The sequence below is a fragment of the Saccopteryx leptura genome, chromosome 3, assembly GCF_036850995.1.
Source record: "Saccopteryx leptura isolate mSacLep1 chromosome 3, mSacLep1_pri_phased_curated, whole genome shotgun sequence".
Classification (NCBI taxonomy): domain Eukaryota; kingdom Metazoa; phylum Chordata; class Mammalia; order Chiroptera; family Emballonuridae; genus Saccopteryx; species Saccopteryx leptura.
Genome location: NC_089505.1, coordinates 165,605,199 through 165,874,611, shown reverse-complemented (window position 1 = coordinate 165,874,611; position 269,413 = coordinate 165,605,199). Strand labels below are relative to the sequence as shown.

General features: G+C 43.2%; 2 protein-coding genes and 1 pseudogene across 4 annotated transcripts; 1 reads left to right on the top strand and 2 right to left on the bottom strand.

Annotated features, from left to right (window-relative positions):
- Positions 1-10,875: 10,875 nt before the first annotated feature.
- Positions 10,876-31,422, bottom strand: GCLM (glutamate-cysteine ligase modifier subunit). Its single transcript, XM_066376746.1, has 7 exons — positions 30,899-31,422; positions 26,091-26,156; positions 23,549-23,633; positions 20,413-20,472; positions 19,251-19,453; positions 17,994-18,108; positions 10,876-13,176 (listed from the first exon to the last, which is right to left on the bottom strand). Exons 1-7 carry the CDS (start codon positions 31,022-31,024, stop codon positions 13,007-13,009), a joined length of 825 nt encoding a protein of 274 aa, XP_066232843.1. The 5' UTR covers positions 31,025-31,422; the 3' UTR covers positions 10,876-13,006.
- Positions 31,423-87,108: 55,686 nt separating this feature from the next.
- On the bottom strand, positions 87,109-234,530 carry ABCA4 (ATP binding cassette subfamily A member 4). Of its 3 annotated transcripts, none has more exons than XM_066376742.1 (50): positions 234,369-234,530; positions 223,377-223,470; positions 221,768-221,909; positions 219,059-219,198; positions 213,669-213,796; positions 205,914-206,111; positions 181,699-181,788; positions 179,176-179,416; positions 178,004-178,143; positions 177,248-177,364; positions 176,407-176,601; positions 158,389-158,594; positions 157,233-157,409; positions 155,081-155,303; positions 151,401-151,622; positions 149,034-149,238; positions 144,655-144,720; positions 142,282-142,371; positions 140,408-140,582; positions 138,072-138,203; positions 135,307-135,446; positions 134,771-134,908; positions 133,661-133,854; positions 132,035-132,119; positions 129,322-129,527; positions 128,917-128,965; positions 125,017-125,279; positions 124,249-124,373; positions 123,680-123,778; positions 122,179-122,365; positions 117,824-117,918; positions 116,350-116,382; positions 113,575-113,680; positions 113,374-113,448; positions 112,544-112,713; positions 110,098-110,275; positions 107,824-107,939; positions 106,685-106,832; positions 103,420-103,543; positions 102,906-103,035; positions 101,753-101,873; positions 101,247-101,309; positions 100,258-100,364; positions 97,985-98,126; positions 94,895-95,029; positions 94,030-94,133; positions 93,855-93,947; positions 91,514-91,763; positions 89,188-89,274; positions 87,109-87,515 (listed from the first exon to the last, which is right to left on the bottom strand). In XM_066376742.1, the coding sequence occupies exons 1-50, from the start codon at positions 234,432-234,434 to the stop codon at positions 87,510-87,512; spliced, it is 6,816 nt and encodes a 2,271-aa protein (XP_066232839.1). In that variant the 5' UTR covers positions 234,435-234,530; the 3' UTR covers positions 87,109-87,509. The 3 variants fall into 3 exon arrangements, with proteins under 3 accessions (XP_066232839.1, XP_066232840.1, XP_066232841.1); XM_066376743.1 differs by lacking the exon at positions 234,369-234,530 and adding an exon at positions 226,930-226,950; XM_066376744.1 differs by lacking the exon at positions 205,914-206,111.
- Positions 169,981-170,762, top strand: LOC136397728 (small ribosomal subunit protein eS1-like; annotated as a pseudogene).
- Positions 234,531-269,413: the final 34,883 nt, after the last annotated feature.

Here is a 269,413-nt window from a genome sequence, read left to right as displayed (position 1 = left end):
TTCTAAATTTTAATGTAGCCAGGGGTGTGGCCGAAGGAGACGTTTGCATTACTTATACTTAAAAAAATCATTATTCTGTATTTGTGAAGTTAAGAATAAATAAAATAAAATTTAAATTTAACGACTTAGTTGGGGTAAAGATATTTATGTTAAATATCCCAGGAACTTGGAGGCTAGTTAGGAAGGTATATAATATAATCCAAAGGCTTGGTGGTGACTAGGGGCTGGGAATAAGCCGAAAAAGATAAATGTTAAAACAAACTAGCCTGATCTGTGGTGGCACAGTGGATAAAGCGTCGACCTGGAAATGCTGAGGTCGGGGGATCGAAACCCTGGGCTTGCCTGGTCAAGGCACATATGGGAGTTGATGCTTCCAGCTCCTCCCCCACTTCTCTCTCTCTGTCTCCTCTCTCTCTCTGTCTCTCCCTCTCCTCTCTAAAATGAATAAATAAAAAAGTTTAAAAAAAAAAAACAAAGGAAAGTGATAGAAAGAATTTTTGCAACGAAAGGAAGAGAATGAAGGAAGGGTGGAGAGCTAGAATGTTTGAGGGGAATGAAAGGGATTGAAGAAGTAAATGTATTGCTGGTGGGGAGAAAGGATGAGTGCCTCACTAAATATATTCTTTTCTACTTCTTTATAATAGAAAATTTTTTTCCCCTCTTAATTCACAGATTTTTCAGTGGGCACACTGCTGCTCAGCTAAATAGTTCCTTTCATTGTTTCCCTTGCAGCCAGATGAGGCTAAATTTTGGGCAATTACATATAAATTGAGTGTTGTGTAGGTCTTAGGGACATTTTAAAAGAGAGGAGGTCTTCCCTGCCTTAACTTCATTTTACTCCCTTGAAGGTTGTGCTCTCTAGTTTTCAAGCAGCAAGTCTGTGCCAAGAGAATGAGGGCCACACTTCAGGGTTGGGCAGAGGAGTGAGAAAGAAAACATAGGTCCCAGACAACCGGTGGAGCCGCTGTTATCTGTCTGAGACAGCCCATTTCTAGACGGGTGTTTGAGAGAAACACCCGTCTTTCCTACTGTTATTTGGGGATTTTCTGTTATTTGCAGTCAAGCCTAATCTCAATTGAAGAATAGAATTTAAAAAATAGAGATGGAGGGTGTGGCCACAGAAGAATGCTCCTTCCTTTGAAGCAGCAGGGAGAGCTGATATTTGAAGCAGAGAGGAGAATGTGAATGCAGGGAAATTAAAGTGGAGAGAAGAAAAGAGGAGGAGATTTTGGACAGATAACCCTAATTTTCTCTGTAAGTAGATTCATCGACTCAGATGAATGGGAAAAGTTTAGATTAGTTCTTGTGGGGAATTTGGTGAGGAGCACAGAGAAGGAATTTTGGTAGAACCAAGCAGCAGTGAGACTAGATAAGAGGAAGTACAGAAGAGAAAACAGGCTGGATTGAAGAGAAGGCAGAAGGGTATAGAGGAAGGAAAGCAAACTGAGTAGATGTCAAAGCAGCAGAGGATAACAGCATCAACCACAGCAACAGCATTGAGTACTTACTATATTCTGGGTATTAAGTATTTTACATGTGTGAACTCATTTAATCTCTACAAAAACTTTAACATGAGCAAAAGCATGAAAATAGATGAAGATCACAGGAGTGGGTATAGAAAATTGGGAGAATATATAAAAATTTGTAATATTCACTTGTAAGCACGGTCCCTTAAATAAAACAATTTCCCTCCATTCCTAAATGTTACAATCTAAAAGGGCCAAGAAACAAATACCAAAATTAAAATGTCAGTACATATTCATAGTCTAAGAAGACTGAGCTAGTCTAAACTGCAAAGCGTTTTTGTTTTTGTTTTATGTGGACTTACCAGTTCTGCCCTGTTTCCCTACTTCTACCTTCTCTACCTACCGTTATTACTCAAAGTGGATTTGGGGCAAATACTGTATTCTCATGTTTAGGTAAGTACAATATAAAAATACAGTAGTTATTACCAGACCCAAAGAGAAACCTCTGCCTTGATAGTCTAGATTTTACTAATTAAACCTTCAAACTGAAGGATTGAATCTCTGAAATTTTAGGCATTAATCAAAAGATGAGTGTTTTAGTGCATGAGTCTTCTAATAATTGATACTATTCATGGTCATTCTGCGTTATTCCATATAAAAGATTACTTTAAAATTCAGTTTGATCTGTAAGAAGTTCCCCAATAATCTCATCTCCTGGTTTCAAACCCTTGAGTGTGGGGTTGGCCTGGTGAAATAAAAAATAACAAAAGTGATAGACGTCACTTTAAGAGTAGGTTACCTGGCCCTGGCCAGTTGGCTCAGCGGTAGAGCGTCAGCCTGGCGTGCTGGGGACCCAGGTTCGATTCCTGGCCAGGGCACATAGGAGAGGCGCCCATTTGCTTCTCCACCCCCCCCTCCTTCCTCTCTGTCTCTCTCTTCCCCTCCTGCAGCCAGGGCTCCATTGGAGCGAGGATGGCCCGGGCGCTGGGGATGGCTCCTTGGCCTCTGCCCCAGGCGCTGGAGTGGCTCTGGTCTCGGCAGAGCGACACCCTGGAGGGGCAGAGCGTTGCCCCTGGTGGGCGTGCCAGGTGGATCCCGGTCGGGCGCATGCGGGAGTCTGTCTGACTGTCTCTCCCTGTTTCCAGCTTCAGAAAAAAAATAAATAAATAAAAATAAAAATAAGAGTAGGTTACCTGATATAAGCACAGAAGCACAGCCTCTGGGAGGCTGTGGTCTCCAACTCCCAGCAGGGCCTGCGGTGCTCAGTGCTCGCTCAGCCTGCAGGTCAACTGTTGTAAGTACCAAGAAGCTGAAAATTGATGTTGATGTTCTGGGAGGAAAGGTCAGGCTTTCCTGTCGGGCTTTCCTGTCCCATCCCTCCTTTAGGGAGGGGAGGGTGAAGAATGTAGAAGTTTCTGGCTTGCAAGAACAATAAGTCATTCAGTTTTAAATCTAAAATAAAGGTTAACCGGGAAACTTCTTCTATTTTAACAGGAGGCAGAATTTATATACCACCTTGCGTTGATTGTAGTTCCTCCCCCTCCCTGGAATCTTGAGGGTAAAATACCTCTAGGCTAGTGAGGGAAGATGAACCCTGAAAGATTTGTAAACATCTTTGATTGTGTTACCTTGAAAGTCTTAAATGTTTCTGTGTATCCCCTAAACAAATGTTGCCAGCCTATATCATGATGTCATGCTCTCCCCCGCCCGTGTGTGATCAAGGGTAGGTATATAAGCGAACCCTGAACTATTTTGGGTCTGCACAATTTTGGCTTCCAGATGCCCTGTGTCAGCCATATGCGCCAGCATATTAATAAATCTTCTCCTCTAATAAAACTTTTTCAAAATTCATCTGGACTGGATGTCTCTATGTGAACTTGATGAAATGAGGTACAGTGCCTTTCAGAATCTGGGGTGCGGTACTTTATAACACAACCACTTCCGCCTTACACGACTGCGGTGCCCTGCAACACCTACCACTTAAGGACAACCTACTGGCTGACCTGCCCACGAAACCTTCCGTAGCTTAAGAACGCTCAACCTGGGTGGCAACTCTTAGGCCACAGGGTGTGTACCTGGTTCGCAGGCCTGGCCAAGCTCGAGCTGCTCTACCTGGATCACAGCAGCATTGCCTTCATGGAGGGGGCCTTCCAGAACCTGTTGGACCCCTTCGCTCTGCACCTCACTGTGCTCCCCTGAGCCGTCCCGCAGCCTGGCTTCTTGCTGAGCTGCCTCTTTCTCTTCTGCAACTCATGGCGCTGCGACTGCAGCCTGGGCGCAACGCCGATGTGCCATGTGCCTCCCTGGGCTCCGTGGTTGGCCTGGACATCAGCCAGGTGGCCACTGGGCGCTGCTCTAATGGTCTCCATGTGGATGGACCCTGAGGAGCTGAACCTTACAGCGTCCAGCGCAGGCCTCTCCCCAGAGCCAGCAGCCTCCTCTCCAAGCTGCTGGCCCCGAGGACCCCAGTAGAGAGGGGCGGCGGGATGCCGCGGGGCCAGTCAATGCCTAGCTGTCTGCCAGCCTTCCAAGCTCAGGTGGGGCGGGAGGCTCGGGCCACAACACTGTTTCTCCTTGGCTCTTGTCTCCTGCTCAGTGTGACCCAGCACATGGCGTTTGTCCTGCAGAGGATGTACCTGGCACACTGGGGTGGCCCAGACTGCCTTGGCCAGCTGGGAAATTTTTAGTTAATTGGACTTGAAGGTGTTTGTGGTCGGAGGAGAGGGGAACAGGATGAGAGCAGGTGGTGAAAATTCCAGGGGAAGGTGGAGGGAACAGTTTGCCTCCATTTCATTTATTCCAGGTATTCCCAGAATGACCTCAGGTGTCAAGACACTTAAGGGCAGGGTAGGGAAAAAAAGAGGTGGGGAAGAGTCTGTAGCCAAATAAATGTGTCAAATCTTAACATTAAATAAAATTAATAGGTTTTTCTTCTGTAGGACTTTTTAGCCTTTCATATGCAAACATGCATGGTGAATCTCCAGGGAGGCCACAAAATCTTTGCTTAGTGTTTTGTTGAAAGTGTTCAGAGGACACAGAAATGCTGTTAGCAGGACAGGGAGTCTACAGCTTGGATGATTCTATTAGCTGTGGAAATTATTATGGGCTACACACTCTGGGGCTAATGGCCAAGAGGAAAGAAGCAGCCAATAGCTGGAAGGGGGGCTGAAATATTTCCCACGGAGGGAGTTAGCCAACTGTAAATTCCCAGGTCTGAGCATCAGAGCAAAGGCCGTATGTCTGCTAAATCTTTGCTCAAGCTGTTCTCCATACAGGGGTAGAGATGACTGCATTTGTCAACACTTTGGAAATCCCTAATTTTAATGTCCTGAGTCCCTCCCTCTGTGTTTGAAGAGGTAGGTTTTTCAAAGCCCACAAAAATTCAAGCTGCACTGAGCTATCAGTTCTTCATGGTGACAGTACTTCTTTTGTGTCTCTAGGTAATATTAAATATTAGAAATGTTGCATAAGCACTAGCCAGGGTAGGCATGTTCAAATAGGTTGTGACCATCAACTCAATTTAATGGGCTATAGCTGGCATTTTAAAAAAACAAGATAGAACACAAAAGTCTCAGCATCACATGTATCTGATATGAGTATAGTTTTGTGAAACTTTTATTAATCTGTATGCATTTTTTCAGATGTGTCTAGATTGCTTCATACAACCTGTATTTTACTGTGGATTTTTTTTTTTTTACAGAGACATAGAGAGAGAGAGAGAGAGAGAGAGAGAGAAAGGGACAGATAGGGACAGATAGACAGGAAGGGAGAGAGATGAGAAGCATCAGTCATCAGTTTTTTCATTGCGACACCTTAGTTCAGGGGTCCCCAAATTTTTTACACAGATTAGTTCACTGTTCCTCCGACTGTTGGAGGGCGGGACTATAAAAAAAACTGAACAAATCCCTATGCACACTGCACATATTTGTTTGTTTGTTTTTCTACACATTGCACATATTTTAAAGTAAAAAAACAAATCGGGAACAAACACAATATTTAAAATAAAGAACAAGTAAATTTAAATCAACAAACTAACCAGTATTTCAATGGGAACTATGGGCCTACTTTTGGCTAATGAGATGGTCAATGTCCGGTTCCATATTTGTCACTGCTAGCCATAACAAGTGATATGACGCGCTTCTGGAGCCATGACAACTGCGTCCCACGTCACCGGAAGTAGTACTGTACGTGAGTGACGCCGCCGCCACATACAGTGCTCCTCTCACTGACCACCAATGAAAGAGGTGCCCCTTCTGGAAATGGGGGGGGGCAGTGTGGGGGGGTGGCCAGATAAATGGCCTCGCGGGCCGTAGTTTGGGGACCCTGCCTTAGTTTTTCATTGATTGCTTTCTCATATATGCCTTGACTGTGGGGCTGCAGCAGACCGAGTAATACCTTGCTCAAGCCAGTGACCTTGGGTCCAAGCTGGTGAGCTTTTGCTCAAACCGGATGAGCCCGTGCTCAAGCTGGTGACCTCAGGGTCTCGAACCTGGGTCCTCGGCATCCCAGTCTGACACTCTATCCACTACGCCACCGCCTGGTCAGGCTTACTGTGGGTTTATTAAAAAGGTTTGAAAGTCACTAAAAAAAATTAGGTTACAAAAAAGGCTTCTATCCTGCACTCCCTCACTTGTTCATTCCGTGGGAAGCTAGCCATAGGTTAAGAGCTGCCCTATGGAGAGGGACATGCAGTAACCAAGTGAAGGAGGCCTGTGGCCTATACCTATTGAACAACTGAGTCCAGCCAACAACCAGATGAGAAAGCTTAGAAGCAGAACCACATCAAACAACCATACAGGTGAGACTAATCTCATAATCTTGCAACAGTTTGACACCTGAGGTACACAAACAGGAAAGATTAAGTCACTATTGAATAATTTTGTCCTAAAATTTCAAGTAAAATTAATAATACAATACATACTCTTTCATGTCTAGCTTCTTCCACTCAGCATGTTTCTTACATTCATCTATGTTGCTGTATAAACCAGGGGTCCCCAAACTACGGCCCACAGGCCACATGCGGCTCCCTGAGGCCATTTATCCGGCCCCCGCCGCACTTCCGGAAGGGGCACCTCTTTCATTGGTGGTCAGTGAGAGGAGCATAGTTCCCATTGAAATACTAGTCAGTTTGTTGATTTAAATTTACTTGTTCTTTATTTTAAATGTTATATTTGTTCCCGTTTTGTTTTTTTTACTTTAAAATAAGGTATGTGCAGTGTGCATAGGGATTTGTTCAGTTTTTTTTGTTTTTTTGTTTGTTTTTTGTATTTTTCTGAAGCTGGAAACGGGGAGAGACAGACTCCCGCATGCGCCCGACCGGGATCCACCCGGCACGCCCACCAGGGGCGATGCTCTGCCCCTCCGGGGCATCGCTCTGCCGTGACCAGAGCCACTCTAGGGCCTGGGGCAGAGGCCAAGAAGCCATCCCCAGTGCCCGGGCCATCTTTGCTCCAATGGAGCCTTGGCTGCGGGAGGGGAAGAGAGAGACAGAGAGGAAGGAGGGGGGGTGGGGGTGGAGAAGCAAATGGGTGCTTCTCCTGTGTGCTCTGGCCGGGAATCGAACCCGGGTCCCCCCGCACGCCAGGCCGACGCTCTACCGCTGAGCCAACCGGCAAGGGCCCATAGTTTTCTTTATAGTCCGGCCCTCCAATGGTCTGAGGGACAGTGAACTGGCCCTGTGTAAAAAGTTTGGGGACCCCTGGTATAAACCATACTGCATTCTTTTTAGTTGATGAATAGTATTCCATTGTATGATTATAATACAACTCATTTATCCACTCAACTGTTGATAGTGTTTGGGTTGTTTCTAGTTTTCAGCGATTAGGAGTAAAGTTTTATAAACATTCACATATGTTCTTTTGGGACACAGGCTTTTTATTTCTTGAGTGAATATCTAGGAGTAGAAGTGCTGGTCATATGGTAAGTGCACATTTAATTTTGTAAGAAAATTAAAGTTATTTATTTATTTATTTGTATTTTTCTGAAGCTGGAAATGGGGAGGCAGTCAGACAGACTCCCGCATGCGCCCGACCGGGATCCACCCAGCATGCCCACCAGGGGGCAATGCTCTGCCCATCTGGGGTGTTGCTCTGTTGCAACCAGAGCCATTCTAGCGCCTGAGGCAGAGGCCACAGAGCCATCCTCAGCGCCTGGGCCAACTTTGCTCCAATGGAGCCTTGGCTGCAGGAGGGGAAGAGAGAGACAGAGGAAGGAGAGGGGGTGGAGAAGCAGATGGGCACTTCCCCTGTGTGCCCTGGCCGGGAATCGAACCCGGGATTCCTGCACGCCAGTCTGACGCTCTACCACTGAGCCAACCGGCCAGGGCAAGAAATTTAAAGTTATTTTATTTTATTTTTTTAAAGTTATTTTTCATAATGATCATATTCCCACCAGCAGTATTAGAGCTCTGCCTGATCCACATCCTCACCAATATTTGGTGTTTTCAGTCTTCTAATTTAGCTATTTTAGTGGTATTTTATTGTAGTTTTAAAGAGCATTTCCCCGATGACTAAGATGTTTAGCATCTTTTAATGTTCTTATTGGCTGATCATCTTTGGAGAAAAATCTGTTCTAACCTTTTGCTATTTTTTTATTGGGCTGTCTAATTACTAAGTTATAAGATACTTTTTACATTCTGTATACAAGATTATCAGATATATATGATTTGTAAATATTTTCTCCCATTCTGTGGGCAGTCTTTTCACTTTCCTGCTTTGAAGTGCAATTAAAATTTTTTTTATTATGTCCAATTTATTTTCCATCAGAAATATATATTGGGCCTGACCAGTTAGTGGCACAGTGGATACAGCATCAGACTGGGACACGGAGGACCCAGGTTTGAAACCCTGAGGTCACCAGCTTGAGAGTGGAGTCGCCGGCTTGAGCATGAGATCATAGATGACCCCGTGGTCGCTGAATTGAACCCAAAGGTCACTGGCTTGAAGCCCAAGGCCACTGGCTTAAGCCCAAGGTTGCTGGCTTGAGCAAGGGGTCACTTGCTCTGCTATAACCCCCCCCCTCCCCCCCGTCAAGGCACGTATGTGAAAGCAATCAATGAATGACTAAGGTGCTGCAATAAAGAATTGATGCTTCTCATCTCTCTCCCTTCCTATATGTCTGTCCCTATGTGTCCCTCTGACCATCTCTATCAAAAAAAATAAAAAGAAATACATATTGGAAATACTTCCCCCAATTGATGGTTTGCATTTTTATTTTATTACAGTGTCTCTTGAAGAACAGAAAATTTAAGTTTTGATTAGTTATCAATGTTTTCTTTGATGATTGTTTTTTGTTATCAAAAAACTTTGCCACCAGTTTTAATTATCCTGCTTTGTTCTAATTCCATATACATCAAAATAAATTAAAATTTTCAATTAAAAGTAAAAAACAGAAAAAGACATTTCTAGGGAAGGAAATCCAGATTTTCATTAGCAAAAGTATATCTACTGTAAGTCAGTAGACTATTATCTTCAAGTTACTGAGGGAAAGTATTTGGAAACTTAGAATTATAAAGTGTCCAATGATAATTTAAGATGGAGAATAAAATAAAGACATTTTCAGACAAACAGGACCTAAATGTTTACTGCCCAAAGACCTTCAGCAATTCCTAAGGACATACTTAAGCAAGAAAAAAAGTGAATATTAATGAAGCAGGATGCATGAATCAACAGTGAGCAAAGAAATAGGGAAAGGAACTGAGTCAAAATAAGTAATGTGTATAGTAAAACATGAACCTTCTTAAAATAACAGACCAACACACAAAAATCTTCTATGACATTTTACATATTTATTCATTGCTGAGGGATACATATTAAGGTTTTGTTTGATTTTTCCAGTAGTGAAACTACATAAACCTATATCCTGATATATTAAGAGATTTGGGCAAGTTTTGGTCTCTTTCATAAACCATGACTTTCCCAACGGTACCTACTCTGCTCTCAACAGAAGTCATTCCTTTCTATCTGGTAACACAAGTTCTTAAGGAAAATGTTTTCACTGAATTTCTAAAGTTTACATAATTTGTTGTCATTCAATAAAAGCATATTTACAAAGGATGCAAAAACATTGCAGGGTAGAATGCCCACCCACGATCTTTCTGTGATCTTACTCTAAGGCTAATTTCTTCAGAGGAGTCTTCTAAAAATAGTACTTCCAAGCTCCACTTTCTTTTACATACCCCTAATTCCTTTCCACCACAGTTATTAACAGATGCAGCTATTTATTGCTCTGGTGCATGAACAGATCTCTCTTCCCCCAAATATGCTACATGCTCCTTGAAGATAGGGGTTATTTTTTCATTTGTGTCTAACTGCCAATACCTTGCACAGTGTCTGTTAATAGTAGGCATCTACTATATCTGTTGAATGAGTGCATAAATAGCTTTATGGCTTGGATATTTAATAATTATTCCTAATTTATTTTCAAATTTTACTCAGTTTGAATTCAAATAATTCAAAATCAATATAATGTTTTGGGATGCTTCCAACTGTTGGAACAACTCAAAAATATACTCACACTTTAATTAAATTTATAATATAAATGAAATAAAAAACTATTATAAAAATTAATAATATTTTGCCTGTATTTTATAGTACACCACTACAGACACATAACAGTAGAATTATCTGGTAGGGAAAAGTTATGTTACCTATTTTCAAAAATAAAACTGATATATCCCATTACCAACATTATGGGAAATGACATATACAAGTTCTGGTACATTAGGAAGTTAACTTTATAGGTTTGGAATCCTAAGTTGGTATATTTAAGTTCCGAAGTTGGTATATTTAAGTATAAAAACACAAATAGTTTAAATTCTCACTAAAACAACTTCAAATTTTTCTAACTGTACAATTGGCAGAAAGATGAACTATTAGCTAATATATCATAAATATATCAGTTGCTTTCATTCCCAAATACTGAAAATGCTAGGTGGAGTATTAAATGAGCCTTAGACTTTTATCACTGAAAATCAAGATTCTATTTCAATTATTATTTGGTCTTGGTTGGGAAAAATCTGAACCATTCATTCAAAATAGAATTATCTTAGCTGCCTTATCTTTTTTGAGAATGAAAAAATTACTAGCTATTATTTGTGATTCAAATTCTAGCACGGGAGATCCCTAAATAAATACCAGCGTACTGGCGTGAGTGGTCTTCAGAATTTATATCATGTGAATGTATTTTATTAGACAGCTTGGTCCTTCTGGTGACTAGTTTCTTAAATGAGAATTCAAGATAGGTTTATCACAGAACAAACTCCAAGTTACAGTACATTATGTTAAAGTAAGGCTCCAGTGTATTTTGGAAGTATAATATAAGCTACAGGGTTTTTTTTTTTCATGTTTACTAAAAAAACCAAAACAAAACAAAACAACAAAAACCCAAACCATTGTATAAATTCTTTCTACCTTGGTCTACTGGATACACATCTCCCCAGAAAACATATCTGTTATAGAAAACTATTGATAACTTAGTTTTCAGCTTTAAGCAATTATTTGGTAATATCACTGTTATTTTTTTTATGGCTTTTTAAACATCAAGTTTTTAATATTTGAAAAGTATTCACTACTTTCTGATAGTTCTCACACACACACAAAAAGGTGTGAACATCAGCTTGGAAAATTATAAAGTCTTAAAAAATCATTTAAAAAAAGCTACTCAATAACAGAAACTAAAGGTACAGAAGTGAAACAAATAAAAAACTCATTTAAAAATTCCATACATGATCCCTTCACAAAATGAATCTATAATCTTCTTTGTCAGGAGTGGGGAGAAAAGAACACAAAAAAAGAGGTTTTTAAAGTATGAGTACATTAGCAACATAAGTTTTTTTCCCTTTTTCAAAGTAACCCTTCAAATGATCCAATTTTTTTAAGTCCAGGGTTTCAAAAAAAACCAATAAGTATGATACTAAAATTCCCTCTTACAATATCTTGACAAAGTCACTGTAAATAGGCGTAAATTAAAATGAGCGTTTGTTTAATGACTTATGTTATATGAAAAATGTACATTTCCAAATAAAAAAACTATATACATTTAATAATATTACATGAAATTAACATAAAGGCTATATAAGGCTTTAGGAAGCTCCAAGTCTAAACAAGTTTTAGCAGGTAAATCAGCTGATTTAACATTATAATTCTAATGATCAAATTATCCAACCACTGAACCACAAAACCTTATTTATGGACAGGAAAAGAGCCTAGTGAATTTACTTTGAATATGGAACCACAGTTCTGTTCCCTAAGTTGAAAAAATTGGGTGAATTAATTTTATATATTAGTTTATATATATAGATATGCATATAATTTAGTTTATAAACCATATATTAAAATACATGGTTTAAAAGTATTGATTGAAATACAAGAAATTTTTAAAGAACTTTTCAAATTTATAGAATTAAAGAGACCTAAAGTATATATCAAAGGTCACGGATTATTTATTTGCTATTTTCTGGTTCTTAAACTAATGAGGAATTATACCAAAGAATCTATAATCTCTTCTAGCTCTAAAGTTTTGATCATATTGTTTTGCTTTTAAATAATTAAGACCATATCTCACACAAAATTGTCTAAATAGACAATACTGGCCCTAAATTAAAGACTTTTTTCACCCCTCTCCTGGCTTTTAGTCCCTCGCAGTGATTAGTGAGGAACAAATATCACATATTTAACAACTGATTCTTAACCCCTGTGCCCTTCCTCTCTCCGGAGCCCACAGGCCCAGCATATGGTAAGTGTTCAATACTTAATTGATAGTGTTGAATGACTAGCAAAACAGTAAGGATGAATCAAGAATTAAAAGGAATCTGAAGATGACAATAGTTGCTTTTATAAGACCCCCAAACAATAATTTTGAAGTCTGTAGTCTCCCTTTTAGATTTACTTTGGTTCATTTTTGTATATAATAGCAAGAGAAAATATAGCACAAGAATTCAAGGTTAAATCACTATAGGTAAACTACAAGCAAGGTTATTACATTATTAAGTCAACTTAAATAAAAAAAATTTTGTTTTATCCATGTATTGAAGAAATGAATTTTATTTACACTATTAGTAGATCCCAGCTACTCCAGTTACTGAGATATAATCATCTTATCAACAAGAGGAAAAATATCTTCCAATATTTCAATGTAACCAAATTGCTTAGTTATACTATAGAATAAGAAGCAATTAATGAATTTTTTGGAAATAAAAAATATGTATATACATTACCCTGATGCCTAGACCAAAATATATCTAACAACAAATTTTCTTGATTTCTATTAGTCATAAAAATAAAGGAAAAATATACTGCAAATATTTTCTTTGTAGGTAATTTCAATTAGAAAATAACAGTTTAATGAAAACAATATAGAGGTTCATGTGAGTGAACTGATAGGAAGCAAGAGAAGTAGTCAAAACTTGACAGATAATATGTCAAATATAACCCGAGAATATCTGCCTCAATGACACCATGGTAATTAGATTTTTACATATCTCCATTTTACCTTATATTCAAGGAAAATGCAAGTCAGTAGGTTATGATCCTAAGTCATAGTTATGAACCCCTTCTTTTAGCTTGTAAGATGTAGCCTTTTGATTTGATAATTCCTCTACTTTTAACAATGACTGAATATCGCAGCAGCCACAGTGGCACCCACTCGTGTGCTTGAATCCCAGGGATGCTCTCCTGAAGAGCTTCTTGGAAACTTGCTTCAGAAAGAAGTTCTTAGAACAAACAATAAAAACCCAGAGTTAAATTTGAAAACAAAAGTACCTTGCTATGTAGGTAAGCACTTAAATATAATGAAAGAAACACCTCAAAACTGAATAGAAAATATGTCTAGCCTTAATGTATGCTCTGAAACTGAACCAGTATGTCCAAAAGACCCAGGCAGCTCTTCAGAAGTATCTACACCTGCAGCTGACTGGCCTACTCATAACTTTTAGTGAATGGGGCCTAGATAATTGTATTTTTTGAAGATCTCTATGTGATTCTCAGGTACTGCTAGGGAAAATACATGAAAATAGAAAGAAGAAAAAAAAGTTACCCATGATCCTATCAACCGGAGATGGCCCATTCTTTTGCCATATATTTTTTCCAACTTTTTTTCTATATCTACCTACCTACCTACCTACCTATCTATCCATCTCAATATCCTAAAATCTAGAAATCATACTCTAGTTACAGCCTAATGTACTCATTTTTTCCCATGTAATGAAATACTCCATGAAAGCATTTTTAATAATTTTCCCAATATTACATTATATAGATATCGTAATATACATTTCTTTATTGTTGGCCAAAAATTTAGTTGTTTTCCTAACATTTAGCTAATACAAACAATGCTATAATGCATTCCTGGCCATGGAATGAGAAGTTCAAAGTACATTTTGAAGACTAGATACAGAACATATTGCCAATTGCTTTCTAGAAAGGGCCCCCTCTACACTTTCCCAGGAGCTAATAATGTTCCGAGTGCCAGTCTTACTACACTCCCAGGAGGACCAGCATTTAAAGAATATTTGCCAACAATTATCTTTTCATTTGCACCTCTTTGATGAAATCATTATCTTGTGATTCCACATTCTTGTCCAAGCTCTCTACTAATGCTCTGATGTATCAGTCCCCTGCTCACTGCCTCTTCTCCAGCTATCCTAAACTCAGACACAGTCACATCTTCGGGGCTTTGCAGCAGCTGCTCCCTCTTCCTCAATGCTCTTTTTCCAGATACCCACATGGCTCTCTCCCTTTCTGCAGGTCTCTGGTGAACATCACCTTAGGTGGGAGGCCTCCGTGACCATCATCCCATATGAAACAACAATCCCTAACCTTAGCCAACTTTTCTTCACAGCACATACCACCACTGATCACATTTAACATTCATATTAGTCTCTCCTCCCATTAGAAAGTAAATTTCACGAGGGCTGGAATTTGTTTGACGTGGTCCTATATCTCTAGTACTTTAGAAACAATGCCTGGCACATAGTAGGTGTCTGCTGAATAAACCAATCAGTATGGAAAGATTCCACTGGGGTCAGAACCAACCACACAGATATTAAGTGACCATCTAGACAGTATGATTTGGGACCTGTTTGCCCCAAATGAACTGCTGTGATATTTGAATAGAATCAATAGTAAACTCTCACTAAATATTACCTATGATCATCTGCAGGCACTTTTCTGAGTACTTTACATCTGTTGACTCATTGAATCCACATGTTAACCTATGAGATAGGTAATATTATTCCCCTTTACAGGGGGACGCCAAGGCAGACTGGTTAGATAACTTGCCAAGATCACAGAGCTAGTAAATGATATTTTTTCATAAATAGAATGCAAATGTCTCTTTGGAAAAGTAACATTAACACAGGTTTGTTTAATAAGAGGGTCTTGAGGGAAGAAGGCATATTTCAGATTAGATTTAATGGGAGTGGGGGAATTGGTGAAGCAAATAAAAAGGGGAAAGATCCTACTTCACAATTACATCCTGACTGTAGTTAAACTGCTAGCACAGCTTCTAGGACAAAGGGTAATGGAAAATAATACTTCCTGAGAAATAGAGTAGTTTAGAACAGAGGTAGGCTTTTAGAGGACTTATAAACAAAATTCTATTTTAGATGTCAAGCAGAGTTAAATGTTGTACAACGTGATTACTTAAAAACCAAAACAAAAACATCGACATCGTGGACAACAAAGGGGCACTGTAATGAATCCAACCAAAAGTAACCTAACTGGGTGCGCTGATCACAAATTCCTAAGTGGGTAGGTCATGATGGATAGTCATGTCCCAGGCATACAACTTCTTTAGTAAAAGCTTTATCTTTGCCTAAAGCAAGCCTTGTCCATTGTATTTGTTCATCTACATTACACATCTTTGAAATGCCTTTTTCAGATCCTTGGAAGCCTAACCCCCTTAAGAGAGCACATATTCTTGTCAACCATTATAATCTAATCCCCACCTTCCTGTACTCTTTCTTATGTTCCCTCCTTAATTCCAACTGTGTAAGAGAAGTTGCAAAACTGCTGTTTCCTGGGGCACTTGAGATCTTGCTTCATGGCACTGTCATCCATTTGACTCAAACATAAAAATTCTCTACAGGTTTGGACGTTTCTCACGTCAACAACACAAAATCAAAGAACTATGCTCTTCATTAACTTTTATACATACTTTTGATTCAGCTATGTTAACGCCTTAGAATCAGCCAACATAACAAATATTTTAAGAGAGTTGCTTCATTTATAGATCGAAGTGTATAAAGATTCATTAATAGCATATGCAGAATCAGCCTATGAATTCCAATAAAAGGATTCAGAATTCAATTTAAAAAAGACATCCAAGTGTCAAATTACATCAGTACAACAAAAAACATACAAAAAAGGATTAAATTTCTCTTCTCATATACATATGCACTATATTTTGCCTAACAACGATGTTTGGCAAATGTGATGTGATGTAAATTTCTCTTCACATAATCCATATGCCAACATTGAGATAACATAAAAATACAATACCAGACACCTTAGTCTTCTCCTATTTCCTTTCCTATGAGAAAAAGGACAGAGTTTCTTTTAAGTGGAGCTAGGCTGGGGGGTACAGGCTTGTCCATCAGTTGCTGGTAACAACTGCTATTGGTAATAACTCTACTGTTGGAAGAGCCCCTAACCCAAAGTAAACAGGTAAGTAATATTACCAACATATGGAAAGTTAAACTTTATTTATTTATTTATTTATTTATTTATTTATTTTGTATTTTTGTATTTTTCTGAAGCTGGAAACAGGGAGAGACAGTCAGACAGACTCCCGCATGCGCCCGGGATCCACCCGGCACGCCCACCAGGGGCGAAGCTCTGCCCACCAGGGGGCGATGCTCTGCCCCTCCCGGGTGTCGCTCTGCCGAGACCAGAGCCACTCTAGCGCCTGGGGCAGAGGCCACAGAGCCATCCCCAGCGCCCGGGCCATCTTTGCTCCAATGGAGCCTCCGCTGCGGGAGGGGAAGAGAGAGACAGAGAGGAAGGAGGGGGGGGTTGGAGAAGCAAATGGGCGCTTCTCCTATGTGCCCTGGCCGGGAATCAAACCCGGGTCCCCCGCACGCCAGGCCGACGCTCTACCGCTGAGCCAACCGGCCAGGGCTGGAAAGTTCAACTTTAAATGGTTTATATTACAGAATGAATCAGCAATAGCAATTCTTTGTTAGATTTCCACTACAATTACTTTAAAAAAAATCTATACACTATGTTGTAGTATCTTTCTTTTAAAAACACTACCTCTTCAAGTGTTCAAAAAAATTTTTGTCAAAAATATTGGAGTGACATTGGTTAATAAAATAATATAGGTTTCAGGTGTACAATTCTATAATACATCATCCGTACATTGTATTGTGTATTCTGATTTGAAATCAGAGATATATTGCTTAGTGGGAAAAGACTCCAAATTCAGCCAAGACCCAGGTCCAAGTTCAGCCTGTCCTATGCCAACTGAGTGACCTTGGCTAGTTTCTTAAACTCCTAGGCTCTATTTTCTCATCAATAAAATGCCTAGTTTCAGTTGTTACAAATATTACAGTTAATCTCTCTGAGGCACTTAGCATGATGCCTGGCATCTGAAAAACAAAACTATTAAAATTCCTCCTCCTCTTCTTACAAAACAGTGAAAAATGAGAATGGGGCAGATGGTTAACATAAATAGCATATAGTCTTAAGAGTTTATCCATAAGTATCCTAAAAATAAACAGAATCAAACCACTAATAAATGCCATCTTTTTAAACAGAGAAATAAAAGTTGAATGTTTTTTCTCCAATAATCATCTGTAAAATATAATTTCCTCCAATACTGAGATTTAAAACTTTCCTAACATATTTCTCACTTCAAACTACCCAAAAATACTGTCATAGAGCCTGTATATTTACATATTTACTAAGTAAAATGTTCCTCTTCTCCCTACAAAACAGTGAAAAAATGAGAATGGAACAGAATAATAAACAGTATAAAGTATAAAACATTCTTTTTCCAGCTTTCCTATTCTTCTGTAAAAGTTAAAATTCTATGGAAGGCAGACAAGCCATTCTCATTAATCAAATGTTTCTTATTAGCACAAACATGTATGTCTTGACAGTAATGATTAATAAAATACTTACTCAATTATTGGTCCTAAAATGGTTAAGTTTAAATTAAATTTTATCTGCCTCTTTTTCCAAATTTTTATCCTCTTTTAAGTGGCTCTTTGGTGTACTAGACAAGATTATATATGATACTATGCAGCATATCTTAGATATTTTTTGTGTAGCTTAATATTTATAAACTTCAACAGGCCTATGTTCAGGAAATGATCCCTCACTTTTTCCCCACTGGTACAAAGACAAAACTGGAGCTCTCTGAAACTAAAATAAAGGCATATATGTTCTGAACTAATCATTAAGAATAGTATTGGGTAACAGTATTGCACATTTATCACTATACACTATTAGAAATTCACTTTTAACAAGTAGCTTCTTATAAGATAAAAGCTGATGATCAAATTCTGTAAATGAAAATCTGTCTTACCTTTTGGATCATTATGAGTCAATAGCTGTATGTCAAACTGTTTAGCAAATGCAGTCAAATCGGGTGGCATCACACAGCAGGAGGCAAGATTAACTTGGTTACTATTTGGCTTTACCTAGAAGTGAAACAATAATCATGTGATCTCCACTAAATTAAGTACTACTAAAAGTAGATAGTGATACAAGGATTCAATTTTAGAAAATATAAAATATCACATTCTATAGCACTTACATGAATATATTTATTAATGTATGCTTTTCTAACTCATGTTAGCAGTATCACAGAAAGGAAAAACAGCTCTAGGAGGGGGAAAGCCCATATAGTACTACACTATATACGTAGTACTACTCCTGCTAGAACCTGCAATCTAATGCATCTGCCTCAGAAAAAACTCAATTCTAAGTGTGATGGTTCGACTACAAAGGGAATATGTCTTAAAGGTAGAGGATCAAATACAAATAATAAGTACATTTAACCTAAAGTATAAAATATGGTTATTAACCAGACATATTTTGAAAAAGAGAAGAATTTGATAATTTCTAATAGCTCTTCTGTTTAATTTATAGGTACATTTTGGATGTTAGCCACATTCCAGCTACCACCAAGTCAATGGCTGAAGGGACAACATTTTCTGTAGGGTCCTCCTGTCCATAAGACAATGAAAGCCCTGAAAGGGACAAGGCTGGGAACGAAGTACAGGAGAAAAGAGAGATACAGAGAGTAAAGGTAAAATACCAGTAAACAACTTCCCTAATCATCTGTATGTTACTAGGCCAGATAGCGGAAGGGATTAATTTATGATGCCCACTCCATTATCAAGGTGTATGAAATAAGTCTTATATATCTTTAAATAAGTCAGCAAAATATTTGTTATATATGATATTGCCTTACTTAGGAAATTAGAACCATGGAAATAATACCTAAAGAAAAATGTAATACATTGCAAAGTAAAAAAATGTAAAAATTGCATAAGTAAAACTGAAGGAAACAGATTTAATTCATTCGGCTGTGAATGCCTCAATACCTATTTTCTAGTGTTTTTGTCACTCATTTTAAGTGAGGTTAATATTTAGTTCAATTAGACATATATTTGAGAAAAAAAATCCAGTGCTGTATATAAGCTTGCCTCGAAACTTCCACATTTGGAATAGTCTCCCCACAGGGAGTGTCTACTACGTGCACAACACTCCAAAGTATACAGCAAAGACTGGAAACAACATGCCCCTCCAGGGTGCTCAAGGCCTAGCTGTCCATTACCTGGGCCCACTGATAGAGCTGTTCCAACTGTGTTTTGTCTAGATCAGAGGTGCCTATAGCAACAATCTTTTTACTCTGAACTAAGTTTTCTAATTCCTCCCAGTACGGCTGCAAATGCTCCAAGGAAAGATTAACTCCATCTTCAATAGGAGGTGAAGCAATGATCACAGAATCCAGCTGTGCAACTCCAAGGACTGAACAGGCTGATGTGAAGGCAAACACAAAGAGGGCACATGTTTGTTATATAATAAAAACAAGTATTTCTAATGCCCTTCAAGCATCCCACCAAATTCTGTCCCTGTATTCACTAGTGTTCTATATAACATATTATTATACTCAGTTTCATTATTTATCTGTTACTTAGAATATTTACATCTTTTAAAATAGTGTAAGTGTTCATTCATCTACTTGACCTGTGTGACCTGCTTCTTCTTGGGAAGCCACAGCTACTTTAGGCTCCTCTTTTTGGGGGAACAGGCTTCCTTGTTTCTTAGGTCCCATGATTTTTTGGTGGCTTCCTTATCTTCATAACATTTTCTTCTCTAGTTCTACTAGTATTTCATCTAGATGATCACAAGAATTCTGACCTAATATTCTTGCAATTTATAGTTACAGCAAAAAAGAAAAACTTGAGACTATGAAAAACTGAATTTATGGTCTTAATCTATATTAATAGACGTAAATAATTTCTTAGTTTCTATGAAAATAATTCAAGTTTACTTTTAATGATTATTATTTACTCCACATATATTAAAGAGCTAATTATTTAAGTATTCAACATATGCAAATACTGGAAGAATTTTTTAAAAGAAAAAAAATAACTGAATAACTATAATAATACCACAGTAACCTAAACCGAGTACTGAAAATAGATAAAAAATCATTTGCTTGTTTGTTGTTGTGGTTGGTTTGGTATTTTATTTATAATATTAAAAGGGCTAAGAATATGATTAAGAAGAATTTCTACCTCCAAACAGTTAACATTTAACTGTTACATCTTTTACATTCCTCTTACATATCAAAATACGACCCTATATAAACTAGTATGATTCTGTAGAAGCCTTAAGAAATTGGGCTAGAGTATTAAAGGTAAAAATTTTTACATGGACCTGAACATAAGATATACACCACAATAAAGATAAAAAGTTAATACTTTCCTTACCCATGTCAACTGCATTTCTAGTTGATGATGAAGAATCTGAGCCTACAATGAACAGTTTTGCTGGGTAACAAAGAAAACAAAACCGATGACTACATTTGGTAACATCCTACTATATAGTATTAACACTGCTAACAATACTAAGTTCACAGATAATACTAAATGAATTACTTTTATCTTTCCTAGTCATGTAATTTTATAGTTTTCATTTTAAAACATAGAGTATATCTCCATTGTAATTTTTAAATTGTATCCTAGTTGCGAACAAATGTCTGTTTGTCAAAACAAAAAAGCAAATATTAATTAACCATTTGTTAAAAGGCAGGTCAGATAAACTTATTCCTCAAAATGTACATTTTATGAATTAAACATTAATGGATCATATCATTTACTTTCTCCAATAAATGAAAATCTCTATGTAGACTAAATTAAAATTGCTTATGATGAGAAGAAAACTGAAAAAGAAAACAGAAAAACTCATAATCCCACCTTCCTAATACAATTATTTTAAAAAATTTTAGACATTACCTTAACCAGTTCTTGACCATATGAAGCAGGGTATAACATTGTTTCTACTATTTAGCTTATCTTTATGTAATATTTTTTTATATCTCTATGCAGTATTTAGTTATCTTTTTTTTTTATCATACTAGTAATATATTCTCTAGAAATGAGGAAAACCTATAAATGAGTAGAAAGACCAAAAAAAAAATAATCACCAAGTCTTATCACCAAAAACAATTACTGTTTAGACTTTTCTGTACTCTGTACTTTTAATGAATAACTGTATATACTCATTTAAAATTTTTTATATTTTATTGAATTTATTGAGGTGAAACTGGTTAATTATATGTTTCAAGTGTACAGTTCTATAACACATTATCTGTATATTGTATTGTGTGTTCACCACTCCAAGTCTAGTCTTATTCCATCTCCATTTATCTGCACACCTTCTTCTACCCATACTCATTTTTTAAAGATTGACCATTATTCTGTAATTTTGATAGGGTATAAATGATTTCTTGCTTTTTGAACGTTTAGGTTAGATCTAGGTTTTTGTTATCACACATAATGCTAACATAAACATCTTAATAACTTTTTGTTCAACATTATGTTAAAGCTTTTCCTAAGGACAAATTATCACTAATGAGATTCTGAGTCAAAGATCTTTTTTTGTGAGTATTGTTCTATTTTATTTACCTCCTAAATTTTATCAGACCACTACAAGAGTTGTTCTCTTAACAATATAGAATGTTATTAAAAATATGTGTGCATGTATGTGTATGTGTGTATATATATGTATGTATATATATGTATGTATATGCTAATTTAATAGGGACTATATATATATACCGACCCAGGACTACATTAATTGGCATTTCTTTTTTCATCTTCAAACAGGAAAGTTGAATAGTTTTCTAAATTGAAAAGATTATGGCTTTTGCTTGATTTCAACTCAACTTTACATGTCTATATTTACTTTATGTTCAAAAACCTAAAGTTATGCAAATAGAGAAATGAAGTAGTAGGAGAGCATTGAGAGAGGAAATCTGAAAAGGGAATGGAGAGAAAACAGGCTAATGAAATACACTATATTAAAGTACCTGGCCTTCAACATATACAACAAATTCTCCTTATATATTTATTTCTCCTTTCCTTTCTACTGCTAGATGATCTTGCTAAAACATTGCTTTCCTCACATTACTTCTCTATTTAAAAGCCAGCACAGTTCCTCTACCAGGTAAGTCGCTCTTCACCACTTTGGTTCAACCTTAGCTCCCATAATTGTATTCTATGAAAACCCTCCCCACCACAATCCCTCTGGCCATAAATTTGTGCCATTTGATACGCCCTCCTCTCGCTGAAAGTAGAGGCATTTTTAGGTAAGTAGAGAGAAATGCTCTTCATATGGGGAGAATTTTGATAGTTATCAAGCCTGTCAGGAACTGAGGACAACTTGTAAGAGCTCCAACATGAATCGAAACCATGATAAACTGCAGTTGACCACAGAGAAGATATTGCTTTTACTTCATTTTTAACACAATAGAAAGAAATGGGCTTTGGAGTCAGGCATACCTGAGTGAATTCCTGGTTTAAGCACTTACTGGCTGTATGACAACTTTGAAGCTATTTAATGTCACCTGTGCAATGGGAATAGACCTACCTTGTAGAATTATTTGAGAATTATAATGTAATAAAAAGTGCCAACTATAGTGCCTGATACAAAGTAAGATTCAACAAATAGTAGTTATTATTAGAGACAAAAGACGATGAAGCCCTGTCTCAGCTTACACGTCCATTCACCCCCCAATAATAAAATAACCCAATCACAAATGGTAATCAATAATAGCTACCTAGCATTTGACTTTGTACTAAGCACTGTATGTGCTTCTTTTGTAATTTCCTCTAACTTACAAATAAGCCTGTGAAACAGCTGTACCCCATTTTATAGTTGAAGAAACTGAGACTCAACAGCGATTAAATAACTTGTTAGCCCAAGATTATACCAGTCAGTAATCTGTACACCCAGGAATTTCAATCTTGTCAGATTCAAGCTTTTAATCACTGTGCTATGCTGACTATAAGCTGAGGGCAAGAACAGTCACCTTTTCATTTTTTCTTTCCTTGAGCTTAGTATAGTCTCTGGAAAGGAGTCACTTGATACATTTGTTGAATGAGTATAATATGTATTTCATTTCTCTTCATACAACTTGTTGCCTAGACTTCTTTCTATACTCCCCGGCCACCTCAGCCATTGTATGGTAGTGTCATGCCAGGAAGAGAGGGTTATGCCTATTCTGGGTAGACAATGTTCTGAAGACTTCCCGTTATTCTTTCTATTTCCTCCACATTAATCTTCCCACTGCCCTGAAGTCCAAAATATAAATTAATAAAAATGACTTTGAAGAACAGCAAGGTAAAGTTCTATTGTGACTCCACTAAAGTAGTCAACACGAACCTCCAATAACTCCCTCTAAGAGTTGACATTAAATTATGTTAAAAGAATCTTTATATGCCCTACACACAGTGACTGAGTCATTCATGACCAGAAGCAAAGAAAGGCTTATTCCCATGACTGACAAAACCTCACCATCATTTCTATTATATAACGCTATGAATTGGAAAGGCTCAACTTTACCAGAAACTTTCATTTCTTCTCTTTCATCAGGATTTATCTTTTCTACTGCATGAGATACAGTACATTCCAAGACATCCGGAAACTCCTATAATAAACACATGATGTTTACAATAAATATAAAATATTTCTCTTTAGCTATTTAATTTCTACTGCCTTTTGGAAGCAAGGAACCTAAAATATAACAGGGTTCTTTACCTGAGGTCTGAACGGGCTTCATGAGGTTTGTAAAGCCCTAAAATACAGGTCAAACACTTTATGTGCATATGTCCATTTTCTGGGAAAAGGTGTCTCATTTTGATCAAGTATTCAAAGGGATGTATATTAAAAAAACAAAAAACCAATAAGTGGAGGAGGGGCAGAAGGCCTGTAAGTTGTTAGAACCACTAGTGCAGGAGATAATTTTATTTTATTTTATTTTTTTTAATGTTTTATTTATTGATTTTTTAGAGAGAGAGGAGTGAGAGAGAGAGACAGAGAGAGAGAGAGAGAAGGGTGAGGAGCAAGAAGCATCAACTCCCATATGTGCCTTGACCAGGTAAGCCCAAGGTTTCGAATCGGCGACCTCAGTGTTCCAGGTCGACGCTTTATCGCAGTGTGCCACCACAGGTCAGGCAGGAGATAATTTTACTTAGAAAAAAAACCAATGAAAAATAATATTACTCATTCTGATAATGGCACATTAAAAACTTCCTACATTAATCACAAACATATTAAACCAAAACATTTTTTCTGAGTGCAATAAAAAAAGTAAAGGGGCCCTGGCTGGTTCGCTCAGTGGATAGCACATTGGCCCAGTATGCGAACATCCTGGGTATGATCCCCAGTCAGGGCACGTAAGAGAAGTGACCATCTGCTTCTCTACCCCTCCCCCTCTCCCCCTCCTCTCTCTCTCTCTTCCTCTCCCACAGCCAGTGGCTCAGGTGGTCCGAGGGTGGGCCTCAGGAACTGAGGATAGCTCGGATGATTCAAGCATCAGACCCAGATGGGGTTGCTGGGTAGATCCCAGTCAGGGTGCATGCAGAAGTTTGTCTTATTATCTCCCCTCCTCTCACTTAAAAATAAATAAATTAATTAATTTAAAAAATTTAGGATGCCCTGGCTGGTTGGCTCAGCAGTAGATCATCGGCCCGCCGTGTGGAAGTCCCCGGTTCAAGTCCCGGTCAGGGCGCACAAGAGAAGCACCCATCTGCTTCTCCATCCTTTCCCCTTCTCCTTTCTCTCTGTCTCTCTCGTCCCCTCCTGTAGCCAGGGCTCTATTGGAGCGAAGTTGGCCCCAGTGCTGAGGATGGCTCATGGCCTCTACTTCAGGTGCTAGAATGGCTCCAGCCGCAACGCCCCAGATGGGCAGAGCATCGACCCCTGGTGGGCATGCTGGGTGGATCCCAGTTGGGCTCATGTGGGAGTCTGTCTGACTGCCTCCTGCTTCTAACTTCAGAAAAATACAAAAAAAAAAAAAAAAAAAAAAAAGGAAAAAAAGTAAATGCATAATGAATCATTTGTGTGGAAAATTATAAAATGTTAGCACATATAAATCAGAAACATATTAATTCACACTTACAAGATTAAAACAAAGTAAACAGTAAGGTCTTTCTCACAGTTCTGGAGCATACTATAGGCCTGGTGCATGTTGACTAGTCATGCATGTACAGAGTAAGCGGTCACTTCAGAGAAACAAATTGATAGTAAACATTAATCAGTGTATGTATAGCAGTATGTCTTGCAGTATGCTCAGGGAAAGAAGTATGTCCAGCACACAACTTCTTCCATTTTTTTCAAGGTAGTCTACGTAATTTTTTGTATACCTTTGGCTGAGTTGGATCCCTAAGAGTGTTTACAGACAGAGGTTCCATATGTTAACATTTGTAATAATAGTTATATACTGACATTTAATGAAACACAGTTGCTCAGTTTCAGCAGAAACTGACACTTTAAAAATGATTTCTAGTGACAACATTATTGGGGTGATATTCTACTAAAGCAATATATCAACCCAAACTGTTTAATAACAGTAATTCCTTTATCAGGCTAAATATAAACTGGAAGATACATTGTGAGGAAATTCTGGTGGGAACTAAGCAGACAATCCTAGTATCTTATCTAATAGAAGAGTTGACTACACAGAATAGATGGTCTGTTTTATGCTTAAGCCTACTGAGTCACACTGCTATGTCAGCATATCAGCCATAAGTGCTAACTGCCCATTTGACTTCCCTATCAAAAATGAGGAAATTCATTTCCTGCTTACTTCACTTCCCTTTTGGATTACATGATATCTTTAAAAAAATTTTTTTTAGTCTATATATCATTTATTTTTGCTCTGATCTTTCTTCTTTATTTTTATTTATTTATTTATTCATTTTAGAGAAGAGAGACAGAGAGAGAAGGGGGGGAGGAGCAGGAAGCATCAACCCATATGTGCCTTGACCAGGCAAGCCTAGCGTTTTGAACCTGCGACCTCAGCGTTCCAGGTTGACGCTTGACCCACTGTGCCACCACTGGTCAGTCATGGATTACATGGTATCTTGATCCACATTTTACTCACCCTAACCAAATCAGGGCTGATTTGGGAACTCCACTCATTCAAGGTCTTTTGGATACAATCTCGAAGCTGCAAAAGGAATGCATTTTGAAACTGTTAATCAAATTCTATACACTTTTCTGTACTTCCAGAATAAGAATGTATTAGTTTGGTAAGTAGGGAAAAGTTGTCCATAAGAAATACCAAACAAACTAAAACTTCAGTTCTATAAGATTTTTTTCTTCAACAAAGAAAACTTAATATCGATTTTTATCCTACTCTTAATTCTCAAATGTTGATGACTTAAAGCAGTAATCTAATTATTTTACAGTGTTTTTGTACTAATAAAAATTTAGGCAAATTTTGAGACATAAAAACAGCCATAAAGAAACAAAAAACCTGGCTCAGTAGCTCAGTCAGTTAGAACGTGGTCCTAACATGGCAATGTTGTGGGTTTGATCCCCAGACAGGATACATACAAGAAAGAATCAACCAATGAAAACAAATCAATGTTTCTCTCTCTCTCTCTCCCCCATTCTAAAAATTAATAAATATAAATTTTTAAAAAGAGGAAACAAAAAAATTAAAAAATAAAGTTTATAAAGGAGAAACATGGGTTTCAAGTCCAGGCAGCCTGACTAGAATTAATATTAACTGCTGCATTATATTCCTCAAAGGCAAACAAATGATTCTCTAAGTGGCCACAAAAAACTCCTATATCAGATTCATCATAATTTTTTAAATTAAAATTTCAAATTCCTGAGCTCCATAACAGATTTGCTTAATCACTCTATAAGGGAACTTTTATTTAACAAACATCCCAAGCAATCAATATGTACTCTAAAGTCTGAGAACCACCATAGTCATATCTTACATAAGTCAACATGCATGTCAGTCCATATGCCATTTCCTAACACTTAGGTATACCTCCAACCTGTCTTCAATGTTTTCTCATATAAACTAATAAAATTTTTACACTAACATTATAGTATGTTATAAACTCATTCAAGTGTTTATGTTATTTTTTATCTTATGAGTATATTTCAAACTTACTTTAGATCAGCGGTTCTCAACCTGTGGGTCGCGACCCCAGCGGGGTCGCCCAAAGCCATTGGAAAATACACAATGCATATCAGGTATTTACATTCCGAATCATAACTGTAGCAAAATTACAGTTATAAAGTAGCCACCAAAATTATTTTTTGGTTTGGGGTCACCACAACATGAGGAACTGTATTGTGGGGTCACGGCATTAGAAAGGTTGAGAACCACTGCTTTAGATAGTGGGTCAAAGGTAGACATACATGTGCATAGTGAGGACCTACATACATATAACAAAAATTTACAGAACAATATTTATGTTCACTACATGCCAGGCGCACTCTGATGGTCTGGTAATAAGAAAAAAATATGCTGCTCCATAAATCACTAAATTGATTTATGACTACTAATGGGCAACATTAGCAGTTTAAAATCACTGCCTTATAAATATCCAAGGGCACCATGCTTTGCATTCTGTGGAAAATCAACAAAAATATAAATGAGTAACTAGAAGCAAGTTTCTGAATTGCAAAAGCACTTTCCTAATAGCAATAAGAAAGACTAAACTTCTGAACTCTCTGATCTACGACTGCTTATGATAAAAACTGCTATAAACACTTTATTGATTATATCTTAGTACATATAATTACAAGGGACAATTAGTTTATCAATTGAAGAGTTCAGAGTCACCTATGTTAAGATTTACAACCCACAATAATATAATAACCCACATGAATTCAATTTATAAGGTTTATATCTTTATAGAAAGTATATTTATGATCAAATTTAAGTCAGATAAAAATTAGTGGAAAATAATTCCACACAATATTACAAGTCAATAGTCTTTTAAAAATTAGTAAAAGCTGAGGCAGCAAGATGGACTGAAAGTTAACAATTCTATTACAAGTGCTTTGGCTCAAATCATGGGAAAATTTGAGGAAATTTTCCTTTGGGAGGATGGTTCATTTGCATACTTAAGGCTTTCCTGTTGAATTACAATTCAGGAAGATAAATATATTTTCTGAGAATTCAGCCTCTTCTTGAAACCATTTCTTTAATTAATCTTAAATTCTGAAAAATGTCAGGATAAATCACGGAATAGTTCAATGTCACAATATAGGAGAAATTCATTGACTATATCAAACCTAGGGATTTTTAATCTTTTACCTGTTATCTGTACTGATTGAACATTAACCTTGTACTTTTTTGTTCTTTGCTTTCTTCATTCTTCACACACACACACACACTTATCACTGAAGATAAGTATCACCATAATGTAGTACATCATTAAGCCCAGGGTTGTATAAGAGTTTTAAAAATAGCATATGATTTAACTGGTCAACTACCCTTACAACAAAGAACTGTGCAAAACAATCTTATAATGGCCCATTTAAAAAACAAGATCTGATTTCATAAAATTCCAGTGTAACAAAACATCTGGACAGAGATCACAGAATAAAAACAAAAAAGCATATATTAAAACTAGAAGAGAACTTTTAGAAAATATAATTAAACTCTCAATGTTCAAATTTTCTCAATGAGTGATTTATTGTTTCCTTATTCAATGAGGTTAAACTGTCTCAAGTAGCACATCCCTATTTGAAACCCCGATTATTAGTTTTCTTACATGCAAACAAAACATGAATATTTTTCCTTCAATATGCTGCTATATCTCGTGTTCATCTAATATTTGCTAGTTTCTTTAGTTTTTTTCCCTCTTGTACTGCAACCAAAACAAAACATTCAAACCAGAATTAGTCTTTTGAACAATATTTTTAAACACTGTAGGGTGTGACTCATAACTTCTCTAAAATAATCAAGTTTTTAAAAATTAAAATGAAATGAAAAATATCAGAACATACAATATATAAGAGTTAATCTTTTCATGAAACTATATACATAAATATGTATATTTATACTGTATTGCAAGATAAATGAATTTCTTAGTTTTCAGTAAAAACTTTGAAAGCCACTACTCTAGAGTGTGTTGTAGTGAGGTAAGTGAAAATTTAGCTCAGTATTACCCAATATACATGCAAAAACAGTGTACTAAACCAGTAGCACTAGAGGAAATTAAAAGTCTAGAACTAAACATAGAAATATTTATCTTTGAAAGAAATAGTCAAAGTGGGATGGTTTGAACAGAACAAGTTGTATAAACTGAGCTGGGACCTACCTGGACAGAAAATAAGGAAAAGGATTCTGATTCCTAGTAAAGTTACAACCAAGAGTTCTCATCTCCCGATGGGCACCGACCCCCAGCAACAGACCTATGCACAGGTCCAGCACATATTCAGAGCAATGCCATTTGCTGCTGTGTGGTATGTCACCAACACCTTATACAAAGCAGCAGAAACTGCTGTGGGAAGACAGCTGATAACATATTATGACATACTTTAGGAGATTTATTTTTCCTTTTAATCAGCACTGGTTTTTTCTGTATGGTGTCAGATGGATACTAGACTTATCTGGTTGATCACTTTGTAAGTCACAAAAATGTTTCATCAGGATGTTGTACACCTGAAACTAATATAATATTGTATGTCAACTGTAATTGAAAAATAAAAAATTCTTTTAAAAATATTTATCTTTCTGATTGAACCAGAAAATAAGGGAGATAATATGCCTGTATGGTGTTTTCACAAATATTTTAATCCTCACAACGACTTGCCTAAAATGTTATTATCCAATTTTAGTCTTTTTTTTTTTTTACAGAGACAGAGAGAGAGTCAGAGAGAGGGATAGGACAGGGGCGGACAGACAGGAATGGAGAGATGAGAAGCATCGATCATTAGTTTTTCGTTGTGCATTGCGACACCTTAGTTGTTCATTGATTGCTTTCTCATATGTGCCTTGACCGTGGGCCTTCAGCAGATGAAGTAATCCCTTGCTCGAGCCAGAGACCTTGGGTCCAAGCTGGTCAGCTTTTGCTCAAACCAGATGAGCCCGCGCTCAAGCTAGAGACTTTGGGGTCTCGAACTCGAGTCCTCTGCATCCCAGTCCGACACTCTATCCATTGCGCCACCGCCTGGTCAGGCTTATTATCCAATTTTAAAGCCACATTGTCAGACAGTAACTTCCCCAAAGTCACAGAGCTCCTAAATTAAACGTTTATTTATTGTTATTTTTTAATACTAAATTGTTCCACACCACCAATATGCCTCCACAATTCATTGTGCAGTCAATGACTGCTCTCTCAGGAATGACCAGCTATGTAACAAGTGTATGATTCCAGATTAATTTCTGCCGCTTCAAGCCAGTGATTAATCTTTAGGCAAATAAACTAGGATTAATCTTCGGCAAGAAAAAATACATACTGTTTCAAAGCCGAGTTTGAGTGTTTAGTCATTTGCCTCACAGCAAAAGAGAAACTATGTGTGGTCAACATCCTAAAAACTAAGTGGACTACATCTTAACTCCAAAACTGAATCTCTAAACTATTTTTCACCTGGACAAGTGCGAGGAAGGAAGGGAACGGGGCCGAGCGAAGCACTGGCCTTCTCTGAGCCCCTAGCCCGGGAGAGGGATCCGACACGGTTGCGAGTTCGGAGATCAGCATAAGCATGAATGGAGGCGTCACTCAGGGGGAAGCTGCACCTGCCGAGCTTAAGACCCTGGGCCCCAACAGCAGCTTTGGGCGCGCAGACGCGCGGCAGCGGCCCCAGCCTCCGCCCGCCGGTCGAGCCCAGGTGAGCGCCCAGCCCGCCCACCGGCCCTCGCCCGTCCGAGCCGCCGAGCCGCGGCCAGGCCCCGGAACCCCGCGTCTCCGCAGCAAGCTCGCCCGCCCTCACCTCCTCGCTGTGCGTGGACGGGCACTTCTTACGCAGGCGGCCCCAGTTCAGCAGGTTCCCTGTCTGCAGGTGCAGGGTGCGGGCCCGCGCCAGGAGCGCCCGGGCCGCGCGGCTCTCGGTGCCCATGGCAGCGGACGGACGGGGCCGGGCGGCGACGGCGCCGCAGGCGGGGAAGAAGGTCGCTCCGCAGACACAGTGCCCGAGTCCGAAAGGCCGGCGCGAGGCTGCCCGCCCCGCGCGGCGGGACCTCGGCCTGCGCTCCGGCCCGAGAGAGATCGGGCGGCGACGGCGGTGCGGTGGCCCGGGAAGGACGCGCCGGTGGCTGCGGGTCCTGCTTCTGCGGCCGCCGCTGCAGAGTTGATTCCCAATTGACCGAGCCGTTTCCTGTAAGACAATGACTAAGCAGAAATCGCGGCGTGAAAGTGCTTCGTAACCGTTACCCGTCCCGTGGCGAAGCTTGACGGGGCGGGGCGGGGCGACGAGTGAGCTGCGGGGTCGCCAGTCCGCTGGGGAACTGGCCTTCGGCCTGCGGCGGGAGTGGCGCCGGGAGGCGGGCAGCGCGCGAGTCGCGCGGGGCGGGTAGGGGAGGGGCGGGACCGGCGCTCGGCAGGGCTCCCCCTGTCGGTCAGAGGACCGCGCGCCGCAAGCGCCACCTCCACCTAGTGCCTCCAGCTGCACTGGAGGTCTCGCCTCCCAACCAATGAGCGGTCACGCTGGTGATCTCCTTGCAACCCTCTAAAAAACAGCAGCGGCTATCTTGAGCTTTGAAATACCTGTTGGTTGTAGTTCTCAAAAACAAAGGTCAATCAAGCGCCCTTATCCCCCTGCTTTGCTCCCATCTTAATTCATTTTCTTTCTCAAGGACTTTCCCCCAAACTGCTCATTTTTCATGTTCATTAAGGTCTGTTGACTTAAAGCGATTTGTTGGGCGGTGTGTGAAGTCAAAGAATAAGACTCTTGAGAAGCTTAAACTGTAGTTCCAGAGACAAGGCCTACGCATATCATGTGAAACAGTAATAATACAAGGCAGTTTCCAGATGAGTTCAGATTAAAGAGAACAGTTAAAAAACCGGTGAGAACCTGACCAGGTGGTGGCGCAGTGGATAGAGTGTCCGACTGGGATGCGGAGGGCCTAGGTTCGAGACCCCGAGGTTGCCAGCTTGAGCACGGGCTCATCTGGTTTGGCAAAGCTCACCAGCTTGGACCCAAGCTCGCTGGTTCGAGCAAGGGGTTGCCCCGTCTGCTGTACCCCACTGTCAAGGCACATGAGAAAGCAATCAATGAACAACTAAGGTGTCGCAATGCACAACAAAAAACTAATGATTGGTGCTTCTCACCTCTCCGTTCCTGTCTGTCCCTGCCTATCCCTCTCTGTCTCTGAAAAAAAAAGAAAAAGAAAAAAACCGGTGAGACCAGGGAAGATTTTCATCTATTCCTATTAAATTTCACATATGGTAGACTTAGTATGCACCTCACACTGAACATTTATTGAGCTTTCTTCAAGAAACTTTTACTTTCATTGATAATAATCAGATATATTAAAAGGCAAACTGCTATTATTGACCCGTGGTGGTGTAGTGGGTAGAGTGCCCACCGGGAGGTTGAGGTCCTATTGGAAACCCCCAGGCCCCAGGCTTGAGCTAGGCTTGCCAGCTTAAGTATGGCGTGCTGGCTTGAGCACAGAATTATTGCCATGATCCTAAGGTCGCTAGCTTGAAGCCCGAGGGTCACTGGTTTGAGCCCAAGGTTGCTGGCTTGAGCAAGCGGTCACTGGCTCTGTTTGAGCTCATCACCAAGACACGTAAGAGAAGAAATCAATGAACAACAAAGGGAAGCAACTAAGAGTTAATGCTCCTCATCTCTCCTTCCTCTCTCTCTCTCTCTCTCTCTCTCTCTTTCTCTCTCTCTCTCTCTCTCACACACACACACACAAGTCAATAAGTAAAAGAGAGAGAAAGAAAGAGAGAGAGAGAGAGAAATAAAAGAAAAGATGAATTCCAGTTGGTAAGAATTATGGGTTGGTGGAAAAGAAGCTCTTTCTTCTAGTTGGAGGTTAGAAATTGAGCCTGATCTTGATATTTGTTGTCTGACTGAAGGTGAATAATAGTTCACTGAGGCTCTGGCCGGTGCAACCCCAAGTGGATCCCAGTTGGGGCACATGCAGGAGTCTATCTCCCCTTCTCTCACTTTAAAAAAAAGAATTCATTGTGAAGGGTAATTCTAGAAGCAGGAATAAAAACGAGCTATTTTAATTAATGTGAACATTTTATTCTTTTGCTGAATTTGCTTTGGCATCATTCTTGACTGTGTATAGTCTCTAATACCATGCAAATAATTCTTTTTTTTTTTTTTTTTTTTTTTTTTTTACACACACACACAGAGAGTCAGAGATAGGGACAGACAGACAGGAACAGAGAGAGATGAGAAGCATCAATTATTAGTTTTTTGTTGTGACATCTTACTTGTTCATTGATTGCTTTCTCGTATGTGCCTTGACCAGGGGGCTACAGCAGACCAAGTAACCCCTTGCTCGAGCCAGCGACCTTGGGTCCAAGCTTGTGAGCCTTGCTCAAACCAGATGAGCCTGCGCTCAAGCTGGCGACCTCGGAGATCTTGAACCTGGGTCCTCTGCATCCCAGTCCGATGCTCTATCCACTGCGCCACGGCCTGGTCAGGCTCCATGCAAATAATTCTTGATTAAGGCTTAGAGGTTACACCTCCTAAAACTGTGAGACCAGCCACCTTGCTGGGAATTTATAGCATATTAGTCACTGACGTAAACCAGTATAGCTTGCAAACCTGACTTTAGAGGGCTATTTTAACTTAGGTCACTTAGTCTCTCTGTGTTTTACTTTCTCCAACCTGGCAGATGATAGTTTAAACCATATGATATTGCTGATAACTGATCATTTTTAAATTTTTATTTATTTATTTGAGAGAGAGAAACAACCATTTATTGTTTCACTTATTTATGCATTGATTGGTTGATTCTTGTTATGTACCCTGACCTAGGATTGAACCCCCAACCGTGACATATCAGGATGAGGCTCTGAGCTACCCGGCCAGGGCTGACCATTTTTGATGTACAGAAATGGCTAGTTCCCATGGTTTCAGCTACTATAGTATCTACCACTTTAGGTAGATGTGAAGAATTCATGAGAGGACTTACGAAAAGACCTTACTTAGTACAGCACTTGGCTCATAGTAGTCAGTGAGAGCTCCTATTACTAATGTCTCTGCTCTTTCTTCATACAGCCCAGTTTTCACAACATTGGTAAATTCATGACATGAATTCACAGCCGTGTTGTGCTATGTGAAAAATAATTTAATCCACAAAAATTTCAAAATTTGTTAAAAATTTCACTATTAATAAGTGTTGGGGTCCCAATAAAAACCTAGATTATTCATCTTCAAACTCCTTACTCTTTCATACTACAACTTACTCTATGACACAAAAAATGTATTTGTTGTGGTAATTTTAATTCTTGAATGTGTGTGTGCGTGATTTGTATGCTTTTTATGCCTGTACAGCTTTATTTTACTATATATTATATTTAATGATACCCTCGCCCTGGTACCATAGTTTTGGGAGAGGGAAACTTAATCTTCTAAATTTATTTGGTGACAAAAACAGGGAATGCAAAATCAAAAGAACTTTATTATATATAGTTATTTTGAGTGAGTCATTTTTCTCCTGTCTATGGAAGAAAAGTAATATTGATGGCATTTCTATCATTGGGAATAGTGTAAATTTTGGTTTTCAATGATTTAACATTCTACTGTAAATGTTTATAAATACAGAGTCACTAACATCAGCTGTTCATCTTTTCATTCTCCTTGACCTTTCCAGGATCTGATACTACTGTCCATGCTCCCCTTTAAAAACCATTCTTCTCACTTGGCTTGTAAGACACTACGCCAGTTTTCTAAAAATAATTGTTCACAGAACACTTAAAAAATTATAATGTTGGAAGACCAACAGGGACTAATGAGCTGTAAGTGTTTATATTAAAGCAGGTAGCAAAAAGGTCTCATAGATTGTCTGATTGTTTCAGGAAGGTCTAATATTTACAGGGAGTGATCTCATTTTCCCTCATAGTCTGCTTTATTTTATACAGGAACAAACTAAAATTGAGAATTAAAATTCATTTTACTTTACTAAGGGACCACCTGGTATACTTTATTCTTAAGATAGAATGGATTTAAATTCTCAAATTTGGTTTAATTCTGAAAACAAGTGTAACTGCTATGTTTGTGTTACCATATTCAGGAGCCCCTAATTGGGTCATGGTCACTCTAGAAATGGGTTTTTTAAAAGACTCCTTTAGGATTTTTCTAACTCAGATTCTTTGGAAATAGTATAATTTTCACTATATTTTTCATAAGATTTGGAGGAACAGAACTTGGTTTGGAATATATCATGGGCAAGTGCAGAGGAGTGGAAATAACTACAATGTTTTCTGAAGATAAGAAAGGGAGGCACCTGTATTGAGCAGGGTTACTCCTTGAAGGTGAAGGGATGAGGCTATGATTAATGGAGGACCATTATCATCAAGCTGAGGCTATTGGGCTTGATTTCAGAAGCCTCTTGACCTTGAATAAAGCAGAGTCTTGACCCCAAGCAAAAAACAAGAAAAAAATTGTATTTAAAAATACTATTATTCAAAAGAAAATTTTCAAGGATCCAATACTTCTCAGGTGCTGGATAAAGCACCACAAATTCTTAGTGAGTAGAGTGAGACTTTATTCCTGTTCTCGTATAACTTATAGTTCAGTGGAAGAGGGATATTTTAATCATAAACTACAAGTAAATGTAAAATGCTATTGCGGTTGACATTAAAAATGAGTACAAATATAATATTTCTGCAAGTGGTATGTAAAATTGCAGTGGGAAATGACTCAATGCCAAGAGACCAGCAAGAAGACTCTGGTAGTCCTGGACATAGATCAGGGGAATTTGGCCCATGGTGAATAGCGGCTGTGAAGATGTATCAGAACACAATACACGTGCCTTTCTTTTGCCTAGTTAGTAGAAAGGAGAGAAATCAGGTTACCGTGGTGGGTTAGGAAAACTGATAAGATTTATTTAGAGCAAGCAAAATAGAAAATGGGGAAAACAGGAAATTCAGGGAGCCAAAACGTGGAAATTAGCCTTTCAATGTTATTTTTCCATACAGTTAAGAACACAGCAAAACTGATGAAATCATAGCACAGTTTGCCTCTCATATCATATCCAGCTTTTAGGTGTATGTGGTGGGCTGAAGTCACTTTATGATAATTATCTATTACTTAGTAGATTAAAGATTACAGGATGTATCCAAAGGAGTGATCTGTTTATATAGACAGTACTATATTCCTGTGAGCAGAAATCAAGTGCTAAGCGCTTAATAAATATTTGTTGAAGGAATGAGTGCTATTTCTAAAGGTTTGCTTTAGAGCTGGGATGAGTGTCTATGCAATGGTTATTCTCTGAGGTCACAGTCATCTAGCTTAATCATTATCATTCAGCCACTGCTAAACTATTGCTGCAGCTGGAGACTGGGCTCCAACTGTGGCCTCACCTCCCCCTGCCCCTTTACACTGTGCAGTCTAGTCAAAGGAGCAGAAGAGAGAATGCCCTAAGAAAGCTGGCAGTGGGAAGACAAGATGGCTCTAGAGTAGGCGGACGTACCAACATCCACCTCCCAGAACCAAAGTGGATTACAAAATAATTTTAAGAACTATCATCTGGAAAAACCAACTTTGGACTAAACTAAGAGGACTCTTCAACCAAGGAACACTGAAGAAGCCGCACCGAGACTGCTTAGTGTATCCCAAGGTTCTCTTTACCACGCCACAGTCGCAGAGCTCCAGGGAAAAGCAACCTGGTCTCATCTCTCCAGGCAGAGAAGAACAGAAGCTCCATCTCCACACATGCTGCAGATGGCTTTTCCAGTCTACCTGAATCATTACCAGCTAGAAGCAGCGGTCATTGGGACTTGGACGTGAGCTGCAAAGTATAGAATTGTGACAACAATTCCAGTGCTATGCGGACTTTTCCTGGATGTGGACTTTTCCTGGACTCCTGCTCCTTGGGACAGCTCCTAACAGACTGAACTGGGGTTGGGTTGCATTTATCAAGGACTTGGCATAGTGTTGGGACCAACTTGGACTTGGTGAACATGTTAAGGACACTACTCTTTTATGGATTCTTGCTGTATTGACCAAGAGTTTGCTTAAAGGCTTTAATCACTGTAAAAAAAAATTAGACGACTGGATAAAGAAGATGTGGCACATATACACCATGGTATACTATTCAGCCATAAGAAATGGTGACATCGGATCACTTACAACAAAATGGTGGGATCTTGATAACATTATACGGAGTGAAATAAGTAAATCAGAAAAAAACAAGAACTGCAGGATTCCACACATTGGTGGGACATAAAAACGAGACTAAGAGACATGGACAAGAGTGTGGTGGTTACGGGGGGCAGGGGGAGGGAAGGAGGGCGAGGGGGAGGGGGAGGGGCACAAAGAAAACTAGATAGAAGGTGACGGAGGACAATCTGACTTTGGGTGATGGGTATGCAACATAACTGAATGACAAGATAACCTGGACATGTTTTCTTTGAATATATGTACCCTGATTTATTGATGTCACCCCATTAAAATTAATAAAAATTTATTTATTAAAAAAAAGAAGAAAGCAAGCTGGCAGTATGGGTGTTTTTTTGTTTTGTTTTGCCTGCTAGAAAAAGAGAAGTGAAATCAGTCATTCATAGGCATTATCATGCACAGGAGCACAAAAATTCTGGAAAACAAATGGTATGGGTAGTATTTCTTCAGTCATTCAGGAAGAAAGGAAGTTGTATTGACTATCTAATGTGGCATTTAAAGATTGCAAGGAATTTACACTCAAATCTAAATTGCATTTCCTCTCACAATCACCAACACTAAGTTTTATCCATCTTTTCAGTTTTTGCTGGTCTGATGGTATTTTATTATTTCTTGATTACTAGTAAGTTTTTATTGTTTTATGATATATTGCAATCATACTCTATATAATTTTACGTCTTTGTGTGTGTGTGTGTGTGTGTATGTGCGCGCGTGTGTATGTGTGTGTGTGTGAAAGAGAGAGAGACAGAGACAGACAGACAGGAAGGGAGAGAGATGAGAAGCTTTAACTTGTAGTTGTGTCACTTTTTAGTTATTCATTGTTTCTCATATGTGCCTTGACAGTGTGTGTGTGTGGGGGGCGCTCCAGCCAAGCCAGTGACCCCTTGCTCAAGCCAGTGACTTTGGGCTCAAGCCAGTGACCATGGCATCATGTCTATGGTCCTATGCTTAAGCCGGCCACCCATGCTCAAGTTGGTGAGCCCGTGCTCAAGCTGGATGAGCCCACGCTCAAGTAGGTGACCTCAGGATTTCAAACCTGAAATCTAGGGTTCTCACCATCCCAGGTTGATACTCTATCTACTGTGCCACCACATGGCCAGGCTAATTTTGCATCTTTTAAAAATTAATATTGTACATATGCATTTTCCCTATGTAATTATACTAAATTATATTCTAGTCTCTGTTAACACAGACAAGAACATTGCTAATTCTTATCATATTCTTTGGGCCTTAAAACATGTTTAATCAAGGCAGCTATCACATATCTGTTGACAGTATGTAACCCCTGAAATCAAACAAGCTTTCAGTAAAGGGTAATGTACACATTTAAAAAAATTCGCAAGCCAACTTTCTTTTCCCTTTGTTCCTGTCTCAGTAGCAATTTCAATGAAGCACATTTGGACAACACTGCATAAAGCACCAGAGACTGCTGTCCAATTGCTGAGGTGGTGGTTTTCAGTGGCACACAGACCACAGTGTCTCACAGCCATAGTTATAGGGTACCGATATAGTATACAATCAATTTTATATATATATATATATATATATGATTGCGAGTACACCATATGTAACCTATTTCCTAGATTGTCTTTAGCACTCCCACCCAGTAATGCAGAACTATTGAAGCCAGATGTTCCCACACCCCTCAGGGGAACTACTGAAGCAGGATGTTCCCATACCTCTGAGAAAATGATTGGAGCCCAAGAAGCAATAAAGACCGTGATGAGATCAGAATGCTGTGGAGAAGAAATTATGAATCCAGGAACTGGCCATCCTGCTTGATGACTCTTACAATGCCAGGAGCCAGCTATCCTGCTTTATGACTAACTGCATGCTCCTCATTGTACTAACCTCACCTGAGAAAATGTATAAGCCCTTGCAACTGAGATAGTAAGGCAGGCTTTGGGGTAGGATATGCCACCTGTCTTCTCTAGTTGCTGATAATCTTGATCAAAGATGCCTGTTTCCTCTCAGAACCAATCACTGCTTATTGGCTATTGCTGTAGCAGGTGACCCAAAACCCGGACTGGTCGAGGTCCAGTAACAATAGGAATTCCATGCTACGTTATTTAATAATGTGCTTTGCGGTGGAAATCTTAAATTGGCACTCAATCACCAAATTCCTTCTAGACTGTCTTCCTGTCTTCCCTGTACGACAGAGCCTGGAAGCTAAGCACTGCAGTTCTCAGAATCCCTTGCAGCTCTCATTCTAGTACAAATTAGAGTACAGCAATTACATGTACTAGTTTTAGATTTCAAAGGTAGTAGTATGACAAAAGGCATCTTCCTGAATCTTCAGTTGTTGAGTTTTGTTGCAGCCATGGTCTGATGTCCTATCTCCAGCTTTGCATGTGTCAGGGGGCAGTTAGAGCCACTTTCTGATCCCTAGATCACAGTGATGGCAATAAGCTCTCAAATTCAGCAGATTTAATGGCAAGCTCCTGATTGTTCCTGTCCCCCCAGCCCCCTTATTGTGGCACAACTGTCCTAGAAGGGAAGTTGAGCAGTGTCATTCTGGGAGTTATTTCTAGAGGCCTGGTCCAGAGCTTGTTTGTCCAACCTTCAATTTTGTAAGCACTCAACTCCCTGTATTAAATACTCTCTGCTTAAAATAGAGTGGTTTGTGTTTCCTGCAGTTGAACCTTGACTGATACCATTTCTGTTCTTATAACCACATTTGAAATGTACTACTACATTGAAAATGTAATAAAATTTTTTTTCATCTCTGACAAACATCCCCCTATAATTTTTAAATGTACATTGATACAAGTGTTTACATATTTTGGAAGAGTGTGAACTGTAGTTTGCAATTATATACACAAAAGAACACCCATATGTACGATATACATATTTAAAATTTATTATTATTTAAAAATATTAAAAAGTTCTAAGGAGATTAAAGATAGGGAAAATCATAATTCTGATGTGCCATTTTGAGGAGTATAGGCATGGATAGAGAAATAAATGATAGATGACAGCTAGCCACAGAAGCATTATAGGCTAGGAAAGCAAGACCATTGCCTCAGACAACCTTAGTTCAAATCCTGTCTCTAGCACTTGCCAGTGGCATGTTTTGGGTGTAAGTTTTTTATTTTTTCTAAGCCTTGGTTTTCTCATCTACAAAATGAGGATAATCCTAGCACTCAACTCCTACAGCTATTATGTAAATGAGATAATGTGTAAAATTTTGGGTATGATATATGGCACATATAGCTCAATAAATATAGCTGTCATAGGAACAAATATATTAACTTTTTTGCATAATTTACTTTGAAAATACAAGACTTTTAGAACTATTAACCCTTTTTGGCAAGGAAACTATACTTATTGGTTTCTAGTTTTAGTTAGTTCTATGTATTATTTCATATAATCTATTCTATGGTATGTTGGCTACTTTTTTCAGAGATTCATCCAAAATCGCTGAGAAAGTACTAGATGATAAGAGAAATTACCTTCAAAGTATTCAAAACTTGCTTAATACTTGCTAATTTTGTACAAGTTTTATTTAAAAATCTGACTAGTGTTGAGCCAGCTTTGCGTGTTCATTACATTACTGGATGTTGTTTGGGTACCTATGGACTTTAGGCTAGGTCTAAGCTGCAGTGCAAGGGGGATGGGTAACCTAGATCTTATCTTAACTGTCTCTGATGACCCTATCCCAAGGTGACCATGGTTAACAGTCAGGATAGCATGTTTACCATTAAGTGAAGAATCACCACTGAAAGAAACAGAAGGGGTTGGAAACTCTGTCCACCGAGCTAATGGGAGCCCAGGCCAGTGGTCAGAAAACTCATTAGTCAACAGAGCCAAATATCAACAGTACAATGATTGAAATTTCTTTTGAGAGCCAAATTTTTTAAACTTAAACCATATAGAGAGGTACATTGTTATTAACTTAATTAGGGTGGAGTAGGTGGAGTAGAAGAGCCACACTCAAGGAGCCAAAGAGCCGCATGTGGCTCACAAGCCACAGCTTACCAACCAAGGGCCAGGGCCAAAGCCCAAAGTGCTAAGCAATGGAGGTCCCTCGGGCAAGCTGAGAACTTTCGCTGCTGTCAGAATCTCACTTGTGAAGTGGGGAAACAGAATTAGATGATGCTGTTTCCCAAGGGCTGGTTCATTGGCCAAGAAGAAGGACTTCTGAATAACCAGCAACTGAGAAAGCAAAGGTTTATTCTTGGTAGAGTTGAAATTTAGAGATGAAAGAGGGAACAGTAAGTATTGTCCTTTTGCTCTCTAACCCTGACCCTCCCCACTTGCCTCTGCCCAACTTCTACCCCATCCTTTATTTGCATTTTCACAGTAACTCTGTGAAGGAGGTAAGTAGGTGTTCTCTCCATTTTACCATTGAGACATGGCTCATGGAACAGTATTGTTCTTATTTAGAAGATACTGAGTTGATGGAGAAGTACTCTGTTGGTTTTTTGTCATCTCTGGGAAATAAACATGCCCTGGCCATCCTACTGGCCAAAAGGATGAGAACCATATAGAACAGACCTGGACCTCACCTCCAGCTTGTGACAAGCCAGCTGAACCTAAAGCCCAAAAGACCTTAGTTGACCCACATATCATAAGTTAGAATAAATGTTGCTTTATGCCATTAAATTCTGGGGCTGTTTATTATTAATCAAATGTGGCAATAGCAAACTGACAGGATGCCCTAGCCACTTTTCTACTGCAGTGTTTTAGCTTGCTGATTTGTAAGCACTAAAGACATAATTGCCTTTTAGTCTTATGTCACATATAATTTCTCCAGTTTAGCATTTTCTTTTTAGTTTTGGTTACTGTATTTATCGACTTACAGAAGCTTTTATTTGTTTATGGACAAGTCTGACTCTTCCTTTATGGCCTCAGCCTTTGGTGTTATGCTTAGATATGTTTTTCCAACTCAAGATAGCATAAATATCTCTGTTTTCTTTTAGTATTTTTATTATTTCAATTTTTTACACAAAGAGGACTCCATTTGGAGTTTACTTTGGTAAAGGATATGAAATAAGTACTATTTAATTTGTATGCATATGTGGGTCTGTTTCTAGTCTTTCTATTCTCTTACGTTGTTCTGTCTTCTACACAGTGGCACACTATTATGTAATTTTATTTCATTTATTTTAATCTTACAGTATGATTTTGATTATATCAATGAAATAATGCTATACCCTTTGAAGATGCATATGCAGGTGTTAAAAGTAGAAAGTAAAGGAAGGAGGTGGTAGTCACAAAATTCAGGAGAGTGGCCACTGCTGAGAGTGAGGGCAGGTTTGCGAGGTATGTGGTGCCCACAGCTGGCTTCCGGGTGCCACCGACATTTTATTTCCTGACCTGAGAAAGGTTATACAGGGTTCGCCTCTTAATGCTTTAAACAGCGCCAGTATGTTTTACTTACTCTTTCTGTAAAAATGACCTTTCATAATTTAAGAATGTTTTTAGAATTTCTTACTACACTCAGAGTGCCTTTTAAACATGTGTGTACAAAGGATTTTAAAACTAGCCAGAGGGGTGGATCCTTATACCCAGAAATGTTCTATGCTGTCCATATAAACATCATGCTGGAATGGTTCACAGTTTATGGAAGGGGAAGGTCTGTGAGAGTGTTTGTTCAAAAGCCCCAAACCTACTCTTCCACTAGACATTCAGACTTGCAGGTCAGTCCCCAGATGTTCTTCATGTCCCTTCTCACCGCTTCTCCCAGGGCCCACATTCCAGTTTAGGTAGGCAGTGCCTGTGCCTGGCTCCTCCTACCCTTTGCCCAGCCTCAGTAGCTTTTCCCCATCTTTCCTGACCGTCCTTACTACCCAACTGCAATGCTATGACTATCACCAAGTCCTGACAGTGGAGCTATCATTACCAAGTATTCCTCACACACAGCTTCTGATCTATTGATATTAAGTCCTTTTATCACCAACTCTCAAGGAGTCCCACTGCCTGCTGGGTAAGGTCCACATTCTCTGCAGGCCAGCGCTTCTGGCTCCAGTCTGCCTTTGGCCTCATTCCTTGAACTCCCCACATGAGCCCTGCATTTAGGGCAACTGAACTTGGTGCCTTTTCTTTCTGCACCACCTTCCAGCTTTCCTGACTTTGCACTCCCACACAGAATCCCAAACAGCCTGATCTTCAAGGCCTGTCTCACCTGCTCTCTTCTTCACAAAGCCGCCATCACCTGTTCTGCTCCACAACTCTCATGGCCTCATTCTTTTCTCCCTGTGATATGCTTAGCAGTTTGCCTGGTTCTTTCCCTACTCCCACCCCTCCAATGCTCCATGTCTTTTATCTTTTCGAGTTTCTTCTAGGATTGCCCATGACCTCTATCACAAGGTCCAGCAGGGGTTAAGACCCTCAGACCCCTTCCAGTCCTGTCTCAGGTCACTCCTATATGTGAACCCTCTGCTCTAACCAGAATCTCCTCTTCTCCATATCTGAGACACTCGGTGGTACCAAGGCCGTACCTTTATTCCAGCTCTCCCTCCATCCTACCTGCCGTCTCCTTTATTTGCTTGTTGAAACCGAGCTCATTCTTTTATTTTTATTTTTTATATTTATTTTTCTGAAGCTGGAAACGGGGAGAGACAGTCAGACAGACTCCCACATGCACCTGACCGGGATCCACCCGGCACGCCCACCAGGGGGCGATGCTCTGCCCCTCCGGGGCGTTGCTTTGCTGCAACCAGAGCCACTCTAGCGCCTGGGGCAGAGGCCAAGGAGCCATCCCCAGCGCCTGGGCCATCTTTGCTCCAATGGAGCCTTGGCTGCGGGAGGGGAAGAGAGAGACAGAGAGGAAGGAGAGGGGGAGGGGTGGAGAAGCAGATGGGCGCTTCTCCTGTGTGCCCTGGCCGGGAATCGAACCCGGAACCGCTGCACGCCAGGCCGACGCTCTACCACTGAGCCAACCGGCCAGGGCCTGAGCTCATTCTTTTACCCTGTTTAGCTGGCACCTGTTCTCCAAGAAACCTTTCCTCATTCATCTGGTTAAATTTTCCATTTTCTACCTCTGAGCTTTTGTGACCTTTAATTCCCATGGACATTTGTCACAAATGTCCTTAAATTCTCCTTTTTGTATTTGCTTCTCTAGCCAATTTAATTATCAATTCATAGAGCTGGTGTGCTGTTTCTTAAACTTCCATTTTAATATCCCCCATGGTTTTGAGTGTTGTGTCTCAGCCCCATAGGTTACTTGACAAAGACGTATTGATTGAATGACTAGACTACCTGTGTACCTAATTCAATTCTGAGTAGGTACAGGGTTCCTTGGCTTAGGCAACAATATCTTTACCTTTTTCATAGCTTACTTTTCTAGGTTGCAAAATGATGATATTTTACTCCATAAGAGTATAGGACAAAGCTAAATTGGACAGATGCTCTATGCTTTTCAATGGCATGTACTTTTATTATCATTTAAAATAAATTTGCTTCTTAATCCAGAGGAAGCCAGGTTCTCTGGGGTGTGGCTACATTTCCCAGCTAGCTTGTGGTAAACATTGATAAGGTTTCGGTTCTGTTAGATAACTTAGGGAAAAAGAAAATATTCAACACAAAATTTCAGTAAATTCTACTTATTAAAGGGCCTCAGAGCATAGACCTAAAACAAGCTCTGTACTCAGAAGGGAAACAGGTGGTGCCTTTTCTTTTAGTAGTTGAAGCTGAGGCATGACTCCAGCTCTGTGCTGTGCACATTGGACTCCCTGCAGCACCTCCCTCCTGGACACCTCCTCCTCTCGGAGGACCCACCAGCACCTCACACTCTTGACAGCTAATGCTGGCTCCTTATTTCCCCTCTTCAACTGTTTTTTCTTTGTTTTGTTTGTTTGCTTTTTTAGTGAGAGAGAGACAGGAAGGGAGAGAGTTGAAAACATTGATTCATAGTTGCAGCACTTTTGTTGTTCATTGATTGCTTTCTTATAAGTGCCTTGACCAGGGGGATCTAGCTGAGCCAGTGACCTCTTGCTCAAGCCGGTGACCTTGGGCTCAAGCCAGTGACCTTGGGGTTCAAGCTGGTATGCCTGTGTTCATGCTGGCAGAGCCTGCATTTGAGCTGCTGACCTTGGGGTTTTGAACCTGAGACCTCAGTGTCCCAGGTTGACACTATCCACTGTGCCATCACTGGTTAGGCTCCTCAACCATTCTTTGTGTTTTTTTTTTTGTTGTTGTTGTTTTTTTAAGTGAGAGGAGGGGAGATAGACGTGGATTCTGATAACCCCCGTCTGGGGCTGATGCTCAAAACAACTGAGTTATCCTCAGCACCTGGGGCTGACATTTGGACCAATCAAGCCACTGGCTGTGAGAGGAGAAGAGAGAGAAAAGAGGGAGGGGGAGGGGAGGAGAGAGGCAGATGCTTGCTTCTCATGTGTGCCCTAACCAGGGATTGAACCTGAGATGTCTGTACACCGGGACAACGCTCTGTCTTCTGAACAAACCGGCCAGGGCCTCCTCAACTGTTCTTTATCTCACTTGATGTCACCACTTTCAGCAGTTCCAGGGGAACCATGACAGTCAGCAGAGCTCTCCTGTCCTCTTTTATTGCTCCTACTCTCCATGGATACCATACTGATCAGAATACCATACTGATCTTTCTAATGAAAACTGTCATTGTTTGCCATTTCTATCCTTAGTTCCCTCACTCAGTTCAAACACTGCAGAAGCCTCCTCCTAGTGTGGATTTCCACAGTGCCACTACAATGATCTTTCTCACCTGCCAATGAGCACCGTTCACCTCTGTTTAAAACCGGTTTCTATTGTCCTGTTTGCCTCCTCTCCTGTTTGCCTGGTGACAAATTCATCCTTGGAAACTCGGCACGAGTGTCTGTCCTGGACCGTGAGCACTGTGGCTCACTCATTTTAGTACGGTTGGACCCAGCATGCTGCCCAGCACCTAGTAGCAGCTGCTCAGTTCCTGTCTGTTGACTTGATTGTGCAAATAAACCATCACGGGCTGGTGATCCCTCAGAAAGATGGAATATGCTGTCTTCTCATTTGAGTAGGCATCTTAGAGCCCCCAAGCAGCTAGTGACCACTGCATGATTTTGTTCTGCCCTGTCCTTCTGTGCATTTGACAGGACAAGCCTCCTCCTCTTGTGGGCCTCTAGTTCTCATCAGCCACCCCTCCATGTTGATAAGTGTATTTTCCCTATGTACCACGTGGTATAGTGGAAGGGTCACTGAGTTTGGAGTCAGTAGAGCTAGGAACTAATTTACCTCTGCTGAAACAACTAACTAGCTGTGTGGCCTTGGACAAGTCATGCTTTCTTTGGTGAGACTGCTTCATTTAAAAACAATTTTTTTTTTTTTGAGAGAGAGAGAGAGAGAGAGAAAGAGACAGGAAGGGAGGAAGAGAGAAAGCATCAACTCATTGGTCCACTAAGTTGTATATTGATTGTTTCTAAGTGCTTTGACCAGAGATTGGACTGGAACCCTCCAGCTCAAGCTGGTGACCTTGGGATCATACAGTGACCCAGTGCTCAAGCTGGCGAGCCTGCGCTCAAGCCAGTAACCTCAACACTCTGGATCAACGCTTTATCCACTGCACCACCGGTCAGGCAAGTCATATAGGTTTTCTTTCTTCTTAGCTTTAGGCTTTCCTTTTGTAAAATGGCAGGGGCAGTGGGTTAGACTGACTTGAGTGGTTTTAGAAGTTCTCAGGGGTAGAGCTACAACAGCTGGAACTGAGGCCGGGATCAGGCTTTCATCCAGAGCAGCTCTGTCTGGGTTTTACTTGTTTATACATCTTGGTAATATTTAGTTTGAGCAAAGAGTTCCTCAGTTGAAACCTGTAAAAATCCTTGACTTAGGTGAATTTTAAAATCCCTCTCTTCCTTTTATTATCTCAGGAACTTCAGTTCTTCATTTGTTAATAAGAATGGACTTTGTTGGTCTTCAAAAACCTTTTTTTTTTTTTACCTCCTAGGCCAATTTTTTCTTTTAATTTTTGTAAAATTGAGATCTAGCCCTGGCTGGATAGCTCGGTTGGTTAGAGCATCCTCCCAAAGCACAGAGGTTGCCAGTTTGGTGCCCTATCAAAACACATACAGGAACAGATCAATGTTCCTATCTCTCTCTCTATTCCTCTCCCACCAAAATCAATAAATAAAAGTTAAACATTAAAAAAAAATGGAATCTAATGATAGGTTCACTGGTTCTTCAAACTGACTTGACTTGTACAATCCTGGCTTGTTTGTATTTTTATTGTATTTCCAACTTTTGCTCTCAGTTCATGCTGGGATTTGTAGCTGATTATAAAACATAACTCTGCAGTGAGGTCATCTTGGAGATTAGCTTGCCACTCTAAGAGATCAGAGGCAGGCCCAAACTTGTTTTCTGCAAATTGAGTAGGAAGAGAACCAGTGAGCATTGGTAAGATTCATTTTAACACTCATCACTGAGCAAAGCATCTGTTAAAAAAAAAAAATAGGTCCTGACCAGGTGGTGGTGCAGTGGATAGAGCATTGGACTGGGATGCGGAAGGACCCAGGTTCAAGACCCCAAGGTCGCCAGCTTGAGCGCAGGCTCATCTGGTTTGAGCGAAGCTCACCAGCTTGGACTCAAGGTCGCTGGCTTGAGCAAGGGGTTACTCGGTCTGCTGTAGCCCCACAGTCAGGGCACATATGAGAAAGCAATCAATGAACAACTAAGGTGTTGCAATGCACAACGAAAAACTAATGATCGATGCTTCTCATCTCTCCGTTCCTGTCTGTCTGTCCCTGTCTATCCCTCTCTCTGACTCTGTAAAAAAAAAAAAAAAAAAAAAGGGAATCAAACTAAAATTTAGTATATTTGAGTATAGAAAATAAAACAAAAACAGGCATTTGTTGGGTACCTGCCATGTGCAAGTTTCTGTGCTGGAGGGGGCGTGGAGGGGAGAAAAAGCCAAGACTGCACTGTGTTTTGTCATAGGGAGTCTACAGATCAGAAATCTTCCAAAAAATGATGCAATTAACGTAAAAATTTGAGGTTCATAAATGTTTGCTAACTACTGAAAGTAAAAGAGTTCTTATGAGCCATTTTGACCTTGTTGGCATAGCCTTCAAAGATAAATTTAGTTCAGACTTGTTCTTTGCAGATCTGACTCTGAATTCTTTGCAGTTTGCACACGAATGGTTCAATGGATGAGAGGCACGTTACAAATTCTGCAATAACTGTTACTTAGTGATGAAGTTACTGTTTGTTTTATTTTTTTAAATGAAGCAATCTCGCCAAAGAAAGCATGTACTTTTGCCTCCATGCCTTTCCATGTGCTCTTCCGTCAACCTGGGACATTCTTCTCCCTGTTCCCACATTTTATAACTATGGTCAACTGATTCTTTAAGTCTCTCTTTAGAGCACAACATCCTTTGAGGAGCCCTCTTATGTCTGGGTTATCTGGGTTATGCTCCTATCTTATGACCTCCTAAAACATCTTGTACTTACCCTTGCTATAGAGAGCACTCATGTATTACTGTATCAGTCTGTTTCATCAAAACTTGTATGTAGGACTTCCTGGGTACTAACCATCAACACTCTTAATATATATAAATTCACTTAATCCTTTCATTGCTATGAGGTAGGTACTGTTATCATCATTATTGTATACATGAGGAAACTAAAATATACAGGCTTAAGTGACTTGCCCAGGGTCACATACAGTGGTGGGACTCAGTCGGTTCACACCAGTTTGGCAGAACTGATACCTAATTTTTTGTTGAGTTTGGCGAAGAGTAAAATTACTCTTGTAATCAGGGTTCTCTCTAAGGTGGGCGCCTGGGCAGATGCCCAATGTGAACAGCACAAATTTACATTCTTTAGTCTTTTTTTTTTTTTTTTTTAAATAAATTTTTATTAATGGTAATGGGATGACATTAATAAATCAGGGTACATATATTCAAAGAAAACATGTCTAGGTTACCTTGTCATTAAATTATGTTGCATACCCCTCGCCCAAAGTCAGATTGTCCTTCGCCACCCTCTATCTAGTTCTCTGTGCCCCTCCCCCTCCCCCTAACTCTCCCCCTGTCCTCCCTCCCCCCACCCCTGGTAACCACCACACACTTGTCCATGTCTCTTAGTCTCATTTTTATGTTCCACCAATGTATGGAATCATGTAGTTCTTGTTTTTTTCTGATTTACTTATTTCACTCCTTATAATGTTATCAAGATCCCACCATTTTGCTGTAAATGATCTGATGTCATCATTTCTTATGGCTGAGTAGTATTCCTTAGTGTATATGTGCCACATCTTCTTTATCCAGTCTTCTATTGAAGGGCTTTTTGGTTGTTTCCATGTCTTGGCCACTGTGAACAGTGCTGCAATGAACATGGGGCTACATGTGTCTTCACGTATCAATGTTTCTGAGGTTTTGGGGTATATACCCAGTAGAGGGATTGCTGGGTCATAAGGTAGTTCTATTTGCAGTTTTTTGAGGAACCACCATACTTTCCTCCATAATGGTTGTACTACTTTACAGTCCCACCAACAGTGAATGAGGGTTCCTTTTTCTCCACAGCCTCTCCAACATTTGCTATTACCCGTCTTGTTGATAATAGCTAATCTAACAGGGGTGAGGTGGTATCTCATTGTAGTTTTGATTTGCATTTCCCTAATAACTAATGAAGCTGAGCATCTTTTCATATATCTGTTGGCCATTTGTATCTCTTCCTGGGAGAAGTGTCTATTCATGTCTTCTTCCCATTTTTTTATTGGATTGTTTGTTTGTTTGTTGTTGAGTTTTATGAGTTCTTTGTAAATTTTGGAAATTAGGCCCTTATCTGAGCTGTTGTTTGAAAATATCATTTCCCATTTAGTTGGCTGGCTGTTTATTTTTATATCAGTTTCTCTTGCTGAGCAAAAACTTTTAATTCTGATGTAGTCCCATTCATTTATCTTTGCCTTCACTTCTCTTGCCATTGGAGTCAAGTTCATAAAATGTTCTTTAAAACCCAGGTCCATGAGTTTAGTACCTATGTCTTCTTCTATGTACTTTATTGTTTCAGGTCTTATATTTAGGTCTTTGATCCATTTTGAATTAATTTTAGTACACGGGGACAGGCTGTAGTCGAGTTTCATTCTTTTGCATGTGGCTTTCCAGTTTTCCCAACACCATTTGTTGAAGAGGCTTTCTTTTCTCCATTGTGTGTTGTTGGCCCCTTTATCAAAGATTATTTGACCATATATATGTGGTTTTATTTCTGGGCTTTCTATTCTGTTCCATTGGTCTGAGTGTCTATTTTTCTGCCAATACCATGCTGTTTTGATTATTGTGGCCCTATAATATAGTTTAAAGTCAGGTATTGTAATGCCCCCAGCTTCATTCTTTTTCCTTAGGATTGTTTTGGCTATTCGGGGTTTTTTATAGTTCCATATAAATCTGATGATTTTTTGTTCCATTTCTTTAAAAAATCTCATAGGGATTTTGATGGGAATTGCATTAAATTTGTATATTGCTTTGGGTAATATGGCCATTTTGATTATATTTATTCTTCCTATCCAAGAACAAGGAATATTTTTCCATCTCATTGTATCTTTTTCGATTTCCCTTAACAATGCTTTGTAATTTTCATTATATAGGTCCTTTACATTCTTTGTTATGTTTATTCCTAGGTATTTTATTTTTTTTTGTTGCAATCGTGAAGGGGATTATTTTTTTGAGTTCGTTTTCTAATATTTCATTGTTGGCATAGAGAAAGGCTATGGACTTCTGTATGTTAATTTTGTATCCTGCGACCTTACTGTATTGGTTTATTGTTTCTAATAATCTTTTTGTGGAGTCCTTTGGGTTTTCGATGTATAGGATCATATCATCAGCAAAAAGTGATACCTTTACTTCTTCTTTTCCAATATGGATGCCTTTTATTTCTTTGTCTTGTCTGATTGCTCTGGCCAGAACTTCTAGCACCACGTTAAATAAGAGTGGAGAGAGTGGACAACCCTGTCTTGTTCCTGATTTAAGGTAGAAAGTCCTCAGTTTTATGCCGTTTAAAATGATGTTGGCTGATGGTTTATCATATATGGCCTTTATCATGTTGAGATATTTTCCTTCTATACCCATTTTGTTGAGAGTCTTAAACATAAAATTGTGTTGTATTTTATCAAAAGCCTTTTCTGCATCTATTGATAAGATCATGTGGTTTTTGTTCTTTGTTTTGTTGATATGGTGTATTACGTTAACCGTTTTGCGTATGTTGAACCATCCTTGAGATTCTGGGATGAATCCCACTTGATCATGATGTATTATTTTTTTAATATGTTGTTGTATTCGGTTTGCCAGTATTTTGTTTAGAATTTTAGCATCTGTATTCATTAGAGATATTGGTCTGTAGTTTTCTTTCTTTGTGCCATCCTTGCCAGGTTTTGGTATGAGGGTTATGTTGGCCTCATAAAATGTGTTTGGAAGTATTGCTTCTTCTTCAATTTTTTGGAAGACTTTCAGTAGAATAGGAACCAAGTCTTCTTTGAATGTTTGATAGAATTCACTAGTATAACCGTCTGGGCCTGGACTTTTATTTTTGGGGAGGTTTTTAATAGTTTTTTCTATTTCCTCCCTGCTGATTGGTCTGTTTAGGCTTTCTGCTTCTTCATGACTCAGTCTAGGAAGGTTGTATTGTTCTAGGAATTTATCCATTTCTTCTAGATTGTTGTATTTGGTGGCATATAATTTTTCATAGTATTCTACAATAATTCTTTGTATATCTATGATGTCTGTGGTGATCTCTCCTCTTTCATTTTGGATTTTATTTATTTGAGTCCTGTGCCTTTTTTCCTTGGCGAGTCTTGCCAAGGGTTTGTCAATTTTGTTGATCTTTTCAAAGAACCAGCTCCTTGTTTTATTGATTTTTTCTATAGTTTTTCTGTTCTCTATTTCATTTATTTCTGCTCTGATTTTTATTATCTCCTTTCTTCGGCTGGTTTTGGGTTGTCTTTGTTCTTCTTTTTCTAGTTCCTTAAGGTGTGAAGTTAAGTGGTTTACTTCGGCTCTCTCTTGTTTGTTCATATAGGCCTGAAGTGATATGAACTTTCCTCTTATTACTGCTTTTGCTGCATCCCAGAGATTCTGATATGTTGTATTTTCATTTTCATTTGTCTGTATGTATCTTTTGATCTCTGCGCTTATTTCTTCTTTGACCCATTCATTTTTTAGAAGTATGTTGTTTAGTTTCCACATTTTTGTGGGTTTTTCCCCCTCTTTTTTGCAGTTGAATTCTAGTTTCAAGGCTTTATGATCAGAAAATATGCTTGGTACAATTTCAATTTTTCTAAATTTGCTGATATTGTCTTTGTGGCCCAACATATGGTCAATTCTTGAGAATGTTCCATGTACACTAGAGAAAAATGTATACTCTGTCGCTTTGGGATGAAGTGTCCTGTAGATGTCTATCATATCCAGGTGTTCTAGTATTTCATTTAAGGCCACTATATCTTTATTGATTCTCTGTTTGGATGACCGATCTAGAGCCGTCAGCGGAGTATTGAGGTCTCCAAGTATGATTGTATTTTTGTTAGTTTTTGTTTTAAGGTCAATAAGTAGCTGTCTTATATATTTTGGTGCTCCTTGGTTTGGTGCATATATATTAAGGATTGTTATGTCTTCTTGATTCAGTGTCCCCTTAATCATTATGAAGTGACCATTTTTGTCTCTGAGTACTTTTTCTGTCTTGTAGTCAGCATTATCAGATATGAGTATTGCTACACCTGCTTTTTTTGGGGTGTTGTTTGCTTGGAGTATTGTTTTCCAGCCTTTCACTTTGAATTTGTTTTTATCCTTGTTGCTTAGATGTGTTTCTTGTAGGCAGCATATAGTTGGATTTTCTTTTTTAATCCATTCTGCTACTCTGTGTCTTTTTATTGGTAAGTTTAATCCATTTACATTTAGTGTAATTATTGACACTTGTGGGTTCCCTACTGCCATTTTATAAATTGCTTTCTGTTAGTTTTGTATCTAGTTTGATTCTTCTCTTTTGTTTTTCTATCATTTGTTTCTGTTTGTTTGTGTTCCATACTTCTTTCCTCTGTTGCTACCTTTTTTAAGTCATGTGTTTTTGTGGTGGTTTTTTCTAGGGTGGTTACCATTAAGTAATGAAAAGGGTACCTACCATATTCATTGTAGTACCCTATCTTATAAGTATTTCTGCACTTCATCGTCCTTTGCTACTGTTAATCTCCATTCTCTCCCCCCTTTTTTTTTCCTTTGTTGTCACAGTTTAAGTTTGGTTTTATTGTGTTCTTGGTGGAGCTGTTACTTGTGGTGTTGTTTTCTTTTGTTCTTTGAATCTGGTTGGAAAACCCCCTTTAGTATTTCCTGGAGTGGGGGCTTTCTCGTGATAAATTCTCTCATCTTTTCTGTATTTGTGAATGTTTTTATATCTCCTTCATACTTGAAGGATAGCTTTGATGGGTATAGTATTCTTGGCTGAAAGTTCCTCTCTTTCAGGGCTTTAAATATTGGGGTCCACTCTCTTCTAGCTTGTAGAGTTTCTGCTGAGAAATCTGATGATAATCTAATAGGCCTTCCTTTATATGTTGTACTCTTCTTTTCCCTGGCTGCCTTGAGAATTTTTTCTTTGTCATTGGTTTGTGTCATCTTTATTATGATGTGCCTTGGAGTGGGTTTGTTGGGGTTAAGAAAACTCGGTGTTCTGTTTGCTTCTTGAATTTGAGGCTTTAGTTCTTTCCACAGGCTTGGGAAGTTCTCGTCTATTATTTGTTTGAGTATATTCTCCATTCCATTTTCTTTCTCTTCTCCCTCTGATATACCTATTATTCTTATGTTATTCTTTCTGATGGAGTCAGATAATTCCTGTAGGGCTTTCTCGTTTTTTATTATTTTTGAGTCTCTTTCTTCTTCTCTCTGTTGTGCCTCAAGTTGTTTGTCTTCTATTTCACTAATCCTATCTTCAATCTGGGTTGTTCTGCTAGCTAAGCTTGTTACCTCGTTTTTCAGCTCGTGAATTGAGTTTTTCATTTCTGTTTGATTTGTTTTTATAGTTTCAATTTCCTTGGTAATATATTCTTTGTGTTCATTGAGTTGTTTTCTGATCTCCCTATATTGCCTTTCTGTGTTTTCTTGTATATCTCTGAGTATTTTTAAGATTTCTATTTTAAATTCTCTGTCATTTAGCTCCAAGGCTTCCAATATGTTAAGTCTTTTCTCCATAGATTTTTCCACATCTATTTGTGTTACCTCTCTTTCTTTTGTATCCATAATATTCGATTTCCTCTTTCTTATTGGCATCAGAGGGTGGTCTTGTTGATAGCACTAATTAGAATTAATAAAGAGTAAAAAGTAAAAAAAACAAAACAAAACAAAAATACAAAAAAAAAAAACAAAGGGTAAAACACCCCACAAAAAAAAGCAGTAATAATTTATTATTTCCCCCTTTTTTTTCTTTCTTCTCCTTCCCTCCTCTCCCCTCCTCAGGGAAGTATTGTGCCTATAATGGAGGGCCTGGTTTGCGGTGAAGAGTTCAAGGGGCAAAAAAAAAAAAAGGGGAGTAGGGACCTACTAAATGCAAAAAAAAAAAAAAAGGAAGAAAATCTTAGACAAGCATAAGTTGATCTGCCTGCGGGTGATGGTCAACTAAGAGATATAATGAGAGGGATAAGAGGGAACCAGAAAAAAGGACAAAAAAAGGAATAATAAAGAAGAAAAAAATAAAAATAATAAGTAAAAATATGTTGTATTAAGTGGAGCAAAGACCAAATACAATGGAGACCTTGGGTTGGGAGGACCCAAAATGCCACAAAAATAAACTAACAAGAAAAAAAACAAAAACAAAAGCGAAAAAGAAAAATAAAGCCAAAAAAAACCTTGAGTCCCAAATTAACTAATTTGTTCGTGATTGAGGATTAAATGGGAGGAAAGTAAAACGAGAAAAGAAAAAACGAATAGAAAGGAAAAAGTAAGAAAAAGAGAAAAACGAAGGAAGAAATAAAAAAGGAAGAGAAAAAAACAAAATAAAGCAAAGAAAAACAAAAGAGGAGAGAGTGAGAGTTAAGTGTCCTGGAGTATAACCCCAAAGGAGGGTGAGGATGAAGAAGAGAAATAAAATGTAACACTTATGGGTAGTGTAGTTCAAGAAAAGGGAAGCATAAGATGGGCAGAGAATAGAAGGACCGAGGTGGAGGAAATAAAGGCAATAAGATAGAAGAAACAAACAACAACAACAACAACAACAAAAAAAAATTTAGTGGAACAAGTTGTAAAGTCTGTGGATTTTTCTTGATTTTGAGATGTTAACTTCTTCCTTTTTCTTTTCTCTCCCTCTTCCTGGTCGGTGACTCTGTACCCCAGGCTCTGCCCCTGTGTCACATTTAGGTAGGGATTTGCAGTTGATGGGATTCTATGGCAATGTCATATAATTGGCTTTAGTCTTGCTGGTAGTCAAGGCTTGTTGGCGTTTGCAGGGTCCAACGATGAGAGAGTTTGCTTTCGTGGATTCTCTCTCCTAGTCCCCCCTTCCTGAATTAGCAGCCTGGTGATCCAGTTATAAGGCTGCCACTGCTTCTGCCTGGGGAGTAAGAGGCTCAAAGAGCTGGGAAATCCCCACTCTATCCCCACTCAGTGCAAGGCTTTGGGAAGGGCTCTGACAGTCAGGGCCTCCAGTGTAATCAGGTGGGGGTGGGAGTCAATTGTTGTCAAGGTGACTGTTCAGCGCCTTCCATTCAGTTGGACCTCTCAACCCAGGCTTTCCACACTTTGTAGCCTGTTTTGGCTGGTAAGAAGAGGCACTAGTCTCTGCTTGCGACTAGTGTGGTATAGATCTTATTATCTGCCAAGTCCTTCTTGTTAGCGTTTATCCCTGAATATGGAGGCTCTATCAATCAGAAGTTGCCCCCGCCCCTTTAGCGAGAGGCACTAAAAAATATCACGCCTCTTGTCTTGGGTCGGTGAACTGAGAGAGATCTTATCAATTAGAACTGAGGGTGCGCAGATTTCACGGGTTAAGTTAATTTTAGTAATTGGGTCGCAGCTGTGCTCCTGAAGGTATTTCAGGCTGCCTGCGTGCGCCCCTCCCCCAACGCTTGATTGTTAGCTTGAATGGCTGGGTGAGGTGCCCCGCCCACGGAGAGAATCTCCCAAGTAGGGAATACCGCCCTGGGGCCTCTCCCGCTCCCCGTGCGCGGGCGCTGGGAACGTTAGCGGTGCTCGGTCTGCAATGCTCGGTATGCAACCAGACCGGGCGCGCGCCAGCGGCTGCTCGCTGCTCCGGAGTGTGGGCGGTGCTCGCTCTGCAACCGACCCGGGCGCTGCTCGCGGCGGCTGGCGCCGGCGGCTGGCGGCGGCTGCTCGCGGCTCCCGAGTGCGGGATGACTTACCACAGGCGCACTTCCTCGCGGCTTGAATGAACGTCCCTGCGGTAGCTTCCTCCACACCCTCGTCTCTCAGATTCGAGTGATAACAGTCCTTTTGCTTTCAGTTTGTGTGGAACTCCGTAATGCTCCGAAGATAAATTTTCCTGTTTCTAGTTGATAAATTTGTTGTGATTTTGGGGAGATCTGTCGGACGCGCTGCTCACGGCGCCATTTCCGTGACGTCACTCCTTCTTTAGTCTTTTTAACATTCATCTGCACAACAGCATATTCTAAGCGCCTGTAGTAATGTTCGTTCTGTCTATAGATGAAAAAAATTGCAAGGACATCAATCAAGAAGCAGTATGGAAATATAAATAACAGTTTTATTGTTTTTTCTCAGGTATTATTTAATCAGGTATTATTTAATATTTTTCACTAATATTTTAAAACTCTTATAACATAATCTAGTTTTGTTACCTCTTTTATTGTTCTTATTTAAGTATTAAATGCATGAAATAATAAGCTTCCTTTTGGTATATATATTTTTTACATTAAATAGTCATTAGGGCAGAGACCCAGTTGTTAAATTATTTGAACCCAGCACTGGTCACATAGGCAGCTGGGCTTCTGGTCCAGGCATTCTAGCTCCAGAGCCTATACTCTTAAACATGATGCCTTTCCACTCCCAGGACAGTCTTGCTCAATTTGCTTGGCCCTAGAAGGCATTAAGACATACTTGTTGAAAGAGTGGATAAAGCATCATTCTCATTTCTAGGAACTTCCTGCATGGGGTCTGGTGACAGAGAGCTATGATATGAGGTCAGACCCAGGGCTGAGGGCCTGAGGAAGAGAGAGAGACTCATACTTTCTGGGAGCTGGGGACTAACATATGGGCTCAACTTTCTCCCACAGGAACTGAGGGCTCAGCCCGACAGTGACCGCCCTCTCTGGTTGAGCTGGGCAGCCTGGAACGTGTGTTGTTGTGAATCTTGAACAAGTTACTCAGATGATCTTAATTTTAAGAGAAGTATTACTTATTTGATTTGTAGAAGTCTACTGAAAACAAAAACAAGCCTGACCTGTGTTGGCGCAGTGGATAAAGCGTCGACCTGGAAATGCTGAGGTCGCCGGTTCGAAACCCTGGGCTTGCCTGGTCAAGGCACATATGGGAGTTGATGCTTCCAGCTCCTCCCCCCTTCTCTCTCTCTCTCTCTCTCTCTCTCTCTCTGTCTCTCCCTCTCCTCTCTAAAATGAATAAATAAATTAAAAAAATTAAAAAAACAAAAACAAAAACAAAAAATTTCTCTCACTGCCAAAGAGTGAAGAAACTGAACTTGCACAGAACTATCTGTACATTGGAATTTCCAAAGTACAAAGAAAGAGCAACTTTTTTTTTTAAAGGATTGAGCTTGTGTAGGAGAAGCTCTCAGGAGCCACTGCAGTTAGACAAGCCCCACGTATCGGAGGACAGAACGTCAGCAGAGGTCGGCTGAGGACAACTGCGAGGGTGGACACATCCCTGCCTACCCTGCAGCTCTTCCATCCTGAGGGCTAGGGGCGAGGCATTTACAAGAGCTGCTGAAATTAACAGGTGATTTTACAGCCCTCATTTGTACATGTCCAGGTAGGCTTTGCTTGGAAAGCCTTGATCCATCGCAGCAGAGACATGAGAAAATTTTGTGGTAACAAAGTCCATGCTCGGTCTTGCCCCTGCTCCTGAACATGCCAGGCTCTGTCCCGGTAGATGGGTTCCCTGCCCTTCCTCTGCCCTGGGCCCCTCCAAATCCCTTCTCTTTTCCACTGAGCCCTTCCAAGTATCTCCACTGCTCACTCATCCCCCAATTTTTGGAAATACTAGAACATTTGTGATTTGTAGTAAAATGGTAAAAGCAGTATAAGCATCATGTTGAAGGGTTTAAGACCTGCTCCTGCTGACTCCTTTGGCCTGCAGCTGCATCTCTCCGAGCTGTCACATTAATAACAGTTCCTGTGAATGGGACTATTATGAGGATTAACTGAGGAGACAATGTAAAGTGGTTGGCATAGTGCCAGGCACCCACCACGCAAACCCTCACAGGCTAATCCCCTACAACAGGGTCCCAGGAGCCTTCCTTTGTCTCTGGGTCCTCTTTGATCCTAGTGGTGTCCCAGAAGTGACTTTGGGGTTAGAGATGGTTTTGTCTGTCATACACCACATGCAGAAGACAGACGCAGGAAAGTTGGACAGGGACTAAAGCTACTAATCCAGTGTCTCCCTCCCTCGTGATGGGGGGGGGGGGATCTCTTCTGGGTTACAGAAGAGAATGTGCTAGAGCAACTTAATCACTAGCCTATTTATTAACCAAGTCAAGGAGAATGTAGCTGAGAACTGGCCTTACATTGGGAGCATTAGTCTTTGTTCACTCTATTGCCTGACTTATCTAGATCCTTTGATTTTATTTAAATACATGATCCTGAAGCCAATCCAGATAAACCAAAAGGGTTTAGTGGCCCAGAACTGCCAGAGGCACCTGGGACCCACCTCTACATATCCAGTCAGTGCTCCAAATTCCTGGAATTTACTCCCCCACAAAGCAGTTTGCGGGGATTTCTTAGGAGATTAAAGAGTAACTATGCTGAAAGTCTCACTGTGAGTAAGCAAAAGCTTACTGGGGCAGAGGCACTGCAGGCTCCAAGTCGGCAACGTGAATCTGGGCAGCCTGACCTCAGGGCTGCGCTGCCCGGGCAGAGAGAATCCGTAGATCAGAGCCGCGGAATCCCTGGGTTTTGAGTCTGCCACTGTGGTCAGGAGGGCCAGCCTCTACATGGACATTTACATTTGAGTTCTCAGCTGTTGTATCCAAAGTAGCTGGAAAGATGGGGTGGTGGGCGGGTGGTGTGAAAAGACCTGAATTCTGGGCTGTGAGATCAGCATTGAGTTCTGACAATGATTCAAGGAGAAATCCTTTTTAAAACACAAACCCTATTGCTCTGTGCCAGACATTTCCAGGCTGCTAACAGTTACTAACATTTGCCAAGCACTCACCAGTCTGCTTAGGCTGCCCTGTGCTGTGTGTTTGACAAGAGTTGTGTCATTTAATCCTTATAACAACCCTTCAGGATAGGCATTATATCCCCACTCTGCAGATTCAAAACAGATGCAGAGAGGTTGGAGACTGGCATAATTAGATAATTAGAAAGTGGTAGAATTGAGACTTGAACCCAAGTCTGATCCTTGCCCAAGCCTGTGCATTTAGTAGAATAAAGGAAAAGTATCAACAAACACCCTCCTTCCCCCCCAGCTCAGTAAAATCAGTGAGAATAGACGTGCTCCCTTCTTCCTGTTGACATAGTTGCCCAACTCCAACCCCTTGATCTATGGATTCTCTCTGTCCTGGCATGGATTGGCCTCCAAAGTTGCCTCAGGTAGGGAAGCTTAAGCTGGTGATTGCCTGACCTCAGCAGAGATAACATTCAAGCAAAGCTTGTACTGCGGGAAATGGGGTGTGAGGAGGCATGTGTCCTTTCTCTCAAAGGAAAGGCAACAGTCCAGTCTGGATTTACATGTTCGTGAAAAGCACCAGCTGCAAGGATTGTGTGAGATTTTTGCCCTGTCACCCACATTGTGAATGAGTTTGTTTTAAGCAGGAGGGTTTGGGTTGGGTTGTATCCAGGGCTGAGGTTAAGGTTGGGTAGACCCTGACTGATGTGCTTTTCAGATTGGTCAGCTTCTCTCCCATCTCCAGGATCTCAGCTAGCACCCACCCCAGCTCTGCCTCACAGGACTCGACAGATGGGCCTGAGAGGTGAAGGGATTTGCCCAGACTTGGAGCCAGACCTCCAGTCCCCGTGAATGGGCTTGCCTGGCCTCCCAGGCCTTATTCTTCCTCTTTGCTCCTGGTAAATGGCCACATCGAGAACTTCGTGTGGGAGGTCCACAGTCCCAGTTACCTTTGCTGGCATTTAGCTCTCTTTTTGTGTTGACATTTCTTTTCCAGGAAGAGACACTTCAGTAAGTGCAGTTATTTGTTGGAGTTTTGCCACTATCTTCTTTCCCCAGGGATAGTGAGGAGCTTAAAAATTAATCAGTGAGGCCTGACTGGAAGAAGCCTGAGGGTTAGGGCAGGCCAACAGGTTATTCATTCAGCAAATATTTATGGAACTGTACACCCAGCACTGGAGGCTGCGGTGGTAATGCTATCATCCCAGACAGTGAGACAGCTACCAGTCTGGTGGGGCCACAGTCGAAGTCAGGTGACCGGGATAGTGTTTCAGAGAGTGGCACAGGGTGCTTGCAGAGCAGAGCTGATGCTATCCACCCAGGGGGACTCTCTGCTTTGGGTAATAAAACAGCTGGGAATGGAAGAATGAGCCACGTGGCAGGTGAGGTGCTCCAGATTTGAGAGAAGTGGCAGTTTGGGGACCACATCTAGTTTAGTGCCTGGAGCAAGAGCTGGAAGAGGGGAGAGATGAGGCTGGAGAGGAAGGTGGGCCTGGCCTTCGGAATCTTGTTGAAAATGTTGGACATTTTCATGAGAGCAGTGAGGTATGAGACCTTGGGTTCCTCTCTTGTTTGCATCCTAAGCATGTGTGAGGACCTGGTGGTGACTGTCCACAAAAGCTGTTTTCTAAGAACTCTGGAGGCAGAATAAGTCAGGACCTCTAGGCCAGGATGATAACTAGCCTTGGTGCCCCACGCTGGCCACCAAACCAGCTTTTGCTCTTGGACATGGTTTGGTTCCGGTTGCTGGGGCTAGGGAAGCTGCCATGCATCCCATTGCCCTGTGCTGTATTTCCTGCCACCAGTCACGACACACGCCAGGTGACGTTATTGTGGGCTCATGCTGTCACCAGCATGCTGCAGAGAAGAGCTCAACCCTTAAAAGCCAAATATCACATTTCATACATATATTTTTCTAAATGGAACTGTCTTCTTGCTTGCTAATATTATGAAAGTAATGTTTCTTTTTTTGAAAGTAATATGTTTCTTATTTAAAAAAATTAAAATACTAGAAATGTATATACAACAGAGAGTGGAATTTCCTGCCTCCTCTCATATCCCACTTCCCTAAGAAAACCATTATTCTTCCAGACTTTGAGAGAAATGCATACATGTGTATGCCCAGACATTCTCTGTTGCAGTATCCCAAGGAAAAACTGTCTCCGAGGTCCCTCAACATGTCCTTCATCTCTTTCTGGAAGTCTCCAAAGGGTGCCTCACAAGTGTCTATAAACCTGACAGGCGTTGTGGCTCCAGAGGACAACTTCTCTGTCCTGCTTCTCGCAGGTTTCTCTTGTGTCCACTGCCCATAGAAGCTTGGAGAAGTTCACAGAAGCCAAAGAGCAAAGTCCATACCATTGCTGTCTCCAGATGGAGAGATGGAAGTCCATACCATTGCTGTCTCCAGATGGAGAGATGGAAGTCCATACCATTGCTGTCTCCAGATGGAGAGATGGAAGTCCATACCATTGCTGTCTCCAGATGGAGAGATGGAAGTCCATACCATTGCTGTCTCCAGATGGAGAGATGGAAGTCCATACCATTGCTGTCCCCCAGTTTTCCAGTCTTTGGTTGTTAGAGTTGGGCTGTGGCATTTCAGGCCGAGAGGGGGAAAGGGCCATCTGCTCACATGTGCCAGCCACCCTGTGTCCTTGGGGCACCAAGGCTGCTCTGCTTTGATCCTGTCTTGAGATATCTCTGCTGAATGGTTTCCTCTGTGTCTGCTGCTAATGCCACTTGTAGGGATGTCAAATTCAGTCTGGGGTCAAGTGGGAAAACATATGCTTCTCTCTCTCATTGTTCTCTTCCCCTTTCATTGCTTTTGCCCATTGTCACAGCAAAAATCTCTTCTCTCCTGCCCTTTGTCTTCAAGGAGTTTATATTAATTTTTATAAGCTCTTTATATATTATATATGTCTATACTTTATATATATTTTTATTTCTCTTGAAAATATACTTGTATCAGTTTATCTTTAACATTGTTAGTCTTTGTTCTTAAAATATTTTTTTTGTTGTTCTTAAAATATTTTGAAATTCATTTAGTCAAATCTGCCTAATTTTTCCTTTATTCTGTGTTTTCTGTTTTGCTTATAAAGGACTCCCTTGCCCCAAGGTTACAATATTCTTTTCTAGTAATGTAGGAGTTGTATATTTAAGTGAAATTCTTTCATCCATCTGGAATTGGTTCTTGTGAATGTCATGTGGTTAAGTGAAATTTCTTTAAACTTTTCCATCAAGTTCGGTGTTGAAGCTAAAAGCTGAGAGAAGAGAGATTGAGAGTCTCAGCTGGCTGAGGCCATGTTCGGGGGAGCCTTGCTTGCTGAAAACATGGAAGATTGTGCTCTTGGCCAGCTTGGAGTCTCATCTGCTTTCTGTTGAGAATGACTCTCAAGCCTGTGTCATCAGTGCCAGCCTTTTCTGTGTGATTTTAGTCCAGGCTTTGGAGGTTCAGAGGATTGTTTTCTGGGCAGCATTTTGCTGTGTGTGTGTGTTGGGGGGGGGGAGGGATGAAGAATCACTGTGAATCATGGAGATTGAGTTTGAGAGAGGGCCAGGACTCTTCTGTCCACAGGGCTGGGCCCTACCCTGGTGGGGTGGGCAAGGAACCACGAGTTCCAAGCTGCTCTAAGACCCTAAGGTCTTCGATGCCTTCCGCCTTAACTTCATCCATTATTCTACCTCAGTGCCTGGCACTTGCTAAGGTGTCAAAACTATTTACTTGTTGAATTGTTAGAAAGCCATTAGGGCGGAAGTAGGGATCCCAAGAAGATGATGGCTAAAATAAAAGAACAATAATGGCAGTTTTGTGTAGGAGAGTTGGCATCCATCCATCCATCCATGCATTCAGCAAATATTGAGTGCTTAAAATGCCAGGCACTTTTCTAGAAGTTTAACTCTGTCCTTTTCCAATAGCAACCAATTCTCCAATTTTTCATCACCAGTGTAATATCCAACAGTTCACCTCAATTCCAACACTATTAGGAGATAGTGCAGACCCCAGAGGTTAGGAGGTTAGGAGCTCTGTTCCACAAAACTGTCCCATTTCAGAGGTCAGCTGCAAACGGTGTCTCACACTTCTACTGGCTGACTGCCAAATTGGGGGCTCCCACACCTATCCCTCACGTTTGATAATTTGCTAGGATGACACACAGAACTCAGGAACTTATGATCACAGATTATTGTAAAAGGCATAAATGAACTGCTAGATGAAGAAATACCTAGGACAAGGTCCTGAAAGGTCAACTACAGGTGCTTCTGTCCCAGTGGATTCCGAGTGCACCATGCCCCCAGCATAGGAATGGGTTCAACAAACTGGAAGCTCCTGAACCCCAGTGTGCAGAGTTTTTATATGAAGTGTCATCACATAGGCATGATTGGTTAAATCGTGCGCCATTAGTGACTGAACTCATTTTTTAGTTCTTCTCTCTTCCTCAGAGGTTGAAGATGGGACTGAAAATTCCAACCCTCTAATCACATGGCTGGTTCTCCGGTGACCACCTCTCATCCTGAAACTGTAGAGGACCCCACCACCAGTCACCTCATCACTATAAACTCAACTATGGTCAAAGAAAGATTCATTATGGATAACCAAAGATATGCCAATTACTTGGGAAATTCCAAGGGTTTTAGGAGCTCTGTGCCAGGAACTGGGTACAAAGACCAAGTCTGTACTTTTTATTATACCATAATAAAGTATGTACAATAAGACCTTGTGCAGTTTACAGTCTGGTGGGAGAAGACCACAATAAAAACAGAGATAATGTTATATATGCTGGAAGGTGATCAATGTGAAGGGAAAATAAAAAGCAGAGCAGAGTAAGGGTGGCTACCACTGTAGGTGGATATGGGTAGTCAGTGTTTCCGGTGAGAACTGATTTAGTTTTAGACCAAGAACTCAAGCACTGGTTGGTGCAGAATAGAAGCATTAAAGAAGGGACATGGAGGACACAGTAAGAAATAAAGCACATGGTTGAAACAAATTGCCTTGATTCGCTATTCCTCTTCTAATAATGAGTCGAGTTCTATTTCGGTTGGTTAGCATCTGCCGACAGGGGTAATGCCAATCAGGGGTAACTCTCAACCAGGTTCAGAGTATATTTGAGGCAGGATTAAAACAAAGTACTGACTAAAAATCCAGGATAGTCATGTGACACAGTAGTCATGTGGTCTGCCAGGTGAGTTGAGGGCAAATAGAACATTAGCGGGTGTGGAAGAAGTCCCATTAGAAATGGGGTTCATGAGGCCACCTCTGAATGCCTAGAATCACCTTGACCTTTCCTTCCCCATTTCACAGAGCTGGATGTCGACAGTCTTGAGATATTGCATTCATTTATTTTGTAGAAAGAAGCTTCAAACAAACCCTGAGGCTCATCAAAACATACACATTCCTCAGACAGCTGTGTTAAAATTTCCTTAAAGTGACTGTTACCCCAACCAGGCAGAGAGACTTAGAAATGAGGGGGGCTTCAGAAGGCATTTGATCATCTACTTCAGATCCTCATTTTATAGACGAAAGAATTGCCCAAAGCCAGTGCAGAGAATTCATGTGAATCAGGTGATTTTTTAATGGTGTTTTCCCCACCACATTGTTTTGTCTGTATTATAATCTTATGTTTAGAATGGGGTTACTATATATTTTTGTGTGTGAATAACTATTTAGGAGTAACTTTTCTTTTTGCTAAGAACTCTATCCCTCCTAGGCTAAGTCCTGGAAGCCATGCTTCTATCTGGTATCCCTGCTTCCACTGTGTCTGATCTGTTGGACCCATTTGATGTTCAGTCCGAGATTTTGGACTGAATCCTGGAGTTGGGAATGGAGTCTTACAAACTGCTTAAGCTGTAGAAGGAAGGTCTTTAAATTCCCTTACTAAGGTCTTTAAAGCTATCTTGTCCTAATTTCTTCCAAAAAAACTCTTATTTTATTGATGCTGACTGCTGTTTGCATTAGAAGAAGTCTTAACCAAGAACCTTAGAAGTTGAGAAGAACGAAGCACATTAGTTGCTTCCAGATTTGAGTTTTATTGATAGTTAAGAACTTCACTTAAGAGCCATGGATCTTTTGATGTAGGTCATTACATCGTTACCATGTAGGCAGTGGTTATGCCATTAAAACATGAGGGCTTAGTCTACCTGGAACTATGAGAGATCAGGTGCTCACTGTAGCGGCTTATCCTCAAGGAGCTTATGATCTGTTGTGTTCTGTTAAGATTCTTTTTAATTAATTAATTAATTAATTAATTTATTTTCAGGGACAGAGAGAGAGTCAGATAGAGGGATAGATAGGGACAGACAGACAGGAACGGAGAGAGAAGAGAAGCATCAATCATCAGTTTTTCGTTGCGACACCTTAGTTGTTCATTGATTGCTTTCTTATATGTGCCTTGACCACGGGCCTTCAGCAGAGCGAGTGACCCCTTGCTCGAGCCAGTGACCTTGGGTCCAAGCTGGTGAGCTTTTTTTTTGGCTCAAGCCAGATGAGCCCGCGCTCAAGCTGGCATCCTAGGGGTCTCAAACCTGGGTCCTTCCGCATCCCAGTCCGACACTCCATCCACTGCGCCACCGCCTGGTCAGGCAAGATTCTTGACTTGTATATTATAAGACAGTGTGAAAAATATTTGAGTTCAGTGTTCCAGAGGGCAAACCCTTGTCAGAAGCAACCTCAGTTTATTCATCTGTAAAGTAGGAATAATACCGTCCTCACAATGTGAGAAAGAGTAAATTGTACTAATTTATCAAGTTCCTATTGTAAGCCAGAAACTTTCAAAATAATTCTATGAAGTAGTTATTTTTACCTCTACCTTTTAGATTACAATACATTAAAATGAGATGAAAATGAAATAAAATGAGATAACATATGGATTCACATCCTTCTCTGCCTCTCATTAGCTGTATGGCTTGGCAAACCACTCAATCTCAGCTGCGTGTGTGTAAATATTGACCTCCTGAAACTCACTTTTGTCACTTGATGTCTGAAAACTAGTCATGCTGAAAACTAGTCATATGCTTCTCAGTAGAGGCTCTGAGCTGAGGACTTTTTACAAGGTAGAGGTGTGGTAGTGGAGGCACCCTGATCTTTGTATCTGGCCCTAATAATATTGGTCTAAATATGCTCAGGGACTTTCTAGGCCAGTAGGTCACACAAGACCAATCAGTAGAGATTTTGCTGTAATTTTTGTTTACAGTAGTTGGAAATTCTTGGCCAGAAAACTGAGAAATAGCTGTCTTGCAGACAAGGCAGCACACCCAAGTATCTTGAGTATGGTGTGGTGAAAAGAATGTGGGAATCGGGGCACACAAATCTGGATGAATCTCATCTCTATTACTTACCAGTTACATGATCTTGAATCTCTCTGATCTCCAGGTAAAACCTCTTAATTAAAGTTGGAATAATAATGCCTGGAATTAAATAACATGAAATGGATTTTATGTCTGTGAAAGCATCTCACACATATGTTCTTACTTTTGCCAAAATAGCTATAAAATAACACAAACATAGCGTTTCAAAGATAACTTAAAAGTCTATTTTTATTAAAACAAAACAAATTGTTAGGTCTTAAAATTCTTTTGAGATTTAGGTACCTTTATTCCAGATCAGAATGGACAGTGACAATGCCCTACACGTTCGGGTAGTTCCAAGCCCTCGTCCCCAGGTATCATGGGCAGAAAAAATAGCAACCATCTTTGGATTGTCCTGACCTCTTGGCCTCTACACCAAGGCATAAGGGTACTTGGCTGGTCTAACTGAGGACCACCACTCAACTCCTCATGTTAATGAATCATAGTGACTTTATTACTTTAGTTCTTTAGAGTAGAATAGCATGCAGATGGCCATCTCTTCAAGCTTTAATCATGGGATTGAAAGTTGATTACAAATAATCAACTCTTGAGAAACTCATTTATTATAAATATATATATTTAAAAATTTCCATTGGTTTGAGAGGGGGGGAGGGACGGGGAAAGGGAGCAAAGGGAGAGAGAGAGAAGGATCTACTCAGTGTTTCATTAAATTGTTCCATTTAGTTATGCACTCACTGATTGCTTCCTGTATGTGTCCTGACCAGGGGTCAAACCTGTGACCTCTGGAGGGCCAGGACAACACTTTATCCACTGAGCTACCCAGCCAGTGGCAATTATAAATATATTTGATACCTATGTTGAAATTTACTCCTCAATTAATAATATTAGGTTGATATTTCTTAGATTTTTAAAGTATTGACTATACACCCATGAATGTCATACAGTTACACGTACATACAAATAATATTTAAATGTTTATGACCTAGAAATTGACTGACAAGTTGGCAAAGAAAAACCAAAATGTTTGGGTTAGGTCCTTGTAGCTGATTGCAATGAAATCATCTCTTAATGGCTGTTTATATCACCTGAACATGACAATTTTTCCATTTTCTTCTCTGGATCCTCAGTGGTGTCAAAAAGCCAAATAGCCAATAAAGCTCAATCCCAGCAAATACGAGTCAGGATTTAGCCTGTGAAGGGGCACTCCTGCTAAGCATAAGCAGAAAAGTAATCTGGGGGTTTCCAGGAAACAAATGTCCCAGTTTATAAATTGGAAACTGGGTAGCTGCAGAGTGAGCTGTTCCCACTTCAGCAAGGAAGCTGAAAACGAAGCCCAGCCCACCCATACGGTGCTGGTCTCTTGCTCCTTTCAATCCTGCTTACCTGAGTAGCTGCTAGGTATAGGGAGCCAGGAAAAAAAAAAGCCCAAGACATGGCTCTTGACCCCTGAGATGTAAAACATGAAATAGAATGTTACCAACTATAGCATTTTCCAACTGGGGAGAGATGTGACTTTGCAGTGGAAGAGGAGTGGGCAGACTGGGCAGATCCTGGGCTCTGCAGGCTCCTAGGGCCTGGGCCCTGGGGTGGTGTGGGTGCTGAGCCCCAAGGTGGGGGAACATCCCCTAGTCTTCTGTGCTGTCAGCCTGGATCAGTCGGCCTGGCTTTCAGACTCAGAATCACCAGGTTACAAAACGGAAATTTCTGTAGAAATCCAGCTCAACAAATTGGCATTGCCAGGAAATAAGTGGACAAGTTTTTGGTTGCAACATCATTGTTGTAGCCACCAGAAAATATCTATTGATGTATTTATCACCATTGGCTGCAAGAAACTAGGCTACATTATTCAGGATAGGTTCAGTTCTTAGAGGTGGTATAATTGGCAATTTAGGGGTAAAGAGCAGACAAGGCCTACACCCGAATTCCCTGGGCCTTTGTTAACCAAATGAGCACAAGTTCTGTCTTGTCAGGAGCTCCTGTAACCCAGCCTAGACTAAACAAGGATCTGCTGCAGGTCAGCCCCCAACAGGGCCTGCATCCCCCAGAAGCCAGAAGTCCACAAGTGGACATGGACACCAAGGTTCTCATGCTTTCACAAGCAGCACACCTGCTGCCCTGGGTTTTGCGTGACAGAAGGCCTAAAACAGAGCAGTCCAGGATCACTCAGGCATGACCTTCCCAGCAGCCTCTTTTCTCAGGAGACTGTCTTTTTCAGAGCCAACTCTGAGCTTTGCAGCCCCTGGGTGACAGAAGGTTACTGGGAGATTACAAAAGGATTAGGGGCTTTGCTGAGTGAGCATGTATGGGGTACTTTCTGCCAGAGTGGGTTTTCTGAAACGAATCTGATCACGCCACCCCTCTATGGCTCCGTGTCTCTGGCAGCTGTATTTGGAAAAGTACTCAATCATCCTCTGCATTAAACTTAGCCGGCCAAGGGAGTGGTTATTAAAATACAAGTTTCTGGGTCCACTCCCTCATCTGTTGAATCTGAATTTCTGCATGGAGGATTCAGAAACCTACTGTGAAAACAAGCTCCCACACTGATTCTTAACTACACTCAAATTTGAGAAGCAAAGTACATCACAGAATAAAGTCCACACAGCTTAGCTTGGGGCACATGGCCCACCAGGCTATGACTCTGCCCACCTCTATTTTCTCATCCCCCTGGAAACACCTGCCCACTTCACCTGCCTCACTTTCAGCCATACTATGAGTACCTCCCAGAATTAAGCTCTCTCACCCACATGCTGCTCCCACTACTTGGAACACCCTCCCTCCCACTCTTCCTTTCTTCCGAAGCTTCCCCTTGTTATTCTTCTATTTTTGTTAACTATTAGCTTAGTCATTGTCTCCTTTGGATGATGCATGCCTCCTCCACTTACCTTTCAGTAGCATGCACACTGAATCATAACCATTTAGGTAGTTGCCTTCCTCCCCATTGGACTATGTGCTCCAAGAGAATGGGAACTGTGTCTTGTCCTTGGTTTCCCAGTGTGTACTATGCTTCCTGGCCCTTCATAGAGGCTCAGAAGCAGTTGGGAATGAATCAAGTTCTCAAGTCAGAGTCTTGATCTACTTGGGTTGAATACATCTTCTTAACAAAACCTAAATAGTTGTAGTAGTTGTTTTTAAATTCTGGTCTCTTGGCCCTGGCCCATGGCTCAGTGGATAGAGCATTGGTCCAGCGTATGAATGTCCTGGGTGTGATTCCTGGTCAGGGCACATAGGAGAAGTGACAATATGCTTCTCCCCCATATTCTCTCCCTCTTCCCCTCCCATAACCAGTGGCTCAATTGGTTTGCACATGGCCTCGGGCACTGAGGATGGCTCCCTTGGAGTGTGTCCACCTCAGGTGCTAAAAATAGCTTGGTACTCAAGCATTGGCCCCAGATAGAGTTGCCTGGTGGATCCCGGTCAGGGTGCATGCCAGAGACTGCCTCACTATCTCCCTTCTTCTCACGTTAAAAAAAAAAATTCTGGTTTCTCAAGGACAATGAAGAGATTAATAAAGAAGAAATAAACTCAGGCTATGAGATTAACCATGTACACTTTGAAGTTGTCAGGCAAATTGTGATGTGCAACAAATTAAAAACGATGGTACAACCACAGAGTGACTCTGTCCTACCTGCAAAATCACACTTATGGGGCTGAAGTTAGACAGCAGGGGTGTTGTATGGGTGGGCTACAGCTGGGAGTCAGGGAAGCCAGGGGCTGGAATTAAGATAGAGGTCCTATCTCAATACCTACAAGGAGAAAACAGTTAGAGGTCTGATTCAGCATTGGTAGGTGTACAAAGGGTTGCACTCTAAAGATCAAGTAACCTCAGCAAGTCCTGAAGGCAGCAATCAAGGTAGGAACCATGAACTACTGTCATTGAGAGTCAGGAGCTAGACAAACACTAGGTCAAGAACGGTGAAGATTAGAAAAGGCAAAGGAAGCACCTCTCCCCTGCAGCTCTTGGGATGGTGTGACATGTCTCCACGATGAGGTTTCATAATGAAGGCCTAGATTTGGGCTGAGCTGAAGGGTGTATGTTCATGGGGCCATGACACCTACAGGAGGGTAGGCATCTGGGCGTGATGGGCCCCTTGATAAAATTCTCACCCACCTCTCTCCTCTGTCTCCCTTTCAGAAATAAACGACAGATTTCTTTCTCAGTGTTCTGGAGGCTGGAAGTCCGAGATCAGGATACCAGCATGGCTGGGTTCTGAGAGGACAGACTGCTGACTTCCTGCTGTGTCCTCACAGGCCAAGGGCTGAGAAGAAGCAAGCTCTCTTGTTGCAGCCTCTCTCTCTGACTGTGCTACTGACCATGGCTTTTGTGGTTTTAAAAGGCCATCATTTCTCTTTCTGCTCTGGCCAACCATAAATCACTCCTTTTCATCAATTTCTTCCCCCACCAAATTAAGTCAGATCATGGAAGAGTGAGCCTGTAAGTCTGCATGTTTGAAACTTTAGCAAGCTCCTAAACTTTCCCCTTTTGCATTTGTCTCTGACAGAAGACAAGGGTTCCTAACATTCACCTCTGGCTTTAACTATGTGCGCCTTTTCTGTCTTTGGCCTGACAGGAAGCTGCTGTCTGTCCTTCTTACATGAACTGAGTCTGTCCCCGGATCCCCAGGGGGTGTCAAGACCAAGGTGTTTATTCCAAATGTCTCACCACTCATGTTTCTTTAACTTTATTAAATTCTTTTTCTGTCTTTTTATTTCAAGTTAGGCCAGTATCTCCATTCTTGTCACCTCATGAAAATGTTGAATAAAACAGTGTTTGTTTGTCAGATTCCCCAGACTACTGGGGCGTCTCATGAAGGCAAATTGTCCCTGTGACCCCTAGCCTCTGTCCTGGGCCCTGTGTGTACGACCTGAGGTGTGCACCTCCAGGTGGCATACATCTCTCTCTGCACACAAATTCTGCTTATTTTCAGCTCCTTCTCCATCCAACGCTGCTGTTTCAATACCAAAGTGCACTTCTTGTTAGTATTTAAAGCACCGTAATGTATCTGTTCTTTTCTTCCAGCTCTTTGGAGGTAATTGGAGAAATACTGTGCTTTTGAGAAGAGGGTCTGACAGGTACATACATGCAACTTTGACCTTTGCTTGATACCAGTCTGTTTTTCCACTGTTCTTTCTAATTAAAAGGGAGAAAGACGTGAATGTGGGCTGAAGACAGAACTGGGGCCATCAAGATTGGACCCTGATCTTGGCTCTGACATGAGTCTCTTTCTGGCCTTGGGCATGTTCCTTAAATTGTCTCTTTTTCACTGGCTCTAATGAAGAGTCCAGGCTCTTACTTGGATACATACTAAGTATTGTTAAAAATGTTAATTACAGAAAATATCTTCCTAGATGTCTTCTCAGCTACACAATGGCATCCTTTGACAAATTCTATATTCCTTTCTGCAAGGTCCAGGGTCAGACACCCTAGATCCCTCTGCGTGGGCACCTTTATGTAGCTGGCCCATTTTTCACTGAAATAGATATAGCAGGCATGGATATTCATTAACTGTAGCTATTTAAAAAATAACCCAAACTCCTGAGCAAATTTAAGTGGAATGTGGTTATGAAAGCCAAGGCCTTTTGCCAAAGAAAAGTGTGTGTGTGCATGTATGTGCTTGTGTGTTGTGTATACAGTGTGTCCGTAAAGTCATGGTGCACTTTTGACCGCTCACAGGAAAGCAACAAAAGACGATAGAAATGTGCAATCTGCACCAAATAAAAGGAAAACTCTCCCAGTTTCATACCTATTCAGTGCAGTTCGATATGGCCTCATGCACAGAATTTTTAGGGCTCCTTAGGTAGCTATCCCGTATAGCCTCTATAGACTCGTCACTGACTAACGGCCTACCAAAACGGGGTTTCTCCACCAAACTGCCGGTTTCCTTCAACTGCTTATCCCACCGAGTAATGTTATTCCTATGTGGTGGCGCTTCGTTATAAGCGCGCCGATATTCACGTTGCACTTTGGTCACGGATTCGAATTTAGCGAGCTACAGAACACACTGAACTTTCCTCTGTACTGTCCACATCTCGACTGGCATGGCCGTGGGCTGCTCCACTATATACACGGTGTTACATCATCATCTGTGCATGCGCACATGCTGCCACATCATCCTGCAGAAACTGGGAGGGTTTTCCTTTTATTTGGTGCAGATTTCACATTTCTATCGTCTTTTGTTGCTTTCCTGTGACCAGTCAAAAGTGCACCGTGACTTTATGGACACACTGTGTAACACCTGATCCCCGTGGGTGTGTGTTGTGTTATGTAACACCTGATCCCAGACACCTGGATGTTATTCAGTGAGTAGCTGCTTGGATTTGGAACTTAACATGTTTTGGAATCTGTAGCCTTGCTGGGAATGAGATGACTGCAGTGAAATTTAATCCAGCTGTTAAACAGGCTCTTCCCCTGGTGCATCTGAAGCAGCCCCGCTGGTTTTCAGGTCCAGTGATCTTGCTTACTCTGACTCCTAGAGAGAGTTCCTGAGGATTAGCTAGGAGCCTGCCACCCAGTTTACAGCCGCCCACACCCCACCAGGCTTGCAAGCAGGGTTTTGGGTACTTCTGAGGCCATCTGGACTTCTATGCAGGGATTTTCAAACGTGTTCTGTTGAGGAGCTTAAACATCCTAAGAAGTTGTCTAACTTTATTTGGAGGGAGCATGTGTGTGTGTTTCCACGTAGAACAGAGAGCGCACTTTACCTGCCTCTAAGGCACGCTTCTTCTGGCTGGGGGCTGGCTCTGCAGCCCATCCCTGCCAGGGCACAGGGCCTGGGGGCCTGTTACAGCTTTGGATTCAGTCTATAAGGGCTTATTTTTGGCTGTTGGGTGTATCAAAAATGATCACAACACCTAAATCAACTAAGCTAGGTGCTGTACCCAGAGAAACACACCAATTTGGGCCAGCTAATGGTCTAAAGGGAGTGTGCTGTACTGCTGGTCAGTTCTGAGGCACGTGCGCACACACACAGACACACACACACACACACACACACACACACACACACACACACACATACATATGCAGAGTCCTCCGTGTTGTGGCTCTGCCCTCCGTAGTCTTTAAGGCTGTTTCCATGGTGGAAGTTGGGTTACCACAAATGAAGTTCCAGTTGGCAGAGCAGGGAAAAGAGCATGGAGGGCACTCTTGCTCAACTGTGTACACACTCCTCCCACTTCGTTCTGCCTGAGTGAACTCAGTGACAAGACCGCACTTCCCTACAAGGCTTGGGGAACGCAGTCCTGACCAGGGTAACTGCGCACGGAGTCACTGCTCTGCTCCTGTGGAATAAAGGAGAATGCATTCTGGTGCACAGCCAGCAGCCTCCCACGTCCTAGCCTTTTAAATTATTCAGATACTTTTTTTTTCAATTAAAAAGTGTAATGTTATTTTTTATTTTTAAAATTACAGTTGACATTCAATATTATATTAGTTCCAGGTGCACAGCTTAGTGGTTAGACAAGTTGGTATAATTTACAGAGTGACCCTCCTCCATACTTAGGGAACTCTGCACTCCCTGCTTGCCCTCAGTGGGGGCTTCCTGGGTGTGGCACCTGTGTCCCTGCACAGGATTCCACGCTCAGCAGGGCCTGGCACTTGATTTAATATTCTGCTACTGCCATCTTGAAATTCTAAGCAATTTTTTTAACAGGACACCCACATTTTCATTTTGCAGCGGTCCTCAAAAATTATGTAGCCAGTTCAGTTTGCCATTTCTCAAATTAGCATTTTGATTCAACCCAATTCAATATTAACTAAAAATCTGCTTTGTAGTAGGATACCATAAAGATAAGATTTAATATCAGGAGTCCTATGATTGAGGCGGGGAATGAGAGAAGTGCCATAAGTTGTCACTGGAAAGAGTTGCCCACACATACTGTGGATATTCATGGGACTGAAAGGCAGTCTCTGATTGTTGGTGGTATAAGATGTTAGCTTGGGGCTGGATTTTTTTGGGGGGGGGTGTTTGTTTTTTTACAGGGACAGAGAGAGAGTCAGAGAGAGGGATAGATAGGGACAGACAGACAGGAATGGAGAGAGATGAGAAGCATCGATCATCAGTTTCTCGTTGTGACACCTTAGTTGTTCATTGATTGCTTTCTCATATGTGCCTTGACCGTGGGCCTTCAGCAGACCGAGTGACCCCTTGCTCAGAGACCTTAGGTCCGAGCTGGTGAGCTTTTTTTGCTCAATCCAGATGAGCTCGTGCTCAAGCTGGCGACCTCGGGGTCTTGAACCTGGGTCTTCCGCATCCCAGTCTGATGTTCTATCCACTGCGCCACCGCCTGGTCAGGCGGGGCTGGATGTTTTTTAAATGAACTATTTCAAGCATATAGAAAATAGAGAGAGTAATCTTATAAACACCTATCTACTCACCACCCAGTTTTTTGTCACTTTGTACATGTTACCATATTTTCATCAAATATTTTAAAGAAATTTAAATACTACACATCCAGTTGAACCTCCTTTGTGTCTCTCCCCAAGCTCATTCCCCTTCCTCCTCACCTGGAAGCAATCATTTCCTAAATTCAGTGTTTATAATCCCCATGCCTGTCATAGAATTTTTTGTACTGCATATACATGTGTCTGTAAATAATCTGTAGTACCTTTACATGTTTTAAACTTTAAAAATGGCATCATACTTTATTCATTCATTACTTTAACAAATGCTTGTTGAGTAGCCACTATGGCCAGGCACTGTTTTACATACTAGAAGAAGGCGCTATGCTGCACAACTCAGCTGAGTGGGTGCACCTGGTAGGGCCGAGACGCTCTCTCCAGCTCCACAGGGAGAGTCCTGGCCCTCCATGGCAGCGCATGCCACCCAGCTCTCCAGTCATCTGTGAGGATGGCCAAGACCAGTGCAGCAGTGCTGTGGGCTACCCCCATACCTCCCATGGCCTAGAGCAGGGTTCAGGAACCTTTTTGGCTGAGAGAGCCATGAACGCCACATATTTTAAAATGTAATTCTGTGAGAGCCATACAATATGTTTAACACTAAATACAAGTAAATGTGTGCATTTTATGTAAGACCAATGCTTTTAAAGTATAATAAGTCTCTGAATTCTTTTTAATAACGTTGTTATGCTGTTGCTAACCAATGATGAATAAAGTACTTCTTACCATTAATGCGACTTCTGGTGCTGCATGGTTTTGCTGATGGCTTTGTAATCTGGTTGATACATGGTGAGGTTAAGCTTCATTGCAGACATTGAGACTTCCATTCATTAAATGTGATCGTAGGTTGGTCTTAATGTTCTTTAGATGTGAGAAAGACTGCTCACATGCATACATAGAGCCAAACATTGTCAGTACAGCAATACTCACATGCTGCAGCATGTGGTATGTGAGGGTAAGAATGTTCCAAGTTTTGACAATCAGCTGGTCCGCGGGTTGAAGTTTTTTCATTTGTCCCCACTTGTGTTTGCTTGCCAGCTCTACTTGCTGTCATGCAAGTCTTTCCAAATCTTTATTTAGTGACTTGAACTTATTCACCCACATGTCTGAGGCCTTCAGGTCAGCAGCTTGTAGCTCAAAATCTCTGATGGAGACACTAGGGATGTAACTCCGGTCGGTGCTGTCCCCGCACACTTGTGTGGATGGGTGATGAACTTAAAAAGACAAGTGTGCTCACGAAATTCTTCAAAGCACGCTTTGAATGACTGCAGGAGATTAGATGTGAAGCCCACTAGCTGCTGGAGATCAAGATGTTGAGCAGGGTCACTTGCTGTGCATGCATCTTTAAACTCTCCCAGTTATTCTAAGTGTAGTAAATGACCTGTTTCAATGTCGGTGATGAAGAGTTCCAGCTTGTTTTCAAATGCAAACACTGCTTGTTGAAGGGATAAAACTGTATTTCCAACACCTTGCATTTTCACATTGAGCTGGTTCAGATGTTCAGTCATGTCCATGAGATAATAGAACTTCAGGAGCCACTCAGTGTTAGCTAATTCAAGATGCTCGACATTTTTAATTTTAAGAAAAGTCCGGATTTCGCTCAGACAAGCCGCGAAATGGCTGAGCATCTTCCCACTTGACAACCAACGCACATGGCTGTGCAGAAGCAGACCAGGATAATTATTCCCAACTTCATCCAGCAGTGTTTTAAACTGGCGATCATTTAAAGCTCGGGCAACAATAAAGTTGACCACCCGAATGACCAGCAACATCACCTCACCAAGCTGCTGGCCACACATCTGAGTACAAAGCGCCTCCTGATGTAGGATGCAGTGGAAACTTAGGATGGGTTTCTTTTCATGTTCACGAAGAAGCGCTATGAATCCTCTGTTTTTCCCCACCATGCACAGAGCACCATCTGTACACACCGAAATAAGTTTATCCATCGGTAGATTTTTTTTTTTTTTTTGTATTTTTCTGAAGCTGGAAACGGGGAGAGACAGTCAGACAGACTTTTTTTTTCCTGCGGAAAAGTACAATACTCCTCATCTTTTATTCTTTTAGCCATCTTCTTTGTCAAAAGGATTTCTGAAATTAGCTAGCTGACTACTTGATTAAAAGGAGGGAAGTTTACTTCCTGACCTCACAATGACCTGTGTACGTTACTCATTATCCAATAAATATTTAGTGTTGTCCCGGAGGACAGCTGTGATTGGCTCTAGCCACCTGCAACCATGAAATGAATGGATTGTAATACATGAGAATGTTTTATATTTTTTACATTATTATTTTTTTTTATTAAAGATTTGTCTGCGAGCCAGATGCAGCCATCAAAAGAACCACATCTGGCTCGTGAGCCATAGGTTCCCAACCCTTGGCCTAGAGGGACCACCTCTAGATACCTACTCAATTCAAGGACAACACACCATTTCTCCTTTAAATCTGGCCAAGCAGAACCAGGGCTCAATACAGCATTCTCACTTCACCATGATGCACAAGGGGACTGGATTTGCCCGAGTTGACTCCAACTCTCCACAGATAAAAAGCTATTGGGCAAGTTCAGATGCATCTAGCTAGTCAAACCACCCATGAACTTGCCATTCCAAATAACGTAATTAGCTGCATAATCAGGTGCCAAGGCACCAACACTAATGAACGAGATCTGCCAGATACCCAGGGCCCGCATCAAAATTTCCAACCCAGTGGAAGGCTTTTCCAGTAGGAAGGTTACTATCACTGGTTCTGCTGCCAGTATTAGTCTGGCCCATTATCTAATCAATACCAGGCTTTCCCTTTAAGGAGGGCACGAGTGCAGCTGGAACAGCATAGGTTTACTCACAACCCCATCTGCTGTTCTCCCATGATCCAACTGTGTAATTTCTGGCTGGTCACTCCAGGTTTTAAATAGTTTGAAAGTGTTCAGTTCCTATACAACTTTATCATTTTCTGAGAATTAAGAATCACATTTTCTGTTCAGCTGTTAATGCTGAGATCCATATTTAGTTTTATAAGCCTTTCTCTGTTTTTTAGTTTTGCTTTGGATTTTTTACTGATGAATTTTTATTTCTATTTGTTGATGAGCAGTGTCATTTTGTATTTTTCTGAAGCTGGAAATGGGGAGAGACAGTCAGACAGACTCCCGCATGCGCCCGACCGGGATCCACTCGGCACGCCCACCAGGGGGCGATGCTCCGCCCCTCCGGAGCATTGCTCCGCCGCAACCAGAGCCACTCCAGTGCCTGGGGCAGAGGCCAAGGAGCCATCCCCAGCGCCCAGGCCATCCCCGCTCCAATGGAGCCCTGGCCACGGGAGGGGAAGAGAGAGACAGAGAGGAAGGAGGGAGGGGGGCGGAGAATCAAATGGGCGCTTCTCCTATGTGCCCTGGCCGGGAATTGAACCTGGGTCCCCCACACACCAGGCCGACGCTCTACCGCTGAGCCAACCGGCCGGGGTCAGATTTTTTTTCTTTAGCAAACTCAGTGAAAGACTTGAATAAATCCTCCCCTCTTGTTGTCTCTTTCATAGGCAAAACAGCAAGACTTTCCTCACATAGTGTGTCACCGACAGCATACCTTGCAATCATGCTGAACTAGGATAAATGGCTTACGTTTGTTGACTCATCCAAAGCTAGAGAAAAGAATGGTGCTGCATTTATGTCCTTCACTTGTGTTGCCTCAATTGGATTTGCCATCATGATGGTATGATCGTGAACAGTTCTTGTCAACAGAAGCATATCTTTTATTCATTTGATTATCTTGTCTTTATCTGAAAAGTCATCAAAAAGTTCATTGGCAACATCAAGCATGAATGTTTTGGCATACTCCCCATCTGTGAATTTTCTCACAATTGCTAAAGCACCAGCAAAGCTAGCTGAATTCCAGTCACCTTGTTGGGTCCAAACACGGAGTTGCTGCTGACTAGTTTGCACTCTGCACAGTAGCTCTTGACATGCTTTCTTCCTGCTGTCCCCCGCTGGATATTTCAGTTTAGTTCTGTAATGTCAAAAATTAATGTAAATAGCTCTGGCTGGTTGGCTCTGTGGTAGAGCATCAGCCTGGCGTGTGGATGTTCTGGGTTCAATTCCCCATCAGGGCACACAGGAGAAGTGCCTGTCTGCTTCTCCACCCCTCCTCCCTCTCTCCCTCTCCTCTACTCCTCCTCCTCCTCTCCTGCAGCCAAGGCTTGATTAGAGCAAGTTGGCCCCAAGTGCTGAGCAAAGCTCCAGGCTTCCACCTCAGACACTTAAAAATGGCTCTAGTTGCAATGGAGCAATGCCCCAGATAGGCAGAGCTTTGCCCCCTAGTGGGCTTGCCAGTGGATCTCGGTCAGAGGGAATGCAGGAGTCTGTCTCTGCCTCCCCTCCTCTCACTAAATGTAAAAAAAAAAAAAAAGGTTTAATAAATGAATTGGTTAACAACAACAAAATAAGTAAAGAAGTTAAACAAAAGTTCCTGCTCTCATGGAATTTTTATTTTAGAGGAATAGAAAGACAATAAGCAAAAAAAGCAAACAAAAACATATAGTATGAAAAAAAAAGAGAAAAATATAAAGTATATTAGATAGTGACAACTGCCAAGAATATTAAAAAAAAGGGAAAGAAGGGTGTATGAAAGTGGAATGGGTTTAGGGGCAGTTGAAATTTTAGGTGCTGTGCCGAGGAAAGGACTTGTTATTCCTATCCTTCTGCCATTACATTCTTTTGTTAACTATTATGCGTTGAAACATGTTTCTAATTCATTCACTTCCATTACTATATAACATTCATTGCATAAATAGGCCATATTTGATTTTCATTCTGTTACTCAATATTCAATTTTTTTTTATTGTAGTATTTTGCTATTATAAACAGGCTGCAAGGAACACACTTGTACATGCTCCCATGTGCACACATGCGAAGTTTCCCTAAGACAGCCTAGGAGGAGACTTGTTGGGAGGTCAACAAAGTTGACCAAATTGCTGTTCAAACTAGTCATATTTATGTATACTGTCTGTAGAAAAGTGCCAACATGGCAGTCCTGAAGCTGTTGTCTTTTTTTTTTTTTTTTTTAGTGAGAGGAGGAGAGATAGAGAGACAGACTCCTGCATGTGTCCTGGCCTGGATCCACCTGGAAACTCTGTCTGGGGTCGATGTTTGAATCAACTGAGCTATTTTAGCACCTGAGGCTGATGCTCAGACAAACTGAGCTATCCTCAGCACCCAGAGCTGATGCTTGAACCAATTGAGCCACTGGCTCTGGGAGGAGAAGAGGTAGAGAAGAGGGAGAGTGAGGGGGAGAGAAGCATATGGTCACGTCTCTTGTGTGCCCTGACCAGGAATAGAACCCAAGATGTCCATATGCCGGGCTGAAGCTCTATGCACTGAGCCACAGGGCTGGGCCTGAAGCTGCCGTCTTTAAAAGGTCCTGCTTGCAAGGTTAGCCCTTGGGAATTGGGATTTCTGGAATGTTCTCCCTGTTATTTAACTGATAAGGGGACTGTCCTTTGCCTAGATGATGGGTAAACACTGTGATTTATGCTTAACACCTGCTTTCTTTATGGGAGTCTGAAATTTTAGAACATGCTAGAGAGAGTGTGCTTATGTGACACAACAAGATCTTTGGGTGCTGAGTCTTTAATGGATTTCCCAAGGCAGAAACATTGCATACTTGTTGCTGTGTTTTTATTGTTGGGGAAAGAATGGAATTAGTGCATGGATCTTTTCAGATTCCACCCATGTTTTTTCCATGTATGATCTGTCTGTGCATTCCTCCTATACTGCTGCAATAAATCTTAGTAATTATAACTATATGCCAAATCCTGCAAGTCTTTCTAGTCAAGCTCTGACCATGGGAGTGGTCTTGGGAATTCCTAGCACACATTCTTACCAGTAAGTGAGAGTTCCCATGGCCCCAGGACCTTGCCAGATTTGGTATTTCTTATGGACTAAATGTCCCTAAAGTTCATCTATTGAAGTCTACCCACAATGTGATGGTATTAAAAAGTGAGGCCTTTGAGAAGTAATTAGGTTATGATAGTGGAAACTTCATGAGTGAAATTAGTGCCCTTACAAGAAAGAAGAGGCCAGAGAGCTAGCCCACTCTCTTTCTACAATGTGAGGACACAAGGAAAAGTCAGCAGTTTGAAACCTAGAAGAGGGTTCTTGCCAGGACCTGACCATGCTAACACCCCAGTCTCCAACTTCCTGCCTCCAATTCTGGGAAAAATACAGTGTGTCCGTCAAGTCATGGTGCATTTTTGACCGGTCACAGGAAAGCAACAAAAGACGATAGAAATGTAAAATCTGCACCAAATAAAAGGAAAACCCTCCCAATTTCTGTAGGATGATGTGGCAGCATGTGCGCATGTGCAGATGATGACGTAACACCGTGTATACAGCAGAGCAGCCCATGACCATGCTAGTTGAGATGTGGACAGTACAGAGGAAAGTTCAGTGTGTTCTGTAGCTCGCTAAATTCGAATCCGTGACCAAAGTGCAACGTGAATATCGGCACGCTTATAACGAAGCGCCACCACATAGGAATAACATTACTCGGTGGGATAAGCAGTTGAAGGAAACCGGCAGTTTGGTGGAGAAACCCCGTTCTGGTAGGCCATCAGTCAGTGATGAGTCTGTAGAGGTTATATGGGATAGCTACCTAAGGAGCCCTAAAAAATCTGTGCATGAGCCCATATCAAACTGCACTGAATAGGTATGAAACTGGGAGAGTTTTCCTTTTATTTGGTGTAGATTGCACATTTCTATCGTCTTTTGTTGCTTTCCTGTGAGCGGTCAAAAGTGCACCATGACTTTACGGACACACTATACACTTCTGCTATTTCTAAGCCACCCAGACAATGGTACATTGGTATAGCAGCTCAAACTGGACAAGATAATTTGAACTTTCTAATTTTTGCCAACCTGATAGATGTAAAAGAGTATCTCATTGTTATTTGGATTTTTATTTCTTTGACTGTGGAAATCTAACGAGGTTGATCAACTTTTCATATGTTTAGTTACCATTTGAGTTTCCTCTTCTGTGAAGCACCTATTCATATATTTGATCATTTTTCTTTAGGTTGTCTTATCTTATTGCATCACAGAAGTTCTTTATATCTAATTCTTTGTTCATTGTGTGCACTGAAAATAACTTCTTCCTGTCTGTAGTCTGCCTTTATTTTTTAGAGCACATTTTCTTTTATGGAACAAATACAGGTTTTGTTTTTTTTAAAATGTTTTTTTAAAAAAATATTCAAATGAATCAACCTTTTCCCCTATGGTTATGTGTTTGTTTGTTTGTGTTTATATGCACGTGTGTATGGAGTAGACTACGTAGGTTTAAATCTCAGCCCTGCCACCTACTGCTCAATTTAGTTAACTTCTCTGGATCTCCATTTACTCATCTTTAAAGTGGGGATAATCACAATTCTTGCTTATTAGGTAGTTGTAAGAACTACATAATTAAACATGTAAATTGCTCAAAACAGTGCCTGGCACATAGTTGGTGCTTAGTAAATGTTAGCAACCAACATTATTGTTTAAGAAAACTTCTTATCCCAACATGAGGAAGACAGTATCTTATATTATCTTCCTAAAGTTTTCAAGTTTGGTTTTTCAAATGTAGTCTCCAGTTACTCTTCCTTTTCTTTTCTGTTCCATTCCTTTCCAGAACAAATTATTTTTAAGGACGTTAGGAGGGATAGAACAGGGTAGATGTCCATGTGGGGCTGCGCAGGGAGCCTCAGTGACCCTGGGTGGGGTATGAGAGGCTATGTGAGGTGAGGTGGGCTCCATGTAGGGGTGAGACTAGTGGCAGAAATTGGAGATGAGTTACATCCAGGGGGACAGATCAAATAGCTAAATATGTATGTACATATATCAGAGATAGTGAGAGCCAGCCTGTCAGAGAAAGGAGATAAATATAGGGAATAGGAGAAAATTAAAGTGAGTCCTGTGTTGTTAGATTAGAATTGGAGGTATCAATGTGAACTCATGATTCAATACATACATATATATGTGTATATAAATATAGGTAAATGACTATCTACATATAAATACATAGATAAACTCTTAACTGTCTACTGAGAGGGTCTGGCTTCTCAGTAACATATTCCTTAAAAGGAACAAGGGCTCTTTGGAAAGTGGTTGACTTCAGCTTGGAAATGACATGATGAACCTGCAATATCTTCTTCTGCCTGAAAGCAAGGAAGTGATAAAAGAATGGTGTGAAGTCTGTTCAAAGAACACAGAAGCCAGCATAATGGATTTCCATGGGTTGAATTAGGGACAAATTAAGCATTAAAATAAATAAGTATGTGAAGAATTAAATCTATTGCATAAAATAGGAAGCCATGAATCCATGCAGATGTAAATAAACAAATGATTATTTTAAGTGTTTGAAGAGGAATGGCATAATTTACCTAGTCTCAAAAATATATCCCCACAGAGTACTTACTCATTACAAAGGGAAAAAGAGGAATTTTACAGTGGAGAAGTCTGACATCTCTATAATCAGGTAATCAAAGTTAACATTATTAGTAATGGGCCAGATAAAAATTCTGTGCCCTCTACTAGGTGCAGAGCCAGTTATCTCACGGCTCACCCCTCTTTTTGTCCATCTCATAGTTTTCCAATGGGCCACGTGTGCCATGTGCAGACCTGAGCCTGCAAGAACAAAGACCACCTTGGCCCACATGGGCCCAAAAAGCAGGCTCTTGACAATTTAAGTAGAGAATTCTGGAGTTCTGGTCCCGGTGGGCATGTCTCTTTGGTCATGGGAGTAAAGTAATTAGAGGAGGACCAGCCTGGGGCCCGCAAGGAAGGCTGGGTAGCCAGCCAAGTACAATAGATTAATTTTCTGAGACTCATTTTCCTTTTCCATTAAAACACTGCAAAACAAATCTATATGGGCTTAGTTTTTAAAAATTGACATATTGTCTAGCTCTACAAGCCTGTGGTTCTGTAAATCTGAAACTTCTAGTTTCTCAGCTTTCCCAAACTTGATAACCACTTGAAACAAAACGTGCTGGCAATTCTGCCCTGTAACATCAGTAGACACAAACTGTTCATCTCAGGCGACCTGCTGAGGCACTGAATCAGCGCACCGAGGAAAGCAAGCCCGAAAAACCTGGGCCCGGTGGGCCAAGTCCTTCTGGTGCCTGCAGCAGCTATCCCTCAAGGGGGATGCTGCCATATTTTTCGGCTTGCCGGTGCAGAACTTCCTTCTCATTGGTGGCCCCTGTGCAAGCACCCAGGGTGTCACGGAGACCCTTTCTTCTAAGCCAAGGGCTGTGCTGACCTGTTGTCTGCCCACTTCCTCCTTCCTCCCTCTGTACTACGCCATAGCAGTAGGCACAAACAAAGCTCTGGGAGCTTTTCACTCAGAGTAAAAGAGATTCTCTTTTCATTCCAGCTATTCCCAAACCTTGAGCAACCCGAAGAACTAGAAGCTTCAAAAACCTGGTGGCAAGCCGTGTTCCTGGAATATCCCCTGAGTGGTCTTATTTTCTGAATGGATTCTCTCCATCTTCTCCTCCTCTTCTTTGTGAATCTCTCTTATTTAACCAGACTGGGAGGTCTTTCAATAGACTATGATGTTCTCAGGAGATTTGGACCAAGCTTTCATCTTGAATAGTCCTCAGATGCAAGCTAACTGTGGACATGCCTCGTCCTCTCCCTTGATTTTTTTCCCTGCCTGTGCTTTGTGACCGATATTTTCTAAAGCATGGCATTTGCTGTTGCTCCACTTGCCCTTTGCTGCTGTCTCAACCTTCCTGAAGCCTCACTTTCTTGGACTTAATGCTTTTATGTATATTTTTGCTGAGTTTTTATAGTGCTTAGTTTGACAAGTATTTGTTGAGTGTTTTCTGTGTGTCAAGACCTGGGAGAAGTGACAAAAAAAGACACAAAACTTGCTGCAGGAAAGCTCAGGTACGGCGGAGACAGACAGCTAAACTGAACTTTTCTCCCAAAGGCAGGGTGAGATATTACCTATACCTGACTGACTCTTTCCAGTCTGCGATGCCTGTCTAAAACCCTCACAACCCACGAATGACAGCTGGTCCCCACTCCCTGCTTTGTCTTTGTCCCTGTGATGTTGTATTTGCTAATTTAAACTACAAAACCAGCCAGAATGCAATAGCATGATGCTGAGTATCAGCAGCACACTTCTGGGCTTTCCTGAACTCTATTCTAATCCTACTTAAAGTGGTTTTATGGGGTGTGTTTTTTTTGTCTTTTTTCTGAAGCTGGAAACAGGGAGGCAGTCAGACAGACTCCCGCATGCGCCCGACCGGGATCCACCCGGCACGCCCACCAGGGGCGACGCTCTGCTCATCCGGGGCGTCACTCTGTCGCGACCAGAGCCACTCTAGCGCCTGGGGCAGAGGCCAAGAAGCCATCCCCAGCGCCGGGGCCATCTTCTGCTCCAATGGAGCCTCGGCTGCGGGAGGGAAGGAGAGAGATAGAAAGGAAGGAGAGGGGGAGGGGTGGAGAAGCAGATGGGCGCTTCTCCTGGGTGTCCTGGCCGGGAATTGAACCCGGGACTTCCGCACGCCAGGCCGACGCTCTACCACTGAGCCAACCAGCCAGGGCCGGTTTTATGGTTTTGATCATTGGTATATATATATAAAAAAATCAAAGCCAGATTAACTCTGAGGCTACCCGTTTTGCAAACTCTAGTTATTTGCGAAGTGGCCAGTCAGCATTGGGCAGGATTTAAAGTAGCTCCTGCCCCCTGTCTGCCTCTGGAGAAACCAGCACTCTCCTTCCTCAGGAAAAATGTCAACATCTTGTGTTCACATTCTTCTATGTCCCCTTCTCAGTAACAGTCACTGGGTCTCCGCATCTTTCTCTTCCTGTTCCCTCTCCTACCCCCCGGCCAAATCTGGAGGACAGCTATGCTATAGTGTGCTTTGGGAGGCGTTGCTCCACAAAGTGTTAGAGCTAGGAAGTCCATCTGTGGGCGTGTAGAAGAGGCTGCCTTGGCAAGGAAGTCCACTTGGCCTTCTTGTCCACAAGTCATTTGAAATGGTGTGGTTCAAAACTATTATTTTCTGATTCTCAGTGAGCTTTTATGTGAACAATTAGATACCCTGTTACCACTGCTTCATATTGTCAGCACTGTGGAACTGGCACATCACTGTATGAAGGAGGTCTCAACACCTTTAAACAGTTACAAAGCCATGTTGAATCTTATATCCAGTCACAGGTCCACTCTCACTGGTCCTTGCCTCTTCTTCTCCTGTATGAATTATACGTATGAGCTAGACATTCAAGCTGAGCACACAGACATGAAACATAGATTTAAATAATACTCAGTTAACAATGGATAACTGAGTTGCCTGACCAGGCAGTGGCGCAGTGGATAGACCGTTGGACTGGGATGCGGAGGACCCAGGTTCGAGACCCTGAGGTTGCCAGCTTGAGCACGGGCTCATCTGGTTTGAGCAAAGCTCACCAGCTTGGACCCAAGGTCACTGGCTTGAGTAAGGGGTCACTCTGTCTGCTGAAGACCCACGGTCATGGCACATATGAGAAAGCAATCAATGAACTAAGGTGTTGCAACAAAAAACTGATGATTGATGCTTCTCATCTCTCTCCATTCCTGTCTGTCTGTCCCTATCTATCCCTCTCTCTGACTCTCTCTCTGTCTCAGTAAAAAAACAAAAACAAAAAACAAAAAAACAATGGATAATGTTCACATGCATTGCCAGCTGGGTGTCTTCTTCAAATCCTATAAAGCAGATGTGACATGAAACATCCAGACTAGCCCGTTCTCTCCCACCCCAGCGTGGCAGAATCTTGCCATGACTAGCACTTTTGTAGCAATATCTCTCACGGAGGCTCACGCAATGACAGGAAGCTGCACAGGCGCAAATGATGTCTAACACTGTCTCAGACGATGCACACCAGGGAGATCAATGAGTTCGCATACTGTGTGACAAATAGGTTTGCATTTTATTTTCTCCTTAAAAATAAAACTGACACACATACACACAGAGAAAATCGGATCCACCTGAAGTGCGAGTGACAGTGAGATGGAAGCTACTAAGAGGAGGAACTAGGGCTTCCACTTCTGTGGTCTGGATGGAGAGGGCTTTGCACTTGCTTGGCTGGTCAGTTTCACCCTCAGGTGTCCCAGGTGAACCAGTCAGTATGGCTTCCTTCTGAAAAAGCCCCCTTTAGAGTTCTTGGTGTGCCCCCCATGGGTATGTCTCTGCTGTGCCTCACGGGTGCTGGCTGGTTGGGCTGGATGACCGTGGGGCACTGGCTCCAGCACTTTCAGCTGCCCAGAGTTCCTTCCCGGCTGCCGTGAACAAACAGTGTAGAAGGAGATCAGACCTGCGGAAAGAGATTGGATAGACTTTTTTCATCTTGGTTTTCTGAAGAGCTGGTATGACCACTTTTAGATTTTAAAAGTTAAATAGCCATCAATTAATCATTGGAGGAAGCTCAGCCAAGGGCACTGTGATTCTGTCAGATCCCCAAGTTTGTGGGCTATGCTTGCTTCCATGTCTAAGAGGGCTCTACAGTGCAGAGATCATAAAGGCTCATACCTTCTCTGGGCACACATCCTTACTCCTTAGAGGAAAGCTACACCCTCTGGGTGGTTTCCAAAGGTTGTCATGGTATCTTTAGGCTTGCTTCTTAGTCCAGGAAAGCTATCAGGCTTTTCCTGTCTAAGAGCCAAGAAAGCAGGTTTGAAATTAACTACTATAGACCACAGACCATCAGCCCTTTTGCCAGGCCCAGAGATGGCTTGGTATTAGCCCTTTAAGAAAACATATGACAGGTGAGAGTAAGGAAAACACCGGTAGTTCTAGGCAACCCCTTTGCTACTCAGTAATGTATTCTGAGTTATAAAAGGGATTCATAATGGCAAATGGCTTTCAAAGGATTTTCACAGATGTAAACAGCAAGTTCAAGACCTATCTATGAGAAAAGAGTGGCCAGAAAATCTTAACAAAATTAACTTTCCCTGAACGGAACCTTTACTTAAACCTTTCTGGGACCTCTGGGGAGATTGGGGAATGCGAGTAAAGTCAACCTTGCCAAGTAGCATTAGGTCTCTACTAATCCAAAGGAAGGGAAAAAATTCATCATAAGCATGACCTTTCGAAAGCAGTGTTTCAATCATTAGCAGTAGGTATTTGGTTTTTCCTGCAGTTAAGAAACTGATGGGAGGAATGAGAATTTTATGGGAAATAAGGTTTTGCACAGCTTTGCTGATTGAAAAAATGCTTTGATTTTATTTGATTTACTCTCTAGGTAAGCCTAGAGAGAAAGGCTAAGTTAATTTGTCCCTTTTTTACCTCAGGTTTAAACCAAGGCACCCGGATCCTGGTGCCTCCTCCAGTCCTTTCTCTAGCACACACACACTCTTTCGTGCTCTCTCTGTCTCTCTCTCTGGGGAGCCAGGATGGGGTAGGAGTGCTCCTTACATGGGGCTGGGCGCCACGCCAGGGCAGGAACCTGGAAGCACCTATTCTATGAGTTATCACAGGCCAGGACACATCCCTTTATTGCTTCTTCCTTTATCGTCTTGATAATTTTTAAAGAACAAAGAGCCCTCTTCCTAAAGCAGACAGTAATCTTTGCTCTAACCAAACGTGTCCACTGTGCAAGTGAAGTGGCACTTAATTCCTTTCCTTTGGAACTCTAACACATGACCAGACATAGATGCTAAGTACCCCAACAATCAAGACGTTTTAACATTCTTTCCTGTTTTTCCTGCTTCTTATTTCCAAAATCTAAATTCTTTTTGCTGTAAGTAAAAACGTGGGTAAATTCTTACTAAAAAGGCTCTCCCACATCATCCAAATGGTTTCCTGATTAAAAAAAGGAACACAAGCTACGACCAACTGATTAAAAAGACTTTTTGCACAGACTGGAGGGAGAGATAGGCAGGGACAAGGAGTGGGTATGGTGGGCGGGGCTCTCCGCAGGAGGCGGACCTGCGCCCTGGAGCCCCGCCAGTGCAACAGCAGGGCACTGAGAAAGGGTGGCCAGGTACCTTGGCTTGTCCGCTGGCTCCAGCAGCTCGAGGGTGCAAAGGGAGGTCATGCGTTTCAGTCTGCTGTTTAGCAAAGTTCACAAAAACCTGAAGGCAAGAATACAGCTAGAATAAATGTATGTTTCCTGAAAAATGGTGCCCTCCAGCCAGCCAGCCACCCACTTTCTTTCTCCTTCCCACAGTTAATTCACAGCGCTGCTGGTGTAGCTGTGTCTTGCAGGAAGGGAGGCTGGCCCGTCTGAGGAAGCCCGGCCACCAGTGCCTGGACAGGGCTTGTTTCTTAGAACTCTGAGCTAAGCCGAAGGAGTTCCTATGGAAGGATTCAAAGGACATGGAGTACACAAGGCAAGGCAGAGCTCAGGTAGCAGCACCTTTCTACTCCTCTGAAGAAGAAACAAAAAGCAAAACAGAGTCCTATCTCATCTCTCCTCTGTTCTTTACTCAGTGTGCAGTGCAGCCATTACACCTGCTTCTGCCTCCATCTGCTGACAGCCGAGAAGAAGGTGCTGGTGAGCCAGCTCCTCAAACGATGAATGGAAACTTGCCTACCTCCACTGCTTTACTGAACAGTCTTTAAGAGTATCTATTTAAAAGACACACAACAACAACAAAAAACCTCAGGAACAACTCAAATGCCCAAATAGATGAATGGATAAATAAAACATGCTATACACATACAATGGAATATTACTTAGCCTTTCAAAGAAGCATATTCTAACATGTGCTGCAACATGATGAACCTTGAGGTCATTATACCAAGTGAAATAAGCTACAGAGCCTGACCAGGTAGTGGTACAGTGGACAGAGCATTGGACTGGGATGCAGAGGACCCAGATTCAAAACCCTGAGGTCACAGGCTTGAGTATGGGCTCACCAGCTTGAGCATGGGGTCGCTGACTTGAGCATGGGATCATAGATATGACCCCATGGTCACTAGCTTGAGCCAGAGGTGGCTGGCTTGAAGCCCAAGTTCACTGTCTTGAGCAAGGGGTCATTCACTCTGCTGTAGCCCCCTGGTCAAAGCACATATGAGAAAGCAATCAGTGAATAGCTAAGGTGCCACAACAAAGAATTGATGCTTCTCATCTCTCTCCCTTCCTGTCTGTCTGTCTGTCCCTATCTGTCCCTCTCTTTGACTTTGTCTCTGTCAAAAGGAAGGAAGGAAGGAAGGAAGGAAGGAAGGAAGGAAGGAAGGAAGGAAGGAAGGAAGGAAGGAAGGAAGGGAAGAAGGAAGCTAGAGAGAGAGGGACAAAATACTGTATAATCCATTTATAGGGGTATGTGGAGTAGTCAACATTAAGTAGAACAGCGGGTACAAGTGGCTGGAGGAGAGAGACCGTTGTTAATGGATGCAGAGTTTTAATATAGGAAGATGAACAATTTCTGGAAATGGATGGTGGTGATGGTTGTACAAAAATGCAAATGTACTTAAGCCATTGAATTGTACATTTAAACCAGGTAATTATGTTATGTATATTTTACAATAAAAAGTGATTACATGTGAAAAACCTGACACATGGCATACATGTTTATCAAATCTCACCTTAAATCGGTACATTTTATTGTATGTAAATTAAGCATAAATAAAATTGATTTTAAAAAGGAAAGAAAAGTCACCACTGCAAATAAGAAAGGATGAAATAAAGTCAGTGTACTGGAGAAGAATGATGTAAAGTCAGTGAAATTTGCTGATAATTAAGGTAGTATTAGACAGCACTTTCTTTTTTTTCCTTCATTTTTATTTTTTAAATGAGAGGAGGGGAGATAGACTCCTACATGACCCCCAGCCAAGATACACCAGGCAACTCCATCTGGGGCCAATGCTTGAATCAACTGAGCTATGTTTAGTGCCTGAGGCCAACATTCGGGTCAACCGAGCTATCCTCAGTGCCGGGGCTAATGCTCAGATCAACCAAGCTATCCTTAGCACCTGGGGCTCACCCTCAAACCAAACGAGCCACTAGCTATGGGAAGGGAAAAGGTGGGAAGAGGGGGAGAAAGAGGCAAGTGAGGGGGAGAAAGGGGAAAATGAGGAGGAGAGAAGCAGATGGTTGCTTCTCTTGTATGCCCTGACTAGGAATTGAACCTGGAACATCCATATAGCTGGTTGACTCTCTATCCATTGAGCCAATCAGCCACAGCCTAGACAATACTTTCTAATAGACCGTGTTTTACCCTAATGTACAAGATGGACCAGGATGTTTAAACTCAGGCGTAGCCTGCCTTCCTGTGGTGTGGAGTCCAGCTCAGGTTGGGCAGTCCAGCCCAATCTTTGCACAGCCCTGCTCTGCACCTGGCCTTCTCTACCCACCCCCAGGGGACTTGCCTGGTCCAGCGTGGTCTGTGTGACTGAGTACTCCTCAATGAGCAGGCTGTCCTTGTGGGAGATGAGCAGCCGGAAGATCCTGGCCAGCGAGGAGGAGGAGACCTGGAACTGGAGCATGTTGTAGTGCCGCTCCCTCTGCACGCTGCCTGGGAAGTTTCCCTGGAAGAACTGCTCCACAGGGTTCAGGTCGGGAAGCAAGTTGTCCTTTGGAGATTTGATCTTCATTGTGACAATGTAGCCATCTCCAAACCTAGGGGATGCCCATGGTGGCGTGTTACAGGCCTGTTAGGAGTTGGGTCTAGTGTTTTTGTGCATGTTTAAAATGAAGAGGAGGCCCTGGCTGGTTGGCTCATGGTAGAGCATCAGCCCCGTGTGTGAATGTTTGGGGTTCGATTCCTGGTCAGGGCACACAGGGGAAGTAACCATCTGCTTCTCCACTCCTCCCCCACCCCCTCCTATCTCTCTCTCTCTTTCTCTCTTCCCCTCCCACAGCCATGGCTTGATTGGTTCAAGTGCATCGGCCTGGGCACTGAGGATGGCTCTGTGTAGCCTCCACCTCAGGTGCTAAAAGTAGCTCAGTTGCAAGCATGGCCTCAGATGGGCAGAGCATCAGCCCCAGACAGGGTTGCTGGGTGGATCCCGGTTGGGGTTCATGTGGGAGTCTGTCTCTCTATGTCCCCTCCTCTCACTGGAAAGAAGTGGGGGAAAAAAAGAAAAAAGAAGAAAATGAGGAGGAAAATACCTATGATAGTTCCTGGAGAAATAGTTTGATACTAGTTTTTAGAAGTCTAAATATCTGTGTGTGGTGAAGTGGGTCACCAGACCTATGTCACAGCTTCCTGTGTCCAATTCCTAGAGGCATGGGTGTTCCCTGCACCTTTTCCTCTCACATACTTGCTGAGATCAAAGGTGGCTTTAGCCCCCCTGGGAGGGACCTGCCCATGAAGGCAGGTGGGACCAGCATTCACTAAGTGGTGGAAAGGCCACCTGTTCCTTTAAGAGACTGGCCATGTGGGAACAAAGGCTTGGAAAGGCAGCAATTCCCTGTGGAAGCTTCCAAAACAAATGGAGCTGCCAGGACCAGGTGCTACCTGCCTCCCTTCACCAGGTGAGCTGGTCAACCATATGAGCATAAAAAACAGTCCACTACAGATTGTGTGCATGGCCCACTGGCTGCCCCAAACGCTTACGTCTCAGTATAACCGTGCCAGTTATAACTTACTTCAGTGTTCCCTCCATGATCAAGGGTTACTCCCCACCTACAATAAAATGCCTTTACCTTTCAGCTCTGGAAAACTGTCCATCCACCCAGGGAACGGTTCCTTCTCCCCTGCTCTACCATGGGGACACTGAAGGGTAAGAGGTCAAGGAGGGACAGCCATGTCTGCAGCAGCAGACACAGGAAGTTGCTGACACAGGTCTGGTGACTTCACACACAGAAGTCCCCCTAGATAGCTGTGCAGGGTCCAAGCTGTAGTTGCTCGAGAAATCATGGGTCAAACATCCAAATGCAGCTAATCTATTAGACCTTTCTCTCAATCACTGATCTGCCCTGACGCATGTAAGGATGATGTGTCCAGTGCCGCGTACTCCCATGGGCATATCTCAGCATGGATAAGGTGGGTCATGTGCTGTTCCTCTCACCAACTAGCATGTTGATTTTTATGTTTCAGGCTCTTAGAAAGCATTTGTTAAACAAATAAATAATACTACAAATCCACCCTTCCTGATTTATAATGCACATCAGAATGCAAGGTTGCAAGGCACTATTTTTATAATTTTATTTTAACTGACTGCCAGCTTTGGCAGAGAAACCATGATTAATACCACACTATTTATAGAAGTTTAAAATTTACAATATACTGAAGATTGCTGGCATTTCTGGTTTGTTGCATAATACACGGTTATTTCTGAAACTCAAAAGCATACAACACGCCAGAAAGAAACTAATTCTCAGGCTGTTTGGTCTCTTAATCATTCCTTTGTTGGCTGTGGGCTCTTATTAAATAGGTCATTGGTCTGGGACTTGTTGGGATAAGTGGTAGGTTAATGAGGCAGTGATAGTGACCCTCCCTCACCCCAGCCAGGCTCTGCATATGCCCCAATCAGAATGCTCCATCTGGAGACCTGGGCAGGCACTTGGCCCAGTATAGAGAGTTTCTTTCAACACAATGACTTTTTCCATTTGCTGCTGCAGAATGAGGCCCAGCCACTACCTGCCTCTGTGCATGGTGTGAGAGGGACAGCTGGACCCTCTCAAGTGTCAGTAGAGAGCACAGGGCCTGGTTGACCCCCACCCAGTAAGATAGCAAAGGCACCCTCTATCCCACAATCTCCTTACTTGTATTTGAGGTGCTGAATGGTGCCCAGACACTGAAATGTGCCCTTTACCATGATGGCCAGCCGGGTACAGAGGGCCTCACATTCTTCCATGCTGTGGGGTAGGAGAGAGGAGGTGAGCAGGGGGGGCTCCCATCTGCCTGCATGCTCCCTCCCAGCCCCTGGGAATCTCTTGCCTGTGGGATGTGAGGACCACAGCCCTCCCTTCTCTGATGATGCTCACGATAGTGTTCCACAGCATGCGGCGTGCCTGGGGGTCCATGCCTGTGGTGGGCTCATCCTGTGGAAGGCAGAGAGGGCAGGGGCCTGGCTTATTGCACCATCCGTGGTTGGCTTCCCTTGAGCATTATCTTTGGCAGACAGTGCACACAGTCACTTCCTAGTGGGGTGACACTGAGTACTAGCCATAGACTATGCAAGGCAGGCAGTGAATCGGGGGGTAAAGACAGATCACGCTCACCTCTGGACCCATTTCACCCCAGAAATGGCTTAAAGTTGACTAAGGCAAAGGTACAATTACCTTAAAAACAAACAAGCAAACAAAAAAATCCCCAAACTTAAAATATGTTTGCAAGGAGGCAAGGAGATAGTTTAGGTGACTTTTCTGGTTCCCTATCAGTCCTGTGACCCATGGCCTCATAAACCCTGGACCTTATGAGCACAAGGGGCCTTGGGCTCCAAGTGAGGCTCACATGCGCCTTTGATCGAGGCTAAGGCTCCTGTTCACTCCAAATCCTAAACAGACCTTGTCTGGCAGTAGTAATTTCTGAGCAGACCCTGACATTCCACAGAGGGGCTGAGCTTCCCTGTTGTGATCCTGTGGCCCCACAAGAAACTTCCCAGGGACTCAGAGTGAGGATGTGTTGTTACTCCAGTTTCCCCAAGAGCTATGAACCAAGCACTGGGCTGACCTGCTCAAAATGAGCATGACAGGAGAAAGTGCAGACCCTGCATTTTCTAAATCTCTGACCCAACCAGAGATGCATCACTTGGTTCCAACCCTTGGGTCCACCTGTCCCCACAGGTCACAGTGCCCCTTACCAGCAGCACCAGTGGTGGGCAGCCGATCAGGGCAATGGCTGTGGAGAGTTTCCGCTTATTGCCCCCACTGTAGGTGCCAGCCAGGCAGTCTGCGTAGAGAGACAGGCCCAGGCTCTGAATACTCCAGTTTGCCACCTAGGGGAGAGAAAGAAATCCCACTGGGAAAGAAAACGAGCAAACACACCAGACCTCCACCAACTCAAAGCCTCATCTCCCAGACCTCACATATTTAGGATGACAGAAACTCAGCTGAAACAGTGCCACCTGCTGGAACATGCTCCAGGACCAGACATCGTCTTTCTACTCTGTGCCTTAGATCCCAGCTTGGTCAGCTAGCACCTGATGGGTGCAGCCCCCTGGAAATGGGCTTCAGCCTTATAAAGAGCAGCACAGAGCTTCTTACCCAGTGTCCCAGACTATGGCTAGGATGGGAAGACGAAGAGTCGTAGGGTCTCTTTGAGAAGTGGTGGGTATCATTGATTCCACCCTCAACAGGTCACACTGGAGGTCTTGTGCATCAAATATGTACTTATTGAGCACCCACTATGAGCCAGGCTCTGTCCTAGGCACTGGAGGATGATGGTAAACATAGCCTTGTTTTGTTTGCTTGTTTGGTGTGACAGACAATTGAAACAAACAGAATGCAGTCTATAACAGTGCTTTGAGGGAACTCAACAGGGAACAATGCTGGAGAATAGCAGGTGTGCAGATGTGTGTGTGCCTGCACACACACGTGCACAGAAATAAAACTAGGGAAGTCACTGGTGAGAAACCCACCATGTTCCTGCCTTGCGCAGTGGTGCCTCTCTCTGCCTGGAATGTTCTTCCCCCAGATAGCCACCTGGTCCCTCTTTCAGTTCCTTTATGTCCCTACTCAGAACTCACTTCCCTGGGAGGTGTTTGTTTGGCCACCTCACCTACAAGTGCAAATCCCACCCCAACCATTGTTCCCTGCTTTATTTTTCCCTTAAGGACTCTTCACTCACAAATATACTGTATATTTTACTTATCTATATTGTCTGTCCCTCTCATTGGAATGTAGGCTCTATTTTTAACTTATTTGGAATCATTTCCAACTTACAGAAATGTGTAAAAATAAGAAGAGTCAAAAGAACACTCACAAACCTTTTACTCTTTTTCTCTCTTCCTCTCTTACACACACACACGCACACACACACACACACACACACACCTTTTTCAGACCCAAAGCTACATCATGGCCTGTCACTCCTAAACACTTTGGTGACTACTTTCCAACAACAAGGTTATTCTCAGACAGGACCACAATACAGGTATGCATGTCAGTAAATTTATAGTTACTGTACTTTTATCCAATCTACCATTCACAGTTCAGTTTTGTCAACTGGCCCAATAATGCCCTTCGTTGCATTATTTTCTCCCCAGTGTAGGATGAAGTCTAGTGTCCATTATTCAGTCACGTGCCCACTCGCCTCCTATGATCAGAAACATTTCCATAACCTTTCTTTGCTTTCTTTGTCTTTTATGACTTTGATTCTTCTGAAGATTTCAGCCCCTGTCTCCTTGCTATTAGGGTCCTTTTCCTTCTTAGCCCTTTCAGTTATACACATACACAAACATGCACACATATATGCAAATACATATACATGCATATGTGCGATATACAGGAACACATTGCACATGCATGTGCAAACTCATGCATATGAATATTTCATGAAGTTAACAGTGATATCTCTGATTCCAATCCATTCCACAGGGTAATTTCTTGTTTTCCCTTTTTCCATACTTGCATGTCCCTTCTTTCACAGTGAGAACCCTGATTCCCAACATTAACACATTTATTTATTTACTTAATCTTGTTACACATCTAAGTTGTCTCAGAACTGCTTTGCCCATACCACTATAAAAAATAAATAGACTAGAACAATTCAGAATTTGTTGTGTTTTCTCTCCATTTCACTTACTTAAGACTGAGGATACATAGTCAAGCACTGTGTCATCAGTTATTCATATTAGTTCTTTCCCTCCATTTCTGCAAATACTTATTTGAAATAAAATTGGATTTACAATAGTTTTAGTTCGCTTTCAGTGTTAGGATTTTCTTTTTGTTCTCATTTTTACCCCCTTTCTATCTTATTTAGTTTTATTTTTTTTAATATGTAGAATATTAACATGCATCCAAAAATCAAAACTATACAAAATGATATACTCAGAGAACTGTCATTCCCAATTCCCACCATTTCCCTCTTGCCAATGATGAAATTTATTATTTTCTGGTTTCTCCTTTCTATCTGTAAAGATAAGCAGGCATATGTATGTTTTCTTTTCTTTTTTAAAAAATTTTTATTTTATTTATTCATTTTAGAGAGGAGAGAGAGAGAGAGGAGAGAGACAGAGAGAGAGAAGGGGGGAGGAGCTGGAAGCATCAACTCCCATATGTGCCTTGACCAGGCAAGCCCAGGGTTTCGAACCGGCGACCTCAGCATTTCCAGGTCGACGCTTTATCCACTGCACCACCACAGGTCAGGCTTGTATGTTTTCTTATTTGTCATAGTTTCTTACATAAAGAGCATTATACATGTGCTATTTTGCACTTTGCTTTTTTTTAACTTGAAAATATCTCTTGGAAATAACTCCATATTAGTGCAAAGGTTTTCCTTGTTCTCTCTCTCTCTCTCTCTCTCTTTTTTATAGCCGCATAAACCTTTATTGTATGTGTGCACTGTAAGTTACTCAAGCAACATCTTATTCCTGAACATGTAGGTAATTTCCAATATTTTGCAACTGAAATGCAATGGATGTGTGCATTTTGTACCGTGAGAAGTATACCTTCAGGGTAAATTCCAAGAAGTGGGATTCTGGGTGAAAAGCCAAAGACATACATTGTTCTGTGAGATATGAAGGCAGGGGTATGTTTGTCTGTTTTGCTCATTGCTATACCTCCTCTTCCATAACAGTAGTTGGCACATAGCAGACACTCGGTAAGCATTTGTTGAATAAATAATCAGATAGCAAGCTACAGTTTTCCCATGTCTAAACAACTGCACTCTTGTGAAGTAGTCTTGTGGTTTACCACATTTTTTTAATTTGCCACAACAAACCATTTTTTACCCTCTCAATTTCCTCTGCTGGTACACCTCGAAGCCGGGCATAAAGGTAAAGATGTTCTCGCCCTGTGAGCAGGTCATCAATTGCATCAAACTGAGGACAGTAGCCCATACTTTGATGGACTGCAGAAATATTGGTTAAAATACTGCAATAAGAAAAAGCAATTAGCAAGTAATTTTCAGAAGACGGGTGACCAGAGAGCAGGGGCTGGAGGAGTTTCTGCCAACAGGATGAGGAAGCTTCCTCTTCTCTTTTCCCACTTTATTTTAGAAATGTATGTGACATTTAGGAATTAAAGCCCTTTGCTTGGAAACTGATGAAGTTCAGGAGCTCTGAGCTTTGAACCAGTCAGATCCTTCAAAGTTTCTCTGTCTAAGATAAATTGATTACCTGTCACCCAAATTAGCTTTGGTTTTTAAAAAAAGTTTTTTTTCCCTTTTATTCCAAGTAAGAGGAAGGGAGATAGAGAGACAGACTCCTGCATGCTCCACCCAGCAACCCCCATCTGGGGCCATGCTCACAACTGAGCTATTTTTAGAGCCTAAGGCAGAAGCTCCATGGAGCCATCCTCAGCACCTGAGGTTGATGCGCTCAAACCAATCGAGGCATGGCTATGGGAGGGGAAAAAAGAGAGAGAGAAAGAGAGAGAAAAGGGGCAGGAGAGTGGTGGAAAAGCAGATGGGTGTTTCTCCTGTGTGCCTTCACCAGGAATTGAACCTAGGACATCCACATACTGGGCTGATGCTCTACCACTGAGCAAACTGACCAGGGCCTAGCTTTGGTTTTAGATTGAATCACCTCAGATATAAGTTTTAAAAGAAAGGTAAAATTAGGTTTAGAAAACTGAACGACGATTTTTTATCCCTTTCAGACATTTGGGGAGTAGCTAGAGAAGATGCATGCTTCCCAATGAAAGTAAACTTCTTCATCTGTATTTATTGGCAAAGATATAGTCAATGAGAGAGGAGCCAAACAGATCACCCCCCAGAGCAATAGGTTAGCAGAGAGAAGAGAGGAAGTGAATTGAGCTCTATTAATCCTTTTGACTAATATGTTCTCCCCCACTAGAAAGCACATTGCCTTGATGAAAAAATAAACAGTCCACAGACTGGTCTAATCTCTTTCCCTTTCCCTTATAGCTTAGAGTTTATGATTAAAGGGTAGATGCAATAGGGTGGGACAGAGAGAGGTCATCCACTATGACTGTTCCCTACTATGACAAGAATGACTTTGGTTATGGCTGGGCCAGTAAATACCACCCAGGGAGGCAAGCAGTGAAATTCACAGGAGCTTCTGAACCAGAAAACCCCAATTTTGTGTCTTAAACCTAATGTTTATTTCTAGGTCCCATGTTGATTTTAACCTCCATGCATCAGACTGTCTCTCACTTGGACTATGACTTGGTGTCTTATGGCAAATTTCATTACATCGCCTTGTCCTCTGCCCCCTGCCCCCTAAGACTCCTTTTGTTACCATTGAAGTCATTTGTTTGACTGTAAGCTAAGCTGGATCTGCAGATGAGATGGACCTAACTAGCAATGATTTCATTCCACCTCTGCTAGTCCCTTTGCTCTGGACCCAATAGGGATGACCAGGCAAGGCCCAGGAATCAAATTCATCATATCTGAGCCAGGGAAGCATGCTCAGGACACCCTCTGCCCAGTGGGGATTGAACCATGTTGAGGACGGCTCTTAGGTGATGAGGCCCCAGTCAGGCAAACACTGGGAAGACATGAGCAGTGCCTAACTCCACTTACAAACCAGGGTACAGAGTTCCTGGGATGATGTGTGTGAGCTCTGCTGTTCAAGGAGCAGCTAGAGAGAAGCAAATAGCATGAGCTCCTGTTCTTGTTCTGAACCCATACACCAATTTACTGAAACCTTATTACAAAGAGCAGAAGGCACCCTCCAGAATCCAAGGACACATGCCAGTTTTTCCTTTATAAAGGTTCCTTTGCTTGGCAAAATCAAGCATCAGCACAGAAATAGCCAACATAGATTAAAGCCCGCAAGGACCCTGGGCCCAACCCATAACTGGGGTCCTGTGCATCAGGGCTTAGTAAGTTCCCCAAAATTCTTTGCAAAAATATGTGCAGGGAGGTAATGAGGAACAATGGTGTATTTTTAATAGAAAGTACAAATGTTCATCAAATGCTCAGAGGAGTCTGTGGCACCAGGAGTAAAAACCACTGACTTGGTACATCCCAGAACTTCCTGAGAATCCATGCTAACATAGGAATCTCTTAACCCTGAGACAGGACAGACAGGACACTCACCTCTTGCCTGCTACAGTAGCATCACCTGATGTCACTGGGGTGTCCCCAGTGAGCATCTTGAAAGTGGTTGTTTTGCCAGCCCCATTCACTCCCAGGAGGCCAAAGCACTGAGGAGGAACACACAGAATTGGTTTTGCCCTAGAGCCCAACGGGGTCTGGAGTATCAGGCCCTAGAGCAAAATGTGTGAGTGTGTGTGTGTGTGTGGGGGATTTTAGACCTGCTTCCTTTAGGAAGCTACGAGCTCCATGTGGTACAGGCTAATAGAATATGCTACCCCAAAGGTGCCATATTTGCATAAGGATGATATTTTGAGTTGAACACGATTGAGAAGAAGCAGATACAAGAAAAGCACTCTGCTCTCTTCTTATCTGCCCAAAAGTAGGATGTAAGTTTACAAGGTGTCTCCCCTCCCCTCTCTACCAGGAAGGACAGAAGTTAATCACTGAGGACAATGCCAGACCCCTGTCAGCCTGGAGATGTCATCAGAGGAATCTACATAACAAATTTTACTAACTAGCTATTACTTACCATTGGTTTCCCATAGATGTGCCTTCTTACAGTCGGCTATTCTAGAAACTCTAAGTCCTATTCTTTTGTCTTGTCACTTCTCTAAAACTGTATTGTTCTTTTGCTAAGATGCTGTATAAGCCCAAGTTCTGACCAGCCACTTGAGTCATTTGTTTCCTCATGTACATGTGACACACATGCTAACAAACTTCTGATTGTTTTTTCTCTTGTCAATCTGTCTTTTGTCAGAACAATTTATGAAGCCTGAGAACCTTGGAGGGTAGTAGGAAAGAGGATGTTTCCTTCCCTACAGGGGCTATTGAGCATTAGAAATGCATTTAGTCTGAACTGGTTTGTGGTATAAGTATAAAACACCTGGGGTTTATTTGATAGTATGGCTTTAGGACAGGGCAGGGCAGGACAGGCCTGCACGGGAACTGATTTTCTGAAGCCCTTTCCTGTTGACCAGCAGGGTACCCACCTCTCCAGGACGGACTCCCACGCACAGCCTGTTCACCACTGGGCTGGAGGCACCCGAGTAAATCTGTAAGGCCGGAGAAACTGGGCTGAGGGCGGAGAGATTACAGCAGGGAAGGCAAGAGAGAGCAAAGAGTGGCTTTGGCGAAAACTACCGACGCAAAGAGATGACAGATTAAGGTGGGCACACCGAAAGGTGCTGCGAGCCCTTGGAATCTTGCAACTGACCCGGTGCAGAAATGGACCAGACAAAATTAGTGAGGCTCAGCTGTAGTGGCTCTGGCTGAGGCCCTGTGTCAGTACCCAAGAAGAATACTAGGGGAAAGGCCTTGGAATTCTACGTTCCTGGAAGACAAGTAAAACAGAAAGATGACAAGCCCGCAAAAAATTAGAAAAAAGAACTGCTCGATTAGGCACCTTGCTCGTTCTACAGAAGGCAAAATGACAGCACTGTGCCATCTCTGGGTCAACCAGCACCTCCGAACTAACATGCCTGACCTATTTTCTTACCTTGGTTAGCTCAGTTAGACTTAAGATATCAGTTTTGTTTCCCCCACTAAGTATTCTTTGTCTTTCTTCTGCCACGTCATCATCTTCATCCATGATGGGCTCCTTAGTGCGCTCGGCCACCCTAGAGGAGGGAGGGGGAGAGGACTAGGCTGGTGTACAGCGTCCTCAGCACTGCCCTCTTCCTCCCTACCTTCTTTTCATTCCCTCATTTCGGCCCCAGTCTGGCTTTCTATCCCTTAAGACATCAATTCTTAAAAAGACTCTCAATAGGAGAGGCATTAGGCATTAGGCAGAGAGGGAAAGTGCTCAAGCCCAGAGTCAGCACTGGGTTCCAGCTCCTATTTCATTCAATCCTTACAACCCTGTGAGTAGGGTGGTGGATTTGTTTCTAATAACCCAGTTCCCTCTGAAGCAAAACCTAAAACAAGGCCTCTGAATCTCTCTGTACACACAACCAGGCTCAGCCTGAGAGGCTGAAAAGATAAGAAACAAAACACTATTCAGGAAAGCGTGTTCTGAGGGCCCAGTGATTTGTAATCCAGTCTGCTGGGCAGAGCCCAGTGACGGGCAGCTGGGATTGCAGAGGGCTGCCTGCTGAAAGCCTGAGCCCCCGCGTCAGAATGAGGGGGTGTGGGGCCAGAGCCCGGGAGAATGGCTGGGCTGGGTCAGGGTTGGCAGCCACCACCGCAGGAGGGGGCACTATCCCTCCCTCTCTGCTCATTTTATATCACCCCCATATTACTGCCTTCCTCCCCTGCCCTGTCCCGACTTTCACATCTGTAGTTAGCAAAGGAGCCTCCTTTGTCTATTTTCTGTGAACGCACGCAGCTGTACTTTGAATACCCCTTTACCACTATCACTTGTGATGCTATCATCCAATTTTAAATGAACATTTGTTAATAAAGTGAAGGATTAAATATTAGTGATTGAAACTAATAACACTGCATTTTAAATACTTTAAAGTCTAGATTCTTTATAGATTCTTTAGTGCAGATTTTAATGTGTCTCTTCTTCTTGAGTTATTCAGAGCAAGCCAGGCTTTGAGAATGTAAAAACCATCATGGCGCGTGGCTCATGAGGACAAAAATGACTCTATGGATGTAAAGCCAAGTCCCCAGATGTGGGTACCCTCAGGGCAGCAGCATGGACATACTGTCGGGTGTGGAAGAAGTGGTTCTGGATGAGGATGGTCAGGAGAAAGTACACCACTCCTTCTGCTGCCATGGCAACCAGGTTCTTCCCAATGAGGTCCCATTGGAATGGATTTGCATAGTTCTCCTCACCTGGGGACAGAGGCCAGTGGAAAGAGACAGGAATTAAGTTCACTCTGCTGCCTCAGCTGCCCCTAAAGACCTACTTTCAACACTTGGCTCAGCTAGACCAGGCAGGTTTCATGTAAGGGGGTAAGCAAGTCTCTGCTTGGCTTTTCAAGTCAGAGCAGGGAAGAGCAGAGCCCGCCCTCATCCACTCTTGTGTCCCCTCAGCCAGGGAAACAGAGGTACCCTGGTCCCTTCTAGACTACAGGACAACCCAGATCGACCAGGTGCCACCCCCCCGACCCCAGCCCAGGCTGCAGGTCTGGCATAGGAGCTCCCCCCATGAGGCTGCAGCCCTCCCAGCCTCAGAGGAACCAGAGCCATGCTCGACTGGCTTTAACTGCCACCCACCAAACCGGGCATAGATGTCAGTCACCGCCTGGCTCAGTGCCAGGTCAATGAGGCCCCGGCCCAGGCAGAAGTGGGGGAAGACGATGAGCAGCTTCCTCAGCACAGCATTGAATCTGAGCAGCGTCTGAAACACAGAAAAGCAGGGCAGTCAGGAGTGGGGCCAGCCCACTTGCCTGTCCTGAGCTGGATGGGGCCCGGACTTCCTCACCGCGAAGGACTGAGGAGGGACTACAGACAGAGGGGCAGCCGACTGTCCACGGGAGGGATTTGTCAAGCAGGTAGGAAAGGTTTGAAATATGCATGGGAGGTGCCTCTTGGGGAGCTCACTGCAGTCATACTTTGAAATGACACAGAGCCTGACCTGTGGTGGCGCAGTGGATAAAGCATTGATCTGGAACACTGAGGTCTCCCATTTGAAGCCCTGGGCTTGCCTGGTCAAGGCTCATATGGGAGTTGATGCTTCCTGCTCCTCCCCCCTTCTCTCTCTCTCTTTCTTTCTCTCTCTCTCCTCTCAAAAATGAATAAACAAAATCTTAAAAATAAAAAAAAAAAGAAATGACACAGAAACCCTCTAAGACATTTGTTACCAGGAGACACAGTATCTGCTGGGGAGGTGGCTTGGGATCTCTGTCCTCTGGTGCAGCTGGGAGCCATCACTGTCACCACAGACTGATGCTCTCATTTGCTCTGTCCCAGCCCAGCTTTGACCAAGGGGGAGAGAGTCCCCAGAGCATCTCCCAGCTCTGCTTCTCAGCTCCCCCAGGATAGCTACAGGCTGGGGGCAGATGTCACCAGCGCTAAAGGAGGCAGAGACTCTGGCGTCTGTGTTGAGTTGGGGACTTGTTTTCAGGTGATCAGATTGCGCTTGCTGCTCAGCCTTGAAGTGCCAGGCAGAGCCTCCCCCCAAGAAGGCAGAGGGAACACAAGGAGATGAGGCTGAAGAGGCCACTGTTGCCTATTTAGCTGCCCATCCCCAGCGCACAGCCTCCTGCCTCTCTAGCCTCCACGTGCCCCAACTGTTCCCGAAAGGCGCCCTCTTCTTTTGCCTCTGGGCCTTTGCACTTGCAGCTTCTGTTAATTGTTGCTATTAGCAGAACACCCTTCTTTACAAAGCTGGCTCCACTAACCCCTGCTCTCATAAGCCTTTCTAGATTCCCAGGGTAACATACCCACTCCTTTCTGGTACTACTTTCCAAATTGCCAAGGTTAATTATTTTTTACCTGCCTTCTTTCTTCCCTAGTCAGTGGTCCCCAGAGACCAGGGACTGGGTCCTGATCCTATGGTGTCCTTCCTAAATACCTTGTACAATGATTAGCTCATAGTAGGCACTTCATTGTTCATTAAATGGGCTAATAAAATTCTACTTATCCCAGGCCAGGCTCAAATTGAATTTCCTCCACCAGGATTCTTCTGACCACTGCAGCCCAGCTCTTTGGGGCCCACATTGATCTGTAGTGTTTTATCTGTCTTGTTCCTTTGATGTCCTGTCCTGTCCTACAGAATGTTGTGTACTGAGTTTTATGTCAGTTCCTAACTTGGTGTGCAGGTCGTTTCCTGACTGGAAGGGGAGTTCTAGGAATGCAGTTCGAGTGGGTCATACTTGTTTGTATCGGCACAACTGTCACATGATGCTTAGTTGAGCAGGGACAGCAGCTCCTGGGACCTGGGGAGCCTCCTCTGGGATTACTGGGTATTTCTGCAGCATCTGTCTGATAATTTATGTGAAAACAACCAGGGGAGGAAGGTGTGCTCAATAAATGTTGGCTAAGTGAACACAACAGGCAGGAAGGAGAATGTTTTGAATTGCTTTAAGTTTTCCATAGTTATTCTGAAGTAACACTCTCTTAAGACTTAGTGGGCTGTGAGCCTGTGACAAAGACAGAAGAGCAGCATTTCAGTCCGCCAGGATGCTTTGGCCATTGCAGGAGTAGGGGACCAGAGTGGGCATCTGTGTTCCCATCACCTCCCTTCTGGGGTCTGACTGTGACATGGTATATTTTTTATCAGTCATGGGACAGAAGGAGGGTGGTTGTTACTTGATTACTGGCCACAGAAAGTCTGATAACGTTTGGGAAAGAGTTACTGTCAAGAAGCCATGAGACTGGGTGGTTAGTGCAGATTTGCCATGGGTCTTCCCAGCAGGGCCCAGAAGCAGGAGTGGGGACAGGGGCTGCAGGACATCAGAGGAGATGTACTGGCTGGTGCCCACCCTCTGAACTGTGAAGACCTAATGAAGAAAGGAAAGGCTAGACAGGCCACTGGGGATACAGGCACAGGCACACAGGCAAAACCTCCAACCCCTGGGAAAGTTCCCAGGATGGCTACACCCAGGGCTCAGACACAGCAGGTTAGAGTGGGAATGTGGGGCAAAGACAGCTCGATAGCCATGGCCACTGTGTTTAGAATTCAGTTTGGCCAGTTCTTTCTGGGCAAAGAGAAGTCTGGGGGGCTGTGGATGGGATGACCGGAATTTACAGGTCATAAAATGACTCATTCAGCACTGTAAATTCCTAACCCTATCCTCAGATTTAATCTTCTTCTAGAATAGTATATATTACTCTATTACAATTTGCATAAGAAAGTGGAGAAAGAATATGTGTGTATTTGCTTATATGTCTCCAGAACACATGAGAAACTCAAATGAAAAGTTGCTTCTGGAGGAGGGACCTAGGTGATTGCAAAACAGAGATGGAAGGAGACTCTTCACTGTATCTCTTTTTGTTTCTTTTAAATTTTGAGAACATGAATTCTATGTGTGTGTGTGTGTGTGTGTGTGTGTGTGTGTAGAAAACCTAGCACCCAAAGTCCTCAACAAAACTTTCTTGAAAAAGTAAGAAAATCTAAAAGCTTAAGATCATGGAAGGTATTTTATAGCTTGAGAATGAGCTCAGAAAACCATGACACTAGAGGACACACATGTATGAGGAGTTTAAAGAAAGAAAAAAGGAAGGAAGGAAGGAAAAAAGGAAGGAAGGAAGGAAGGCAGGAAGGAAGGAAGGAAGGAAGGAAGGAAGGGAGGAAGGAAGGAAGGAAGGAAAGAAGGGAGGGAGGGAGGGAGGGAGGGAGGGAGGGAGGAAGGAAGGAAGGAAGGAAGGAAGGAAGGAAGGAAGGAAGGAAGGAAGGAGGAAGAGAGGGAAAGAAGAAGCAATATTTACTTATGCACTAAGCTTGTCCAGGCACAGCATACCCATGGCTCTGCCTGACCATCACATACTCTCTAGTATCCTACTAATCAAACAAGGAAGCCAAGAAAGTCAAGCTCACCTGGTTATTCTCAAATAATTCCAAGATGAAGGTGATGGCACTGCTATTGATGCCAATGAACAGATTAGCACAAGACAAGGCCACGTAGGCCGTGCTGGGGACATCAAACAGGAAGGATGCTGGGTACATCATGGGAATGATTGCCCATCTGTGAAATGACAAAGTGCAGTGGGACAGAGTGCCAATCTCCATTCCATCTGCTGTACCCCTAGATATAATATCTCCTCACACATGAGATGATATGTTTAAATGGGCAAGAGTCCCAGGAAGACCAAAGAGATACTCCATCCCTTGGACTTTGTTCCCTATCTTTGAATTGAGATAATCATGCCTTCCCTGACCATCTTATGGGGGATTTTCTGAGGAGCAAATGAGATAGTAACCATGAACATACATATTCATAAAGCCTGTACAATGCATAGGAGTATTCTCTACCCTTCAATGCTTTTTACTCTAGTCTGGGTGAGCAAGGCTGAGATGAGATGTCTTAGGCTCATATTCATGGTTTACTGGAGCTGATGTGTCAGTCATGCTGGTTCCTGAATTCTCTCTTCAATAGAGATAAGTGGAGACCATTACTCTGGTAAGACTCTACTGGCCCCATCAGAAGGGTCAGGTATCATTATCTCCATTTTACAGGTAATAAAACTGAGGCCTAGATGAAGATATTACTTGCCCACAGTACACATGAGGTATGTGGTAGGCCTGGACATAAAGCTGCAAGCTTTGCTCTATAATTCCACTGCATCTAACCTCTGTGACATCCTCTGGCCTTGACTCGGGAACCACTTTTCAGCCAGTCTTCTCCTATGTACTAATAGCTCTCGGCCAGTACAGATGAAGATGCTGTGATGGAGAGATGGCCACAGATGAATCAGAATCACAGCGGGGTGAGGAGCAGGGGAGTGAGATTCCTGGGTTTGGGTTAGGCCTCAGTTTGACTGGAAGAAGACTCGGGCCATGTAGGGTGTCTCCATTGTCCCTGAGTGGACTGAGCCTCAGAAGCACCTCCATGCACAGAGTCAGAAACACAAGCTGAACAGGTTTCTGGTCAGGCAGAAGACTGTGCTGGGGGCTAGAAGCTAATCTGCCACCAAAAACCTTCTCTGACTTCCCTTCTGATGGCACAAACAACTCACCCATACAGCATGAGCAGGGCAACCAGGGCGGGGAGATTGTTTGGAGACGTGTAGGCTTTCTTCTGAAACCCGATGAAGATGCCCACCACCAGCGCAGCACTCACAGCATAATTCATCTGGAAGAGAGAAGAAGAGACAGGACGCTTCACCTCGCTGGACCTCTGTTTTCTGCCTGTCAAACGAGGACAGGGCCAGCTCCTCTAGCATCTGTGGTCTGGGATTCTGATTCTGTCTAAACAGTTTTTGGCTAGCAAACATATGTTAAGTTGTCCTTAGTCCTCCTACCCCACCACACCCCCTTGTGCAGGGGACCTTTAGTCTCTATATTTTAAAGGAGTGAATTATAAAATTCCACCTGATCTCTCATGCTCTCTAATTGGTCATAAACTCCTATTAATTTTACTAAGTATGTCTCTAGAATTCAGAAAAACTCCAGATATCATCGTTGGCTTCATTGATCCCCAGCCAGGGAACTATGTATAGGAATCACCCACTGAATGCATAAGTGGGTAGAAGAGCAAATTGACGTTTCTCTCTCTCTCTTCCTCTCTCTCTGAAATCAATCAATAAACATTTTTTTAAAATAATAAAATAAAAAATGTGATATAAATAAAAAATAAGAATTTAATATATATGTGCTGAGTGAATGATAGAAACAGTGTATGTGTTCATTCATTCAGTAACGACCCCCAGGCATATGTTCTTTTTGCCACTGGCTAAGGAGGATGCTAAGCTCCAGCACCATAGGTCCCAGAGTTTGAATTCCAGGCTAGACTTAATACTCTAGAGCAGTGGTTCTCAAAGTGTGTGCCAGGGTGCACTGGTGCGCCCTAGAAGATTTCCAGGTGCTCCCTATGATATTCCAGAGAAATATGCACCTGTTGGGGACCAAAAAACCAACAAGGTTTTGGGAGTTGAGTTTTGAGGGGACAGAGGTGTGGGGAATTGGCTGTAAGCTGACAGTCTGCCCAAACCCCCACCTCACTTGCTTGATTAGGTTGCAAAAGGCTGTTAAGCTGTGGTGCTGGATTGTTTACACTACACCCCATGTTCCCTGGAAAGACTGAAGGCAAGTTTCTTCTATCCTTTGTTTGGTGTAAAGTTAAGATGTTATATATGGTGGGGGTTTTCTACACTCAACACAATTAAGAGTAGAAAGAGAGGAATTCTTCAATGTATTGATGAGAAAAATGAGACTTTGCCTTTCAAATACATGCCCAAACATTGAAGAAATTGCTAGGACACATCAGGCTCATGTTTCTCATAAACACAAGAATGAAGAAACTTAACACATTTGTGCCAGGACCTGCCGAATTTACTAAATCTTACTAAGAATGTATCTATATATATAAAAAGATAACTTTTTTCATTTTTTAATTTTTAACCCCTCTTTTTTATGAATTCTAAAAAGCATAACTCAAAAACTGTTACATAAAAATGTCTCTTAATGTCAGAACAAATTTAATTTTGTTATATTTATTTCATTTAATTACCATAAAAGCACTCTTGGACTTAATATTTTTTCTTTAATATTTGACTTAATTATTATAACACATTTCTCAGAAATTTGTATATAGTGCACCTACAATTATTTGTAGGATTTTAAATGTGCTCTGACTTCAAAAAGTTTGAGAACCACTGATCTAGAGCATCAGGAAGCCTGCTAACATCATACCTGCTCTTTTCTAACCCTTCACTGGGGTGTCTACTTTGCTTGTGTCACCTCCCCCTCAGACACCACTCTGATCCTTCTATTCACATATCTCTTCTTAGGCTCAGACATCTCTGTTTGTAGCTAGGCACATGCATGGGTCAGCCCCCAAGTGTAAATTCTATTCCTCATCTTTTAAAAATAGTAAAGAAAAAACCCCAGCACATTAACAACTCTTCAGTGCAGGTGAGTCTAGCTCTTTTCATGTTCTATGCACAAGGCCAGTGCAGGTTCTTGTAAGTGATGTCTTTGTCTAAAGTGAGGCTTGTGGAATCTGACCTCCTCCCCAGGTGTTCAGAAGGTCCCTGGAAGCAGGGCACACAGAACCCCCACTCAGTAGCTGTAAGTAGGGCCCTATATTGTTCCCTAGCTTGAGGCTCCTAGTTCTGCGCCTTTCTCAGGTCAGCAGATAGCAGGCACACGAGGCCCTTGGCACAGGCACCTTCCAGTGGCCCTGGCAGTGCGAGAGCCCCACCCTGCCATGTCCCTCAACCAGAGCAGACACAAGTACCCCATCCCTTAGGACAATGGAGGTGAGAGAGGCACCATGACCTGCCACTTACGATGTCCCAGAGGAAGTTGGTCAGCCAGTAGGTAGTGGGGCTCACACCACTGACAAACTGGAGGTGCTTGGCTTTGTTCACTCTCTCCTGGATCAAATAAAGGACAAAGCTGGCTGGGACGAAGGACATGGCGAAAATAACGCAGATAGCAACCACGGCATCCACAGAAGTGGTCAGCCTGCAGCAGGACAGGAGGTACAGGGTGAGAGAGGTGGAGAGGGAGGAGCAGACGTGGGAGAAAAACAGTCAGGCTCTGGGGAGGCTCCCCTAACCCTACGTAACAGCTTCCTGAATCCCTTTCCCTGGCCTGACACTCGTCATTTCATTCCATTGTCTTAAACTGGGTCAAGGTTAGGTGGATGTTTTTAGATTTTTTGTTCCATGTTATGTTGAATATGGTTCTATTTTATTATGGAAATCTAGATAAATGTTCTCTTTATTCCATTTTCAAATTATTTATGGATGGCTATAGAAATGGATTTTTATATTAATGTCATATACAACAATGTTCTCATTAGTTCTAATAATTTGTCTATAGATTCTCTTGAATTTTCTAGGTAGATAGTCATGTGGTCTGTGAAATTTATTTCTTTTGTTAAAAGAAGTAAACTATTGCCTGACCAGGCAGTGGCACAGTGGATAGACCATTGGACTGAGACAAGGAGGACCTAGGTTCAAGACCCCAAGGTCACCAGCTTGAGCGTGGGCTCATCTGGTTTGAGCAAAGCTCACCAGATTGAGCCCAAGGTTGCTGGCTCGAGCAAGGGGTCACTCACTCTGCTGTAGCCCTCTGGTCAAGGCACATATTAGAAAGCAATCAATGAACAACTAAGATGCCACAATGAAGAATTGATGCTTCTCATCTCTCTTCCTTCCTATCTGTCTGTTCCTCATTCTGACTCTCTCTGTCTCTGTCAAAAAAATAAAATAAATAAAGTAAACTATCTTGTTAAAACATGAAACACATCATAGTATGGGGGAAAGTTGGAAAAGAGAACAGGCCGATTATACAGAACTTGGCTCTATTCACCCTTTTCTGGATCACGTAAAAGGCATCTGGCTAAGAGGGCAGCTATGGGCTGAAATCCAACCTGAACTTCATGTACAAGTCCCGTCCCCTTGCATGGGACAGTGCTCACCTAGAGAAAGGAGCACTTTAATTCCCACAAAGGCACCATATGTGCTAGTCAGTGGCCTTTTAAAAGTAGAAATAGCACGATCCACACAATGTAGTAAGTGTAAAACAAATGACTGAAAGGGAAATGCGCAGAAATGGTTGGAGGACATACCCTAAACTGTGTAGGGTTATAGATAGTAAGTTCTTAAAACTCTAGTCTGTAAACCTTATTTAATGAACATATACTTTTTTGTTTGTGTGACAGAGACAGGGAGAGGGACAGATAGGGACAGACAGACAGGAAGGGAGAGAGATGAGAAGCATCAGTTCTTCGTTGTGGTACCTTAGTTGCTCACTGATTGCTTTCTCATATGTGCCTTGACCGGGGGGCTACAGTAGACAGACTGACCCCTTGCTCAAGCCAGCGACCTTGTGCTTCAAGCTGGTGAGCTGTGCTCAAACCAGATAAGCCCATGTTCAAGCCGGTGACCTCAGGGTTTCAAACCTGTGTCCTTTGCGTCCCAGTCCAATGCTCCAACCAACTGTGCCACCACCTGGTGAGGCGAACATATTCTTTTTTATAATCACAAAAGGTTCCTATTTCATATTTCAAATTCAAGAGACTTGCTAGGGCTAAGTGAGAATAAACACAAGACAGACTAGACTATTCCTTCTCAGTTGAGGGCCTTCGAGGGTATCCAGAGGAAGGCCCCAAGGGGCCAGGGGCCAGCTTTTAGCCACTGACACTTGGCATATAGAGGGCCCAGTGATCAGGGCATTCAGAGTACACTGGGGAAGGAAAATGAGGACCCTGCAGCTTACCAGGAGAAGTTTGCATTAATAGAAGCTACAAACAGTACAAATTGCACAAAATTGGTGTTTTTTTATTGCCTGAAACTGTGCAGTAGGAGCCTAAGCTTGAGGATGGCAAGGACCTGTAGATATATCCACAGCCGACTGTCCGAGGGAAATGACCAGCATCTGAGATCACTGCTGTAGCGGAGATGAAAGGTTTACTGAACCTCCTGGTTCCAGGCAGCCACTTTATACACCGAAAAAGGGAAATTTTTGGAAGCTCCAAGAGCAACTTCTTACCAAGAGCCAAAGGGAATGGAACCAAATATATACTTACTTTCTTACTAAATATGAGGAGAAAGAATGGCCAAGCAGTTTGGCACACAGAGCATTAGAAGCCTTACATTCATGTTTGCCTGGTTAAACAACCTTGCCATTCAGACCAGCTGCCTATGTTGGTGAAAAACCTCTGTGTCTCCAATGAAAAGAAAGGGTGATAAGAATGCTGTGAGGCTGGAGGCCCTGGTGGCTTACATTGTAATCTCTGAGAGCTGCTCCTTGGTCAAATTCAGGGGCTGGCTGATGAGGGTGATGCCATACTCCTCGGGGTTCCTGTCCGGGTGCAGGCTGGCCCGTAAGATGGCATTGTGCGCCACATTGAGAAAGCTGACCATGGCATGCCAGCCTTTATTGTTAAACCACACCTGGAGGGAGGACATGGACTTTGTTAGACCATGTCAAATAGGACACCAGAGGCCTGTGCTAACAACAGCTGTTTAAAGAAAAACTGAGCCAGAAGAAAAGGAATGTAAGGAAGATGATATGTTTGGCAGCTGGAAGACATTCCATGCTAGATTTCAACAGGAGATGCGATAGAATTTAATTAAGCTGGGAATAAAAATGAAGTAACCAGCTTACATGAATTTTTTATCTCTAGGGCAGATTATGCAGGGCTAATACTTTTTAAAAATATTTATTGAATGCTTTTATAAAATTTTCTTTTAATTTTTTAAATTGATTTTAGAGAGAGAGGAAGGGAGAGGGAGCGAGAGAGAGACAGAACATGGATCTGTTCCAGTGTGTGCTCTGACTGGGGACAGGGCCAGCAACCCTGCATTGCAGGGTGAAGCTTGAGCCAACTGAGCCACGCATCCAGGGCTTACTGACTGCTTCAGAGAGACAGAGAGAGGAATGGGGGGGAAAGAGAGAGAGAAGGAGGGAGAGAGAAAGCATTCATCTGCTGTTCCACTTAGTTGGCACTCATTGGTTGCTTCCCATATGTGCCCTGACTGGGATTGAACCCACAACCTTGGTGTCTCAGGACGAGGCTCTAACCAACTAAGCTAACTGGGCAGGGTCAATACCTTAATGTTGTCTTCAGTTTCTAGATGTTTAAGAAAAGCAGAGATTTCTTTGGCAGCCTCTCTGGTGACATGGCCCTAGAAAACCATAATGACCAAGCAAGAGGGATTTTAGTCTCACTCTTCACAGTCATGATAATTTCTCTTTCAAAAAAAAACTGGCATGTTGAAAGTCCTACCCAAATCTCCAGTCTGTTTACCTACCCCGCTCACATTCAGTATCTGGCCAAGGTCACTTAAAAATCCAACAAATGTTTCCCCAGTGATGGGGACAACCGGGAGTTTTCCTCCGATGGAGATTCCTCCGTACCTGACAAGGAAACAAGAAGTCCTCAGATCAGTGCCATGAACCACATCTGTGGGGCTTCATGCTTGCCAGGAGCTCTCTCAGTTTCTGTAGGGAAATGTATACTTTTGGGGAAACTGTCTGCCCTAGCGAACACGGCTCCACTTTACAAACCAACTTTTAATGCTTCCTCATTGCCTCCAGATGAGTTCTGATCCCTTCCGAGCTTGGTCTCTGCCTGCCTCTCCAATCCCTCCTCATGCCCTCCCCTTGAGTGGTGTATTCTGGCCGTGTCCAATCGCTTCCAGAGCTGCCAATGGTCCAGGTTGTCTCTGCAGGGCTGCCTGCTTCTCAGGGGAGCCCTTCTCGTAAATGAGCATCAGGCCACCTCTAACTCCTCTGTCACATCATACTGTCTCTTTGAAGTCTTCTCTGACTCTCCCCTCATCCCAGCAGTGACTCCTCTCCTGTGCCACTTCTGTTCTTCACAGGTACTCCTGGCAGCACTGGGTTCACCTTATTCTTTTTTTTAATTAATTTTAATGGGGTGACACTAATAAATCAGGGTACATATGTTCAGAGAAAACATCTCCAGGTTATATTGACATTTAATTATGTTGCATACCCATCACCCAACGTCAAATTGTCTTCCGTCACCTTCTATCTGGTTTTCTTTGCCCCCCCCCCCCCCTCGGTAATCAGGACCAGACCTGCCATGTCTAGCTCTCGGGGCCTCTCAACCCCACCCCTCCCTCAGGCAGCCACCTCCACCTCCTGCCCTGACTCAGGCTCTAGCTCCTTAACCAAGACCCTAGCCTTGGGTCTGCCAGCTCTGAACCCATCTTCCACACTGTTCTGGAAGTCTGAAGCAATCATTCTCAAACACAGATCTGGGGGTGTCTCCTGGCTAAAAACCTTTCAATGGCAGGATAAAAGCTACTGTATTTCCCCACGTATAAGATGCTCCTGTGTATAAGATGCACCTTAATTTGGGGGCCCAAAATTTGTTTATTTGTTTGTTTTGGGGTTTTTTTGGTGGGCCATTTCTTTTATTCTAGCCTTGCACCCAGTGGGCGAGTAAACACAAACACACGGGGCTTTAAAACCCACTCATTCAGCGCTCACAAAGCTACTGACACATCCGGGTTTTCCTAGAATCAAAGGCCCCCACCAGTCTTGGGGCCCAAAATTTGAAAAAAAAAAAAGTATTACATAAAGTTATTGAACTCAAGTTTTATTCATCATAAAACTCATACAACTCTTCATCACTGTCAAAACTCCCATCCATTAGCTTGTCCTCATCTGTGCCTGATGATGAATCACTGTCTTCAACAATGAGCGCAAAAACAAGCATGAAAAAGCGGGAAATGCAAGTAAAAAAATCTACAACCACTATATAAGACGCACTCAGTTTTTAGACCTTATTTATTTATTTTAAAAAGGTGTGTCTTATACACAGGGGAATATGGTAACTCCTCTACAAAACAAAGTTAATTTGCTAAACTTTGTTTCTCAGGCAATCAAATTGCACTGCCCTGCCCCCAACTTCCTGCTTCAGCTGTGGATCCATTCTTCCCTCCAGGGAGCAATTCTAAAAGCTGGATTTCAGAATCACATCAACATCAGCTCTGCATGCAGTCTAGAGGTCCTTTCCTGAGGGAACCTGGGAGGCCAGCTCACTCTTTGAATATCCCTGGAAGAGCATCCAAACACCTGGAGCCACTTGGGTCTCCAGGGTGCCTCAGGAAGAAGGTGAGCGTGGGCTGGGCCAGACTTCCTAAGGCTTTAAAGGAATAGGCCAAGGTGTGCCAGGGCTAAGGTCACATGTCCTCTCATTAGTGTTGTAAGCTATTATACACTTAGAGTTCTTAGAACTTCTCTTGAGTGAGAATGATCTAGAGCAGTGGTTCTCAACCTTTCTAATGCCGTGACCCCGCAATACAGTTCCTCATGTTGCGGTGACCCCAAACCAAAAAATAATTTTGGTGGCTACTTCATAACTGTAATTTTGCTACAGTTATGATTCGGAATGTAAATACCTGAAATGCATTATGTATTTTCCGATGGCTTTAGGCGACCCCGCTGGGGTCGCAACCCACAGGTTGAGAACCGCTGATCTAGAGCAACTCTTCAGGGACTATCACTTTCCAGCCATGTCCTTCAAGGATATCTACCACTGGGCATCTTCTGGTCCTGGGAGTCTTTGTCCTTCAGGACGTGTTGTGACTTCCTGAACATAACAGAACATCTCTACGGCTTTGAGGTGTGGCTTTTTTCTTTTTCTTTTTTTTTACAGAGACAGAGAGAGAGTCAGAGAGAGGGATAGACAGGGATAGACAGACGGGAATGGAGAGAGATGAGAAGCATCAATCATTAGTTTTTCATTGCACATCGCAACACCTTAGTTGTTCATTAATTGCTCTCTCATACATGCCTTGACCACAGGCCTTCAGCAGACTGAGTAACCCCTTGCTGGAGCCAGCGACCTTGGGTTCAAGCTGGTGAGCTTTTCCTCAAACCAGATGAGCCCGCGCTCAAGCTGGCGACCTCAGAGTCTCAAACCCGGGTCCTCTGCATCCCAGTCTGACGCTCTATCCACTGCGCCACTGCCTGGTCAGGCGAGGTGTGGCTTTTTAATGTGCATTAAATAGAAAAATCTGAGATTTAAATTTCTTACAAAAATAGTTTCTTACCTCTGTTCATTGACCCAGAATTTGTTCTTTAAGCTGAAATGAAAACAAATCATCCAATGAATACCATAAGCATGGCAGTAATGTTAACTTTCTTGCCCAAAAGCTCATTGGAGTGTCTCTAGGGGCACTTTTTCATTTCCTGATATCCAAGCAACATGGAACCCTCCTAGCCTAGGAGCTGAGCCTGAATACACATGAAGAGAAAGGACTGATGTTTTCCTCTGCTGGCTCTTCAAGTCAAATACCACATGCTGGGCTTTCTGGGTGGCCCTGTTGTCAGGTCATTTGTCAGAGCATCTGCAGCCCTTCCGTCTTCCACCAGCACAAATAAGCCTCTAATAGTCACCGGCACACTGGGGGAAGTTCGGACCTACTCTAAGCCCAAAATTCAGAGACTGACTCCCATCCAATCAGAGGTAAAATTATAAAATAGAAGACAAAGGGATGCCAACTGTAGACCTTATAGGTCAGGCCCATGAACTATCCCTGTCATTAAGCACAAAATCCAAAATTCCTTATTGCTGACTTGCTGCCAAGAACAAAGTTTGGGATGGTTGTTGTTTATCTCATCGCTGAATAAATGCTGTGCACTCTGCTTTTATTTTTGGGCTTGAAGGGCGTTCTTTATTTTGCTAACTGCTGGCTTGGCACTGCCTTCTTGGCCGCTGCCTTCACCATCTGCAGTGTGTTGACCGAGTCCATTTATTCTTTGTGCATGGCTCTGCCAGAGGAAGCAACTGAAAGTACTACTAAAATTAGACAGTATGTTTTCTTTTAAAGCCCTAGTGCACGTGGGGCCTGGATCAGGGTTTCTTATGATGCTCTCTCGGTAGCAAGCTCTTGTCAAGCTGCTTGCTCTCAGACAGGCTGCTGAAGCCAGTACATCCCCAGTTGGGGCTTGCTAAGAACAGCTGCAGTGCTGACACAGACAGACACTTATTGAAGAGTTACTGGCATTTTAAAGGGCAGCACTATGATAATCTACAGTTAGAGTGTGACAGGTACCGTTAACCTCACTCAGATACTATACCGCTGCCTCTATCCGATCTTGGTCTAATTTTTTTCTTTTCTGCATTTTGCTTCTTACTTTTCTTCTTTCTTTTTCCTCTACCTTTCCCCCTTTACTCTCGCTCTTCCCTCCAAACTTCATCTCCCTTTCTTAACTAGTTAAAATATGAGGTTGCACTATTTGATAAATTCTATACTTTTTAAATTTCACTTTTAACAGTGTGTGGGTTAACCTTTAAGACTGCTTAATCTAAACAAAACAAAAACAAAATTAAACTTAAGTTGCATTTTATTTGCATAAGCCTTAATTGTTTTTTTCTGTTGGACGATGACCTCAAATGAAGAGAAAGAAAAAACTCCATTGCCCCAACTGTTGTTGATTAATCATGAGAGTAAATCCTTCTGTCCTAAGTTAATAGTTTCTATAGGAAGCCTGGATGAAAAGCATAAAAGGGTCTCTCCTTACCTGCTGCGTATAAGAGCAGGATACGTTTTTACTAGGAAGTCGGAGATGTTCCTGTCTGTCAGGTCTTGGAGAATTTCACCGCTGCGCTGTATTCTCTGAGGCAATCAGACATTAGTGTTAATTACTTTGGAGTTTGAGTTCTTACAGTTTGTGAAACTGCTTGTTCTTCACCAAAAGTTATTTATGGACTCAGCTGCTGGGAAATGGAGCTACTAAATAAAGCACTGACATTTCCTTAGTTCCCGCATCCTTGAGCCCTCTCTTTTCATTGACGAGAGAGGAGAAAGCACTAGCTCCAAATAAACATCTAATACATCTGCATCTCTCTGTTTCCACTACTGCCATCCTAGCCCAAGCCTCTACATACACCTCACCTGGACCTCAGCAGAAACTTTCAGACTCATCTCCCTGATTCTGCCTTTGGTCCTCCACAACCCATTCTCCACCCAGCAGCCAGATTGAACTTAAAAAAAAAAAAAAAAGCAGATACTCCAGTCACCTTGCTTACCACTCTCCAATAAGCCCTGGGATCAGATCCAAGTTCATTACCAAGGCTGATGCAGCCTAGCAAGCTGGCCCTGCCTTGCTCTCTGAGCCACCTACCGCCACTCTACTGTTCCTCCGCACCCTCCCCACCTATTCGCTCTGCTTCTCAAATGCTCACCCTCATTCCTAAGGTAGCCTTGCGCTTGGCTGTTCCCAGTACCTGAAATGCTCTACCTGGCCAACCTCACCTGGCTAGCTCATCGCCATGCAAGTCTCAGCCCAAATTTTATTCCTCAGAGAGGTATTTTCTATTTCACATCACTCTGTAGCATAAAACACTGTTATAGTATCTTCACGTTTTCATCCCCACCTGAAGTTTTCTTTCCAATTGATCTGTTTACTTATTTTTGTCTGTTACACTCCTATATGATATAAATTCTGTGAGAGCTGGGATTTTTCTCTGACTTATTAGCTGCTGTGTCCCCAGCACCCAGAACAGTATCTGACACATAGCTAAAACAATAAATTTGTGAAACAAATGAAAGGATTCAAGCGGTACCTTCCAATTTACAAATCACCTTCCAAAAACATTTAAACCAGATGCTCCTTTATCCAAGGATTTTGGAGAATGCAAAAGAGCATGATTTTGGCCACCAGGTGGCAATATTACTCTAAATTTGGGAATATGTAATGTTAGTTTAAGTAGTTTCTGGTCAGTCATGTCCTTGGGTGTCAACCAAAGGTAGCTGAGGACATTTTTGGTGGCTTTAAAACTACCGTCATCACACACCATTTTCTTATTTATATACACTTTCTGTCTCTTCCTCCTTTCCCATTTTCCCTCCCTCTTCAATTAATTTTCTTCACCTCATTCCTCTCTCTCATGTTAGAACTAGCCTCTACAGAATGCTAACTGTGTGCCAGGCACTGTGTTAAATGCTCTGTGTACATTATAATAGATCCCTCAATCCTCCTGCCCTTACGAAAGAGGAATTATTACTTTAATTTACAGACAGAGAAAGTGAGGTTCAGAAAGGCTGGCTCACTTATACCGGATCACAGAACTGGTATGTGGTTGACCGAGGATTTGCACCTGCCTCTGTCTGACTCTACAGCCCTCACTCTTCACTCCATCACCTGCCTCTCAAGCTGAGAATGGCACCCAGGGGGACTGTCCAACTCTGCAGGCTGAATCTAGCCTGAAACAATTGCTGGTGCCTGGGATGTTTATGATACCTTGTTTTCTGAAAAATTTTGTAAAATAAAATACTCCTATAACTTTATGTATTCTAGAGGTTGGGGAGGAAGCACTTTCACCTCAGGACTCAGTACCACGTAGAGTGCTAGGGCAGGACGGGACTCTACAGAAGACTGCATCCGCTGTCCGGTTTTCCAGTTGAGGACAGTTCACTACCTCTGCACCAAACCTATACCTCTGGCTTAATTTGCTGGCCGGGAGAGTGTGTTTGACCGAGTGGGTATAAACAGGAGTATGAGTGTGAGTGTGTGTGTGTGGGAGGGGGGTGGAGTAGTTCCTGTGCAGATTCATGATGTTCAGTTTTGCTCCCAAGGGAAACATAAATGACAATGAGGAAATGCAGGTGTGAAAGAGTCACAGGAACTGGTTAGTCTGTCTCCAGGACTTTGGCTGTGGTGGCCTGTTAAATTTTTTCCCCAGGGACCAATGACTAACCACTGAAATTAAGTTTCTATAAGCTAGACAGGCAGCCTTGAAACTAGGGTTCACTGAGGAAATGAATCTCCATGTGGCTACTTGCAGCTTCCCTCCTGCCCTGCCCTCACCAAGGACTCCGGGTGCAGAACTCTCTGCAGATGCTAGATGTGTTAGAGTAGAAACAGCCAGAGGGGCCCTCAGCAAACCCAAGAGAAGTAAAGCTTCCTCTTCAGGCACAGAAAATTGGGACAAGCTCCCTGAGGTCCTCTTTTGGGATCCCTGTGATGCTGGGTGGCCGAGTTATGATTCAAAGGGAAAACATATTGAGAAATATAAAGTCATATGCTTTTAGCATATATATAAAAAAGGATGCGTATAAACACGGAATCATTTATAAGCCAGTACCTTTGACTGATGATACAACAAAATTTACTATAGTTGTCCCCCATGATCGGGTGTGCCTTCCTGCCACGTGCCATATGAATGGACTTTACTGTTGGGTACGAGGCCACTCGGAATAGAGACTCTAGTTCCCAGTCTCCCTTGACTTTCGGTTCTGGTCACTAATATATGAGCTAACATGCTGTGTGGCAGCTTCTTGAAATCTTCCTAGAAGACAGCCTGATTTCACACTTTGTCCTCTCTTGTTATTCATCCCTTCTTCCATTCTGCTGCCTGGAAAGTAGATTCTGCCATCTTGGCCAAATAGACTGAGATCTATATACCGCAGAAAAGCAGCAAAACAGAGTGTCATTGGCCACCTGCCTAAACTTTTACACAAGAGAGAAACACAGTGTGTCTCTCTTTCTATCCACTGTTAGTTTAGGGTTGTCATTGCTGAGTTGAATGTAATTTTAAGTAACAGTTTCCTTACCCACATTATTCATTCATTGGCAAATCATTAGAGATGGCAAGTCAGAGGGACCTTATCAACCTAATACAAAGTGAGACTTCTCTGGCCCCTTCTGTCTCCGAAAGCCCTGGGAGAGGCTCACTGTGACACATTCTGGAGTTCAAACACCCAAGAGAAGATGTTGCTCAGAGCCAAGCTTGTTGATGTCCCTCCAAAACATAGGTTGTTGGCTGTGTGTGTGTGTGTGTGTGTGTATGCACGTGTGAGTATACAGGTTATACAGCACATGCAAGCTTCTTAATTAAAATTGTTAATAAGTGTGCAAATACATATGCATTTGAATAGACACTACAACATTGTTTATGATGGAGAAGAATTGAGAACCCACAGATCTAACTAACAATGAGAGATTAGTTACATAAAGTAAATCCAAACAGTGGGATAGTAGGCAGGCATTAAAAGCAATGATGTAGCCCTGGCCAGTTGGCTCAGTGGTAGAGCGTCGGCCTGGTGTGCAGGAGTCCCGGGTTCAATTCCCAGCCAGGGCACACAGGAGAAGCACCCATCTGCTTCTCCACCCCTCCCCCTCTCCTTCCTCTCTGTCTCTCTCCTCCCCTCCCGCAGCCAAGGCTCCACTGGAGCAAAGTTGGCCCGGGCACTGAGGATGGCTCTATGGCCTCTGCCTCAGGTGCTAGAATGGCTCTGGATGCAACAGAGCGACGCCCCAGATGGGCAGAGCATCACCCCCTGGTGGGCATGCCGGGTGGATCCCGGTCGGGCGCATGTGAGTGTCTGTCTGACTGCCTCCCCGTTTCTAATTTCAGAAAAATACAAAAAAAAAAAAAAAAAAAAAGCAATGATGTAGATACATATTGCCAGGGGCATGTGTTCATAATATGCTATTAAGTGAAAAGAACAGGTTTCTAGACATAATTTTGAATATAATCTAGTTTGAATGGATAAAAACCAAATGTTATTGGTGGTTCCTTCCAAGTGATAGGATGATGTTTTCCTTCTGACTTACCAGAATTTTTAAAATTTTCTGTAATGAGCATGCATGACTTGCATACTTTCTCCACGTTTAAAGATATTTTCTTACTAGACTGCACAGGAAGTAGTTGGTGGAAAACAAAATATTGGCCAATGGCTTCCTTCAAGCGGCTGGACGGGGCCTGTGGGAGGCCCTGCTGAGAGCACCCAGGGAGCCGCGTTTAGTCCTACACTTAACTGTCAGTTCAGAACGGTATTTGGCCAGAAACTCAGGGGCACAACGTATTTTCCCCGCTCCCTGCCGTCACAGGCAGAGTTAGGGCCCCTGGTTTCCCACAGAGGGCCGCGTACCTGAGGGGGCGGGAGCCCCCCTGCACCCTCGGGGCACTCGGGCAGCATGGTGAGCTTCTCCCTGCTGCTGCATCTGCAGGCCGGCGAGGGCTGCTCCGGCGTCCATTTCTGCTTCTGGAGCAGGTGGGTGACGTCTGGGGACACAGAGGGGGTCTTCCAGGGGGTTGAGTTGCCACAGGGGTACTCCCTCATGGAGGACAAGAAAACATTTCACAGTCAGCTCCGAGGTTGAGAGGAGAAGCGGCCCAGCCCTCTCCCGCTTCGCTGCCCCCCCTCATTCTCAGAGCCAGGGGTTCCCCTCACCCTCTCACGCGTTAGCCTCTGCGGTTCCCCTCACACTCTCACGCGTTAGCCTCTGCGGTTCCCCTCACACTCTCACGCGTTAGCCTCTGCGGTTTCCCCTCACACTCTCACGCGTTAGCCTCTGCGGTTTCCCCTCACACTCTCACGCGTTAGCCTCTGCGGTTCCCCTCACACTCTCACGCGTTAGCCTCTGCGGTTCCCCTCACACTCTCACGCGTTAGCCTCTGCGGTTTCCCCTCACACTCTCACGCGTTAGCCTCTGCGGTTTCCCCTCACACTCTCACGCGTTAGCCTCTGCGGTTTCCCCTCACACTCTCACGCGTTAGCCTCTGCGGTTCCCCTCACCCTCTCACGCGTTAGCCTCTGCGGTTTCCCCTCACACTCTCACGCGTTAGCCTCTGCGGTTTCCCCTCACACTCTCACGCGTTAGCCTCTGCGGTTCCCCTCACACTCTCACGCGTTAGCCTCTGCGGTTCCCCTCACACTCTCACGCGTTAGCCTCTGTGGTTTCCCCTCACACTCTCACGCGTTAGCCTCTGCTCAGCAGAAAGCAGGACTGCTCACACAAAAATCAGTGTGGGGCTGGGAGTAATTGTCTAGTGTGTGGACAGTTGTATTTCTTTTTGCTTTTCTGGTGGCCCTAGCTATTGAGAGACAACAAATAAAAGAGGAACTGGAAGTTAGTCTACCTTGGTCCTTATCACTAGCTCTGAAAGAGAGGGAATGAGAGAAGCAGTTAAAGTTATATTTAACTTTTAGGATTCCTGGTAGATACCAACTGCCTTCTAAAACTCCCTTGTCTGGACTTACAGCAATGATGGAAAGCTGGCCACATACAAGTTAACGCCATTCTAAGCCCAGTTACACGACTGGCATTCCCCACGTGCCTCCTTTCCCACTCAGATTCCTTTCAAATAGGTTGTAGGAAGCGTAAATCAACTTAATATGGGACTTTGATATTGGAAATTACAGAAATAAAGAGCTGTCCAGTGATGCAGGGGCTTCCCAAGAGGTGTGAAAACTTCGCACACATGTGTTGAAGGGGAAGCTGGGTGAGTGTTGGTCAGGAAGATGGAAGTGTCCATGTGGCCCACAGCGAGAGTCAGACGGGACCTATCCCAACTCTGCGATCTCGGTACCCCAACTCCTGGGTCCCAGAGCAGCTGTCGGGTCAGGGTAGGGGTGCCCAGGGACTTACGGAAGCCACTCTTCCTTTAGGCAGCGGTTGCCAAAGCCTGGCTTGTTCAGGAGGACGTCTGTGAGTGCTGCAAGCCGCTCACTGCCCGGCTGGTCCATGCTAGACAACGTGAGGGGGCTTGCTTACTCAGTGAGCGCGTGACTGGGACAGAGGAACAACACAGCCAAAGTGCACTCAACAGATGTTTAGTGTGGCTTCTACATGCCAGGCATGTGCACAGGGCACGGAACACTGTGTTGGGGTGGGCAGAGGTCTCCTTAAAAGGGAGTAGCCTCCCCAAACATGCCCAGGGATCTGACGGCACATCTGTGCCCCACAGAGATGAACATCAACCACTCCCCTAACCTTTCCCGTCTCTGTCCATACTCCTGGCCATCCTGGTTGTCCACTTGGGGTCACCCTTCCCAAGTGGCAGTTACCTTAATTTCCTTTCTGAGGGCAGTCCAAGAACCTCTGCCATGTTGGTGACTGTCCCAGGAAGGCAGAAGGTCAGGACCTCACCAAGCAGCCTGTGACCCAGGAGCCCACATGCCATGGAGGGAATGATGACCTGAGGAAGGTGTCCGCACCTGAAGAAGGTGTACTGCTGCCCATACATCCAGGGGTGAAGGGTCAAAGCAGGGTATTCACCAAAAGGAGGGACGATGATGGAGAGCATCAGAGCCAGGAACACAAAAGTGGCTGGGAGCACGATCTGTGGGGAAACCAACATGGCAACGTGGGGCATGCAAACACACACACACACACACACACACACACACACACACACACGTTCATTCTTTTAAACATCCTGCAGCTTCATAATTGGGCCCTGGTGAAAGGTCAGACTACTGGGGAACATTATAAGCAGCATGAGCAAAGCAAGACATGTAAGAGAAAGCAGAATGCCCTAGTAGCCACTGAGGATTGGGTGAAGTAGGCCACCACTGAACACTGAAGTAGACCAATGTTTAGCTAGAGGTGAACCAGAGTTTCTTTTTCTGAATAAAAGACATACAAAGAAAAAGAGGACAATGACTTTGCTATGTAGTACCACGCAAAAATGAGTGAAAACATGACTTCACCCTTTATTGTAAAAATAACAATATTAACATAATCACTATTATTCTATTTTCTCTGCTCAATGCGCCTGAATACTTACAGAGAAGCTTTGTGCTAACCAAGAATCAAAACAAAGGTCGTCAAGGAGACAAATCTGACAGAACTTAAAGAGGCTGCTCACTGCTGTACTTGAACCCATGTGCACAGAAAACTTGGCAGAGGATGGAAAGGGCCAGAAAGGGCAGGCAGGCCCTGGCCAGGAGCTGCCCAGCACAGCCGAAGGCCCACAGTCATACCTGGGCCAGGAAGTCCTTGTAGCTGCGGACGGTGTGGTGGAATCGCTTGACCAGCAGCGCCTGCACGTGCTGGAAGACAAGCTGCGCTCCTGTGTTGAGCCGGCTGCCCCGCTTCTCTGGCTCCTGGGGAGGCTGGCCCTGGGTGGGAGGAGCAGGCTCTGCAGAGCAGATGCTGGAGCCCTGGGGAATCTGTGTGACCTCCTTGCTAGGACCCAAACCGGGGTGTCGCAGGCTGATGGTTTCTCTTTTCTGCTGAGTGCTGCCTGAGAATGAATGAATAATTTAGAAAAACACCCACAAGGTCTGGATCTTGTATACTGTTCTTTGCTTACTGCATTAGATTTCCCTTCATTTAAATCAGCAACAAAATATCAGGCCAGTTAGGTTAATGAACTTTAAAAAATTCTATTGTATAGTGTAAATTATCCATAGACAGGATAACCTGAAATCACTTAAATATTTATTTTCTATAGTAGTTAAAAATAACATGAAATATCTAAATGCCCTGAGAGGTCAGAAACATATAACTAAGTGACAGAATGACACGTGCAATAAGATCATACCTATGTTAGAGAACGCATACATTGTAAACAAAGGAACACAATATTTTTTATACATACACATATTTAACTGTCAAGCTTTGAGAGATGGCCTCTGTTGAAAGAGGTTACCACCGCAGGACAGAGCTGTGTAAGGGGTGGGGGACTGAGCGGGAAGGGTGATTTTAGCCTTTTCTCTATTGTTTGAAAACCTTTAAACAAAACAGTATGTTCATGTATAACCTGTATATTTCTTTTTTAAAAGTAAAAGGCAGAGTCGACTTGGTTCTTTCTAAATTCTTAGAAGCCACTGTGAAGTGGTAGAAAGACTAATGAACTAGGTGGTAGGAGATCTGGGTTTGAATCCTGACTCTTACTAGATAAATTTGGCTAAGTGACTCAATCTGCCTGAATCTGAGTTTTCTCTGCTGTAAAATGAAGGGGAGAACATTTCACAGGGGTGTTGTAAAGCTGAAGCTATAGTTTATCGTCACTGTTTAATGTTCATCCACAGCACATGTTGGACATAAAGGGAGAGCCTGGAGGACCTCTGGTTGGTCCTCAGCTGCTTTTTAGACCCTCCTAACATACCCCAGGAAAGGGCAGCTGCAAAGGGAGTTGGGGCAGCTCAGTCATCTCTCAGCTAGAATTCTCAGGCACCTGCAATGCAGCAAGCCTGACTACTCAGAGGGGGAAGAACTTCTCAAGCCTAACTGACTCCAGGCTGCCAGAGTCCTAGTTCTCCAGCCTCTTTTCTCCTGAGTTGGGCTTAGGTTCGATGTCAGCTATGGCCAGCCCACCCTCTGCATGCCTGCTGCCTCTCCTCATGTCTATCTCTGGTGCCCCATCCAGCCTGGAGCCCCTCTTCCAGCCAGAGCAAAGTTCATAATTCGAGTCTCAGTTATTCCCTGGCTCTGCTGCGTTCTAGTGGTAACTGACTCTGAGCCACCCCTTTCAGAAATGGCATTGACCCTCTTGTTATTATGCAATGCGTGACTCCAATGGACAGGTACTGGTTCCTTCAGACTTTTTAGACTAGATTTGAAAGTTTCCTCTAAAACGGAGCCAATTCAAAACAAAGCATATAGCCGTCTGAAAAGTGAAAGGAAGTGAGACTGTGGCAAGAGGGTCCTAGATTTGAAAGCTAAAACCAGAAGACAAGACCCAGAAACCTCTGTGACTTTAGGCAAGTCATCGAACCTGTGTGAGCTCAGTTTCCACCAGGTAGAGCTAATCCTTGCCTTACCTATCTCATGAGATTATAGTGACAATCAAATAAAACAATGGACGTTAACTGCTTTCTAAAGTATAGAGGGCTACACAAGTTTGAGGTAAGAGATGATTTGTAAATGTTGAGATTAGAATGTTGCTACATCTTAATCAGAAATTGCATACTGTGTTAAGACATGACATGTATTAACTCATTTAATTCTCTCTCAACTCTAAAAGGTTGATATTATTATTATTCCCATTTTGCAGATTAGGAAATTGAAGTACAAAGAGGCTAAGTATTTACCCAAAGCCACTAGCTAGCAAATTGTGGAGCTCACTCAGGTTTGCTGTTTGGTCAGCCTCATTCTAGAAGCTACACTCTTAACTTCTATCCTTGACTCTCTCTTTGGAACATTCCGTTCTATGCCCAGGCTGACCATCTTCTGATGTGTAATTTGTTCTCTTGAGAGGGCCTGATTACTAAGAAGGATTATTCCCTGCAGATAAAAGGCCCCAACTCTGCAATCCAGCATAGCTTCTGGTATAAATTAGCATATTTTCATTCTGGTCTTGGTTAATGTAAGTCTTTGACTTTGGTTGAGCTGAGAGAATTCAATTTCTGTTTCTGCAAAGCTGGAAAGAAAACATGGGGCCCATGGAGAGCTGCTCCCACCTCTCCAGAGGACTGTCCTTCACTCCCCAACCTGCCAGGTGACCACCTCTTCTGGCCACCACACGACCTACCTGGGTCATGGAGCGCATTGGGCTGGGACAGTTGACTATTGGAAGTCATGGGCATAGCTGACAACTAAACGTCTGGGATCGCTTATGAAGCAAGATGAAAACTGTATTGTCTTAAGAGCTGAAATCTCACAGGGAGGAAATGGTTTCTGTACAAGGAAACACCATGGTATGCCACACTGGGTAGAAAGAGGTAACCAAGGGCTGGAGCCCAAGGGAGCAAAGGAAAGTTGCCGCACAGCTTCACGGAAAAGAGGAAAACGAAGAGGGAGAGGAGCCTGGTAGAAGGTTCCATCAGATGCCTATTATTCTCTGTTCTGTCAATAGTAGTCGATGTTGTGCTGGTAACCCCTCCTGCACGGCCATCTCCTCACCCCCACCCACGCCCTCTACAGTAAAGTCTACTGTGCTCCTGAATGCTCTGTGCAGTTTGGGGGGGTTGGAAGAAATCACAGAGGGGCTACGTAGTACCGAGTTTCACATATTAGAAGAGAGACCCTCAGAATCCAGTAATTATGGTCCCTGCGTTTCATATGTCCACATGGCACTAAATGAGAGCTCAGAAACATTTCAATCTTGGTCTCAAAAGGACCAGGGGATCCTAGCTGGCATCTGGGTTGTATTTATTGTCACCCTTATCTCTAAGGACTCTGCAGGCTATCACACTGCTGCAGACAGGAGCCGATCAGAGGCCTGGCAGAGATAAGAGGAGGAGGTGAGGACGGTGACCAGGCAGGAACGAGAGGCCTGGACAGGGGAGGAGGAGCTCGGGCACAGGGAAGCTCCCAACTGATTCATCCAGGGTTCTCACCCAGACCTAACGCCATTTGTCTATCCTTTCTTTGTCCTGAAAGGAAACCAAGAATGCCCAATGCTAAAGTGACCAATCATCCTCCTTTAAGGAGGACAGTCCTTTGGTAAGTTCTGTCCTCCCTCAAAAAGTGTCTTCCTACATGTCCTCCTTTTTGATACTGGAAGACTAATCTGTAAATGTCCATAGTCGATCGATGCAGAGTAGATCCATTGCATGTGATATGACATATTTGTATCTAAATGAGCACTTTTTTCTTACAATTATTATTAAAAATTAATAGGCATGTAAGCATAATTACAATATAAAATATTACAAATGTTTTATTATGCTTTTATCATATTATAGTATATTATTGTTGCAATGAATAAAGTTTTTCTTTTATTTATGATATTGTTTTCTTCAATTTATTTTTGTCCTCCTTTTCATTGTAAAAAAGTTGGTCACCTTACCGATGCCTATTATTTGGATATCAGATAAATACTACGGAGGAGTGTTTGCCTGCTTTGTTGTTTCATGAGTTTCTCCTTAGATTTTCAAGACAGAGCTTAGGGGAGGGGATGTGGTGAGGGACAAAGCCAGATTCTAACATCATACCAGCAAACAAAAGTCCTGATTCAGAATCCTCTGTGACCTTCAGAAATATCTGTCAAGGGGAAAAAAAGAGAGAATTTGGTTTACACATTCCCACTTTCAGAAGAATCTAAGCCACACTCAATTTTGTTGGGTATCACTTCACAATGGGAAGAGAATACATTATGACTCTTTATCCAAGAACATAGAATTCTATAAACACAAAAGCATACGCACAGGGTGACCACAATTATATAAACTATGTGTGCACGTGGACAAAGGCAGGAGGAAGTAAGCCCAAACATGAAGATAGTTGCTGTGTTTGGGTAGGGACTTACGGCTTTTTGATTTATAAAAATATTTCCCTTTAGTGTGAGACTTTACGTGTCTTCTGGTATCTGATAACACCAGCCATAATCTCTGTCTTACCTCTTCCAGGGGAGTGTCAGAAATCCCAAAGCTACTGAGTCCTAGGTCAGCCAGTGTCTCCTCTAGTTCTCGGAAGAGGCTGGCATATGCCCTCTGCTTGAAATTCTTATTTGGAAGAAGGAAGATCAGTTCTTGACCAATGCATTCCACCAGCTTTGCCTCTGGAACATGGTGGTGAACCACATCCATCAGCTCGTTCACGTCCCCTAGGACAAAAACAAGAGACTGTGGTCAACACTTTTTCAGAACTGTAAGACTGTGAGCTTGCCCAGGTCTGCTAGTTCCTTCCCATTGGACAAAGGGGCATCTTGTTCCTCAGGAATGACTCTTAGAGGAGGAACACTCTCTGATATCTGTTTTTAGCTTAGATGCCCATGATGAGCAGTAAGAGGGAAAGGGAGGTAGAAAAAAGTGCCTCCACTAACTAGCTGTGCAACCTTGGGAGGTCATGTAATGCCCCTGGGCCAATTTTCTCTTTTGTTCAATTGAATGTTCTGTTCTTTATAAGTTAAGCACCATTGGGCAGGTCAATCTTAGTCTCTTCATCTGTAAAAAGGGAAAAAGGATGGCATTGACTTAATTGTTATTTGTGAGAACTGGAGAGTGAATACACGTAAGAAACTTAGCATGATGTACTTATTGCTCAGAGGAGTGTTAGTTGCTATTGTTATCATGAACATCATCTCAAGGAAGAAAGCACCTGTCATTATTGTTGCTCCTTCTTATTCACCACAAGCCTAGGGTTAAGTCAAAGTTGTTTTCATTTTCCTGGTCTGGCCCAAGCTATAGAGGACTTGCCCAAGATGCATACCTAGCACAGGTAACTGAGCTAGGTGAGAACCCTTCTTCCTAAATCACACGCCTAGCCTGGTCTAACTTTTTGAAGGACTGCCAGTTCCCTTGGGATTGCGCCTGGCTCCTCAAACAAAACAAAACTTAATACCCAGCTCACAGCCAGTGCAGTAGTGGGTGGAGAAGCGTGGAGATGGACCAGCGGGATGGAGGGGGCGGGGTGGGGCAGTGTCGCAGTGTCCAGTATCAAGTATTGCCCCGATACCCTCATACAATCGAATTGAATTTTATGCACAAGCATGTGATACTTTAAAATTAAGAATCAAATTTTAAGAAGTTGAAAGCATTCATTTAAAGAGGCAGTTGCCTCATCTTGTATCTTAAGAGGCAGATCAAAGGTGAAGAAATTCAGGGAACTCAGAACCCAGCTCTTGTGTGCATTTCTGCAAGTGGTCCCCCCAGGCCAGAGTACCCAGGAGGTTCCTTTCTTATTTTGTTTTAGAATGACCCATGTTGAGGAATTTCATGGCTTTCAACCCAAATCCGTCTGCCTAGCTTGACTGAAAAGCTTGTTTTATGTTACATCTGGGAGTGGGACTCAATTGTCTTGAGCTGGGGGATGATCTCACAGAGGCTGGGGGGCTCCTGGCACCAGGAAGCAGTGCTGCCCTCACCGCTCTCTAGAGGTCACGGCCATTGTTCTCTTAGGAAGGAAATCCAACCTGAAGTGCCTGCATTCCCAGGAATTGTGTCTTAGCTGTGTGTGTCAGCCTTTCCAGAAGTGGCGCTGAGGGCAGCAGGAGGTCTGGGGAGAGTGTGCGGCACACGTGTGCACGGGAACGGTCCTCCGCGGAGTGAGCTGGGACAGCATGGCTTCTGCTTGTATGTGGGCCAGAACTACTTATTGTACTTCCTACCATTCACATTATCCCTGTTCTAGTAAAAGAAAAGAAATCTTTACGTAGACATCAAGGAATATTTAAAAAATCACCCAGGCAGCAGCTCTCTTTCCAGCTTGATATTTGGTGTGCCACAATAATTAATTACTATTATTGTTTTTTTAATTTCTATTTTTTTTAACCAAGATTCCTCCTGGGAGGAAGCCTCAGAAAGCAGGAGGAACCCACAGCAGAGCCAGTTAGGAGACAGACAGATGAATGTCACCCGACAAGGGCATGTCACGCTCACCATAGGTGTGACAGCAAATGTGATGAGACTCTGGGCATCTTCACTGAAATTTTAAGCAGAGTACAGAGGTATTGTCTCGTTCTCTGTAGATTTAAAGAAAAAATCATGCGAAGTAGGAAACTTTGCTTTTTCTTGGATAAGTAGACACTTTCCTTCTTCATTAACCTGGGTCAGTCCACAGGTTCAGCTTTGCCCCCATTTAGGAATCTGGGTGTGTGGGGTTCCATTGGCAAAGATGCCCCAGGAGAGAGATGGCAGGGTGGGCATTAACGGAGAAAAGGAGAGATCCGTGGCAAACACTGAATCCCTGCAATCTGACTCTCTGGGAAAGTCCCTTATGTGAGCTGCGTGTCGCCGGGGTTCCACCAGAGGGCTCCACCGGTCACGTTGAGAAGCCCATTTCTCTAGGCATTGAGGCTTGTGGCCTGGAGCCAGGGCAGGAAGACCCCAGGAATGAAGGCTTAGTTCTGGGCAAGGGCACAGGGTGAACAAAGACCGATTCCTCATTAAAGGGAGAGAGTCCTTCAGCGTATGACTTTTAAAATCCTTTTGGGAACAAAGGAGGAGAAAGAAGTTCAAATAAAAAGATAAGCAATTGCATGCCATGAACTTGAGAAGTGCACCAAGTGTTCTCATTGCTCCCATTAAAATGCGTAACAACAGGGATACACCCAACAACACAGAGACATGATCACCAGACAAGAACCGAGATATGGCCTGCTCCAGTCCTCACCATCCAAGATTTGTTCTGGAGTGATCTCATCTACATGGGCTGGACACCTCACGGAGATGCCCTTCGATGCACAGCTGCAGGTCCCCTACAACAGATGGACATTAGGCACTTCAGTGATAGCATCTCCCTGATGGTGACTGTTGTCACCACGCCTTATTTGTTTCTCACCACGAAATGTGGTCAACACATTTCTCTTCACGGTTTTAATCTATTACTTCATCTGAGCGTTTTGAAGGTGTGGCTATTTGATTTTATCCTGTGACTCAGGCACAGAGAGGAGTAGAACCTCAAAGGATCCCTTGGCTTGTCATTACTTCTGTGTTTGCCTGTGCAAGGCATTCTGCTCCTCCCTCCCATGGACGTGTACTGGGCTGTGGAAACCTACCCAGAACAGGAACACCCAGAGCAGCCTGACACTTAAAACTACAAGGCCATGGCCCTGGCCAGTGGGCTCAGTGGAAGAGTGTCAGCCCAGCATGTGGAAATCCCGGGTTCGATTCCTGGCCAGGGCACACAGGAGAAGCACCCATCTGCTTCTCCACCCCTCCCCCTCTCCTTCCTCTCTATCTCTCTCTTCCCCTTCTGCAGCCAAGGTTCCATGGGAGCAAAGATGGCCCGGGTGCTGAGGATGGCTCTATGGCCTCCATCTCAGGTGCTAGAATGGCTCCGGTTGCAGCAGAGCAATGGCCTAGATGGGCCAAGCATCGCCCCCTGGTGGGTATGATGGATGGATCTCGGTTGGGCGCATGTGGGAATCTGTCTGCGCCCTTGCTTCTCACTTTGGAAAATAAATAAATAAATAAAAGGGGGAGGAAAAAAACAACTACAGGGTGAGAGAAGCATAAATAATGCTACAATATAATAAGGGTGACCACTGCAATGTTGTTCATAACTTCATCTTATTTATCTTTTTAGTATTGTTTTTCAGATTTTTTATTGAATTTTCTTGGTTAATAAAATTATTAACCAAGGTGTACATTTTATAATACATCGTCTGTATCTCATTTATCTTCACCATATGTCTACCAAGCAGAATTAGAGATAATCAGTTTCATTTTCTGTATGCAAAAAAGCTACTGATGACAAGGAATGAAGCCATTTGCCTGGGATGACACAATTTGTGTGCCTTGAGGCCCAGACCCGAACCTGGGTCTCCTGATATGCTGAGGGGGTCTCTGCTGGATGGTATTTTTGGCCTCATTATTTTTAGTTTATAGTTCTAAAGAACTTTTCGTAGCTTTCATTTACCTATGGAATTAGGGTTTAATTAGGGAACATGAGTGATGGAATAAATAAAAAAGGCAGCTTAAACCTAAGACATACTGCCTAAGACAGTATGACCTGAACAATAAGACATAACTTGTATGCTGTACCACACTACACGTGTAGCTTAGAATTCTGGAGTATAATAATCTCAGGTCTTTTAAAACCAGTTGTTCTGTTTGGAGTAAAGCATCTCTGTAGGAGGGTTCAGAATGTCAGTTCATCAAAATCTACAAGTGGTCCAGAAACAAAGAGGACAGTTCTGATGGCTAGAGCCTAGTTGGGGTAGAAATGCCCAGAAAGGCAACTCGGCGCTGCGTATTTCTGCTCACCCAGGACGGGCCCTTCCCTGGAAGGACATACCTCACAGCCTGCTCTCGGGCTCTGCATGGTTTTCATCTTGCGCACCAAGGTTAAGTAGAAGCCCGTGCCAAAGCAGTTCTTCAGGAAGAGTGGGGTGCCCGAGCAGTACAGCCTTCCCTGGGAAATGATGGCGATGCGGTCCCCAAGGAGATCGGCCTCGTCCATGTGGTGGGTAGACATGATGATGGTTCTGCCTGTGAGGGCAAAGGTCAGGAGGTCACCAGGCATGCCTGAGCCAGGCTGGATAGGAAAGGGTATACAGCAACCTCCTGATACCTGGGTTAAAAAACTGGGAATTAATAACTAAAAACAAGTATTCTGCAGCAAAGTCCAAATTAATAATGATAAGAGCTAACTTTATATAGCATCCTGCTTCAAACAAATCACCATATATGGGACATATTTATTATTGCCAGTCAGGGTCTACTGGGTTCTGTATGCATAGTGTCCGGATCATTAAGCACTGCATTTATAATCTTTGCAAAACTCTCTCTCTCTTTAACTAGCTGGAAATGTTATCTAAAACAAACAAACAAAAAAGGTAACAAGGATTCCAAGATGACAAATTGGCCACAAGACTGGACCTCACCATCACTTTTATGGGCACTGAGCTCTACCTGCTGTCTGTCCTGTCTCTGCACCCTCTGTTGGAAGGTGCTTTGACAGAGAGAGGACTGTCTCACTTTGAGACATTTTCATCTTCAGCAATCTTCTGGAGCACTGAATATTGGCATGTCACCTGCACACCTGGTCCTAAATGGTCATTCAACAGCTACGGAGCTCCTTGAGATGTTTTCAGGTGACCTGGGTCCCCTTAGTTAAAGGGGAATTTCACCTAGAGCTGCACCCATTGTTTGAGACAAATGAGTTGAGAGAGTTTTCTAGAATATTTGGGAAAGTGTTGCTCCATTAGTTATTTCCTGCTTATATTTATATAAAATTCTCAGGAGAATTCCAGTGGCTCTTAGATTCCAGCCACAGATAAGGCACCTGTTTGAGTGCCGTTATGGCTGTTACTATACCCTCAGTTGCAAAACGCCCGCTGGGAGAGAGGAGGGACCACAGATGAAGCCTCAGCGAGAGCACAGGGCACTGAGCAGCGGCCATTACCTGAGCGATACTTCAGGAGCAGGTCCCAGATCGAGCGTCTCGAGTAGGGGTCCACCCCAGAGGTGGGCTCATCCAGAACGACCACCTTGGCATCTCCCACAAAGGCGATGGCAATGGACAGCTTCCTCTGCATGCCACCTGGAGGCACAAGGGACAGTCACAGGGGCTGTGGAGGACGAATGAGAAAGGCCCGAGGCTGGCGGCACAAGGAGGGGTACCTTAACTCTGGCAGTGGTTTGATGCTGCCTCCTTAAATGTTGGCACAGCATTCAAACCTAGTGGTGGACAGGCCTCTTTAAATGCAGAAAAGGCAAGCTCTGCTTCTTAGGATTAGACCTTCTGAAGGCTTTTCTCACACTTTAGTTCAAACACATAAACATCAGAACAAATGCAGCCCAGACTGCTATGTTCCACGTGAGAAATGATGGGGGGGGCTGCTCTTAGATGCTCAGAATTACTCTGTAGACTTCACACACACACTATGCACTGAAAAGCAATGGGTATCTGTATCCTTGTCTTTTTCCAACACCAAGCACCTGATAGATCTTGAGTTTCTTCATTCCTCTTGTGGTGGAGGCCCGTGTCCTCCAACATGGCTTCCACCTCCAGCTGGGCCTCGTCCCAGGACTTTCCTTTCAGCTGGGCATAGAACAGGATGTGTTCAGCCACTGTGAGGCTGTGGGGATGGGGCAACCAGAAAGGCAAAGGGCTCAGCAACTCCACTTCTAGCAATTTAACCTACAGAACTAGCTAAGGATGGGCACAAAGATTTAGCAAACAGGATGTTTGTCATGGTGTCATTTATAATACAAAAACAAAAACAAGCCCTACTGAAATATCTAATAAGCCCTGGCCAGGTAGCTCAGTTGGTTCGAGTGTTGTCCCAATACACCAAGGTTGCGGGTTTGATCCCCAGTCGGGTCACATACAAGAAGCAGCTGAGCCTGACCTGTGGTGGCACAGTGGATAAAGTGTTGACCTGGAACACTGACGTCACCAGTACGAAACCCTAGGCTTGCCTGGTCAAGGTATATATGGGAGTTGATGCTTCCTGCTCCTCATCCTCTTTCTCTCTCTCACTCTCTCTCCTCTCTAAAATGAATAAAAAAAAAAGTTAAAAAAATTCATAAAAAAAAAAGAAGCAGCCAATGAGTACACAACTAAGAGGAACAAAAATTGATGTTTCTCTCTCTCTCTCTCTCTCTCTCTCTCCTTCTCTCTCCTTCTCTCTCTCTAAAAATCAATCAATAAAATTTGAAAATTAAATTAAAAAATAAAATATCTAATAAGAGACTATTTAAATAGCACATTTATACAATGAAATAGTATATAAAAATTGAAAAGTCATAAAATAAGGAATGACATGAAGAAATGCTCATGATATCTTAGATTAAAACAGTGGTTCTCAGGCCCTGGCCAGTTGGCTCAGCGGTAGAGCGTCGGCCTGGCGTGCGGGGAACCCGGGTTCGATTCCCGGCCAGGGCACACAGGAGAAGCACCCATCTGCTTCTCCACCCCCACCCCCTCCTTCCTCTCTGTCTCTCTCTTCCCCTCCCGCAGCCAAGGCTCCATTGGAGCAAAGATGGCCTGGGCGCTGGGGATGGCTCCTTGGCCTCTGCCCCAGGCGCTGGAGTGGCTCTGGTCGTGGCAGAGTGACGCCCCGGAGGGGCAGAGCATCGCCCCCTGGTGGGCAGAGCGTCGCCCCTGGTGGGCGTGCCGGGTGGATCCCAGTCGGGCGCATGCGGGAGTCTGTCTGACTGTCTCTCCCCGTTTCCAGCTTCAGAAAAGTACAGAAAAAGAAAAAAACAAAAAAAAAAAAAACAAAAAAAAAAGTAAAACAGTGGTTCTCAAAGGGTGTGCCCTAGAAGATTTCCAGGTGCGCCTTATGGTATTCCAGAGAAATATGTGCCTGTTGGGGACCAAAAAACCAACAGGGTTTTGGGAGTTGAGATTTTTAGGGGACAGAGGTGTGGGGAATTGGCCGTAAGCTGACAGTCTGCCCAACCCCCCACCTCACTTGCCTGATTAGGTTGCAAAAGGCTGTTAAGCTGTGGTGCTGGATTGTTTACACTACCCCCATGTTCCCCGGAAAGACTGGACTCAAGTTTCTTGTATCCTTTGTTTGGTGTAAAGTTAAGATGATATGTATGGTCGGGGTTTTCTGTACTCAACACAATTAAGAGTAAAAAGAGAGGAATTCTTCAATGTATTGATGAGGAAATGAGACTTTGCCTTTCAAATACATGCCCAAACATTGAAGAAGTCGCTAGGACATATCAGGCTCATGTTTCTCATAAACACAAGAATGAAAAAACTTAACACATTTGTGCCAGGACCTGCTGAATTTACTAAATCTTACTAAGAATGTATCTATATATATAAAAAGATAACTTTTTTGTCATTTTTTAGTTTTTAACCCCTTTTTATGAATTCTAAAAAGCGTAACTCAAGACATATAACATAAAAATATTTTTTAATGTCAGAATAAATTTCATTTTGTCATACTTATTTTGTTTAATTACCATAAAAGCACTCTTAGACTTTATATTTTTTTCTTTACTATATGACTTAATTATTATAACATATTTCTCAGAAATTTGTATATGGTGCGCTACAATTATTTGTAGGATTTTAAATGCGTCCCAACTTCAAAAAGTTTGAGAACTACTGGATTAAAAGAAAGCAATCACATTTTTAAAATGGCAATTTAAAAAATTGTATGCAGAATTTTACTCGCCTTTATAATTTTAAAGTATGAATGTTAATCTATGTATGTGTAGGAGAAAGTTTTGAGAAATTATATACCAAGGTGTTATCAGTGGTTATCTTTAGGTAGTGAATTACTTTCTTTTAATCTATATTTCCTTCCTTTCTTTCTTCAATGACTATATATAATTCTTTAAATCAGAAATAAAAGCTCGGTAGAAAGGCAACCGAAGAGCCTCCTAAAAAGCCAGTTTTTAGTGCCTGGTTGCAGAAGGAAAATGGAACACTGTTGACCTCTCTTGGCAGAGGGAGTACTCCAGGGCTAGGCAGAGGGTCCCGGGATCAGCCAGCCTCCCAGGGAGGAGGGGATCGATGTTATATGGGAGGAGCCCTCAGGTCTGAGTAGCACAGGCACACCTGAAGGACACTTCTCACTGAAAGCAGGACAAAGGACCTTGAACATGGGGAAACCAGACAAGGGTATTGCCTCTTGCCTCCAGAGCTGACATCCCAGAGCGAGGCTCTGGAGAACATGTGTGTTGGGGGCAGGGGAAGAATAAGACATGGGGAGGGTCTCAACTTCTGTTCTACTTACTAGTGGAACAGGATATTGTGCTGGGGACACATGCCAAGGCTCTGCCGGACTGCATCCAGGCTGGTTTCAATGTCCTTTCCCCCGATGAGCACAGTCCCTGACGTCGGCGGCAACAAACCCGTCAGGATGGACCTGCCAAACATAGAAGTCGGTGGTGGAAAGGATGGCCTTTAGGAATATCTTGGGACAGCAGTCCCCACCCCATGGTCAGTGAGGACTGTCACAGTAATTCTTGTCCATGGCTTGCAATCAAACCCAAACCACTATTAGCTGTGAGGACTAACAGATTCCCATTCAGGCTTAGCACCAATGTGCACATTCAGGCCCAAATGCGATGACCACATCTGCCTTCATCCTCTGGTTCTACTTATTTCTGTGTGCTCCCAAATGCAGAACATTCACTTACAACCGAAGGTCCCTCCCCAACTCAGCCATCACAGCTCCTGGTGTTCTAGGGGCTCAAAAAAAGGGGTTCAGTGCATGGGGCAATGCTTTGCCAGATGTCACCATTACAAAGCACAGAGGAAGGGTTTTAATGAGAAGCCCAGGTATTCAATATTTATTTGTCGACTCTGGTCGGGTAGCTAAGTTGGTTAGAGCATCATTACGATATGCCAAGCTTGCAGGTTTGATCCCTTGTCAGGGCACATACAAGAATCAAACAATGAATGCATGAATAAATGGAAAAACAAATCAATGTTTCTCTCTCCCTACCTCTCTCTCTGTCTCTAAAATCAGTCAATGCGAACTGTGTGTGTGTGTGTGTGTGTGTGTGTGTGTGTGTGTGTGTGTATTTGGTGATTAAGTGATTCAAGCCAGAAATTGGAACTACCATCAACCATATTGTCTTTGGATCCAAAACATGAAAAGCCCAAGAGCAATGTCCGTCTTTTGTGGAAAATGAGAAATAATTATGCCCACCTCATGAAGTTGCTGTGAGAATTAAATGAGTTAATAGCTATAAAGAACTTAGAACAGTGCCAACCTAAAGTAAAACTCAAAAATATTATTTTTATTAAACATTGTATTTCACCCCCAGAGGAAGTTGCATTTCAGCAGTTGATGAAGCCATGTGTTTGCCTGTGAGGAAACCTAGAGTCCTGGCTGGAGTTCTCCGACCATATTAGTTGGCAAGGAGAGAAATCAGGGGGCTCCTGTGCTGCCCCACCCAGCCCTGACCCTGAGTTCAGAAACAATCTCCAGCTCTCTGAGTTTGTACTTAGAAGCTGCAATCTCTGTTGATCAACCACTAGAGGGAAACAGAACCAACTATAATGGCACCAGCCCCACATTCCATTCACATTGAACCGCCCTCGAGAACATTCCAGCGCAGGGTGTACACTGCTGTTCCTTCCTGGGGCTCTGAAAGAAGCCAAAGGACTTGAAGGCGGCATATCACATGGGTTCCCTGCCCCTTGAGAGGGCCGCTTCTGCTGCAAGTTGGGAAACATTAGCTGGTCCTGCTCTCAGCAGATGGCGCTCAGGTTCCTGAGGAAAGTGAGGAGAGCTTACTGGGCTGAGTGGTGTGTGCTGAGCCTTCATATCCCTGAACTTGGCCTTCAATGACCAGGCTGTTAACCCTTTAGAGACTGCACTCTTTAAAAAAGATTATTTATTAATTTTAAGAGAGATGAAGGGAGAGAGAGAGGGAGAGAAAGAAAGAGAGAGAGAGAAAGAGAGAGAGAGAGAGAGGCACATCAACCTGTTCCTGCATGTGCTCTAACCAGGGATGGAACCAGCAACCTCTGCACTTCAGGTCAAAGCTCTAGTCAATTGAACTACCCGGCCAGGGATAGAGACTGCACCCTTTTTACTTTTTCCAGAACTACCATCAACCCGCACAGGTAGGAAAAGGAATGCTCTTCGAAGATAAGTATAACTCTGCAGACTGAGAGCACATGACAGTGATGGCCGTGATTTGATTACCACCATTGATGATAGTCACACAAGTGAGGTAGGGGATGGGGAGTGGGCTTGCATGGTCAGAGACAGGAGACAATTGTGGGAGGCCCTGGCTCTTGTTCCCACTGAACCATTATGAATTGGTGGCTTTGGGAAGTCACTTCCTCTGGATATTCAGGTTCTTGGCACACAAAAGGGGCAATAAACGTACTCCACCTCCCTCTTCAACTTCATGTGAGGCTCAAATGAAACAATACATGTCAGCGAGCATTGCATACTGCAGTGTGCTTTACATATTCCTGAGACACGAATTCAGAGCACATTTTTGTCACTAAAATTCAGTGGGAAAGAGTAGACTTAAGCTAAGAGGGAAAGAACCGAGCCAGAAAATGACAAGATGATTGGCAATCCAGCCCCTTTGCCCAAAGACTCACAAGGTGGTGGTTTTCCCCGCTCCATTGTGGCCAAGGAACGCGGTGATCTGGTTCTCATAGAAGGTAATGTTCAGGTGGTCCACGGCTGGCCTACCATAGGGCTGAAAGATCTTTACCAGGTTCTTCACACACACTCCAGGAACCAAGCCTGGGAGCTCACGTTCAAAGAAGGAGTCTTTGCAGGGAGAAAATGAACATGAGGGAAATATGACATCTTAATGAACACATTCCCCAAAATTCTCTCTTCAGACCATTATCTCCTGCCTATAGTTTCACCTGCCCCCATGGCTTTAGCTATGACCTTCGTAAGGATGACTACAGAATAATAATGGTAATAATAGTACCTAATACTTGTTGAACAGTTACCCTTTTAACAGACCTATGGAATACATGTTATTATGCCCATTTCTATAGATGGGGAAACCCTAGACACAGAGACATCAAGTGTCCAATCAAGGTCATAAGGTTCACGAGTGGCAGAGCTGGGACTCCAACCCGAAGTGCACTTACTGTCTATACGGGGAGTCAGCCCTCAACTCAACCCTCAATCCCGGGCCCTCACTTCTGACGGCCACTGGGGCATCTCTGCAGGGATTTCTGGTAGCAGCTCAGGCTCATCATCTTCTTCCCAAAACAACTGTCTGCCAGACCTTCTCACGTCCATCCCTGGACCTGCTTTCTCCTGCCACCTTGCCTCAAGTCTTTGTAACAACTTTGACTGACTTTTTGTTCCTCAGAACTCCAATTTCTCTAATAAAGTGGGTAGGACTGTCCACTTTTCCTCATTAAAGTCCCTTACACTTAATCCCTCCACTTTCTGCTCCCACGTTCCCCTCTATTGCAGACCCTCGTTACTGTGGTGTCCACCTCTCCCTGGTTTCCGGTCTCTCCCTGCTGTAGTTCACCCTGTACAGCACTGTTTAATCTGTTGCCTTCGCATGGTAGCTCTGGGCATTTATTTCCCTGCAAAAATCACCCCAATACTTCCTTCTATGCCTCCTGGCCTTGCCTATAACTGAGATGGGACCAGCCTCCAATCCCTTGATTTTGGCCTTAGAAGTTGACTCTGGGAGGAGGGTCTTCCCAGAGGTGCTGCTGACTGCAAACCACCTCTCTAAGGAGCTGCGGGTCACTGATCTCAGCCTTGTGAAATGGTACCTGGGGTGGGTGGGCCAGAGGCATGGAGGTCAGACCCTCTCTTGCAATGTCGGGCAAAGTCCAAAGGCCAGGAGGCCTCTCTAAACCCAGGGTGAGAACAGCAAGAACATTTTAACATCTGCAGAGAAGTGCATATGCTTTGGGAATGGAGCACATTGGGAGAAGTATAGAACTGTTTCAAGAGGGAGGGGATGGAGGCAAAGGCCAGGAAAACATGTATATCCTAGTTCACCAGTTCAGGAATCATTAGGTATCCTCATGGTCAGGAAAGGCTTTTGATGGCTTGAATGAATGGGTCTTCAGATTTGTAAACCACGAGTGAAGTCAGTACCACTACACTCTTTCCCCCTGTGCACAGAAGCATTTATTTTTGTCTTTCCTTATAGCTCATATCCGCCTTAAGTCCCAGTGACCCAAGTTATTGTTCTTGCTAAATCCTCGGAAGTCAGCACATTTGTGCAACTCACTTGGGATTTGCCTAACAAGGGCACAAACGCACCACATACTTGGTATTTGCTTTCTCCAGGAAATATGTGTTCATGTCTGGCTGGACCATTCATTTCGCAGACATGCAGCTGGACCCGGGAGAAGCTATCAAGTTTAATCCATGTCAACAGAGGGAGTCAGTTTCCTGGGTTCTGTTTCACCCCAGTTCAGAGGTGGATGGCTCGGGCCCCTTTCCTTGCTCTGCTCTGTATTCTTTACTGAGTTTTTACCTTTTATTCCTTCTGGGTGTTCCGGGTCCTCCATTTCTTCTGTTATGGGTTCCGTCTTCTCCAGGGCCCTTTCTTCTCTAGTTGAACATCCTGCACCAACCAGAAGTCACTGTCACTCTCCTGGTGAGAGCTGAGATCAGTAAAGGCAGGAAAGGAGGGAAGAATGGGAGGGAGAGTTTCCTACCATTAATAGAGAACAGGGTCCCCTTAAAAGGCCAAGTCAGCATTCCCAGGGACCAGCCCTGAGCATGGCCCTGCCAACCTCTGACCTGCAGGTCTGTGAGCTTCTGAAAGTGGCCAGTGTTGCCCCAGCAGGCTGCATTGTATAACCTTTGCCAAGCCCATGGGGAGGTCTTTTTCTTTTCTCTCTCTCTCTCCCTTTTTCTTTTCTTTTTCTTTCTTTCTTTCTTTCTTTTTTTTCTTTCTTTCTTTCTTTCTTTCTTTCTTTCTTTCTTTCTTTCTTTCTTTCTTTCTTTCTTTCCCTCCCTCCCTCCCTCCCTCCCTCCCTCCCTCCCTCCCTCCCTCCCCTTCCCTTCCCTTTCTTTCTTTCTTTCTTTCTTTTCTTTCTTTCTTTCTTTCTTTCTTTCTTTCTTTCTTTCTTTCTTTCTTTCTTTCTTTCTTTCTTTCTTTCTTTCTTTCTTTCATAGGAGTTTCATCTCATCCTCTTAACATGCCAGGAGAGGCCCATGATGTCAGACATTGTGATTAAAAAATATTAATAAAGCCAGGATTGAATGTGAAGTAGGTCAATTTTTTTTTAGCTTACCAACAGCACTTTTCACTCTAATCCCAAACATATCAAAGTCATGATAAACCCTGAGCAGAAGTCCATTCAAAGTGATATCATGAGAAGCCAGCTTAATTTACAGATTGAGAAATGGTTTACCAGAAAAATCTACTTTTGTGGACATTACATTTTTGGGGTTTAACACCAGAGTTGAGCCTGGCTGAAGTAAAGCTTGCACAAATTGTGAAGTGTTGTGTACATACACACACACATGCATGTCACACACACATTCTTACACTCATACATACAGGGGTCCTCGGGTTAGGACAGTCTTGAAATACGATGTTTCAAGTTTATGATGTTCACTCCCATAAAAACCTAAAAAATTGAGATGTGAGTGTTTCCCCTTATCTGTTAGCATTGTATATACTTACTGACAATGCAGGCGAATTGGTTTGGCTGTGCGGCAGAAGAACATGCAGTAATGTGGCGAGTGAGTGAGGGAGTTGGTTTCCCCAGTACACTTGCCTATGTCATTTTGGACTGTTAAAAGCGCAAGTGTCCCGTTTGTGTTAGGTTAGGGTGTGTTTCGACTTACACCAAAATTCGGGTTACATCACTGTCATAGGAATAGAACTGTGTTTTGACCCGAGGATCCCCTGTACTCTCTCACACAAGACTCCCACACACACCCACCACATGCACACACATACACACACTCTAAAAAAACTGAATAACATTTTAAAAAATAAAATACATCTTTAAAAAAATAAAAATAAAAATAAAGGCTTTAGGCTAATCCTCTAGAGAGAACAAACACCTATCTTAGTGCTTAAAGAATAAATCCTGGCTCAGACCCATTAATGCAAGGTTAAAAGCAGGTAGATGGAGGCACAAATTGGAAAATATTTTCTTTGTTTCCAGAGCCTCGCAGCTCCAGGGGAGTCCCCAGCTCTCAGGTCAGGATTTTTGCTGCCTTCTCATACTTCACAAAGGAATCTGTGGGTTTTCCCCACCTTCTAGAACTTTCCCTCAGGCTACCTGTCCTGTTCATCAGGAAAGATAAATTTTATCTGAGATGCATTCTGTTCTGGGCAAATGCCCCTTGAGCCCTCTTCCCAACCACTGACCACTGTCAACATCAATGCTCGGAGAGACTGAGAGCATTTGCCTTGAAGGTCACAGCTTCGCTCCGGCTCTGGTTGGGTCCTTCCATTATAAAAATGAATTAGTTCATATTTTGAAAAGGTAGAAGAAATAACAAAGCAAATGTGGAGGCAGCAGCAGGTAAATGCAAAGATTCCTCCATGATTCTGTGGCTCTCTTTGCTTTCAATGGAGACGCTGCAAAAGTCATTTGTACCCTGAAGTGGTTTGGCCTTCTGTTACTAGGGCAATTTAACCCCCTGGGCACAAGCTGCACAGGACACAGGATTGACCAATGCTCAGCCACTCACCCTGGACCAGCAACTCACAAAAGGTGGGTTGGGCTCCCAGAGGCTGTGTGGTGGCTGAGCTGCCAGTAGGCAGCAGAGTAACCAGGGATTGCACACTTGATGTAAGAGCCACTCTGTGACCCACACATGTCCCATGTGTAGCCAAAGAAGTTAGTTTTGAACATTAAAGTTTTTGTTTTTTAAAACTCACCTTCACCACCAAGCCAGTAGGACTCCTGTAGAAGGAAGTACCATGGAAGTGGGGTTCCATACTCCCCTAAAAATAGACAGGCATATAAAGAGAGTCATCCTGCCTTACCACAGTTCTGTAAGATCTAGAATTTATCTGTGTAAACCGCAAACTGTCATTATAGGTATTTATAAATCATAAGCCATTACACAGCTATCCATGAGATAACACAAAGACTACTCCTCCCGACATGTTCTAATTCAAACGGTTATGTTTTTTTAGGGTGGAACCAGCAACACTAAGACTAATGATCTTGGTCAACTTTAGTTTTCTAGGAAAACGTGTTATTAAAGAAATCAATCTTGCCCTTGTCAATAATTACCAGATAATAATAATGATAACAATCACTAACATTTGTTAGATGGTCTTTCTGTGTCAGGCTTCACTGTAAGCACTTTCCATATGTTCAATAACTTAATCTTCAAAAACAACCCCAGGAGACAGGCAGTAGTAGTATTCTTCTGGTTAAGGAAATGGGCACTGAGTCGGAATCATCTGCCCAAGGTCACAGCTAATTACATAGAGCTGCAAGAATTCTAACACCGGTGAACTGGTTCTAATACCGCTGAGTTAACCACCCCACTCTGCTGTAACGATCTGGGTTTTAAGGAAAAGATTCCTAAATTTCTAATCCAGTTCTCTTAGCAAGCTTTGCTCCCCGTGAAATGCTGATTTTGCAAGAATACTATCATTGCTTATTTAGTAGTTATTGGTAGAGCAGCCACCATCCCGAGGGCAGTGTAAACCCATGGGAGGAGGAGGGAGTGGCTTGCTTGAAGCCTCAGCCAGGCCCTTTGAACCAGCCCAGGCCTTCTTTTTACAACTGATGCTGATAATAGACAGTTGAGGCGGGATCTAAACAATTTGGAATTGTGGTAAGGCAGGATAACTCTCCAATCCATATACTAAGAAATATTACCTTGTACCTATACAGGTAGTGACGTCACCTCGTTTTTCCAAGACTCCTGACTGACCTATAAACCTTACTCCATCCCTTCCTTGAGGCCAACACAGCTTAGCCTGCTTTGGCCAGTCTGTACCCAGGCATTTTAAATACATTTTCCTTTTGGAACAGACCAGCCTTGTGTTTCCGGTTCGGCTCTCCCCAGGCCCCACCCACAGACCCAGGAAGGCTTCAGCCTGTTAGCTGTGCCGTATGGGGTAAGGCAGTCCAGCTGGAGTCCCTCCAGGTCCGACCTAGTCGGGGGTTATACTCACCTGCCAGTTGCCAAGGGAGGCTGAAAATTGGCTTTTCCCCCTCCCCAGTGGATCGGCCCCCCAGTTTCAACCTTTCAGTTATGCCATGTTTTATGGCCGCTGCTAGACTGTAATCTCCCTGCAGGCAGGCCTGGTCTGTCTTTCCACCCTCTTTTCCCAGAACCTGGTGGTGACCCTAACACATACTATGTGCTGCTCATTGAATAGTTGTCAAACAAAGTGTTAGCTTGGATGAAATGCAGTTCTTGAATTATGCACAAATTTCATTTTCAGAGTCCAGAGTGCTAACCATTACACCATGGAACCACAAATTTCATTTTCAATCCAACTAATTTTACTTATCTCCTTCTAGTGGCTCAGTGAGGTAGAAAAAACTGTTGCTGAGCAAGTTCAAGTGTATTGCTCAAAGTCATTGTTACGGGTTGAATTGTGTAGCCGCTCCCCCCCACCAAAAAATGATATGTTGATGTGGTAGAATACAAAATATACTTGGTCTTCATTCCCAGTTTCTGACAGAGTCCCTAAAACCCTTGGATTTTCCCTGAGAGATAGGAGTGCCTATGCTAATGAGGTGTCTCTCTGTGGGGTCTCTAAATAGCTTTATGGAGCCCAGTCACAAGAAAAACCAAACATGTCAAAAGAGGATGGTAACATTCAACCCCAACCCACACCTATGGGGAGGGGAGGGGGGAGGAGCCCTGGAGATGGGGTTATAAAAACCTGAACAATCACAGTCAGAGAGCTTCCAGGTTGGAGGCACATCAAGGTGCTCGGAGGTTACTGAACTGCAGGGAGGAGGAGAGCCCCACTCACCACCGGCCCTGCGCCTCACCCCATTCATCTTGTCCACTTGTCTGTTCCTGAGTTGTGTTCTTTATTATAAAGCTGTAACTGTAAGTAGACCCCTTTCCTGAGTTCTAGGGAGTTGTTCTAGTTCAATAGTGAAGCTGGATGACTGTCCGGAGAACTCTTGAATTTGCAGTCAGCTGGGCAAACACAGGACAGCCTTGGCACAGCATTTGCTGCTGGCGTCTGAGGAGGGAGCAGGCTTGTGGGACTGAACCCGTGGGGTCTGCACTAATCCTGGCTAGTTATTATTGGAATTGAATTAAATTGTTGAACATCTCATTAAAATTAGAGAATTGTTTGGTGTTGGAAAAATATGACACATTGGGTATCAGAAGTGCTATGAGAAAAAAAATGACACCAGAGTCCTCAGAATCATGGCCTTGTTTGAAATAGAATGATTGTAGATATGACTAGTTGAGATTAAGTCCCACTGGAGTAGGGTAGGCCTCTCACTCAGTATGACCAGTGTCCTTATTAGAGGATGACCATGTGAAGATAAACATACACGAGAGAACGACATGTGAGGAGGGAGGATTTGAGTGTTGCTTCTATAATCCACGGAATGCGAAAGAGGCTTAGAAACCACCGGTAGCTAGGCAGAGGCAAGGCATGACCCCGTACAGGTTTCAGAGGAAGCATGGCCCTGCAACACCTTCCTTTGGACTTCTGGCCTCCAGAACTGTGAGACAACAAATTTCTGTTGTTTTAAGCTACCCAGTTTATGGTATTTTGTTATGACAGCCCTAGGGTACTAATACAGTCACACAGCTAGGACCCAAACCCAGGCCTCCTAGCTCCATCTAGTGACAGACTGGAATTTTTCCTATTCCAGTCTTGCTGCCTACTTATTTCTGCCAGCAAACCTGCCCTGAGGTGATCCAACGGTAAGTACATCCCTTCCCAGGGCCAGGCCTGGCCCCCTCTCCCCTGCTGGCTCCTGGCCACAGCCCAAGGGCCTGGCCGCAAGGTGACTGTGGCTGAGATGGAGACCACTCAGATGGAATTGGGACCTCGCTACCTACCAGGAAAGATTCATCTGAAGGAAAATCTGATTTCTACAAAGCAAATACAAAAGTGCGCAAACAGCGAATTTTGATTCAAGAGCTGATTTTCCTAGATGCAGATTAATCAGGTGTTTAGCTACCCAAAGTGGGGCACTGTTCCAGGTACTGAAACTATGACAGTGACAACTGACCCTGGACCTGTTCTCATGTTCTACTGGGAGAGGCCCACATTCTACTTGGAGAGTCAATACACAAACATACAGATGCATGCTCCCTCTGGGCAGCATGCCCGCCCCTTCCCCCTCCCCCGCTTCTACTCCAGGCCTGTTACCTTGGCCTTTCTCTCTCCTGAGCTCCAGGGGCCCTTCTTCTGCCTCTGTAACTTGTTTCCTGAGCCGACACACCCCAGCTGGCTCACTTCCACTACCTCTGTAACTTTCTAAATAAACTTTCTCTTATAATGTGAAAATAAATATATAAACTCATAAGGAAATATCGTATCAGATGGTGAGTTTTAAAAAATAAAGTAGGATAAGGGGACATCAGTACTAAAGGATTACTATTTACATAGGGACAGGTATTTAGACAGTTTCAGTCTGGAAAGATCCCAGTGATAAGAGGAAATATGAACAGAGACCTAAACAAAGTGAAGAAGCAAGCCTGCAGATATGAGAGAGAGAGAGAGAGAGAGAGAGAGAGAGTATAGAAACAAGCTCCAGGCAGTAAGAACAGCAGGTACAAAGGTCCTGAGGAGGAAATGAACTCAGTGTCTTGAAGAACTGTCAATAAGGAGGCTGCTGTAGCTGCAGCAGAGAAACACGGAGTGATAGGACATAAGGAAGATGGTGAAGGCTAATAACAAAGCATCTTGTAGGACAGGGCTGAGACTTTGAGTTTTACTCTGAACAAGGGAGAAAGGCACTGGACGGACTTGAACAGAAGGTTGGCACTGTCTGACCTGTATTCGGAAAGGATCTTGGAGTTCACTGGGGAGAGCAGACTGGTAGCAGGTGAGAGCGGAAGAAGGAGGCCTGGACTGGGAAGCTTGTGTACAGGTGGTAACTAGGGATCAGATTTTGGATCTATATCTAATGTAGAGCCAACAGCATTCACTGAAGGATTTTTCACTCCTGGATTTCAGTTTCAAATGATGGTTCTGAGAGTCCAAATAAAGAGTTTAGAAAGAATGAGGTTTAAACTAGGTGAAAGGGGGAGGGCTGGGGACCTGAAGAGCCCAATTACTTTTACCCTATGAGTAGGAAACCTTACCTGGAAACACCTGGTCAAGGTACCAGGCAAGCAAGCCATACAGAGCAGCATCAAAGAGCATCATCCTCATGGACATCAGGAAACTGAATTCATCCCCTTCCATGGGACTCTTCCCAATGTTGCTCCACTGCAGCCCCAGGCCTTGCTCCTCAAAGCGAGCCAGGTACTCAGTGCCAAACCCAAATGCCACAGGAGACAGCAGGCTCTGCAGTGGGGCAAAGAGGGTGCACAAGGTGAGCAGAGACTTTCTTAGTCAACCCGACAGCACCCGGATGCTCATGAGGTAGGGAGGAGAGCCAAAAGAGGGTCCTCTTGTGTCAGCTAAAAAGCCACCTCAGAGAGGGCTTAAGGCAGTCTTCCCCGAGGACGAGAATTCTAGGAACCCCTCTCAGGTCTCACAGACTCCAGCCTACTACCCACTGAGCCACCTCTCACCTCTCAAAGGACACAGTTCCATACGGGGGAGACAACGACGACACAGCATAATGCACTGAAGACGGTCTTCACATTTGCCTACCTACCTTTCCCCCTTCTTTCTACCTCTTCCTTTAGATCACACAGCTCTTGGTAAAACAAAGAAGCCAACTTGAGCTGCTTTGTGAGGAGCCCACTGGAAGGGTCCATAAAGTCATCAGCCTCCTAAAGCAGGCTAGGGGGCCATACAGGGATGCTCTCATGACCTCCTGAGGTCTGTCAGAGTCCAGAAATGCCTCAGAGAACATTGACTACCTCACCTATTCCCCTCTCCAGACAGGGGAAACTCATTTTTTTTTTCAGATTCCCTGTGGACCAGGGATTGGGAACCTTTTTGACTGAGAGAGTCATGAATGCCACATATTTTAAAATGTAATTCCGTGAGAGCCATACAATGACCCATGTACGTTATGCATTATCAAATAAAAATTTGGTGTTGGCCTGGAGGACAGCTGTGATTGGCTCCAGCCATCTGCAACCATGAACATGAGAGGTAGGAAATGAAGGATTGTAACATATGAGAATGTTTTATATTTTTAACGTTATTATTTTTTTTTATTAAAGATTTGTCTGCGAGCCAGATGCAGCCATCAAAAGAGCCACATCTGGCTCACGAGCCATAGGTTCCCGACCCCTGCTGTGGATAGTACTAGTCAACAGAATAGACAATGTGCAGAGAAGGATGTCTGAAGAGGAATTGTCTGCCCCCCCACCCCGGGGCCCCTGACCTGACAGAAGGTGCATAAGCACAGGCAGAGGATGGGCCAGTCCCACTCCTCTGCCCAGAGGCCCCCTAGTTTGGAGGACCTGGGGTGGTGTGCAGAATGTCTCTCTGCAAAAAGAAGGGATTCTTTAGCTATATGTTTGCAAAAAACATTTTTAAAATCTCAGCCCAGCCCTTACTCACACAGTTGCCACAACTATAGCTTCCTGGTGGATCTACACACCCAACAATCTCGCTGTGGCCTCAAAACCCTGACCGTCTCTAACCAGTATGTCAAGATTGCCCAGCTCGACCCCCAGGCAGAGTCAGAAGGATTTCCTGCTACTAGCCCACTGTGACCCTTTTAGAAAAGTGAGTGCTATAAGTAGCAGCAAGTAGTTTCTTATTTAACAGGAGAAATGAAAGGCAGATGCCGTGGTAGGTCTGGAGCCAAATAAGTTTGAATTATGAGAACATCTTAGACTCTTTCCCCAAAGAAAAGGAGGTGGTGGCCCCTTCTCCACTCTACCACACAGAATGGTGGACAGGGAGGTTCTGGAGGAAAAGAAAAACTGCACCCTCCAGGGCCCAGAGCTCTTTAGCTTGGCTAATGAGAGGGCGGAAATAGCCTATTTGAAAAATGCTTAGAGAAAAAGGCAGTGATGTTTTGGGAATTATGAACTAAGAGGTCTTTCGGGCTCTCAAAGGTCCAATTTCTGGAGACCTCTCCTGGCAAGAGGGCCTGGCTGGGGCCTGGGTCATATCTGCCCCCTCCCTGCCTGCGGGGGCAGAGCCTGAGGAAGACACGTGGAGAGCTGCCCTAACTGAAGTTCTGGCGAGAAACAAAATCTTTTAATTCACAGAAACATCTTTCTGGACAGAATAGTTAGGGGGGTGAGCTTCCTTCCTTCCCAGTCTAGTCAAACAGAGCGAAATGCACCAGCTGTTTTCCGTTTTCCTCTGGTGGGTACACAAGGGGACCTAGGAGCCAGCTGGTTTCCAGTTACTTCCCAGGGCGACCCATCGAGCAGGTTCGGCGAAGCTGCCAGGCCCCTCCCACTCTTACCCGGCGCCTTAAAACTTACTACGGCCCTTGGCGCCAAAAGACAAAGTGGGTCCCTTGGAAGGGCGATTGCTACAGACAACGGAGGACTGGTATCATGCGCGGGGGGCGAGCCCGGGGCGCTCACCACAGCCATCTTCAGGCCGGCCGTCATTCGGTCCTGCCAGGCAAAGCAGAGGACGTGCGGCAGGTAGAGGGTGAAGTAGACCACGCCGCTGCAGGCGGCGGCCAGGCTGGCCCTGGAGAAGAAGGTGCTCAGCAGGAAGCACTGCGTGATCGTCGCGGTGGAGAAAGCCAGCAGGAACAGGAAGAGGATGAACGGGTTGCTGTAATGGAGGATCCTTCCATGCTGAAACCAAAGAGGCCACTGGAGTCAATCATTTCCACCCGGCACTGGGGGACGTCCCTCTCGGTGGGTGTCGCTCTCAGTGGGTGACCTCTGTGAGCGAGTCCAGGGCCTTTAGAAGCCTTCTGCCCCAGAGGCATCTCTCCCACCAGCCTGTTGTTGGCACCTGAATTCCCACAGCCCACACACTCATCTGTATTTATTTCCTTAAATTCTATGAATGCCATTTCCCAAGGAGATTAACACATTATCAGTACCAACTAATTATTATGTGTTAATTAATCAAATGCTTGGTGGGATTTGAGCAGAGGAAGAAGATCTGCACAGGACATGTTGGTGCATCAACAGCTCTGGGATATACTGAGCAGATGAGGAACAAAAAAGGGAGATGGAATTAACCAATAAACTGACTTTATAGCATATAAAGGCAGCAATGGGTTCATGCTCTAAAATAAAAACAACAATAATAATAAAATAAAAAAAGAGGGAGATAAAAGACTACCCAACAAGCTTTGACATTTTGCCCGGGGCTTGGCCTGTTGACTAAATCATCTGTACTTGTATTCTGAGATTCACCACTCACATAGGTGTAAATATCAGTAATTAATCCACATCACTTGGAAGTAGGTTAGTACCCCTCCCCATCCATAGTATCACACAGATACATTTCATAAATCTGTGCATAATACTCAGTACCTTTCACATTAACTAATGATTCAATCACTTTGGCTATGTAGGAAATAGGTCCAAACTATTTATTTTATAAATGGGCTGCTTCCAAATTACATACATTAGAGAATAAATGGAAATGTTCAAATTGATTAGGCCTTCTTGGTTCTCCTTTGCTATGGCATTCAATGAGGACTTTACCCTTTTCACATAAATCCAAATATATATAGGTTGCTCTGTACTTGAAAACATAAAGACACAAATAGGGTTCATCCCTTGAATTGGCTCTGATGAACAGGCAGTGGTGTCTCCTACGTGCTGGGTTCCTCTCGAGGGTGGGAGAGAGACCAGTTAGCAGTATCTGTCATGGGCATGGAGAACTGAGTAGAACAAATGTGTTATTTATCTGCTGTTGCTTCCATTTCTCCGCTATTCATACTCTCATGCCAGAGGGGCTTTGATGGAATGGATTCTTAAAAATGGAATAAAACAAATGGCAAAGAGAGGTAGAAGCGAGCCATGCTTAATTATAACCAAACTTTGAGGAAATCTAAATCTAATCCTGATTCTGTGTCAAAGAGGTCTTCACATCACCACAGAAAGCTCACTCCTTTTCCTTAATCTCCTTAATCACACACAATAAAATAAAAGCAAGTCCACTGCTGAACCTCTGGCTTTTGGCTGGGAGAATTTTAAGATGGTTGTTGCTATCTATTCTCAGAAGAATGAAATCAATTTATCTCAGTTCAAAGCAAAGTCCTTCCAATTTTCAGGGCTATATAATTTCTCATTGATTTAAGAGAGCTGAAATTCATTTGGCTAACCCAACAATTTAATTGGTCTTGGCTTCCTCTAAGGACCACTTTTCTTTTTTGTTCTTAACAGCTTGAATAACAAGGGAAGCTTCCTATTGTACCAGCTTCCAGCTTCTTTCCTGCATAGTTGAGGTGGGAAGGAAGAACAAGGGGAAGATGGGAGTGTCATTAAGAGGAAAATCCTATTTTGGTGTGGAAAGCTCTGTTTCCATTGTTACTGGAACAATGTTCCCCCAAACGAAACCCTTTTGTACAAGAAACTCTTGAACATTCTTTACCTCACGTCCTAAAAGCTTTAAAGTCCCAGGGCTCATTCTTAGGAAGGAGATCTCAATGTCACTTATCAGCAAGTCTCATGGCCATTGCACACTGTCATGCTTGTTTATGCACATTATGTAAGTCAGATGGGTATGCATTTTAACTCTGAGGACACAAATGTCTTGGTAGTGGGGAAAGTACAAGAACGAAGAATAGAACAGAACAAGGGACCCCCTAGAGCAGGCGTCCCCAAACTACTGCCCGGGGGCCACAATTTGGCCCCCTAAGGCCATTTATCCAGCTCCCCCCGCACTTCCAGAAGGGGCAACTCGCTCATTGGTGGTCAGTGAGAGGAGCACTGTATGTGGGAGCCCTCCAATGGTCTGAGGGACAGTGAACTGGCCCCCTGTGTAAAAAGTTTGGGGACCCCTGCCCTAGAGGAAGACAAGGTGCTCAGCTTTTCCCCTTATTTCTGTGGATCTCTGAGACACCTTGCATATTTAAAGCCACATCTGGCTTGGGTCATATTGAGCAAAAGGGCCTCTACATCAGCATTGGTTTGGATAGCACACTAGCACAGGGTTTGGCTAAGGCCACAGCTCACTGGATCGCAGTACAACACTAGAAGCAAAACCTCTCAGACATTGTACATTTTCCTGCAAAGAGAAGAGGCAGGATTTAGTTTAAATGGATATATGTCAGTTGGACAGGACAGGTGATGGAACATTCCTAAATCAGGTAGGTACCAGGTAGGGTCCAGTATGGAGGTATGGAGGGCACACACTTAACCAGAGTCTATGGATCAACACACATGTGGCATAGTGCAAAGGGACACTGAATATGGTGATGGCAATGAGGCAGAACTAGTTTGGTGCCACTATATCAGGAACCTGCAAAGCCTGAGGTCTAAAACTTATACCAAATCTCATCAAATAAATCTAAAAAGATACCTTACTAAATTTATGTTTTTATCATTTAACAAGTATATAAAAAAATCTTCTGTGGAGGAACTAAAAATAAAAAAGCAGTGTGAAATCATATGAAATAGTGTTTTATTTCCAAGTCTAGCTTGTAAGGGAGCTGCACGTTTGTAGAGGATGGACCCGTGCATGCTGTCTGAGGCCTTAAACACTCCTATTTCTGAAAAAGGATAGACTCCAGATTACATCCTTTGAAACAGAGAGGTTTTGAAGACTCTGCAGGCAGCAGAATGTTCTGAGGTCAAGCCAAGGGGGGGGGTGAGGGGGTGAGACCATGAAGATAATTAATAAACAATCCAAATCTCCTTTCCTAATACACTGGAAAGGCTCTCCACATTCCCACCCAGCTGGGGGCTGGGACAGTAATTCCAAGGAAACACTCCTTGTATTCATTTCTTCTGTGTTTGGAAAGAGAGAATCCATTGCACATAAAATAGTCCCGAGCTGGGCTCTGCTAACAGCAGCTCCTCCAGATAGTCTATGGAAAGGGGCCAGATCATCTATGTAGACTGTGGCTCCCTGGGGAGGAAGAGGAAGCAGGGAATTTGCTATGATACAGTGGCCTTTTGGGGGAGAGGTTGTCTGAATGTCTTCCACTGTGGCTGAAATTACTGGGCAGTTACATGTCATGCTACTTTGGTGGCCAGATGACTAATCTAGGCACAAGTTCATTAACAGGAGGAAAGGTGGAAGGAACAAAACTATTCATGATTTTCTGTGCCTTCTCCATCTGGCTTACCATAATGAATATTGTCAGGAGGAAGATGCTAATTGACATGATAGAGAAGCTGTCCAGAAACCAGGTACACCAGATCACTGTGTTGGAGACACCCTGATTTTTCAAGGTCTCCTTGAGTCTCAACTCCTTCTCCAAGACAATGCTCTTTACAGTCATGGAAACAGAATAGATCCAGGCCAGCACCATGAAGACAGGAAAGCAGCGGTTCAGGATGATCATAAAACTGAAAAGGAGAGAAGCAGAATAGTAGCATTCCCTGTATGTGGCAGACATGGAGTAAATGTTTGTTGAATGACTGCTGAGAACAAAACCCTCGCGAACGGAAAGGCAGGGAAATCTCCTTTGGTCATCCAGCGGGCTGCAACCTTCTAATACACTGCACTTTTCCCTGGAGGATTACTTTTTTTTTTTTTTTTGAGCAAAATAGTAGCTTTTTGATTAGCCCAGATGAATGTTCTGGAAGTCAAATGTGTAAATAAAATTGTACTATATGTTACACAGTACCTACATCTTGGAAGATCTTGCAGGAAAAGACTGCAGACTTGATGATAAGGCATGTGAATGGAATACACAGATATATGTTAACTGACACTGAAGTCCAAGAATGTGGAACACAATAAAAGAGAACTGGTGATAGTGAGATCAATACTTGGGTTCCCCAAGGGAGTAGCACTGTCTACCCTGGAGAATCAAACCCCAGTCATGCAAGAAGAGGCACAAAATAACTAATCAGTGTGGCAATCTCAGAAGGCTATCGATAAATCTATCAGTGATCCAATAGCCACTGACTCCACCAGCTAGGTAGATGTGGAGTAAATCTATGGATATCCAATCCAGTAAGCAGGGTAGATTTGATAATCTAGAATTACTTTACTGTAAACTTAACACTGTGCTTGATATGGTTGTAAATCTCTCAGAATTACTATTTATTGAAAACTGCTGGGTGTCACCAGAAGGGCCCAATACAGTGTGGGAGGGTTTCACCCAAGATGGCCCTAGAGCGAGAATTATAAATTTATGAGGCACGCATTTCTGAGACCTGCCACCAGAGGGCTCTAACACACTAAATGGTCAGAATCCTTATTGTCTCTTCCTTGCCTACCCCACTTCCCTAAGTCACTCCCATTCTGATCCTAAAAGTGGAACTGGGCTTTTCCCCTGGCTCCACTTTCCATGTCTGGCTATTGTCCAAACCCAAACTGACTACAGAATAGCCACTGTTATCTCTTTAGTCTTCTGTAGAGCAGAGGAAAGCAAATGAAATGGACTAGGATGTTGCAAGAGTATTTCCTGTGTCCATACTGGGCTTTATTTTTCTGTGTTGCCAGCTAGCAATCTGACTGTTCCTTTTTTCAGGATGTGCGTGTTTCTCTTCTCCCTGAACCGTGCAGACACACATGCACACCATGGTGACCTTCCTAGTTATTCCTAGGAGTTGAATCCCTAAGCCAATTACAAGTCTCTGTCTCTGTACTAGGAGAGACTTACAATTTCTGCCCCCACCTACCATGGTAAAGAGCCCTCCCAGTCCTCTCTGCCTCTCTATCGCTCTTTGCGATCCCCTGAGTGCATGTTCAGAAAACACTAGGCTACTCAGTTTGTGACTGGCCAACAAATGTACAGGCCTGGGGATGGGGGTGGGCAAGCAGGGAGGACCTCAGCTCATCAGCACATTCTTCTACCTTTTCAGTAAGCATACCTCATAGGAATGTTAATTAGGTAAGGAGCTGCATTATTCCCAGGCTCCTAGGAACCGGACCTACTTGCAATGCAGAGTTCTTGTGTGTTGATTTGGCAATCATTGGGCAAACAGTCTGACCAGAACCCTTCCACATACCAAACATACTATGTAGTGGACATTTAAAAAGCATTTGTCCCCTCCCCCACCTCACTTGCCTAGATTTAATTTTCACCTTCCCTTTTCCACCCACAACACTAACTCCCTTCTCCCTGCCACTTCACTTGCCCGTCTGGCCCTGCCTGGAGCCTGGGAGAAGCCGACTCTTCAGCCAGAGCTCCATTCTCTCCAAACTGGCCCCAGTTCCCAGGGTCTCTCCAAAGAGCCTGAAGCCTGGGGAGCACCCCACCCTACCCAGCAACCCAACAACCTGATTAGCTTGTCCAGGAGTGGGATTGGCAGCCTCCAACTCACGAGTCATCCACGAAGCACGGGTAAGGCATCTGCTGGAGATAGATTCCAACTGGGACCTCAGCCCCGGCCTGACTCCTCGTGATCCCCTGTTCAATCATGTCCTGCAGATAGGCAAACCCTCCCCAGATGTATCGAAGGTCTTCCACGGAATCAGCTCTGGGACCAGAATCCCAGTACCTATGAAAGAAACCACAGGGAGGGGTGAAGGATGGGAATGGGAACAGATAGCTCACACATGCTTCACAAGCACCAGGTACTCAGAGCTCACTCTCTTGAAACCTTTCCCTAATCTTTTCTGAGCTATCCAGTTCTATTTTCTAGTTCACAATTTAAATCTCAGGTATGACTATTAGCCATGTGACTTATAATTGCTTTCATTTAAGGACTCTATTTTGAGTTATTTTTAATTTTAATTTTAATTTTTTAGTGAGAGGAGAGGAGGCAGAGAGACAGACTCCCACATGTGCCCCAACTGGGATCCACCTGGCAAGCCCACTAGGGGGTGTAGCTTCGCTCATCTGGGGTTGTTGCTCCCTTGCTCAGGAACGAAGCCTTTTCTTTTTTTAGTGCCTGAGGCAAACACCATGGAGCCATCCTCAGCACCTGAGGCCAACTTTGCTCAAACCAATCGAGCCATGGCTGTGAGGGGTGGAGAAGCAGATGGTTGCTTCTCCTGTGTTTCCTGACTGGGGGTCGAACCCAGGACATCCACATGCTGCACCGATGCTCTACCACTGAGCCAACTGCCCAGGGCTCTACTTTGAGTTTTAACAATATTTCTTATTTCCTCTCATTTAATTTTTTCTCTATTTAGATACTGAGTTCAGTCTCCATCCCTTACTCTGTACCAAACATAATTTTTCAGTGACTTTGAAGAAATCCCATTTGCAGAATCTTTATATAAAGATAATCTAATACTTGGAGGTTTCTACCAAGTTGCACCAAGGCCAGCCAGAGAGAAGTGCTGAGCTGAGGGTATGAAGACAGGGTAGCTGGGCTCTTTTGGTCCCACCAACTGGTATCTTAGTTCTTTGATATTGAAGTGTTCCTCTGCCTTTCCCAGTGACTCCTGTCCTAGGAGGAAATAGGTGGCTCCTCCCCTTCCCACAGATACTTGGGGATGCCCAGGGCCTTCTGAGATTGCCTGTAACATCACCTGTCTTTGATCTTATTGGTTTTCTCCACCACATCTATGTCCATCCGGATCTTGTACTTCACATGGGGTGGTAGGATGCTGGTCCAGGGATACATGTCAGGGAATACCACACCAGCCCAGAACCTGTTTTCCTCCAGCAGAGACAGGGCTCGTTGTGTGAGCTGAATTTCATCATCGTAGCTTTCAAACTTGTCCAGGGTCAAGCACTACATATAATCACAAAGGTTGGGAGAGTTTGAGGAACACCAACTGCAAAGACTCACTTGCAATAAAGCAAAGAGGATAACGGGGTTGCCAGGGGTGGGTCAAATGCAAGGGAACCTATAAACTTACTGTTTGCTTAACTCCAGAGTCTGGTGTCAATTTTTCAATGTGTCTAGATTTAGAGGTGAAAGGGGGCTAGGAAATGCTGACTTGCTTTAAGTCTTGCAGATTTAGTGAGGTCTGTACTACCCGGCTGTCCCAGGCTGTCCAAATATGCAAGTTGTCAAAATGACAACAATACTCATAGCTCTCAATCCCCAGCATGGGGAGTCAAGGGAGTGGGGTCACATCGAATACAGGCTGCTTTGAAGATCAGAAAGCCTGCCGATAAAAGAGTTTTAAGGACAAAAACAGTGAACCTTCCTGCCTCTCTGCAAACATGCAAGGATAGCCAGCTGAGGGGAGAACAAGGAGCAAGAAAGAGAATAACAGAGGGCCAAAGCGAGTTAGTAAGAGAGTCATTGCCAATCACAATTTTATGATAGGTAATGCTGGTAAGAGAGGAATTTTGTAACATATAGTTTTTTTCTCCCCCTGGAACAGAAAAAAAATTATTATCCACAAAAGAGCAAAACTAAGCCTTTCTTTTAATTTTAATATCAGGGATTGTTTATAAGTTTGTTTATATTACTGTATATGATACTTGGATCTGTTTTTTCCTTAACGTCTTGTTCCTATAGTATACCAGGGTTACTGTGTTGATGTTTCTTTCTTAGAATGTAACTCACAAGAGGTCAGATGGCCTTGTCTTGATTAATTTGTTCACTAAATACTTACTGAGAGCCTGCAATATGCCAGAGCCTGCTTGGCTCCAGGGATATAAGGAGGAAAGATAAAATCTCTTCCTGAAGGAAACTCAAGACCTAAGAAAGAGAGGATTGGAGTAAACCAAAAATCATAATGCAGAATGACCGTGTTGTGATGAAAGCAAGCCCATGCTAGTCCGGGAGCCCAGAGGAGGGATGTAGCTCGTCTCCCTGGAGGGCTCCAGGAGAGACTTCTGAAGGATGAAGATGAGCAGGAATTAGCCTACGGGAGGAATGCAAGGGAAAGGTCTGCTCAGGCACAGGGACAGCATGTGGGGTGTCTGGAAACTGAAAGGACAGAGCGGTAGCTCCTATCCCTGGCTGTGCCTTAGAGCCACTCGGGAGCTTCAAAAAGATACCCACACTCAGGCCCCACTTGAAACAATGAAATCAGATTCTCAAGAGGCAGGGCAAGCGCATCAGCATTTTGTCAAACACTCCCAGGGAGTTCCAGTGTGCACTGAATCATGTAGGTGAACAGAGATGAGTGGTGAGAGATGAGCTCTAGGAAGGTGGGTGGGGAACAGACTGGCTGCTCTGTTAGACTCTATGGTGTGGTCAACTAACGGAGGGTTTCCTGGGACACAAGGCTCTCCACTCTAAAACTAGCAATGTTCTAGACAAACCCTAAAAGCCCCAAGGAGCCACGTCGGGTTTTAAGCAGGGCATGACATACAGGATCAGATCATGTTTCCAAAAGGTCACTGGTGGGGGAAAAGGGAAGCAGGAAGAGTGGTTAGAAGGTTGACGCAAGGGAGGCTTAAGGAGCCAATTAATTCTCACAGAGCCCGAGTTACCTGGAATCCTCATTTTACTGAAGAGAAACTGAACATGGGAGGCCTGCCAGAGGTCAGACAGTCAGGACGTGGCTGGCCTGGGTCCCCTCCCCACTCTCAACGCCAGCCCAGGCTTCTGCCCCCACATCAGGAGGCACAGCTCCTGCTGGTCCACAGGCCCCCACATGCACACACTGTCTTGTAAAGTGGAGAGCAGTTATTATTTATCCTCACTTTGCAGCCCAGGCAACTTAGGCTCAAAAAGGCTGAGAAACTTGCCCAAAATGGCAGACTTGGCATCAAACTCCACAGCTCAGTTGTTTCCGCAGCAGTTATAAGGAGAAATGACGAAAAGAGAAAGGTGGACTGATTGTAAAGACCTGAGACCCAAGCTCCCCAACTCATTCACCAAAACCCCTCATTTTTGAATCCCACCCAGGGCATCAGAGGGTGAACCAGAACTCTTTTCACCGAGAAGCTGAATTTGTTTGCAACAACAAGCTGTTGCAAACCAACCCTCCTTGGGCCTTCTGAACTAAACGTCCCGCCCAAAACTTCACATCCTGGGCACAGTCTCCTGTAATGTTCTCCGTATTCTAGATTAAAAAAAGAAGAAGAAGAAAAGGAAACTATTAGTTTCCCAGCTAATATGGGAAAGAGGAATATAGGCACACAAGAAAATCTAGAGGGCTAAGGCTTGAGAGACACCATAAGAAGAAGATAGTTATTTGAAAAGGAAATAGAATTTGTATTTCTTTAAGAAATACCGGTATGTGTAGGCACACATTATAGAGTTAAGGGAAATGCAAATTTTTCTTAAGTCAGCTATTCTTTTGCAAACTGACATTGCCAGCTTAACACTGGCCAGTCCTTAAGTGAGATGAAGGACTTAAGTACCTCATAACACTGAAGGACCTCGGTAAATGTTCTGTTTTATTTTTCTAGATAGAAAGAACGTAGGGTTTGTTACTTTATGATTTTGGGGGGTGGGGTAGGGATCTTATATCTAGACTGTACTACAGTCCAAGACCAAGCTCCAGCATCTATCACTCCTTACCACTGCCCTGGGGACAGAGAGTTGCAGTCTGCTGCTTGGGCGGGGAGGCATCAAAGCAGAGTGGCTAGAGTACATTCTTTTAAAAATTCAGTTTCTTTTAGAGAGTAGAATTTAGAGTTGAAATGAGAGTGAATCTGCAAAGAAATTTCTAAAATGAAAGCAAAATTATTTTGGAAGATGAACTTTTTCTTTGTAGTTTCTTTTAGCTGTGTCAATTTATGACGTGCACACATACGCACACACACAGACACACACACAAGACGTTCTACCAATTCGCTCTTAGCATTACAGGATAGTTGGGCAGAAGGAGTTGTAGAAATCTTGTAGTCTTATGTCCTTGCTTTTCGTGTGAAGAAACTGGGGCAAGGGGCGAAGGGCCTTGCCCAAGGTCAACCTCAGTCAGAAGCAGAACCCGGACCGATGTCGGAGTGTCAGTCCTGATGGTGGTACTGCTTGCTCCCCACACGCTGCTCAAAGAGCACACACTCCAACTGCAAAGCCGGGACAACATGACTCCTGAACTGGAAGATCTCTTGCCTTAGAGCAACACTGTCCAGTAGAGCTCTCTGGAATATGGAAGTGTTCTAGATCAATGCCCTGCCCCATATGGGAGTAGGTAACCACATCTGGCCATTGAGCACTTAAAATGTAGCTAGTGCACCTGAGGCACTGAACTGCTCACTTTACAGTAGAAGCTGCACGTGCACTGGTTGCTGCCCAGGTCAGCACAGCTCTGGACGCAGTCAGCCGTGTAGTGTTAGTTATGCCTCTGGAAGGGCGTTTTCTCATGAAAGGGACTCAAGTAAGTATTTACTGAATTGAATTGAATTTAGAAGTCCTGAATGTTGCAAGAAATATAGCTTTACTAGTAACTGCGTGTTTTTAACATGATCCTATACACCCAAAATTCATAATATAAACTGGAAGAAATCATTGAAAAGTGATTTTTGCTATGATGCTAATGAGAGCTCCTCTCAGTGAAGCAAAAAAAAAAAAAGCCATTTTCATAAAGTGACTTTCTGAGCTGGTTAGTCCATTCTCTTTGAACTCCCCTTTCATGTCTTAGAGGGAAATTTATATGGGAGTAAACAGCTGATGTTTTCAGTGACATTGTTGAGACTAGTGTGACGTGGGCTCCATCCTGGCTGTTTTATCAGGCAGCTGAGCCAGTTGTGTTTCCTGCTGTGTCCCCCTAGATTGGTACCCTGATACTCTCTAGAAAAACAAAATTTAAAAGGTCTGCAAACAGCCATTTCTACCCTGAAACATCCGACTCATTTTCAAAGTTGGATTATCTTCCTCATCTTGGAAAGTGGTATAACGTAGTATTTGAGAGACAAACAGCCCGAAGCCCACACCTCTCTGTTGTTTCCTACCTGTGCAGCCCCAGTTCCTCTCTCTGTAGAACTGAGATGCATCCTACTTCAAACTTGTGTTCTAAGGATCACATGATAGTTTTGTAAAGGGTCAGCCAGTGTCTCCTGGTAAGAACAAAAGCTGGTGCTTATAGAAGGCTTACTATGTGCTCCAAACTGGTTCAAGGGCTTTGCTTGTATTAATCCTTTCAATCCACACAACCAGCTTAGGAAGTCGGTTACCATGATGACTCGAAACTCACTTGTGAGGCACAATGAGTCACAGTGAATGTCCTCTAGAGCTTAGTTAACTATACAGTTAAACTGTCTCAATAAATGCCATTTTTATTACTGTTTTTGCAAAATATCTTGAAAGTCCACAGAGTCTAGTGGCATTTAAGCCCCTGACAGGTTACCTTTCATTCATGACAGCTGTTTATTCAGGAGGAAGGCTGTTATTTTCTTTAAATAATATGTCTGGGAACACAACCTGTCCATAGCACCTCATCTGGTGAAAACAATGCTATAGACAGAAGCCAAAGCCCGCACCTCACCCGAGCAATGGCGGAGGTGGGGGGTGGGTCCTAACCCGCTGGCCTAGCTGCTCACTAGTGGCTCACTGGCCATTAGGTGGAAGTCAGACAATTCTACCCAGAGGAAAGTTTGATGAAGCTAGTTCAGAATGTCACTTGCACCAAATCTTCCTGAGGTCAAGGCTGAGCAATTATAGAAGTTGCTTTGGCCATTAATCAGAAGTCCCTGGGTCATCCTCTGAGGTATAAGTCATGATGTACCCCTGAATTCTTATGTGGAGGTCACCTGCCTCATTCCTTATTGGTACTTGCTCTGGTCCCTGAAGTTAAAATCTTGGCTAATGAGCCTGTCTATGCATGTGATTATGTGCATGAGTGTATTGGGGAGGCAAAGATGAATGACTAAACCTTTAGCCAAGGTCATTGATTTTGACATACATATTTGGTCTGTCTGAGTAGTTTGTAAGTAGGTTCTAATGAGGCTGAGGCCATAGAGTCTACCTATAAAAGCTGTTTGGCTCCACACAGAAAGAAACTATGCAATCATGGATGTTAGGGAAGAATGGAGATAGAACAAAAATTGGCCGGTGTAAGGAGCACAATGTAAAGACAGCATCTCCACTGGGAAACGGATTCATTGGGCATTTTCAGTGAATAAAGAGACAGTGTCTTATAGCCTCAGAGGCAGAGTTTGGGCAAATTTTGCAACCAGAGTCCAGCATCTCAAAGTCAACCCTGTAAATGTCCTACGATAGTCAAAGGCAGTTGACTGAGAAAAGGGACTTCCTTGTCCCCTTCAGTTCCCAACTGCCATAGCAAACCCCGGTGGCAGGGTCACCACCGTTTGAAGTCCACACAAGCTCTACAATTCCTGGTGGGCTGTTTTGCTGATAGTCACCAGGAAGCAGAGTTCACCCTGGCGGAAGGGGCTGGAGTTCCCTCCAGGGCAGGCAGCTGTGCTCGAGACCTCTCCAGAATGCAGTCATCTGTTTACACAGCTAACTCAAACACCAGCTTGGGAGGAGAAGCCACAGTAGCAGCAGGCTTCCTTCTTCAACTGTGACCTCTCCAACTTTAATTCAAATACATTAAGTAATAGATAAATTAAATTAGCTATTGAGTGGGAAACATTTTCCAGTGGAAGCAAAGAAAGAAAGAAAATCTTTTTGTTTGAACTTAATAATCAAAGAAGACTGACACCCTAGGCTGACATATTTTGACTAATACACCCAGGATGTGTAGGGGTGAATCCTCAGGCATAAGGGAGGTACTGCCCCCCCACTTAGAGATGTTGGCTCTATAATCTGGCCTCTTACATCGTTAATTTCCAAACTCAGGCTCAGCACAAAGTGGCTGACGGATGCCAGTGGAAGTCTAAAATGGTCCTGCTGGTGTCAATGTAGACACCTGGGGTTCCTTTTGAAAAATGCCAGTGGATGTAGGCAAACATCCCAGAATGAATTTCCTGGCAGATCTAGACTGTAACCCTGAAGATTAATTTCCCACCACATGGAAAAAGCCACTGGATAAAATAGCTTTGGGCAGCGTGAGTTGGTTGCGATGGTGAGATGGAGGCCCGAGGCAGGGCAATAAATTTTATCCAACACATTGGGCCCTGTGAACAGACGTCTGAAACATCCAACCACAGAGAGTCAGGAAATGCACCACAATGGGAAGACAAAGGGACAGGAAATGCACAGCTGTTAAAAAAAAAGTCTGTTTCTAAAATAAATAAATACAATAATGAAACAAATAAAAAGGCCAGCTTGGAGCATGAAATCTCACACTGGGGCAAGGCCACCAGGTAATGCTTGCTGTTTAGTCGGGTCCAAGCTTGACAACCACAGGGGACTTTAGCTCTCAAAGCTTTTATGTTTAATCATTCCAACAACTCTGGGAAGTGGGTGTTACTATATTCAAAATATTTAATAATCAACAGAGCTAGGTACTGACCAATCACAGCACATTTTGGTTCACCCATCTGAGTAAACACCAGCAGACTACAGCCCTAGTTTCACCATTTTTTAGGCAGTGAGACAGTGATGTGGCCCAGACTCACAGAGCCCATAAAGAACTGCTGGAGATGATGTCCTATCACCTGCAGGATGAAGCTGCTAACAAGCCCAGCCAGCTGACCTTTCCAGTCGCACCTCTGGACACTACCGCTGCCGCCCATGCCTGCCCACTCCCCTGATGTACAGCCACACCCCTGCCCAGATGATCTGCTTCTCTTGAACTTATCTGGCAGGTTCCTGTCTCTCTACTTTGCTAACGCTCTTCTTTCTGCCTGAAACAGTCTTTCTGCCCTGCTCAGCAGCAAAATCAGTCTTTAAGGCCCAGTGTTAAAAGTATTTTCAGGTAGTCTGGCACAGTGGATGGAGCGTCGACCTCGAATGCTGAGTTCACCGGTTCAAAGCCCTGGGTTTGCTGGTCGGGACACAGATGGGAGTTGATGCTTCCTGCTCTTCCCCCCTCTTTCGGTCTCTCTCTCTCTCCTCTCTCTAAAAATGAATTTAAAAAGAAATATTTTCAGGTATAATTTGTTATGTGTGGCTGTCTACTTTATTCCATTGCAGCTCCACTCAAGTAAATCAGGAAATCAAAAGATAAGACAGTTTGTGACCTTAATGGGTTCAGGTTTATGGCGATGGGGAGGGGTATGAACAACTCGTTATTGAGGACTACAATGGAAGAAATATGGAGCACAGAAAAACACAAGAAACACAAGAGCCAAGTCCCTAGGAGGGTGAAGGTATTGAGATAGGAAGGGCTCAGCCAGTCAGTATGCCATTAGTCTCAGAACGATGAAGAATCGTGAAGGGGCTAGATGGTGGACTTCACCGTGACAGCCATGCGGGGCCACTGAGGAGCTTCAGGCAGGAAGGCCACGGTGAGCCTCGGGTTTTGGAAAGGTCTCACTGGGACAACGTGGGAACTTCACAGAAGGAGCGAGAGACTGGAGGTCCCTACACTAGCTGGGAGAGAGGGTACAGGCCTTTGTAAACAGGCCATACATAGGGAAGGAAAGAAGGAGAGATTTCAGAGATAATTTGGAAGAAGAATTGACAATATTTGTGACATTCTGAATTTGGATTTGTGCAACCTGTTTCTCCTCCATCAGACTGAATTATTGTTCTTGCCATCCTCTGAGAGAATCACTACTATGGTGTTATCCAATAACATGCTATCTTGTCCCATAGAATGTGAGTTTCTAGGGCTCAGGGATTGAGTGTATTTATTCAGATGGAGGTAATTTAAAGCATGAAAATATATGAATGACTGAATGAGCTGAAAACCTTTCTGGTTTTCTACTATAAATGTAGTTATTTCCAAGCATAAAATCATCAGAATAGTGTCTATTATTCTCAATAGTATAAAATAATTAGTGTCTTCATCTGACTCATTATAGAATTTATCCAAACAGTTCTTACTGAGCTCCTTCCTAATGTGACCGTCATAATATAATAGAAAGAACATCCTTATCAGAGCCAGACAAGTCTGGATTAGAATTCTAGATAGATCCCGGCTTATCTGCTGTGGTACGTTAGGCATGTCAGTTTGTAACTCTGTAAAATGACAATAGTCAGGCCTGCAGGCAGGTAGTTAGAAGCAGTGCATGAAATGACATGTAAAAGTGCCCGTTTTCACAGCTGGCTCGTAGCAGGTTCCAATACAAGTCCCTTCCGTCCACCCACCACTGTAGCCCTCCGCCACCTGTGTTCCCCTATCTCAGCCTAGCTCTACGTTTCTGAGAGACTGATGACACATGAAATAAGGTCATTGCCCATGAGTTGCTTAGGATCCAGTTCACGGCTGTTGAAATGATATTGTTCTCATGGTGCAGACGTCCGTGTTCTTCCTCCCTCTCCTCTAACTTTTCCCTAGCCTCCCAATGCACATTTTGGAATCAATGAATCAACAGAAGAGAGCAATAGGGCAGATTTTCCACAACTATCTATGCATTTGACTCTAAAGTACATTACATGATCAGTAGGTTTATCTTCCTAACTCTATTTTTCTTAGACTAGCCTAAAAATTATACTCCTTAGCACATTCTGGTTGGGTGGTGGTGGCATTTGGCCAAGAGGATGCAAGGTACAGAGGAAAAGTAGTCCCCAAATCCCATTACTAATAATTTAGCAACAGGTAATTATCAGGTAAATAATAAATAGTTATGCACATATATAGACTGTATAGATAGCAGAGGAAAAAGCTGAATATATGTGTTTTCCCCCCCTCCCCAAGACATAGGGAAAGGTAGTTGTGACTGGTTAAAGTACAGTTTTGTGCCTTGATCAGAGGTATTTTCCTATTAAAGTTTGGCTGAATTCAACTTCCTGATGTGAAACTCAAGATCTGAAATTCAAATATACTATGAAATTAAAATACACTGTGAACTCTAAATAGTATTCCATCTGTGCCAGGCCTAACCTTTCCCTAAACAAAGACATCAAAGGGGAGGCCTGTGTCTGTTTGTTCTAACTAAAAGGATAAACAGAGAAACAAATTAATAATTTTTCTAACTGTGCTTTTCTCCAGAAGGAAAATATATGTGAATAAGACACATATTAGATATGACTGTAAAAGTATGTCCATACTAATTTAAGAGACTTACCTATACGAAGACTCACTTGCCCTCAGTCTTTTTAGATATAGAGAAGAGGGTGATCAGGAAGCCTGTGCAAATAAATTTCTCCACATGCTAAAGAGGCCAGGCTCCCAAAATGTCTCCATCACCCTTTTCCCCGGTCCACTGACCACTTACTAGCTAGGTCTACCTTTTATTAATTTCTTTCTTTCCCTACCGAGGGCAGGGCATCAGGGGAAAGGGAAAGACAGAACATGGTTATCGGAACTTGTAGAAACCCCTTATTGAGGAGGTGCTTCAAGGACAAGAAACGTTCCAGAGCCACTGACCATCATCCACAGAAGTGCCAGACTGGTTCCCAGAGCCATCCTGCTGGGTCTTCAGGGACAGTCTGACATTCCTGAGTCTAAGCCAATTCACTAAGGTTAATATGAAGAATAGCTTCACAGTCCCTGGTTAATGTTTACCCAAAGTTTGGAATTTGAGAAAAAAGGTACATTCCTTACTTGGTCTGTGGTTCAGGGTAGACATTCATGTGGTTCACAGTAAGAGCAGCCATCCATTGCACATTTCGTCCTCACAGCCACCTAGAAAGAACCGCATCACCACTCCACCTAACAGATGAGGCCCCTGAGGGCAGAGAACTTACACTTGTGCCTAACTAATCCATGGCATCGGCGTGCGGAGTGCTCTGCACACTTCTCTCATTTTGTCCACAACATCCAATACTTTGCAGGTAAAGAGAATTAAGCCTTAGAAGGTAAAGTGACTTTTTTAGAGTGACTCAATTCATTAGAAGCAGAGACCCAGATTTATCTGTATTCACTGTATGGGTGAGAAGTTTCCACAAATAGTAGCCTACTGTCACATGCCAGTGACCCAGCAAAGTGACTCCTGGGGAACAGGACACAGTCCAGGCTGCTCAATGGAATATTTGGTAGCTAAGACCACACCCCAAACACAGAATGGAAGGGGACTTACCCTTTCTATTAGTTGAAGGGAAAAACCATTGAATCACTCCTTTTCCAATAATGATAAAAGGCTTAAAGGTCTTTGCTCTTAGTTCTGTTGTTTTGTGTCACATCTGACTACCCATTGACCTAGATTGACATAATTGTCATTTAAAACTTTTTTTTTTTTTGCTTAATTTTCCTTCAGGGACTTTTTTTTTCTTTTGAATAGGCAGAAAAGTAAGCTTAGAGGTCAGCCCAAGAACGTCCCACAGCTCTTTAGTACAAGTCACAGTGCTGGAGAGGAAAGCCTCAGTCAAGCTGTAAACAGTGTGTGCAGGAATACACTTGCTGCCCTGCCTGGAGACGCATCTGAGAGCCACCAAGGGCTGGTCCTCCATGACCCGTCTGCTACTGAGCAGTCCTCGGAATGGGAGCAGCGGAGTCTCCAAGGCTCCCCGAGACTTCCCAATACACGAGAACAGCAGCAGAAAAATCCAGGACCAATTGCAGTGATGGGTTCTTCCTCACCTCACACTTCCCCTTTTACTTTCTCCTTTCAGTTCGTCCCCCTCTCACTTTCTCTTCCTGCCTCCCACAGGCAGGAAGATCAGAAACCTCATCATAACCACCTGCTGAGCTTCTGCCACCATGGAAACTCCTGGTAGGAACCCCTGGGGGGGCTCTGACCTGTGGACACCTGGCCAGTGCCTAGGAGCTCTTCAGTGGGCTAATGGGATTGCAAAGCCCTCAGAAGGAGTTAGTGGTTGAGGCTGGATATAAGGATCGGGGAGGCTCGGTGGCCGGGCATGATTTCACTAATGCTACTTTCCTCCTAATATTTACCAAGTGCTGACTATGTGGCAGGAACTGTTCCACGTGCTTGGCGTGAATTAACTCAATCCTCATGACAAGCCAATTAGATAAGAACTGTCAATACCCCCATTTTACAGTTGAGAAAACTGAGATACAATTAGCAGAGATTTAAACCCAGGCAGTCTGGTTCCAGAGACTGAATTCCTAAACATTTAAGCAACACACACACACACACACACACACACACACACACACATGTGTATATATATATTAATTACATATATAAAGTATCTGTTGGGTGTCTAGTGCTATAGTAAGCATAAGCCACACAGAAAAATATAATCCTTCAAGAAAACAAGACCTTTATGTCACCATATACATGTCAAGTCAAACAAAAGAAAAGAAGTATGCTTTATTACTGCCCCTTTTGGTTCTCTGAGCAGAACCATGGCGGTGGGCAAGAACAGGAGCCTCACGAAAGGCAGTAAAAAGGGAGCCAAAAAGAAGATAGTTGGTCATTTTTCTAGGAAAGGTTGGTGTGATGTGAAAGCACCAGCTATGTTCAACGTAAGAAATATTGGGAAGATGCTAGTCATGAGAACTCAAGGAACCAAAATCACATCTGCCGGTTTCAAGGGTCATATTTTTGAAGTGAGCCAAGCTGAGCTGCAGAATGATGAAGTTGCATTTAGAAAATTCAAGCTAATTACTGAGGTTGTTGAGGGCAAAACCACCTGACAAATTTTCATGCCATGAATCTTACCATGATAAAATGTGCTCCATGGTAAAAAAAAAAATAGCAGACTATGATTGAAGCTCACGTTGATGTCAAGACAACCAATGGTCATTGGCTTCATTTATTCTGTGTTGGTTTTACTAAAAAAATGCAACAAGCAGATTCAAAAGACTTCTAATGTTCAGCATCAACAGGTCTGCCAAACCCAGAAGCAGATGATAGGACTGGGCCTGGGAGGGACAGATAAATGACTTGAAAGAAGGATTCTGGTTAGCACTGGAAAAGTCACAGAAGAAGCATGCCAGTTTATTTATCTGCTCCATGATGTCTTTGCTAGGAAAGTGAAAATGCTGGAGAAGCCCAGGTTTGAGCTGGGAAAACTCATGAGCTTCATGGTGAAGGCAGCAGTCCTGGAAAAATTACTGGGGATGACACAGGTGCTGAAGTGGAATGAGCTAAGGGATATGAGCCCCCCACCCAAGAATCTGTTTAAAATTCAGACTTTAATGATGGCAAATAAAAATCCTATTTGTATATTTTTAAAAAGCATTCTTTATTACTGATAATACCTCAAAAAATTGTGAAAAACCACTGACCTCCATTCTGTAGGAATAAGGAAATAGAGGCCCTCTCCTCCACTCATGTCCCCTTCAAGAGTTCTGCCTATGTTGTAACCACAGGGGTAGATGGTGGTGCACATAGCCAAGGATGGAGACCTAGCTGGTGGAGTCACTAAGAGAAAAGGGCGAATCAACTGAGTAATTATGCAAGGGGATTTGAAGGCCCCACCAATCTCACAGGTGTGCAAATATACAGGTTACCAGGCTTTGTCCTTGGAAATTCTGAGTCAGTTGATCAGATTTGAGGTCCAGAACTCTATTTTGTAAAAAGCACCCAAGGTCATTCTTGCCTTTGGACAAGTTGGGAATGACTTTGTTATGACCTAAAGTTTGGTGCTGCTGCTTATCACACCTGGCTTATTCTGAAAGGCCACCTAGCCTGTGCTGTCCCTTCTACGGTTCTAGATGGAAGGTCCTACACTCTGGGGAAAATCTGGTGGTACCAGGAGCAGCAGGGGATCCTCAAGAGCACTGTGGTGACAGAGCCAGGCTTTTTCTCACTATTCAGTTATCCTCAGGAATCTGGGGGAGGAGGCCTGTTCTTGGGGACCTTCAACTTACTTTCCTCTCTTATTTCTCGAGCATCTTCTATCTTCTAATGGGCAGATGACATGAGGCCCAGACATGACTATCAACTGGCCCGCCCACTGGCAGGTGTGTCAGCCCTTAGATGGAGAGGTTTTCTAAGAATTGAGGTTGAGAATTCAAAAATATCTAGGACGGGCTCCCTGATCCCAACTAACTCCAGTCTTGTCACTCAGCCAGAGATGGACATGTTAACAGGTAATTCAAATTTAGCATTAATAGGGTCTAAGAGAAGTGTGAAGAGTGGGCTAGGGAAGCACAGAGGAGTGAATGGCTGAACCTTTGTGGAAGCAACAGTGACATTTGAGAGCTGAGCCTCAAAGAATGAACTAAACAGAAGGGGAAGGAAGAGTCATCTTAGGCTTTTCTGTTTTCCTCTTCTTCTTTTAAGGAAATACCCTCCCCCACTCTACAGTAATCCTGCTCAGTGCATGAAATTCAAATGAAGCTAACTCTGCTTTCCTTTCCCTGCGGTAGGCACTTGACCATCACAGTGCACAGTCCCCAGGGGACTCGGGGACAGGTAGAGTAGCTAGGCCAATTAGAGAACTGTCTGGGAGTAATGCTTACACTGTAGGACAGCCACTCCTACTTCTCACAGAATTCTTGGTGTAAAGAGGACCACAGAGGGTACAAGTTGCAGACATATTAGCAAATGAAGAGGGCCAGGCCAAGATTGAAGAGGGCAGACGTGAGCAGCAATATGAGATGTGAGTGTTAGCATAGGTAGCTAGATGTTAATAGAGGAAGGGAGCAAGGGGAATCAGGCAGTATCATGCATGATAAACTGGGGTGCTGAATCAGACAATAAGCCTGCTTGCTTCACTAGGAAGTTACAGCTTCACACACTCCCAAGGCATCCTCCGCCCTCAGGGCCTAATCCCCAAAGGGGGCAGGAAGGATCATTACTGGTCATTACTGAGGAGGAATAAAAGCAGCAGAAGAAATTCCACTGCTGGGCACATGCCCAGTAGAAGTCAAGATGATCCAGGGGAAGGTCCTTCTACTATGAGGCATGAGCAATAGGAACCAAGATGGTGACCACAGTGGCCTGTCTATCTAGGTTGGTGTAAGGACAGTAGCTGCGGCCACCATCAAAGCCGCCTGGCCTGTGTAGGTTTGCATTTAATCCAGACAGATGGTAAAGAAACTGTGGAGCCAAAAACTGGTGGTCCATTTTCCTTGCACTCAGCAAGCGAGTAAAAACACGCAGCAGGAAAACACTTCCCTTTCCACTCAGGGCTCCCAAAGCCATTGACTCATCTGAGTTTTCCTAGAATCAAAGGCTTCTGCCTCACCAGTCTTATTCACCTCTGTTCCCCATCTCCTTCTCCTCCACGAACTGGCTTCTCCTTCACCATTCCACCATTTTGGCTGCCTCCTCCACGTGGCTTCCCTGCCCTGCCTCCATGGGCTCTTCCACTCTGCAAGAACCTGGTCACTCTCCTCAAAATGGCCTCCTAGCTCTCCTTTTAAAACCTTTTGGCGTGAAAGCCCCTCCTCCAACATACGTTAGCATAACCAAGCAAAAAGGGCAGATAGCTGTATCATGTGAGAGCATCACCACGTGAGAGCAGCAGCCATCTTTAATAAAGTGAGCAAAAAATAACTTATCTGCCTGACTATTAGAATCAGATTGAATAAGAAACACAAAATCCTGGAAGATCTAGGAATGGGTTGGCTAGGGAAGGAACCAGCAGAAGCCTGGAAAGATTAGGAAATTGATTGGTTAGTTTGAAGAAGAGCCTGATCCTTCCCAAGCCTGAGATAATATAATTCAAGCTTAATAAAGAGCTCTCTTGTTAGCTCTATCTCACTGGGTAACAGGTATTGACCTATGAGCTCCTGCATCCTCTCTGCATAGCAGCCAAACAGCTGGCAGCCTCATGGACTCCAAATGCAGACTGTAGGTGGGGGTCTGGGTACAGTGCCAGCCAGAATGCAGCTGGGAACACAGAACCTAAGTTAGCTAGAGGGGACACAGACATGGACTGAACCATGGCACAGAATTTACGGACACTCACCTTTCCCTTGGGCCTGATGAAGACAAGGCTGGACTTTTTCCATGGCAGAACAGACAGAGATGAGACACTGGGAACCTGAGGCAGCCTTCTATTTCTACCCAAATAAACCTTACACCAAGCCTCAATCTCCCACCCAGGAGTCTCCTAGAATGCTTTCCTTGTGACTCCATGAAAGGGCCTCCTTTCCACCACCAGAAGGACATGAGGGTCTCGTGGTGGGATTGAATTCTTAGATCCCCTGAATTTACATCAGTTATGGAGTTATGTCACCAGTAATCTCTCTCTCTCTCTCTTTAAAGCAAAAAGACTCTAATAAATGGGCAGAGAAACAGCATTTGCAGAGGGGTTAATCAGAAGAGGGCAGGGTATGCCTGAGGGTGGTGACAGGGCCAGAGCAGAGCCGGAGGTGTGTGGGTGAGTGAGCAGTGGCTGGGAAGGTGGGCTGTGCAGGTTTGGAAGGACTTGTGTTCCTGGGGACTGAGTCTTTAAGTTTCTAAGTGTGATAAACTGATGCTGGCAGATGTGTGTTTGGAAGGTAGATCTGGTGTCAGTGTGGACAAATGCCTGAGCCAAAAGACACTGGACCCTGAACCCCGGAGTCGAGGAGAAAGTAGTCAGAAAAGGCTGGTGGACAGATGGCAGGACCTCTGGGCCTCAGAGAGCCTGGAAAGCAAGAGGAGGAGGTGAGGGACAGTTTGGAGATAGAGTGGACAAAGTTCTGTGTCATACTGTGGTTTGTAATGAGAAATATGCATTTGGCTTTCGTGTCTCTGGCATAGAGCTCCTCAAACCCTTAGAACTTCCTATGTGATGAGATGAGCAAGGTGCCTTTGTTACATTAATGATGACTTTCGGAAAGCACCTAAGAAACTGGAGCTCCTTTGGCTGCCAGGAGAATCAGGTGATCAGAGGGTTGGAAATTTCATTCCCACCCACCCTCCGCTGCCCACCACTCCACTCCTGGGAGGGGAGAGAGGCTGGAGAACTGAATTCAATCACCAAAGCCCAGTGACTTAATCAATCATGCCTATGTAATCAAGCCTCCATGAAAATCCAGAAGGGTATGGTTCCAGGAGCTTCTAGGTTGGTGAACTCCCCTTCCCACATATCACGCCCTATGCATCAGTTTCATCTGGCTGTTCCTAAGATATATCCTTTAATAATAAGTTGGTAACCCATAAGTAAATTGTTTGTCTGAGTTCTGTGAGCTGCTTTAGCAAAGTAATTGAAGCCATGAAGGGAATCATGAAACTTGAAAACCTCTGGTCTATATAGCCAGTCAAACAACCTGGATTTATGATTGGTGTTTGAAGTTGGGGGCTGGCAGTATCATCGAACTGAGCCCTTCATTTGTGGGATGTGATGTAGTCTCCAGGTAGATAGTGTCAGAACTGAGGTGAACTGTAGAACACAGAAACTTGTTGTTGATGGGGGAAAACCATGCATTGAAACTGGGTACAGAGTTATCCTCCGCGATTAGACGTGATAGAGGCAGTAGAGGGGTCAGAAGAGCAGGCTCTGAATTCAAGCATACCGACATCTGGATCTCATCTAGTAACTGTGGGATGGGATCTTATTTAATCTCTTTAAACCTCAGCTCTGCATCTGTAAAATGGGACCAATAACAGCACCCACTTCCTGTAATTGTTGTGAGAATTAAATGAGCTAATGTATGAGTGGGCCCAAGAAGAAAGTTTCACTTGATGTGAACCCTGAGAAGGAAGTTATCTGCTGAGGTGGATTTCCCATGGTCAACTGAAGGCCCGGATTTTATAAATAATAAGAACCTAGGGGACCTTTGCTGACAGGAGTTTCTCATGTACTCTGTAAACCAGGAAGAACCTCAGCCTGAACTCTTTGCTTCTCATAATATGCCCTGCTCTTTCAGCCAGCTGAGTCAGCTATTATAAGGGAGTTCCCAGTTTCATCTTTCTACCAATGGACTAAGACCGGCTCCCAATCACAACTGCTCCATAATGATCAATCAGGACACAGAATGCTGACCAGTCAGGACCGTGTGATTTGGGTTGATCAGAAGTGTACAAATTTAAACATCTCATTACATAGAAGGGACCTAACGGGGAACTTGGGTGGGAAATTTTGCTAGAGAGGCAGCCTCCCCTTGGTCTCCACGGAAAACAATTTAGATGGCCACCTGAACTGTGTCTCCTGGGCTGTGACTTTTTTTGCCCAAATAAATCCTCTTTTAAAATTCCTTATTACAATCTATAATTAATTTTGGTTTACATATGTAAAACCACTTAACCCAGTGCTTGACACAAAGTAACACTCTATAATTATGTGACAGCTATATGGAAGGGAAGAAGAATGATGATTAAGGATAACACTAAAATCTCCAGTTTGAGAATTTGGAAAGATACTGAGGACAGTGATCAAGATAGGACAGCAATTTTCAACCTTTTTCATCTCATGGCACATATACACTAATTACTAAACTTCTGTGGCACAACAGTCAAAAATCTCTGGGATAGGAGAACACAAATTTGTTTTTGGATGATGTATCTGCAGACCCTGGGGGTAAGAGTGTCCAGCAGGCAGGGGGACCTTAGACTCAAAGTCTGGTAGACACTGGACAATGACGGTCACTAGGGAAATGGGAGACAGGATAAGGTTGAGGACAGACACAGACCCTTCTGGGGCCACAAGGAAGCAGGAGTCAGGGAACCCTTAGGAGGCAGGAGGTGTGAAGAGGGAGCAGCTGTCAGTGTGGATATGCGGTTAGAGAACTGGATCTCTGTCTGGGGGCTGTGGGAATTCTCATTTCTTCAGTGGGGAAAATAAGGGTTAAAACCAAGTCTACCTGACTTGCTGAGAGATCTCTGGCCCTATCCACAGGGCTGTCTTCAGGGGGCCCCAGGGGGCCCATAGGTGGCTGGCTGCCCCTTACCTCCAGATATTGAGCAGCCAGGCGTAGGGCACGATCGGTGAGGTTAAATAGATCTCTCCAGTTGAAGTTGGCCATGTCGTCAACCTGGCTCTCTCGAGGACCATTATAGAGGAAGTTCAGCACAGCTTCAGCAGTAATATCTTCACCAAACTGCTTATTCAGAAAACCGTTTACTGTTGGGTTTGCCAGGGTATCCTTGGGAAGAAGAAATACAGTTATAGCATTTAGAAAATTCTACAGGATCTTTGGTCTTATTCGTGGGCCATTTCCAATTTTTAATGAGTGGTGATAGAGACTCTAAAGGCCCCTAAATAACTGGTGGTTTTCTTCCATCATAAGGCATAACTATCTATACCCCATTCCCCCCAAATGCACAAGTCTCTATAATAGAGGGAGGGTGTGTGTGTCAGGGTGGGGAGAGAGGTGCAGGGGAAATGCTATATAGGGACTTCCTTTCTCTATGGATCCCTTTATTCCGTCTTAATTATCCCTGCTATAACAAACCCTTGTCCCCTGGCTTTGCAAAGCTGAAAATGAGAACCATCTTTGCAGTTACAGAGCTGGCTCTTTGAATCTGAGGCCCTCCAGAAAATTTATAAAAGCAAGAAACCTCAGGAAGCCACTGGTCTTGTGGAAGTTTTTACATTTTCCCAGAATTGAAGAAATATGTGTCCCATCCAAAGTCAATGACTCCTCTTGGTGACAGCTTCTAGAACTAGTGCCTTTGGGCCCTGCTTGTTATATTTTGATCTAACCCCAGAAGTGATTAACCTTTTTTTGGTAAAAGGGAACATGTGGAGCTTTCTGGGCCCTTTATCTTCCCACCCCCTGCCATCCGTACTCTGATCATGGTCATCTGTGTGCTCTTGTCAAAGAAGTACCAAATCTGGGGCCCCACTTCTTCCCAGGCTTTGGCCAACTTCCTAACACGCTCCAGCTCTTCAAAAGTTGAGTTAGCCTAAAACCAGACAGAGGCAAGACAGAGAAAAACAAAGCGAGAGAGAACCTTTGGTTATATCTTTCCTTTTCATGTTATAAACCCTCAATATTTAGGAAAGGCTTTTCAAGGATGCATCTTAATGTTCTCAGTCTACTGATATTTTCCAGAACAATCTGCCATTTCCCAGACTCCCAGATTAACACAATCTAATTTCTTAGTATCTAAGAGGTACATGCAAGATTGATGATGTTATTATCTCAGAACCTAACTAAAGCTAGACTTGGACTTCCTGTGAGCAGATGCTCTTCCTTCCTATCTTTATTCCAGGTAGCCAGGATCCAGAGGATGCAAACCCTTCCCTCAGGGATATAATTCAGGTGCTGGGAAAGGAAACCTCACCGTACACTGGGTAGAGAGGGGAGGTTCCCGGGCAAGGGTACAGGCACAAAGCATTTCGATGATGGGAGAGGAACTCAAGAGTCTACTTAACAAAAAACAAGCAGGAGCCTCACTACCAAGAGGGCCCAATATTTCCCCACCCCTGACCCCTTTCTGTCTCTCTCTCACCCTCCTCTCCCCACTTTTCTCCCCGTCACTCTCATTCTCGTGTGAATGAGATTTCCAAGGCAGAAGGGACAAGACCAGCAGGGACCTTACGTTCTTCAGTATCCTGCGTGCTGCAGGGGAATCGGGGGTGAAGAGGATCTTTCCCATGAGCAGAGGCTTTGCGGCCTTCCAGGCTATTTTGGTTAGAGGGTTGGACTCCAGGCTCTGGATCAATGCATTACAGAAGCTCGCTGCCAGGACAGAAGGGACAGATTTTATAGAAACTCCTGTTGCTCAGAGCTAAACAGGGTCATTAGTGTGTTCAAATCACATGTTTTATTCAACTCCAGGCTGGAGGATTTGACAAATAACCTAAATTAATAGGCCGTACCCTACCAATAACAAGCTCATCATTAGTAAGTAACAAAACGCCACAGTTCATCTCCATAAGGGCCTCATCAGAGGAACAAAGGACGGGGCTCGCCCTGTGGTTGCTTCTGATTTACAAGAAGGAGGCTGAGAAGCCCGCTTGTGATTACTGCAAGGAACAGAGGCCACTCTCAGATGAAAGGGACCGAGAGGCCACATGAGGTGTCCCCTTGGAATCTCAGCTTTAGTCTCCGTGATTGTCCTTCAATTAGCTGCTTAAGCTTAACTTCTTCATTGTGTGTGGCTATTTGAGGGCCCAATGACTTTTGGTGCATGCCTCGCTGCCTCTTTAATGTTTAACTAGAGGGTCACCCAGTTGCATTTTCCCCCATTCTACTCTCCTTTACCCCATAGGACTCCCCCAGCCCCCAAAATATTGAAAGGTGGGAAGGAGGACTTGCCATTGGGAACATAATTCAGCACTACACACAGATTTTCAGTTGCATTGTGTTTGTAAAAACATCCCACAACCGTGTTTACTTGCCAGGGCCCTTCTGACCTGAGCTTGGCTTGCAGCTCGGGGCTGCCTCCTCATTTATCTTTCTTCTCTTCCTCTAGAACATAACCCCAGTTCAATCAGATCAGTGGGAAATGTCCTCTCTGTTCCCTTTCCAAGTGGGTCTCAGATCTTTCCATGGCTCATATCCAGAACTCTTTATGCACACCACCCCCTTCCTATAAGGGGGAAGATTTTTTTCTTTTTTTCTGGGAGGAGAAGCCCTTTGCCCAGGGCCCCTCACAAGAGCAAGAGAGAGTCAACCCTGGAACTGGTTTCACTTGAAAGTGTCAAACCATCCACTTAACTGACATCAGAGCCTGATTTATACATATATAACAGGACTCAGAAAACTTACTTGTTCTTTTGTCATAAGAATAAATAGACTCTTTCCTCACAGAGTCAATCCCCAGGAAGGCCTTGTAGTTATTGTCTTCATACCAGTTGAAGGAGAACACGCGAGAGCCTCCTCCCTCTGGGTAGCCACACAAGAGGTCAGACAGGCTCCCCATCAGCTGTGTGAAGGTCTCTGGGCCACCAGTCTGCGTGAGGGGCCTGGTCATCCACAGCAAGTCTTGAACACTCGGTCGGTGGATGAACTGGGGCAAGACAAAGGCATTGGGTTATTTTAAGACAGAGTCATAATCTACTTTGAAATCAAATTTCAAAGTATCTGGGAGACCTCCACATATACATCTGACTTCCACACTTACAAGAAAACATTCAGATTCTTGACAGTCTGCTGCCATCCACTCAAGACCTAAGAGGAGACTACAATAAGCCTTAAGGAACATCAAAGAGGGAACCCAACACATTTTAATATCACTTCTCTCTTCCCACATGCCCTGGGAATGTGTCCCTGGGGAAATGTAGTGAATACTATTCTGTAAACCAGTTTTGGGGTCCTGTTAATCTACCAGATGGGGATACTGGGGAAATTGGGAATAAATTGATGACAGAATTGCTGTGTCCCAGAAAGGCATGGTCAGAACAAGCTTCTTTGGCAAAATAGTTTAGAATTTAGTTTCCTATAATTGGAAAATTATCTCCTTATTAGCTTAATTTGACCAAATGTGAACTCTTCTATTTTCTTGAAATGTGTGGTTTGTGATTTCTGTGTGTGTGTGTATGTGTGTGTGTGTGTGTGTGTGTGTGTGTGTGTGTGTGTGTGTTTTAAGAGCCCAGCAAATATAAAACAGAGAAAGTCTCCATATTTGGAAAAACACTAAAAAAACACACTTTTTAAATTCTGCACTCAACTAAGAAAAGGCTGGTGGCCTCCTCTCTGTATGGGCACCAGTGGGCCTCCTCTCCGTATGGGTACCCGTGGGCCTCCTCTCCGTATGGGTACCAGTTGGCCTCACCTTTTGAAAGTAGGTCTGAGATGCTTAGAGCTAAATTAAGGGCTGCCAGCGTTGCCAGGGTCTCAGCTCCCACAATGCCATCTGACTTTGCTTTATAAAATAAAAACAATGTTGCTTTTATTCCCCTAACTGAGGTTATTACTCATTTTCAAAGGCACTTCAGAATTTGAAAACCACTAGGATTCAATCAGGTGAGACTGAAAACAGTTCCCCTGCTGCAGTAAGTGCTGTTTACCTGTCGTCCCTCTCTGTCCGCATGCCAGCACCTGCCCTCTGAAACCACGGAGTGCCGTGGAACGTCCACACAGTGAGTCATGCCTATAATCACAGTCTAGGCTTCAATAATAAAGTCAAAATTTCAAATTGCTTCAACAACAGTAAGTCTTATGACAGTCCCGTAAGGGGTTATTACTGTGTTGCTTATTTAATCCAAGCACTCAGAGATAAAGGGGTGGTTCCAGGTCAAATGGTTGAGTATCAGTTAATATGAATGGGGCCAGCTGCTTCAACCTAGTTCATAAATGCTTAGACTTGCTCTATAGAAAGGCAAGAAAACTTCGGGAATTCCCACACAGAATTAAGAGTGTTGATATGGGAATTTTCTTTTTTTTATATTCTCAATCAACTTCAACCCTATTATACTGGTATGAATTTTTCAAATGCTTGTAAATAAAAGAATGTTAAGCAGAGACTCCCAGTGCAGCAGGTGGCCAGCAGTACAACGGGCACAGCACTTGGCCCTAATGTTCTCTGTTCGGACTCTGTCCAGGTTGAGTTTAGCTTTATGAAAACAGATTCTACTATATAATTTTCCAGCTTGGCTAAGCCCAAGTCAGCTGAGAATTCCAGAGGAGGAAAAAGTTTGGGGAAAATTATGTTTCATCTTTGGTACCCTTATAATACTTTTCATACTTGCCTGTTGGACTGTATGTTTCACAAGGGCAGTGACCATATCTGTTCAATGTTATGTCCCCAGCACTTCTAATCTATTGAGTGGGAGACCAGTTTCTATATGAGCAGAGGCTTGTGCAACCAGTTATTAATCAAAATGTGCACATTTTCCACAAAACAACAAAAAAGTCAATTACTTTCACTGTGGTGAAATGAGTCAATATATGTAAGACACTTAGTCCAGCAAGAATTCTATAAATGTGTGCTACTACTATTGTGGTATAGATATATGTAGATTTGACAAGCATAAGAGAATAATGGACCACCTCAGTACTAGAAACACTTAGGTTCCATTATGAGTTCACTGATAATCTATGCCACACCAGACAAATCACATTTCTTCCTGGATGTGAAACCGGAAGGATGGGTCCTTTCTTTTAGCCCTCAACTCAGGAGCACAGATAATTTAGTATAGAAACAGGTACTCCGAAACTGCTAGAGGAAAGATCAAGCATATTTCTTCATGAGCAAGTATGAGGTACAATTAACTTGTTTGCCATAGTAAGTGCGGTAAATTGGTGGAAAGATAAAACTAAATTATAACTAACTGTCATCAGGCCACTTACCTTTTGAATTCTGGGTGACATATCAGATAATATTCTTCCCCAGGATCTCAGATTGATACCTTGAGAACTGCTGTCTAGGAGTTTAGGAAGCTGTAATTGACAGGGAAAATATTTTTAAAAATACATCTGTAGTTACACACACACATATAAGCGCTATATGATCTCCTGTATGCTTGAAAAACATTTCCTCCCTTCTTTCTGATCACAGGACCTTTTCTGCAAGATTGCTTTCAGAAACAATCTTCTTTTATCAAATTGAGAAAACCAAGGCTCTTATTCTAAGTCACCCTGCTGAGCTAGTCAATCACAAATAGTTTCATGGTGACATGAAACATATCCAATGATTCTGATTGCTGGTTTAGTGACACCAAACAAGCTTCCTGAAGGAAGGAAAACAGAGAGCAAGGAAGGCTGCCTGCAGTGGTGCCCATCCGTTCCCCTTGGGCTTTGTACACACTCTCGGGCTTCCTCTGCATTGTTCACATCTTTGCTCCCTTTGTGTCCATTAAGGCAGGTTGAGTGGCTTCCTCTGTTCCACAGTATTTGCTATGTAAAATATTTAGCCAGTTACATCACCGTTCTTTCAAGCTGCTGCTGGCAGTTTTAAGGAGAAAGCAGTTCCCTCACAGATTCTCCAGTGATAGCAGAATCCTGGTGACTCCAGGCCCACGCGACAACACAGGACTGTGCGTGCATTTTCCAAAGACGTGAGGCGTGTGGAAGTTCACTGGCTGGTTCTAAGTCTCAGAGCCTGTTGTGCAAACCTGGTTTTCCGGAAACCAGGTTAACGTCCCGAATGAATGACTTCACTCTTCATAGTTCCAAAACTGCTTGAGTCATGGACCCTATATCTTTCAAGACTGAATTCTAAATTTTGAAACAGTGGTTTTCAAACTCAAGTGTGCATTTTGACTAGGCTGGGAGGGGATCTGCATTTTAACACACTCAACATGTAATTCTGATTCAAATCTTGTGACCACAAGCCACAGCCTCAGCTTTTTATTTGCCATGTGGTTCCCCCTAAATGATGGGTGGGTGGATCCAGCTGCAGCAGAGCAGGGAAGCAGGTGGAGCTAGGCTTTGACCAGCCCTGTCACTACTTTCTAGTGATACATCCTGCTCCTCTTTCTCCCTGCTGTAGGTGCAAGGGTGCATTCTCTCTCACCCTGAAACTGAAGAATAAATGTAGGTACGCTCTCAGGACATTTCAGGCTTATTTTCTAACTCTAAAATGAAAGGGTATTTCATGCATGCAAACTAGACAGGAGAAGAATTTTCCAGACATAGGAGGAGCAAAGCTACCATTGAAACCATACCACCAAGAAGTATCTTCTCTCCTTAACTTTAACACGGGGCAGAGGCATTGGTTTTTCCAGGACTTATTTCAAACTCCTTGCAAATAGCTTCAGTGTATGCTGGGAAAAGCACTTTAATTCTTGTTTTCCCCATTGGAGAATGGGGCTAAGAGGAACAGATAGGCAGAGACAAAGCAAGCAGGTAAAAAATGTTTGCCAGTGTTAAGTCACCACCAAGCCCTGTTGGTTCTTCTCCTCACTTGCAGTGTTAAAATCTATTACAGATGAAAGGTGATCAAAGAGAGACATGAACAACATGCCATGTGTGGACTTTATTTTGATCTGAACAAACCAGCTGAAATAATGAAAAGTGAACATGACTGAGAATTAGAAAATATTAAGGAATTAATGTTCTGGGTTCGATTCCCAGTCAGGGCACACAGGAGAAGCAACCATCTGCTTCTCCACCCCCCCTTCTCTCTCTCTCTCTCTCTCTCTCTCTCTCTCTCTCCCCCTCTCTTGCAGCCATGGCTCCATTAGTTGAAGCACATCGACCCTGGGTGCTGAGGATGCCTCAGGCATTAAAAATAGCTTGGTTGCGAGCATGGTGCCAGATGGACGGAGCATCGGCCCCAGATGGGGTTGCTGGGTGGATCCAGGTTGGGGCACATGTGGGAATTTGTCTCTGCCTCCCTCCTCTCACTGAATTAAAAAAAAAAAAAAAGATTTTCCATGGCTTCCCATTGCCTCCAGGAGAGAGGTCAATACCAGTGCTAAACACACGTGGCCTCTCATGAGCCAGAGTGTGACTCCCTCTCTAATCTTCTCTCTTACTTCTCCTTCAACTGGCTGGGCTTCTTTCTCATGCCTCCAAGCTCTGCTACACTATTCTCCTCTCTTCCTCTGCCTGAAAAACTTCTCATCCTTCAAGTCTCATTTCTAACACAACCAGTTATGTAAAAGACAGTTGTCTTCATGGCAGATGGAGATGACAGTCTTTTCTCTGTGCTGCTCCTTTGCTTGCCCTTGCCCTGCTCTGCTCTTCCAAGACTCCTGCCTCTTTTTTTTTTTTTTTTTTTTTTAACAGAGAGAGAGTCAGAGAGAGGGAAAGACAGGGACAGACAGACAGGAATGGAGAGATGAGAAGCATCAATTATTAGTTTTTCATTGCGCATTGCAACACTTTAGTTGTTCATTGATTGCTTTCTCACATATGCCTTGACCGCAGGCCTTTAGCAGACCGAGTAACCCCTTGCTCGAGCCAGCGACCTTGGGCTCAAGCCGGTGAGCTTTTTTGCTCAAACCAGATGAGCCCGCACTCAAGCTGGTGACCTTGGAGTCTCAAACCTGGGTCTTTGCATCCCAGTCCAACGCTCTATCCACTGCACCACTGCCTGGTCCCTCCTTGCCTTTTTCTTTCCTTACACTCCTCACCACTGGTAATTATTCCATTCCTCACTTGCCATCTGTTTATTCTTTTTTTTTTTTTTAGCAAGTGGGGGGAAGGCAACAGACAGGGACAGACAGACAGGAGAGAGATGAGAAGCACCAACGCACCATTGTGGTACTTTAGTTGTTCATTGATTGCTTTTTCTTATGTGCCTTGACCAGGGGGCTCCAGCCAAGCCAGTGACTCCTTGCTCAGGCCAGCAACCTTGGGCTTTAACCCAGCAACCTTTGGGCTCAAGCCAGTGACCATGGGGTCATGCCTATAATCCCACACTCAAGCCAGTAACCCCACACTCAAGCTGGTGAGCCCACCCTTAAGCCAGATGAGCCTGCACTCAAGCCAGAGACCTTGGGGTTTCAAACTTGGGACCTTGGTGTCCCAGGTCAACATTCTATCCACTGTACCACCACCTGGTCAGGACTCATCTGTCTCTCTTAATGGATACTAAGCTCCATGTAGAAAGGAACTGTGTCATTCACACACACACACACACACACACATGCATATAAATGTTTTTATTTTAGCAACAAGCAGGCTGAGTATAATTGTTTATATTCATGATACTCCACAAAATAATATGCTCATTTAGGGCAGTGTATTAGTCAGTATTCTCCTGAGAAACAGATCCAGTAGGATGTACAGTGGTATCTTGACACACAAGTTTAATTAATTTCATGGCTGAGCTCGTGACTCAATTTGCTTGTGTGTCAAATCAAATTTCCCCATTTAAACTAATGAGAATGCAATTAATTCATTCCGGCACCCAAAAACCACACAAATTTTTTGTTTTATATGCTTTTAAATAAGAAAATGTACTTTATATATAACAAATACAAATATATTTACATAATAAGAGAGAATATAAAGAAATAAACTGTTTATGAAGTGTATTTACCTTCAAGGTCAGGCAAAGATGTTGGCAGAGGGGGAGGAAACATTAGCATAACAATGGCCCTTTCCAAGCAGGAAGGTAATTAGCAATTTCACAAACAGCTGCCCAGCACCATTTTTAACAATAAAATTGAGCAAACTCAGAAAATATAAATTTTACAAACTCATTTGCTCAACAATTATCATTTTCTTTACTGACTTTTGACTTTTTTGTCACGCTTTCCTCGCTTTCACTTAGAGGCCATTTCAACAAAAACCTTTCCATGGAAGTTTGTTTCTTCCTCCCTTTCAGAACGTTCAGCAGGCTATTTAGTGGAGGGTGACAGAAGCTTGTGATTCAAAAATCCACTTGTGACTTAAAGCAAAAAATCCCGCTCGTGACTGCTTGTCTTCAAATTGCTCATGATTTAAAGTGCTCGTGTGTCAAGGTATCACTATATATATAATATACATATTATATATATAAATATATTATTTATATTATATTATATATGGCAGGTTCTTGAATAACAGTTTGTTCAATGTTGTTTGATTAAATGTCATTTCATTATAATGTTGGTAAGATGTCATATCAACTTAACTCTTATTTATATTAATCTATGGTAAAATTGGTTTTCTTATATGTACATTGTTTTGCTTAAAGTCATAAAACTTGCCAATGATGTTAAGGGAGGACTTCCAGTATAATATATATATAGTATATGCGTTTGTGGATGAAGAGATTTATTATGAATAATTGGTTTATGTAATTACGGAGGTAGGCAAATCCCAAGATCTGCAGGATGAGTGGCTGTCTGGGGACCTGAGAAGAGCTGATGATTTAGTTTGAGTCTGAAGGCAGAAAAGAAGCCAATGCCCCAGTTCAAAGGCAGTCAGACAGGAAAAATTCTCTCTTACCTAGGGGAGGGTCAGCCCTTTTGTTCTGTTCAGGCCTTTGATTGGATGAGGCCCACTCACATTAGGGAGGGCTTTGCTCAGTCTATTGATTAAAATGTTAATATCCATCAGAACCAGCACACAGAAATACTCAGGATGACATTCAACCAAATATCCAGCTTCCAGAGCATTCCTGAATGCCCACCACTGCCCTCTGTTTCAGGGGGAAAATGAAACCCACTGTTTTTCAGCATTCTGTTACTTACAGCCAACTGCAGTTTCTAAATGAGGGTTATACATTTTGACAAATATGTATTGTCTACTACTGTGTGCCTGGTGTTGGGGGTACAGCAATGAGCAAAGCAAAGTCCTCTCTTTCTGAGGTTTACTTTCAAGAATCTCACTTTAAGAACCTTTGGCCTGACCTGTGGTGGCGCAGTGGATAGGGCATCGAACTGGAACACTGAAGAACCTTTGGCCTTCCCATCATTATTATGATGTATATGTGCTCAAGATTCCCATACATGAAAAAAACAACTTCCAGCCCTGGCCGGTTGTCTCAGTGGTAGAGCGTCGGCCTGGCGTGCAGAAGTCCTGGGTTTGATTCCCAGCCAGGGCACACAGGAGAAGCACCCATCTGCTTCTCCCCCCCTCCCCCCCTCCTTCCTCTCTGTCTCTTTCTTCCCCTCCCGCAGCCAAGGCTCCATTGGAGCAAAGATGGCCCGGGCGCTGGGGATGGCTCCTTGGCCTCTGCCCCAGGTGCTAGAGTGGCTCTGGTTGCAACAGAGCGACGCCCCGGAGGGGCAGAGCATCGCCCCCTGGTGGGCAGAGCCTCGCCCCTGGTGGGCGTGCCGGGTGGATCCTGGTTGGGCGCATGCGAGAGTCTATCTGACTGTTTCTCCCCGTTTCCAGCTTCAGAAAAAAATACAAAAAAATAAAAAAGAACTTCCTCTGGTTCCTCATCCCCCTGGAGCTACAGTCTAACTCCATCCCCCACCCTGTATTTCTACATTGCTTGGAAAAGCAGCCCACATTCAGGGACTTTCTTTTTTATCAACTCTTCCCTATATTCCACCCTCACCCTGCTGTTAAGACGCTTTAACCTGGACCCCTAGTTTCTGCCTAGTAAATAAGTATAATGGGCACTGTGGGTTCTTATCTTTTCAGACTTCTCTGCTTTTCTTGACACTTTTGATCATGTCCTTTTCCTTCTTTGACATCTGTGTCATTGCTCTCACATGGCTGTCTCTGTTCCTTCTCTGCCTTTCCCTCAAGCTCCTCTGCCTACCTCCACCGTCTCCTTCAGTGCTGAGGTCCCCAAGGGTCTCCATATCATCTTCTTCACACTCTGCAACACTTTCCATGGGTAATCTTAGTTTCTTTATCATTTGTTGATGACTTCTATGTCTGCATTTCCAACCCAGACCTCTCCCCAAAACTCCAAACTTATATATCCAATTCAGATCCAACTTATCCTAAATTGATCATGTCATCTTTCTTCAAAGCAACTTCTGTTTCTGTGCACCCTTTTCTAGTTGAGGGCATGTAAAGCCAGTAGCCACGGCCATTTTCACAGCTGCCTGTCCCATGCAGGTTAGCATTTGATTCGAACAAATGGTAATAAAACAATGGAGCCAAGAACTGGTGGGCCATTAGCTTTAATCCTAGTTTGAACCCAGTGGGAAAGAAATACACACAGTGGGAAAACACTTCCCTTTCCATTCAGGGCTCCCAAAGCCACTGACTTATCCGAGTTTCTTAGACTCAAAGGTTTCTACCTCACCAGCCTTATTCACTTCTGTTCCCCATCTCCTTCTCTCTGCACAAACTCTGCACAAACTGGCTTCTCCTTCAGCACTCAGCCATTTTGGCTGCTTCTCCTCTCCTCTATGTGGCCTTTCTCTGCTCTCCCCTCTAATGCTAATCTCAGGAACCGAGAGAGCAAGCTCCCAGTCTGCCCCATTTTATAGTGTAGAAATCAAAACCTTTAATCCAATATACAAACAAGGAAGTCTCTGATACAAAGTCACTTAGGGTGGGAACCCTGCCTGCTTACAGCCTGTTCCCCACACCCAATGCAAACTATAAGCGAGCAAACTTATATATCATATTTACAAACTTATTTGACCAAGATGGCACCGAGATGACGTCAGAGTAATGGCAGGGTAGGAAACGATACCGATAAATCTCCCCCAAAACTCAACAAGATCTTCAACCAGAAACAGAAAAACCTATCCTTGGAGCCTCCAGATGTTTCGTAATACACCCGAAGGTATGATCAAGCGAAAAATTGGCTAAATATATAACCAAACCCTGAAGGAAATAGGGAGTAAGAAATGCTCCGCCTTCCTCACTAACCTAAACAGGGCGGCTTTCACTGGAGACTGAGAATATAGAAACTAAGGCAGGCAAAGGGGGTGAATAGATCCAGGCCGTGGCACAAATGGCCGAACCAGGCTGTGGCACGGAGATCCAAGCCGAGGAAAAACTGTTCCTGTGACAACCCGGGCAATACAGCTAACACTCGCGCCAAACCCAGACAAAGAAAGACAAGCGGGGCAGCCATTTTACCTGATCCCCTGGTCGGCACGCGCAGATAGTGGGCGAGAGATTCCTTCCAAAGCCCCGGGAGTGTGCGCCCGTGTTGTCCCACAGAGAGGCAGAGTCAGAGGCCTTTGTGTGGGCCGAAAGTGGAATCTCCAGGCCGCCCCAGCACCCTGGGGGAGCCGCGCACAGGGAGGGAGCGAGAACTAATTCCAACGCTGGAACTTTTCCGTGCGGGAGGGGGTTTCACTCAGAGGGTGAGGCCGCTGGTCTGATATCCTGGTCTGCGCGTGCAGATAGTGAGCGAGAGATTCCTCTGAGTGCCTCGGCAGTGCCTGCCTGTGTTATCCCACAGAGGGGCAGAGTCAGGGGCCTTTGTGTGGGCTGAAAGCGGAATCTCAGGCTGCCCCAGCGCCTTGGAAAAGCTGCACACGGGGACGGAGCAAGAGCCAATTGCAACGCTGGAACTTTTCAGTGCAGGCGGGGGGTTTCACTCAGAGGGCGAGACTTCTGGTCTGACATCCTGGTCTGTGCGCGCAGATAGTGAGCAAGAGTTTCCTCCAAGTGCCCCAGGAGTGGGTGTCCGCCCGTGTTACCGGACAGAGTGGCAGAGCCAGAGGTCTTTGAGTGGGTGGAAGCCCCGGCTGATTATGCTAGCAGCTCTGACTGACTGAGCCTTACCCAGAGCCCTGTGCTGAGTGGGAATAGAGTGGGGAGTGGCCAGCTCTTTGAGCCTCTTACTATCCAGGCAGAGGCAGCAGCGACCCCATAGCTGGATTATCAGGCTACTAATTGAGGAAGGAAAGACTAGGAGAGAGGCTCCAGGAACACGAACTCTCTCACTGTCGGAGCCTATAAATGCTAATGAGCCTCGACTGCCAACATGATTAAAGCACAATACATGACATCGCCATAGAGACTTATCAACTGCAAACCTCTACCTGAGCATGCCAAAGGGGCAGAACCCAGGGTACAGAGTCACCGACCAGGAAGAGGGAGAGAAAAGAAAAAGCAAGAATATAACCTCTCAAAATCAAGAATAATCCGCAGACTTTATAACCTATCCCATTTCATTATATTTGTTCGTTTGTTTCTCTTATCTTCATCCTTGATTTTTTTTTTCCTCCTCCAATTTGGTCGTTTAACTCTCTACCACTCCTACTCTCTCCTCTCCTTGAACTACACTACCCATAAGTGTTACATCTCCCATTATCTTTTCTTTCCTCTTCCTTTCTCTCTATGAGGGTTGCACTCCAAAACCCTTAACTCTGTCTCTCTCTCTCTCCTCTTTTTTCTTTTTTCTTCTTTTAGTGGTTCCCTCTTTTTTCTCTCTCTCTCTTTCTTTTCTCCCTCTATATTAGTTTCCTCCTTTCTCCTTTATGTCTCCTCTCATTCAAACCTCAATAACGAACAAATTATCTTATCTGGGACTCAAACTTATGTTTGTGGCAGTTTGGGGGGTTTTTACTTCACCTTTTTAACTCACTAGCAGTGCTCCCATCCCTGGCTCTCCATTTTATCAAGCTCTTGTTCCACTAAATATAATAGTAATTTTTTAATTTGTCCCCCCATTTTCCTGTTTCCCTCTTATTCCTCTCATCATAACTCTTAGTCAACCAACACCTAAACGCAAATCATTTTATTCTTGATCCAAATTTTTTCATTATTTGCTTTTTGTGGGTCCATACCCTCCCTTTTTTTAAATTTATTTTTTATTTATTTATTTTTTTTTGCCCCTTTATTATTTTTCCCCAATTCAGGCCCTCCATTACAGGCATTGTTTGTTCTATTAAATACAATATAATTCACAGTTCACCACAGATTTTCTCAAGAAAGAGGAGAGAGGAGAGGAGAGGAAAAAAGGAGGGGGGGAATAATTTTTTTTTTTAATTTTTAAAAAAAATTTTATATTATTTTATTTTTCTTTATTTCATTATTAATTTAAAAAAACAACTTTTTTCAATTTTTTATTTTTTTAACTTTTTATTCTTTATTAAATCTCATTAATACTATCAACAAAACCACCTGCAGATGCCATTAAGGAAGAGAAAATCAAATATCATGGATACAAAAGAAAGAGAGGTAACACCGCTAGATGAGGAAAAATCTATGGAGAAAAAATTTAATATATTGGAAACCTTGGAGTTAAATGACAGAGAATTCAAATAGAAATCCTAAAAGTCCTCAGAGATATACAAGAAAACACAGAAAGGCAATTTAGGGAGCTCAGAAAACAACTCAATGAACACAAAGAATATATTTCCAAGGAAATTGAAACTATAAAAACAAATCAAACAGAGATGAAAAACTCAATTCACGAGCTGAAAAATAAGGTAACAAGCTTAGCTAATAGAACAGGCCAGATAGAAGAGAGGATTAGTGAAATAGAAGACAAGCAACTTGAGGCACAACAGAGAGAAGAAGAAAGAGACTCAAAAATTAAAAAAAATGAGATAGCCCTACAAGAATTATCTGACTCCATCAAAAAGAATAACATAAGAATAATAGGTATATCAGAGGGAGAAGAGAGAGAAAATGGAATGGAGAACATACTCAAACAAATAATAGATGAGAACTTCCCAAGCCTGTGGAAAGAACTAAAGCCTCAAATTCAAGAAGCAAACAGAACTCCAATTTTTCTTAACCCCAACAAACCTACTCCAAGGTACATCATAATGAAATTGGCACAAACCAACAAAAAAGAAAAAATTCTCAAGGCAGCCAGGGAAAAGAAGAATACAACATAAAAGGAAGGCCCATTAGATTATCATCAGATTTCTCAGCAGAAACTCTACAAGCTAGAAGAGAGTGGACCCCAATATTTAAAGTCCTGAAAGAGAGGAACTTTCAGCCACGAATACTATACCCATCAAAGCTATCTTTCAAATATGAAGGAGAAATAAAAACATTCACAGATACAGAAAAGATGAGGGAATTTATCATCAGAAAACCCCCACTCCAGGAATTACTAAAGGGGGTTCTCCAATCAGATACAAAGAACAACAACAAAAAAAAAAGCCACAAGTAAAAGCTCCAAGAAGAACACAATAAAACCAAATTTAAACTGTGACAACAACAAAAAAGAAAGGGGGGGAGAGGATGGAGATTAACAGTAGCAAAGGACGATGGAGTGCAAAAGTACTCACAAAATAGTGCGCTACAATGAACAGGGTAGAAACCCTTTTCATTACTTAAAGGTAACCGCCATTGAAAAAACCACCACAGAAGCACATGAGATAAAAAAGATAGCAACAGAGGAAAGATGTATGGAATACAACCAAATAAAAACAAAAGATAGAACAATGAAAGAGAAGGATCAAACAAGGCACAAAACTAACAGAAAGCAATATATAAAATGGCAATAGGGAACTCACAAGTGTCAATAATTACACTAAATGTAAACGGATTAAACTCACCAATAAAAAGGCACAGAGTAGCAGAATGGATTAAAAAAGAAAATCCAACTGTATGCTGCCTACAGGAAACTCATCTAAGTAACAAGGATAAAAATAAATTCAAAGTGAAAGGCTGGAAAACAATACTCCAAGCAAATAACATCCAAAAAAAAGCAGGTGTAGCAATACTCATATCTGATAATGCTGACTACAAGACAACAAAAGTACTCAGAGACAAAAATGGCCATTTCATAATGGCTAAGGGGACAGTGAATCAAGAAAACATAACAATTCTTAATATATATGCACCAAACCAAGGAGCACCAAAATATATAAGACAGCTACTTATTGACCTTAAAACAAAAACTGACAAAAATACAATCATACTTGGAGACTTCAATACACCGCTGACAGCTCTAGATCGGTCATCCAAACAGAGAATCAACAAAGATATAGTGACCTTAAACAAAACACTAGAGCACCTGGATATGATAGACATCTACAGGACATTTCATCCCAAAGTGACTGAGTATTCATTTTTCTCCAGTGTACATGGATCATTCTCAAGAATTGACCATATGTTGGGCCACAAAAACAACATCAGCAAATTCAGAAAAATCGAAGTTGTACCAAGCATATTTTCTGATCATAAAGCCTTGAAACTAGAATTCAACTGCAAAAAAGAGGAAAAAAATCCCACAAAAATGTGGAAACTAAACAACATACTTTTAAAAAATGAATGGGTCAAAGAAGAAATAAATGCAGAGATCAAAAGATATATACAGACTAATGAAAATGACAATACGACATAGCAGAATCTATGGGATGCAGCAAAAGCAGTGATAAGAGGGAAGTTCATATCACTTCAGGCATATATGAACAAACAAGAGAGAGCCCAAGTGAACCACTTAACTTCCCACCTTAAGGAACTAGAAAAAGAAGAACAAAGACAACCCAAAACCAGCCGAAGAAAGGAGATAATAAAAATCAGAGCAGAAATAAATGAAATAGAGAACAGTAATACTATAGAAAAAATTAATAGAACAAAGAGCTGGTTCTTTGAAAAGATCAACAAAATTGACAAACCGTTGGCAAGACTTACCAAGGAAAAAAGAGAAAGAACTCATATAAACAAAATCCAAAATGAAAGAGGAGAAATCATCACGGACACCGTAGATATACAAAGAATTATTGTAGAATACTATGAAAAACTTTATGCCACTAAATTCAACAATCTTGAAGAAATGGATAAATTCCTAGAACAATACAACCTTCCTAGACTGAGTCAAGAAGAAGCAGAAAGCCTAAACAGACCTATTAGTAGAGAAGAAATAGAAAAAATCATTAAAAACCTCCCCAAAAATAAAAGTCCAGGCCCTGACGGCTATACCAGCGAATTTTATCAAACATTGAAAGAAGACTTGGTTCCTATTCTACTGAAAGTCTGCCAAAAAAATTGAAGAAGAAGCAATACTTCCAAACACATTTTATGAGGCCAACATAACCCTCATACCAAAACCAGGCAAGGATGGCACAAAAAAAGAAAACTACAGACCAATATCTCTAATGAATACAGATGCTAAAATACTAAACAAAATACTAGCAAATCGAATACAACAACATATTAAAAAAATAATGCATCATGATCAAGTGGGATTCATCCCCGAATCTCAAGGATGGTTCAACATACGTAAAACGGTTAACGTAATACACCATATCAACACAACAAAGAACAAAACCACATGATCTTATCAATAGACGCAGAAAAGGCTTTCGATAAAATACAACACAATTTTATGTTTAAAACTCTCAACAAAATGGGTATAGAAGGAAAATATCTCAACATGATAAAGGCCATATATGATAAACCATCAGCTAACATCATATTAAATGGCACTAAACTGAAGGCTTTCCCCCTTAAATCAGGAACAAGACAGGGTTGTCCACTCTCTCCACTCTTATTTAATGTGGTACTAGAGGTTCTAGCCAGAGCAATCAGACAAGACAAAGAAATAAAAGGCATCCATATTGGAAAAGAAGAAGTAAAGGTATCACTTTTTGCAGATGATATGATCCTATACATCGAAAACCCCAAAGAATCCACAAAAAGACTACTAGAAACAATAAGCCAATACAGTAAGGTCGCAGGATACAAAATTAACATACAGAAGTCAATAGCCTTTCTACATGCCAACAATGAAACAACTGAGAACGAACTCAAAAGAATAATCCCCTTCACAATTGCAACAAAAAAAATAAAATAATTAGGAATAAACATAACAAAGAATGTAAAGGACTTATATAATGAAAACTATAAACCATTGTTAAGAGAAATCGAAAAAGATATAATGAGATGGAAGAATATTCCTTGTTCTTGGTTAGGAAGAATAAATATAATCAAGATGGCCACATTACCCAAAGCAATATACAAATTTAATGCAATTCTCATCAAAATTCCAATGACATTTTTTAAAGAAATAGAGCAAAGAATCATCAGATTTATATGGAACTATAAACAACCCCAACTAGCCAAAGCAATCCTAAAGAAAAAGAATGAAGCTGGGGGCATTACAATACCTGACTTCAAACTATATTATAGGGCCACGACAATCAAAACAGCATGGTATTGGCAGAAAAGTAAACACTCAGACCAATGGAACAGAATAGAAAGTCCAGAAATAAAACCACATATATATAGTCAAATAATTTTTGATAAAGGGGCCAAGAACATACAATGGAGAAAAGAAAGCCTCTTCAATAAATGGTGCTGGGAAAACTGGAAAGCCACATGCAAAAGAATGAAACTGGACTACAGTTTGTCCCCCTGTACTAAAATTAACTCAAAATGGGTCAAAGATCTAAACATAAGACCTGAAACAATAAAGTACATAGAATAAGACATAGGTACTCAACTCATGGACCTGGGTTTTAAAGAGCATTTTATGAATTTGACTCCAATGGCAAGAGAAGTGAAGGCAAAAATTAATGAATGGGACTACATCAGACTAAGAAGTTTTTGCTCAGCAAGAGAAACTGATAACAAAATAAACAGAAAGCCAACTAAATGGGAAATGATATTTTCAAACAACAGCTCAGATAAGGGCTTAATATCCAAAATTTACAAAGAACTCATAAAACTCAACAACAAACAAACAAACAAACAATCCAATAAAAAAATGGGAAGAGGACATGAACAGACGCTTCTCCCAGGAGGAAGTACAAATGGCCAACAGATATATGAAAAGATGCTCATCTTCTTTAGTTATTAGAGAAATGCAAATCAAAACTGCAATGAGATACCACCTCACACCTGTTCGATTAGCTATTATTAACAAGTCAGGTAATAGCAAATGTTGGAGAGGCTGTGGAGAAAAAGGAACCCTCATACACTGTTGGTGGGAATGTAAAGTAGCACAACCATTATGGAAGAAAGTATGGTGGTTCCTCAAAAAACTGAAAATAGAACTACCTTATGACCCAGCAATCCCTCTACTGGGTATATACCCCAAAATCTCAGAAACATTGATACGTAAAGACACATGCAGCCCCATGTTCATTGCAGCATTGTTCACAGTGGCCAGGACATGGAAACAACCAAAAAGCCAGTCAATAGATGACTGGATAAAGAAGATGTGGCACATATACACTATGGAATACTACTCAGCCATAAGAAATGATGACATCGGATCATTTACAGCAAAATGTTGGGATCTTGATAACATTATACAAAGTGAAATAAGTAAATCAGAAAAAAACAGGAACTACATTATTCCATACGTAGGTGGGACATAAAAGTGAAACTAAGAGACATTGATAAGAGTGTGGTGGTTACGGGGGGAGGGGGGAAAGGGAGAGAGGTAGGGGGAGGGGAGGGGCACAAAGAAAACTAGATAGAAGGTGACAGAGGACAATCTGACTTTGGGTGATGGGTATGCAACATAATTGAAAGACAAGATAACCTGGACTTGTTATCTTTGAATATATGTATCCTGATTTATTGATGTTGCCCCATTAAAAAAATAAAATTAAAAAAAAAAAAAAAAAAAAAAAAAAAGATAGCACCACTTTCTATCCAGTCACCAAAGCTAGAAGCTTGGAAGTCATCACTGATCTTCCCCTATTCCAATTCCATTGTCAAAATCTGCTGCCTAGAGATCTAGAAACAGGCTCTGGATCTGAGTGTGGGGCAGTGTGAGTCTTCTGGAGTCCAAAGAAGTTGTGTAGGAAAAAACAAAATCATTCAAGTCCTAGACGATGGGAAGATACCAAAGAGGGGCTTAGGAGCTCAGAGGCACAGAATATAAGAAACTGTCACATTCATGACTCCAGAGATTGGACATCAATGAGTCACCAGCTCTATCACTTTTAATTCCTTCCCCTTCTCTATCAGTTTGTCTGTTTTCCTCACTACCCCATGGGCTGGAGATTATCTGTGGCCGTGTTTTGCCTTAGAGGGCATCTTCCCTCCCTTCCCTCTCCTTCACCTCCATTGGCTCTAGGCACACTGGTCTTAAAACTCAAATCCAGCTCATTGAAAAGTCCCTGTTCTCTATCCATATCTATCTGTATTAATATCTATCTCCCAATAGAGATAGACACCTACATATACATTTATAAGGCTGTTAATTTTGTTTTTAAAATTAATTGGCCTTGAGCAACTCATTTAACAATCTGGTATGATTTCTCAGTGATCATTGCAAATACTGTGACTGTTTGTAAAGCAGACAAACCTGAACTATAAATTAGTTGTTGAATTTCAAATTTTATGACTACTTCCCTGGCTGGGTAGCTCAGCTGTTAGAGTGTCGCCCTCATACACCAAGGTTGTGGGTAAAATCCATCAATCAGGGCACATACAAGAATCAACCAATGAACACATGAATAAGTGGAACAATAAATCAATGTCTTTCTCTCTCCCCCCCTTTCCGTTCCTTCTAAAATCAATAAATAAAAACTTTTTATGCATGCTAAATTAACAATAAAGTTTAATAGTATTGCCTCCCTTAAACATTCAATTTAATGTTTTTTAATTTCAATTAGAAAGTTTTTGTTTGTATTTCATAGCCATAATTTTTTTTTTTGAGTCTCAAAGCTTTTCTTAGGCCTCTGCAAAGCTTGCAACTCTTGGATACCACACCTATTACTTCAGGGCCTAATAGATAAAACGCCAAGCCACCCAATTCTACCTATCCTTATGCTGCCCCAAAGCCAGAGTCAGCTCATCCAAAGCCACCTCACCTTCTGCAAATGGTCTCTTCCCCTCACTACCATGCTCCTCTTGACTCCCTTCCCCGTGGGTCAGGTGCCTCTTTTAGCTGCTCCTAGAATTCTCAGTGCATTTATTTATCACTTTTATAATGGCTTGCAATTATTTTTAATGTATATTTCCACTACACTGTAAACTTATTAAGCATAGAAATAGGCTTTATTTTGTTTTTATATCTTAAAGAGATGCTATATAGTAGATGCTTAATGGATATGCATTGTATTAATTAAAAATAATTTTTTATTTCTTGATTTTAGAGAGAAGAAAGGAGAGAGAGAGAAAAAATATCTACTTGCTGTTCCACCCAATCCTGCATTCATTGGTTGCATGTGCCTGACAGGAGATCAAACCTACAACTTGCACACGTTGGGATGACACACCAACCAACTGGGCTACCCAGCCAGGGTAAGTAGGTAGCCGTGGGTTAATTAATGAGTAAATTAACTATAATCTAGTGGAAAAGAGACCGGATCTGTTGAAGTTTTAGGCTCCAAGAGGTATGTCTCTAAAACAAATATGATGGTGACTTACAGGAAGGGAGTGAGGTCAATTCCACTTGGGGACAAGGAAGGTGACATTTGATCTGATGTTTGAAAGACCAGTTGACAATAGTGAGGGTGAGGGCTGTGTTTGTACATGGAAGGGGAGGACCAGGAATTCCTGGCGGAGGGAGGGACGTGAGGAGAGTCAGCAAGAGAGAGTGACTAGAGAGGTGGTCAGATGAGAAAGAAAAAGACCAGGAATTTGGCAGAGAGGGAACCAGGGTGACAACAGTTTGAAACGCACTTTTATGTCCTGTTAACACGCTTTTCAGTCTTGTTAATTATTTAATAATACTCATTATTCAAATATGTACTGATCTCCAGACTCTTCTACCTTTTCCCAGTGGGTATGATAAATGAGAGTCTGGACTCATACCTCTGTTTTAGACACCACTTACGTCTCAGACCAAAGCCTCTCCCTCACCCCTTTCCGGCAAACTTCCTCTAAGTCTGGTCACCAACTGTCTGAATGATATTGCCATAAATTATAAAATAACCTTCCTTTGGTTCCCCGATTATCCAGTCTCATGGGTTGTTCTTGCCAGAAGAACTGGAAGAGGATGTAAGTTGATTGAGTGGAAATGTGAACACATTTCTAGAAAAAAGGTCATAGTCTAAATGACAAGTATTACAATCACACACAAATACACACATACACACACACATACACCCCCCACACACACACACATTGCTTCCTATGCCAAACAATTCTCTTAATTTGCAAAACAACAAGTAACACTTCCATGCCGCAACAGGACTCAGTACCGCCAACTCAGGTTCAAGGCCTGGTTAGACCTCTTAAGGAGGATAGATATACAAATAGGGCTTCGGAAAGGTTATGTCTCTATCATCTCCCATCAGCTGTGGTTGGTGTGAGGAGTCCTTGGCCTTTGAGCATATATACCTAAGAAATGGATACAAGGCCCTAGCTACTAAAAAATATTGTTTGAGCAGTAGCTGCTAATTATTTGTACCCAATGGGCTAATTAAATATATAGATTCCATGTTGCCATCATACAAAGGGATCATCTTATAACTTCAATTTATTTTACTTCCTCTGATTCAAAGAAGGTCATGTGGAAAAACAGTATTGATTTCTAAGTTGGGAATCTACCTAACACCAGGGTAAATAGGTAACTATAGGTCAGGGGTCCCCAAACTTTTTACACAGGGGGCCAGTTCACTGTCCCTCAGACCGTGAAGGACAGTGGAGGGCCGGACTATAAAAAAAAACTATGAACAAATCCCTATGCACACTGCACATATCTTATTTTAAAGTAAAAACAAAACGGGAACAAATACAACATTTAAAATAAAGAATAAGTAAATTTGAATCAACAAACTGACCAGTATTTCAATGGGAACTATGCTCCTCTCACTGACCACCAATGAAAGAGGTGCCCTTTCCGGAAGTGCGGAGGGGCCAGATAAATGGCCTTGGGGCCGCATGCGGTCCACGGGCAGTAGTTTGGGGACCCCTGCTATAGGTTGACAGTGTCTTTAAAGGGATGACATGGCTTGTGGAAGCTGGTGGAATGTTCTGGATTGAAGGATGTGCTGCTGTCTTGAAAGCACCCAGACAGAGGTAAAAAGCAGATGAAGCTGTGGACAGACAGTAACCCCCTGTGCTCAGTCCTGCGCTGCTACAGGAAATCCAGATTTATCCGGTAGGGAAGTTGTTGCTAGGCAACTAGGAGAATGTGGACTTAAAGCATGTTTGTTGCAACCTGTCAGTTGTTAAACATCAGATGAAAAGAAAGGAAGCTGGCTTCAGTGGTGAGGGAGCAACCAGAGGGGGCACCCTGAGTACCAGGAAATGCGTCATGAGTGAAGAATTCAGACAAAATCACTCAGAGATGGGGGCAGGGGTGGGTGGAAATGCCAAACTGTCTCTAGTGGGAGAGATCACAGAGACATGCTGTCTCCCAGGACTGAAGGGGACAGAATGTCTGATGAGAGGGTGGGATCTGGGGGTATGTGAACAGACAAGTTATGGGATTCTCTTCAGCTCAACAGAAACTAGGCCTTTTCTTTCCATTGTGACTTCAGTCCTGGTATTTGTAGCTGATGAAAGCAAAACTGAGTTTGGAATCTAGGGGCAGTCAAAAGGTCACTCCATGACACAGATTTTTTACTAGTCAGAGGGGTCTGAGGAAGGAGAATGCTGCACCTAAGTGTTTGCGGGGGACATTTCTGGGAGTGGAACAATGATGGTGGAATAGCAGGGCCCTCTGCAAAGTGGCTGTGTTCTTGCTTTGGTAAGAGCAAAATGCTTTTTGTTTCAAAGTGCTTTTCCATCTCTTCTCTAATGTAAATGCCACTACCATCCCATGCGATATGTAGCACAGGCCTTGTTATCATGACCTTACAAATGGAGAGGCTGAGATCCTTTTAAATGACAGCAAGTTAGGGGCCAACGCAGAGCCAGGACCCAGTCTACTGGCCACCAGCAGATCTTCATGTGCTCAAGTGGCTGCCCACTGTCTGGCCCTCTCACCAGTGGGTCCCCTACTCAGGAGAGAAGCTGATTACTCATAAAGAGAGTTAAGGAAGAACCTGTGGCTATACTGATACCCGTTAGAAAAGGATGTATACTAATGATAGGCAGGAAAAGAATTTTAATGCCAAAGTTCTTAACCTGGTGTCTGGCTTCAGAGGTTCCATGAGCCCCCACTTCCTGTGTGTCTGTGTCTGTATTTCTCTAGGGAAAAGATTTAGAGCTGTTGTAAGATTTTCAAAAGTAGTTCTCATCTGTAAGAAGGTAAAAGACTGGGGAGATAAGAAATATGAGGCCAAAATCTTTCTTCAAACCAGTTTACTCTGGAGAGAAGCTGGTGCCTAATACATTGTGCTCAATCTATATCTTCTCAATAAAGGCCAGGACCCCAGGACCCATTAACTTAAGAGCAGTCTTCACAGGGGCCTGCTCGTATCCTAAATGACTTTAGTTTTGACTTCTCAGCCCTTTTTTCTTTTTAAATTCATATAAACAACACCTGATCTGATCTGTCATGAAAATAAACCCTGGCCTGCTGGATGGCTAGAGCCCAAGAGAAGTCAAGTCAGGCAACGACAATCCAGCCTGTAGGCCTCATGCACTTTTACTACATTAATGTTCCTCTTTCCTACTGTCTTTTTATTTTTTCTTCATTGAAATCTGTTCACCCAGGGGAGATTTTGATTGTAATAGACACAGTTTTGTAGATGCAGGCAGAAACAAATTCTAACACTGTAAATTTAATTTACTTGCTGTAGCTTAATAATTTTTTTTAAAAACCCACAACTATTTTCTGGTTTTGCTTTGTTTTCACCTATCAGCCTGCTGCTCACCCCCTTACCCCGTCCTGCTGGCACTGGGCATCACTCCTTTCTCTTCCTCCCTCCAAAAGCCCTCACACAGAAGTGGGAGAAAGGTGACAGTCTAAAGATTCAGGAATCAGAAGGGAGAGGAAATCATGAAGATAAGGAATTAATGGGACCTCAATGCAAAATCCTGGAGGTGTAGGGCTCTTCCAGAGAATTTTGACGTAACAATACCGTCTGAAAATTGAAAGACATAGTTAAAAGTTAGCAAACCTCAACGAATGATCACAGAGAGCACAAACCACACTGGCCAGCTCACACTAGGCAGCAGACAGTCCACCCACATTTATTCCCCATGATGCAGAAATTTAGGGAGCAGAGCCAAGAACAAAGCAGGACATTGAAAGGAGCAGGGAGTCTCCAAAGGACCCCAAGACAGGGTCTTTCTTTCCCAGAACACAACGTTCAGCTGCCCCATAGTCCAAGAGACATGGGTAAAATAAAGTCAGAAAAGAAAAAGAAAACATGGCAGAGTAATAGTTGAGAGGAAGGAAAGACAGCTGAATCATGGCACACTGGAAGCAGCTGCAAAGGGGAAAACCATGGGCCGAAATCCTGGGGAGGCCAGATTTCCTCTATCAACATCCATTGAGGGGGAAGGGAGGGAAACTTAGATTTCCCAGCAGTGTGGCAGGTCTTGGCACCCACCTCGGTTCCCCTGCAGAACTCCCACAAATAAACATCAGAGCAGAAGGGACAGTTTGCTTCTCAGCAAGATTTCAAAGCTGTGCACCAAAGTGGGAGAGAAAACAGGAAGGCTCCAAAGGGAGGAGAGGAGGAGGAGGGGCATGCTTGCCTCTGGCCAAATCAGATGGGGAGACGTTCCCACCTCTCACCCGAAACTGACACACCAATTTTTATGAGGTGTGAAACGTTTCAGGTAATGTTGGCAGTCAGGGACTGTGGACCCAGGTCTGAACTGCTGGGTTTCAAGCTGGGGGCGGAGAGCCAGAAAGACCACAGGGGAAGACAAGCTCTTTTAGGCTTTCAACCGAGGTGAAACCAAAAGGGGATAAATCTCCCGGGAGAAACCCCTCCACCTGGCTGCTTGTTTCTTTCCCAGCCTGCCTAATTCTCCGGGCATCCACTGGGCGCGCATGTGCGAGCAAATGTATTTACCTAAGTGTCCATAGGGGGACGGGTGAGTGGGGTAAGGCCACGGTCCCGCGTTTGGATTATTTGACAATGACAACACTCATTTCAAACTCCAAAGGGCGGAAGGAAAACACAGCTGGCCCCAGTTGTGCTAACCCCCAAAGCCCCTCACCAATTCTCTCATCTCCCTGGGTTTCAGGGGCAGGAGGTTGTACTCCCCTCTACCCTCCCTCCTCACAACTCTCTCTCTCTCTCTCTCTCTCACTCACACACACACACACACACACACACACACACACACACACACACACTCCCCTCTCCTTACACAGCATGGGCAGGTGCCGTCACAGTGGTTTGCTGGGATTGTCCCTCTTTTTTAGTGAGCCCTGACGTGGCATTTACTGAAACCTTATTTACACACTGGCGAACATGCACATGAGAAACAGCCCGGGAGAACAGCAGGCCCAGCACTCAGTCCCCGCACTGTAGCCTCGCGTGGCTGCCAGCCAACCAGCTGCAATAACAGCCTCGTTCCAGAGAGGCCGCCCTGGCAGGCAGCACAGCCCCGGCCCTCACACACACACGCCACCCCTCTCAAAGGGTCTCAGGGTCTGCCCTGAGCTTTTCTATTTCCCCTCCGGGTTGTTTTTCTAAAAACACTGTATGGATGGATACTGACAATAAAAGTAAAAATTCTGCCTTAATGCCTGTAATTTCTTACAGGTTTTCTTATTAGTTTTTTGGGTGTTTTTTTTTTTAATGTTTAGCCGCTCTATTTGTCAGATGAAAAAGCACATTTGAAGGGCACCAGAAAGGGTATTTGTCCTCTTTGCTTGGGGCCCATGTGACCTGTTTTGGTCCTATCTCCCCCCATAGAGATGAGCAGGAGCAAAAAGATGGAGGGGAAGGGGAGTCCTCTAGGCCCTGTCTCACCCTGGTTTCTGGGCCACTCAACAGCTTTGGAAGGAGATCAGCAGAGAGGATGTGTCTCCACAGCACCCTGGTCTTGTGGGTGATCAGATGAAAGTGCTTTGAAGCCTTAGAGGTGTTTGGGGGCACTATCAGTGTTACGCTTGCTGTACAAAATTGAGGTTGTAAATCAAACTCCTATGTTCAGATGCTTAGAGCGTTGTCTCCATACACCGAGGTTATGGTTTGATTCCCGGTCAATCACAAACAAGAATCAACCAGTGAATGCATAGATAAGTAGAACAACAATCGATGTGTTTCTCTCTCCCATTCTCTTACTCTTGCTCTCTAAAATCAATTAAAAACAAAACAAAACAAAAACTCCTATGTTTTAGGCCGGTAATTCTCAACCCTGGCTGGACATTGGCATGACCTGGGGAGCTTTGAAAAATACTACAGCTGAATAAGAATCTCAGGGAGTGAGTGGGGCTGGGCATTCTCAATTTTGAAAAGCTCCTTGGGCGATTCAATATGCAGCCTGGCTGGGAACCTCTACCCTAGGGCCCAGATGCTGTCGGAGTTGGCATTTCTGAGCTGTGCTACTACAACATGGTCTGTCTGCTTGTCTTGAGGCTAACAGAGTTCAGTGAGGATGGGAGGGGCACCCTCAGAGCCTTGGCTTCAGCACATGCGTGGCACCTCACGGAGCCAAGTTCACGTCTGAGTGCGTGGACATGTGTACAGAGCTGGTGAGCAAACATGCAGGGCCCATCTCAGGTCAGGGAAGGCAATCGGACAAAGTTCTCTTCTGACTTCTAAATTCTAGCACTTGCCAAAGCAGGTTGTAAGGGCAGAAAGACTTTCTGGTTTTTCTTGTCGGATAAATAAATATTCTGAAATCTGTGGCCCGAGTTTGGGTCTAATCCCTAATAAAGTTTGCCTAAGGTCCCCTTTATCCTGCTACTTCTAGAACTGTCCCCCAGAATGACTGGTCATGCCCCAAAAGGAACATTTACCTAAACCAGCCTCCACGTTCCTTCAAAAAGAGATGCAAGGCCCCGTCCCCTTTCCAGAGAATTGCACGACCCTGGTGCCCAGGGTCCCTCCAACAGCTCTGCAAACACAGGCACGATCTCCTAGCTGTGCTCATGTTCACTGCCCAGGATAAGGGATTGTTATCACCTTACTCTTCTGTCTGATTCTGGAAACAAACCAAGGAGTGTGTCTGAAATCTGGTTCCCTTGGAACTTTGGACAGAGAAGTTTAAACCACATGGCTTTTTAGTCTTTCTGCAGTGTGGGGAGCTGAAAGACCATTTTGGGGGCCCTGGGAGATCTCAGTAGCCTCCATAGGCCCTGACCCCTCTTACCACTCTGGAGGCCTAGCCTTAGGAGCCGGGAACACTGTAGAAGAACATTCTAAGAGAAAGACACACTGAAAGGAATCAAATGTTAACTCTGCCAGGAACTGTGTGATCTTGTTTCATTTTGTTTCATTTTTAAAAACCTTCATCTTGGTTTTTAAGAAAATCTGAGAGAGGGTTTTCTGGGACTTGAGAGAGCAACCATAAAAAGGCCAAAACATAAATTTCTCAACTAAGCTCTCAGTGACTGACACTCCTCACAACATAGTTCCGGAAATTAAAATGTAGGCACAAGGAAAGAAGGGAGGGAGGGAGGGAGGGAGGGAGGGAGACTACAGTTCAATGCTAGAAACATAATGTTACTTTCTCTGAAGGATTCTACTTTTCATAAAGCGTGGCCAACAGTGAGTTCCTAAGGTAATAGGGCAGATTCTGAGCCAGGCCCAGATCCCCTGAATCCATCTCTGGGGGTAGGAATTTAGAACTTGCATCTTTTACCAGCTTCCCTGACGATTTCCATACACTCTCAAGAGTGGGAACTGCTGCCCTACAGATCCGTCACATTGTACCTTCTCATCGTTCCCTTTCAGTGAAAAGGAGATGTTACCAGGTCCCAAGAAGTGTGTCGGGATGCAGTTCTGGAACACAGCGTTGAGCTAGATCAGGGCTTTCCAAATTTTTGAGACTATAACATTTTCTCTATTATTTTTTTATACCCAGAAACAACCACTGGGGTCAAGAGCAGACCCAGAGCAGAGAGTGTAAAGCTCTTGTTTATCAAAATGTATTAAATGCTTCACATATATTTTTTCATTTTTATTTTTCTACTTCTTTTTAAAGTATTTATTTGCTTTACAGATGAGTGATGGGGCCAGAAAAAGTCAGCTGTGTTGTCCATGGTCACCTAGCTAGGAAATGGAAGAGCATGGAGTCAAACTGGGCCTCCTCCTCCTCGCCATGCCACTGATGGTGGTAGAGAGAATTTATCCCCTTTGGAGTTGACTCAGCCCTGTCACAACCACATACCCAGTGAGCCTGGGCCAGTGCTATACATATACTATCAGTCAGTATGCCTTTGGAACCTGGAACTTTCTCAAAGATTATTTTGAACACCAGGGTCATGTCCTCCTTGACTGTCAATTTACAGGTCTCCAATGGCCTGCCACCAGGCCCTGCTGCCCCAGGAATCACCTTCCAAGAGGCAAGAAGCTAAATACCTCCCTTACCACGTGAAAGAGTTTGAAGAAGTCCACATTGGCATACAAAGTGTCTTCCATCCATTGAAGGGTGCCCTGGGAGAGGGGGCACAGGGCCTCACGTACTGTCTGCACCCCTCGGCGCTGGCTGAAGATTATGAAGCGCTCCAGGAGGGTCTCACTGCAGGCAATGTCCTTCAGTACCAGGTCTGGGACTCCGTGAGCAAACTACAGGGAGGAGAAGCAATACTGGAAGACTGCCTATGGTAGGAAAACACTGTCCCCAGAGATGTCCACGCCCTCCCCCACAGAACCTGTGACTACATTATGTAGCATGGCCAGGGGGATTAAGATTGCACATGAAATTAAGGTTGCTCATCACCTGACTTTATTTTTGGATTATCTGGGTGGACCGAATATTATCACAAGGGTTATTTATTTATTTACTTATTTATTGAGAGAAGAGGGAGAAAGAGAGAAAGAGAGAGAGAAGGATCAACTCATTGTTCCACTTAGTTGTGCCATTGATTGCTTCTCATATGTGCCCTGACTGAGGCTTAAACTGATGACCCCGGGGTTGAGCTGCTGACCCTAGAATCAAGCCAGCAACCTTGGTGCTCCAGGATGGCGCTCTCTCCACTGCACCTCTAGCCAGGACTTACAAGGGTCTTTTATATATATGGAAGAGGGAAGCAGAAGAAAGAATGTCAGAGTAATATGATGCGAGAAAGACACGATCAGTCACGGTTGACATTGGAGATGTAGATAGGGACAGTCTCTGGGAACAGGAAAATGGATTTCCTTCTATAACCCCCACCTTGGAAAGGAGGGCAGCCCTGCCTGTACCTTAACTTTCAGATTTCTGTCCTCTAGAACCATAAGATAATAAATTAGTATTGTTGTGAGTTGTTAGAACAGCAACAGGAAACTAACACACTCCCAAGCCTCATTTTTTTCAGTGAGTCATTTAAAATTTGGGAGATCCCTTCTTAGTACACCAACACTTAGGTACCATTAGGACTGACTTCTGAGGCTCAGGTGAGGAAGTGGCCAGAATGCATTTGGAGTGATGGCAAATGACCAACCTCCTCTCCCTTTTCTCACCAGATTTAGCAAATAAAAATACTGAATACGCAGTTAAATTTGAATTTCAGATAAGCAATGAACAACTTTTAGTGCAATATGTCCCAAATAGAGTCCAAATGGAACATACTTATGCTAAAATATTTTTTGCTTATCTGAAATTCAGATTAAACTAGACATCTTATATTTTATCTGATGGACCTAACCCTTTGATAGGCTACATCCTCCAGCTCCTGTGGAGTTCCTAGACAGTGACTGTTGAAGCATAATCCCCAAGGTTGCCTCCAGGGTTGAGGAGGTCTCAAATCCTGGCCAGGACACTCAGCCACGCAGCATAGAAACCGGCCTCCTGGAGTCCGGACTCCCAGCGAGGGAAAAGACATTGAGTGCCGTGAGTAGGTTCATGAGCTTCTCTTGTCGCTGCAGTCTTCCCTGGCTTTCAATTAATCACACAGTCCTCTGGACTGGAGAGCAGAACAGGCCCAGGCTCTGCTAGCCCCTGCGTGGAGACTGTTCAGACCACAGATGGAAGCCTGATCCGTAAGTGAGGCACTGGTCACAGATGATGCTGGACTGGTGTGAATGGACAGTCCATCAATGTCAGAGGACTGTCACTGGGGACACATTTCAACAGAACCTTCCTGTTTTGCCTACACTTGACATCTTAGCCCCAAGCAAAATCTTACCCCGAGCCTTATTCCCAGAGTATGCAGCATTTTGAGGTGGAGGGAACCAATGAGCTCATTTTGTCCAAACCTCTAATATTCTACAGGAACAAAGTAATGGAGAAGTGGTTCAGGGACTTAAGAAGGTTACACAGCAGGCTGGTGGGGAAGCTGGGACCCCACAAAAGTTTCCCACCTATTATCTCCATTTTACAAATGAGGTAACAGAGGCACAGTCATTTGTTAACTTGCCGGAGGTCATGCTGAGATTTGAACCTACAATTTGTGCTTAATCATCACCTGTTAACTCTGTTGAGTAGGGAAGAGGAAGGGGGCAGGACAAAAAGAGGAGGGTTTATGAAGGATTTCACTGAAGAGGTAACATGAGCTGGCCTTGAAGCAAGTCCAGCAGTTTACAGGGCTGGGGATGGGGCGAGGGACTGACTAGAGACTCTCTCATCATCTAAGAATTCCCTAGATGAAGGTGGCAGGGGAGGCGGTGATGTGATTCTCTTGTGAGCTGTGCTCAGACAGCAGGCAGAAAGAAGCAGGAGGAGTAGCTAGTCCTGATGGTAAAGAACAAAATTCCATGTTTGAGGAGGATGATGAATTAGAGAGCTGTAAACCACATGTAGCTATTTAAATTTAAAATAATTGAAATTAAATAACATAATGCTGCATTAGCTCTATTTCAAGTGCCTATCTGCCACTCCTGGCTAGTGGCTACTGGCTCCGATGCACCGAGGAAGAGCACTGCTGTCATGCAGGAAGGTTTGAGTGGACGGTGCTGTTAAAAAGTGGCCGAGGTGGACAGAGCCTGACCAGGCGGTGGCGCAGTGGATAGTGTTGGACTGGGATGCAGAGGACCTAGGTTCAAAACCCCGAGGTCGCTGGCTTGAACGTGGGCTCACCAGCTTGAACATGGCATCACAGACATGACCCCATGGTAACTGACTTGAGCCCAAAGGTGGCTGGCTTAAAGTCCAAGATTGCACTGTCTTGAGCCCAAGGTCGCTGGCTTGAGCGACTAGCTCTGCTGTAGCCCCCAGTCAAGGCACATATGAGAAAGCAATCAATGAACAAGTAATCAATGATGCCGCAAGGAAGAATTGATGCTTCTCATCTCTCTCCCTTCTTGTCTGTTTGTCCCTCTCTCTGTCTCTCTCTGTCTCATCACTCTCCCTTCTTGTCTGTTTGTCCCTCTCTCTGTCTCTCTCTGTCTCATCTCTCTCCCTTCTTGTCTGTTTGTCCCTCTCTCTGTCTCTCTCTGTCTCTGTCAAAAAAAACACAAGAAGTGGGCAAGCTGGACAGAGACCGAGACCGAGATAGATGAGAAGCAGGTGCCCAAGGCAGCCAGGCTGAGAAGCAGGGTGGGCCCGGGGGCAGAGAGAACTGGGTCACAAAGCGTGGCCTCTGCCAGCGCAGCAGCTCTGGCTCCCTGTGGAGCTCTGGGGTTTGCTGATCAGAGAAGCATCTGCTAATCAGAGCCAGCAACACTAAGTGAAGTCACAACCTGGTGACCTGGGCCCTTCTTCTTCCTCAGGAGAGGCCTTGGCCCTGATGCCAGCACCTCAACAACTAGAGATCCAGTGTCGCAGCTTGAGGAACTGGGAAGAAATTTCCCCTAAATTCCTGCCCATATCTCCACCCTCTTTTTATTACCAACTGGAAGTCATCACAGGCATTTCCAGGACTTGAGTTTTATGAGCTGAAGAGAAAGCAGAGGGGAAAATGACCAGTCGATGCTGCTGTCACCACCCTTCAGGAGGGGGGCAAGGGACTCAGAGAGGGCAGCCAGTCCCGGCTCCCTGCCCCTTGCCAGAAGCCCACATTCAGGATGCTGGGCCAGGAGCCATAAGGCCCCAGACTAAAGCACTGGTTTTCAGCCCTGAGCCCATCAGAACCACCTGGAGGTCTGGTAGATCTAGGTGGGGCTCGAGGATTTGCATTGCTAACAAGCTTCCAGTCCTGTGAATGCTGCTGGTCTCAGACTCTGAAAAACCACTGAACTGGGGGACAAGCCTGAGTTAGGAGTGGGCGAGACTGGGTTAGGGGTGGGAAGACTGGGTTAAGAGTGGGTGAGACTGGGTTAGGGGTGGGAAGACTGGGTTAGGAGTGGGAAGACTGGGTTAAGGGTGGGAAGACTGGGTTAAGGGTGGGAAGACTGAGTTAGGAGTGGGAAGACTGGGTTAGGAGTAGGGAAGACTGGGTTAGGGGTGAGAAGACTGGGTTAAGGGTGGGAAGACTGAGTTAGGAGTGGGAAGACTGGGTTAGGAGTAGGGAAGACTGGGTTAGGGGTGGGAAGACTGGGTTAAGGGTGGGAAGACTGGGTTAGGGGTGGGAAGACTGGGTTAGGAGTAGGGAAGACTGGGTTAGGGGTGAGAAGACTGGGTTAGGGGTGGGAAGACTGGGTTAGGGGTGGGAAGACTGAGTTAGGAGTGGGAAGACTGGATTAGGAGTAGGAAGACTGGGTTAGGAGTAGGGAAGACTGGGGTAGGGGTGAGAAGACTGGGTTAGGGGTGGGAAGACTGGGTTAGGAGTAGGAAGACTGGGTTAGGGGTGGGAAGACTGGGTTAGGGGTGGGAAGACTGGGTTAGGGGTGGGAAGACTGGGTTAGGAGTAGGAAGACTGGGTTAGGGGTGGGAAGACTGGGTTAGGGGTGGGAAGACTGGTGTAGGGGTGGGAAGACTGGGGTAGGGGTGGGAAGACTGGGTTAGGAGTAGGGAAGACTGGGTTAGGAGTGGGAAGACTGGGTTAGGGGTGGGAAGACTGGGTTAGGGTTGGGAAGTCTGGGTTAAGGGTAGGAAGACTGGTGTAGGGGTGGGAAGACTGGGTTAGGGGTGGGAAGACTGGGTTAGGAGTAGGGAAGACTGGGTTAGGGTAGGGGAGACTGGGTTAGGAGTGGGCGAGACTGAGTTAGGAGTGAAAAAAACCTAGGTTGCGCTGCCATTTCTAGCACTATAGCCCCGTGTACATCACCCAGTTGCCAGCACCTCATTGTCCCCATCTGTTAGAGCCTCTTAAGAGTCATGTGAAGAACACACCGCTAGCAGATGTGAGAGTCATGTGTTAATGGTAAAAGAAAAATGCTCTGAATAAATGTCAGAGATTGTGGACACAGATGAAGTAGATTTTGAAGGGCTGGTAGGATTAGGTCAGATTATGCAAGGGGATGGAGGAGTTTGCCTGCTCAGAGAAGAAACAGTGCAGGAGGTCAGAGGTCTGCTCTGCGAGCTGCCATTGTCAGGTTGTGACCTGGAAGTCCCCTTAGCTGCACAAGTCAGACTCTCTGCACTGCTGGCGTCTCAGCCCGGAACTGTCCTCACAGTTATTTCCACGCTACCTTCTCTTTAGTCAGGTTTGCTCAGTTACCACCTCTTTGGGAAGGCCTTCACTGGTCACTCGTTATAACTGCCCCATCCCATGTACCACCACCACCATCCCCGCCCCAGTCCCTCCCTACCTCCTGATTGACCCTGCTAGATTTTCCTCTAATCTGCAAACCTGCAAATGCATGGTTTCCTCTGCTTACTTCATCATGGCCTGTGGACCCCACAGGAAGCGCCCAGAGTTAGGGTTTGCCCATATTGTACACACTGTATTCTAGTCCCTAAAATGCTCCTACATATGTAAGGAATACATGAATAAAGCTCAATTTCTTCAACTAGAAGAGGAGTTGAGCCATGTGATCTCTAAGCTTTCTTCCAGTCATAAATATCTGCGCTGTCGTGTGGAGGATTTGTACTGTCTCAGAATCCTGTGAGGAAAATGCTCATCAGCTCAAGGAAACCCCTGGGGGCTTTTCTGAATAAGTGGCATGGCACTGGGGAACAAATTTTTTTTTCATTTTCTGTTGCATGAGGTTTTAGAACTGTTTCTGTATATTTCTGCATCACTGATTCCAAATCTGAAATCTGATTTTTGGTGCATGCTCTAGTTTTTATGCAATTTTAATTTCTTTTTGTTACAGTTAATGGCATGCATTGGTTTTCAAATTGGAGTTAAAGGGCAACAACTCTTGGATTGAACATAACCCACAAGGCAATTAATGTTTTACAAACATCACTTTTACATAATTGTAGTTGTTTTTAAATATAAAAAATTATTATCTGATAAAAACACCCTCTTATTTTGTTTTAAGATTGAATCATGGCTTCTTTGAGTAGGCGTAAATGTAAGAATAGTCCTGACACCTTCTGTTATATATGTGGCTGTTACACACTTCAACGTCAAAGGCGCAATATTTCATCATTTGTGACACGTGCATATATTGCTTATTTTCAAGTTCCCCTTGGTGATCAAGACAAGAATTGGGTTCCTCATATTGTGTTACAATTGTGAGGAAATACTTCGTGACTGGTCAAAAGGAAAACGCAAAGGAATGCCTTTTGGTATTCCCATAGTTTGGCGTGAACCTAAGGACCACAGCAGTGACTGTTATTTCTGTCTGATCCATACAAAGGATATGATCGCATATCCTAATATTCCTTCAGCAATGCGACCTATCCCACACTCTGAGACACTCCCGGTTCCAGTTTTCAATGGTTCTATTTCTTCTAAGGACGAAGAAAGTGAACATGGTGATCAAGTGTATTTTGATAAGATGCATGAGGAAATGGTTGTAGAATCTGAAGGGTCTTCTTCTGATGCCAAGCAGTCATTAACCCTTCAGCAGTTTAGCCAACCCGAATTGAATGACTTAGTAAAAGATTTGGGACTATCAAAGAAAGCAGGTGAGTTATTAGCCTCCAGGCTTCAACAAAAGAATGTACTTCACTGGTAAGCTAAAGTATCCCATTTCAGGAAGTGTGAACAAATTTTTGTGGACTTTTTTTCTGAAGACAAACACTTTGCTTACTGTCATGATATCAGTTGTCTTCTCAGACAGCTAGGTGTTACCACTTACAGTCCAACAGAATGGTGGCTATTTCTTGACAGCGGTTCCAATTGGTTATTCAACTCATCTGCGAGAAGATTATAATGACATAAAAATTGTCCTCAACTTTCTGAAGTATGAGGAGCATAACTGGATCATTTGTGTGGATCTTAAAATGGTAAATTTCCTGCTAGGACAACAGAGAGGTTTCACAAAGTATCCTTGCTTTCTGTGTTTGTGGGACAGCCGATCTCGGGAGAAACACTGGACACAGAAGGAGCAGCTGAAATGTGAAGCTCTGGAAGTAGGGATGCAAAATATTGTGAATGAACCTGTAGTTAATTGAGACAGGATCATTTTTCCCCCACTTCACATCAAACTTGGCTTAATGAAGCAGTTTTTTCAGGCTTTGAATAGAGAAAGTGAATGCTTTCATCATATTATTTCTGCTTCTCCTGCCTTGTCTTTCGAGAAGATAAAAGCAAGTATATTTGATGGACCTCAGATTCAAACCCTCATACGTGACAAAGAGTTTGCCAGGAAGATGAATAAGGAGGAGAAAGCAGCATGGCAATCTTTTGTGGCAGTTACAAAGAACTTCCTTGATAAGTTTCCTGAAAATCTTGGAGCTGTTAGTGATGAGCAGACTACCGCTGGAGCATCAAACGAGATTGTTTGTACACAAACGCAAGAGCTACAAACGCAAATTTTTGCCTGAATAGAATTTAAATAAGTTTTGTGCAAATTTTATGATTAAAATAAGTGTTTTAATATGATCTATTTTGAAATTGTATGCAAATTCTGATGCAATCATATCTTTTAGTGTATTAGTGTATTTACTGCATTATATAAATTATTATATTTTCACAAAGATGATGCCCAAGAAGATATTCTACTTCATTATGTTAAACTAAATGTTGAAAATTTTACAATAAGATGAAAACATAAAATCTTGAATTGCAAAAACTGTAGCTTACAGAGAAAAATTAATGTCAGATTTGAGATCAACACACTCGAATTAGGTAAGAACAAGTGTTTTTGTGGATGCAACAAAAATTTTGTTCCCCAGTGTTATGGATTCTGAATATGAAAGCAAGAAGGGAAAAGAAGCCAAGATAATCCTTGCCTTTCTCAGGCTCATGACCAAGGACAAGAACCTACCTGCTCTGGTCGGACCTGAGAGTTGACCAGAAGGTAGACAACTGAGTCAGACAGGCCAATGCTTTTCACAAGAAATAGTGTCAGTGTTTCTTCATCTTTTAGGATATCCCGAATTCGTATTCCTCTTCCTGTATAGGAATGGGAGAAAGATTAGGGTGCCGAAGGGGAGGTGGATCAAAGAAGAATAAGCATTTAGAATTCATTGCAAACATTTCAACTTGGTTCTTGGGTCCCCTGGGAGTGCCTGGAGGTAAGGGCTCCTGTGGTCAGCCATCACCCAATGCAGTTATGTAACTTCCTGCTGGGGAAAATGTAGTGAGAAGGCAGAGAAGGTGGAAAAAATTAGCCCAGGGTCTGGCGTGGGGTCATCAGACACTTTGTGGGGTTGGTCTAAGACAGTGACTCTCTATGGGATAGTAGTAAGGAGCTGGAAAGGGGAATTTGTCCCTCTGGGAAAATCTGGCACCATCTGGAGACATGTTTTATTGTCACAACTGGATAGGTACTAGTGGGTAGAGAACAGGGATGCTGCTAACCATCTCACAATGCACAGGACAAACCCCTGCCCCCCACAGAACAAAGAACTCTCTGGTCCAAAATGCCAATATTGCTAAGGTTGAGAATTGCTAGTCTGGGATTAGAAAAGACACATGCTCTGTCCACACTGCAGTTGTCATGGGTAGAGGATCCTTCTCAACTTTTCTGTAGTCTCAGTTAAGGCTCTGAGCTCAGGGTATTGATGTGGCTAAGAGAGATGAGACTGTTTTGGTCAAGGAAATCTTCAAGTGGAAAAGAGAGGATGGCCTATTATCTGGGCTTGCAATTTCATACCCTGATCATCCCAGTCACATTCTTTCTAGCTCCACTCAAAACCCAATAGAAGCAGAAATTTCTTTATGGGAGGCACAAAGGACTCCTAAGAGTTTACGTAACCTTGGGTCAAGTGATTGAACCTCTCTGTGCCTGCACTTTTCCCATCTGCCTCTTAGGATTGTTGTGGGGCTGATGAGAGACAAAAGATGCAAAGTGCTTGCTCTCAGGACTGAAAATGATGAGCACTCAGTTAATGCTTATTCTGATTGCCTTCATATTATTCTTACCCCTCCCAGGGGAGTCACACCCAGGGTGCCCACCTCCTCTGCCTGCTACCAGAGCCAATACTTAGCCTCATGCTGGCCCCTGTTGTTATAGTTCATGAGGCAAAGAAAGTTACAGGCCGAACTATTAATGGAATAATTTCAACATTAAGGGAAAGTGTTTGGGTTGCATGAAAATGCCTATTTCTATGTTTCAACTTTTCCAGGAGCCTGGTTGACTTCTTATTGTTTAGTACTTCTTTAGCTAGACTTAATCATCAAACGCTCCTACTACCTCCAAAGCCCATCTCCTCCCTCCTCGAATTCTTCCCTCACTAGGTGGCCAAGTGGTCTAGCAGCCTGAGTACTTGACAGCCATCCCTTCTGTTTTCAGTTGTGACCCTCCCTGTACAGGGCCTTGTCCAGACTGCTGTTGCTGCTCATTTCCTCTTGAAAGGGAGTGGGTCAACCACAGGCCTGTCCCTGCAGCTAGTCTGTCCTGAGGTTCCACTACTAAACAGTCACCTGACTCTCCAGGATGGGTGCCCTTTACAGTTGTGCCATGGGGGGTATCCCAGTATCTTTTAGGGCATCTAAGAAGAGCTCAAAGACTTGAGGAGAACCTCACATAAGAGAGAATCTGAAGGAGGAGGAGGGCTCTGAGAGGTACTGTTCTAATTGATTCTTGCCTTTCCTTTGACTCAACAAGGTGTGTCCTGTTATCTTCCAAACACAGCTCTTGCCTCCCTTGTTTTCTTGGGGCAATAGCTCAGTTTTCTTCCCCCAATCACTTCTTTACATAGTGCTGTATATCACACACACACACACACACACACACACACACACACACACACACACACACACACACATCTCCTGAAAGCAGTTGGCCATGGATTCTACTTCCATTCATACCTCTCATCATAGCTAGCAATGTTGGGCACACAAATGTAGGCCGGTGAGGTGACCTCTGTCTGACATCAGCATTACTGCCTGACATGGAATCAGAGCCTCAATAAACAGAAGGAATGGCATGGGCACCCAATAAATACCTGTTGTCCTGACCTGAAAGTCATGACACTATTCGACTGTTGATCTCCTTGTTATTCTTTAACTCACTCACCCGACCTTACATACAAAAGCCTTGCTGGGAAGAGGGACAGCACAGGGGCAGACAGGGAGGGATTTTGTCCTGGTGTCTCACAATATCCCACCCAGGTGTCAGCGGCTGTGGCCCGAGAGAGGAGGGGCAGGAGCCTTCTGGGTCCACACACCTGCGGAGGGGTGGGGCCACCCTGCAGGGAAAGTGTGGGGCCCAGAATGTAAGAGGTGGCTGATACCAGACAGAGGTTTCACCAGACTCTCGAGGGAGAAATGTGAACTGGGGACGCGAGGAAAGAAAAATAAATTTTGTTTAAAATGTGGTTCTTCTTGTTCTCTTCCCCAGGAAGATTAGACACTGGGGGAAGGGTAGCTGGGGCCCACAGAGGGAGGGGAGCTGGAGGGGGCAGTTAGGAGGGGGCGAGAGGCTCTTGGGAAGAAGGTGGCTAAGATGATTGAGAGCCCACAGAGCTCCCTCGGGGTGGGGGTGGGGGGCTCATGTCCGTCTGTAACCGTTGATCCTCCCCAGTTGAGAATGCTGCACTACAGGTTTGCTGGAAGGAAATCACTGCCTGGTCTGTCATCAGTGTACTTTCCCAGGTGACTGGGGAGCTGACTGGCAGAAACACGCACCAGTGACAGCTGCCACCTGGCTTTCAAAGACTTAACCCTCCCCTGCAGCTTTGGGCCGAGGGTTCAGTATTCACAGGGAGCAATGTCAGGGAGGGGGGTGGCGACTACTCTGGGACAGGTTTTGAAATAATCTGCAATGCTGGTAGCGGACTTCAGTCCCCAGCCTGGAATTCCTTCAGAGACAGTGTCCCAACTTTACGTGGGGATGGTCCCCTGTCCCCTCTCATGGCCATAAGACCAGGTGTACTATGGAACTCTGTTCCCAATCTCAAAGTTCATTTGGGAGCCTTGGCTGGCCTTCCTGGACCTAGTCTCCCCAGACCTCTGAAGCTGCTGCCGTGTGGGGTTCTCCCCCAAAGCCTGCAGGCCTGCAGAAGGATCGCTTTGGTGCCAGTTCAAAACTCTCCCTGCTTTGGGTCAGGAAGCAGTGGTCTTGGTTCACACCCCTACACTGTAAAGAGCACAGAGAAACTGAGGCTTGAAGTGACTCCACTTACGCTTCCTCCCAGCCATACCCCACATGATGACCAAACACAGAAATGGACGTTTGATTTGATGGACAAGGTGGCAGTCGCTCTTTCATCTTAGAAAGAAAATGCTGGTGCTCCCCCCCCCTTTTTTATTATTATTAAAATGATTGTGCTCATAGGACTAAATGATTAGTCCTTCAAGTTCCACCTAAGTAAATTATTCTATCCAAAGCAACAAAAGACGTGGTATTTATAATTTGGCTTTACTACATAAAGTATGTGCTTTACTATTTTTGAAACAATTAGGACGTAATGACGTAGTTTTGAAGTCCCATCTGAACAGACCCCTGGCCCTTATTGCTCCAATGGGGAGTGAAGGGAGAAGTTGGCTGATGGGAGGGGGTCAGACTCTCCTTAGAGTACTTCCCCTCTGAGCTCTTGGAGCTCTACCTGCCCCCCCATACACAAGGTGGTCATTGTTCATGCAGTCCTTCCACTTCTGCCCTGGAAGCTGGTGGACACTGTCTGGCGCATGTCCGTGCCAGGGGCTCACACATCGCCTGGCCAGTAGGCGCTCGCCGAGCTTCCACTGACTGCTGACTGCTGACTGCTGACTGCTGACTGAGCAGCACAGCGAGGCTCCTGGGCTGATCCACACCATTCCCCACCTTTCATGTTTGGAACCCTGAGCAGGGGTGGTTCTACACAGCCCCTCCTGTCCCCATAGTAGACCTTCCTCATCCCTGTCATCCTTTAAGGTCATCCTGAAAGTCATTGCCCCCTCCATCTCCACTCTAGGAGCAGATATCTCCCAGGTCCAAACCGCTTCTTCCACAGGCTACACGCCTGCTTCCTGAGCAGTCCTCCCACAGTAGCAGCCTTTGTTCCACCCTCGGCCCGCAGTGACCCTCGGGTTTCTGACAGGCCTGGCTCCCTCCCAGATACTGAGGTGCCCCTCCCCGGGATGGTTCCAGCCGGTGCCTAGGCTTTGCCGTGTTCATCCCTCCAGCCGCCTGCAGTGAAGCCCCCTGCGGTCACAGCCACTATACAACACCCACTTATGCTCTAAGAAGAGGTGCCAGAGTGGTCACTGGGGTTGCGGGTATTTGTTCTTGTTTTTCCCCTGGAGGAAAGTTGCAGGAGAGGGGGCTCTTCCACCCTTTCCCCTCACTGTTCCTGACTCTGAGTCAGCCTCAGTGTCCATGTGACCCACCCAGCCTGGCCTCTCATTTCCTTTGCCTGCTTATCAACTAAACCCTCAGCTCTGCTCTACCTCAACCACCATGGCCACACCTGGGGGCTTGCTCTCACCTGTCCTGCCTACTTTTGAAATCCTGAATTCATGCACTTCATTTTTTTTTACCACAACCTTCAATCCTTCCATCTTGCTCATTTTCTCAGCCCTTAAACCGAGTCATGATGCCCCCTGAGATCTCTAGTTTCTTGCCCATTTCAGCACTTTCGGCTTCTTGTCCATACTTATAAATCCTGGACCCAACATGACACAGGTAGTTCAATCACAACCCTCAACCTCTTTGCCTCCTGGACTTTTTATGCCCCCCACAAGTCCCTGGCTTGGTATCCCCCCAACTCTGCACCTTCTCTGTTTCAGGGAGAGCCTGGGATGCTGAATATCACTGGAAGAAACCAAACAATTGTATGCACATATTTATGTCATGATAAACACATGCTTTGAGCCCTAATGCTATTGGCCTTGCTCACACACATTCCGGTGAGCTCTCTCTCTAGGACTCTATGAAAGCTGTCCCATAGCTTTACCTTACCCTGCAAACCACTCTTCCCCTGCTTCCAGCACTCACCCCAGCCTCATACTGCCCAGAACACAAGCTCTCCTGGTGTGTTCCTTTCTGACTCCGGGCTTCCCTGCGGTAAGAACTCGGTTGACATCCTTCCCAACTTCCTACCTTCTAGGCCGGTGGGAAGAGGAGTCCTCACCAAAGTGAGCTCGTGACACCTCTAGACTCTTTTCTTTCCTGCCTCCCCTAGTATCTTTTCTCACAAAACCTGCCCATCCTTCCCTGTGTCTCCAGTCTCTCTGATGTATGAGGCAGGTGAAAGGCAGTGATGGCTGAGAACACTGATGGCCCCTCACCTGCAATTCTTTCGGGGTGAGTCCTGAGGGTGTCCATGAGCTGGGATAAGCTGCGGAGTTCTGTCCAAATGGGGCCTAGGTGCTGGGTCTCTGGTGCATCCATGACGAGTTCTTGAAAATCGCGATACACTCTTGCCAAGCTGGAAGAAAGACAATGCCTCTTCAATAAAGACATAGCTGTCATTTTTATAACACCACCTTGTGCAATTTTTAAAAATACCATCTGCTTGACCCAGCTACAACATTATGTATCTTTACAATAGTGCCAAGGCAAAAGGAGAATCATATTTTTATGTCATTGTGCAGACAAGATAACAGACAAAGGCAATGAGCAATTCTCTCAGTCTTCCAATGTTAACAGTGCCAGCTCACCTCTCAACCTCATTCTTGGTGTCTCTGTCCAGAGATGCTTCAAATAAAATATTGGTAGATATTACTGGAGGTTCTTTCCAGCTATCGCCCACTTCAATGAGACCTGCCGTTTATAGGAGTAGGTCTGAGACAAGGAGAATGAAGCCCAGACAACCAGATTTGCTCCCAGGAGTTTAAGTAATATTCAAGGACGCTTTTTCTATTGCCCAAGTCAAGGTGCTATGAACTAAACAGCCAGCACCAGCCTGGACGTTGAGAAGCAGGAGACACCGATCCACAAAGAAGCAGATGAAGTGGAAGCCCAGAAAGAAGCTGGACCTTGCAGGCCCAGACAGGAGACAACAACTCCCGACAGCTCTCCGGTTCCTGTCCCACCCTCCTGACACCTGTGTGCAGCACCTTGGCTTTGTGAGATGGTCCGGTGTCTAAATCATATTTCTCTCTGGGACTTAAACATGTTTAAAAGGGTTTCTGTACCTTGCATGAAAAAGACCCTTGAATAAGCCAATATTTTACCTATATTGTATGTGTGAAACGTGAAGCCCAGATTTCCTGGTTCAAATGCTGAGTGCAAACTAGAGTCTGAAGTCCTCCTTTTCCAACTCTCACCCTTTAATCTACAGACCCTGCCAGAACTAGTCTCACCAACGTTCTATTCAGCTTCACTGAAATGTCTCCAAGACTCCCTGAATCCCACCAAGTGACCCTTGGGATCTCTAGATGGGTAGACATTCTTCTCAGGTTCCTCATAGAGACTCAAGCTGAAAGTGTAGGTTGTAATTAGGGCATCCAGGCAATGTTTGCAGCCTTGGGAGCCCAGCAAAGATAGCTCCTCCTGATTGTCCTAGGAAGCCAGGTACTCCCTCTCCTACCTTTCTATACTCCAGAGCTCAGCAAACAATTATATCTTCTAAGCTTGTGGACCATAATTCTGTCACAGTTACTCAACCCTGCCATTGTAAGGCAAAAGCAGACATAATTTGTTGCCAGTGGGGAAGGCTGCCTCTAGGCATTAGGCTGAGTTACTAAATGTTATCATTATTATTATTTTTTTCAGTCAAAATGTAGTTTTGTCCTGGAGGAATTATATCTAGAGGAAAAACTGGAGTAGCCAAATACCTCTATTTACATCTGACTTGGTGTTTATACAATAGGTTGAAGCCTGCTCTTACAACAAGTCCTTGCTGGGGACTCTCAGGTATAAGCTTCACAAGTGGCAGCTCAATTTCAGCTCAGTGGGTGAAGGACAACCCTGTCTTCATCTCTGAGCCTTTGTCATATAGGACGTGCTCATATCATGTCCTCCTGCCTCTGAAAGGGAATTCCCAAGGTAGACTCCCTTCTTATGGAACTGGACTTGAAATTCAACCCCAGACCAGAAGTCATTAACCCGGAGTCCACAAGTCCCCTGACAGCAATGTAACGTTTTGTGTGTGTTTGTGTCCATTTTTCTTGGAAGAGGGACCATTGGTTTTCATCAGTTTCTCAGAACAGATTTCAGCCCCACAGGCTAAGAACCACTGCCCACCAGCGATGTCTCTCGCCGCCCTAGGGAACTGACGGCATTGACAAAGAGGGTTTGGAATTTGTCCTTCTCTCCCAGGAAGCAAACTCCATCTTATAAACCTTATTTAATTCTCCTTAGAATTAATTCACCCTAGAAATATTCCATGACATTTTTCTTAGCCTTTAGACATCCAAGAAGGCTTTAATACATACCTTGCATGATGTAGTTCAATCACCAACCTCAACCCCCTTGCCTCCTGGACTTTCTATACCCCTCCCCCGCCACACACACACAAGTCCTTGGCTCAGAATCCCCCACTCTGCACCTTCTTGGTGCTGGCTATAAAGTTCATCCTTGCTCATGTACTAATCTTCTCTGTACTGTTTCAATCTTCCTAGATGTGCTGCCGTAGCGAGCACTATCCAAGAAGGCTTTTAAGGGAGCAGTGACCTGTCAGGGTGGACCAGGGTGGAGTGATGTAAGACAACAGAGGGAAACTGAGTTTTTCTCATTCAGTGAGTCCACCAAAGCAGATGGATGGCCCAGAGGCAGTGGACACATGTCAGCAGGGTGCTGCCATCAGACTTCGGGTCACATCTTGGAAATATAAAGACCAAGAAATCATGTCAGATGGTCCTGCTTTGATGCTTTCTCCCAAGTGCCCTGACAGCTAACAGAATGCCCTATTCCTATGAGCTGAAGGGTCCAGCAAGCCACAGACACTTTCATTCAGCATCACATGCTCTGTGCACATGCATGCATAGGCCCAGCCTAGGGCAGGATAAAGGGGTGAATACCTTCCTCTTCCTGAAGGTGGATTGTCAACTTACATGGAGTTGTTATAGTTTGACACAATTCCAGGGGCTTCTCCTGGGGTGGGACTTTTAAAACAAGGATTGTTCACATTGCAGAAAATTCCCTGGAGCCACGGCAACATTCCTGCTGAGGGCATGGCCTTGTTGGGAAAATGGCCTTTAAGAGAGGGAATGAAGACAAGAAGTTAGTCCTCCGGACCCAGTGGGATGAAGGTCCTAGGAGCCAGGGCCTCTGCAGGAAGGGGCCTGGCCCCTTGGGTGCCTTCCCCCACTTGTCAACATTTAAGAAGCAGATGCATTTAACATATGCTAGGCCCTGTGCTGGGTACTGGAGATGAGGTCTCTTCTCTCCCCCTCCTGGTGTAGTGGGCGGACAAATGTTCTAACAAAGGCAGAGATAGAAAAGCAGAGGGAGTACAGCACATCATTTTGTGATGGGAGGCGTGAAGGGATATTTGGTCAAGAGGCCCCCACAGTTGCTAATGCTTGAGAAGAAGAGGTTCACCTGCTTCTTGTGGGCACTTGCTCCTGAGCAGACAAGGAGGCTGCCGAATACAGGCTCCCTGGGGGTCGGGGGGGGGGGGATGGAAAGGCAAGGTTTTGCTGGACAGGAAGCTGTTTCAAACTCAGGGCTTAGAACTCAGGATCAACAGGGCAAGGAGCAAGAATGGGGGACTGAGCAGCTTTGCATTTCTCCTGAGGCCTCACGTCAGCTGCCTAGAGAGAGGAGATGGCACCTTCCCCAGAGGCATATTAGGGATTTCCCCAGAGGGACAGAGTATAAAAGGGGCACTCACAGGCTCACTCTAGATCCCAGGACACCTCTGGGGTCCAAGAAATAATATGTCACTAAGCATGATTTTTATAGCATCCCTTTTCCTTACTTTTCTCTAGCACCATACAACATATCCTAAACTGGCCTCCAAAACAGTTAAGAGAACGCATCTATACCTTCTCCATTTATTTATTTATTTGTTTGTTTGTTTGTTTTTGTATTTTTCTGAAGTTGGAAACGGGGAGGCAGTCAGACAGACTCCCACATACGCCCAACCGGGATCCACCCGGCATGCCCACCAGGGGGTGATGCTCTGCCCATCTGGGGCGTTGCTCTGTTGCAACCAGAGCCATTCTAGTGCCTGAAGCAGAGGCCATAGAGCCATCCCCAGCGCCTGGGCAAACTTTGCTCCAATGGAGCCTCGGCTGCGGGAGGGGAACAGACAGACAGAGAGGAAGGAGAGGGGGAGGGGTGAGAAGCAGATGGGTGCTTCTCCTGTGTGCCCTGGCCGGGAATCGAACCCAGGACTCCTGCACACCAGGTCGACGCTTTACTACTGAGCCAACCAGCCAGGGCCTATACCCTTCACCTTTTAAATGCTAGCAAGAGTTTAGGAATAGGAAAAAACAAACACACACACAAAAAAATCACAATTCATCAGTAACCACATACAACTATTTGCCTAGAATGTGTGAGAATAAAAGATTAGTTTGTGTAACACTAACGAGTCTATTTTCTGCACTGCAGGCATGAAATGATAATAAGCAAATATGATCTCGGCACCCCCAACCCCTGTGACCTTTCTAAACAAAAGGATGGCCCCTCCGGGTCTACTTCCATTATACTCACATTCATGTTTGCTGTAGAGTGGGTTGACATTTCTTAACCAAATCAAGACCAGAAATAAGGATAAAGGCCACAAGAGTTCCACCACAAAGCGAATCTGGACAAACAAAACAAAAAGAGAAAGACCAGTGATGCTAAGAGAGTATAGGAAACACCCAGAGCAGACACACTGCATCTCAGCACCCGTCTATGCAATAGAACTTGTGTTGTAGGATATTTCCTAAAGGACTTTCTTTTTTTTTTTTTTAACCTTTCAAACCTCCTTCCATACTAGCTCTATGATGACGTATTAGACCAGCAAGACTTCGTGTCCATCTGGGCTGCACTCTGCCTCTATTTTGGAAAACTGCATTAGCTTAGGCCTTCCATCAAGGAGCATCAGGATATGTGCCACTGTGCTCGTAAATGCGGATTCTGGTTCTGTGAGACCTCACCAGGTCTCGCATGTGACACTGATGCTGCAGGTAGTAAAGATCTCATTATAAGTTCTCCTTCTGCGGATAAGGAAACACAGGCCCAAGGAGGTCAGGTTACCTGTGCAGTGTCACATAGGCAGTGACAGCATTGAGACCAAAGCCCAGCCTCCTGTCTCCGGGGTCAGTGCCCGGCTCCTCTCAGTGCCCTGCCTTCTAACACGCATTAGACTTCACATATGTGGTCATTGATGTATGAATGAATGTGCAAGTGATTCTGTGAAATACTGTGATTCATAGCAAAGACAACAGAAATCTGCATTTACCAATACTTTACCATCAACAATTTCTCGTCACATAAAGGGACAAAGCAGGGTCTACTGCTGTGGGGTTTTTACAATACTGGAAGACATTGCTGATACCAACATGTTGTTGAAAGCTGGTTTTTAAATTTTGGTTTATTTATTTATTTATTTATTTATTTTATTTTTTTACAGAGACAGAGAGTCAGAAAGAGGGATAGATAGGGACAGACAGACAGGAATGGAGAGAGATGAGAAGCATCAATCATCAGTTTTTCATTGTGACACCTTAGTTGTTCATTGATTGTTTTCTCATATGTGCCTTGACCATTGGCCTACAGCAGACCGAGTAACCCCTTGCTTGAGCCAGCAACCTTGAGTCTAAGCTGGTGAGCTTTGCTCAAACCAGATGAGCCTGCGCTCAAGCTGGCAACCCCGGGGTCTCGAACCTAGGTCCTACTCATTGCAGTCCAACGCTCTATCCACTGCACACCACCTGGTCAGGCTATTACTTATTATTAACAATTTGAGAGAGAAACATCAATTCACTGTTCTACTTATTCATTCATTCATTGGTTGATTCTTGTATGTGCCCTGATCAAACTCTCAATCTTTTGGGATGATATTCTCAAGCATATTTATTCTCAAGCATATTGGGACGATGTTCTAACCAACTGAGCTATCCAGCCAGGGCAAATTTATGTTCAATTTAGAGCATAAAGACTCTTGATTCCAAAGGAAGAAGAACCAGCTGGTTGTTGTACCCTATATACAGAGGCATTGCCTATAGGGGCAGAGGTTGGAGTTGTGGGGTTATGGGTGGTTTGGAGGGAGAGGGGATGTGAACTTGCTAATCGTTATTCTACCTGATCCCCCTTCCAGAGACATTAAAAAAGAAACTCAGAAGATTAAAAAAATTTAAGCAGGTGGCTAACAATAGAGACTTAAGTACATATAGAACCGGTAGGGGCTATTTGCACAGTCTTAATGATTTGTTGTTTCTTCCAAAGAAATGTATTTAAACAGCACAATTTTGAACACCATTCCAGGAGCTCAATAGTGTTTGATCTCTTTCTGGTAGTAAGGTCTGCCAGCAAACAAATTATGACAAACCATAGCATAAATTGATGAGGAAAAAAGGAAAGTGCATTGAAGAAGAAGCAAAAACTGTTTAGGGCAGGTGGTGATCATGCAGCTGTAACTTATTACAAAATGTTGTACTCAAAATGTGTCCAGGGAAGATGTGTTAGAGGAAAAACACACAGATATTATGGGAAGAAGAAAAAATAATAGATTTTCCTTAAGGCACTCATTTTCAGGGCTCCCCCTACACATTCTCTCACAAGATGGCAAAACACCAATATTGAACAATTCCCCCCCAGTGTTAAAGGGACTGACCCCTAGCACACTTCAGAGCTATTGGAATATGACAGTTCCTTCTGGGTGTTCACATGAAGGGGGGAGGGGCTGAGCCTCTTCCCCAGGGACCCTCTACCATTGTTAGCATTCTGCCCTCAGCAAAGCAGCACAACTGTTCCTGCAGCAGCTCACACCTCTAGTCTTGTCACTCTTCGTATGTTAGGGTCACTGCTTCATGTGTGTGGACCTCTTACTGGCTGTCACTGATTCTCATCACTACTGTCACTCTAGCACCCAGCACAGTTGCGAGCTCATAATAGGTGCCCAATAAATAAGAGCCTTTGTCAAGCCTGGTCCAGGAAGCTCCCCTGGGAAAGCTAGAGGTGGCACAGATGCTCAGGTCATGCACCATTTTCAAATTTAATAAAATGCACTGTCTCACACCTTTCATCCCAGGTCCTCCCTTGTCACTGAGTAAGGTTGAGGGGCAAGTCTGGCAAGATAGCAATGTGAGTGATAAGTGCAAATGATAAAACCAGAAGTTGTTCTTGGTGTCTTTACCAAGAAAGTGAGACAACCAGTCCAGAGTCTACACATTTGACTCTTCCTTAGGACAATTGTCTGCAACCTTGATTTTCTATCTAGTAAGTCAGCCTCTTTCCATGGAGTGAGTTTGCCTGGGAGTAGTCAGGTATGTGAGACATTGGTGCTGGTTTGGGAATGGGAAAATCTGGGTTAAGAATGGATAGATATATAAAATTCCAACTGCCCTTTTGTTGTCCCACCTGGCTGCCTGACCTTGCAGAAGAGTTGCAGAAAGCTGGTCAACCTGCCCCAAGAAGGAGCATTCCAGAAAGCTGAAATCTTAAAACCATAAGAGGGAACATACCTGAACTTTTGACTCAGTACCCCTCAGGCTCTCCAAAGCCCTATAAAATTTGCCCCTAGTCTGTAACTGGTGCCCTTCTCCCAGGAGAAGTGCCCGGTAGGGTTCCTTTCTTCCTTTCAATAAAGCCTGTTACTCTGGTCTTCTCGGACTCCCATGGATTTCAACAAGAATCACTTTTGGGCTTGCTTAATCTCTAAATCTCATCTGTCTCATCTGTGGAATGGGATCATTTTGTCCTACAGTTTACACTGAGGGTTGAGAGTGTGTCACTACTGAGGTTTATGCCTGTCTCTGTTCCCTATAACAGTAAGTAACCTGTTCAATGTCCCTGGCCTCGGGCTCTCATCTGTAATGTGGGGGATGGTGCCCCACTTCCCAGAGCAGTTGTGAGGATGAAATGAGGTCACTGTATGAAACACTTAAGGCAGAATCTGGCCCGAGGTAATGTTCCATAAACACAAGCTATTTCTTATTGACTCTCACTTCTCACAAGGACCACAGACAGGGGCACTGCAGGTGACAGCATGTTGTAAAGGCTGAGGAGCCAGAAGTTAGCATTTAAAATATCTGAAAGCTCTTAGGCCTCCACTTACACTCATGTTTCCTCCCATTCTCCTTTTCTGCGTTCAAAACAGCTCATTGGCCAGTTTGGAAACGTGGAGCTTCCTGATCTGTTGGTCAAATAAGTTTTTAAATATGATATATGTTTGCTCCCTGATCCCTTGCCCTTCATGGGAAAAACAGGATTTCTGCTTTTCCCTTGTCTTCCCTTGTGGCTTGCCTGTCTTGGTGAGACACCAATAAACAAAATGGCCCACCATCCTCCAACTCCGCCATTTCTTTACCATCTGCCCGAATCCAATGGGAACCTGCATATGAATGGCTACGATGGTGGCTCCTGGCCTTACACTATCCAACTGTCTCCTGCTCCATGTGTTAGTGGGTTTTGGGCCAGGGGAAAGGTCAGTCAGCTTGGCCTACCTGTCTCTTGGATAAAATTCCCAAACCCAAGCTTGCACCTCTCACCCCTCCTTGCAATGTTAGTGTCACACTCTCACCTACCCAGCCTTCACTCTCTCACATTTCCTCATTCATTCTTCTGTTGTTGAAGTGTCTAGTCTTTGCAAGACATTGTGATTTAAAATCCTCCCACCAGTAGTGGGGGTCCAATCAGAATTCTCCATTCCTCCTTCATTCTTTGCCTGGCCCCAGGACAAGCCTGGCTTTGCAGGTGTTTCTGTTCACCTTATCTTTGAGTCAGGGCTGCTGTTTTCTACCTGCAATCCCTACCCCTCATATAATCCCCTTTATTGACCTAGGTCTGCATTCTCATGTGGCTGTGCTGGAGTCACGTGAGGAGCTTAAGCTGGGGCCCAGATCAGTGTCACAAGTACGGCTGATCATGGCACATCAGTTCTTTTCTTTTCTTCCTGTCTTTCTTTTTCTTTCTTTCTTTCCTTCTTTCCTTCCTTCCTTCCTTCCTTCCTTCCTTCCTTCCTTCCTTCCTTCCTTCCTTCCTTCCTTCCTTCCTTCCTTCCTTCTTTCTTTCTTTCTTTCTTTCTTTCTTTCTTTCTTTCTTTCTTTCTTTCTTTCTTTCTTTCTTTCTGGCAGATAAAATGTATTATGCTCACTTTGTTGGAGTGGCGCTGCCCACGTGGAGGCCGTTGCCCAGGTGATATTAATGTGTGTCTCTGTGGGCTGTAGGCAGGCAGGATCCTTGTAGCCTGGGGCTTGGTTTTAAGACTAAGCCTTTCCCACCCTTTTTGATGTGGAGTGGTACAATCCAATTATGCCTCAGATAAGTGACTGTATCAGAGACTTCCTTATTTGTATATTGGATTAAGGTTTTTTTTCTACACTATAAAATGGGGGCAGAACGGGAGCTTGCTCTCTCTTGGTTCCTGAGATTAACATTAGAGGAGACAGCAGAGAAGAGAGCAGAGAAAGGCCACGTGGAGGAGGCCAGGAGAAGCAGCCAAGATGGCATAGTGTTGAGTGAGAAGCCAGTTTGTGCAGGGAGAAGGAAGGAGATGGGGAACAGAGGTGAATAAGTCTGGTGAGCTAGAAACCTTTGATTCTAGGAAACTCGGATAAATCAGTAGCTTTGTGAGCACTGAATATGAGTGGGTTTTGGAGCCCAGTGTGTGTTTTTACTTGCCCACCAGGTGCAAGCTAGGATTAAAGATGATGGCCCACCAGTCTTTTTTTGGCTCCATTGTTTCTTTACCGAATGTCCGAATCCAATGCGAACCTTCATGGGCTGGGCTGCTGTGATGGTGGCCTTGGCCACTGGCTTTACACTCTTTCTTTCTTTCTTTCTTTCTTTCTTTCTCTCTCTCTCTCTCTCTCTCTCTCTCTCTCTCTCTTTCCTTCCTTCCTTCCTCCCTCCCTCCCTCCCACCCACCCTTCCTTCCTCCCTCCCATCCTTCCTTCCTTCCTTCCTTCCTTCCTTCCTTCCTTCCTTCCTTCCTTCCTTCCTTCCTTCCTTCCTCCCTCCCTCCCTCCCTCCTTCCTTCTTTCCTCCCTCCCTCCCACCCTTCCTTCCTTCCTTCCTTCCATCCTCCCTTCCTCCCTTCTTTCTTTCTTTTAAAACACTTCTCAGGTAATTCCATTGTGCAGCTGGGACTGAGAACCACTGGCTAGATAGTGGTTGGTAATCTTTGAAAAACACATGTTGAAAGGTCAGTATTATTGTTCTAACTCTGTGGGCGTTTGTTTTGGAGGGACTGCATTTCACACTTCACTCACTACAAAAGGACCACCAGCAGTTCTTTTCCTGTCTGGCAGGTCCTCACAGCAACTTCTTCTCCCTCCCCCAGAATCGTGCTCAGCACCCAGGCAGCACAGTAGAGCCACATCCTTGTCCTTGATGCTCAACTGTGCAGGGCATACCCTAGGGAGGAATTCCACAGTGTAATTAAAAACATGTTTTTAGAGCAGCTCGGGCTACTCCCACCCCTTCCCTTTAAACATGCCTGTAGCTTTAATTAAGCCCAGCCAAACTCAGAAGGGGCTAGTGGAAAATTTTTTTTCCCAAACTCGTATTTTCTTGTTCTCTGTCTTTTTTGCTTCCCCTCCCCCTCTTTTTACCACTCAACCTACATCAGGGAAGAAGGGTCCCAGGGAAAGGAAGAATTGTGCTTGTTGTTTTAAATCCTGGCCAGTTAGATTTTTTTCCTCCTACTCTGTTTTCAATTTAAAAGTGGGTAGCCAAGGTTTGAAATGACATGTGTGGTTTTCCCTTCTGCTCCCAGAGCTCAAATGGGATTCTCAGCCTAAACAAACATGACCCAGTACCTGGCTACTCTGGGCGGTGGCTGCCGAGCCTTCCTGCACCTGCCAGGTTCTCCTCGCCTAATCCTGGGCCTGGGCTGAAGGCCGTAGCTGTACCCACGGCCCAGGTCTGGGGTCCTGGGAATGGTAATCTTATTCTCATGAGTCCTCAGGCCTCCCCAAATAATCTACTGACATGGAAGCCGGGACTGGCGGATGCCACCAAGGGGCCCTTCAGCTGTGAGCTCTCAGGGGCAAGAGACAAACCTAATGATCTTTTCTTTCTCTTTCTTTCTTTTTTTAATGTTTATTTATTGATTTTAAAGAGAGAGGAAGGGAGGGAGAGAGAGATACAGAAACATCCATACATCCATTTGTTCCCATATGTGCCCTGACCAGGAATCGAACCGTTAACCTTAGTATATCAGAACGATGCTCCAACCACCTGAGCTATCTGGCCAGGGCTAAACCTAATGATCTTTATAAAACTTCCCTGCAGTGCCTGGTCCATCACAAATATGGGTCGGTGTAAATATCTTGTTATTGAAAATATATGTTCTAGGGATAAATTCTCCGAGAAGTCTTCTTTCATCTGCTCCAACCTGTTTCTCCACTGAGCTCCCCGAGCTCATCTTCAACTCCCACCCAGACTTCATGCTACTCCATTGTTACCCATGTTATTTTGCTTAGTAATTGTGCCTGGCTTCAAATTCCATGGAAGCAGGGGCTGTGTCTAACTCACTTGGCCGTATGGGCTGTATGGGGTGATCACCTAGCCCACTTTGCCAGGTCCAGTGCTAGTTTATATTTGTGGGGCTGGTGCAATTGTTCATAGGTTAATAGTGCCCCCTTTTACCTTCATAACTGCCTTGATTTAACTGAAAAAGGAGATGGCCACCCTATCTTTGTGGTCTTGATGGCCAGCCTCTTAGGGACTAATCCATGGCGACAGTGTGGAGTAACAACCATGTCTGCCTGTCCTGGAGTCCCAGGTCCTGCTCCACCAGTCATCAACCTTTTCTGAAGCTTCTGTGATCTCATCAGTACCCATGGGGATAATAGTGGCATCTCTCTCATGGAACTGAGGCAAGTATTAAATGAGGTGACAGTACAGTAGCAAACACTTAGTAATACTTGATAAACGTTATCAGAGGAAGAAAAAAAAGGGAGGGAGAAACATCTGAAGAATTTTATCTGATGCCCTTAGGAATTGGGAGAAGAGGAATGGGGAAATTTGGTATCTTTTTGCTCTTGCTCATAAACACCCAAAACCATGGAAGTTTGAGAGATTAAAAACCTAAGAACTGAGTTGTGGGCTGAGCATGGTGAACTTTTTTTTCTTAGAGTTACCATTTTGCCAAGTCAGAAGCTTCCTGACAAGCCAAAAGCCTAGGGCGGTGTAAGGCCAGTATCCACTGCCACTATCACAGCCGCCTGGCCCATGCAGGTTCGCATTAGATTCGGACAGACGGTAATGAAACAATGAAGCCAAGAACTGGTGGGCCATTAGCTTTAATCCTAGCTTGCACCCGGTGGGCAAGTAAAAACACACACTGGGCTCCAAAACCCACTCATTCAGTGCTCACAAAGCTACTGACTTATCCGAGTTTCCTAGAATCAAAGGTTTCTAGCTCACCAGACTTATTCACCTCTGTTCTCCATCTCTTTCCTTCTCCCTGCACAAACTGGCTTCTCACTCAGCACTCCACCATCTTGGCTGCTCCCCCTGGCCTCCTCCATGTGGCCTTTCTCCGCTCTCCTCTTCTGCTCTCTCCTCTAATGCTCATCTCAGGAACTGAGAGAGAGCAAGCTCCCGGTCTGCCCCACTTTATAGTGTAGAAATCCAAACCTTTAATCCAATATACAAATAGGGAAGTCTCTAATACAAAGTCACTTATATGAGGCATGATGGAATTCCTCATGAGAGTGCACCACTGTACATCAAAAAGGGTGGGAAAGGCTTAGCCCTAAAACCAAGCCCCAGGCTACAAGGATCCTGCCTGCCCACAGCCCACCTCATCACAGATTAATATAATCACGCCCATTCCAAGCAAGAAGGGCAACTAATATCACCTGGGCAACGGGCTTCTATGTGGGCAGTGCCATCTTTTACAAAGTGAGCATAATATATTTTATCTGCCCAACAGGCAGGAACTCCAGATCTCACTGCACCCCCCAGACACTGAGGGTCATGGAGGATGCCTCCATCTTTACCCAGGCAGCCTGTCAGCTGCTGTCAACTGTGGGGCCATGGGCTGGAGGCACATGAGACAAGAGATTTCCATTTCCAGCCCATCAGGATGGTCTTAAAGGAATGTCAGCCCAGACTTGGTACATCCTGAGAGAGTCTTTTAGTGGGGTCCTCAGCCTGGACAGCCCCCTCTGAGAGGAGAGGGGAAGACAGAGCTCCTGAAGAGGGAACACCCACCCACACCAGGGAAAGGGAACAGAGCCTGCTAGGGGTTCTGAGCCAAATCATGTCTTTGAAAATAAGGTTAATCTCTGTAACAGTAACAACATGTTTGTCACAGGAAGGGGATCATTTCAGGCCTGCAGCCAACGTCTTCGGGGATATTTTTTGATGGCCACAATGAGCACATTGAGAGTAAAATAAAGTGAGAATTTCAATTTCTTACAGAAAAGAAAGAGAGGAGGGAAAACAGTTACATTTTAGAAGTTTTGTCTCTATTCATTCTAGAAGAGAAACTCTTAGAAGCAATTGTCCCTCACAATTGAGTCTCTGACTACTGTTAACACTTGACTCCTGGGGAAAACAAAGAACTTGAACACCAGTTTGAAAAATCAGAACAGCTCTGACAAAGGAGAGCAGCCTGAGGACAGTGGTGTCACCACTGATGAGCAGGTTCTAAGTTGGCCAAGTGCTAGCTCAGCCACACACAGAAAAAGCCCATCTATGCACATAATTGAACTGTGTCTCTTGCTCTCTTTTGTGCTTGTTATTAAGAAATTGTCCCTCAGTGCAAACCCACCAGGCGGCCAGGACTCCCTGCTCACGGGTCTGGCCCTGAGACCAGGCACAGAGACCCCAGCTGCAGCCTCATGGCACCCTCCCTCAGAGGTCTGAGTCTCGGCTCCATTGACCTCTCTTCTGCGTTTCCTTTGGTTCTCTCAGCTATAACTGTGTCCTGCCATTGCCACCTCCATGACTCCTTGGAGTTCTCTTTTACCCTCTCAGTTACCAGCTTTGTGCCACAGTTGCCGCCTTTCTTCTCTCTCATTCCTTCCAACACCCAGGAAAACCCTGCCCTGACCACACAAGTCCATCCTGAATCAGGGCTTGGAACAAACCATTCTCTCTTCCCCACAGCAGGCTTTCCTTCCTGGCCTCCTTCCTTATCTGGCTCCTGTCCTTCTAAACCAGTGGTGGTCAACCTGGTCCCTACCGCCCACTAGTGGGCGTTCCAGCTTTCATGGTGGGCAGTAGTGGAGCAACCAAAGTATAAATAAAAAGATAGATTTAACTATAGTAAGTTGTTTTATAAAGATTTATTCTGCCAAACTTAGCGAAAATCTGACATAAAGTACTTGGTAAATAATTATTATTATATGCTTTAACTTGCTGTAACTCTGCTTTATAAATTTTATAAAGTAAAGTTACTTTCCTACTTTATAAATCACTGTTACTGTGGAACCAGTGGGCGGTTAGAAAATTTTACTACTAACAGAGATACAAAAGTGGGCGGTAGGTATAAAAAGGTTGACTACCCCTGTTCTAAACTCAGCCCTGTCCACTCTCCACCCTCTCCTTCTTTCCCCTTCTAGCTCCTTTAGTCATTTTTTAGTCATTTGGCATTAGCATGGCTCTACAACCTTGTAACAAAGTGCATATTTCCTTAGAGTTACATATTCACTCTTTACCCCTTTCCAGAAACAATTTAGAAGCCAGCTGGCATTTCCATATATATGCTTGCGTACTCTGATTTCCTGGGGCTTTTGCCTGTACTGCTCAAATAACATTCTGCCTGTGCTACTTTTACTGCTTTTGGTCTCAAAACATACTTCGGGTTTTCCCAGCTAGAACTGGAAGTGAGTCCGGAGTAGAATCTGTCTCTTACGCGTTTAACCCCTGGTCCAGCCAGGCCCAGCGTCTGCTCACTGAAAGGGCTCAGGGAGTGTCTGTGAAGGTTGCTAAGGTGTTGCCTCTCACTGGATCTGAGACATCTCCGATTGTAAGATGTACTGTTATTTTTTGCACACTATGGGAGAAACAGATGTGTCCGGTTAAACTGACATTTGATTGTGAACTGCATCCCGATTTCAGAAATATGAAAAGCCAGTGTGCCCCATAGCGTCAATGAAACACAGTATTACTGGGCTGGGCAGCTTTTAGAGAGAGATTTTTTTTCTGTTGAGCCTGTTCTTCAAGACTTAGGTTCTTCCCACTGCACAACTGGGGTGTTCAAGGGTGTATGGACTGGACTGTGCAGGTTTAAAATCCAGGGATTGGGAGGGATGGGTGGGCAATGGAGTTTTAGGCAGGGAGGGAAAAGAAGTCTTGAATGTGACCGTGCTGGGCTGTGAGTGGAAAATGTCCATCTCAGGACTGAGAAGCATGTCTTTCTGTGAAGGACACTTGCAGAGAGGCTCACAGAACAGCCAGACTGCCAGACTGCTTTGGCGCTGAGTGGCAGCCAGCCCAACCTCTGCTCATCCTCCCCACCCCCACCCCCACCGCTACTCTCTCCTCCCGTTTATTTGCCCCACACCTCACTTGGAGACCACAGACTGCACCTGTTACCTTTTGCCTTTTCCTCAGGGTCCAGTTCTTCCAGAGCAAAAGCTGGATCTGTCTCGCAAAGCCCATGCTGGTGACCACAGAAGACCAGATCAGTCAGAACCCTCCACTGAAGGGAAGCAATGGACATGAATGCTGCCCAGAGCACCTCCGGCTCAGGCTGCTGTGTCCTTCTCTGAGTGATTAAAGGCTAGTTTCATTGTCAAAGCCTAATCCCTTTTAATTACACGTAAACCCTTTGTGGAGGAAAGCAAGCCAACGCTCTGCTGGCTCCTTCTTAGGAAGAAAGAGAAACCTAAAGAACCAGTGGCTGAGCACTAAGTCAGTTGAGGTGGGGGCATTTCATGGCAAACCAAAACCCTTAGGTTCTTGCCTCAATTACAGAGGTGCTTAAAATGTGGGACCAAATCTCTGCATAAATATATGCTGGGCTTTGGCCTGCACAACAGCCTGCACTGAGCCAGCATCCAGGGTTGGATGGCCCTGTCAAGCCCCACCAACCCATGTGCCAGATCTGAGGTGATCTCTTCCTCTTTTAGCCATTTATCTTGCTCTGTAGTGACTTTAGTCCAACTATTTGGGGGCATTGCTGAGCTTATTGGATAGTAATTATAGTTCCCAGGAATCACTACCTCACTACATAATTATATATATATATATATCTTGTGCTAAATTTGATTGACAAGTCATAGCTACCTGGAGCTGTGGTGGGGAAGTCGCTGGCACTATCCAGGCTCAGCGGGACAGAGCCCCTGACTGACAAGCCACACCTGACTCATGCCCTGCTTATGGAGAGATGGTGGGTGAGTCGGCTACGGGCATCCCAGCCTACAGTGGGCATTGCTGGATGGCTGCATCCTCTGGACTTGGGCCCATGGTCCTGAGGGGCCCCACAAAGAGAAGACACCCTGGTCTTCACCACTGGGAACTTCTAGTCTCTACCTCCTCAAAGCAGAATTTGTCTCTTTGAAAGACTCTAAATTCTTGAGGCCTACATAGGATGGAGGGAGAGCCACAGAGTAGCAATGGATGTGGACTTCGTGGGGTTCGTGATCTGGTTGTAGGCATGAGACATGAACCTAGATAAATTAAGGAGTATGTGATGGAAGTCATGAGGGCATGCAGGCTGTATGGGGGGGAGGGGCTCCCCAGGAGAGGAGGGTGGTTTCCACTTAGGAAATCAAAAAGGCTTTTTGTAGGTGGTGGCATTAAAGATAGGCTTTGATGACTCACAAAATAACATTTTGTAGTACTTTTATGGTTTACAAATTGCTTTTGCATGTGTTATGTCATTTTATCCTCATTTCAATTGGAGCCTGAAGCCTAGTGGGATTAAGTACTTTGCTCAGGGTCACACATGACAATGCTGGGTTCCAGTCATTTAAATCCCATACAAAGACAGGAATAGCTCATCCTGCCCAGAGAAACCACAAGAAGTGAAGCATGGCTGGAGTGGAGGGTGTGGATGGAGTGCTAGAAAGAAGAGGCTAGAATGGGGAAATAGGAACCAGACATGAGAACTGATAATGATTATTGACTTGATTGAGATTTCCTGAGCATCTACAAAGTGATCTCTGAGTGGCCCACAGATGCAGAGCACCCCCATACAGAAGTAAGCCCCATGAAGAATAATTCAGATCTCATTACATACTAAAGAGTCTAAGTTTTTATGGTGCAAGAGGCCATGGCAGATTTTAATCCAGTGGCTGCTAGGAGTGGTAAGTTCACACTGGCAGCAGCCCGGGATGGATGGGGAGGCAGAACGCCTGTGCATAGGCAGTAATAGCAGAGGGATTGGAGTGATAGAAGGAAAGAGATCTGATGCTTTATTGGGAGTGGGTGGCAAAGAAGAGGAAGATGTCAGCCAGGATCATTGGGGTTTAGGGCTTGGTTGGCTGAATTGGTGAGATGGTGGTACTCACAACTGAGGAGAGTGCCAGTAGAGGGCCCTGGGGAGCAGGAGGAGGTAGAGAGAAGATGGGCTTGCATGTGACATACTGACTTTGAGGTTCCTATGGTGACTACTGAGTGGAGATATTCAGTGGGCAGTTCTGGGGTGGGGACACAGATTGGGAATGATCAGCATATAGATTCAGCCTTGGGCTGATTAGATTTTCCAGGAATGATGAATCTGGAGAGTATGTTGGGTCACTACAGCTGGTGAAGGAATATACTTCCTTCTAAAGCAGGGGTCGGGAACATTTTTGGCTGAGAGAGCCATGAATGCCACATATTTTAAAATGTAATTCCATGAGAGCCATACAACGACCCATGTGTGTTATGCATTATCCAATAAAAATTTGGTGTTGTCCCGGAGGACAGCTGTGATTGGCTCCAGCCACCCGCAACCATGAACATGAGCAGTAAGAAATGAATGGATTGTAATACATGAGAATGTTTTATATTTTTAACGTTATTTATTTTTTTTATTAAAAATTTGTCTGCGAGCCAGATGCAGCCATCAAAAGACCCACATCTGGCTCGAAAGCCATAGGTTCCCAACCCCTGTTCTAGAGTCAGCAGATATCAGCTATGCAAGCGGTGGTCTGTCACAGTTTTAAAAGTGATCCGTTCCTCATTGAGGTTACAAAAGAAAAACTTAAATGATGAGCACTTTGTCATAATTTAGTCGATGATACTCCAACAGAATTATACCAGTCTAACTGATGTTCTTGCCTGAACAAACATTTATTAATGTTGACACTCTTTTTAACTGTGGCAAAATATGCATAACATGAATTTACCACTTTAACTATTTTTAAGTTCAGTCGTGTTAAGTATATCCCTTCACATTGTTGTTCAACCACAAAAACCATTACCAGAACTTTTTTCTCTTTTTAATTTTTAAAAATTTTTATTTATTTACTTTTTTAGATTTTATTTATTCATTTTTATCAGAGAGAGAGGAAAGAGATAGAGCGAACAGGGGAAGGAGCTGGAAGCATCAACTCCCATATGTGCCTTGACCAGGCAAGCCCAGGGTTTTGAACTGGTGACCTCAGCATTCCAGGTTGACACTTTATCCGCTGCACCACCACAAGTCAGGTCAAAACTTTTTTGCATCTTGCAAAACTGAACCTATATACCCATTGAACAATAACTCCCCATTTCCTCCTCCCTCTGTCCCTGGCAATCACCATTCTACGTTCTTTCTATGAATTAAACTACTCTAGATACCCACATAAATCCAATGTGCTATTCATTCTTTTGCATCTAGCTTACTTTGTTTAACATAATCTTCAAGGTTAATCCATGATGTAGCATGTGTCAGAATGTTTTTCCTTTTCAAGGCCAATAATAGTGCATTGTATGTATATTACCATATTTTGTTGATTCATTCATTGATCCATAGTCATTTAGACTGTTTCCACCTCTTTGCTATTATCACAATAATGCTGCTATGAACATGGTGCACAAATATCTGTTCAAATCTCTGCTTTCAATTTTTTGGAATATATATCCAGAAGTGAAATTGTTGGATCAAATAGTAATTCTATAGATATATTTTTAAAATATATATATTTTAAGGAAATACTGTACTGTTTTTTATAACAGTGATAAAATTTTGCTTTCTTATCTATAGTGCACAAAGGTTCCAATTCTCCACATTCTCATCGATACTTGTTATTTTGTTTTGTTTTGTAATAGGCATCCTACTGGGCGTGAAATGGTATCTCATAGTGATTTTGATTTGTATTTTACTAATGATTAGTAGTGTTGAGGACACTTTTCAAATATTGTTGTTTTATTTAAGTGTGAATTTTTTTTTCTCCCAGGGAACAGCAGTTGTTTAAAAATTATGTCAAAATAAAAGCCTGTGTTCACATTATCTCAAATATTTGTGAGTATACAGTCGTCCCCCACTATATCGTGGTTCACTTTTAGCGGTCTCACTGTACTGCGGATTTTTAAATTGTATATATCTAATTTTGTATGGCGGATTTTTCACTATATCGTGGGATTTTGCGGTATATTTTTTACATTTATTATTTTTGTGGTAAAATAAGCAAAATAAGTGTGGGAAAGGTTAATAAGGGTGTGAGAAAGGTTTATAAGAGTGTAGGGAGGGTTTATAGAGCCTTAAAATATATATAAATAATAAAATAAATACAAGGTCGCTACTTCTCAGATTTTTTGCCTATCTCAGAGGGTTCTGGAACCTGACCCCCGAGATAGACAAGGGACCACTGTAAACCATTTGTCAAAAATGGTGCTGATAACTGCATAATTTATTCTCATGGTTATCGTCAGTAACACTAATTCAGCAATTTTCAACCAGTGTGCCTGCAAGAATTTTAAAACATGTACTATTTAGACTGTTTAGTTGGGGGCATTGACCTTTTTTCCCTCAGATTGTCAAATAAAAAAATGATAATGGTCCTGGCCAGATAGCTTGGTTGAAGTTTTGTCTTGATGTGCAGAGTTTGTGGATTTGATCCCCAATCAGGGTACACACAGGAACAGGTCCATGTTTCTGTCTCTCTCTTTTCCTTCCTCTTTCTCTAAAATCAATATATACAGTGTGTCCATAAAGTCATGGTGCACTTTTGACCAGTCACACATAAGAAAGCAACAAAAGATGATAGAAATGTGAAATCTGCACCAAATAAAAGGAAAACCCTCCCAGTTTCTGTAGGATGATGTGGCAGCATGTGCGCGTGTGCAAATGATGATGTAACACCGTGTATACAGCGGAGCAGCCCACGGCCATGCCAGTCGAGATGTGGATAGTACAGAGGAAAGTTCAGTGTGTTCTGTGGCTCGCTAAATTTGAATCCGTGACCAAAGTGCAACGTGAATATCAGTGCGTTTATAACGAAGCGCCACCACATAGGAATAACATTACTTGGTGGGATAAGCAGTTGAAGGAAACCGGCAGTTTGGTGGAGAAACCCCGTTCTGGTAGGCCATCAGTCAGTGACGAGTCTGTAGAGGCTATACGGGATAGCTACCTAAGGAGCCCTAAATAATCTGTGTGTGAGCCCACATCGAACTGCACTGAATAGGTATGAAACTGGGAGAGTTTTCCTTTTATTTGGTGCAGATTTCACATTTCTATCGTCTTTTGTTGCTTTCCTGTGACCGGTCAAAAGTGCACCATAACTTTGCAGACACACTGTATATTTGTTTTAAATGACAACAGCTCTAGCTGGTTAGCTCAGTCAGTTAGGGTGTAGTCCTGAAATTACAAGTTTGTGTTTTTGATCCCTGGCCAGGGCACATATTGGAAGCGACCAGTGAATACACAACTAAGTGGAACAACAAATGAATGCTTCTCTCTCTTTCCCCCTTCCCCTCCCTCTCTTTGTCTCTCTAAAATCAATTGATGAAATAAAATGACAACAGCCAACACAACAATAGCAGCCGTCCAGTATGAATAAATCAAAATTATACCTGTTTTTTGTCAGATCAACAAAAAAAATATTTTTTGGTGTGCTGAAGAATTTTAACAATTAGTTTATGTGTGCTATGAGATGAAAAATGTTGATTAGGGTAAATCTGGAATTGATGTAAATTTAGAGAAAGCAGTGGTTTTAGAACCCTACACATAAATAGAAAATTGTGAAGTTAAGTGATGAACCATATCATCCCATATTTACCTTCATATGTACAAAGATATGTCAAGACAAATGGTAATGTTGTTAGGATTCTGTCATTCCTATTTTTGAGGGTCAAAATGCAGTGTTATCAAGAAAGAGATATTTTGTTACTTGTACCAGTTAATCTGTGAACAAAAATTCAGTAGTGGAAAAAAAAAAATATATATATATATATAGTTTAAAAATTCTATTTGGGAGAAAGTTCTGGCAAATGTTTAAGTTCAATGAGTTAGAATAACTGCAATTTTGGAGTGTATATATAAATTTGATAATGAAACTAATACCAACAGATACCTATCAGTTAACTTGAAACAAACTGAGAAAAATAGAACATCCCCCAAACATATCATTGAACATGTTATGTTTTTTTGAAAACAGTGATGATAGGTGAGATAAGAAACATTATGAATCTACATAATAAGCATAAAGACAGTTTTGAGACATTATAACTAAAATCAAGGAAAAATACTTTGATTTCTAAATTTGAGTCTATTCCTACAAATTCAAAACTAAGTCACTTGGCAATTAAATTATAAAACTCCTACAATCATCATGAGTAACTAATATTTCCTCTGCTTATTCAATAATATTTGATAAGGTAATAGTGCAATAAATGAAAATAAACATTGGATTATGAAAGTTACTCATAGGAAAAACAATTCAAGGCTGGGTAGATGCTGCTAGCAGGTCATCTTCCTGGCTCACAAAGACTTATTCTTCTCTGCAGGTGACCCCAATGCCAAAGGAAGGTCTACAGAAGCCTTGTCAATGTTGTAGGTGCCTGTATACTGGCCATAGCTGATTGGTCATATATGTGACCTTACCTAGACAATCAGAGCCTATTCACAGAATTTTTGACCATGGGCCTAGAAAAAGACTTAGTTTATCATTACAGAAGTTCAGAAGCAGCCCTGGCTGGTTGTTCATTGGATAGAGCATTGACCTGATGTGCAGACTTCCCGTGTTCTATCCCTGGTCAGAGCACACATGTGAAGCGACCATCTGCTTCTCTTCCCTTCTTTCCCTCTTCGCCTATCATAGCCAGTGGCTCAATTGGTTTGAGTTTCAACCTCAGGTGCTGAGGATAGCTCAGTTGGTCCAAGCATTGGCCCCAGACAGGGGTTGCCAGGTGGATCCTGGTTGGGGCACATGCAGGAATCTGTCTCTCTATTTCCCCTTCTACCACTCAAAAAAATAAAAAAGTTCAGAAGCTATGGGAAATTAGAGGCCATACTGAGTCTCTAGATTCAGGTTGTACTCCATACAAAGGCGAGAGTAGAATTTTGGCTGAAATCTTACTTGCTTTTGCTGACCAAACCTTGGGCCCTGGAATAGGATTGCCTTTTTCTTTTCATAAAGGAGTTTTCTGATCACCAAACTCTGCAACCTTTAGACTGCCTCCACCCAGAAAAACACCTTTTCTAATTCACACAAATGTGCCATGCAGGCTAACTGAGGGCTTGAGGCTGCATACCCCACCATGGGGAGAAATCGGATCTGCAACAAGGGGGAATGAAGAGAATGCACAGAGAGAGGCCAAGGCAGACAGCACAAGTCCCAGCTGCAGCTGTGCCCCCGTTTCCAGCTGTCCTTGGGACACAGCTGCTCCCTGATTTTCTTTCCAGCAATTTAACTGTAAGATACCCCAGTCCTTCCAATAAAATCCTCTTTTGCCTAAATCAGCTTAAGTTTGGCTTTTTTTTCCTTTTTATTCAGTGAGAGGAGGGGAGGCAGAGAGACAGACTCCTGCATGCACCCCAACTGGGATCGACTCATCAAGCCCATCAAGAGGGATGCTCTGCCCGTCTGGGATGTCTCTGTTGCTCAGCAACCGAGCTCTTCTTAATGCCTGAGGTGGAAGCCATGGAGCCATCGTCAGCGCCCAGGGACAACTCGCTCCAATCAAGCCATGACTGCAAGAGGGTAGGAGAGAGGGGGGTAGAGAAGCAGATGGGCACGTCTCCTATGTGTCCTGACTGGGAATTGAACCTAAGACATTCACACTCTGGGCTTATGCTCTACTACTGAGCCAACCGGGTAGGGCCAAGTTTGGCTTTTATTAATTGCAATCAAAAGACTTCTGACTAATGTGAGTTATAATAATCAAAGAGAAGATATTATCTGGATCAACTGACATTAAAAAAAAATTATCTGCAGCTTATTGGGATGTATCTGAATAGAGTTCCTGAGTAGGTACATGATTGTAATATTAACATAAGCAGAAAACTCAGGAGAGGTGCAGCAAAGTTTAAAAAAGAGCTATAATGTCATATCTTTTTTTTTAAGTGAGCAGAGTGGAGATATAGAGAAAGACTCCTGCATTCGCCTTGCCCAGGATACACTTGGCACCCACTGTCTGAGGCCAATGCTTGGAGCAACCGAGCTGTTGGCTGCGACAGGGGAAGAGAGAATGAAGGGAGAGAGGAAGGGAAAAAAGAAGCAGATGGTCACTTCTCATGTGTGCCCTGACCAGGAATTGAACCAGACTTCCACATGCTGGGCCACCACTCTATCCACTGAGCAACCAGCCAGGGCCTGTCATATCTTTTAAGAAAGTAAAAGAGGCCCTGGCCAGTAGGCTCACTGGAAGAGCGTCAACTGAGCGTGTGGAAGTCCCACATTCAATTCCTGGTCAGGGCACACTGGAGAAGCGACCATCTGCTTCTCCCCCCCACTTTCCCCCTTCTCTTTCTCACTTTCTTCCCCCGCCCCCGCAGCCAGGGCTTGATTGATCCCAGCACATGGTCCCTGGGTGCTGAGGATGGTTCAGAGAACCTCCACCTCGGGTGCTCTGTTGCCAGCAGCCCAAGGTGGGCAGAAAATCAGCCCCACAGGGGGTCGCTAGGTGAATCTGGTCAGGAACCACGTGGGAGTCTGTCTCTGTATCTCCCCTATTCTCAGACATTTCTCTCTCTCTCTTTCTCTCTCTCTTTCTCTCTCTCTCTCTCACACATACACACACACAAAAGTAAAAGAACTTCTAAATGTCTATATTGTCAATTCCTGTTTCTAGTAAGAAACAACTGATATATTTTTAAACATGTTAAGCAGTGTGAAGGAATGACAAGCAGGATAATGTGTAACAGGTTCAAAACACATCAGTCATTGTATATAATAGCTAGGAGTGAAGTACTTCATAATTTATCAAAACATTAAAAAATTATATCAACTTATTCTTCAAATACCTTGGTGGCCAATGAGTCAAGTGGGATATTTATATTTGTCTCTAGTTTTGAGCCAACTTTTTGTTTAAAATCTATTATTCACTAAGTGTTTCAAGAATTTTTTCTAAAGAGCCTCAAAGTAAAACTGTAAACACATTTTTCCTTTGTTTTTCAAAGAAGAAGCAATACCACATAGTTTATCATCAGAGAGAAGTGATGAATATTGCAAAACCATTTGGCACAGAGTAGAAGGAATTTCTCCAGAAAAAATAATCTCTAAAAGTCCCATATTTAAAAATATCTTTGGATGAGAAAAATGAGAAATCATGAAAATTTGGGTAGTGCGTTTTTTCCTACTTCCTCAGGATAATATAAAATTAATATCTGTTACTATGGATTATTAACTATGCCACTAGATTGAATTTACATTTTTTTGCTGAGAATGATTATACCAAAAATAAAAATAATTTCTGAATTAAGCAGTATCAAAATACATTAAAATTTTCTTTTACCAACTTGATATAAGTACAACACAGAACTTTGCTTTTCCCTAAAATAGCTACTGCTCAATTTCACCTTTAAATCAATCTTGCCTCTTACTTGACATGGTGTTATTAGTGAGTGTTGTGACTTAGAGCTATTGCATATTGCTTTGACTTGACTGGTCACTGCAGCTAGAATGGCATGCCCAATTTCTACTTTGCCTTGATAAGAACGTTTACACAGTGTCACAAAAGAGGTGCAGGCTCCATCACTCATTATGGGGGAGTAGAAATTAATGACCAAAGTAGTAGAACTTAAGTATGCAGTGGTTTTATGGAATCATTGGCCTTATACACAGAGAAGTAAGTTATATTTTACTAATTTAACCTCTCTTATAAGAATCTCACACGTTAGCTGGCATTAATTTAATTTTTCCTGCTAGAATTTTGGACTTCAGGTTGCTGTTACTGTTGGGTCAATGTGCAGATACTGAGTTTTAGCTTATGAAAATTGTACTATTTGAAAAAATGCCTACCTGAAACATTACCACAAGCTTCGTTTTTATTTAATGAGGGGAGACGCTGCCCTCATGTCTAAGCAATCTTTGCTCACCTACCTCCCAAATATTCTGGAGTCGCTCTGGAGGAGTATGTAGAGGGAGAGGTCTAGGATGGAAATCCAGAGAGCTCATCACTTAAAAAGCAGGCACATGAGGCCCTGGTTGGGTAGCTCAGTTGGTTAGTGTCATTCCAACATGCCAATGTTGCAGATTTGATCCCTGGTCAGGGCACATACAAGAATCAACCAATAAGGGCATGAATAAATGGAACAACAAACTGATGTCTCTCTCTGTCAATCTAAAAATCAATAAATAAAAAATTTAAAAACAGCAGGCACATGAGTGTTTTATCACATCACATCTTCTAGTAGCAAAAACTTAAAAACTCACCAAATGTTTATAAGAAAAAAATGGATAGATGAATTGTGGTGTATTCTCCCAGTCAAAGTGCATACAGCAACAAGCATGCACAAACTACATATACCTACAAGAATAGGGTTAATTCTCCAACTACAGTGCTGAGCAAAAGAGGCCCACACAAACTATCTGGAGTCCACATTTACCTAAAGTTCTAGCACAGGAAAAACTCATTTCTGATATTCAAAGTCAGGATGATGATTACCCTTTGGGGGGACATGGTTATTGGAATGGGGTACAAGGGTGTTTCTGAGAGTGCTGAAAACAGTTTATCTTTTTATCTGGGTGCTAATTACTGAGGTATTTGAGTTTGTGAAAATTATCAGCCTGTAAACATATGATTTTTACACTTCTCTACACATATGCTATACTTCAAAAATAACCATTGGCCCTGGCTGGTTGGCTCAGCAGTAGAGCGTCGGCCTGGCGTGCGGGGGACCCAGGTTCGATTCCTGGCCAGGGCACATAGGAAAAGCGCCCATTTGCTTCTCCACCCCCTCCCCTCCTTCCTCTCTGTCTCTCTCTTCCCCTCCCGCAGCCAAGGCTCCATTGGAGCAAAGATGGCCCGGGCGCTGGGGATGGCTCCTTGGCCTCTGCCCCAGGCACTAGAGTGGCTCTGGTCACGGCAGAGCAACACCCTGGAGGGGCAGAGCATCGCCCCCTGGTGGGCAGAGCATCGCCCCTGGTGGGCGTGCCGGGTGGATCCCGGTCGGGCGCATGCGGGAGTCTGTCTGACTATCTCTCCCCGTTTCCAGCTTCAGAAAAATACAAAAACAAAAAAAATTAAAAAAAAATAACCATTTTTTAAAAAGCAGATGAATAAAAAGAACACAGTGAAGAGCCTGATCAGGATGAGCCAGAAACAGTGGGGGAAAGTTTGGAAAGAGGGGTGCTTCGGAAGCCACAGAAAGAAGATGTTCCAAGTAAGAGGATTTGGTCCTTGGAACAAAATGGCTCAAGAAAGGCAAGTAGGACAGAGACTGAAAGCAGTCCATTGGACTCAATGACTGACCTCTGAGAGAACAGTTTTAATGGGAGGCAGAAACCAGGCAGGAGAGGGTTGAGAGGTGATACATGGAGAGTACAGCTGCTCTTTTAAGTAGCTTGACTCTGCTGGGAGAGAGAGGGATACAGACAGTAGCTAGAGGGAACATCCGGTCAAGCTGGTCTTCATTTCCCTGAAGACAGGAGAGATTTGACCGAGTTAATACGTGGGAAAGAGACAGTTGAAAGAAAGATACCAAAGTTCATGAGGAATGATTGATGGGGTTCCAAGGAAGGGGAGGAGGTGGAATTAGCCTTGGGCAGGGGAAGGGGCACTTCGCATTCCAGACACTGGGGGAAAGGGGGGCCGGGAAGGTGCAGGTGCAGACTCATTTAGGAAGCCCAGGCACGAGTTGAGGGTGCTCACTCTCTGGCACCTGTCTTCAATAGGGGATAGGAAAACTGGGATGAAGTGAGATAATGTGAATTATAAATTGATAACAAATGCAAATTTATAGTCTCGTCTTTCCTTTTTTTTGATTCCTTTGTTAAGCAAAGTACATGTCTAGCAAACCATCTAAAATGGAAGAGTAATTTACATAGAATGTATAGAGACCTTAGGGACCAAATTATTCTTACAGTCTCCCTTCCACCACACACACACACATGCACACACGCACACACACAGGCACATGCACATGCATACATTAGCTTTTTTTTTTTTTTTACAGAGACAGAGAGTCAGAGAAAGGGATAGACAGGGACAGACAGACAGGAAGGGAGAAAGATGAGAAGCATCAATCATTAGTTTTTCATTGCGACACCTTAGTTGTTCATTGATTGCTTTCTCATATATGCCTTAATCGTGGGGCTACAGCAGACCGAGTAACCCCTTGCTCAAGCCAGCGACCTTGGGTCCAAGCTGGTGAGCTTTGCTCAAACGAGATGAGCCTGCGCTCAAGCTGGCGACCTTGGGGTCTTGAACCTGGGTCCTCCGCATCCCAGTCCGATGCTCTATCTGTTGTGCCACTGCCTGGTCAGGCTACATTAGCTATTTATATTCATTAATTCATTGGCAAATTATAGGTAGTCTTGTATGCAATTCATATTGAGAATTTAAACCAATAACCAGCACCATCAAAAATGTTTTCTGAAATTCTTTTCCCAGTTTCAGGTATTTCTGCTCTGGGAGAACTGAACCCTTTCAAAAGTCTGCTGACCCTGGGAAAGCAAGTTCTAGCTTCTGAGTCTCATCCTCCACCTTCGCCTACACTGCAGCCCACCAGGTCCCCTCCTGGTTTCTCTGAACTCTTCTCTCACCTCGACACAGCCCCAGTAATGTTTCTGGAGTTGGTTTGACGTTTTTCTCGTTCTTCAGACTGCATGGAGTATTACTGGCACCCTGACCTTCATCAATGCCAGGATCAATTTGGGGAAATCATTCACATGGAAATGAAAAGATCTGGAAATGTACCCATGTATCTTTGGAAATGGATGATGGACTTCGGGAGTAGTCTATACACCCAAGTATGAAGAATTCTGCCTGAGCAGAAAAAAACTAAAGCAAGCAGTTATCAAAAGTGAGGTTGCTACCCAGCACATTTTATACATGCACTTCAAAAGCTGTTTAGAGTTTTGCTGACTTGACATTCAGAAACACACCAGAGTCAGGGATTTTACATTTTCTGGGTATTAAGTGCAAAAAGACTTGGCCAGATAACAGCGTTTCAGGGGAGGCCAAGGAGTGTTTCATAGCAGACCATTAGTCTGAGCTGTTATCACATGAGCCGCAGTGGGGGTTTTGAGCTGCGGCTGTGCACAAAGTCTGATAACACCTGCATCAACCCCCCTCCCCAGCCAGACCTGCCACTCTGCAAGCCTGGGCATTGTGAGCTCAGCTTCAAGACTCAGACATTCCAGAGTTCCTGCTAGAGTCAAGCAACCAAGTGACAAACTTGAAAAATAGTGGGAAAGAGATCTTCTGGAGCCAAAAATACTTTTTGAGACTCAAAGACCTGGAGTAATTCAGAATAAGTTCTTTGTGGTGATCTTTTCAATAAGATAAATAATAGCAGTGATATGCAAGTACCTGTGTGGAGGTGTGTGCCTCCTTGCAAAGCTAGGAAAGACCACAGACCCGCCCTGCAGAATCGGCAATGAGGAGGTCGGCAAGTGAAATCGCCACAGCCCGGGCCATGTGCGTCTGCTTACGTCTCACCAGCTGGTGCAGAGCCTGCCTCCTGGTGCCACCTTACAACAAACAAATGATCAGAAGGAGCTCACTTCCAGTTTACCTGACGAGTGGGCAAAACCACACAATGACCAGAACATGTCAGTTCTTCAGTGACTGTTTGACCTTGCACATGGGGAAAACAGAGGAAAATGGAAAACACTTAAGCAGCACTCTGCGAGGTGGTAGAAGTGGTGTGGGAAAATATTTCATGTGGTTGTTGCTGGCTCAGCCACACAAAGAAAGCTTGTGGTTGGTTGTGTTTCCTTCAGCTAAATTTGTCGAAGGGACAAAAACCTCTCTTGGGTAAGGGAAATCTCTCCCTTTAGACAGCTCCTTATCACCTCCTTCCTTAATGACTCATAGCACCCTGGCCCTCTGCCTCCTCCTCTCTTTACACCCATCGTGGCAGGGGAAGTTGGAATGGGAAAGAGTGCACACACTTAGCTACAAATAGTGCATCAGCCCTCTGCCCGCCTGGGCTCATTTCTGACTCAGCCCCGGTGGGAAGGTTGCTCGGTCACGTTAGCTGAACACAGACAGCCTTGGGAGCACTGGGACCCAAGCAGTTCCCCTTGGCAGGCATCTGGGAGCTCCCATGAATGATGTGCAAGCTCCTTCTGTCCCCATAGCTCAACTATATTCTGATTCTCTTTCCTTCTTAATAAAATTAAAATTTATTTTTAAAATGCTATTTCTTGGTAGCCATCAATGAAGAGTTGAGTGTGAGTGCTGTGGTATCGCACGCTTTAACTCAAGCTAAGTGCTTTCAACCAATGTAGGGGAGGTGGGGCAAGGGGTGAGCTTTGGGGAGCATGTCAACAGACCTCTTTGCTGTGGTTATTGCTGTTGTGAAACCATGGAGAGATCACTAGAGCTCAAGCAGAGAGAGCCCTGACAAGCTCCTCTGAGATGAGTCTCTTTTCAAACAGAGCCAGTTTTTGTCAGTGCTCCCTAAGACAAAACTGGGTTTGGACCTCAGATCTGTCCCTTAGCTGTGTCACTGCCGGTGACTCGCAAAACCTCTCTATGTTTTAAAAATAGGGTGTTGCTGTTAAAATGATGAGAGAAAATGTCTGCATTAAACCAGGAGTTTGTCAAGAAAATACCTGTAGCGTTTAAAACAAAAACAGGTGATGCTTCTTGATTCTTCCCTCAACAGCTATTTAAGTTTGTTAGATTACATTTGGAGAAAGACTGGATGTGGCCCATTTAAGTTCCTTAGTACAGAAGACTGTGTTGTTTTTTAAAGAGGTCACATCAGGTCAATATTGGTTTCTCATCGTGACCTGGAGAAAGTCCTGTCATTAAAGACAAAACAAACCTTGTAGTAAAACAGTTATCACTGGCTTTCAACCTTTAGCAGCTAATGGCAGCCAAAGAATGGCAAACACTCAGGGCCTAGCCCAGGAGTGAATTCCAGTTGAGGAAGGAGTTCCCGCAGGGCTGTTGCGAACCTTTGTCAGAGCACTTAGGCTTTTCCTGTGGAGGCTGTTGGATCAGGACTTTCAGATACCAAAAGAAAATTCTTGCTTTTCAAATTAGTGACTCATGTCCTGTGTAGAAGGTGCAGCCATGGTTTGCATCTCTGTGTCGTGGAGGTTAAAGAGCATGTTTCTTGGAGAAGGAATAAAAGCACGCTTTAACTCAAGCTAAGTGCTTTCAACCAATGTAGGGGAGGTGGGGCAAGGGGTGAGCTTTGGGGAGCATGTCAACAGACCTCTTTGCTGTGGTTATTGCTGTTGTGAAACCATGGAGAAATCACTAGAGCTCAAGCAGAGAGAGCCCTGACAAGCTCCTCTGAGATGAGTCTCTTTTCAAACAGAGCCAGTTTTTGTCAGTGCTCCCTAAGATCGTGTGCCTTCCACTTTCCCCATGTTTGCTGACACATACAACACCTGGACTTTATTATATTTAATAGATTTTTAATTGGCTCACTTTTTATACTTAGCCAATCTTCAACAATGATCTGGGTGACCACAAGGGTTTTAGATGATATTTTTCTGGAGTAATTAAAGCCCAGAACTATTAAAAGACATTGCTCATTGACCTCTTTTTTTTTTTTTTTAAAGTTTTTTTTTAAGATTTTATTTATTTATTATAGAGAAGGGGGGGAGGAGCAGGAAGCATCAACTCCCATATGTGCCTTGACCAGGCAAGCCCAGGGTTTTGAACCGGCAACCTCAGTATTTCCAGGTTGATGCTTTATCCACTGCGCCACCACAGGTCAGGCTCATTGACCTCTTAAAATCACCTGTACCCCAGCAGTAGGCACACCATACTTTGAAAAGCATTTCTTTGGATGGCCAAACATATCATGAAAGAAGTGACTGCTACAGGCATAAGATTAATGGCTATTTTTCTTTTTCCCTACTACTTATCAGTCTCCTAACCTCTTTTTGGTTAAAGAAACTCTTACATATATATAAAAATAATTTCATGTATACCATCTCACTGGATCCTCACAACTCCCTGTAAAGTAGGCTGGATGAACATTGTGATAGCCACTTATAGAGGAAATGAAGGTTCGGAGTTTACATTACTTACTCCAGAACACATAGCTAGTCCCTTTTAAGGTGGGAATAAGAACTTATCCTTTCTGACACTTCATCAGTCAGTAACATCACAATTTCTCCTTCTTAGCAAGTTCATGGTTGACAGGGGCCAGGTGTGTGTATGTGCATTTATGCTACTCTCATCATCATGTACCAATTTCAAAGACAGAAACTTAAGACAAGGTCAACCTGTCACAGAGACAAGACTTCTGTTTTAATCCAATGGAAAATAGTGTGGCTTCAATTATTTTCCAGATTTTGGTGGTAGCCTTGGCTGGGTGGCTCAGTGGATAAAGCATCAACCCAGTGTGCTGAGGTCATGGGTTCAATCCTCGGTCAGGGCACATATGAGAAGCAATCAATGAGTGCACAACTAAATGGAACAACTGAGTGAAGCTACGAGTTGATGCTTCTCTCTCTCTCTCTCTCTCTCTCTCCAGTCAATGAAAAATATTTTTAAAAAATTTGGTGATTAAGGATACATGCTTTAGAGTCAGACATACTGGGGTTGAAACTCTATTCCACTATTTATTAGGTGTATGACCCTGAGAAAGATTTAAAAATTTTTAATTTTGATCAATTTCACCACCTGTAAAGTGGGAATAATAATACATGTTGCATAGAGTTGCTGATAGTGGTTCTTGAGAACCCCTCCATCCTAGGGCCATGATTTATCGAGTTGATATGAAGAGTTTATCACTGTGCTCAGTCTAAAGGAAACATTAAGTGATGCTATTATTATTTTGATAACAAATGTCTACTGTTGATGCATTTGCTGCAGATACTTTGAAATCAATAACACAATTGAACTTTGAAAATGTAGGTCCATCTTTACATATATAAAAATATGCCTGTGATAATAGAAGTCCATTCAAACACTTACTATTTCCCCTCTAAATGCATTAACAGTTCACTTTTCTTTTGCTTCATATTATGACCCAGTAACCATCACCATTTCTCCACATACCTCATGGCAGCAAAGATACTTTTCATTATTATAGGGCTTAAAATGTACATTAACTCTTAACTCAGGTTTACTAACTCAAGTCACCCGTCCTTCACAACTGCCCTCTGTTGCAGGTATTATTTTCATTTCACAGTTGAGGGAACATTCTCAAAAAAGTTGGGTGACCCGCCAAGGTCACATAGTATGTAAATAGAAAAGTTGGGTCAGAAACACAAGACTTCTCATTCTTTCCCACCACATGAATCTGACAAAGCAGGAAATAAATGCATGGCTGAATCTTCCCTTGACTTACATCTCCTCTTCCTGGTACATAATGTCATAACTTCTGCAAAAAGTCACCCAGGGCATCAATGAGCTTTGGGAAGCATCCCCTTTTCGATTGATAGGAGCACAGGAAGTGGTTGTTACCTCTCCATTCTAGACTGCCACTGGTCAGTGGTGGTTTTATCCCTTTTACTTCAATAGGGAAATCAGGGAACAGAAACTGAGCATTTTGTGGGAAGGAAAACTGAGTCATTTGTTTTATGCTGATTTCCATTCTCACTTCCTACTGTGCTGAGAGATGGCAAACAGCTCCAGACCCCTAGGTGACTCAGCCACATATCAGCAGCTTGTCTGGGGTTCTAATTCAATCTCAGGATACTAACTTCCTATTTCCTCCCCATTTCAGAAATTATCACAATAGACTTTAATTACCACTGTGAGCATCCCAAGGGAGGAAACGGTGGGTTGGTTTTACACACTGTTGTGCTCTTCCAGTCTTGAAGAAAATACTCTCTTTGACGGAGAGCCTGAAGGTAAATGTATCACCCAGCCACCTTTCTTTTTTCTTTGAATTTAATTTAATTTTCTATTGATTTTAGAGAGAAGAAGGGAGAGAGTGAGAGAGAGAGACAAGGAACATCAATCTGTTTCTATATGTGCCCGGACTGGGGATTGAACTGGCGACCTCTGTGCTTCAGGACAATGCTCTAATCAGCAGAGCCATCAGGTTCGGGCACAGCCATCTTTCTGAAAGGTCAAATAACCCCTTCAAAGGGCTCTGGGTCTCAGACTTCACTCACACTTCTGTGAAAAAGTAAGGGAAAGCAAAAATGTAGAGCACTTGAGAGAAGAGGAGAAAGACTAGAAAAATTAAGGGGGGACAGAAGGGAAGGGGCTAACCTCAGGTTCCTTTCACAGCCCAAAGTCAGGAAAATCCAGTGGTTCTGAAGCAGTTGGTTCCTATTCATCCCTCTTCTCCTTCCACAAAAGCTTTGCAGCCTGATCACCATTTTACTTCTTTTTTTTTTTTTCTTTTTCTGAAGCTGGAAACGGGGAGGGAGAGACAGACAGACTCCCGCATGCGCCCGACCGGGATCCACCCGGCACGCCCACCAGGGGCGAAGCTCTGCCCACCAGGGGGCGATGCTCTGCCCCTCCGGGGCGTCGCTCTGCCGCGACCAGAGCCACTCTAGCGCCTGGGGCAGAGGCCAAGGAGCCATCCCCAGCGCCCAGGCCATCTTTGCTCCAATGGAGCCTTGGCTGCGGGAGGGGAAGAGAGAGACAGAGAGGAAGGGGGGGGTGGAGAAGCAAATGGGCGCTTCTCCTATGTGCCCTGGTCAGGAATCGAACCCGGGTCCCCCGCACGCCAGGCCGATGCTCTACCGCTGAGCCAACTGGCCAGGGCCCTGATCAGCATTTTAACTGAACACTTTTGTAACATTAAGCATTAACTGCTTCCCACTATAGAGAACTGTTATTGTGTCAGATTACTTAGTAGTCTTCTCTTGATTATATTATGAGTTCTATTAGAAGTTGTTTTAGTGGAGTCTGTATTCTGTTTTCATTGAGGTTAAAGGGTAGGATTTAAAAAACACTCCCAACAGCTTTAATAAAATACTTTAATTCACTGGGTTTAAAAACATTGGCTTAAGACTGAATTTCAAACAGGAATAAATGTCTCTAAGGGCAATATAAGGTTCTTGGTGTAAAAATACATTTGTAAAAAAACAGGTTTAAGTTTGACCTGTGATGGTGCAGTGGATAAAGCATCAACCTGGAACGCTGAGGTCACCTGTTGGAAACCCCAGACTTGCCAGGTCAAAGCACATATGAAAAGCAATTATGAGTTGGCCCTGGCCGGTTGGCTCAGCGGTAGAGCGTCGGCCTGGCGTTCGGGGGACCTGGGTTCGATTCCCGGCCAGGGCACATAGGAGAAGCGCCCATTTGCTTCTCCACCACCCCCCTCCCTTCCTCTCTGTCTCTCTCTTCCCCTCCCACAGCCAAGGCTCCATAGGAGCAAAGATGGCCCGGGCGCTGGGGATGGCTCCTTGGCCTCTGCCCCAGGTGCTAGAGTGGCTCTGGTCGCGGCAGAGCGACGCCCCGGAGGGGCAGAGCATTGCCCCCTGGTGGGCAGAGCGTCGCCCCCTGGTGGGCCTGCCGGGTGGATCCCGGTCTGGCGCATGCGGGAGTCTGTCTGACTGTCTCTCCCCGTTTCCAGCTTCAGAAAAATACAAAAAAAAAAAAAAAAAGCAATTATGAGTTGATGCTTCCTGCTCCTCCCCCCTTCTCTCTCTTCTCTTTCCTCTCTCTAAAAATCAATCAATTAAAATTTTTTTTAAACCAGGTTTAATAAAACAGTATAATGCATGCCTAGCACAGGAAAGTTTGTACGGTGTGTAGGTTCTTAAGCACTTGCATGGGTTGTGAAAAAAAACAAAGTACAACCCAGAGCGTCTTCCTGTAGATGTCATACCCCTGCATGGGAATCAACATGGAAAGATTGTTAGACAGATTCCTGGGCTTGGTGGCCAAGCCGCTCAATCAGGGTTCCTATGGGTAAGACCAGGAATCCATATGTTTAACAAGCTTTCCAGGTGATTATGACCCACCTTGACTTTGAGAAGCACCCCAGAGATTAGAAAGACAGGCCAGTGCTGTATTCCATGAGTGTTCCAGGCTTTGCCTTCAGGCTCTGTCATTCAAATTCAGTTCATTCTTATACCTTTCGGATTACTACAAATAACCAACCACTACTGAAGAAACCACCAGGAGTGGAACTGGTTTATACCAAGAAAATATAACACTGACTTCCATTACATCACCTGCAAATCTTTGGGAATCTTAATTTATTGAATCATATAACTCAGGTCTGGGATCTTTTATGTAAAACTCTTATTTGAATGCATGGTTATTTATTCATTTTTAATGCAAAAAAAGGACCACATAAATAATAAGAATGTTTTATGACAACAAAGGCATAGTCTTTGTGCAATCTTAAATTATTAGAAACCTGAATCTCCTTACCAAAAAAACAAAAAATTACAAAAGAGGTTGGGCTTGTCCGGGTTAAATCAATGATTTGGTGGGCTCACATGACACAACTCGAACAAGTGCAGCTGTGGCTTTGTTAGCATTTTATTTACTGAGAATCACTGGACTTGATGTAATGACTGCCAGTGACCCCTCAAGTGAAAGCTCAATCTCAAGCCAGTTTACCAATTATAAAACAGTGTTTGAAGGTTGTCTATGTGCCAGGCAGTTATGCTGGGCACTATAGATAGAACTAGGGTGTAGTTTTCTAAAGAGTGCCTCTCAATTCTCAGCCATGCGTCAGTAATACCTGTAAAGCTTTGCAAACATATTGATGAATGTGCCCATCCCATATCTACTGAGTTGAAACCATTAGCGGCAACATCCACGCAACTGAATGTAAAACCTCCCCAAGTGGTTTTAATGCAGAGCCACGATTCAAATCCACAGTGTTAGGAATCTTACACTGATAATCTCTAGTCTAGAATAGATCATACTGAGGCCCTGCCTAGGTAGTTTACTTGGTTATAGTCCCAATAAGCCAAGGTTTCAGGTTCAATCCCTAGTCAGGGAACATGCAAGAATCAACCTTAACCAATGTCACCCCACTAAATTCAATAAAAAAGAAAATGAAAAAATGAATTTTTAAAAAAGCAACCAATGAATGCATAAATAAGCGAAACAACAAATTCATGTTTCTCTCTCTTCTTTCTTCTCTCTCTAAAATCAATAAAGTTTAAAAAATAAAATAAAATAGATAATATTAATGTAAATATATTTGTCATAAGACATGTAGTAAGAACACATTTTAGACAAAACACAATAGCAATAGATAAAAGATCCAACACAGAAACAAATATATATATATATATATATATATACACACATACATACACAGAAGGATAAATGCAAAATTGGCAGAGATTAGGGAAAGCACAGAGATATTTCTGGGCAGATTCTATAGCATCTGGTTGACGGGAGGAGCAACAGACTGCATTTGTTTGACATTTCAAATTAAAGGCTTATAGTCAGAAAAATGGCTCTAGTCTAAAAGGCAATGCCTTAACTTTTTCATAATTCTGACGTAAGTATTTAAAGTTGTGTAAAAAATTATACAAAGAAAGTATCTTGAGTATGTACAATTTGTTTTAAAATTATACGATCTCTAATTTTTATTTTGGCATAAAGCTACAAACAACTAAGTTCTACATAAGATTGTATATGTTATCCAGGAAAAATAAAAGACTAAACCAATATGTGGTGACTATGTATGAACATATATTACATGTACACTTAAATGAATTCCAGGCAGTCGTATATCAAGTGAAAAAAAAATCAAAGGTTTGCAGTCTGGCTAATGAGAGGTTCCCTGAAGGGCACTCCGTGGAATGTATTTCCCTTGGCAGTTGCTCTCATAGACTCAATTAAATTCTAAGCAGATTTCTTTAATCCTTAGCTCTAACTGGGTCAGCATCATCTGATTTTAAGTAGTATTACAAGAGACATATGCACAATGATTATTGAAATAGCTATAACAACCTTGCCTGGACAGTTGCTCTTTCTTTAAAAATGCTCAAAAGACCCAATTAATATAAATTGAAAAGTCTCAGGTAGGACCACCACTATTATAGGGAAGGGAACACACTGAGGTGGCCCTCAGATGACAAACATGCCAAAAATTCCACTGAGGTTTTTTTCTGTTTTTGTTTTTAATAGGCTGCTTAGGAAAAATGCTTAATTGGCTTGCCATATTTTCTAATTGGTTCAGATAGATTCTGTTGGGCCAGGGGTCCCCAAACTTTTTACACAGGGGGCCAGTTCACTGTCCCTCAGACTGTTGGAGGGTCGTACTATAAAAAAAACTATGAACAAATCCCTATGCACACTGCACATATCTTATTTTAAAGTAAAAAAACAAAACGGGAACAAATACAATTAAGAACAAGTAAATTTAAATCAACAAACTGACCAGTATTTCAATGGGAACTATGCTCCTCTCACTGACCACCAATGAAAGAGGTGCCCCTTCCAGAAGTGCAGCGGGGGCCGGATAAATGGCCTCAGGGGGCCGCATGTGGCCCGCGGGCCGTAGTTTGGGGACCCCTGTGTTGGGCAATCTGAGGACATGGACTTGAAGAGTTTTCAGAGTTGAGAAGATAAACATATTGTTTGTAAATCAGAAAATCTAAACAAAAGAGTCAGTCGTGTGGTCACCCTTTACCAGAGACAATTATCAACAGGTGGGACAGTTATACTATTTTAAGATAGCTGTGGGGGCTCCTCGTGCACTTAGGGTCCTTATCCTGTACCCCATCATCTCACCAAATTCTCTTATTCATAGTTTGTCAGGATTCTCTTGGAGGTTTTATGTTTACAGTTATATTTCATCTACAAATAGTTACCATTTTATCTCCTCCAAGTTTTTTACCTCCACGTTTTTTCTCTTGCTTAATGGTATCCGCCGATATTTCTAGTACAATGTTAACTAGTAGTTAGATAGCAGTAGTGATAAGCATTCTTGTTATGTTTCTCTATATCAGAATGTCTCTGGTGTTGCTGGTCTATTAAGTATGGTGCAGACATTTTAGGTTGCCTCCCCACACCATCCCCAGGTAAAATTACATTAATGGACTTTTATGTTACAAGACCATTCATCCATACCCGGAAGAAACTCCAGACTTTCCCAATGTATGAGGCCCTATATTGGCAGGGCCTAAGGAAGCCATAGCACCATTTGTCAAGCATCTGAACTACGGAAGAGAGGATCTTAATTCTGTTTGCTTTTGAGATCTATAGATTGAAAATTCATCACAGGAAGCATACTTTATCCATCCCTATGTTCATAAATATTCATTGCCCAGATATGCACTGTAAGGAACATTTAAAAATGCACTCTATCTTTGTAATTGTGTCTTTGAGTCCTAAAGACAGATTACCTAGAGTTCTCCAACCCCACAGACCCTGTCTCTCACATGCAGCACAGCGCCCCAGGCACGAGACTTCTGGCACTCAGGGGGCTTATACACTCCACACTATCGCCCTGTTGCATCAGTCAGATGTCTGCCTATCTGTGATTTCCACAATGGAAAGAGCAGCATCTTTTCTTGTTTAATGGCCTTTGGAAGTTGGCACGTATCTAAAGGCTGAGGATTAGAAGTAAGATGAGATGTCAGGGACCCTGAAGGCAGGATTTCCCAACTCATCTCAGAGAATGCAGGCTGGGGATGGGAACAGGGCAGATGTGGGGAATGGGAAAGGGAGACTAGGCAAGAAGGAAGGAATGACGCTCCCACTGAGGTTTGCCGGTGATGAGAAAGAGATGTCAACTGACCAGGTAATTCCATGATATCCTCCAGCTGCATTTGTCTTAACATGCTAAAAGATATGTGAAGTTAAAGTGCATAAACACTAACACCTATTATTTAATAGTAAGATTAAAAGCTCTGATTTAGTAATCTGACAGTTCTGTGTGTGAGTCCTGGCTCTGTCAATCACTGGTTATGTGATCTTGGGCAAGTGTCTTTTTTTTTTTTTTTTTTTCATTTTTCTGAAGCTGGAAACAGGGAGAGACAGTCAGACAGACTCCCGCATGCGCCCGACCGGGATCCACCCAGCACGCCCACCAGGGGCGATGCTCTGCCCACCAGGGGGGCGATGCTCTGCCCGTCCTGGGCGTCGCCATGTTGCGACCAGAGCCACTCTAGCGCCTGAGGCAGAGGCCACAGAGCCATGCCCAGCGCCCGGGCCATCTTTGCTCCAATGGAGCCTTGGCTGCGGGAGGGGATGAGAGAGACAGAGAGGAAAGCGTGGCGGAGGGGTGGAGAAGCAAATGGGCGCTTTTCCTGTGTGCCCTGGCCGGGAGTCGAACCCGGGTCCTCCGCACGCTAGGCCGACGCTCTACCGCTGAGCCAACCGGCCAGGGCGGGCAAGTGCCTTAATGAAGACTTTGTTTCCTGGTTTGTGAAACAGGGATAACACCACAGCCTATTTCTTAAGCTTGAGTGGATGAAATGAGAGCATGTGTGTAGAGTGCCTAGCAGTGCCTGGCACACAATGGAGGTTCCTAAATATTAGTTACCATGACTTTCTTTGTGGGTTTCCAAAAGTGATAAAATTCTTTCATATTTTACACAATGAAGACTAAAATCAAGGCTCCTAGGCAAACAGAGTGGGCCATTCATTTCTCTCTAGTTCTTAGTGCCATTTTTCCCATGGGGGAAAAATGTACGTCAGCTGACAGCTGAAGAAGTATGATTCAAAATGTTGAAAAACAAGAGTATGGCTCAGAGAACTGAATAAAGTCTAAGAGACCACAATTTTAGAGGAGCTGTGAGTCCTTAAAATAGATTACAAAACCTGAGTTTGTATATACATTCAGCAGCTATAACAAAGTCATGCAAAACACATAGTACAGATTAATTTAAATGCAGATGCTAATGTGGACATTAAGGTTATTTTGGCCTGTCTTATGTTCTATTTTAGATACATTAGTCAAAACCCAGAAGAGGGAATTCCTGTGCGTAAAACAAACATTTATTGGAATAGTAAGAGAAACATTCAGTCTGACTCATTCATCAGATCCAGGGGTCAGTACACTTTTTCTGTAAAGGGACAGAGAATAAATATTTTAGGCTCTGCAGGCTGTAGGGTCTCTGTCCCAACTATTCAACTCTGACATTGTAGCCGGAAAGCAGACACAGACACTATGTAAGTGACTGGGCATGACTGTGCTCCAACACAACTTATTTACAAAAACAGGTGATGGGTCAGATATGGTATGTGGGCCATAGCTTTCTGCTCCTCTTGAAACCATATAGCATACTCTTAAATAATGTGACTTACTCAACTATTCAAAAACAAATATAGTCTGATGATATCTGTAGTAGTTAGTTAACAATTTGTGTGCTGTTCATATATGAAGATAGATAATTATATATCATATATAAAATTGATATATTATATATACTTATATATAAATGATATATTATAAATATATACAAATTTAAAATGTTTTACATAATTGTGAGAAAGCTTAAAACTCTATTGTATTTATTTTATACCCATATTTTAGTTTTTGACAGTTTTTTAAAGTAGATTTACATTTCTGAATACACAAAACAGATTATTCTTGTATTATTATTTATTAATTATTATATTATTTTCCATATGAATAACTGTAAACCTACTTTTGCCCCACCCTGTATGTTTTAATATGCTGTTCCAGATTGGCATGGGGTGGAACATATTCTTTTATTCATTCATTCATTCATTCATTCATTTTAGAGAAGAGAGACAGAGAAAGAGAGAAAGGGGAAGAGCAGGAAGCATCAACTCCCATATGTGCCTTGACCAGGCAAGCCTGGGGTTTCAAACCGGAGACCTCAGCATTCTAGGTCGACGCTTTATCCACTGCGCCACCACAGGTCAGGCTTGTTGACAGTTTTATTTTATTTTATTTTTTTTTAAAGATTTTATTCAGTTTAGAGAGGAGAGCAGAGAGAGAGAGAGAGAGAGAGAGAGAGGAGGGGGGAGGAGCTGGAAGCATCAACTCCCATTTGTGCCTTGACCAGGCAAGCCCAGGGTCTTGAACCAGCAACCTCAGTGCTCCAGGTCGACACCCCATCCCCTGCTCCACCACAGGTCAGGCTGTTGACAGTTTTATAATGTGTCTTTTTACAATGAAAAAATACACTTAAGTGGGTCATTGAACTGTGAGATTCAGAGAAATCATATTTTTAGAATATTGTTTGATGGCTTTAAAACACTAATAGTTCATCCCTCTCCCAATATTTCTGCTTTGTTGTATGTACACATTGGTTTTTTAAAATCTACTTTTAATTATAGTTGACTTATAATATGGTATTAGTTTTGGGTACACAACTTAGTGATTCAACATTTATATGCCTTATGATGTGATCATCACAATAGTCTAGCAACCTAGTACATAATTATTATGATATTATAGACTGTATTCCCTATGCTGTACTTTACATTCCTGTGACTTATTTTATAACCAGCAGTTTGTAGCTCTTAATCCCCTCCCCCCTTTCCTCCCCAGCACCCACCTCCCCTCTGGCAGCCATGTTTGTTCTCTGTATTTATGAGTTTCTGTTTTGTTTTGTTCATTTGCTTTGTTTTTAGATTACATATGATTTTTAAATTTGTAATCCAGTTCTGAGCTTTTTTTTTTTAAATTAATTTATTTATTTACAGAGACAGAGAGAGAGTCAGAGTGAGGGATAGACAGGGACAGACAGGAACAGAGAGATGAGAAGCATCAGTTATTAGTTTTTCGTTGTACATTGCAACACCTTAGTTGTTCATTGACTGCTTTCTCATATGTGCCTTGACCGTGGGCCTTCAGCAGACAGAGTAACCCCTGCTTGAGCCAGTGAACTTGGGTCCAAGCTGGTGAGGTTTTGCTCAAATCAGATGAGTCCGCGCTCAAGCTGGCGACCTTGGGGTCTTGAACCTGGGTCCTTTGCATCCCAGTCCGACACTCTATCCACTGCGCCACCACCTGGTCAGGCCAGTTCTGAGCTTTTTCACCATTACATAAAATATTTAAGTTGTTAGCATTGAATTTAATTAGAACTTAACCAGGCAGTGGTGCAGTGGATAGAATGTTGGCTTGGGATGCTGAGGACCCAGGTTTGAAACCCTGAGGTCACCAGCTTGAGCACTGGCTCATCCGGCTTGAGCGCCGGGTCACCAACTTGAGTGTGGGATCATAGACATGACACCATGGTCGCTGACTTGAAGCCCAACATCGCTGGCTTGAGCCCAAGGTCGGTAGCTTGAGCAAAGGGTCACTGTCTCAGTTGGTGCCACCACCCCTGCCCCGCCCCCCATCAAGGTACATATGAGAAAGCAATCAATGAACAACTAAGAACTAAGGTGCTGCAACTGAGTTGATGACTAAGTTGGTGTTTCTCATCTTTCTCCATTCCTGTCTTTCTCTCTCGCACACAAAAAAAGAATTAAATTGGAAATTTAAAATTTATGCCTAAGACCAAGTGATGAAAGACAACTATCAACTTTTCTTTTTTGGTATTGATATTTTTCTGAAGTGAGAAGCAGGTGGGGGGGGGGGGGGAGGTATCGGCAGGCAGACACTCTCGCATGCGTCTGACGAGAATCACACCCATGCCCACCAGGGGCGGATGCTGGGCCCATCTGGGGCGTTGCTCTGCTGCAACTGGAGCCATTCTAGTGCCCGAGGTGGAGGCCATAAAGCCATCCTCAGCACCCGGCCAACTTTTGATGTGTTGGCGGGAGCCTTGGCTGTGGGAGGGGAAGAGAGAGACAGAACGAATGGAGAGGGGGAGGGGTGGAGAAGCAGATAGGTGCTTCTGTGTGCCTAGCTGGGAATTGAACCTGGGACTTCTACACACCAGGCCGATGCTCTACTACTGAGCCAACCGGCCAGGGCCACCACTATCAACATATTTTAAAACCCAATAGTGAGATATAACTAACCTACATGATTCAGAAACAGGCTAAAGTCCACCTTCTTTGTGCAGTGTAATGATTGTCACTGGTAAAAACTAAACTACTTTGGCTATTACAGAAAAATATTAGAAAATGAAGTTGTCAGTCTTCATTAGAACATAAAAGCTTATGTTTTCTTTTTTTAAATGAAGAATATTTTTTAAAATTGATTTTGGAGAAAGAGAGCGAGCAAGAGAGAGAGAAACACCATTTGTTGTTCTACTTATTTATGCATTTACTGGCGGATTCTTGTATGTGCTCTGATTGGGGATTGAACTTGCATCCTTGGCATTTTAGGATGACACTCTGACCAACTGAGCTACCTGGCCAGGGCAAAGCTTATGTTTAACAGAGGACAGTTGTTAAAATAAAACCTGTCCTCTCTTTAAAACTACATAATTTATACTGGAGAGATTATTTATTATTTTGTTGTTGTGATTTTTTAACCACTGAAGTCAGAAAATTATTTCTATAAATACTTAGTTGCACCCTAGAAAGACTGCTTTTTATTGAATTTATCAATCAGCTTGATGACCGTACTTTATTGAAGATAGATTAAAAGTGACCATTTGACAGGAGCAAAAATATCAGTGGAACTTTAAAATCAGCAAGTGGTATCTATAAGTTTCAAAATCCAAAATGTATGATGTGTATATTGCTTAGAAATTACTCAGGAGGCTTACAGACTGTCACTGCATGTTTGAGCTTCAATGAACTTGAAAGCAGTTCAAGAATTTGAAACTGATTTTTTTTTTTTTTTAGAACATCTTGGTCCACAGCCAGAAACCCAATTTTTTTTAAAGAAATGAATGTTAATTTTTTACAAACTAAATTTCAAGAACATTTAATTAATAGCCAAATTAGACTGAGTTCGTAGGTGTATAACCTTCTAAATCAATAGAGAGCTCACTAAAGTTTGTTGAGAGAAACATAGATGCTAAGTGCTTGGAACAGTACCTGATTATGATCAGCATTTCTTATAATATACAACCACATCAAGGGACAGCAGAACCACCACAAGCTTAGAAGTCAGACTGACTAGGTTCACATTCTGACAAAAGTAAATTACTTAGCCCCCCTTGCATAGTTTCACCATGGGCAAAATGGTACTATCCCAGATTTTATAGAACACTTCCAAACTTGTCTTAATTTACATTTCCTGTTTCTGCCATTTAAAGTAGTCTGTCTATAGGCACAGTTACAGGTATAGGCAGGTTTTAGAGGAAATTGGGGTTTTTCAGACATGTTTCATTTTGAAAAGGAATGATGTTTTGAACTCTTGGTCTTTGTGCCAGTATATAATGTCATAGGAAAATAAAACTATAACAAAATCAAACTTGCAGGGCACTCGCTAAAAAAGCCTTAATTAATGAACTTACTCTCAGAACAATAGAAAAATTATATAATTTCATTAAACAAGGTATTCTCCCTCTAAAAGATACATAGGCAATAGTGAATACTTCTTGTTTAGCAGACAAAAACTGTTACCTCCTCAATAGAAATATTTATCATTAAATTCTATGAAAGTATTGAAGGTTTACTTTGAATAAAATTATATCTGTGTGTGTATTAAAATTAATGTAATAAACAACTAAAAAACACAGTTAATTTAAAAAACCTTGCTTCTGTGAAATTCTTCTTATGAAAATTTTAGCAAGTATTTCCATAATTCAAATTCATAGAAGTGAATTTTCTGGGTTAAAGGGTTGTCACAATTACACGGTCACATTGTAAATGTCATATTCACATTGGTAAATTAGGCTCAGAAAATTTATACCAATTTACACGCCAATCAAATGTAGGTGTGCCCTGAGTCCTAAGGCTTTTGCCAACTCAATCTGCTTTTCAGTTACACTCAACCCACAATGAGAGCACACCAAATGAAATGCCTCAGATGTCTTTTATATTTGAACAACTAATAAATGGCCTATAATTTCATCCTGTCCAACTAATTCTTTTTTTTTTTTTTTTTTTTTTTTTTTTTAATTTTTCTGAAGCTGGAAACAGGGAGAGACAGTCAGACAGACTCCCGCATGCGCCCGACCGGGATCCACCCGGCACGCCCACCAGGGGCGACGCTCTGCCCACCAGGGGGCGATGCTCTGCCCATCCTGGGCGTCGCCATATTGCGACCAGAGCCACTCTAGCGCCTGGGGCAGAGGCCACAGAGCCATCCCCAGCGCCCGGGCCATCTTTGCTCCAATGGAGCCTCGGCTGCGGGAGGGGAAGAGAGAGACAGAGAGGAAAGCGCGGCAGAGGGGTGGAGAAGCAAATGGGCGCTTCTCCTGTGTGCCCTGGCCGGGAATCGAACCCCGGGTCCTCCGCACGCTAGGCCGACGCTCTACCGCTGAGCCAACCGGCCAGGGCCAACTAATTCTAATAGTTGGTAAATTCATTTGTATTTTCTAAGTACATAATTGTATCATCTTCAAACATATGCTTTTCTTTCTTTCTTTTCAAAAATCTTTATGCCTTCCATTTTTTTTTCTTCTCTTATTGTATGCTTAGAATCTCTAGCAGAATGTTGAATAGAAGCAGTGACTGTATGTATCCTTGTGGTGTTTCTGATCTCAGGGGCAAAACTTTAATATTTTACCCTTTCTATCTGCAGTAGACTGCAACTCTATTAGTTAGGGAAATTTCTTCAATAAATGTTTGAATGAATTCACTGGTGAAGTCTTACTTTTCTTTGTGGGAAGGCTTTTAGAAATCAATCACATTCAGGGTGGTTTGGTTTTAGATGTCTAGGGAAGGCTTTTAATAACTGATTCCGTTTCCACTAATGGAGACTCTCCAGATTTCTTATTTATTTTGTCAGTTTAGTCTTTGAGGAATTTGTCCTTATTCAAATTTTAAAATAGATGTTCACCTGTTCATTATTTCACCTCTTTTTAATATTTGTAGAGTCTCTAACATTCTTTTATCATTCCAGATGTTACTTTTTTCTTTTTTATTGATTTCTTACTGGGGGTTTATCGATTTTTTTAAAACTTTCAAAGAACCAGCTTTTATTTTGTCTTTAGCTTTGTTTTCTATTTCACTGACATCTACTGTTTCTTGTTTCCTTCTTCCCACATTTTTTGGGTTTAATTTACAACTCTTGTCTCTTGAAATGTTTAATTGATTTTAATCTTTTGACCTTTATAGTAAGGTAGTTAAGGTTATGCATTTCTCTCTAAGCATTGCATTAGTGGCTGCACACAACTTTTGATACAGAACATCTTCAATATCATTCAGTTTAAAATATTTTCTAATGTCCATTATTTCTTCTTTGATCCATGGATTACTTAGAAGTGTGTTATGTTTAATTTCTAGGTACTTGAGGATTTTCTAGTTATCTTTTGTTACTGATTTCTAGCATAATTTTTCTGAGGTCAGAGAGCATATTTTGAATTATTTCAATCTTCTGAAATGTTTGGAGGCTTTCTTTATGGCCTAGTTATCATCAGTTTTGGTAAATTTTAAATATGGGCTTAAATGAAATATAAATTCTGTCATCACTGACAGTGTTCTCTGGATGTAAATTAAGTGTTTTGTTAACTGTGTTCTTCAGGTCTACATTTTTACTTTTTGTTGTTCAGAGATATAATAAAGTAATACTTATGATTGTGGATTTGTCCATTTTTCCTAGTTGTCTATTTTGTCTTGTATATTTGAAACAATGTCATTGATAATTGTGAAATCTTCCTTATGTATTGATTTATCATTATAGAATATCCCTCTTTATTTCCAATAATACTTCTTGACTTAAAGTTTGTTTTCTCTTTTAAAAAAATGTTTAATGCTTATTTTATTAATTTTAGAAAGAGAGGAAGAAAGGAAGGGAGAAGAGAGGCTGGAAGATCCATCTTTTCCTAAATGTGCCCTGACCAGGATTGAACCAGCAACCTCTGGGCTTTGTGACAATGCTCCAAGCAACAGAGCTATCCAGCCAGGGATGTTTTCTCTGATAATAGTATAGCTACATCAATTTTTTCATTAGTAGTTGCATGGTTTATCTTTTTTCAACCTTGTAGTTTGTGTGACTTTTAAGATGCACCTGTTGAACACAGGATATAAATAAGTGTTGTTTTCTTCCCTAGTCTGACAACATTAGTTTATTACTTGCGGTATTTAGTCCATTTTCACTTTATGTAATTACAGGTTTAAATGATTTTATGTCTACTATCCAACTATTTATTTTCTGTATGACCCATTGTTTTATTTTTTCCTTCTGCTTGCCTTTCAGATTACTCAAATATTCCACTTCCCCTTCTTTTAACTTATTCTTTTTGATATTACAACACATCTTAAATCTACTATATTTACTACTTCCTCCATAATGCCAGAACTTTATACTTTCATCCCTTTTACTTTTCCATTATTATTGTCATGTATCTTAACTCTCCAAAAATTTCATACTCCACATTACTAGAATTGTTTGACAGCATCAGTATTCACTTATACTCACCTTTCTGGAGGTCTTCATTCTTTCCTATATTCCTGTATGTCCATCTGGGTTAATTTTCCTCCTGCCTATAAACCCATCTACAGGCCTGCTAATGACTTTCTTTTTTGTCAAAAACATCTATAGTTCACTTTCTTTTCTGAAGAATATTTTTACTCTCTGTAGAATTTTGGGTTGCCAATTTTTTTTTTCTAGGTAATATGTTGACATCAGTAACTGACAAAATGAAAACACTGAAACTGGCCTTGGCCGGCTTGCTCAGTGGATAGAGCATCAGCCTAGTGTGCAGATGTCCCAGGTTTGCTCCCCAGTCAGGGCACACATGAGAAGCGACCATCTGCTTCTCCCTCTTCCCTCTCTCCATTCTCTCACTTCCCCTCTGGCAGCCAGCGGCTTGACTGGCTTGACCTGGGTGCTGAGGCTAACTCGGTTGGCCTGAGCGTCGGCCTCAGATGGGAGTTGCCAGGTGGATCCCGGTCGGGGCACATGCAGGAGTCTATTTCCCCTCCTCTTACTTAAAAAACAACAATAAGACACTGGACTTTCATAATGCAATGATTTTAGGATTTCTAGCACCTGGAAACATCTTAGTCACTGTAAATTCAAGGTCACAGAATCGGGATCAGAGCATGAAAAGACTTTACAGATGATCTAGTTCAATTTCCTCCCTAAAATAATTCTTGTTGTTATATAGTTTTTTATTTTGCACACTATATATTTTTTTAAGTTTGGGAAACTCACCAAATTACAAAATAATGCATTTCACTTGAAAGCAGTTTTAACCATAAATTGCTTCCTTAGAGAATAATGACATGAAAACGTCCTCCATTCAACTCGGTCATGGGACTTCAGTTGACTGAAAAAAGCAAGCAAGACATTTAACTTTAACCTTTGTTTTTTCACTTACATTGGAAGAAAGTTAAGTCCATGGCTAACCAGGTTAAGCATCCCTTTCTCCACCCTGCCCAACTCCACCTTCAACCTTCACCAACTCCACATTCACATGAGTCACTAATCCCTCTCAATTATGTTTCTAAAAATAAACTGGAATTTAGGTCATCATCTCTAAGACAATGACTTAATTTAAGACCCATTTCTCACCTGGATTACTAACTGTTTTCCGGATCAGGAGCAGAAGCTAAGAGATCCCAGGCGTACTGCAGTCTTGCTATGCTTAAAATCTTCACCAGCTCTCCGTGGCAGTATCGTTTTTCCAGCTGCTCCAAGAATAGAGTGTGGTGGAGTAAAGTTGCTGTTACCTGCTCTGTTGTTCTCTCATTATTAGCCGGCTTTAACCTACAAAAGCAGCTGAAACCCAGAAAAACTATGGCAATTTTATTTTTTTAATTTTTATTTTTTTAAAAGACTTTATTTATTCATTTTAGAGAGGAGAGAGAGAGAGAGAAAAAGAGAGAGCGTAGGAAGGAGCAGGAAGCATGAACTTCCATATGTGCCTTGACCAGGCAAGCCCAGGGTTTTGAACCAGTGACCTCAGCATTCTAGGTCCATGCTTTATTCACTGTGCCACCACAGGTCAAGCAACTATGGCAATTTTAGATACGACAGTTATAATTAAATGAATAAGCTTTAAGACACATACTAAAAATGACTTTCAAGTTGGGATATAGCCCTAAACCTCAGTATCCTAGCAACTAGAAAGAAAAAAATATAGCCTGGAAGTCTACAATTTATGACAGCCAGTCTTAAAACAATGAAGATGCAATAATTTAGAAAGACAGAATTTAAGGACAAAATTTATAATAAAGACATGGGATCAAGTGCTATCATCCTTTCTTACTCCTTTACCAATCATCCTCCTTTAGGGAGGACAGTCCTTCTTTTGTAAGTTCCGTCCTCCTTCGAAAAGTGTCCTCCTACATGTCCTCCTCTTTGATATTGGAAGACTAATCTGTAAAAGTCCGTATTTGATTGATGCAGTCGATCCATTGCATGTGATGTGACGTATTTGTATCTAAATGAGTACTTTTTTCTTACAATTATTATTAAAAATTAATAGGCATGTAAGCATAATTACAATATAAAATATTACAAATGTTTTTATTATGCATTTATCATATTATAGTATATTATTGTTGCAATGAATAAAATGTTTCTTTTATATATGATATTGTTTTCTTCAATTTATTTTGTCCTCCTTTTCATTGTAAAAAGGTTGGTCACCTTATTATTAGCTATCTAACGTAGAGTAAGTTATTTAACCTCTTTGAAGTCTTATTTGCCTGTCTAAAAAAGACAGTTAAGACTACCTGATTTGGTAAAGATTAATTTAGATGACAACCACAAAACAACTTTGTTTAGAAAAAATGAAGAAAAAAAGTAAAAAATTTTCAATGTAGCTAGCATTGGTCATCATGACAAAAATGCTGGAAGCAAACTAAATGTCTATCAACAGTGGGATGAGTAACAAATTGTAGACTATTTACCACAGGTATACTTCACAGTAGTTTTAAAAAAAGGAAAAATATGTTAGCAGCTGTAAACATCTACATGGATTAATCTCAAAAATATGAATGTAAGAAACAAGCCATAAAAGAATCAAACAATGATTTCACTTGCAAAATGTTCAAAAAAACAGGCAATATTAAATAATATAGGTAGCAAAATTTTTTTAAAAAGCCAAGAAATGATACTATAAATTTCAAAATAGTGGTTATAGCTCGTGGGGCAAGAGGCATGTGACCAGGGAGGAGTGTTCTGGTGACTTAACATTCTTTTATATTTCCAAGATTTTATTTTTAAAGTTTTGATATTAAAATAATTTTTTTATTCATTCACTTTATAGAGGAGAGAGAGAGAGAGAGAGAGAGAGAGAGAGAGGGAGGGAGAGAGAGAGAGA

Coding starts and splice junctions, on each gene's coding strand:
- ABCA4 (XM_066376742.1), bottom strand. CDS start 234,434: ATGGGCTTTGCGAGACAGATCCAGCTTTTGCTCTGGAAGAACTGGACC. Junction 142,372..144,654: donor CTACTGGCTTGGTGGTGAAG/GTGAGTTTTAAA, acceptor TGGTTGGTGCAG/GATGTTCAACTAGAGAAGAA. Junction 113,449..113,574: donor AGATACTGAATGTGAGCGGG/GTAGGTAAACAG, acceptor ATGGTTTTCTAG/GGCCATGTCACCAGAGAGGC.
- GCLM (XM_066376746.1), bottom strand. CDS start 31,024: ATGGGCACCGAGAGCCGCGCGGCCCGGGCGCTCCTGGCGCGGGCCCGC. Junction 18,109..19,250: donor AGCTCTATCAGTGGGCCCAG/GTAATGGACAGC, acceptor TTTCACTTCTAG/GTAAAGCCAAATAGTAACCA. Junction 13,177..17,993: donor GACTCATAATGATCCAAAAG/GTAAGACAGATT, acceptor GTTTGTTCTAAG/AACTTCTTTCTGAAGCAAGT.